At 40.2% G+C, this 283,555-nt stretch overlaps 28 protein-coding genes and 3 long non-coding RNA genes across 40 annotated transcripts in view; 15 read left to right on the top strand and 16 right to left on the bottom strand.

The window, feature by feature from the left end:
• LOC111592996 (serine-rich adhesin for platelets) overlaps window positions 1-5,300 on the bottom strand; it is a 63,787-nt gene extending 58,487 nt beyond the window's left edge. Inside the window, exon 1 of the mRNA XM_030223049.1 lies at window positions 4,908-5,300. Within this exon, the coding sequence (XP_030078909.1) occupies window positions 4,908-5,282 (375 nt within the window). The 5' untranslated portion in view covers window positions 5,283-5,300. The remainder of the gene's footprint in view (window positions 1-4,907) is intronic.
• A 49-nt stretch (window positions 5,301-5,349) lies between these two features.
• Window positions 5,350-20,439, bottom strand: LOC111598179. Its single transcript, XR_002751364.2, has 3 exons — window positions 20,315-20,439; window positions 17,598-17,990; window positions 5,350-5,473 (listed from the first exon to the last, which is right to left on the bottom strand). It is a non-coding gene; the product is annotated as an uncharacterized LOC111598179 (long non-coding RNA).
• Window positions 20,440-76,592: 56,153 nt separating this feature from the next.
• Window positions 76,593-79,520, top strand: LOC111598133 (zinc finger protein 835-like). 2 transcript variants are annotated; one of them, XM_023313195.2, is made up of 2 exons: window positions 76,593-76,760; window positions 77,132-79,520. In XM_023313195.2, exon 2 carries the CDS (start codon window positions 77,627-77,629, stop codon window positions 79,478-79,480), a length of 1,854 nt encoding a protein of 617 aa, XP_023168963.2. In that variant the 5' UTR covers window positions 76,593-76,760; window positions 77,132-77,626; the 3' UTR covers window positions 79,481-79,520. The 2 variants fall into 2 exon arrangements, with proteins under 2 accessions (XP_023168963.2, XP_030078862.1); XM_030223002.1 differs by having other exon boundaries at window positions 77,129-79,520.
• Window positions 79,521-80,490: 970 nt separating this feature from the next.
• LOC111598120 (protein suppressor of forked) lies at window positions 80,491-84,280 on the bottom strand. Its single transcript, XM_023313176.2, has 9 exons — window positions 84,005-84,280; window positions 83,620-83,942; window positions 83,281-83,556; window positions 82,913-83,216; window positions 82,399-82,590; window positions 81,451-81,864; window positions 81,278-81,385; window positions 80,891-81,212; window positions 80,491-80,825 (listed from the first exon to the last, which is right to left on the bottom strand). Exons 1-9 carry the CDS (start codon window positions 84,038-84,040, stop codon window positions 80,578-80,580), a joined length of 2,223 nt encoding a protein of 740 aa, XP_023168944.1. The 5' UTR covers window positions 84,041-84,280; the 3' UTR covers window positions 80,491-80,577.
• Window positions 84,281-88,704: 4,424 nt separating this feature from the next.
• Window positions 88,705-91,948, top strand: LOC111598112 (nuclear transcription factor Y subunit beta). Its single transcript, XM_030223048.1, is given in 2 exon segments — window positions 88,705-88,868; window positions 90,712-91,948. Coding segments are annotated over 2 exon segments (1,200 nt in total). The 3' UTR covers window positions 91,748-91,948.
• A 578-nt stretch (window positions 91,949-92,526) lies between these two features.
• LOC111598111 lies at window positions 92,527-94,560 on the top strand. The gene is made up of 2 exons (XM_023313164.1): window positions 92,527-92,632; window positions 94,349-94,560. Exons 1-2 carry the CDS (start codon window positions 92,527-92,529, stop codon window positions 94,558-94,560), a joined length of 318 nt encoding a protein of 105 aa, XP_023168932.1.
• Window positions 94,561-97,440: 2,880 nt separating this feature from the next.
• On the bottom strand, window positions 97,441-98,321 carry LOC111598137. Its single transcript, XM_023313198.2, has 3 exons — window positions 98,016-98,321; window positions 97,669-97,765; window positions 97,441-97,569 (listed from the first exon to the last, which is right to left on the bottom strand). The coding sequence occupies exons 1-3, from the start codon at window positions 98,295-98,297 to the stop codon at window positions 97,565-97,567; spliced, it is 384 nt and encodes a 127-aa protein (XP_023168966.1). The 5' UTR covers window positions 98,298-98,321; the 3' UTR covers window positions 97,441-97,564.
• A 283-nt stretch (window positions 98,322-98,604) lies between these two features.
• LOC111598136 (FHA domain-containing protein DDL) lies at window positions 98,605-100,269 on the bottom strand. The gene is made up of 2 exons (XM_023313197.2): window positions 99,419-100,269; window positions 98,605-99,355 (listed from the first exon to the last, which is right to left on the bottom strand). Exons 1-2 carry the CDS (start codon window positions 100,156-100,158, stop codon window positions 98,617-98,619), a joined length of 1,479 nt encoding a protein of 492 aa, XP_023168965.2. The 5' UTR covers window positions 100,159-100,269; the 3' UTR covers window positions 98,605-98,616.
• A 133-nt stretch (window positions 100,270-100,402) lies between these two features.
• Window positions 100,403-103,724, top strand: LOC111598169 (BTB/POZ domain-containing protein 9). 3 transcript variants are annotated; one of them, XM_030223024.1, is made up of 5 exons: window positions 100,403-100,983; window positions 101,056-101,787; window positions 101,843-102,481; window positions 102,542-102,988; window positions 103,049-103,724. In XM_030223024.1, the coding sequence occupies exons 2-5, from the start codon at window positions 101,173-101,175 to the stop codon at window positions 103,568-103,570; spliced, it is 2,223 nt and encodes a 740-aa protein (XP_030078884.1). In that variant the 5' UTR covers window positions 100,403-100,983; window positions 101,056-101,172; the 3' UTR covers window positions 103,571-103,724. The 3 variants fall into 3 exon arrangements, with proteins under 3 accessions (XP_030078884.1, XP_023169029.2, XP_023169030.2); XM_023313261.2 differs by having other exon boundaries at window positions 101,053-101,787; XM_023313262.2 differs by having other exon boundaries at window positions 100,407-101,787; window positions 103,049-103,181; window positions 103,362-103,724.
• A 674-nt stretch (window positions 103,725-104,398) lies between these two features.
• Window positions 104,399-107,425, top strand: LOC111598126 (carnosine N-methyltransferase). Of its 2 annotated transcripts, none has more exons than XM_023313187.2 (5): window positions 104,399-104,653; window positions 104,955-105,198; window positions 105,742-105,860; window positions 106,132-106,530; window positions 106,746-107,425. In XM_023313187.2, exons 1-5 carry the CDS (start codon window positions 104,514-104,516, stop codon window positions 107,116-107,118), a joined length of 1,275 nt encoding a protein of 424 aa, XP_023168955.1. In that variant the 5' UTR covers window positions 104,399-104,513; the 3' UTR covers window positions 107,119-107,425. The 2 variants fall into 2 exon arrangements, with proteins under 2 accessions (XP_023168955.1, XP_023168954.1); XM_023313186.2 differs by having other exon boundaries at window positions 105,664-105,860.
• Window positions 107,426-107,820: 395 nt separating this feature from the next.
• On the bottom strand, window positions 107,821-109,824 carry LOC111598125 (protein SMG9). The gene is made up of 2 exons (XM_023313185.2): window positions 109,648-109,824; window positions 107,821-109,571 (listed from the first exon to the last, which is right to left on the bottom strand). The coding sequence occupies exons 1-2, from the start codon at window positions 109,684-109,686 to the stop codon at window positions 108,162-108,164; spliced, it is 1,449 nt and encodes a 482-aa protein (XP_023168953.2). The 5' UTR covers window positions 109,687-109,824; the 3' UTR covers window positions 107,821-108,161.
• Window positions 109,825-110,055: 231 nt separating this feature from the next.
• Window positions 110,056-111,355, top strand: LOC111598127 (protein KTI12 homolog). Its single transcript, XM_023313188.2, has 3 exons — window positions 110,056-110,461; window positions 110,521-110,864; window positions 110,918-111,355. Exons 1-3 carry the CDS (start codon window positions 110,197-110,199, stop codon window positions 111,203-111,205), a joined length of 897 nt encoding a protein of 298 aa, XP_023168956.1. The 5' UTR covers window positions 110,056-110,196; the 3' UTR covers window positions 111,206-111,355.
• A 572-nt stretch (window positions 111,356-111,927) lies between these two features.
• Window positions 111,928-113,126, top strand: LOC111598128. Its single transcript, XR_002751362.2, has 2 exons — window positions 111,928-112,254; window positions 113,079-113,126. It is a non-coding gene; the product is annotated as an uncharacterized LOC111598128 (long non-coding RNA).
• Window positions 113,127-113,346: 220 nt separating this feature from the next.
• On the top strand, window positions 113,347-130,210 carry LOC111598118 (protein TIS11). The gene is made up of 3 exons (XM_023313175.2): window positions 113,347-113,614; window positions 127,874-128,262; window positions 129,170-130,210. Exons 1-3 carry the CDS (start codon window positions 113,507-113,509, stop codon window positions 130,026-130,028), a joined length of 1,356 nt encoding a protein of 451 aa, XP_023168943.2. The 5' UTR covers window positions 113,347-113,506; the 3' UTR covers window positions 130,029-130,210.
• On the bottom strand, window positions 113,720-114,633 carry LOC111598119. Its single transcript, XR_002751361.1, has 3 exons — window positions 114,437-114,633; window positions 114,275-114,331; window positions 113,720-114,193 (listed from the first exon to the last, which is right to left on the bottom strand). It is a non-coding gene; the product is annotated as an uncharacterized LOC111598119 (long non-coding RNA).
• A 5,138-nt stretch (window positions 130,211-135,348) lies between the features above and the next one.
• On the bottom strand, window positions 135,349-135,581 carry LOC111598184 (forkhead box protein O-like). Its single transcript, XM_023313282.2, has one exon. It carries the CDS (start codon window positions 135,568-135,570, stop codon window positions 135,349-135,351), a length of 222 nt encoding a protein of 73 aa, XP_023169050.2. The 5' UTR covers window positions 135,571-135,581.
• Window positions 135,582-135,633: 52 nt separating this feature from the next.
• Window positions 135,634-187,131, bottom strand: LOC111598182 (integrin alpha-PS1). The gene is made up of 9 exons (XM_023313280.2): window positions 186,723-187,131; window positions 145,031-145,158; window positions 144,063-144,086; window positions 140,018-140,115; window positions 139,820-139,953; window positions 137,258-138,639; window positions 137,052-137,194; window positions 135,950-136,984; window positions 135,634-135,882 (listed from the first exon to the last, which is right to left on the bottom strand). The coding sequence occupies exons 1-9, from the start codon at window positions 186,914-186,916 to the stop codon at window positions 135,643-135,645; spliced, it is 3,378 nt and encodes a 1,125-aa protein (XP_023169048.1). The 5' UTR covers window positions 186,917-187,131; the 3' UTR covers window positions 135,634-135,642.
• A 272-nt stretch (window positions 187,132-187,403) lies between these two features.
• Window positions 187,404-191,363, top strand: LOC111598183 (vesicle-fusing ATPase 1). The gene is made up of 7 exons (XM_023313281.2): window positions 187,404-187,684; window positions 187,751-187,839; window positions 187,903-188,121; window positions 188,757-190,385; window positions 190,447-190,605; window positions 190,671-190,824; window positions 191,030-191,363. Exons 1-6 carry the CDS (start codon window positions 187,676-187,678, stop codon window positions 190,801-190,803), a joined length of 2,238 nt encoding a protein of 745 aa, XP_023169049.1. The 5' UTR covers window positions 187,404-187,675; the 3' UTR covers window positions 190,804-190,824; window positions 191,030-191,363.
• A 1,130-nt stretch (window positions 191,364-192,493) lies between these two features.
• On the bottom strand, window positions 192,494-196,976 carry LOC111598140 (putative uncharacterized protein DDB_G0271606). Its single transcript, XM_023313202.2, has 5 exons — window positions 195,380-196,976; window positions 194,327-195,315; window positions 192,962-193,787; window positions 192,741-192,889; window positions 192,494-192,675 (listed from the first exon to the last, which is right to left on the bottom strand). The coding sequence occupies exons 1-5, from the start codon at window positions 196,773-196,775 to the stop codon at window positions 192,613-192,615; spliced, it is 3,423 nt and encodes a 1,140-aa protein (XP_023168970.2). The 5' UTR covers window positions 196,776-196,976; the 3' UTR covers window positions 192,494-192,612.
• A 1,015-nt stretch (window positions 196,977-197,991) lies between these two features.
• LOC111598113 (ubiquitin carboxyl-terminal hydrolase 30 homolog) lies at window positions 197,992-200,602 on the bottom strand. Its single transcript, XM_023313166.2, has 4 exons — window positions 200,044-200,602; window positions 198,615-199,951; window positions 198,344-198,546; window positions 197,992-198,287 (listed from the first exon to the last, which is right to left on the bottom strand). The coding sequence occupies exons 1-4, from the start codon at window positions 200,123-200,125 to the stop codon at window positions 198,185-198,187; spliced, it is 1,725 nt and encodes a 574-aa protein (XP_023168934.2). The 5' UTR covers window positions 200,126-200,602; the 3' UTR covers window positions 197,992-198,184.
• Window positions 200,603-200,868: 266 nt separating this feature from the next.
• On the top strand, window positions 200,869-204,544 carry LOC111598114 (T-complex protein 11-like protein 1). 2 transcript variants are annotated; one of them, XM_023313168.2, is made up of 6 exons: window positions 200,869-201,070; window positions 201,818-202,366; window positions 202,436-202,920; window positions 203,259-203,562; window positions 203,637-203,803; window positions 204,142-204,544. In XM_023313168.2, exons 2-6 carry the CDS (start codon window positions 202,119-202,121, stop codon window positions 204,405-204,407), a joined length of 1,470 nt encoding a protein of 489 aa, XP_023168936.2. In that variant the 5' UTR covers window positions 200,869-201,070; window positions 201,818-202,118; the 3' UTR covers window positions 204,408-204,544. The 2 variants fall into 2 exon arrangements, with proteins under 2 accessions (XP_023168936.2, XP_023168935.2); XM_023313167.2 differs by having other exon boundaries at window positions 200,871-201,070; window positions 201,693-202,366.
• A 6,079-nt stretch (window positions 204,545-210,623) lies between these two features.
• On the bottom strand, window positions 210,624-214,611 carry LOC111598168 (lipid storage droplets surface-binding protein 2). 3 transcript variants are annotated; one of them, XM_023313260.2, is made up of 5 exons: window positions 214,060-214,611; window positions 212,462-212,899; window positions 211,958-212,005; window positions 211,391-211,563; window positions 210,951-211,181 (listed from the first exon to the last, which is right to left on the bottom strand). In XM_023313260.2, the coding sequence occupies exons 1-5, from the start codon at window positions 214,271-214,273 to the stop codon at window positions 211,038-211,040; spliced, it is 1,017 nt and encodes a 338-aa protein (XP_023169028.2). In that variant the 5' UTR covers window positions 214,274-214,611; the 3' UTR covers window positions 210,951-211,037. The 3 variants fall into 3 exon arrangements, with proteins under 3 accessions (XP_023169026.2, XP_023169027.1, XP_023169028.2); XM_023313258.2 differs by lacking the exon at window positions 211,391-211,563 and having other exon boundaries at window positions 210,624-211,181; window positions 214,060-214,609; XM_023313259.2 differs by lacking the exons at window positions 211,391-211,563; window positions 211,958-212,005 and having other exon boundaries at window positions 210,624-211,181; window positions 214,060-214,608.
• Window positions 214,612-219,645: 5,034 nt separating this feature from the next.
• Window positions 219,646-220,959, top strand: LOC111598122 (microsomal glutathione S-transferase 1). Its single transcript, XM_023313179.1, has 2 exons — window positions 219,646-220,260; window positions 220,656-220,959. Exons 1-2 carry the CDS (start codon window positions 220,034-220,036, stop codon window positions 220,906-220,908), a joined length of 480 nt encoding a protein of 159 aa, XP_023168947.1. The 5' UTR covers window positions 219,646-220,033; the 3' UTR covers window positions 220,909-220,959.
• An 81-nt stretch (window positions 220,960-221,040) lies between these two features.
• LOC111598121 (microsomal glutathione S-transferase 1) lies at window positions 221,041-222,932 on the top strand. The gene is made up of 4 exons (XM_023313178.2): window positions 221,041-221,324; window positions 221,994-222,073; window positions 222,142-222,640; window positions 222,703-222,932. The coding sequence occupies exons 1-3, from the start codon at window positions 221,160-221,162 to the stop codon at window positions 222,392-222,394; spliced, it is 498 nt and encodes a 165-aa protein (XP_023168946.1). The 5' UTR covers window positions 221,041-221,159; the 3' UTR covers window positions 222,395-222,640; window positions 222,703-222,932.
• A 122-nt stretch (window positions 222,933-223,054) lies between these two features.
• Window positions 223,055-223,670, bottom strand: LOC111598141 (cytochrome c oxidase copper chaperone). Its single transcript, XM_023313203.2, has 3 exons — window positions 223,570-223,670; window positions 223,311-223,484; window positions 223,055-223,229 (listed from the first exon to the last, which is right to left on the bottom strand). Exons 2-3 carry the CDS (start codon window positions 223,454-223,456, stop codon window positions 223,145-223,147), a joined length of 231 nt encoding a protein of 76 aa, XP_023168971.2. The 5' UTR covers window positions 223,457-223,484; window positions 223,570-223,670; the 3' UTR covers window positions 223,055-223,144.
• Window positions 223,671-224,139: 469 nt separating this feature from the next.
• LOC111598139 (translation machinery-associated protein 16 homolog) lies at window positions 224,140-224,858 on the bottom strand. Its single transcript, XM_023313201.2, has 3 exons — window positions 224,829-224,858; window positions 224,395-224,767; window positions 224,140-224,338 (listed from the first exon to the last, which is right to left on the bottom strand). The coding sequence occupies exons 1-3, from the start codon at window positions 224,829-224,831 to the stop codon at window positions 224,169-224,171; spliced, it is 546 nt and encodes a 181-aa protein (XP_023168969.1). The 5' UTR covers window positions 224,832-224,858; the 3' UTR covers window positions 224,140-224,168.
• A 509-nt stretch (window positions 224,859-225,367) lies between these two features.
• Window positions 225,368-228,514, top strand: LOC111598129 (lipoamide acyltransferase component of branched-chain alpha-keto acid dehydrogenase complex, mitochondrial). The gene is made up of 5 exons (XM_023313190.2): window positions 225,368-225,506; window positions 225,569-225,674; window positions 226,315-226,992; window positions 227,493-227,891; window positions 227,961-228,514. Exons 2-5 carry the CDS (start codon window positions 225,600-225,602, stop codon window positions 228,192-228,194), a joined length of 1,386 nt encoding a protein of 461 aa, XP_023168958.2. The 5' UTR covers window positions 225,368-225,506; window positions 225,569-225,599; the 3' UTR covers window positions 228,195-228,514.
• Window positions 228,515-229,681: 1,167 nt separating this feature from the next.
• On the top strand, window positions 229,682-261,342 carry LOC111598192 (MAP kinase-activating death domain protein). Of its 3 annotated transcripts, XM_023313318.2 has the most exons (23): window positions 229,682-229,752; window positions 236,769-236,933; window positions 237,596-237,999; window positions 238,120-238,639; window positions 238,910-239,271; window positions 239,648-239,774; window positions 241,686-241,718; window positions 242,541-242,635; window positions 242,710-243,817; window positions 244,021-244,224; window positions 244,453-244,503; window positions 245,108-245,474; window positions 245,535-245,920; window positions 246,153-246,623; window positions 247,333-247,449; window positions 247,711-247,968; window positions 248,040-248,279; window positions 248,471-248,743; window positions 248,806-248,973; window positions 253,188-253,196; window positions 257,768-257,840; window positions 257,920-257,966; window positions 260,286-261,342. In XM_023313318.2, exons 2-23 carry the CDS (start codon window positions 236,811-236,813, stop codon window positions 261,093-261,095), a joined length of 6,246 nt encoding a protein of 2,081 aa, XP_023169086.2. In that variant the 5' UTR covers window positions 229,682-229,752; window positions 236,769-236,810; the 3' UTR covers window positions 261,096-261,342. The 3 variants fall into 3 exon arrangements, with proteins under 3 accessions (XP_023169086.2, XP_030078915.1, XP_030078914.1); XM_030223055.1 differs by lacking the exons at window positions 229,682-229,752; window positions 236,769-236,933; window positions 237,596-237,999; window positions 238,120-238,639; window positions 241,686-241,718 and having other exon boundaries at window positions 239,193-239,774; XM_030223054.1 differs by lacking the exons at window positions 229,682-229,752; window positions 236,769-236,933; window positions 237,596-237,999; window positions 238,120-238,639; window positions 253,188-253,196 and having other exon boundaries at window positions 239,193-239,774.
• Window positions 239,941-240,610, bottom strand: LOC111598191. The gene has a single exon (XM_023313317.2). It carries the CDS (start codon window positions 240,410-240,412, stop codon window positions 239,984-239,986), a length of 429 nt encoding a protein of 142 aa, XP_023169085.1. The 5' UTR covers window positions 240,413-240,610; the 3' UTR covers window positions 239,941-239,983.
• A 2,895-nt stretch (window positions 261,343-264,237) lies between the features above and the next one.
• On the bottom strand, window positions 264,238-266,860 carry LOC111598138 (probable cytochrome P450 4s3). The gene is made up of 4 exons (XM_023313200.2): window positions 266,597-266,860; window positions 266,075-266,528; window positions 264,525-265,240; window positions 264,238-264,461 (listed from the first exon to the last, which is right to left on the bottom strand). Exons 1-4 carry the CDS (start codon window positions 266,745-266,747, stop codon window positions 264,304-264,306), a joined length of 1,479 nt encoding a protein of 492 aa, XP_023168968.2. The 5' UTR covers window positions 266,748-266,860; the 3' UTR covers window positions 264,238-264,303.
• Window positions 266,861-281,668: 14,808 nt separating this feature from the next.
• LOC111598117 (nose resistant to fluoxetine protein 6) overlaps window positions 281,669-283,555 on the top strand; it is a 10,443-nt gene continuing 8,556 nt past the window's right edge. Inside the window, exon 1 of the mRNA XM_023313171.2 lies at window positions 281,669-282,416. Within this exon, the coding sequence (XP_023168939.1) occupies window positions 281,930-282,416 (487 nt within the window). The 5' untranslated portion in view covers window positions 281,669-281,929. The remainder of the gene's footprint in view (window positions 282,417-283,555) is intronic.

Raw genomic sequence — 283,555 nt, 5'->3', positions numbered from 1 at the left:
AAATATAATTCTTAAATATATTTATTTTTATACTCAACATAGTGTCTCTGCAGCTCTTCTATGCGATTCTCATGTGATGATTGTAAAGTTTTATTTATAACTTAAATATAGTTGAAATGTTTTTGTTTAAGTGTTGCTATTGTTAATATAGGAAATATGGCAAAAACTAGGCGTGGCTTCGAACTCTGTTAGCCCTTCAGCAGTCAGACAAATGTCCTCATAGAGCCAATTTGGCCTGGCTGAGTAATTGATTTAATTAATTAAGTTGGAACTCTATCTTTTTTTTGGTTAATAATTTGGATTTTGAGACCACTGTGCGCAGGCGTTGAAGTCGGCTTTGGCGATGCCTGCCATTTCCTTTTCCGTTTCCGCCCGCTCGTACGTGGCGCTCAGTTTCTAGCGACTTGGATAGACACAGCGAGAGCTTTGACATGCCACTCACACACACACGCGCACACACACACACACATGCATACACCCGCAAGCTCAGTCTGGTGTTTACGTTGTTGTTGTTGTTGGCCATTTTCTAGTTGGCAGCTCGTTTTTGGCTTCGCCTGCCGCTTGCCACTTGCCGCTTATTGTAGTTAAGTTTTATGCCGTTTTGCGTGCTGCACGTATTGCCTACCTATTTGCCCGTCCCTTTGCTGCCTCTGCTCTATCTGATAGAGCATGTCTGCCCTGGCTCGTCGTCTTCTGCGCTTTTTCTTCATCGTTCTGCTCTCAGCGCCTTTGCACCTAATTCCATTTTCACTTTCTTTGATGATGCTCAATTTTTTGCATCATTAATCTTAAGCGCTTTTCAGCTTTGACGCTGACTCACACACACACACACACGCACAGCTCAACTCAACTGGCTCAATCTACATCTTCCTTTCTCTCTCTTCACTCTCGCTTTTTGTCATGCATTATTTATATATGAAATTCCGACATGTATAAAAAATTGTTGTGTAAATAATTTTTGGAATTCATTTTGTTTGAATTACTCTCGGCTAATAACAGTTTCGCTTTAACAGTTTTGATTAACAGAATTTCAGTTCATTAACTACTTTGTCTTAAGATTTGTGATTGCTTAAAGAGCTTCAGTGATTCCAATTTTCTCTTACAGTTCTGTTAAGTAACATTGGTTAAGTCAACATGTAACTGCAACGCTGTTAAAAAAGATGCTTTGCATGCTTCTGTTAGGTTACATACCTATGTTACATAACATGTTTCTGTAAAATCATGTTTATATTTACAATGTTAACAGAGCACAGGCTTTAGTTGATTGGTAAATATTTAATAATAATAAATAATTAAATAGAAAATATTTTCAAATTCAAATTAAGGTCACATGAAGCTATATTTTGTTGCGCTCTGCTAAGCTCTGTCGCTCGCTGTAAGTAAATTGCTTAAGTGCAAGTTATGGATATCCTTCTTACATTTATGTTCAACTCTATAAGCTGCTTAGAGATTTAGCAATGCCATTAACAGCGTCACTTTAACGGTTTGTGCTAATAGCTGCAACAGAGCACACGTATATCCTAACACACACATATATATATAAACATACATATGTAGAAAAATATATATATAGATATATATAGAGCGTTATGTGTGCTATTGGTGACACTAGCAATTTTCAGCTCGATTTGCCATATAGTTTTGTCAGCTTTGCGAGCTCTCAGTGTCGCTGGCTTCGCATAGTTTGTGCAACAAAACAAAAATTTTGTTTCGGCTAAGCTCGACGGAAGTGAACAAAAATGAAAAATGAAAACAAAATGAAATAAAACAACGCCGGAACGGGCGGAGAAGAAATGGCATTTCGCTTGGATCGTATAGCCAGCGTTTTGTAGATTTTAAGAGCCATAAATTTTAAGTGTCAATATATAAAAACCGCATATGTGCGGCCAGCGGCGGCTGCGAGTCCAAATTCATAAATTTTCCCATGGGACGAAATGGTAAAATAAAATGCAGCAGCTTTCGCTGTGGTCCACACACACACATACAACACACACAAAAGCCATATATATGAATGGAGTTTTGCTTTATAGCTGCGTTCTCTTTTTCTCTTTCTCTCCCCCTCTCTCTCTCGCTCTATATGTATTTGCTGCCATGTCCGTTGCATGTCGCCGCTGGGGCATTTGGTTAGGGGCATTTGCTTGGGGCCAAGCAATGCTATGCCACATGACGCTGCCCGATTCTGGGCGGATTTTATTTTATTGCAAATGTTAAGTAAAACAAATAAAACTGCGATTGAACGGGTATGCAACACTAGGTAGATACTCTTCACTGAGGCATATCATGATAAAAGAACTTCTTTGAAAATCGATAGTTATCGATATGATATATATTATTAATCAACTTGATCAAACACAAGTGGTATGATTGAGATAATATATGATAAACTGTATTTAAGTTACAATGTGCTGATAGGAAAAAATCGATATTTATCGATATTATAATACGACAATATACGTGACTTTTTATTGCTTATACTTTAAACAATATATCTCTATATATATATTGTATATATATATATATATATATATATATATATATATATATATATATATAATCCCTACGATTTGCTTTGTTGATGTGATCGATATTTATCGGTATTGTACAAAGTCTTTAGCTACTTTAGCTATAGCTTTTGAGTTTTTAGCGTATTCAGTTATATGGAATGTATTTCACTCAACAGTATTGTCTTTTATATACCCTATAAAATGAGTACAAAGTACACTTATGAAAGGTCATTCAAGTCTCAATATGAAATGCAGATAGTACATTTACATGCGACTGTGCTAGAAGTTAAGATACCCTTCAAGCAGTTGATCTGTAACTTACAAAATGGAGTATAAAAACAGCAGTCAACTTGTTACGGAAAATAACAGAAAAAAGACGCCAAGTGGCACAAAAAGACGAAACAGATGGGCAAAGCTGGTCAGCTCGAAAGCTGAATAGCTGAAGAGCTGGTCAGACAGAAGGCAATCAAGGAAGCGTTGACTCAGTGCGATAGCTGTCAAGTATTGGCCAAATATCGCTAGCATTCTCTCTATTTATATATACATAAACATATATATATATATATATATATCTATCTACTGTGTGCAATAAAATTTTGTAAGCCACGCGAACTGCGAGTGGCCTCAACAGCCAACTCTTTGCCCCTTCCTGTCTCCTTTCAAACGGCAATCGACAATCGCCAATGGAATCAAACACAAGCAATTTTCTAACAAAGTGGTTTATGGAATCCCATGACCATATGAAAGTGGCTCCAGTTATCGTGTGTGTGTGGTTGCAGCTGAAATAGCTGAAAATGTGCTTTCAGCTATTTGAAATATATTTTCAATATGATTCTTTAATTAGAGCTTATAGATATGTATAAACGATGTGCGCAACGACAGCTGCAAAAACTTGCAATGCATTCAATAGATATGGACCATTGAATCATCCTGTCAATGGTTCGTATTAACTCTTATTAGCTATATAAATATTCATTGGAATGCGGTAGATAACAGCGCTTCTGCCAGTAATATTAAGGAATTTACATCTACTTAACAGCACATCAACAGAGCATGTCCATAGTTACAGCGAGCTAACTGCTAGTTTACATAACACAGACTTGGTCCTTCAATATAAATTTCAAATCTTAACAGTTATGCTTAACAGCGAGCTATTTATTAACAGCTGCTTAGGTGCACCTACCTCAATAACGGATCAATTTCAGTTCATGGCAATGTTAGCACTAACAGCAAGTCTATTGCTTAGCAGTTGTTAGTTTCCTTTTCAATTCAGCTTTTCAACATTCTCATATGTCTCTCAATGGCTCTCTCGGTGCTTCTCAATCACTTTGCAATTTCTTTGGCCTCATAAAATGGAGCTTTGCTTCGGCTTGGCGTTGACAGCAGTCGCAAAAAAAAAACAGCAAAATTGTTGCCCACAAGAAAGTTGCCTTCCATGAAATATAGCTTAAAGTCTATCAAAAACAAATTAATCACTAAGCACCGCAAATTAGGGGCTTCAACAAAAAAGAAGAAGAAGAGCGAATAAATTAAAAAAAAAAACTGAAAGCCACTGCTAAAGTCAAGGTTTTTTTTCGTTTCTTTCTTTATTAGTCCGTCTGCTGCTTTCAATTGGCTAATCAGCTTATTGAACTTTGGGTCGAGGCAAACGCAGAGCAGGCGGAGCACAAAAAAATTAAGTCGAAATGAAGTGGAGTTGGCTTTCGGGATTTGGGTCTTTAAGCAGTTGCAGCTACAAATTCAATTTGTCGAGCAAAACGAACTAAAACTGGGCTTAGCCGATGGAAAAGGTGGCAATTGGAACAGGCGAATCAGCGAATTGATTAATTGCAAAAGCAGCTTATTAAGGACCAAAGCAAAAGTTGACTAAATAAAGTTTCGCTGGACTTTGGCTAATAAATTATTTCCGGCAAGTGTTTTAATGAGAAAATTTAGTTTTTTGTATTTTAAGAAAGATTTGGTGAATCATAGATTTGCAATCAATTAATTTTACATTTATCAGTCAAACACTCATCATCGTCATTCATTCTTATGCAGTACTTCAATCAGCAACATGATTGAACTTGTTTTATTCAAGTTTGCATATCATTTGCTCCATCAATCTAAGTCAATCTACAGCCTTAGATCGTTTTCTTATTGTTGTTTTTTTTTTTAATTCTTATTCTACATTCATCAATCGTCAATCACAAAATATACTTGCAAATGAATCGGCTTCTTCTACACAAAAGCCTTAACGCTTAACCGAAAATTTAGCAATTTTTTTGATCATCAATCTACATCAATCAAACAGATTTTAGCTTAATAAGTGGTTAGCTCGTTTTGTCTTGCCTATCTTATGCTTAGCTTCAATCAAGCGGAAATTCGCCATCAATCGCTGTCAATCAATTACTTAATGTCACCTACCTGAGTTGGTTGTGTGGAAAGCAAGTCGATGGGCTGCTCCGGTAACATATGTTCTGCTGTGGGCATTGCTAATTGCTGCTGTTGCTGTTGCTGTTGCTGCTGCTGCTGCTGCTGCTGGAACTGCTGTTGAAAGTGCTGTTGCTGCTGATATTCATATTGCTGCTGCATTTGATACTGCAATTGCTGATATTTATGTTGCTGCTGTGCGCCAGATATCGCTTGCTGCTGCTGCTGCTGCTGTCCGTGAACCAACAGCAGCTCCAATTGACAGCAACAATAAAAAGCGATTGCCAGCAATTGAAATGTGTTGGCAACATGGAATGTTCTGCTGGCTCTGCTGCGTGTTGCTGCTGTTGCCAGCGACAACAACGACATGTTGCTGCCGTAAGTGTGTGTGCGTGAGCTCGTTGTAACTGCCAAAGTATGCAACAATTTGGCTCGTCGCAAGTTGTTGCTGTTGTTGCTGTTGTTGCTTGTGTCAGCTGCCGCCGCTGGTGCTATATTATTCTTGGCCGTTGCGCTTCAGTTGCTGCTGTGCTGCAACTTTATTCGCAATTCGTGCGACACTGCAAGCAAAAATAAAAGAAAACATGATAAAGAAGAAGTGAAGTAGTAAAACAGTAGCAAAAGTCACTTCACATTTAAGTTGGGCCCAAGTTGTTGTCAATGGCAAGTGGATTGTCGCCAGATAAATAAATAAGAGACGAACAAAAAAATAAAGATTCATCAGATTTGAAGAAGCTTGAGGTTTCAAGATGCTTGAACATGCAATTTAACATTATGTTAATGTGATGTTGATAGCAGCAAAGGATGGTAAGAGTAAAATAATAAGCAAAATATGAAGAAGTTTTAAGGCTTTAAGTCGCTATACAATAAGACTTAACATAATGTTAAAGGTAGGTTAACATAATGTTATAAAGAACAGCTTGAATTATGACAAGGGCAAAGAGAGAGATCATATTTCATGTTTGACAGCCTGAGCTTAACATTATGTTAATTGCATGTTAACAGAATGCTGCTGTGCTGTGAGCTTCGAGTAAAATATGCATCAAATTTTAAGAAATTAACAGTTAACATAATGTTAATTTAAAGTTCGCACCACAGCTGAAGCTAGAGAGAGAAGATATGGCATGAATTAAAGCAGCTCTAAAAGATGCTAAGCTGATGTTAATTTCATTGTAAAGTGATTCACGCTCACAGATAGCGTACTGATTAACTGATAGTGCTCTTAGATCTCATGACGAACGTCTTGGACTTTCGAATATTTTCAAGAAAGGAATGACTTTTCTGGTAACAGATTCGACACCTACGGAAAGTATAGACTTGTTAGCAAGTCTCATCAAATTTGACGAGCTTTTGTAATTATTGTAGTTTGAATGTATTTTATTCTGAAAGAAAATCAAACCTATATATATATATATATATATATATATATATATATATATATATATATACATATATATATATATATACATATAGAAATTTCTAAGAATAAATCGAACTGCATAAACTTTCTTGATATATTCAGTTTCATCTGCCTGCCAAAGGTAGTTTGAGCAAATTGTTGTTTACGACATCAATTAATTGTAGTCATGCCCCCGAGAACTTGAGAGGCTCCTTCGTTCAGCTGTTAATAGTAATTATAATAGGAGCCCAAGGCGTGGACATAAGTCGCATAAATTGCTGAACAATTCGTTAATTTTGCAATTATCGCACAAATGCAAACAATTAAAAATGAAAAATGAGAGAGAAGGAAAAGCTGAAAGAAAAGCGAAGCTCGACGTAATGGAAAATGCGAGTTGCGAAAATAATGAACGAAGATTTTTGCGGACAAAAAAAAAAGAAAGAAAGAAAGGAAAATATAAAAAAAAAAAATATATATATATATTAATTATCTACGAATATGCCTATGTGTGTGTGTGTATAAAATTTCAATATTTAATGCACAAACGAATGTAGGCGAAAAGAAAAACGAGGAAAAACCGAACGAAAGCGATTTTCACCTGGCCAAATTCAATTTCACTTTTCAATTAAGCGCAAAGAGAAAAACAGAAACAAAAATCTACAAATTGAGCAAAGATGATAAATCTCTCGTGAGCAGAGTCGTAATGACGTTAATGCCGATCATTATGATGAACGTGCTGTTTGTTTGCTGGTTTGTTGCGCTTTACAACACTGCAAGCGGGCGTGACAGAGGCAGCGAAATGTAAATAATATGCAATAAAAATGTCTGCGAAAATTGCGCTTTGATGTTGCTGTTGCAACAGATGCCGACGTCGCGACGTCGAATCAGTGGAACGTGCAACACGCAGCATAGCTGGCCAAATTGCGGTGGGCGGCGGACGACGGGAGGGTGAGGGCGTGGCAAGTGCTGCATCTGCGGCCAGCAATTATAAAAGCTGGCAACAAAATTAAAAAAAAAAAAGAAAAGCAAAACTTCAAATGAGCAGAGCGAATATTGAATACCCTAACATAAAGAGATCATGTGATTCAATTTATGATATATGCTATACATGCGAGGGTGGTATGAAACATTTAACACCTTGAAGCTTGAAGAAAAAGGAAAGTTAGAAAAGCACAAAAAATTATTCAAGATCAATTCAATAATATTCAAATTATTTATAAATTTTAATATATATTTATTCAAAATCAAATCAATGGCTTTAATGATATTGAGATCGACTCAAAAGTGCCCTTAGCAGCAGTAGAAAGGCTTAGATAATCTAAGTTAATCTGCTTAAAATTATATAGATAAAATATATAAAAATAACTTATATGCTCACTCCATCTATACGTTACATATTGATTGCCAGAGCCATCATACCCTTTAGCATAACTTAAATGTGCAGCAATTAAAGCGCATTCAAAGCGCCAAAACAACAAAAAACAGCAACAAAAATGAAACAAAAATAGAATCAAAAATATTTTACTTGCGATAATTTTAAGTGCGGTTCGTCTCGTTTTACCTTTCAGGCAGACGCCTCTATGCCCCCATTACGCTCTGCTCTGCCCCTGCTGCTTGCCACCAGTCCTCGTCCCTTACTGCCTTTTTGAGGCACAATTAAGAGCGGCAACGGTTGATGGCATAGTTTTAGGTGAACAACGATGTGATACCCTGCATTTGGTGCAGTCTAGAAGAGAATGCTAAGAATCTTTGCCTTTCCATGTTGCTCTGCTTATTTCTGATTTACAGGGTATACAGAATACGGCATATAAATATGGACAACTTACGTGAGCCAATTACAGGGTATACACATACATATAAAATGATATAGAAACCCAATTAAAATGCTCTCTTTAGCAGACACTGCAAATGATTTATATACATAAACACTATATATATATATATATATATATATAGAAGTATATATATATATACTTTATGTGTACATAGAAATCTCAGTGCCCGCTGGCAGCTGGCAGCAAATATTTCGCAACTTTTGAATTGTGTTAACAACATTTAAGTTGTTGTTGCAATTGCTGCTGCCGCTGCCGCTGCTGCTGTTGTTGTTGTTGCTGCTGATAAGGATGCGCTCGTTGTAGCTGCTGCTGTTGCGCTTGTTTGATGTCAATGATAGCGCGAATGATACTGTGCACACACACACACACACACACACAAATATACATACACACAACACACAGTGGGCACACACTCGTACACACATCGTTTGCATAAGTGGGACGCCAGTTTCCGGCATACGCTGCGTATACACACTATGCAATACAAATACCGTAAAAAAGGGAAACAAACATATGCATAATATGCATATAAGTAGGCCTGGGCAAGTGTCTGTGTGTGTGCGCAGCCTTTAAAGCTGATGTGAAGTGCGGTCAAAAAGAGGGAAGCCAAAGGGGATAGCGAGAAGGGGTAGGGGCAGGTTAGGACTAGAGGGTAACAGCAACTGCGGTGAGGAGCAAAATGTGAGATTCAGAAACGCGCCGCTGAACGGGCGACAGAGGCAAGCGGCATGCGGCATGTGGCATGCGGCATAGGGCGTAGGTCATGGGGCATGCGGCTTCTGGCATCTGGCATGCAGATAGGATATATATCCAAAATACCGACAGACATCAGAACGCGCTGGCAATCAGAGCAAATCATTCCATTCACGTGGGACTCATAATGTAATCCACGCAAAGTCGTAAATTGCTACAACTTCAGCTTAAAGCTGACGACAGACCACGGATTCAATTCCAATTAAAAATGCATATCATTAAGGTCAAGCAGATATAATGCCATGCCGAACAGTGAGAGCGAGAGTGGGGAGAAAAAGATATGATCCATATGAGCCTATAGAAATTTAAAAACGAATTCAAATTTCAAAAGCTTTAAGACTTAAAAGAAGTTTCGACTATAATATGAATTATATTAATATATAAAATATATATATATAATATATAAATTATATATACATGTAAAGATATATAGCTTTAGTTATTGAATTTCGAATGAATTCACAATTCGTTGAGCCACATAAAAACTATAAATAATTGACATAGATTAATATAAAATAGTTTGAGAGAAAAGATGATCGAAAGACATGATAATATAAGTATGAAGGACGAAGAAGCGGAACATATAGCTGCCGATATCTGATACATATCTTCAGTATTGCAGGCGAGCTCTCCATATATCGCTTTCTATATCTGTCCTTCTCTCCATAACTATACCTATATAGCATATATTTAGCCATGTCTACCGTGATCTGTGTATCAACCCAGCGAACTACATGCTCGTCGTATCGCATATCTCACATCATTTCATCTGACATTATTTTCATCTTCAAACTTTGCTTTGCTTCTTAGCTCCTTTCAGGCTTAGTTCTTGCTCTCGACTTATTTTATTATTGTACTTTGATTTGATGCGCCCGCGACTCGCAGCACGAAAATCTCACTCCTGGCCGCATTTTACCGCCGAGCTCATAAAATTGATAAACAATAACGAGTTGTCAGAGTCCGAGGCACATCCGGCTTACATTTGGCGGCTTCTCCTGCCCAACTGGTACTTGTAAGCGCATTACGTATAGGTAATATACAGACGCATATATATATATATATATATATATATATATATATATATATATTTGAATGTGTGTGGTGGAAGTAGCACTTTATAATGCATTTTAACGGCCCATTGGACTTGGCTGGCTCAGCAACTCAACATTTTATGGCCGGGCCCAAGACTTCAGCAACTTATATACATATATATAAAGAGACAGATATATATATATATATATATATATATATATATATATATATATATATATATATATATATATATATGTCTGTTCCGTCTGCAAGTTGCGGCCGCAAAAATAAGCGAAAAATTGCAAGCGGAGTGTAAAATTTATGATAAAAACGTGCGACGCCGATAAGAAAGGCGTTTGCCGAGCGAGGGCGTTCGCATGGGCGTGGCAGCAGCGCATAAAAACTTGAAAGGCGGAAACGACGGCAGCAGCAGGAAGTGCATGCCAGCCACGGTCAGACGTTGGCCCATGGGCGTATTGGCGCGTGGGCGTGCCATCATCTTGTTGCTCGTTAGGCTAATAGCGAGCGCTCGGGGCATGCAGATTTACGGCGATGATACAGGCCCCCAAATTGCAATGCACGGCGAAACGTGTTGATAGGCAACAGGAGAGACAGCCAACGGAAAGAAGAAGAAAAAAAGTGAAAGTATAGATGGCGATAAGTAATTGACCAGAAGATACCCTGTAATCAAGCGATTAGCCATTCGCCTTTACTAAAGCATAGACTTGTTTGATACACAGCGGAAAACTTGTTGATACGTCACGAAAGGAAGTGTTGACAGTGTCGATTGTAATCAGGTATTAACTACAAGATACCCTACACTTAACTGCATGACTTATAAATCGCTATTAAAAAAGTATCGAAGAGTTATTGACTATGAAATACCCTATACTATTTTAAATACCTAATCTAATAGCGCTTTCAAGAGTCATATCAGCTCTCTGGGTAGATTTCTCATTCGGTTTATCTCTTTCCTTATCTTTCTTTCATTCTCTTGTTCTTTTCCTATCGCTCTCTATCGCTCTCTATTACTCTCACTCTCTCATTGTATCTCTCTTTCAATGTCTCTCTTTTTCTCTCTATATCTCTCTCTTTCTCTTTCTCTCTCGTTCTCAATTTCCCATTTCCCTTTCTCTCTCCCTCTCTCTTTCTAGCCTACTCTATTTCTAACTTATCATTTTTTCCCTCTCTCTCTATCTCATTTTACCTCTCTCTGTCCCTTCTTTTTTCTATGTATACCTCTTTCCCTTCCTCTCTCACTCTCACCCTCTCTCTTGTTATCTCTCTCTCTCTACAAAGCCTTATAGGGAACCTGTTGTGACCGAGCACAGGTGGCAATTGGCCTTAACAGACCAACTGCAACCTGGGGCAATGCAATCATGACCTTCCTTTGAGGCGGTTGCATTGAGGCGCTTTTCTTTTGCTGTGTACCTGAGCCGGGTTGATTAAAGCACTGTGCCTTCGGCATGCAGCAGTTGCATCTTATTTTGATTTGCATTCCGTGCCAAATTGGATCATACGCCGATTGAACGTGGCCAAACGTTTGGCCTAACTAACTCGTAGGGAAAGCCAATGAATGGCTCCAAGGTTAGGCGGTTCATAAGGCCAATCAATGAGCTTTTGTCAGCACTTAACCTTGTTGGCCTAATGACCACGGGAATGAAGCTGTTGGGCTGCACTGGGAGTTGACAAGCCCGGCAAGCCGCACACGCCAAAAGTTAAACACAATTCGCATCTATTTCAATATTTGACAATCGAGGCCAAAGCGCTGAGTGGCCAAGCGCTCGAATTCCCAAAACTAATCAGCCAGCACACGCATATGTATATATTAAATATGTGGCAAAGAATATCAAATGACATGGCAGGCAAAGTTCCCTGTTTAGATTAAGAACAGTTACAGCTCAGCTGCTGCCGCGGTCGACTTCCGTAGGATCCCTGCTCGGTCGCCCAGGCATTAGACGCATTTTCAAAGGCATCGTCACTGCTGTTGTAAACTTGTCTCATAAACGCAGTGCTGTGGCTCGTCGCGCTGCACAAAAAACCATTAATCAAATGCCTGCCCATGCCAAAGCAGCCAACCGGTCTCTCTCTCACTCTCCTGCACCTAAAGCTCCTGTCTCTGAATGTGCCTGAATGTGTGCAGGAAACGGAAGTGTTACACTAAGCCATTTTGACTCTGACGTTTGTCAAGTGTTTGTACAGCTGCGCTAAGGCACTAGCAGACAATTGGTATACACTTCAAGAAGAGCTTAAAGCGAGTGAAAGATTGTCTAGAAAGTCTACTAAATATGAGTTGGCTTTCCATATGGGCAAACGTTGATACGTAGACAAAGGACTGCCAGTGTGAAGTGTAGCTAAGCAGGATCGAAGGCAAGACCTTTTCGAGTGGGGCATCTGTGAAAGCTATACAATATATACAATACAATACAATACAAATGGCTGTGGTATTGGAAAGACACCTAAGAAGAAGAAAAGAGATTCAGCCAAAAAAGTTATTAAGATAGAAGAAAGAAAACCTCAGCAAGAAGAGTAGCTAAGAATTTGACTGTGAAAAGAAAGGAAATTCAGCTAGATGAAAAGCTAAGAAGCTATTCATGTATATGAACAAGAAGTGCAGCTAGAAACCCAGATGCCCATTCATGGACTATTGTAGAAGTTAACTTTTGAATTCCTTTAGTGCTGCTTACAGTTAAACCACATTCGTCAACGCAACCAGTGCGGTTATGCAGTGTATTTGAGCTAAGGTATGATTCTGTCTCTGGCAGCTGCTTCAAGTTTTGTTGAAACATTTTTGCATCGCATTCGCAGCTCGGTTTTTGGTATTCGAGCCAAATAGAAATATAACATACGCATATTTATAGATATGTATTTATTTGCCAGCTGTTGGCCAGCATTAACTTTTGGCCCAGTCCGTTGTCAGGGCCAGAGCAGGTGGGGAATGAGCTAAAGCCGAAACTTTTTGTCGAGCTTTGGCTCGGTCTCAGCAGCACGTTGTGGCTCATGTTTGACACGCACACTAATAGATGCAAATACGTAGGTTACACACGCTCACACACACATACACACACACACACGCAGACACTCAGACATGGTCACAACTTTATTGAGAACATGTGTTTGCGCATTTAGGGGCCAGACTTTGTCCAAGTCAATTTGATGAAGTGAGAAAAACAGAAGAAGAAGAAAAAGAGGAAGCAGAAGATGAGCAAGAAATGAACGAACAACAGTAGCAAGAGCAACAAAGTGGTGCTGGGGCTAAGTGTGGATACAGCTGCTCAGAGCAACAAAGCTGTGGCAAATCAAAGGCCTGACAGGCGTGGCAATCTGTTTTGTTGCTGTCAGGGCTTAAAGCGCTTAGCCAGGTAGCTGTAGCCCTACACAGCCCTCTTAGCCCCTTACCCCTTGACCAGCTCTGGGCTGCGCTACCCTTTCCACTGATTGCCTGGCAACTAAAGTTGTCTAAGCTCGAGCTTTGTGCATGTGCCTCTGCCCCAACTTTGTTATCAAAAGCTAAAAAAGAGGCAACACCAACAACAATAATAAGAAGAAGAAGAAGAATTACTTTTTATGTCTGACATTCATCAACATTTTGCATGCAAGCCACTTGGCTCGCTCTGCGCTTAAACCACTTGCGAATTATAAACGAAAGCTTGTTGCTGTCTATGTGAGCGTGCGCGTGTGTAGGTGTGGATTAAGCAGTCTTGAATTAACAAAGTAGCGCGAAAGTGTTTGTAGAAGTGCAGAGAATTCATTGTAGTCTCACAACTGTTTTTTTATTTAGCTGGCAAATTGAAAATGTGAGCAGTATTATTTCAGCTCTGTCCATAGGGTATCCACTTTCATATCTATGAAATCATATAAGACACCAAGTTAAATAAATGTAAGGTATCCATAAAGTGCAATAATGCTCTAAATATTTACATATTTCAGGAGAATTCATATGCCTTGGAGCTTAAATGACTGAAATTCGAAATCGATTTTATGGAAGCGGCAGATGTTATCGAAGATTGGCAGCATATTCAATCAGACAGGTGCGAAATGAAAGTATCTGGACAGAATATACAAAGTATTTTTGCTACACATAGACAGACGAACAAACAGATAGCTTTACTTGGCAAAGCTGTTGAGCTTGATCAAGAATATATAAGCAAATATTATTGATCTAGAATATATAGTCTTTGTGGAAGTTCATGATACCCTGGACTAAAATTCTCCACTCTATCTGCCTGAGGCCTAAAATTGTAATGTATTGATGATGATGAGAAATAAATGTTTCAAATTTATATATGTTCCTCAAGCATGAACATAGTATTGATGGTCATTACCCGACGCCATCCAGTGGGAGAGCATTGAGGGGTTTACGAACACACTTCAGACCTAAGCTCAAACTACACGCCATGGATAACCATGGCAATAGACAAAAATTTTTGTATAAGAATTTTACATAAAGACGTCGCTCCTCGAAGCGAAAGGCAGCTCAGCATAAAGTTATGTATATCAATTATCTGAGTAAAGCACAACGTGTTGTCTTTCAAGGAGAGCAAATCTTGCATATAGAGTATATATATATAAATAGATGATATATATATATGACACATAATATATATACGTATGTATCAACAAATCATGCTTAACTCATTTAAGTTCTTATAGAAAATTCTTTTCAAAGATATTTGATATTTGAAAATAAATGCTACAGCAAATGATTGAATTTAGATTAGTTGAGCACATTGCTCCCTGCTTTGCTCTTTGACAAGTTTTACATGTAATTCCAGCAGCCATTCAATGCAATGCAACCCAGATCAATAACTATTCAGGCAGCAAAATTAGATCAATGGCAAATTAGGGCTATAACCGCAATGTAATCCAACTGTACATTCGCATTAAAAAAAACAAAACAAAAATGAAATCAAAAAGGTTTTGACAGCTGAGAGCGAATATCAACGTTTCAGTTAGATTACACAGAAATTATTATTTGAATTTCGCTGCGAAATTAAACTGCAGTTGGCAGTGGCCAGTAGCCAGTTGCCTGTTGCCAGTTGGCTATATATCTAATTTGATTTAATTATAAGCATAATGCACACACTCACACACACACACTCTTCACGCACAGCTGATTTATGTATATATATTTACTTATGAGCTTAGCCTTTTTAAAGCATTTTTAAAGCTCTTTTTTTAGCGTGATAATTGACAGGCATTTTGAATGCTTCGCTGACTTTTGTGGCATGCTGTGTCCGCCCCACTCTACTCACCGCTCCCCAGAATCGGTTGCATACATTATATACAACCAATCATTGCAGATTCGTTTTTGTAATAGTTAATTACCTTTATCTACTATCTATGCGCGATGTCTGATTGCGAACTTTTTAAAAAGTTCTAAAAATAATATATCTTCTGCTCTATCTATATCTATTAGTATATCTAAGCTGAATTTGAAAGGCTTATATATTCCAAAGGATTCTTCTTTTAGAGATTGGCAGCCTATTTAACAGCTGCTAGTTGCCTTTTGTTGAGTGTGCCTTGGCGTTCATAATGATGAAGTCGAATGAAGCAGTATTGTGAAATGAGATTAATCAAGCAGCCTTTACTATCCACTATTTGGTACGCTCTATGGGCTGATGGAATCATTCATTGGTTTATTTATCTTTAATTGTGATTATTTATTTATCATTATATATTATTATTTATCATAATTGTGAAGATGGTAAAAATTGGTTTACGCAGATTGCGCCCTGTATGCACCAGCCATGCCAACCACATAGCCAAAATTCTATTTAAATATTGTCATAAATCATTCTATCCAATAAAGTATGTTTTATTAATATTTAAAATATATTTTACTGTTTTCTTTTAACTTAAACTTAAGTAACTCCAAAAAAAACACCGAATGCAGAGAAAGAAACAGAAGTGAAAGTGACTCTGGCATCATCCATTAAAAATTATTATGTGTACCAAGAAATAAAAGATCCTATGACGCATATAGACTATCTATAAGATATACTAAATACTATAACTACGATTCTGCTCGCCATGGAATTGTTGCTTATGTCCAACTGCAATTACGTTACGTTTGTTTACATTATTATTGAAAAATGAAATATATTAAATTTGATTAAGATATAAAATAAACACTTGACTCGAAATAATTATTATTAATTTTCATTCGATGCCTGTTTATGTATATGAAAAAATAATATCAATTGCAGAGAACAAATATGAAACAAGTGTCAAATGGTTGACAGCAGTCGATATTTATATAAATATAGATATATGTATGTATGTGTGTATATATAAGCATATACATATATATATTATTTGAAGTGCTTGGTTATTAGTTTGAATACAAATTGAGAATTTATACTATTTTATATGTCAGCAAATTCAATTCTAAATATCTCTATTTCAATCTCTCTCTCTCTCTCCCTCTCTCTCTCTTTCTCTCTGTCTCTCCCTTTTGCACATATGTGCAATGGAAATTGAATCAAATAGGTTGAAATGCATTTTGGTTATTGGATAACGAGACAAAAACCATCACGAAATTAAATTGCAATCGCAACCAACAGTCATAGAAATTGTTAATGAAAATGCCAAGCAAAACAATTTGTTTAATTGAATAAACATTTGCATACAAAGACACTCACTCGAAAGCCAATCATCAACCAACAACAACGAATGCATGTAATATATTTACCTGAAAGTACTGAAGGGCAGAAACTGACCAACGTTGAAAAATGTGATTGGAGACTGATTTAATTTAGTAATGCAAATCGAACTGGTTTCCATCTCTGATTTTAAGCTGTAGGAATACATAAGTAAAGATCCTTTTATAAACACGGAGAGCTAGCTCATCGAACTGTGTGCTGCAATTCGGTAACTAGAAGCGACAAAGATTTTAAATTGGAAACATAGACACTTCAAGTGCACATAGAACTTTGATGAAATCGATAAATATCGATAACTAACTTAGTAAGCTGCAGCCAAATTTTAGCTAAGAACAAGAAAAAACAATGCAGATGAAATTATATTTTCTTTTAATTTAGAGAAAATCGAAATCGATAAGTCTATGTGAAACTAAACTCGATATACTAAGTTGCATTCGATCAAAATTGTTATCGATTTGAAATGTCAGTAAGAACTTAGAAATTATAGCCCTAAAGTTAGAGCTAAACTCAGTATATTTTAAGCCCATTTCTCTTTCTTTTTTGCATATATAAAGCAACCAAAATAGTTGAAAATCCATAAATATCGAGAAAAAATCGATCAAAAGCAACATTTTCTTTGCTTAATGTGCCTTCTACTCAAATAGTATGCTTTGAAAGATCTGAAAGCTCAGCAGTTGTGCCTGTAAATCTAGAATATTCTTAGACAAATAGATCGACAAATAGATAATAGATATTATATAGCAATATATACTTATCAACTTCGTGGCTCAGAATAGAGCTGTTGGAAACACATTGCTTTCGGTTGTGAACTACTTCAAGAGCGCAAAAACCAAAATCAAATCCAAGCAAACAAAATAAATGATTTCACGTCTCGTTTGCAAATTTTGCGTGAAAATGTTCGCAGTGAAATTGTTTGGCTAAAATGATAGAAAGGAAAAGCGTGTGTGTGCGTGTGTGCGTACTTAAGCCGAGTGTGAAACAAACAAGAAATTTCACTTACCCATTCGCCACGACCAATTAACACACAAAAATTGTTGCGTTTTGCAGCGCAAAAATGTTGCGGCGTCAAACGCGGCGAATGCGTGATGTCAATTGTTGTTCAATGCTGTTTGCCAGCTGCTGTTGTTGTTGTTGTGTTGTTGTGTTGCTGCTGCTGCTACGGTTGCTGCCGATGCGAGTAAAATGCTGTTTAATTTGGTTTTGTTTTCGAGTTTCGTTTTCGAGTTTTGTTGACACAAATAAAGTCATTTCACATGCGATTCATATTTGCCAGCTAACATCTGCTTCTCTCCCTCTCTCTCTCTCTCTCTCCGTGTTACCCTCTCCCACTTTCTGTATCTTTATTTGTTGTTATTTTTTTGGGTAGTGCCACCCTTCGTTCACTTTGTTCTCTCTAAAATTGTTTGGGAATGGAGAATCAAATTAAAATTAGCGCCGAAATATATATAAAACAAAATTTGCCCTCCATGCAAAATGGGGCCTTAGAGGTAAACAAAAAACAATTGAAAATGATATGCAATCAGATTCTGAGAGCATGAGCAGCTAGACACCCTGTAGCCTGTACCCAGTCATACAGATTGCGCAAGCAAAAACAAATATTACAGGGTATTTCAATAGATTATTAGAGTGCATGCATTTTGCACCACTTTCTCATGGCCTTTATCATGAGTGCCGATGACGCTAATTACTCATAACCTCCACATTGTACAGAGTATCTACTACAATTTATATATCTATCTATCATATGCATATCTATAAACAAATGTCTGCCACTCTCAAGCCTCCATTGCACACTTATAAGTGTTTACAGGGTATAGCATTGACAACAACAAAAAAGTAGAAATGAGCATAATATCAAAAAAAAAAGCAACGAAAATGCCAATCGCAAATGTTGCGGCACATTTTCAGTTTTTTATCCTCCTGCACACACACGCACACACTCATTTAGAGAGCTCTTGCCTGCGGGACACGCAGCGCTTTGTTGTTGCTGCCCTTGCTGCTGTTGTTGTTGTTGGCCTTAGTTGTGAAATGCTCGCAGGATGCGCATTATGAAAATTTTAATCAAATGAAATGACAATAAGATTTTCAATGAAACGAAGTGCGCTAAACAGAAAGAGAACAAGGAGACAAACGACATGTAATGAAATTTTCTTAACAACAAAAGCTAAGGTATGAGAACTGCAAAGAAAGGCGCGAACAAAAGGTAAAGCTAAAGCAATTTTCAGCAAAAGAAACGTGATTTCATTTTATGCGCAATCAGGTTTTATATATTCAAAACATGAGTAGAGCTCATTTAAACTGTGATTTTTAGTAACTGGGAATAGGCATCTAGGACTTAGAGTAGAACAAAGCCAGTTCCTTTATAGATGCTGTCTACTTACATAGATAAACGAGTGTTGTGGCAGTCTTGCTGCCATATCTAGCAGCACTTACACGGCTCTCCGCTTACAGGGTATAAGCGTAATTATAAAGCCTGTCACAGTCAAGCCTCGGGCAGTGAAAGCCGCAAACAAACAGTGCAACACAGTGCAGTCAGTCTTTCTTAATTTCTCTCTTTTTTGATAAGAAAGACAAAAACTAGTTTTAATTGCTGCGCTTATGATTCGCAAACGGTTCAAGCGCACAATTTTAGAAGGAAATCGAGGTAAAATTGCTTAAAGAAACCAGAAAACAATGAGCGAACAAAACAGTCTAAAAAATGAGCAGGACAGCGAAGTACGGAGAATCCTAGAAAGGAAAGAGCGAAAGGCAGCATGCAGGCAAAGAGCGAGGCAGCGGGAGAGAGCGAGACTATGCAGAAAGAGCTCGAAAACTTAGTTTAGAAGAAACGAAAAGTTAAGTCAAGCAAATCTAGAATAACTTTTTTGTTATTGTTTAATGAGACAGACGGTTTAGATAAATCTTTGAAGTAATTGAAAACTAAGCTAAAAATTATTCATATTTACCTAAAATTGTAGAAATGTTTTTTATTTTAAATTTCCGTATTATAAATACACAAATACACAAAATATAAGATATAATAAAGAACTCTCAACAGAAATAGAATATCATATCATTTTATCATTTAAATATATATCATATATATATATCATATCATATCATTTCACGAAATAAAGCTCAAAACATGTAAATAAAATAAATATAAAAAAAAAAACAGTCAAAAAAACTTTTAATTCGCAAATGCCAAAAATCCTTTGAGTGATAACCCAAAAGCAAATCTAAACACAAAAAAAACATTGCTGTTTTTGTTTTCCATTTCCGTTTCCATTTCTATTAAAAAGTTTTAAGTTTTTCTTTTATTTTTGCCCAAAATAAAGAAAAACACAAAATCCTTTTTGTAAAACTTTTTCCGTTGCGCTTTAATTGCTTAATTTGTATTAAGTTTTTTTTTTGTTTTTTTGATGTTTCAAAATCTGAACTTTGCCTTTGTCTAAATCTACTCGCCCTGCCTAATCTATTTAGTTAATTAGCAAATGCTTAAATAATGCGGAAAACACTTTCATAGTAATAACAAAATATGCTGTTTTCTTCTTTAGTTATTAAAGTTGCAAACACACGCACACACACACACACGCACAACAAACAAACAAACAAACATGCAGCACGTGGCACATGAAAAACGCGCGCGAAAAGCACTTGAAAAACACTTGAAAAAAAAGTTTATTTATACATGTACACACATATGTGTGTGTGTGTGTGTTTGTATAAAAAACATACGCGACGCTTCACAGTGACTGCGACCGTACACGTGTAAACAGTGACTGCGCTTATATGAACTAAGACTGTGCTACTACTGTTCTACCACTGTTCTACTGCTGCTGCCAGAGACAACGTGTTCACACGCTGAGCGCTCGCTTGCTACTGAAGTCGACAGCGCTGCCTGGACCTGATAATGCCGTCGATGCGACGCCAGCAGCGCGAAGCCGGCAGCAGCAGCAGCAGCAGCCGAAGCCGATGGAAATCGTTGCGCCTCGTGCAGACACTGGTTTGACCACTTTTCTCCACTCCGTGTGGTGAAAACTAGCGCCCAAATTATGGACTTGCATTTGGCCACTGTTTAACAGTTGGACAACATACACAAGACCCTCGCCCTCTCCTCCCCTCTAAACTGACAAATTCCCCTCCTCTAATGTCTCCTCAAGCTGGAAGCGCCTCAAACTAAACAAACTTCCTCCCACCTCCCCACCTGAAGCACTTTGGCGCCGACTGCAACTGTCGCAGGGCTGCGCTTAGATGCTTAGCTTTATCTGAATGCGTGTGCATGACGTGAGTCTTACTTTCAGCTGCCTAAGGTACCAATAACAAATGTGTACCTTAGAGAATGGTGTACCCAAGACAAAAGTGTACCTTTATCATGCATTTCCTCTTTATTGAGCTAGATTTTTCCGTAAGATTTAGCTTATGCATATTTTATGTCATAAATATTTTATTAAGAGGCATTACTTTGCTTGTGGTCTGACGATAAAAGCGAATTAATACCTTTCTACTCATAAAATGTACACTAATCTTTGTTCTAAGCCAATGCAATCTATTTTATATTTGTTATTAGCTCTCAAGCTAATTCTCAAGTCAAACATTTTATCTTATCAAAAGATTTTAAAAGTAAAAATCTTTAAAGGTCCATCGAATCAAAAACATTTCAAATCATGTTTATCTTTTCAATCTACTGATTTCTTTGGGATGCCCAAATATCCTGATTCCTTTTTAAGTCCCATAGATTTGTGAACCAAAAAAAAAACGATTCCCCTTCATTTTTTAGCACGCGAAATACCTCAGTAAAACTATTTTTAATGCAACAAAATAAAGCCGCTTATTTCGGTGTTCTCGTGTCCTTGTGTCGCGCGCCCTATCCCGATTCGCCCCGTCTCGCATTCAAAGAGACAGCCTTAGCCGTAACCCAAACGAAATTCCCGGACAAAAGCCACACGAGACGCGGACGCTATCAAAACACATAGAATAAAATTAGGCAAAGATAAGAGCAGCGTACACCAGACAGCGGACAGCCGACAGCGGACAGAAGACAGGCAAAAGGACACAACTACCAGGACCCAAATCCAACTTCAACTCCACCTCCAACTCCCACTCCAACTCCAACTCCGAGTCCAACATCAACTTCAACGGCGACACTAGCTGCGACTCTGACTGCATGTTAAAGGCCAGACAAATTGTTGCCCTAACTTTGGGCATGGAGACTTGTTGAAGCAGTTCAAACATGAGATACATATATATATATATATATATATATATATATATATATATATATATATATATATATATATATATATATATATATATATATAAATATATATATATATGTATATATATATATATATATATATATTTGATATTTGATTTTTAAATTTTTCTCATTACTAGCCTAAAAACAGTTAGCCTAACGCTGTTATCAGTCAACTTCAAATGATGATCTGTTAACATAAAGCTGTGAACCTAAAGATGTTAGCTTGGCGCTGTTAGCGCAAGGCTGTTAACCTAGAGACTGTTAACACAGAGGCTATTAACCTAGGGGCTATTAGTGTAGCTGCTCTAAGCCCGGGAGCTGTTAGCCAGGGGCTGTTAGCACAGAGCCGGTAAATCTAGTGGTTGTTAACTACACGTTAGTTAACGACAACGTCAGTTAACGCATCAAGTTGTGCCTACTTCAATTTCTTATGTCAAATGAATGTCAAAGCAGTGCTATAAATGTTATGCTGCATACTCATCACATTGGATTATTGAAGATTAAGACGAAAGATTAACAGAGTTAAGTTGATTATTTAACATAAGCTTTACATATGTGACATACAATTATGTTAGCTCTGAACTATTCGCTGTTCTCTGTTCTACGTGCATCTCTGTGGCAATACTTCAATTCCATTTGATGTCTTTTCACAGTTTTTTCTCAAATTTCCTTTAACATTTCACCCGCAAATCTTTGACGAACGTAAACTGTTTTTTTTTTTAAATCCCATTCGTGACTCTACTTCTGGATTTAATGGTGTTAGTGGCTGCGTTTTTTCCTGTGTCTCTCTCTCTGTAAGCTTTTGCGTGTCTGTTTTTCTTTTGGGTTCGTACTTTAGATTAGAGTTAATCAGCTTAGCATGTCACTTTGACTATTAAAAACGACGTGTCGCCAAAGGGTTTTGTTCGACGCGGCTATTGGTGGCTGGCAAACAACACCAGTACTCACACACACACACACACACACACAGCAAAGTTGACTCATGTGAATGTTAATTATAGTCCAGCATTTGGGTTGACATATTGTCAGGGAACGACAAAGCTTTAGTATTATTACGTTTTTCCTATTAATGTGAGTCAGCAAAATCTGTTTTGAAAAAATGAGAGAGAGAGAGAGAGAGAGAGATGAAAGGAGGGAGAGAGAGCGGGAGAGATAGCTGACAAAGCAAGTTAATGATTCGATTCGCTAAAATTCCCATTATTAGACAGCCCACTTTAATTAGCAAAAACAAATATTGAAAAAAAATGGACTTTAAATTTTAATTGTAAATCATACATCAAATGTTCATATTAAATAAATATTTAAATTGCATAATGTAAGAGTGCAAATTATGCATTTTAATATCGCTTTAATCAATATTATTTAATTAATAATTCCAAAATAATTTGATATGCAACCATAATCTGGATGTTAAGCCCTTTTACGCAGTTAATTAACATTTATTAACTAAGTGCTAAATAAATTACAAAGTTGTTCACTTTTATTAAATTTCAAAATATAATTCATTAGAGATTTAATTTGCTCGGTTTCCTGTTTGATTGAATGATTGACAGACTGAGCGACTCTTAGCCACTAGAGCCAAAAAGTAGTACTAATCTATTTCTAAGCTATTGAGTATGATCTCTCACAGTCTGTCAATATTGATTGACTGATTGATTGATTGACAGCTTCATAGAGTCTCTCGCAGGCTAGCGAGCAGTAGCAACTCGCAGCTCGCATCTATTGATAAATTCATTTAATAATGTTCTTGGGATATTGCTAGAGATAACCTGATTGACTGATTGATTGATCACATGATTGACTGAGGAAGTGATACTATTTCTTAACAAACTCCAATTATAGTTTGCACTTTTCAATCACAATTATATTTTGAATTTAAGGAGACTGGCTGATTGATTGATTGACAGTTGGGCTGACTGACCGATTGATTGACTGACATAACTAAGTGCAAGCCATAAGAGCTGAGAAGTCAATTGATTGTCTTTACATTGATTCCTGTATAACTCAATTATTGATTGACTGATTGATTGAATGATTGATTTAGAAACACTTTAATTGACTGCTAGATTGAGTGAGTGATATGCCTGTTCCTAGCTCAACTCAATCATGGCTTTAAGGCAGACGACATCACCCACTAATTAGTCTAGAAAACGGCCCGCTTCCTGACTAGTTGGACAGCTCAACTAGCCATTCGAGGCCAACTTTGTATGTGGCCGATGTTGCTGTTGGGCTATTTGACTGCTTTGGCGTCGTTGTCTTTGCTCAATCGATGCTGGAACGCGCTCTCGCTGTCAAGATCTGTCTACGACTTGTGGGTAAGAGCATAGAAAGTGAGCTGAGCAGCGCAGATGGACAGGCCGGCAGCAGTTGAGCCAGTTGCTCCAGAAAATGTGCATTGGTGAACAATTTCACCAAACGCCACTTGACTTTCCATGTTGCCACCGAGCAAGACACCTTCCCTTCCCCCGTCGGTCGTCAAACGAGCTGGATGTGTCCAAAAGTGACTTTGACTTTGGCAAATGAATGCCAAAGCAAACAGGATTTTCAAGTTGTTTGGGAAAGTAACAGTGACGCGGCCAGCCAACGACAACAGCTGTTGCAACAACAACTGGCAGCAGCAACAACAACAACAACAACAACAACAATGGAACAAACATTGATTGCCTTTTGGTATTAGTTTCAATTTATTTCACTTTGAGTGTGATGGATGGCAAAAGGCGAACGTGGCATGCCACACCAGCAGTGCCAGCAGCAACAACTACAATAGGGCCATCAATTCACAGGCTTTACTGTACGCTCCTCCGTATCGTTTTTTATTGCACACTTTTAATGCCAAAACAATTGTTGCGCCAAATAAATTGAACACCAAATTCAATTGCAGTGGCGAAATTCTTGGGCTGCAACCCAAACACAGCTGCCAAGCTCCCATCTCTCTGTGTTAGTGTGTCTGCGTGTTGGTGGGCGTGGCATTGGTGGAATTTGGATGTGCATTTGATTTGCAGATTCCAGCTGGAAGCCTTGACAAATGCCACATGGCGCATTTAATTGCTCGCAGAGCTTTCAGTATTTAGTTTTTAGTTTTCTAAATGATCCATCAAATTGGCGTCGCGCGCTTCGTTTTCTAATTGAGTTGCTGCCACGCTTTGTTGCAGCCACCATTTGTGGCGCGCAGCAGCTGAACTGCATTCACATCTCTTTCGAACTTAATCCTGCTTTATTTCTGTGACATTCAACTCGACATCCACATCTAACAGCTAATCGACCCAACTAAGCTTCACTCGAACTCGAAGTTGATTTTCGATATTTCTTCTATGCTTAAGATTTACATCTAAATATTTTTTATTTCGATTTAAATTCCTTTCTCCTTCTTTCTCCCACTCTCTTTTCACTTCATTTACTTGTGTGCATTAAATCCTTAATAACCCTCTTTAGAAGCACATAGTAAGAGACAGAGAGAAAGAGAAAGACTTAGAATGAGATAGAATGAGGCAGAGTCCTTTACTCAAAAATTTAGAAAGAGAGAGAGAGAGAGATAGGGAGAAGGACAGAGTAAGTATTACCAGAGAGACAAAGTCCCTTACTCTATTTCTCTTTCTCATTTCCTCTCTGTCTCTCTATCTCTCTCAGTCTTTCTATGTCTGTAGATAGGAAGACACAGTGAGACACAGACTTTAAATGAGAGAGACCAAGAGAGTGTTCCTTACTCAGAAAGCCAAAAAGAGTGAAGGACACTGAGAATAGAGTCTTGGGACTTGTAAGAGGGAGACTTGATATAGGGATAAAGAGTAGCTCAACCATCCCCCTCTCTCTCTCTCTTACTCACTTTCTTTCTTACTCATTATTTCTTCAGCTTCCTGTATTTCTTTTCCTTTTTCCTTTTACCTATAAATACATATATTTACCTCTTTACATTCTCTAGGTATTATATTCTCATATTGTCCTCCTATATGTTTGTGTCCCTATAGCTTGAATTATATTTTTCATTTTATATCGCACTCGCTTCACTCTCCTTTCTCCGTTCTCAATTTTTTATCCGTTGATTTACCTGCCTTCTGTCGCTTCGCTCATGAACCGTAACGAACTCTGTTTACAGCTCACATCTCAGGTGTCAGAGGTCAATCACACAATTTGACAGTTGGGGCAGGACAATCAAATAAATTGAGTGACAAAAATAAGGAAACACAATAAAAGGCAGCAGATCCCAGCCGTAAATTTAAGCCAGATATATACGATAAAAATATATAGAGTTCTACCAATATAAATATGCTTTAAGAAATATCGAAACATCTCTACTGAGATCAATTTATATCTGAGCACTTACAGGGTATCTTCCACCTTAGTCGATTTATCAACTTTGCCAGCTTTAAATAATCAACTAGAGTTTTGCATATTTATAAGCCAGGTATTAATGGGGCTTATGTTGTGCGTGTGTTGTGCATTTCATTTTTTATTAAACCTTGTTTAATAATTGTTTTTATGGCCTGCAGATTATAATCTACTGGGCATATCAATGCAGTTGATAGCTTGGGGCTATTAGCCTTCCCACAGCACGAAGCTTTATGCCAATCAGAGCTGTTAGGCTTTTCGTGTCAAACCCGCTGCTAATTAGATGCAATAAGTGGACGAGCGCCTGAAAACATGACTAGATAATACCCTGTAAAAGATCTAAAAACTTCAATCAGTTGGCAGCAACTTCAAAATAATATTTAGCAATTTTTTCTCGGCTTTATTCAGTGCACTGCGCAAATATACCCTTTTTTTGAGTGACTACAGGGTATGCGACAATTTTTTGATAAGAAAAATAACTAAAAGGATATCTCACGACTAAAAGCCAGTCAGAACTGTAGGCAATGCTAAGACAACACTTATAGACTACACAATGGAGCACAACGCGCATATACCCCTTGCACACTGCAATCACAGGGTATGCGATGCAGTCCAAAAGGTCCGTCGCTGCATAAAATTGAATAAATAAGAGCGAAGCGAGGTATATTTATTAAATTTGCACAACATCCGCTGCTGTTGTTAACCATTTCCTCCTCTACACCAACAACAACAACAACAACAACAACACGCACACGGACACACTCCCAAGGCTGCGGTATACGAGATGAGTGTGTGTGTGAGTGATGGGGGACGGGGCACAGTTTTCGATATTGTAAAAACCGAAATATGCGAGCAATAAATTCATGTGGAAAAAGCAAGCGATGCAATAGCAAAAACAAACCTGAATCGTAGGCGTGGCAAAATAAAATCAAATAAAAAAAACGGGCGAAGGGGTATTACAGGGTATTAAGGGGAGGAGGCATGCACATGCAGGCCGAAAAAAGAAATAACTGCAAACAACTGCAAAAAACCATATCAATAATGACGACGCTGATGCTCAACGGGCACAGTGAGAGAGACAGAGAGAGAGAGAGAGGAGGAGGGTAGAGTTGGGACTGCAGGTGGAGCTGAGAAATAGGGGGAAGGGGGTAGGTATATGACTGACCATGTTCACAATATATGTAACTACAACAACAAGTATGGTTATGTTTTAAGTGCTACCATTTCAGTTGTTGTTGTTGTTGTTGTTGCTGCTGCTGCTGCTGCTGCTGCTGCTGGTAACTGAATTATTGCCGGTTAAACAACTTTTGGGGCCCAACATATTTCAATTAAGTGCCAAAGTTAAGACATGGGAATTGAAGAGGAAATTGCAACAGGGAGAGAGAAAAAAGAAGAAGCCTCGTAATTAAATTGCAACAGCATTCGACAGGGTATTAAGATATCTTTCAAGTAAAACATACAAGTAGTATCAGACAGAAAGTTCCAACTGAACTCAGAGCAGAGCAAAAGACACCTTCGGTATAAAAATATGTTTTATATATATTATAGGAATCATATATAGTCGAATGACAAAATAATTGCTTTTAGTTAAGGACATATGCTAATGATCTGAATTTAACAGTCTAGCTATCTATCACTATCATAAACATTTTTATTATCATTATTATAATTATAAGCCTAGTTACAATAATAATCAATAGCATAATCAATAGCATTAGCATTAGCATTAGCATTAGCATTAGCATTAGCATTAGCATTATCATTAGCACTAGCATTAGTATTAGCATTAGCATTAGCATTAGCATTAGCATTAGCATTAGCATTAGCATTAGCATTAGCATTAGCATTAGCATTAGCATTAGCATTAGCATTAGCATTAGCATTAGCATTAGCATTAGCATTAGCATTAGCATTAGCATTAGCATTAGCATTAGCATTAGCATTAGCATTAGCATTAGCACTAGCATTAGCATTAGCATTAGCATTAGCATTAGCATTAGCATTAGCATTAGCATTAGCATTAGCATTAGCATTAGCATTAGCATTCGCATTAGCATTAGCATTAGCATTAGCATTAGCATTAGCATTAGCATTAGCATTAGCATTAGCATTAGCATTAGCATTAGCATTAGCATTAGCATTAGCATTAGCATTAGCATTAGCATTAGCATTAGCATTAGCATTAGCATTAGCATTAGCATTAGTATTAGCATTAGCATTAGCATAAGCATAAGCATTAGCATTAGCATTAGCATTAGCATTAGCATTAGCATTAGCATTAGCATTAGCATTAGCATTAGCATTAGCATTAGCATTAGCATTAGCATTATCATTAGCATTAGCATTAGCATTAGCATTAGCATTAGCATTAGCATTAGCATTAGCATTAGCATTAGCATTAGCATTAGCATTAGCATTAGCATTAGCATTATCAATATTATTGGCATTAATTTGATCATTAAAGTTACGATTATCATTAGCATTAGCATTATCATTATCAAGGAGAGGGACAGAGGAAAGCAGACACCACGATCGAGCAGATGTGAATAGACACAGATGCTTGGCAAAGAGTATTTTTTAGTCGGTAAGCAGTAAATGCAGTTCGACAGACCGGTCAAGGTGACGCCCTGGCTGACGGTGCATAAACTATTTGAACTATTATAATTTTCATTATCATTGCCGTCAAACCTTTTATGATTAAGCTGAGATTTCAGCTTGGACAGCCTTTTACATTGGCAATAGCTATATATTTATAGTATTTTCTATATATTCTGCAAGTGGAGTGACTGTCATGTGAGAAATTGATATCGAAGCAGTTCGAGCTGTCATATGGCCGCATTTCAATAGATATTCACTTTTGTTTTTTATTACTTTGTGAAGGCTGCAGACATAGAACAGATGATTTGTGGGCGTGACTTTTGAACCTGCGCCCCGGCAGAGCAGGTGTGGCAAGTGTGGCTGGTGTAGCAAGCAATTGGCAAACAGTTGGCAGCAGTTTGGCCAAGACAAAGTCAAACCGTTATTTAAACGCTGTGCCACAGAGGAGACTGCCCAGGGGGAAAGACAACAAGCAAAAAAATAAAAGCGAACAGAGCAGCTGCCCAATGTCAAGTGTGGACAGCCGGAACAGCAGTGGCAGAAAGGCAAAGATGCACAGGAACAGGGAGTTGCAACGGGGCGAGGAGACAACCGAGTGGTGTCAAGAATCAACTGGCAGCCGCCTCCCGCAAGCCCTTCCCCAAGGCCCGCAAAAAAGTGTGTCAACTAAAAATAGAAATGACAAGTATGAAGACTACGCTAAGCAGGCGCATGACTAACAGATACCCTGTGACTAGATGTGAGCATGTGAAGAAGTTGTGAGTAGCTTAGAATCAGTAGAATCCACTACTTCAGACAATTGCTTGACTAAATAATACCCTGTTCTTTCTCTCTTGTTCTACAGCTCCCTCTCGCTCAGCTCCCTCTCTCTCAGCTCCCTCTCTCTCGGCTGCTTCACATCCGACGAAAACCTACTCAGATTTAAAAATATCTTCGAGTATTCCCCACTTGCTTAAACCCTCGCTTACAGGGTATCAGTATGTATATGAGCAGCGCGTACTCAAGGATATTTCTGGCATTAATCTTCGAAATTTGTTTTGTGACTAGAGCCAAAGAGGAATGAAAAAAAAAAAAAACGTATGGCCGCGGCCCCTTTTACCACGTGACCCAAGGTTAATGCGAGTGCAGCTGCAGTCGTTGGGGTAGCTGGGGCTGCTTGGGTGGCCTGACCGCAGTCAAGTGCAAACTTATGGCCCCGCGGCAATTTAACGCTTGCGATTTCCGTTAAGGGATTCTGGCCGTGTCGAGGGACTCGCGATTGAATGCCAAAATGCGCCAAATGCCAGTGCATACTTCCAGGCGACGATGAAAAAAGCGCAATCAGGGGCGTGGCAAGGCGGGCGACTGGGGCCGGCGAGAGTTAGAGGCGTACGCCAAGTGGGTCTTGGGACAAGCTGCGCCCGTCACGCTCCGTGCATCGCTCTGTTTTGCTGTTAAGCTTATAAAATTCACACGCTGCACTTTTCTTTTGCAATACCCTGCAATGAGTGGCTGGCAGGGTTATATGACAGGTCTGGTCAGTGAGAGCTTAAAATATATACGAATATTTTTTAAGTCAGTTATTGTTGTTGTCTAAGAAGTCGGTTGAAATATAGTTTACGTGGTATCTGCTAGTCGTAGACTTTCGCTTGCAATGCGCTTTCTTGTTTTCTTCAGCCCTGGCCACGCCTTCCAGCGCAGCCTTTTGCCAAATGCAATTTACTTTTGTGTATTTTATTGCGCTCGCTCGCCACCTCCTGCTCCAGCTCCAGCTCCAGCTCCTGCTGGCCAACCCACACACGCAGCAGCTGCAGCCCGCCTTTTCGGTTTTGGCTAATTAAATTTTATGCTTGGTAATTTTAGAGAAAGGCCTTACAGGTTTTCTTCTGTTTTTTATTTTTGTGTCGGCTAGATGGGGCTGGGTGCTGGGTGCTGGGTGCTGGGCTCTGTGTGGGCGTGGCATAAGTACGTCTCACAGTGTTTTTGCTTTGGCTTCGCTGCAATTTACAAAAATCGCACAAGTTGCGCATAAAAAAAGGCGACCGGCAAATTGCAGGCAATAAATAAAACATCCACGAAAAATCGCTGCATACTTGCAGGCGCGACGACACGATGCAAAGGGATGTGGACAGGGGAGGATTGAGGAGGGAGGCTAGCAGTGGGAGGATTGGGCGCATGGTGCATTTCACGACGCGTGCTTCACTACCAAAATGGCCGCATTTCTTTTGCCCCCGAAAACATTTACAAAGCCAAGCAGCACCAACAGCAACAAACAACAACTACACTGAGCCTTGAAGCTAGATATGATCTGAAAACATTAATTTTCAATTTAATACTGAACACAAATTAAAAAAAAGAAAACAACTTAAGTTCTGTCTTCGTTAAGTGTATAATGAAAAGTAGAAAACTTGAATATGTTTTGGCTAAAACACTTTGAGAATTATAAACGAAATGCAAGAAGACGTTGAAAGGAAAGACAATCCCAAGCTAGACGAAAATACTACAAGAATAGATCAAATAGTCTAAAAAGCAATAAGATTTTAGCGTATCGTAAATATATCTGAATTGTCACCATTTCCTGTACTCTATACGTATTTTCGTACAGTGTAGAGCAGGCGGCAGCTGCTGCAACTAGAGCGAAACGAGTTTAATTGAAAAGTAAAACAGAAAATTTCCAAATAAATAGAAGCGAAGAAAAACGTAGTGAAAAGTGTGGGGCAGACTGGGCCAAATCAAATTGAAAGCCAACTTACCAGCGCATTAGAGACGTTGCCTAAATGCATGCAACATTAGTCAATGGCAGCAGCTAATCCATTGGCCAGGGCCCATGAAATAAGTGAGATCGAAATGGTGACGGTCACGGAGACGGGCACGAAGACCCGAGCATCATAACAATACATAATAAATAGCAGCTGATGCGACAAGGCAACAATGAAATCGATTCTCGAGCGACAGCGAAATGCAACAAAAGCCTCGCACAATATAAAAAATCGTCTGAGAAGTGAACAGTGAACAGCGCAACGACTACGCAATGCTCTAAGAAAGCTAAGTGGAGAGACAGCTTAAACATTTGCTTAGGATGTGTCCTGTGCTTATCAACATCATTTATCTTACAGCATTTGTGGCATGCTTTTTTCTACACATAATATAAATGTAAATTAACAGTTGAGAACATAACATAAAATAAAGCAATTTACATAGAATATATTTAACTTTGTACTGCTCATAGTATATGATATTTAACAGCGCAAAAATAGCTTAACATAATGTTACATAAAATAACATATTATGTTAAGTTGACCAGAAACACATCTATATATGTTACGTTTACAGAAATATTAATTTACAGCTAAAGCTAAGCTAAATCTTAGCTGAAGTCATGTTAATTGATTTGCTGAATTGTAGGGCGTCAGGATATTCGTCTAGAGGCCAGGCGCTGCTATCGTGCTGTTAAGATTTTTCGATTATGAAGAAAAATGCAGAGCTGACGGGCGGGCATTTATCACTTGCCACGACGGGGGGCAGCAGCTGGAGCAACAGAGGCAGCGCAACGGGGCCAACGGAAGGAAGCGACAGCAGCAGCGACTCCCAAGGAGCGGTGCACATCCTGCAGGACATTGCAGGCAGTAGAGACGGACGGAGAGCAATTAAAATGCATATTTAAAGTGTTGATTAAAATGTTGATCGCACGACTTTGATTAAATTTTGATGCTATTAAATTCAATTGTGCATAAATTTCAATCACAAGCGGCGAAAAAGTGAAAACGCCAGCTGCAAGCAGACGACCGACGCGTCGGCCCGGAGGCTTTTCCAGCTACAAAAATAATTCTGTGCACGAGGTGCTAAAAGTCAAGCACAAATATTTGCACAGCAATATGTGTGTGTGTGTGTGTGTGTAACACACAATGTGTGTATCCAGGAAGCGGATATTAAAGCACAAAAGCCCAGTCACAAGCAAGAACAAAATAAAAAGTGCAAATGAAATTAAAATGAATTTCTGGCAGCATCTAGGAATACTTCATAGTCTCTGCTTCTTCTGATTTATATGCGCACGCATTATGGCTGCCTGCACTGGCTTTTACCTATATTTTTTATTCGAATTATTTTTGACATGTGTGTGTATGGTGTGTGTTCGAGTGCGATAAGGCATTTAAGCACCTGCACAACTTTCGCTCTGCATCCCTATCTCACTCTTTCGTTCTTTTTTTCTGTTCCGCTCGGCATCATTAAAAACTTCCAACTTGGCAAAACTAATAACTGAACTGGACTATTGCAATTTTGATAATAACAGCTGCCAACTGATGGCCCACTTCAGCCATGGCCCCCAAGTTCGCCCACTCAACTGTCTCAATTTATAAACTGTGCACATGTTCCCAACGATCACTTTGTGCGCTGGCCAATTGCAGTTATTGTATACCCTGTAAAATTGTAAAGCAAATATTTATATTAGAAATTCATAGCTCAGGTTCTTTAGAAATCAGATTTAAGACTCTTAAGTGCAGGCTCAGGAAATAAATTTCAAAGACAAGATTGTTATAAGTTCTTCACAGTATTTCAATATTGCTATCATAAGGATATGCTTTATGTTGAAAGGAGCAGCTGAACAGGATCGGAAAATATAAGATTTAGAAGTGCTTCGAGGATTACAGAAAAGTCATAATATCTAAGGTAAACTTAAGTTTTAGCACACAAAATCATAAATAGATATTCAAAAACAATTTTTGAAACTTTTCAAACAAACCTCGTCTTACATATATGCAACATTTCAGGCATTTTAAAGCTATCACTATCTACTTCAGCTGGTGCATCGTTGACCGCATGTCCACTCTGTTAGCTCCATTTTTGCACAGTGTATGAAGAGCAGCTCTATTCCCTTTTTAGGCAATTGCATAATTGATTTGGCCCATGTGAACTTTAGACTCGCCTGTTTGATTGGCTGCCAGTCGAAAATAGCCAACACGGGCTCCGTTCTCTAGATAATATTTGTGGACTCGCCGGTGGAACTATAATGGCCTAACAAAAATAGTACGATAAAAATGTCATAAATGTAGATTGAAGCACACATCACAAGCTCTGTCTCTGCTGTAGTCAACGAGCAGAATCCCAAGTGAATAGCGCTCGAAAAATGCTAAAAGTCGATAACTAAAATCAGAAAGGGAGGAAAACCTCGCTGCCTCGAAGTGTTAAGTAAGGCACAATTGATGAGGGAATATTTATTAAATATTCTACTAGGCATTTCAATGAAAGAAACAAATATCCACAGCATTTTGCCAAGTTAACATTATGTTAAATACTTAACAGAGCTAATATATATGATATGGAACTGAGAAAATTGATATGTAAATTTAAAAAGCGCATCAAGATAAGTTTGTACCTTTAAGATTCATATCTCATTAGTATCTTTTGTGAATATGTTAAGCTGGAAAATGTAGAGTTCATTACAAGAAGCTGCTGTTAAGTGTTTGCCAGCCAGCGTTGGGGTCACTCGAACGACTTTTATTTAAACGCAATTTCAAGGTATTTTTACTTAATGCCTCTTCAACATTGACTGCATTGAAGGAAAATTTCAACTAACATCAGGGGCGTGGCAAAAAAAATAGAAGATGAAAAAAAAAGCAAAAATAGAAAGAGAATTTGAACTGGCTTTTTCGGAATGCGAGTGTGTGCATTATGCATTATGCATTTCGCATACATATGCCTGTCAAATAGGCAAGCTGGCCGAGAATCTGCGCCAGTGTCAGGACCAACATTCACACACAGAGAGGCAGGGAGAGGGAGAGCTGTGATGGCTTACTCTGTGCCTGGCGGGCGGACGATAGCCGGCTGTCAGTTTATTTAATTGAAATGTTCCTGGAAACCTATAAATTACAAACACATGCGATGTGCATATGTGCCACACACACTAACACACACACACACACAGACACACACACTAGAACACTCTCTCACACACACAAACTTATGCACATTAGCAGCTGAAATTTTATGCATGCCAACCCGCAAAACAAGCAAAGCAGCCAAAAGCCAAAGAGCATGGACCTGGTCTCTACTCGAGATACCCTGCAACAAGTAGTAAATAAGCATGTATAAGAGCTCATTGCATGCTAAAGACTGTAGAAAAACATAAGCATTGAATAAGGCAAACCTAGTATAAGCCCAGAGCTGACAATAGACAATAGAAAATAGAAAATGCCGACTTATACCAGGCACGATTTGCACTGCGCTGATGTCTTTACAGGGTATCATTTAACAAACTTGCTTGAACTTGCGTACGTAACAAATATGTGCACTCAGTTGGCTCTTAGAGCATTGCACACTCTTCGGACAGCCCACTGAAGGTCGCCAGTGACAGGCAGAGCAGCAAGTGCAGCTGAAACAACAGCAAATGTCATTAAGTCAAGTGACAAAAATATTGTCTCCAAATAGCGGCAAATATTTATGACCCAGAATGGCCAGCGGGATGACCTGACCCCATCTTTCTTCTTCAGTCGACCAACTTTGCCATAAAGTTAAGTCAACGAACACGTTTCAATTGTTCCACTCGCTGGTCAGCAAATGCTGCGAGAATTCTTTCGACTTGGTAATTCGTTCGTGTGCGACATGAAATAACGTTATTGCGCTTTGAGAATCGACGAGAGTGGCGCCTGGAAAATTAGCTGCAAACTCAAATACGATTCAAACATTAGTTGGAAAATACTTTTCTAACGCATTGACTCGACACAAATTAGAATTTCGTATTCAATTCAACTGCTGAAAGAATCTCTAGGAAAATGAAATACGATTTAGATGAAATGTGATTCATTGATTCGATTTCACAGCAATCCACTCAAACAGCTTAAGAATTTAAGTTTTGACATTCATTTTTAATGAGAATCGCTGAGAGCAGCTCAAGTGAGCTCAACTAAATTTCCAAAAATTGCAAAAACACCTCGTATCAGAATGCCAAAGTAAATGCTGAATAAATGCTTTAAAATGCATTTTTGTTCATGTTTAAATGTTTAAATAAGAAAATACTAAAATAAAAAGTTACATACTCAAAAAATACTGGAATTTAAAAAAAAATACGGCACAAGAAAATCAAATTTCCAATCAATAAATGAACCGGAATATACTAAAAAAATGCTAAAAATACTGAAAAATTCTTTAGAATAATCTTAATGAAAACTCAAGCTTAAACGAGCATTGCCATGAGAGGCTCCTTGAAGTTGATGTATATCAAATAACACTATTAAAATGAAATATTAAAAAAATTCTCTTTCTTAGGAATTACTAGAAAGTAATAAACAAATTTGCAATCAGCAGATGAACTGACAACAGTGTAGGGATAATCCACATCTGAATCGTTTCGAAAGCCAGCCTATCTTAATTGCTTTTCACATTTGCCGTGCACAGGTCTGTTCGCATCTGAAATGCATCCATAAATGAAACGAACTAGAACTTAAGTAATAACCCATTATGAAGCATCAGGCAAGAGCCGCACACACCTAAGACCGCACTCGAAATCAATGCTGAAGTAGACTGCAACGAACGCTTTTTTAATTAAAGCAAGTCATGCATAATTGTGGGGCCAAGCGATTGGAATTGTTGAGTCCTTTCTATTGCATGGGCTATACTTATCGCCCAAACGAGCTGAATCGATAACAGCTAATTTATCGCTCAGCTACAGTGTCTGGCGCCTTAAATGCACGCAAACAAACACACACACACACACACACACACACACTCCAACACACACAAGCAAACGCACAATAAATGGTGAACAGTGAGCCACAATTTGCATTCGGCCGAGGCATAGTTACAGTTACGCACGCACACTTATCCGCACACCTGTTTAAGTATAAGTGGTTGTGCTTGGGCAAGCAAATGAAGCATTGAAGGACGAACCATAGTGCCAGACAACACGAGACTGCCTTGCCTCCGCTCCCTTACCCAGCACCAATGTGCAGCCGTGCGAGTTGCCTCAGAGTGCGAGTTGTCAGAGGTGGGCCACGGCGACGACTGACGGTGTGCGAGCCTGCAGCCCCAAAAACGGTTGTCGTAAAGTGTAAAGTCAACATTTTGTGCTGCAATTAAAGCCAAATTGCTAAGGCAAATAAATTTGCCAAGTAAATCGCTTGAGAGCCACACAACGGGCTGACCGCACGATGCAACTCTAGGGCTCTCCAGCCTAAGTTAAAGCCAGCATTTATATACTTAGCTAGATCAGCTTGGAGCTAACGCAGCCACAACTTCACTTCTATGACTACGACTCAACGTAAAGGACTTTCGCAGAAGTTGAAGCAGAGCTTATAGAATTTCTCAACTTGAGAAAGACTCTATGGACTTTCCAGAATTTGCTGAGAATATTTCAAAAAAATATATTTAAGGCTGCAAAACATATTTTGAAAATTTAAATTAAGAAAAAAAATTTAATTTTGAAAATTTGTAAAATATTTTGAGGCAAATGAAATGTTTCAAGATTTTTGTTTAATTTATTTGCAGTAGCTCAGAACTCTACTAGCAAGAGCTTCTGCACTTGTATTAAATATTTTATATTTACAAACTAAGCAATATTGAAGAAGAAGCACTTAGCTTGTAGGCCTTACAGAGCATTAACAGTTTGTTTTTTTCTGGAAGAAGCTTGAAGGTAATTAAAAGCAATATTTAAAACAAAAACTTAGAAGCACTCAGTGGTCAAATAGAACTGGATGAAGCTTAAAAGTAGGCCTTGAGTGAGCTAAGCTGAACTCTCGAGTTTTAAAAGCATTTCAAAAGTTTTTCAAAAATGTGTATTCGAGGAAAATTGATGAAAAGCTGACACACACAGCAAATCGTAGCCAGCTTCGTGCTTAGTGAACACTCAGCTTCGGTCTACTTACGGTTTTGGGGCGAACAGCCTAAGCGGCTTTTGGCAAAGGCACGTGTAAGTGCTGCGAAGACGCACATTGCGTCAGCGAGACTCGAATTGTAAGAGTAGATGCGGAAGAAGAAGAAACAAAAAGCGGCACACACAAATTAAAGCTGACAGCTCGTGGCCAGTTGCAGCCCAATGGAAGCCTTTAAGCCATGTTATGAGAGAATGAGTGCGAGCGGCTTAGAGACCCAATGGCTCCAACACACAAGTTGGCCCTGTCAGTTGACGCCATTTTGGGCTGAGCAAACTCTCGCTTCAGCCTGAGCTCGTGCATGTGCGTGTGTGTTTTGATTGCGGTTGGCATTGCGGCCGCATTTGCCAATTGCCTAAGAGATACACTGATTTTCAGATATTCAGATATTCCGATAAAGCTTCCGCTCCAATTCGGCAGTGGATGTGCGTCTGACAGTTATTAAATAACATTTGCGGTCGGCTTTCGAGAGTCTTTATGAGCTGCCCTCGCTTTTTTCGCTTTTTGCAGTTGGCATTGTTGTGTCGGCCTCTCGTTTTGGCCACTTTAAAGATTTATGTGTGCCACAGAGTGTGCATGTGCGGGGCATCAATTCAAATTGTTTATGGCATCACATGGCGTATACGCAATTTGTTATAATAAACATGTTGCTTGGCATTTTGAACGTTATGTTCAGCGTTTCAGCATTTCAACCTGCTCTTGCGTTCCACTACAACAGACACACACACACACACACACTCTCCCTCTCGCTCGCACATCCTGTCAACTTGTCAAACAATTTATTACGCCTGCCGCGCCACACCGAGGCCCTACAAGCGACGAGCCGAGACAAGATGAGTAGAGCCGCCTGCCCAAGCCCAGCCGGAGCCATCACATCATGATTTATAGCTGGCCGCCTGGTTTAAGTTGTCGCCTCCAGTTGGTATTTCTTTTCTTTGCGTTTCATATTTTCTCTCTCGCTTTTGTTTTTTTTTTTTCAAAAAATTTAATTTTCTCGCATTGTTTGCCAATGTCATATATACAAATTTCCAGCTGGGCTTTTCTTCGATGCGTCGCAAAACATAATTGATGACGGAAACAGTCTATGAATTGAAGCCGAATGCATGATAAATATATATATATATATATATATATGTGTGTGTGTGTAGCTGTATATCAATGGGCTAATCAATTCGGTTCACAGGTTTTCAGAGCATTTCAAAAGTTGGCTTCTGCGACAAATGAGTTTTCTAGCCTTGAAATCTTTACTTTACTTTATGGACATCAACATCAACACTTGTCAGGCTGTCAGAAGCAATAACTGTGGCTGCTTTCAGAGGTGGCTTGAGACAAAAGTTTGGGGTACAACTCAAGGTAATAAGAATTCCTCGAATGCTTATGAAGTGCAAATAATCAAGAAATTTATGAGCCAAGCCAAGCCAAAGAACTGAAAGAGATGAGAACAAGAAAACGTCAGCTCTAATTACTTAACGTTTTAGGAATTGAAACGTCCTCAATTCGTGTAATCTAAAATTGGTTTTGCTTGGATAAACAGAACCTCAGATGGCCGGACGATTTGCTGGATGGCTGAAGTAAAGCGCTTGCTTAGCCATCTAATTGACAATCAGATTGGCAATGGTCATTGGCCAGGCGAAGCTCGGTTGAGCGGGCAATGGCATTTCAGTTATTAGTTAAGCTGTCCCCAAGGGCTCAGCTGAGAGTGGAGCTGAGGCTGAAGCTGAGCTTCGTCTAGCTGCAGCGATGCGAAACCATTTTGCACCCACACTTTGATATCTATTACAATCAAATTGCAAATTAAATCAGAGAAACGGAACTGAGCGACTTGTGCAAGGGAAGCGCAGAAATCCATGGCAACGGCAAAAAGGCAAATGCAGAAAAGCCATGAACCGACGAGCAAAAAGGAATGTCGAAAGCTGAGACTAAATCAGACGACAGCAGCAGAAGCTGTGGTCGCACTCTGCTGGCAGCTGTGGAAATAAGATGAAAATCGCTTAAATGCGTTAGTTAAACAAGTCAAGTTATAAGTTCATTTTCCGGCAACCGCACATATCCGGCGAAGGTGAACGCAAATCCCGCAGAACCCTTAACCAAAGACCAAACCCCAATCGACCCACAGATCCCGATTCAGATCCTTGCACCACACCCCCCTCCCACTCACTCCGCTCCTCTGCCCTTCACCCCCGCACAGCAGCTGTCCCGGGGCTGCTGTCGCCAACGGGCCAGCGAAGCGTGTGATTCCATAAAATCGTGGCCAGGTAACGGCTCTGGGGGTGGCAGCTGGGCGAGTGTTCGAGTGGGCGGCCGTCGGGGCATGCGTTCTGGGAATCATTGTCGCTGCCAGCAAATAGCATACCAAACATGTTAGCTCCACGGCCAGGAGACCAACTAACCATGCTGCAAGTCAAAACTGTCCCCGCAGCAGCCCACGCCTTCGCAAACTACAAAAACTAAAGGCAGCAAAAAAAAAGTAAAAAAAAAAGTAAAAAGCGTAGAACATGCAACTATGCAGAGTCGTAGCACACACATACCCTGTTCGATGTGGAGCTTAGAGCTGCCTGATCGAGATGTCTTGATAAGCAGCTGAAACGAAAACAAGAAGACGGCACAGGTCTCTGCTGTTCGACCATGTGACTAAGGTCTAATCCTTAGCCTTACACAACAAGCTAGGCCCAGGCAGATTTTGAGCTAGAGTTGGGTCAAATGTCAAGGCTAACTCACATAAGACTTGAGCATATTCCATGAGCCTGGCCAGGGTATGCAAAAGAGTAGTCGAAACGAATTAACGCTCCCAGTTGTACGTTTTGTAAGGGTCTTCAGCTTCGCCTGCGCTCGACTGCTCCGCCACTCAACTGGACTAAACTGACGACAGCACAGCTGGGAGTTGGATAGAGGAAACGTGGCAGCGCCCCTGGCGGGCTAGCCGGGGTAGCTGAATGCTGGGGTAACTGGTTACTGGCAATTGGTAGCTGCTGGCTGGCTGGGAGATCAAAACCGGTGACTGTCAACTAGCTGCTGCTGCAGCAGCTTTGCCCAAAAGCTATTCCCATTTTTGCACAGAAAAAAAAAAAAACAAAAACAAAAAATGGAACTAAAAACGAACTGAGAAAGTTTGAAATCCAGAAGGTAAAGCTAGGTAAGCATACACCTTTACTGCCAATTTGCAACGCAACAATGCAGGTCTCAGCCATCACCCTGCCTACGTCTATTGGAGCGATCGAAGTTGCGTCAATTTATCTTCCGCCAAACACTGGTCTGTGTGATCATCACATGGAACAGGTTCTAGGCCAAAGGTTGAATAAGACCCTCATCGGCGGCGACTGGAATGGATGGCACCCATTTTGGGGAAGCAATAGTGCGAATCGTCGCGGAGAAGTCATATTTGAGGCGATTCAAAACTTACAATTCAGCATATTGGCGACTGGAGCCCCCACCCGTTACCCAATTAATGGACACAGGCCCTCGGCAATCGACTTCGCTGTCTACAAAGGCATCTGTGACCGGCAATTGACCATTGAAGAATCCTTGGACCTATCCTCTGACCACCTGCCACTAATAGTCACAATCCACGCGCAGCCACAGCCCTTGCCCATTAGGAAACAACTACTGCCAGCAGGATCAGATTTAGGAGTCTTTAGGCGCGAGCTCCATTACTCTTTGCACATAGAAATGGAACTTAACACTCCTGAAGACGTGGACTACGCAGCAAACAAACTGCAGGAAGAAATAGTCAAAGCTGCGCACCAAGCCGCCCCACCATCTTGCCAAACAAGACAACAGTCTCCGTACAACATCCCCCTCACCTTGGAGGCCCAACACCTACTAATACACAAAAGATGGGCCAGGAGACGCTGGTTAAGATTACGCACGCCTGATGCCAAATCCATGTACAACGAAGCCACGAGGCATCTTAAAGCTGCTCTCGCCCTGCTTCAAAAGAGGTGTATCAGCGATGCGCTGGTACGAGCTGAATCGCCCACTGACGCAGAGTTTCAATTATGGAAATTTACAAGAAAGCTCAAACGGCAGCCAATACGTCGTCATCCCATTCGGAGCATTTCTGGTTCCTGGCACATTGGAGACGAAGCTCAAGCTGAGGCTTTTGCAAACCACCTTCAAGACCAATTCACGCCGGTGATTACCGCAGAGGCCTCAGAAATCGAAGCAACAGAAGACATCGTTCTCTCGCCCCTCCCAGCTGAAGACCAGATAACTGGATGTACAAAAGAAGAGGTTCTTGAACACATCAGAAGAGTGAAGGCAAAAAAATCCCCTGGATATGATCTAATAAACGGCAGAGTCCTTAGAGCACTGCCTGACTCCACCATAGACTACATAACTATGGTGTACAACGCCATGCTCCGCATCCGGCACTTTCCAGCCTGCTGGAAGCGCGCCGTGATTGTGATGATTCCTAAGCCTGGCAAACCCGTGGGAGAAATTGAGTCGTACAGACCAATTAGCCTGTTGCCAGTACTCTCCAAAATATTCGAAAGAATATTTCTGGAACGAGTACTGACACATCTGGGACGCCAGGAGGCCATTCCAAACCATCAGTTTGGCTTCAGGAGACAGCATGGAACACCGGAACAGGTTCACAGAGTTGTGCACCATATCCTTGGAGCCTTTGAAGAAAAGATGTACTGCTCTGCCGTCTTTTTAGACATCAAACAGGCGTTTGATCGAGTTTGGCACCTGGGACTGCTGCAGAAAGTGAGGACCACCCTTCCAGCCCCATTTTTCGCGTTGCTATCCTCATACCTTATTGGAAGAACCTTCCAAGTGTCAAGGGGGCAAGCAGTATCCTTGACTAGACCAATTATGGCTGGAGTACCACAGGGTAGTGTTCTAGGCCCAACACTTTATACTTTATTCACAGGAGATATGCCAACTCCCGAGCCAAATATAGGAAGTACAGATGCAGTACTCATAGCGACCTATGCAGATGACACCGCCATCTTATCACGTCACGTATCTGCGCAAGAAGCTTCAGACTCACTACAAAAATATCTGGACTCTTTCGGACGCTGGGCAAAACGGTGGTGTATCACCATTAATGCACAAAAGTCTGTACATACTACCTTCGCCACTAGAAGAGGAGATTGCCCAAGCGTTGCATTGGGGCCCACTATTCCCAAAGCCTCAAAAGTAAAGTACCTTGGTATCACTCTTGACAGAAGGCTGACTTTTAAAGCGCACATAAGTCAAGTAACCTCAAAATGCAAAAGCAAGCTAAAAACCCTCGACTGGATGCTGAGAGCTTCAAGCAAGTTGTCTTACAGCAGCAAGGCCGCCATCTACAAGGCAATAGTTGTCCCAACCTTCGTATATGGTATCTCCCTATGGGGCTCCTCGGCGAAGACTACAAGGAACAAAATTCAGACCCTGCAGAATAAAGCACTACGCAGATGGACTGGAGCCAGCTGGTTTGTAAGAAACTCAGTCTTACATAGGGATTTAGCAATTCCCACAGTTGCTGAACTCATTGGGCGACACAGTTCAAGATACGCGGACAGACTTGCAGCGCATCCTAACCATCTCGCAAGCAACCTGGCTATAAACAACAATAGGCGAAGACTGAAGAGATCGCATCCTCTAGACAATATTAGAACTAATTAAGATAGTAGCTACAAGTGCAGAATAATTGGCATATCTGCCCTCCCATTAGTTAAGGTTTAGAGCTAAATGCGCTATAGAGTCTAAGACAATAAGCTGCAACAAAATAAAGAAATAAAAAAAAAAAAAAAAAAAAAAAAAAAAAAAAAAAAAAAAAAAAGCTAGGTAAAGGGAATATTGCAGAGGCAAATGAAATGCTTTTGATGAGCACATCAAGCAGTTGCCGTTGCAGTTGCAGTTGCAGTTGCAGTTGCAGTTGCAGTTGCCGTTGCCCCATATTTGTGTCAAATGCTGTCAAAGCGTCCAAAAATGACCGCAGCGAGGGCGGCGAACTGCTTTTGGGGGATTGGTTAAGCGTTTAATTAGCGTAAGTAAGTGACATAGAACTGTCATCCCATTCATTGAGTGACAACAACATCAGAACTTCACCACCGAAGCTCTCAATCACAGCGTATCCCGTCCACAGCTGCGCTCTAACTCATCTGCATCCACACTTGAAACCCTCATTCACCTAGCTACCCGCATATATCACTCACTGCCTCGCTCTCTCTCTCCCCCGCTCTCGCTCTCACTTACTCTGTGTACGTTGTGTAACCAACCGCGATAACAAACACTTTGGTTACGGCTCGAAGCGCATAAAGCATTAGAGTCCAACTGTTAAACGGACACGAGCTTTGACACGCTCGTCACATGAGCCAATCCGAATGGAAGAGCTCGAATCGTCCGCAAAAAGAACTCGCGCTACATGAATTGCACGAACTGGCTTTGCTTATGCTTTAAGCATTAGATCTCTATATATTTTATACCTCTTCCATTTACTTACCACTTCTTTATTGACTTATAATGCAAAGGAACGTTAAGCAGATCGTGTCTCTTTTACCTGTAAATGTCAATGAATTTTCAGTCACAATATTTATTTATTGCGTATACGTCAGCTAGTCTATTAATATTAAGCATACAATATTTGTATATATTTATTGCCTATTGGAATGTTATTCAATGCAGTTGATGTGTCAGTAAGTTAATCTACTTATTAAGTATACGCATCTATCTGTATTTATATATATAAATATCATACATGTATTTATATCCGTATTTACATGTATAATTATCATACATTACTTTAATAATTATATTATATTTACAGTACATTTTACATTACGTATGGATATGAATATAAATACAAGATAATTCGAGCGAATATCTATAAATATAACGTATACGCAATATTAATTAATTATGTTACTTAAATAACTATATATGTATATATTAAGTATGTGCATTTAAATTACATATGTATATAACACGTATACGTGTTTGGATAATTATACCTGTATATTGCGTATACGTATTCGTTTACGTACATCTATATATTGTCTTAGCGTATGCATACATATATATTACGTATACGTCTGCCTACCTCTATATTACGTATACGTACATAAATTATATATATGAACTATACATTACGTATACGTATGCATACATTTGCTAATATATTACGTTTATTATATTACGTATACATACGCTACGTACATGACCTAAACGTGTCTGCATCTAAATGAAATATAGCGTATATACTCATGCATTACGTATACGCAAACGTTATTTAAAGCATTATAAATCTAGATATTGCCTGCAGCTGTGTCATTCTATGCTGTCCGGCACCCTTAAGGCATGTATAAAAGCAGCACTTGCCATCAGATTACCGCACAGTTGGACTTTCCGGCCATTGACCGACCCCGGCGCATCCACCAAATGCTGGTCATCGTGTCAAGATGGCCAATCCCTAGCTCCCCTACTTGCCACTGGCCGTCCCTTGTCCCTGCTGCCAAATGCAACTGGTAAAAGTTGTACGAAACTCATTTTTGTGTGCTCGAGACGGGTCCCAATTGCAAGCGTCAATGTCGATTAAGAGATTTAACGGCCACAAGCCAGAGCGTTTGACCATTATGTAGGGGTCCAGCATGTGGACGCCACTGCCGTTGCCATTGCCACTGCCTTTGCCCTATTGTCCAGTCATGCTGTCACCCTGGCATCCTGGCATCCTGAGCCCTTCCGACATTAAAATTAAACTTTAATTTCGCAATGCATAAATGTAAAATGTGCAAAGTAACCAAATGCTCCATTCAAATCAAAACAAAACTTCTACACAAAATTAACTCTGAGAGTGCTTGTGTGTGTGTGTGTGTGTGTGTGTGTGTGTGTGTGTGTCACTCTATTGCCATCTGCGAGTGTTGACATGACACCAAAGCGACTACACTTTGTAGTTTTTGAGTAAGTATACAACAATATAAGCGAGCAAGTGCATAAATGAATGACTCGACACTCTACTGGCTGTCAAGACACGCAGACAGACGGACACAGATGACAATAGCTTGCGTGCGAGCGAGAGAGCATGAAGCGCAGAGCACAAGAGAAGCGGAGGGAGAGCGAGTGAGAAAGTGAGTGTAAAAGATCTAGCTGCTCCGCATGCACGTGGCACGTGCCCTGTGACTACGATGGCCGAAAAAGGACCAAGAGCATGACCTCCGCTCAACTGTGCATTTTACATATCGGGAGAGCTTTGTAACGCAAAGGGAAAGCGTAAACAGAAATATTTCCATAATTAGTGCAAAATTTCCGTTTCATTTCACCTCTTTGACAATTTGCTTAACTCAATGAAAACATTCAGCTTTTCCTCAATAAGAGCATAGTTCACTTCATGTTTCATTCCATAATTTGTGCTTCCTTTGACTTTTTAGTGCTCTATTTTCTCTAATTAGAAAGGTTTCGTTTTACCATTCTGTTATTATATCATTCCTAATCTCTTTGAAATCGTAATGAAAGCACAGCTCCAATATATTCACAAGTGTTTCAATCCGTCATTCCTATTAATTAAAATTTAATCTTTACAAGAGATTTATTGGTTTCAATTCCAATCAAATGTATTGCTGTTTCATTCCATCATTCCAACAATGAAACCATTTTTGCCGCTTCAAGTATTTGTCAGCAAAAGCTGAAGAGAATTTCCACAGCAAAAAAAACTGTTTCATTCCACCATTCCATTAAGAGTATCATTAGCTAACTTCCAATATTATAATTTATATAAAACTACTGACAACTCTCTGACCATTTCATTCCACCATTCTACCCTATGGCAATTGTATTCCTTGTTCCATTTCAGCATTCCTGATCATATACCTAACATATTCTTAAATCTCTAACTAACTCCATTTAAAGCAAAACCTTGACTATAACTCATGCACATTTAGGGCATTTCCGCTTCGTCTGGCAGCGAGTCTAGAGTTATTTTTGGTCTTTTTATTTAGCCTCGCTGTTGCTCGTTGTTGTTGTTGTTGTTGTAGCTAAAGCATCGTTACTTGGCTCTCGCAGTGTTTTAGTGCACGCCTGATGCTCATATGCTTTATTATACTTGTACTTAACTACATATGCGATGCTTTTTACGGTTTCTACGTGCGTTTTTAACGGTTTAACCCAGCTAAGGGCTCCTCCACGCACACACTCACAGGCGTCGTCCGAGCAGGGATTCCACCAAAGTATGTCTGGCATTTTGTCAACATTTGCCGTAGCTACACATTCGATGGGATTTTGCACTGAGAAACGCTTAAATTTCCTAGGAATTGTAGAGCTTAAATTGGATTCAAGATTTATTTAATAGAAAACTGGAAGAGAGCAAAAAAAGGATTAAATTGAATTCTAGTGAGTTGGATGTTTAGAGAGTGTATGAAAAGATGATTTTTAAGTTAAAAAATTAGTGTAGATTGATTGAGTTGAACTTTGAGAGAGAGAAACAACTATCCTAGATAAGCTAAAATCTATAATAGAGACTAGAAATAGACTAGAAATATTATTAAAGAAATATATATTAAATTGATTGAGATAGTAATTGAACGTTGGATTACATTGAGATATTGTGCTTAGAATATTAGATTGGATTTCGTAGATTAGGTTTCGTATATATAGAGAATATTTTTGTTGTTGCTCCTTGTGAAGGCAATGCCACTGTTCGAGAGCCCGCACAGCGACACAAATACAAATTATATATATGCAAAAAGTCGTGTGCGTATTCATTATAACAACATTTCCGCTTAAAAAAAAATATTATTCTTGACGTGATTTCAAGCCGCGTAGCGTATACATAACTAAAGTAAAACCGGGAGAAGGGCAGACTGTGAGGAAAAGAGTGAGACAGGATGAAAAGATACGCACAGTGCAATTAGCACATAATTTACTTCGGACTCATCAGAGTTCATCAGAGCGCTAATTGAAGCGCTTTTAGTTGAAGCCATAAAAGCCAAAGGTGAGTGTCTGTCTGTGTGTGTGTGTGTGCTGCTTGAAAGGTGTTGAGGTCAACTCTTGACACCTTCACACCTGTATTTATGCCAATGCATGTCCTTTGCAGCAACGACGGCTAAGGCAGCTGAAGCCATTAAGCTCTATTCCCAAATGTCACTCCATCTCTCTCCCACTCTCTCCCTCTCTCTGCCTCTCTCACTCTAGCTGAGTCAATTATTTTGCAGCTCTTGCGGTTCTCCTCTGCTAATTAAAACCAAAACAAATGCAATTGTCACCGCTGGCAAAAATAGCAAAAGCTGTCAACGCCACAACAATGTTACGCTGTCTGTGTGTGTGAGAGAGAGGGGAGGGGCAGTGGTTGGGTGAGTGTGTGTGCGAGAGTTGGGTGTGCGCTTGTGTGTGTGTGTGTCATTGCTTAGCCATTGCAGCAACCGCATACAATAAGCAAGGACAATGCAAATGAAGTGGACAGCGTGTGGGTGCAAGGTCTAAGGACAAATAGTAATAAAATACAGTTTGCAGATTGCGCGACTCGCTCATACCCTGTAAACAGCTGAGCAGCATGAAAACGTCTTTGAAATACAAAAAAGAAATATATTTCCTTGGAAAAAAAATGTTTTCTATATCGGACTTAAATCAAGCTTGAAAATCTGACAATTTTTTGAGGCAAACATTTTTAAAAAAATTTTATTTCTAGCACAAGCACTCAGCTCAAGCTGAGTAGCTTAAATTCATAGGATTCCTAAGATGTCATAGCGATTTATTATAATCGATATATATCGATTTTCAAAAAAAAAAGGTAATAGATATATAAACAAATGGTTAAAGGACCATACAAACTGAACAAATTGATTATAACGACTTATCCAAGTTACTAACATTTGTGTTTTACGAGGTCTGTTTAAAAGGTTGCACAAGTGTATCTGATGGGAGCTACTTTGAAGAGGAATAAATGAACAGACCTCGTATGTTAAGTGTACAGCCATAACTTGAAGATCCAGTGTTCAGCTGAGTATTGCCTTATGCCTGTTACATGTGCTCTCACAAAATCATGCTACCCCACTCTAGCTAGCACATGGGATCAAGCAAATAAAAAATAAAAACCAAAACAAGGGATGACAACTGCACACAGACAATGAATGTCACTTGAGAGTGACTCTGTCCCTCTCTCTGTCTCTCTCTCTCTCTCTCTGTCTCTCTCTGCCTCACTCCACATCGGAAACTGCCTGCCCTGCGCCCCAGACACTTGATGTTGCTTTGTGTGTGACCGTTCGCTTTGTTGTTTTGTTTGCTTTGAAACATATTCCCGCTGCGTGCTGTGGTTTAATATTGTTGCTGTTGTTGCACTTGCATCACAGACAGACAAAGAGCCTCCGAGCCAACAACACTGAAAAGATAGCCGTAATTGTTGAGCAGACCGCATGGGTTGTCAGCTCCATCACAGGCACACAACTTCCTGCCGTACAAGCAGCTAGCAGTCGCAGTAACAGAAGCAGAAGCTGAAGCAGAACAGGCGAGACGCATTGCATTTGCAAATATTTGAATTTGATTTTTATTGGATTTGAAAACATTTTCTATTTAATTATCTGCACAGCACATATCAAACATTGCCAGGCAATTTGCAGCTGGAATTTGTCATCAACTTTGAGTAGTTAACAACGATTTTGACATTCCTCAATGTCGGATGGGTGCTGAGGTTATTTGTTGACAAAGGCACTGTAAACGATCGAAATGACAATATTTTCTATATATTGCTATATTTACCAAATTGTTATTCGCCTGGTAAATGTTCATGGTAAGTTGTTAAGTCTTTGATTTAAGCATTAATTTAGCTTTTATAATATTATAATTTGTTTTTATTGATTCAATTTGAGTAATTGTAATTTATATATTGCTTGCAAAGTGCCTGCTAAATGCTACTTGTAAACTAACTTAACTATCTAACATAGATATTAGATGTTATGTACTATGAACTCTTCTCTATTTTTTACTCTCCTCCCCATGCGTTCTGGGAATCATTGTCGCTGCCAGCAAATAGCATACCAAACATGTTAGCTCCACGGCCAGGAGACCAACTAACCATGCTGCAAGTCAAAACTGTCCCCGCAGCAGCCCACGCCTTCGCAAACTACAAAAACTAAAGGCAGCAAAAAAAAAGTAAAAAAAAAAGTAAAAAGCGTAGAACATGCAACTATGCAGAGTCGTAGCACACACATACCCTGTTCGATGTGGAGCTTAGAGCTGCCTGATCGAGATGTCTTGATAAGCAGCTGAAACGAAAACAAGAAGACGGCACAGGTCTCTGCTGTTCGACCATGTGACTAAGGTCTAATCCTTAGCCTTACACAACAAGCTAGGCCCAGGCAGATTTTGAGCTAGAGTTGGGTCAAATGTCAAGGCTAACTCACATAAGACTTGAGCATATTCCATGAGCCTGGCCAGGGTATGCAAAAGAGTAGTCGAAACGAATTAACGCTCCCAGTTGTACGTTTTGTAAGGGTCTTCAGCTTCGCCTGCGCTCGACTGCTCCGCCACTCAACTGGACTAAACTGACGACAGCACAGCTGGGAGTTGGATAGAGGAAACGTGGCAGCGCCCCTGGCGGGCTAGCCGGGGTAGCTGAATGCTGGGGTAACTGGTTACTGGCAATTGGTAGCTGCTGGCTGGCTGGGAGATCAAAACCGGTGACTGTCAACTAGCTGCTGCTGCAGCAGCTTTGCCCAAAAGCTATTCCCATTTTTGCACAGAAAAAAAAAAAAACAAAAACAAAAAATGGAACTAAAAACGAACTGAGAAAGTTTGAAATCCAGAAGGTAAAGCTAGGTAAAGGGAATATTGCAGAGGCAAATGAAATGCTTTTGATGAGCACATCAAGCAGTTGCCGTTGCAGTTGCAGTTGCAGTTGCAGTTGCAGTTGCAGTTGCCGTTGCCCCATATTTGTGTCAAATGCTGTCAAAGCGTCCAAAAATGACCGCAGCGAGGGCGGCGAACTGCTTTTGGGGGATTGGTTAAGCGTTTAATTAGCGTAAGTAAGTGACATAGAACTGTCATCCCATTCATTGAGTGACAACAACATCAGAACTTCACCACCGAAGCTCTCAATCACAGCGTATCCCGTCCACAGCTGCGCTCTAACTCATCTGCATCCACACTTGAAACCCTCATTCACCTAGCTACCCGCATATATCACTCACTGCCTCGCTCTCTCTCTCCCCCGCTCTCGCTCTCACTTACTCTGTGTACGTTGTGTAACCAACCGCGATAACAAACACTTTGGTTACGGCTCGAAGCGCATAAAGCATTAGAGTCCAACTGTTAAACGGACACGAGCTTTGACACGCTCGTCACATGAGCCAATCCGAATGGAAGAGCTCGAATCGTCCGCAAAAAGAACTCGCGCTACATGAATTGCACGAACTGGCTTTGCTTATGCTTTAAGCATTAGATCTCTATATATTTTATACCTCTTCCATTTACTTACCACTTCTTTATTGACTTATAATGCAAAGGAACGTTAAGCAGATCGTGTCTCTTTTACCTGTAAATGTCAATGAATTTTCAGTCACAATATTTATTTATTGCGTATACGTCAGCTAGTCTATTAATATTAAGCATACAATATTTGTATATATTTATTGCCTATTGGAATGTTATTCAATGCAGTTGATGTGTCAGTAAGTTAATCTACTTATTAAGTATACGCATCTATCTGTATTTATATATATAAATATCATACATGTATTTATATCCGTATTTACATGTATAATTATCATACATTACTTTAATAATTATATTATATTTACAGTACATTTTACATTACGTATGGATATGAATATAAATACAAGATAATTCGAGCGAATATCTATAAATATAACGTATACGCAATATTAATTAATTATGTTACTTAAATAACTATATATGTATATATTAAGTATGTGCATTTAAATTACATATGTATATAACACGTATACGTGTTTGGATAATTATACCTGTATATTGCGTATACGTATTCGTTTACGTACATCTATATATTGTCTTAGCGTATGCATACATATATATTACGTATACGTCTGCCTACCTCTATATTACGTATACGTACATAAATTATATATATGAACTATACATTACGTATACGTATGCATACATTTGCTAATATATTACGTTTATTATATTACGTATACATACGCTACGTACATGACCTAAACGTGTCTGCATCTAAATGAAATATAGCGTATATACTCATGCATTACGTATACGCAAACGTTATTTAAAGCATTATAAATCTAGATATTGCCTGCAGCTGTGTCATTCTATGCTGTCCGGCACCCTTAAGGCATGTATAAAAGCAGCACTTGCCATCAGATTACCGCACAGTTGGACTTTCCGGCCATTGACCGACCCCGGCGCATCCACCAAATGCTGGTCATCGTGTCAAGATGGCCAATCCCTAGCTCCCCTACTTGCCACTGGCCGTCCCTTGTCCCTGCTGCCAAATGCAACTGGTAAAAGTTGTACGAAACTCATTTTTGTGTGCTCGAGACGGGTCCCAATTGCAAGCGTCAATGTCGATTAAGAGATTTAACGGCCACAAGCCAGAGCGTTTGACCATTATGTAGGGGTCCAGCATGTGGACGCCACTGCCGTTGCCATTGCCACTGCCTTTGCCCTATTGTCCAGTCATGCTGTCACCCTGGCATCCTGGCATCCTGAGCCCTTCCGACATTAAAATTAAACTTTAATTTCGCAATGCATAAATGTAAAATGTGCAAAGTAACCAAATGCTCCATTCAAATCAAAACAAAACTTCTACACAAAATTAACTCTGAGAGTGCTTGTGTGTGTGTGTGTGTGTGTGTGTGTGTGTGTGTGTGTCACTCTATTGCCATCTGCGAGTGTTGACATGACACCAAAGCGACTACACTTTGTAGTTTTTGAGTAAGTATACAACAATATAAGCGAGCAAGTGCATAAATGAATGACTCGACACTCTACTGGCTGTCAAGACACGCAGACAGACGGACACAGATGACAATAGCTTGCGTGCGAGCGAGAGAGCATGAAGCGCAGAGCACAAGAGAAGCGGAGGGAGAGCGAGTGAGAAAGTGAGTGTAAAAGATCTAGCTGCTCCGCATGCACGTGGCACGTGCCCTGTGACTACGATGGCCGAAAAAGGACCAAGAGCATGACCTCCGCTCAACTGTGCATTTTACATATCGGGAGAGCTTTGTAACGCAAAGGGAAAGCGTAAACAGAAATATTTCCATAATTAGTGCAAAATTTCCGTTTCATTTCACCTCTTTGACAATTTGCTTAACTCAATGAAAACATTCAGCTTTTCCTCAATAAGAGCATAGTTCACTTCATGTTTCATTCCATAATTTGTGCTTCCTTTGACTTTTTAGTGCTCTATTTTCTCTAATTAGAAAGGTTTCGTTTTACCATTCTGTTATTATATCATTCCTAATCTCTTTGAAATCGTAATGAAAGCACAGCTCCAATATATTCACAAGTGTTTCAATCCGTCATTCCTATTAATTAAAATTTAATCTTTACAAGAGATTTATTGGTTTCAATTCCAATCAAATGTATTGCTGTTTCATTCCATCATTCCAACAATGAAACCATTTTTGCCGCTTCAAGTATTTGTCAGCAAAAGCTGAAGAGAATTTCCACAGCAAAAAAAACTGTTTCATTCCACCATTCCATTAAGAGTATCATTAGCTAACTTCCAATATTATAATTTATATAAAACTACTGACAACTCTCTGACCATTTCATTCCACCATTCTACCCTATGGCAATTGTATTCCTTGTTCCATTTCAGCATTCCTGATCATATACCTAACATATTCTTAAATCTCTAACTAACTCCATTTAAAGCAAAACCTTGACTATAACTCATGCACATTTAGGGCATTTCCGCTTCGTCTGGCAGCGAGTCTAGAGTTATTTTTGGTCTTTTTATTTAGCCTCGCTGTTGCTCGTTGTTGTTGTTGTTGTTGTAGCTAAAGCATCGTTACTTGGCTCTCGCAGTGTTTTAGTGCACGCCTGATGCTCATATGCTTTATTATACTTGTACTTAACTACATATGCGATGCTTTTTACGGTTTCTACGTGCGTTTTTAACGGTTTAACCCAGCTAAGGGCTCCTCCACGCACACACTCACAGGCGTCGTCCGAGCAGGGATTCCACCAAAGTATGTCTGGCATTTTGTCAACATTTGCCGTAGCTACACATTCGATGGGATTTTGCACTGAGAAACGCTTAAATTTCCTAGGAATTGTAGAGCTTAAATTGGATTCAAGATTTATTTAATAGAAAACTGGAAGAGAGCAAAAAAAGGATTAAATTGAATTCTAGTGAGTTGGATGTTTAGAGAGTGTATGAAAAGATGATTTTTAAGTTAAAAAATTAGTGTAGATTGATTGAGTTGAACTTTGAGAGAGAGAAACAACTATCCTAGATAAGCTAAAATCTATAATAGAGACTAGAAATAGACTAGAAATATTATTAAAGAAATATATATTAAATTGATTGAGATAGTAATTGAACGTTGGATTACATTGAGATATTGTGCTTAGAATATTAGATTGGATTTCGTAGATTAGGTTTCGTATATATAGAGAATATTTTTGTTGTTGCTCCTTGTGAAGGCAATGCCACTGTTCGAGAGCCCGCACAGCGACACAAATACAAATTATATATATGCAAAAAGTCGTGTGCGTATTCATTATAACAACATTTCCGCTTAAAAAAAAATATTATTCTTGACGTGATTTCAAGCCGCGTAGCGTATACATAACTAAAGTAAAACCGGGAGAAGGGCAGACTGTGAGGAAAAGAGTGAGACAGGATGAAAAGATACGCACAGTGCAATTAGCACATAATTTACTTCGGACTCATCAGAGTTCATCAGAGCGCTAATTGAAGCGCTTTTAGTTGAAGCCATAAAAGCCAAAGGTGAGTGTCTGTCTGTGTGTGTGTGTGTGCTGCTTGAAAGGTGTTGAGGTCAACTCTTGACACCTTCACACCTGTATTTATGCCAATGCATGTCCTTTGCAGCAACGACGGCTAAGGCAGCTGAAGCCATTAAGCTCTATTCCCAAATGTCACTCCATCTCTCTCCCACTCTCTCCCTCTCTCTGCCTCTCTCACTCTAGCTGAGTCAATTATTTTGCAGCTCTTGCGGTTCTCCTCTGCTAATTAAAACCAAAACAAATGCAATTGTCACCGCTGGCAAAAATAGCAAAAGCTGTCAACGCCACAACAATGTTACGCTGTCTGTGTGTGTGAGAGAGAGGGGAGGGGCAGTGGTTGGGTGAGTGTGTGTGCGAGAGTTGGGTGTGCGCTTGTGTGTGTGTGTGTCATTGCTTAGCCATTGCAGCAACCGCATACAATAAGCAAGGACAATGCAAATGAAGTGGACAGCGTGTGGGTGCAAGGTCTAAGGACAAATAGTAATAAAATACAGTTTGCAGATTGCGCGACTCGCTCATACCCTGTAAACAGCTGAGCAGCATGAAAACGTCTTTGAAATACAAAAAAGAAATATATTTCCTTGGAAAAAAAATGTTTTCTATATCGGACTTAAATCAAGCTTGAAAATCTGACAATTTTTTGAGGCAAACATTTTTAAAAAAATTTTATTTCTAGCACAAGCACTCAGCTCAAGCTGAGTAGCTTAAATTCATAGGATTCCTAAGATGTCATAGCGATTTATTATAATCGATATATATCGATTTTCAAAAAAAAAAGGTAATAGATATATAAACAAATGGTTAAAGGACCATACAAACTGAACAAATTGATTATAACGACTTATCCAAGTTACTAACATTTGTGTTTTACGAGGTCTGTTTAAAAGGTTGCACAAGTGTATCTGATGGGAGCTACTTTGAAGAGGAATAAATGAACAGACCTCGTATGTTAAGTGTACAGCCATAACTTGAAGATCCAGTGTTCAGCTGAGTATTGCCTTATGCCTGTTACATGTGCTCTCACAAAATCATGCTACCCCACTCTAGCTAGCACATGGGATCAAGCAAATAAAAAATAAAAACCAAAACAAGGGATGACAACTGCACACAGACAATGAATGTCACTTGAGAGTGACTCTGTCCCTCTCTCTGTCTCTCTCTCTCTCTCTCTGTCTCTCTCTGCCTCACTCCACATCGGAAACTGCCTGCCCTGCGCCCCAGACACTTGATGTTGCTTTGTGTGTGACCGTTCGCTTTGTTGTTTTGTTTGCTTTGAAACATATTCCCGCTGCGTGCTGTGGTTTAATATTGTTGCTGTTGTTGCACTTGCATCACAGACAGACAAAGAGCCTCCGAGCCAACAACACTGAAAAGATAGCCGTAATTGTTGAGCAGACCGCATGGGTTGTCAGCTCCATCACAGGCACACAACTTCCTGCCGTACAAGCAGCTAGCAGTCGCAGTAACAGAAGCAGAAGCTGAAGCAGAACAGGCGAGACGCATTGCATTTGCAAATATTTGAATTTGATTTTTATTGGATTTGAAAACATTTTCTATTTAATTATCTGCACAGCACATATCAAACATTGCCAGGCAATTTGCAGCTGGAATTTGTCATCAACTTTGAGTAGTTAACAACGATTTTGACATTCCTCAATGTCGGATGGGTGCTGAGGTTATTTGTTGACAAAGGCACTGTAAACGATCGAAATGACAATATTTTCTATATATTGCTATATTTACCAAATTGTTATTCGCCTGGTAAATGTTCATGGTAAGTTGTTAAGTCTTTGATTTAAGCATTAATTTAGCTTTTATAATATTATAATTTGTTTTTATTGATTCAATTTGAGTAATTGTAATTTATATATTGCTTGCAAAGTGCCTGCTAAATGCTACTTGTAAACTAACTTAACTATCTAACATAGATATTAGATGTTATGTACTATGAACTCTTCTCTATTTTTTACTCTCCTAACTAAAATGAATATTGATTCCATGTTGTTTTATTTATTTTTACATGCCAAGTAGATTTCATAGTTATCCCATCAAAAGTAAATGCCTTGTAAACTGCCTGGTAAATGTTGCCTTCAAGGCCAGCTTTTTCTAACTTAAACAATTTGCTTAACCAACTTTAGCTATTCACGTAACTCACAATTTGTAAATTTTACATATTTTTTTCTTATAAAGGTGCCTTGCAAGCTACCTGTTAAATGTGCCTTGTAAATTTCTCACTCTTTTAAAGCTATTAAAAAGAATACTTATTTATGTTTATTACTTTGCTTTTCTTATTTATTCAAGCAAATTGATTGAATAACTTAGGATTATTTATCTAGGCTCTAAAGTGCCTGGTAAATTGCAGCTTGTAAAATGATCAATTTTTCAATTTGTGTTTGAAGCTTAACACTCTCAGGTGTTGGGCAAAATTGTAATAAAAAATTGTTCGTTTGCATTTTTCGTTGCCTGCTAAAAGCAGCTTGTAAACCTGTTTGGCCATAAGTAAAGCTATTTTCGTTTTAAATATTTTTAATTGCACAGCTTAAAATGTGCTTTGGGCCAGGCGTCTTCGAAACTAACCGAGCTGCCCAGTCCACAGGCTGTTGCCAGCTGCTGGTCAAGAAAAACATATGGCAGGGGGACCGAGGCACTTGGCAGCGGCTATTGTTGAGCTCGCATTGTTTGTGTACAAGTATTATGTATATATATATATATATAGAAATATGAATGTGCTTGTATTTTGTGTGTCGCGTTGGGGTAAGCCCACGGTCTCTGGCAAGCTCTAATGCTGCCCATATCATGGGGCATGAGGCAATTGTGTTTGTCTGCGGATGCATGGAAAACTAATGTCATAGTCATGCCGCAGCACGTTGACAATAGCAAAAATAGCGTTGAGCAGCCCGTAGCGGTGGCAACGGGCCGGCAGCTCTAGCTCATTCAAAGTGAGCTGCACCGGTGCCTCGTGTTGAGTATGTGCCACATGGCGTATGCGTATGTGCAACATTTGCCATTTGCCATTTGCCATTTGCCATTTGCCATTTGGTATTTGGCATTTGGCATTTGGTATTTGGCCACGTAGCACGCTACATGCTGCAAGTGGATATGCAACAAGCGATGCATTTCTTTTGTTGATCCTCAGCCAGCGGCTGCGCCTGCCACAAATGAGCTACAAACGGCGTATCGAATAAAGGCCGCGCATTGCCTAACATGCAGCATGCAGCATGCAGCATGCAACATGCAGCATGCAGCAACAGCAGCCGCCTAAAGCAAAAGCCCTTTTCGTAGTGACAGCGGTTCGGCTGTGAGCTGTGGGCTTGTGGCTGGCACAAAGACTCCAATTATAGCAATGAGCGCGCATAACTCCACCATTCCAATACACACACACAGAGACTGTGTGTGTGCGAGTGCTGTGTGTGCATTTTTTATTTTGCTCGCACAGCTGACATCGCTTTCTGTGTATGACAAATGCTAAAGAGGCTTGCAGCGAGACCGCCTCCTCCCTCCCCTTCTCCCCTCTCACCCCCATCAGCTCTTTCGCTTGTGTCTTCAGCTCGACAGCAAATGTAATAAGTAATGCATGCATAATAAAATAGATGTGTATGGCAGTGTGTGTATGTGTGTGCGAGTGTGTGGCATACTTTCTGGCTCTACATAGAAATTTGTGTGCTTAGAATAGTCATAAATCATAGTTTGAGTAGGTGTATGGCTATGTGTCTCTATGTGTGTGTCTCTATGTGTGTGTGTGACCGTTTGAAATTGTGTCGAAAAATTCAAATGCATATATCTTTAACAAGAGCAAGAGGCTAGACATAAGTCTACATCTATCTAAATCTAAGTTAAGCTAAAATCATTTCCAACTCATTTCATTTGTAATTCCCAAATGCTTAAAGCAACTTTTCAAAAACTTTTCAAAGAAATTGCAAATATTTTGCTTATATAAATATTTGCTCAGTCTAAGCAAGTATTTGTATTACAGAATTATTGGAGAATTCCCTTAATTTGAGAATACCCAAATTTGTCAAATCATTGCTAAGTTAACAAAATAAAAATTTGATATTTGTCGTTTATATACTCATTTATGAAGTGAAAGAAGTATATTGTTTTTATAAAATTTGAATTATAAACTCATATATATACACTGGGCTGAGTAAGGAGTTACTAAGCCCATTAAAGCTAGAGTCTTTTAGCTAAGCCAAAATTGTTGCCATTTGCCATTTGACATAGCTGAGGTCAGGCGCTTTAAACCGAGAGCTCTCGTTGCCTGAGCTACACTGAAGACCAAAATTCGATGAGCTAAACTAGAAATTAACTGCAAAATTTTCTAGCTCCAGCAAAGAGGGAAACGGGAAAGAAAATTGGACTGCATTCAGGCAGACGGATGAGCAGACGCAAGGTTGGCCGCACGGACTAAAGCAACTTAACTGTTGTTTTGGATCAAGAATATATCTACATGTTAACAAAATAATATGTAAATATTTTCCAGCTGCTATTAAAATTGTTCTATTTCAAAGAGCAAACGGGTTTTTCTTAGCGTAAATCAAATTAGCATCAATTTGGCTGCTGCTTAGACTTTTCCACTCTGATTCAAAGAGAAGAATCGCAGAGAAATAAGCTTAGCATGTCATTCAATAATTGGCAAAAGCTCTGCAATGCAACACAAAGAAATGCTGGCAGCAACGTTGCCGTTGCCATTCCTCTTATTGCCGAGGCCTTGGCTCGGCTTTGGCCATCAACTGACAAAAATTTGTTGCCAGAATGCGCTGCGTTACAAATGAAGTGCATACAAAGTGTGGCAGTTGCAGCAATTGTAACTGCAACTGCTGCTGCAACAGCAACTGCAACTGCAACTGCAAATGCAACTGCAAGTGTAGCTGCTGTTGCTGACACTGTTGCAACAGTTGCTACTGCAGCTGGCAGTTGGTAACTGGTAACTGGCAACGGGCTACGGGCAACGGACAGGCAAATGAACTTCTCGTCAAATGTTTGGCATGACAAAAGGCAACAAAGCACAACAAATGACATCAAATGCTCTGCTGGCTGCCACGCCCATGCGTAACACCCAACGCCCACTGTCGCCCACGGCCAGCTGAAGAGGAGCAAACGCAAAATTGCAGTATTTAACAGCACACGCGGCGTATGCGTAACGGCTGATGAGCTGTGTGCCAAGCCAAAGGCACAGACTCAGGCAAGAAGAGCAGACAACAGCCTGAAGCTTGCAGCTCAAGTTAAGTATGCTCGACTAGAGGATACCCTACATCGTACATATATAAGTGCTGTCAGGCAAGGCAAAGCGAAGACTCAAAGCAAGAGCTAAATATAAAGGCAAGTTAAGCAGAGAAATCCCGTCTAGAGTAATCGACGAGCATATCGTATAAAATCGAGACTGTTCGACTAATATATACCCTGTCTCAAGTCTCTCTACAAACACAACTGACTAGTAAACAGCCTACTTTAAGCTGATCTTGGTAAGCGTAGGCACAGACTAAAGTAAAACATATGAATATATTGATGTTGGCAAGAAGTGAAGCCAAAAGAGCCCGACTAATAGATACCCTATATTAGCTTAAAGACTCTAAATGACTTTTTCATGATCCGTCAAGCATCTCTTTATATATGCCTTATATATGCCTGTTGCATACCTACGCAAAAGGCTCTTATAACATTAATACTTTGCCCACATTCAAGGGGTATTTTAGGCATAAAAACTCGTAAATTGCGCCGACATTATCATGGCCTGTGCATAATTATGTAATAAATATAATTTCCATGGAGAGCACACGATGGTGACAACCTAAAGGACAATGGTAGGGGGAGCCGAGCAGGGGCAGGGGCGGGAGGCTACCTAATGGAGCTGCAGATGGAGCAAAGAGGCGCTCTTCGGCACAATGTTGGGCCACAACATTTTGTAATAATAAAGTTTGGGCACAGCAAATGCAAGCATGTGTGAGAGTGTGTGTGTGTGTGTGTGTGTGTGCCTCGGGTCAACACACTCACAAATGTGCTACTTATGTGTGCATGTGTGCGTGTGTCTGTGACTGTAATGTGACTCTATAATTCATTATTAAAAGGGCTTAATGACAAAACTTTTAGCATTTTATACAGCATACAAAAATTATAAAAAAAAGTAATGCAAAACATTTGGCAGGCTAATTCGCGAATGTGTATGCGTGTATGTGTGTGTGTGTGTGTTTATTTGGGACAACTCATTTAAGCGACAGGCTCTGTGACAGCTTACACGCAAACTATTTGCTAATTGAAATTAATCACATGGAATTACTTGACAAGTAGAAAAGTGTCACAATAAAATTTTCACTATTTAATTTAAACAAACAATCAAAATCTATATTTATCGAAATGAAAAGTGCATAAAAATATTGAGCAATAATCAATAAGCTGCACGAGAATATATTTGCTGATTACCATCTACTGCCATCTACAGGGTATATAGTATATAAAGCCCTTTCCAAATTTAATATTTTGTAGGGCACAACTAGCGCATTCAATATTATTATTATTATTATTTTTATTTTTATTATTATTATTATTATTATTATTATTATTATTATTATTATTATTGTTATAATTAATATTATTATTATTATTATTATTATTATTTTTATTATTATTATTATTATTATTATTATAATTATTATTATTATTATTATTGTTATAATTAATATTATTATTATTATTATTATTTTTATTATTATTATTACTATTATTATTATTATTATTATTATTATTATTATTATTATTTTTTTTTTTTATGATTATTATTTTTATGATTATTATGATTATTTTATATAATAAAACTTATAAAAATAAAGAAAATAAATAAAGATAATGAAATCTCTCAAATCAACAAATCGAGCATTAACTGATTATTTTTGCCTACTCGCAACAGATAATTAATTGAGCTGCTTAGAGCTTTCTGGCAACTCGCTCTTAGATGCGAGCGAAGCACGCAAATCTCTAAACTGCCAGAGAAACAGGGCAAAATTAAATTGCGCCTGAAAGCAGGCAACACTTTTTTGAAAACCGAAAGCGCAGGGCAATTAGGTAAGAATGAAACGAGTGCTGCACAGACAGTGGCAAATGCTAATGGGCAGACAGCGAGAGAGACAGAGAGAGAGTGGAAAGAAGACATTACAATTATGTGAAGATATTGCGGCTGGCGCTGTTGCCGCCATTTTGTCACGCTTATTATTACGATTATTAGTTGCAGCGTCTTATCGCTGCCAACAGCAGTTGACTCACAGCTCCCCAGAGTAGGCAAAAGAGGGAGTGAGAGAGAGAGAGAGAGAGGGAGCTGCCAGCCCACACTGATGCCCACTTGAGTCGTAACGGAAACGGAAATTGCGTTAATAAAGTGCGCACTGCTGTTGCCTGCAGTTGCTGCTGTTGCTGATGTTGCTGATGTTGCTGTCGTTGTTGTTGCTATTGCAATGACTGCATTTGAAGTGCTCCTGAATTGCATTGCAGTTCCGTTTATTACGCCCATTCGCAGGCCCCCACTCTCGCCAACCCATTACCGCCCCATCGTCACGCTTGATTGGCTTCGCTTGCCTTGCCGCTGACAAAATTGTCCAAGCAAATGAATTATTTCTTATTATTGACCGGAAATCCAATGACAACGTTTAGCCACAGACCCCTTGCTTTCCGGGGTGCTCACTATATCTATGCCACACCCTCCGCCTTTCGCCCTATGTCCTCTCGCTATCAGCTGCAATTGTTGTTGCCAGCTTGTTCGCATTCGATTTCACATTTGAGTTAATTACTTAATCGGCATTGAGAGCGCGATGGTAAGTTGATAATGCCCTCTACTCTATTGAAGGTGGAGTATATTGGCTTGACTGAAATGCTTTCTGGCGTGTGACCAAATGGTCATACCACATCTAAGCCAAAATAGCTCATCCTTTGCTCTAGCCATTCGTTTCCTGTTCATATTTCTTTTTTAACGATATATATCGATTTATGTTTTTTTGCAACAAATCTGGCAAATTGTAGTTTATGTTTAAATTATATTTGATAGCAGCTCCACGCTGCTTAAAGGGTAGCTGATAGAGGACTATCCCTTCCAGCATCAACAATTTCAACAATGCTAAGCCAATTTCAATGGAATTCCCTGTCTTTATAGTTGACAGCTCAAACACAATAATGTCTTTAGCACAGTACAGTAAAGGAGGTCACATATTAAACAGAACATATATTAGTTAGAATATTTAACATATCTATACAGTAATATTCATCATCAATCAGTCAATCAAGGCTAAATCGAACTCTTTATTCTTGGATTCAACGGAATATGATTGAGTTATATCAAAGTTAATCGCTCTTCTCTGTCAATCTGGGTTTCAATCATCATCAATCAGACAATCAAAGCTGTTCTTCATTGTTCTTCAGTTGCAAGCTGTTCATCAATCATCCTCAAACATTCAATCAAAGCTAAATTCAACTAAAAACTTATAGTTTAAATGAAATTTGAATAAATTATATTATATGTAACTGTTCTTCAGATTCAAGCTGTTCATCAATCTATCAATCAAAGCTATATATTATGATTGATGCGTTGCTTGAAACAGAATATAAAGTGGAATCTGAATAAGTTAAATAAAATCAAACTGAGTGAGCGAAACATTCTGCAATTATGCAAGCATAGCGAGTTCAATCAGCGCTGATTGAACAGCATCAGCATCATTCACGCGCTTTAACATAATTACATCAAAACCCCAATCCACTTAAGTTAACAACACAAAACACTTTCCACTTAAATTAATTGAGATGAACTGCTTAGCGGCCTGTCAAACAAAGCAAAAAGGAAACTTTTTCGCTGTGCGAGCGGGTCGACTAGAAGATGCCACGTAAAAAGCGGCGAGAAAACTCAAATGATTTACACACTTAGACGCAAGTTAAATGAGCTGAAATCCTAATATTAAAGACTTTCGACTCGAAAACTTTGCTCTGGCCAAGCAATTTGCATTAGTTTTTACTCGCCTGGCAATGGGGTATATGCGACAGTGGGCGCTAAACTTGGCCAGCAAAATGCTCGCCAGCCAACAGTTAGCAGCTAACTAATTACCAAAACCGTTGGCCCAAGCACCTCAGAAGCTGGAGGCGTCGAGGCGTGGCTGCCACACTTAAGTTGCCAAGAACTTTGGACTATCAAAAAGTGCGGCAAGAAAATAAAGAAAATAAAACTGAAAGAAAAATGTGAAAGTATGGCAAAGTGTTAATACCCTCGCTAAGGTTATATATATATATGTATATAATTCAAGTATGATGTAGTGCGTATATGCCTTAATATATATATATATATATATATATATACAAATATATATATACTATATAACATACTCTCTGTCTGAGCAACATCAACAAGGTGAACAAGCAAAAGTGATACGCTTTTCGATAACTATATTTCAACATTTAGCTTAAGTTATCAATTATCTCTAGCTGTTGAAATACTTAATGAGATTTGCCATTTGGTCAGGAATAGTTTAAGTTTTGCTGCATATGCGTAACTAATTTTACAAATTTTACCAAAATTGACTTTCGGTTTTTAAGGCACAACAATACAAACGATGCAAAGTGCAAGATCAAAGCTTGACCACGTAGTCATCATTCCCCTTTTTTTTTTCTTCCTTTTCTGGAGCAGCATTAAGTCCTCAACAAGTCTAATATTAAAGCCTTACAACTGCCAGATTACAAACAAATCATATATCTTCCATAATAAATTTAAGTTTCGGCTTTGCCATTAGCTTGGAATGTTTTGCCATAGCTAAAAAGCTCAAAATTGCAGTGTATATCAAATAGAAACAAAGCAACAACAATAGCAACACTAGTTGTAGTAGGCGACAACAATAACTGCAAATAAGCTGAGTGAGAGCGAAAGAGAGCGAGAGAGAGAGAGAGCGAGAGAAGGCGAGTGCGAGATGTAGCTGACTGCAGCTGGGGGCTTCTTTTGGCTAATGCCAAGTAGCAAACGTTTTGGCCAAGACATGGCCAACTTTTTGCCAAGTCACCAGCGAAAGTTGCCACACAACACACACACACACACACACACGCACATACAAAAACACTCGCACGCAAGTTGCAATTGTAAAATGTTTTTTAATTTGACCAAAAATACTTTTGCAATAGTCACGAACAAAGCAACAAAAACAAAAAGACAAAAAACTTGCCAGCCAAACATTTTGACGCTCATATCAAGCGCACAGTGAGGGGCGTGGCGGGGGCGTCAGTTGCTGAATGGAACTTAGGCGACAATGGGCGTGGCGGCCAACAGCAACACACACCAAAAAGCAGTCAACGACTTTTCACAACGAAACTGCGATGCTCTAGCAAACAGCAAAGCTGGAAGTCGAGCTTCATAGAGATGCAATGGGATATAGATATAGAACAGAATAGAATAAGATTCGCTGTAGTTTGCTTAGGATAGTTTGCCTATATATACAATACTATACGACTACTACTAATACTATAAACGTGGCCAGGATCACACTCATCGATTGCAAGCTTGGGTAAGCTATATTCAAAATGATCTGAATTGTTGAGCCATAGTTCCTTTACTATCTATATGATATAGTAGTTCGATAAATCCAATATGAATAAGCAACGTATCTATGATTTCTATATATCCATATTAAATCATCTCATTAAAGAGCTTCGACTTCATGTTACCTGTGGCATAGCATAGTCCATATGCCCTGATGCCTTGACGCTCAGGCAAAGGTAAAAACTTATGCAGCCAAAAAACTTGAAATGCGAAAAACTGCAAAGCGGACAAAGCTGGACAAGACGCTCCAAGTGGGCGTGCGGGTTGGTCAGCGAAAGATGGGGGCGTGGCGGCCACAAAAGCAACCAAAAGTTAACAACAGTGTCTAGGCAGCATGACATGCAGCAAGTTCGGCTATAACAATAAAAATTGCACGTTACGCTTCGCAGCGAGAGCAGAGACAGAGACAGAGAGAGAGAGGCAAGGAGAGACAGAGAGAGAGAGAGAGAAGGGGGTTTGGGTAACTGCACAGCTGGACATGGCATATCAAAAAATATGTATCCTTGCAACAAAAGCTGGCTAATGTTTATGTATAGAGCAGCAACCAAAAACTTTTCGTTGTTATTTTCAACTTAATGAAAATGTAAGATACACACACATACACACACACACACACACACACAACCAAAGCCAAAGCAGTATACGAAAAGGAAGGTGCTCCACGGGAACTCAGTGCGGCTCTGGTAGTAGGAGAGAACATGAAGACCTGGCTGCAGCGTGTGCAGTTGCAGATAAACTGGTCAAGTGTTTGCTCTTTAAATTCTCGCTCATAACTTCAAGCTGGGTATATTGGTTTATTGGATTGTTTACTATGCTCTACTCATGACTGTTTGGCTTGTGGGAAAAGTTATAGAGACTTTTTCGAATACTCTGAAGAGTCAAAAATGGGGGTCGCAGAGGGAGTTGAAAGTGTAATATAAGTATAGGTATAAGAAGAGTCTAAGTGCAGTTCATGTAAAATATAAGTAGGGTATAAGTGGATAAAAGTAGAGTATAAGTAGAGTAAGAGCAAGATGTAAATAAAATTTAAATAGAGTGTAGGTAGAATATAAGTATTTGAGTGAAGTATAAGTTGGGTATAAGTATAAGTATACTGCTATAAGCATAATATAACTATAGTATAAGCATAGTATAAGTAGAGTAAAAGTATAGTATAAGTAGAGTATAAGTATAAGCATGATATAAGCATATTATAAGTATAGTATAAGTAGAGTTTAAGTATAAGCATAGGATAAGAATAGTATAAGTATAATATAAGTATAAGCATAATATAAGCATATTATAAGTATAGTATAAATATAGTATAAGTAAGTTATAAGTTGAATATAAGTACGGTATAAGTAGAATATATGTAGAAGAAAAATAGTATAGTATAGTATAGTATAAGTAGAGTATATATATATATATATATAATATAAGTATAGTATAAGTAGTATAGATATAGTATAAGTATAGAATAAGTAAACCATAAGTATAGTATAAGTAGAAATAAGTATAGTATAAATATATATATATATATAGTATAATTAGAGTTTCACTACATTCTAAGCATAATAATATAAGTATAGTATAGAATAGTTATAGTAAAGTCTGAACGAGAGTCTAAAAATTGTAAAGCTAAATCATCCAAGATCCACTTCGAAGTGAAGCTGACCAAAACCATTTTTGCTACTATATCAAGTTTATACATAATTAAAACTTGAACGAGTATCGTGCAGTCAGGTTCCACCGTGCGGTATGCACATCCTCCGCTGCTCGTTGTCTTCTTTTTGTTGGGGAGAGAAGGCAGAGCATCGTTATGGCGTGCCTGAAAGTTGCTTTTCAATACATTCACAGCAAATAAACGCTTTTCACTTTTATATTAAATTCAGTGGAATGTGCTTCAACGTGTTTTTTTAATAAATATATATGTATATATATATATGTATATATGCATATATAGAATTTACAACCAGCTCTGATCCGTGTGCGATGTGAAGCAGTTCAAGTAAATTGAATGGGCAAAAAACTGTTCAAAATTGGTAAATAGAATAAATTTGTTTTAAACGATTTTCGTGTATATAACATGAGTTGATTCACGTTCCGATTGAACTATATCGGAGTCAGCTCTATATAGGTGACAATATATCTCATCTTATTGTTATGTGACAGTCTGAAAAGTTAAGATTAACTCTTAGAGCTATACGAAAATTATTTTGATTTTCGCGAGAAAATTAAGGCCACACTTTAGTTATATTGATTTTTTAATAGCTACAGTGAAACAGTTAGGCTCTAGTTCATAGAACCTACGTACCACCTAAAGCCTACGAGCTAAGCCAATGGAAAAAGTTAAGCTGAGGCTCATAAATTTGCAAAGTTTAACAAAAGTTGTTCAAAATTAAAGCCAAGCCACAAAGGCTTTTAAATTAAATTAAACATATATATATACTATATATATTCAACTAATAAATTGCGCGGCTTGCCGTATAAATTGTTAAATAAATAAATCTAAAAGTTATCTAAGCGTGTCCAAATTCGATTTACAGCTGCAATGAACGCGACGTCTGCTCGAAATAAAAATCCAAATAAAAACAACAAACTCAGACAGAAATATAAAAATAGATAAACAACTGAAATGTAAGCGGGAAAATATGAGAGGAAAGCAAAACGAATATTGGATACGCTACAACATAAAGCTCTATACAGGAGGAAGAATCTCTCCACACATTAAATAACATTTTAAGAAAGTCTTATATTTTGACCTATAGCTCAAATGATATAGTTTATCGATCTATACGATTATATATATATATGTATGTATCCAGTTATACCTAATTTGAGTAACTATCTAGGCTTATCCACCAAAATGTAGCTATATAATGCTACTGCAACATGAGTTCACATAGGTAACAGGTAATAGGCTAACAGCTAGTTGCAGTCGCTAGCTTTTGGCTGCTAATACGTAAGCTTCAGTCGTAATAGCCCTACCACAAAGAGTATTTACTGCCATTCGAACATTTAAATGTTCCGATTTCTATATGAAATACGTAGCTTCATCCTATCTGCGCTTTAATTGCTTTTGTCCGTCTGGCATTTGCAGCTTTGTTATTTTTACCTTCTTTTTCGCCCCATCTCATATATTTTTACACATTTTTTGCATTGAGCATCGAAGATTTATTTGTCGAGGTTTTTTTTATGAATTATTTAAACAAACTGCGAACATCTAGCAAATATTCGCGTTGTTTCTGTCGGATATTGAAAAATTGATGGATCCGACACTTGCTATACGAATTACAACATGTTAATATCTTAACACGACAAAAGCTGTGAATCGAAACATTTTGAATGTTAAATATTAAATATATAAAGGAATAAATGTACTTTAAATCTTTAATTTGAAAATTAAGAAAAAATAAGTAAAAGTTTGTGTTAAAATTTATTTTGGACATATATATGACATAATAAAAGGAAAAACTACGCACTCTACGACTTTTATAAATCAATACTGTTTTTTATCACCTTTTTAATGAAATTTCAGCAAAATTTTAAACAACAAAATCAGCTTCAAACTACCTATTCAAATAATTTGAGCATTCCAGCCAATTGAAATACAAAAAGGAAGAAGAAGAAAAAGTTAAATGATCTATAAATATCTGTCAAGTTTATGGATCTACAGTGCTATTAGTACTAATACTAATAAAGATCCAAAAGTTGGTTAGTATTGCTATTTAATTTATTTTTTTTAAATATAATATATATTTATTTTTTAATATAAATTCAATAAAATATCAAAGAAATAAACATTAATTTACGAAACTAAATTGGTAAATATTAAGAAAAAAATAGCATACAACTTCGCACCATGATATGCTCAGCAACTGCGCTGCCTGCCTACTGACCAGGGGACACGAGTCCCGCTGCTGTGCAAAAGCCGATGACAATTCAACACGACAGTGGTGAGCTTAACTGTGGTGAGTTGACTGCAGTCGTTGAATGATTGCAGCGTGCGGTTTTTTTCGTTGGTTGAAGGTAGAAAGACAGAGAGAGAGACAGTAGGCTCACGTAGCAAATGGCGGCTGTTATTGTTATTGTTGTTGTAGCTATGGTAAAGCTGCTGTTGTTGCTGCGGGCTGCTGTCTGGACGGTTGTTTGTTATTCGTTGGTATTGTTGTTGTTGTTGCTTGTTTGCCGGTGATTGTTTGTCTATTTATATGCTCATTATGTTTTCGCGCTTGTTTTACCAAGCGCAATGTGCGACAACAGCAGCAACAACAACAACAATAAGAAGGCAAGTCCTTTGAATAATGTGCGGCCATATATTGTGGCAAGCAGCGCCATTGTAGTGGTGTGAGAGAGCGAGAGAGAGAGAGACGGAGCCGGAGCCGGAGCGGGGGTACTAGTTCTTTTGCTGGCAGCTTCCTGGTTTACTGTCCAAAAGATACAAAAGTACAAAAATAGCAACACCAACACACACACGCACACACACACAACCAGGCGTCACAATTTGCCAGCAAACTGTTTTTTTTTTTTTTCGCTTTTTGGCAAAAGTTCAAGCCATTTTTTATACCCTGTAGAAAAAAGAAAGAAAAACATGAGAAAAAAAGTTTGAGATATGGACACATTAAGTTCAGCAAATGTTGGCAACTGTGGCAGACAGCTCTTAACTGATCAGTTTTACATATACACACAATATGCTATATACCCTTTTGGGCCAGGAGAACCACAAGAACTCAGCCTATATGGCCACTAGAGCCATCAAATTTGGTATGTGCTTTGATGAATATGTACTGCTTTATAAACTTAACAATTTATATAAGAACTCTTATTAGTTGCTCAGTTATGACCATACTTTGCCAATCCATCGTTTAAATGTTAAAATATCAATATGAAAAGAAGACACATGTAATATCATCGTATTGAAATATATATTAAAATATATCATTTATTCGAAATAATTTATAGTTTTTCAATGTTCCTTCTTTCTTTCTTCACTGGAAAGTCGAGTATTTTGAGACCAGGGTATATTCCTTAATAACATACCTACGACTATATACATATACAATTTTATGCTTACAGGGTATCCAGCACGTCGAGCAGCTGCTTTCGTCAGCTGCAATTTGTTTTTCTCTATCTCCGTCAAACCGCTTGTCAATCCCATTAATATCTTCCCCTTCTGTTCGCCCTGCTTCCGTCATCAATTGAACAAAGACTAATTATACAGTTAGCTGTAAGTCACAAGAAAGGGGGCGTGGCAAATTACACAGATTTCGAGATTTCAAGCTGAAAGCAAAACAACAAAGATTTAAGTGTGAAAAGTTACTAGTGAAAGCTATAGATAACTATATATATATACATAAATAAATCCATATATATATATATATATATGTGTAAATTAATATGTTGCTGGTCCAGCGATGAACTAGGCGTCGGTGGCAGGTCCAGCGTTGATCGGGTATTTATAGTCTTAATCAATAAGTTGCTGGTCCAGCTATGAGCTAGGCGTCGGTGGCAGGTCCAGCGTTGATCGGGTAATTATAATCTTCTTATGATGATTATGTTGGAGGGTTTGACTTCACCCCCTTTTCTATTAACTGGCCTTGTGGCTCAGCAATGATCAGAAATATAACAATTTGATTACGGCGGTGTGCCGGAGTAGTGCGGGTTTATTCTTCAAACTTCAATGCAAAACTGATTTTTAGCTACATAGAATATTTCACTTAAGCTAAGCCAAAACTCGCATCACACCACAATGTCATGGTCGGCAAGCCGACTCAGCAATCTTAGGCAATAACGGAAACTCTTGCAGTAAACAAAAGTATCTGGTTACCGCCGCTGACCATTGCAGTTATAGCGCGCTGATACAAAGTATGCAGTGTCGCAATTGCGAGGGCTGTTTCTTAACTTACGAAACACGCGATAGCGAGGGTTGGTTATAAACTTATGAAATACCCTATATTAAATGTTATGTGTTAACTACTCCCCCTTCAAGTGTAAGGCCGCCCTCGGCCGACCCAATTCCGGCGACGACTTCTCGTAATTGCTTCGCAGACTTCCTTGCGTCGATGAACCGCCAAAGGGTGAGGCCAATGCAGATTAAAGCACAGCATATACCTCCAATGATGAATGCCACACGATAAGCTTGATCAGTTCCGGCGTCTTTCTTGAATTGCTGTATCTCCTCCAAATTACGTTCATTTAAACGATGAAGATAAGGGAGGCTGAGGACATCTTGGCTGGCAGTGATGTTCAGCAAGGGAGAGTTGGCAATGCCCGGGACTCTATTGCGTACGTTGTTGTGGTTGTAAAACAGAGTCCCGTTGATCGCGACTCGGTCCCCGAACGTAATGAGATGCGTGCCGTGTACTTGGATTTCAGTGCCGTTATCCACCTGGATCCTTGCGGACCCGTCGTTAAGAATGATGATTCCATCATCTACGTGGGTGATTATTTCCAGGTTGCTCGGCTGGATTTCACAGTGTGCCGTGCCACCTGCATGGAGCTCTTTGGCACATGAACTCTCTAATGCCAGACGACAAAAGGTGGCTCCAGGTGAAGCGGTGCAACTCTGCAGTGTGTGGGTTTTTCCATCGCATTCGGCTATGACGTTGTCAGGCAATCGCAATATGAAATTCTTGTGAATGACAGGATAAATCGTAATTTTTCTGCAAGCTTGTTTAATATGATTTAAATTCCAAAAAAAAAAAAAAAATTTTTTTTTTTTTTTTTTTTTTTTTTTTTTTTTACGTTGGGCGCCAATTAATATGTTGCTGGTCCAGCGATGAACTAGGCGTCGGTGGCAGGTCCAGCGTTGATCGGGTATTTATAGTCTTAATCAATAAGTTGCTGGTCCAGCTATGAGCTAGGCGTCGGTGGCAGGTCCAGCGTTGATCGGGTAATTATAATCTTCTTATGATGATTATGTTGGAGGGTTTGACTTCACCCCCTTTTCTATTAACTGGCCTTGTGGCTCAGCAATGATCAGAAATATAACAATTTGATTACGGCGGTGTGCCGGAGTAGTGCGGGTTTATTCTTCAAACTTCAATGCAAAACTGATTTTTAGCTACATAGAATATTTCACTTAAGCTAAGCCAAAACTCGCATCACACCACAATGTCATGGTCGGCAAGCCGACTCAGCAATCTTAGGCAATAACGGAAACTCTTGCAGTAAACAAAAGTATCTGGTTACCGCCGCTGACCATTGCAGTTATAGCGCGCTGATACAAAGTATGCAGTGTCGCAATTGCGAGGGCTGTTTCTTAACTTACGAAACACGCGATAGCGAGGGTTGGTTATAAACTTATGAAATACCCTATATTAAATGTTATGTGTTAACTTGTACATATATAAATAGTTCTAGAAGCGTTACAGACTTTTCAGCTGGCCACGCCCAACGCCCACACGTTCTCTTCCTGTTGCTGTATTATTTTTCTTCTTCTGCTGTTTTTTTTTCACTGCGGTTTTACTTCATAAACAATTTGTTTATACGTGATATATGTATATGTATATGTATGTATGCATATATGTTATATGATATATATATATATATATAAACACATATATTTTTACTGTTTTTTTTGTAATATTTTGCTTGCACTTCATCATTTTGTTGGCTTTTGTTTGCGTTTTCCGTTTTATTTACCGGAATTATAGTTTCTGATGGGGACACATGACGTCATATGGTAAACCCACTGGGTACAGTTACGTGGGGCAGGCACTTTTTGGGCACACGCTTTTCCAAAGGATCAACTTTTTCTGTGAATATGGCGGAAAGTCAACGTGTCTGCCAGCTGTGTTTGCAAGTGTGCGTAGCATGTGCGTGTATGTGTGTGCCTGTGTGTGTGTGTGTTGGGCAAGGCCAGCTGCAGTGCCATGTTTCATGCTTTTAAACATGGCCAACGGCTAATGTGTGTATGTGTCTGTGTGTGTGTACGTTTGCCACATGCGTTTTGTTTATTTACACATACACACATACAAACACACACACATACAAACACACACACAATCAGTTGACAGCGCGAAAGTTGCAACCAAAGCTCCCTTGGGTCGTGTTTATCTTGCGCTTACACTGAATATTCCCTTAAACTTCGCTTCAGCCGCTACACTGGGAGAAAAAAGTCAAACGTAAAAATATGTATAAATATATATAAAATTAGTGAAAGTTTAGACAATCTAAAAAAAGTAAGCTTAAAATATGTTTAAGAATTCGATTGAAAAAAAATATTTTAAAATTTAAATTGTGAAAATTAAGATATAATATATATTAAAATATTAAGCTATTTCTGAAGTAATATGCTAAGCTTTTTTTAGCATACATTTTTCTCTCAGTGTACTTGCATTATCAAAGAAATATACCCTATCGAAAATTAGGTGCAAACTACATTCTATATAAATAGAAGTTAAAATTACATAAATAACTAGTCTAGTTTACTTAGCGAAAACTATCAATTTTAAATAGGCAATAAAACTTCTTCGAGTTTATCTTAACTAATAGAGCACAAAGAGCATGCAGGATTCGACTTGATGCGATCTTATTTTCTTGTCATTATTTTTCCATCGTTTTTTTTTTTTTATATTGTTTTGCCCTGTTGCAGTTTTTCCGCACAGTTTGGCCCCCAAAGCATTTTATTGCCATTGCACGCGCGCACATTTTCCATTTTCATGCAATTTGTCTCGAGGTCTGGTTTTTGGCGCTCAATGGAACCGCTCCCCAGTGGCAAAAAAAAATAATAAATATAATTATAGTAACGCGACGACACCAATGCGAATTCATAGACCTTATTTGGATCCCAAATGCATTAATAACTGGTTTTATTATTTACAAACTAAATATTGATTTCGCATGGAAAAGCGCGTATCACTTCTAAAGCGCACAACTTTCTCATACCTAGCTCACTCGTTGCGATCGTGACGACAAATTGTTACAACTGGGAGTGTAACTGGTTGAGCATAAACAGAGACGGAGACAGAGAGAAAGAGTGAGAGCAGTCTAGAATGTTATGTGTTTCGTTAAGTGTACTCACACATACATGTGTACATCTTGCAATTGGATCTGCATCTGTTTGATCAAAAGAGAGAGAGCGAGAGAGAGAGCGGGTGAGAGCGCCGAAGAATGTTAAGAGTTTCGTTAAGTCTACCGGTTACTATTGCTTCTTGCGCACATTCACACATGGAATGCATATGTGTGTGCGTGCCCATTCTTATTTGAAGTGTCCTCATTGTGAATGACCAGGGCTTGACACTGTCCTTTTGTACGAAGATTGGGCATTTTTTAGTTGTTTTAACTGCTACCTTTCTTTTTTGCTTTTAAGCTATTGGTTCTTTCTTAACGCTAATTAACATGGATTTTATAAAGATTGGTATATATGTATTCATAGCAACACAAAAAATATTGCGCTGTCAGAGCTTGCCAGCCCTGGCTCACACACCCCCATTCTCTCATTGCAATGATATTTTAGAATGAAACACACAAGAAGTTAGCGAAGAGAAAGAAGTACGAATCGCGCTTAGCTAACAAACAATTGGCCAGCAACCATGGGGCTTGTTAATATATGTAAATGTAAATTGCTGCTCCGGTTCCCAAGGCACACACATATAAATTAATATACATTTACTCACCCACACACTAATATGTGTGTGAGCAATGCGCGCAGCCGCAAAGTGGCTTCAATTGTTTAGACTCTGCCTCTCAGCTGTTGCGTTGTCATGTTTACATTTTTTTCAAATACCCTGTAGCTACCGTAAACATGTGTGGAACAGGGTATATCGTATACTATAATGTTTGTCACAAATATAATTTATGATACAAAAACATATTTATTTTTTGATATTCTAGTGCTAATAGCTAGCTTCTCAAGAATCTATATATATCGATATATCGATATTCTGACAAACTATAAGAGCTAAGCAAATGGTGTATAACGTCTTTGGGATCTAGCTTATACGGATCTTACAATATATAAATATGTCAGCTGACAGACAGGGTATTTGCCAGTCGGGCAGTTACGTGAATGCCTGCCCGTTTACATTTACCTGTTGCCCGAGCGCACTTACACATACACACACGCACAAGCAGACAAGCGGCACTTGCAAAGAGAAAACGCAAAGCAAAGCAGGCAGGCAACAAGCAAAGCAAAGCGAACCAAAACCAAAAGCCAAGTTTGTTATTTTGTCTTAGATATGTGTTTGTGTGTGTGTGAGTGAAAACGTGTATGTGTGAATACATATATTGTTGCCCCAGCGACAAAGAATGGCATGTACGACGCTGGCCACGTGTGTGTGTGTATGTGTGCGCGAGATGGCCCGCAACGGGTTTGTTGGCCCGAGTCTTTAGCTCTTTAGCTCTTTGGCTCTTTGGCTCTTTGGCTGTTGTCATTTTTCACATAGTCAGAGGCGAAGAAGCTGCGCAGTCGCAAACGTTAAGCAACAAGTGCGCCGAATCGCAAGCTGGCTTAAAAAGTGACAGTAAAATTAGTTGGCCAACAACAATTAGAACAACATATATAATAGCAATAACAATAGCAATTGGGGCCAGCAACCGATGACACCATCAGTTGCTGTTGCAGCTGCCGCTGCAGTCGAGGAGCCGCGCCAAAGATGCGGCACAGTTTACACCTGGAACTGCGCCGGTGAGCTCTATGGCATCGAGTGCGAGCTGTGCGAGGAGCGACCACTCTGTGCCCTGGACGAGTTCGCCGAGCATATGGAGCTGTGGCACTCCGACTGGCAACAGGCGCCCGTTGACGAGCTCATGCTGGAGGTCTTGGCCGAGCAGTCAAGCGGCGGCGAGGAGGTCAACGAACTCAAGCAGCAACTGGTCCAAGAGCTCAACGCACTGGACACCGCACAGCAGACCCAGCAACAGCTGATCGACCAAAGCAAATTCGATGCGAATGTGAGTAGAGGTTGCAAGTGATATATGCACATATATATATATATATACATCTGTATACATACATACTTACGTATATCATGAATCAGTTAACAAGCTAATAATATCAATATAAATATTTTGAAAAGTCTAACGAATGGAAAACCTACAAGTTCTTGATAAGATGACATTTGATATACTATATATATATATATATATATATATATATATATATATATAGGGTATACGTGTATAAATAAATGTTTTGTTATTTAGCAAAAAAATACCAAAATATGCCTGCAGATAGATTCTAAATTGTCACAAATAAGGAATTAAATATTATTATTATTATTATTATTATAATTATTATTATTATTATTATTATGATTATTATTATTATTATTATTATTATTATTATTATTATTACTATTACTATTATTATTTTTATTATTTTAATTTTTTTTATTTTTATTATATATCATTTTCCTAGTTTTTTACAACATTTTTTATTTATTCCTGAAATTCTGTTCATGTCCTCTTCTATCTCCCATTATCTCCCATTATTAGAATATCTCAGTATCTCCCATTATTAAAATAAATTGTGAGATAGATTACTTGACATACTTATGAAAACCTTGCGTAACTTTTTGAGCAGACCTCGCCAGTACATAGTAAATCAAACAATAATTAAAAAAACTGTATAGCTGAGAAAAAAATAACAACAACAAAATCAAGAATTTAAATATTTTCAAAAAGCTAAGCCGCATTTAGATCAACTCAACGCAAGCGAAATTCCAAGAAACTGATTAAAAAAAGCAAATACCTGCGCTGAGCTATCTATCCATCTAAGACCATTAAAATACCGTAAGTAAACAAGCAGGGAATTTTATAGAATTTCTTCATTAGACTTCAATGAAATCTTTCAACATTAATCGAAACCTGTTGACTATAAAACAGACGCGCTGAAAGCCAAGCTAAGCCAAGTTAAGCCAAGCTGAAGCCTAGAAAACTTTATTGGCTTGGCTGAGATTTGTTACTTGAACTGAATCTTAGACGGGATTTCAGGCTAAATCAACCCACTGAATCGAACCGGAAAGCAGCGGCAACATTTGTTTGGTTCGGTTTGCTTACTTAAAAACCGGTTCAGACGTATATAGGTCAAACTCTTTATTCTTAGAGCAGCGTCTAACCTCGCTCTACTAACAACCCTCTCTCTCTCTCTCTCTCTCTAGCAGGCCGGTCTGCCTATAGGGGAGCCACCGAAGCTGACGAGCCAGCATGTGAAGCAGCTGATCGAGCTCTATCAATCGCATCCACGCCTCTGGGATCAATCGCATCCCGAGTTTCGTGACGTGGATCGCGGCAGGGAGTCGTGGCATCAAATAACCGAAGCATGGAGCGCCCATTGTGGCCGAGGCTTCACTGTAACGGACGTACGCATACGTATATCGACGCTGTGCCAGCGTTTCCTCAAGCAGCGCGAACGCTTGGCCGCCGAGGGCGAGCTGGAGGACTGCGCCAAGTTCGTGCACTACGATCAGCTGCGCTTCCTATGCGAGCAGCAGTCGCTGCTCAATCGCCAGGAGCACATTGCGCACGAGAACCGCAAGCTGCTGGAGATCTATGAGCACTATCCCATCCTGTGGCACAATGCCCACAAGAGGCTGCGCTGCACGGAGACCGTGCGGAAGCGGCACGAGGCACACCGTGGACTGCAGCTGGCGTTGCGAATGTGTGGAGTGCGGCTTTCTGGGATGGCCATGCAGCGACGTCTTCTGTCGCTGCGCAAGCGTTACCGACTGGAGAAGATCAGATATCTGCATAGCATCGTCGAGGGCAAGCAGGCGGAGTTCGTATCCAGCTTTGAGCACTATGCGGAAATGGAATTTCTCCACAAGCATATCGATCCATATGTCTGTGCGGCCTGTGGCAAGATCTTTGAGAATCTGGTGAGTCATCAGGCGCATGTGCAGGGCAGCTGTGAGGAGCAGGCGCTAAAGGAGACGCAGCTGGAAACGGAGCAGGAGCGAAAGCAGGATTTGGACAAAGATAGAGGACAGGAGCAATTGGAATTAGTGGAGCAAGTGCTGCCAGCGGAGCCCCCTTTGGAGGAGCTAAGCGTGCCTAGCCTAGCTGCTGCTGTACTCCAGCCCGACTATGTTAGAGAGGAGCTGACAGAGACTTCCTCCGAGGAGAGCCCCACTTCGACGTCGTTGCAGCTGCGCATGCGTCTCAGCCTGGAGCTGACGCACAAGCTCATCGAACTCTATCGCCAGCATCCCAATCTCTGGGATCCCAATCATCTGGACTATCACACAAGGAAGCTGCGGCGCCAGGCCTGGCATAGCATTGCGGCTCAATTGAATGCCGTTGCCGGAGGCGCTGGAACGGAAGCTGGAGCTGGAGCTGGAGCAAGACGCTTTAGCTGGCAAATGTTGCATCGCAAGCTCACGGACTACATCAAGTACTATAGGCGAGAGCGGCAGCGCGAGGCTTTGGCTGTGGAGGGCGAGGGCGCCGGCACCCGCTGGGGCTTCTATGAGGCATTCGGCTTTCTGGACGATGTGGTGCCCATCAATCGTGTGCTCCAGAAATCGTTGCAGCAGCGCGATAGCAATCTGAAGATCATACAGGTCTATCAGAGCTACGAGCAACTGTGGTGCACCACCCATCCGGATTACACGAAGCGGAAGCAGCGCTTGAGGCATCTGGAATCTTTATGCACGCGACTCCAGGAGGAATGCAATCTGCAAATAACCGTGGAACGTTTGAAGAGTCGCCTCATTGAGTTCCGTTGCCAGTATAGACAGTGCAAGGAGGCCAGGCAGGAGGCACTGAAGCGTGGCGAATCTTGGCTGCCCAGCTACGAGTACTATGCTCCACTGCAGTTCCTGGAGCTGCATGTCTCGCCCTTTGGCTGCGACCAGTGCTCGGCGAGCTTCAAGCGGCGCAGCGACTATTTGCGACATCAGCACAACGTCCACGTGGAGCAACTGCAGCCGGAGCAGCTGCGTCAGCGACGTCGCAGCAAATGCTCCGCCGGCTCAGCCGTCGCCAATCCGCTCGAGCACATCTGTCATATCTGCGCCATGAAGTTCTCGCTGCGCAGCAGCCTGCAGGCTCACCTGCGACGGCATCTGGGCCAGCGCACGCACTGCTGCAGCGAGTGCCCCAAGAAGTTCTTCAACTCCACCTCGCTGCGAGTGCATCAGCGCAGCCACACCAAGGAGCTGCCCTATGTGTGTGAGCATTGTGCCCGCGGCTTTGTGAATGCCAGCAAATTGAATCAGCATGTCAAACGGCACACGGAGAAGCGGGACTATCCCTGCAGTCGCTGCGACAAGGCTTTCTATACGGCCCACGAACGGGATCGCCATCTGCGCGCCCATCTCAACATTCGGGACAAGGTCTGTCCATATTGTGGGCGTGCCTTTGTTGTGGGCAGCGCCTACTACGCCCACTTGAATCTGCATCGGGGCGAGAAGCGCTACAGCTGTGCCGGCTGCGGACAGAGATTTGCCCAATACGCAGGACTCTACAAGCATCGCAAGCGCTGTAAGGTGGGCGGGGCGGAGGAGAAATGAATTATCGAAGGCTCAATCATTCACATTCATATTCAGACTCAGTGAATGCTGAACAAATCAATGAGTCTGAATAAGAATGAATAACAGGACTCATAGTCTAGCTTAGATGATGATAAGTGAATCATTGAATACTTATTCAATCACATTCATATGCACACTCACTCATTCACTTAGTACACGAGCCTCTACAAGCACTCAGAGCGCTTTAAGTCTAGCTGAGATGATGTCAAGTGAATATCATTGAGTACTCATTCAATCATTCATTCATATTCATACTCATTTAGTATGCGAGCCTATATAAACATTAGAACTGAATCATTGAGCATTCATCCAATTAAATTCATATTCATATTCAAGCAGCTAAGCTGATCAGAATCAATGAATATTCATACATTCATTCATGCATACAGACCAGAAGTGAATCACTTACTAGCTAAACATTCATATTCACACTCATTCCAACCACATTTTAGTTGTAACTAGCAAATTGTTTGTTTGTTTTTAGTTGTAGTACCTGTTAATTGCTCATTTAGTTCATGTGATTCATTCACGAATGCCGAAACACTCACTCACATTCCCTACATCACATTCATATTCACTTCACCTGCCTTTGAATATCCATTAAAAGCAAGGCTTATTTAAATTCAGTTATAATTATGTTATTTTTTACGAATGCAAGGAAGAGGGAAAATGAATAGTTCGAGCGGGAAAGGATGACAGCGAAACGCCACTTAAACGTTTTACTGTCATACGCACAATTCCTTGTCGACTTCATAAACATCTTAGCAAAAGAAGATGGCCTAATTCTTTTAGATTCAAATCTTATACAAAAATTATATATATTCCTAAGCGTTTCACTGGCTACAAAAAATTTCTTTGCTTAGTTTTCAAAATCTAAGAAATGTCAACAAAAACTTTCCTAAGACAAACTTTAATATTACGACAAAAACGGGAGCGAAAATATCGATAGATGTATTAGGACTATATCTATACGCAAATCGCAATTGGGGATATTTTCTTGACATTATTATTTCGAAAGTGAATGGAATATTGAAAAGAACAAAATAAAATAAAGAACGGAATTGCTGTCCTTTGGTTCAATTGGACTTGGCGAATCGCTTTAGTTGGCGCAATCGATAAATATCGTTCGTAGGCGGCACCGATGTCTGCAGCTCATCGTCGCTATCGTCGCCGCCAGGAAGCAGGCGACGTCGACGCGGCGGCATCGCCGTCACACTGTGCTGCACTCCCGTGTACGTGCTGGTGTCCACGATCCAGTGCACCGATTTGGCCAGATCAAAGATTTTGGGCGTTAAATCGTTGTCGCCATTTGGTTGTGGAGCAGCTGCAAAAGAGATAAATATGATCAGCTGCTTAGATAACTGGCCAAGAACACTTCTTCACACTTACATTCCGGCAAATTGAGTCGCATAAAGATGTCGAAGAGCAGCTCCACACTGACAAAGGGACCCCGAAAACTGTTCGGCGGAGGCAGTGCGGCACAGAGCGCAGCCAACGCTGGCGGCTGTGGAAAGACGCCGCCGGCCAGTGGATGTGCACCTGGATGAGCGCAAGATCGCGGCTTGAATGGTATCATCTGTGAGAAGTCTGGCCGTGGCAGGGGCTGTGTCGCCTCGCCATCTGCCTCCGACTCATTGTTATTGTTGTGACTATTTGCACCGCCGGCAGAGGCAGCATTAGAGCCCACCTTATTCAAAATGATGCCGACGTTCTATAAAGTTGAGCGAAATTTGTTAAATTTGTGAGCAAATGGAAGAATAATGATTGCAGCTTTACCTCGGCGTAGCCAATGGACTTGAGCTCGGTGCTGGTGCAAGGATATAGATCTAGGAACTTGTAGCGATCCACCAGCTGTGCCGTTTCCTTGCCTTCATACTCTTTCAGCTGTCAAAGGATCAAAAAGGAATAATTAATTATAATTATTTTAGAGTAATCATAGCTTGGCTCACATTTTCAAAGACCGCGCTGCGTCTTCGCTCCACTTTGACAATGCTGGACAGATCGCCGATGTTCGACTCGAATTCGAGAAACCGATTCCAGACTTCCACACTCTTATGGGGCGACAGGCCACCGGAGCTCAGAACACGCTCGAAGAGCACACGCGTATTGTTGTCCTCGTTCAAATGGGAGAGGTAGTCGATATAGCACATCACGTACTCGGGGCTGCCGCCGAAGCGTTTCAAGCCCAGCTCGAATATGCGGAATGCTATCTCCTTGTCCTTGGAACAGTAGTACTCCATTAATGCGGCCGCCACAAATATATGATAGCGCGAGCGAACATCTTCGCGTGCCTTCTTAAAGATGCCTCGCGCCGATTTGATGCCCTCCGCGCGACGAGCGAACTTCATGTACTGCACATAAACCTAGGGTATACAGAGAATTGTATATATATCATATATAAATTAAATATAAGGCAAGGGCTTTGGCATGATTATACAAATATGCTTATGATACATTGTGAAGTGAAGACTAGATCAAATATACCAAAACCTTTATGACCTTTACTATGTATAAACATGATATCTAACTTATATTCTAAATATCACGATTCAAAAAAGACAACTTCATATACACCACATATAAGACCTCCTGCTATGATTATATAATGATTTCATATATCTAAATAGGTCACCTTAAAGAATTTGAAACGTATTCTCAGATATATAACAATAGACAGTGGCTTACATAGAGTAAATAGAGGCTATATGCTAGGTTTTTAACTATATACAAAGCTTAAGCACGAACATGGTAAATCATTAAAGCAATACAATTTCTCTCAAGTTTTAACAAACGAAAAGCCTCAGTTTTGAGTCTCATACCAGAGATATGAACAATAGCAAAAGCCTATGAACATCGTTAGCTAAGCGCAACAATCATATCGATTTATATTGCCTTACCAGCGTGGGATCGATGTCTGGCAGGGTGAGCAGCTTGTTGTACATGCTGTGAACCTTCTCGTACTTTAGTCGGCCCTCCTCGAAGTCCGCGTAAGCAAAATAGAGGAGAGCATTGCGATTGAGAACGCCATTGATGGATCGTTCCAGAATATTGGCGCATTCGTCTGCAAAGATCTTAGCTGCTTGCACATCCTGCATGAAAGAATGTTAGAGATGAATATAAATTGATTTATATATATAGTGGTATATTTTGAGATATATTTTTATATGTTTGGTCGGGTCGGGCTGAGTAAAACGCGTGCGGCCAAAGCCAAGGGCAAAGCGGCAAGTGTCCAATGGAGTACGAAAAAAAAATTGTATTTCGTATGCCACGTGCCGCTTTACCCAAGGGGCGACACTTCACAGAGAGGCAACAAAGAGACAGAATTTTGATTTTTTGCTTCGTTTCTATTTGCAACATTTGCAACAAATTGCGGCATTTGTTGATTCTTGTGTTGAATATACGACTACGCACGCCTTTCTCGGTGAGAGCGCGTGCACTGGTGTCCAGGAACTGCGATGCCTGATGCCAAACAGCCGGATGATGCGTCAACACCAGCAGACATTGCTCTGTGGCAAACATAACGCGTCGAGTGACGAGCGCCGTGTCCTCTGTGCGCAAAGGATTTGACTTCTCATAGGTAATGAAACGTTTCCACAGCTCCACCTGTTTAGTCTCTTCTTTGGTCAGTGTTGGCGGCACAGCAGGCAGATTGCGATTGAGCCCTTTCGTATGATATTCCAACTCCTTCGCCACACGACGTGCGTTCATATAGTCCCTAAAGGAGATATAGTTCGAGCATTAAGGTTATGAAGCAAACATTTGTAAAGCTAACAACGCACTTCGAACGTTCCAGGCTCATTTTCTCTGATATAATCGGATTGATATTCTGCTCAAATGCAATATAATCTTTCCATAGCTGCTCAATACCCACAATGGGCGTAACCACCGCCTTTTGATAGACACGCCGCACAGCTGTGATCTTTTGATTCTCTGCATAGTTTCCCACAGCTTCGACGCCACGCAAGAAATAAATATAATCCTGCCAAATGCTAAACGAATGCAAATCCATGCCAATCTTTTCCAAGGCAAAATCATATGCCTGCGCCATCTTTTCTCTGCGAAGAAGGAAAATAAATATTTATTGTTGATATAATAAATAGAAAAGTTTTGGAACTTACTTGTGGGTACTAAGACCCGCTTTGGTCTCCTTGACGTAGGTCAGGTAGAGTTTCCATAGATCTATATTGAGAATTTTGACCAGACAGCGTTGGAAGAGCTTCTCCACTCGCTCGTAGTATCGGCTGCGCATCTCCATTTCAATATAGAGCTTCCAGTAACGCGCTGTAGTGGGAAACACATTCACCAGGGACTCGTAAAGGCTGCGCACTTCGTGAATGGGCCGAGTCTGTGCCTCGCGGAGCATCACGGACCACGATTCGATGTCGTAGGGGCGCAGCTCGACGACTTGCTGAGCGCGCACCAATCGCTCCATGCCCCATTCCTGCGTAGATGTTGCTGTTTTATTAGTTTGAACTACTCCAATTAATTTATTTGACTACTTACTATATCAATTTTTATTAAATCCCTTGCGGATGTCATTGCGACGATTGCAATTGTTGTTGTAAATGCCGGCGTTTTGGTATTGCTTCTTCAGCTAGCTTCAGTTAGCACTAAACACTAAATCAATTTTTATCCCAGTAAAATTAAATTGAATTATTTGCAATATGTCATATTTCGTTTATAGAAATATGTCAAAATTGCCTACAATAAATATAATGCGGCTTCCTAAACCATCAGTGTTGTAGAGTGCCGCTCGGAACTAGTTCGCACTTAGGAACTTCAATTTTGCCACAGTTACAAATTATGTGAAATAATTTATCGAAGTATATCGATATATACAACAATATCATATTGTATTATATTATGTTTAAACTTTGTATAATAAATTACTTTAAAACAAAGGTTCATTGTTCATTGATAATCATCAACATCATACAACTATAAGCAGTACAAATGAACCAAAAATGTTGACAATTGAATGAACTACAATAAAGGAGCGACACACAGAGAACTGCTGGTTTGACGAACGCAGTCGCTCAAAATTGCGCAATATTTCGATAGTTGCGCCGTAAAAGGGATTACTGAAATGTGCCGATAGTGTTTCCGACCTCACTTTTTAAAAATCCTATTTTAAATTCATAACAAGATATTACATTCAATTCACAGCTCAAACGCAGCTAAACTTAATTATGACTAACGTAACAAAATATTTTCACACATTTTACGCAATATTCTAATGCTTATTTAATCACGTTGGGGCACCAGCATGTTGCATTTCCTGTATAGCGGTAACACAGTAGACAAACGTTACAAAATTGTGATGTGCTGTCACATTGTTAAAGCAAGTCTATCGAGTTGCATATAAACTGGAATGTATCGATTTCCAGCGATGCATAAAAAAATATCAAATAACAAAACCAAACGGAACAATCAAGCGTGGCAATCAAACGAAACGAAACGCATTTAACTGAAGACATACAATGCAAAAAAAAATTAAATAAAAATATTTCAAATAATAAAATCATAAATTTACGTGACAGTCGTTAGTTAAACATGGCTGTGAACGTAAAGTGATAAATATAAAAGAAATTGTGCGCTAATTGCAAGTGACAGTTTTAACTGCCAAACGTAGAGAGAGAGTGTGTACAAACTCACACACACATTGAAACAAACAAACAAATACACACGGATACGACCAGCTGTTGTGTTGAACAACGACAAAAAGAGGTTAACATTAGCGGTACATTTATTTGCTTGGTAAGCAATCAATAAGGTTTATTTGCGCTTATTTGTTTTGCTATTAAACACATACATACATTTGCACATATATTGTTACGCTTTCAATTGTTTTGCTAATTATGCATTTGAAATGCATTTGAATAAATTATTCAACGGCTGCAATCATTGCTCATTTATGTCAAGTCCAACACCGAGTTGAGGCGCCCTCTGTCAGTTTCCTGTTGATGGATTTATGTGCGCCTAATTGTTGTTTTTGTTTGTGCGTATGTGTGTTTGTTTCCTGCGTAGCGCCCGCAGTTTATTGACCGTGCAAAGCAAAAAAAAAAAAAGAATACTAATACATACATATGTATATATGTATTAACTGCGCACTGGCTGTCTGTATATGTGTGTTTGGGTGATAAGGCATAATAAGTGTGTCACACAGAAACAGCAACTAAAACACGGCTTTTGTGTCAAAGTAGAGCAAAAACCTGATTGTGATTGTATTTGCTCATAATGTAATGTCATATGTGTGTGTGTAAGTGAAAGGGAGAAGCTCACGTATGCATGCCCAATACCAACAAAAACACTCAACACACATACACACTGACATGCACTTAGCTGTCAGTGTCATTTGACGAAACTTGCTCTGGCTCGCTCACTCTCGGACGCATTCACTTTCTGGCTATCTTGTCTCCTTGTTGCTCTCTATACTTGCTGCTTCTTGCATACGATGACAGCTTTTAACGGTTGTTTTAATTGTGTGCATAGTTTTAAGACATTTAAGTGGCCGTTGCCTACATTGAGGCGCAACATACGCCACCATAGATGGGTAACTATATGTATTTGTATGTATGTATATATGGATGCTCATGTATATGTACGCATGTGGTTAGCGGCTTCTCTTCTTCCTCTCCACCTACTTCGCTTGTCAGTGCGAGCAAATAAACATGGCAATTACTCGAAATGGTTACAGCTACGCACACACATACACACATAGCGCCTCTTGGCGGATTTGTACAAAGAGCTTGGGGTTTTTCTTGTTGCTTTTTTTAACTAACCCCCTCCTCAAAACCGCTCCACCGCTGCACGGTCGCCTCGTTAAGGGGCAGCGCAAATTGCTTTCAGTTTTTAATGGCTCGTCTGCAGCAATTAGTCATATAATTTCCACAAAGTAGAACACAGTCGATTCGAGACAGGCCATAGAGGGAAGCGAGCCGGAGGCATGATTTCTTTGCTGATTGATTAACAAATCGCCAAACCGAAACTGGCAAACGACAGTTCAACAATAGAACGTGCCACGCTGCCACATTGCCACATTCAGCGGCTACATTGTTCACTTCATTTTCCACACACATACATACACACATATATTGCCATCGAGCTGGCAAGCTTTGAGTTTATGGAGCCTTTTGCATTGCATGTTTTTATATCATCATCGAAATCCTAAATTAATCATTCAATCGCATTAGTTGCCCTACAATTCCATATAGCATATACGTATTTACAGTAATCTAGCTTGATATGTCCTCAAGTGCCTACGATCCCAATCAACCATTCAATGTTAAGTCAAATATGTTAAGTTTAACATGTTAGCTAACGTAAGAATGAAATGTTAAGAGTTACATTAAGTGCAGATGTTATGATTTTTCCATTTATGCAAGAGGTACAAAAACTCTAATTGATCTAACTGCTAGTGTTAACAGATAAACAATATGATAAGAGTTTCGTTCAATTTAGATATGTATTCTGGTGACGCTCTTAATGTTAACAGCTAAATGCTTAGAAAGCGTGTCTGTTAGCTAGGTTTGCTACAACAGGCGCTGTTGAGTTGCATCTTTACAGCTTTACGCACTAAGCTACAAGAAATATTTTTAGACTGTGAGCAGAGAACTGTTAAAGCAATGCTGTTAATGCGAGTAAAATGCTGTGACTGTTAATATTAATGTTAGCTAGCAATAAATTGCTTGACGTTAATTGTTAACAGTTATTAAGGTGAGCTCAACGATAAACATAAATAAAGAAAAGCTTGAGCATTAAACTATCAAAATAATCATTTATAAAAAGTTATCAAAACTCATATTTATATAAATATTGACTGAAGGCCCTAATGAAGAGCGAGTGTAACACGCACCTCACGCTTTCCAACGCCATTCGACATATGTATGGAAATAGGTATACATATTTATATACATATATGTATAGTATCGTCTTTAAATTCTAATTAGAGTCGATTTTGAAATTCCAAATGAAATTTCATTCGCTTGTTATCAGCTGGTGGCTCAATTAAGTCGAGGCCAACGATTGATTGAAACGCCTGCCCGGGTGCGCGCACTTCAAAGTTCTCGAATACCACACAAACAACATGTAAATATATATATATATATAGCAGATCGAGCCTTACATAACGATTCATAGTAGCGCAACGGTAGTGCAGAATTACCTAAACGTTAAATTTGCTTTTTATGTATAGCAGTTGTGTTTGTTGACAATATTTGTTTTGCATTTGAATAACATTGTTTGGCTTATTGTTGCTGACGCCCGTAACATGCAAATCGGCGCAGAAATGGTTGGGGTCTATAGCTATTGGGATTGGAGGATGTACCAGTTACAATAGTTAACGACATGAAAACGACTAATTTGACTATTGGCAACAGCACAGGCTGAGCACGCCCTAAACAACTGTTCGTATACCCAGTACTTTGGTGAAGTATATCCAAGGAGTCGATCAACACATTGCCAAGTCTGATGAATATCTATATACTTGATATATATGTAGAAGATACGATGTAACGATTTCTGCAAATCTTAAATTGATCGATAACTATCGATAAGCAAATCTTTATATAAAACTTTCATAAATTGCTTTCAAATTTTTCTTGAAAAGTGTTTAAGCTCTCGTCGACTGGTATTCAACCAAATGGAAGCAACTGGAAATCAAGTCGTACGTTGTTTCTTTATAGATGTTAAGGTCACTTGCTGTCACTTTTCGATAAATATCGATTGAAGGGCCTGCCTTGCTTATGAGCCACTTCTACGATTGTCATATATATATATATTAATAACAGGTTTACATAGTATCAAGTAGCCAAGCAATTACACCCCAAAGACATTGTGACCGGCTTGACATGGAGGCTTACTCCAACCCAATTGCCCCATTGCCAACTGACGTGATAACAAATAACCGCAAATTGTTGCCATACGGAAATACTGATTTTTGTTTTGTATCCAATCAATGTATAGACAAATGTTTGTACATAATTTCAAGGGACCCCACCAACCGTCAAGCCCCCCACCCCCCGAAAACACTCTCCACTCCTGCTTGACTTAGAAACTTAAGGCTATGATTAGTTGTTCCATCAATGTCAAGTCTGTAGTTGGCGTCGTTGCCTGCGACCAAACGGTTGAGCCCGCGCTCGATTCTCTATAGATTATATATGTGTATATAGTGTAACAGTACATATCATATAACTCGTAGTTCTATGTCCGATTTGGGTGTTGTGGGTCTGCCGCTTCGTGTGGGCTGTAAATATGAGCCTCGCCTAAGCATGCGACGCATCTACAACAAGAAATGCTTTCGCGACGAGCGCTACCAGCATGAAGTGGCCAATCATTATCGCGACCTACAGCTGCAACAAAGCACCATGTGGCAGCAGAAACAGCAGCCAGGCAACCGTCGCCAGTTGCCCCACAGACAGCAGCAGCCAAAGTATCGCCCACGCACTCGACTACGTCCACTGGCTCCAATGACCGTCAGCACATCTAGTGTCCAATTTCGTTGCGAGCTACCCATCCATGTGCAATACTATCCCAGGTGTGTGGGTGTGTGTGTGTGTGTGTGTGTGTGTGTGTAGCTATATGTCAGTGACATATAAAAATGTGTATGTATATGGCCTTTTAGTCTCATATAGCAACTCTGGTGCTATCATAGCCATGCGGCAGTGCGCTTGACGTGAAATTTCCGACACATCTTCAGCTCGAGTTTGCCCCACCCGACCCAACTATCCAAACCACCTAACCACCCAACAGATCCGACCCTTGACCGCCTAGCCTGACGTCAGTGACAGCGACTTGATAACGCATATTGTGTGGCTTTTTCGCTTCGTGGGTTTGCTGGTTAGTTGACAATTGCCCACTTGGGTTTTCCGCATTCAAATGCAGATAGTGAAAAAATAGAACTTACGTATATTCACTTGGGGGTTTTATCTAGTGGGAATGTGCCATATATTAAGCGTTCGGTCTCTTCATCTCTTATCATCTGATTATAAGGGAATATCCCTGTTAATAATCCATCGGCTAAACTAATCAAAAAAAAACCTGCTAAATTGAGCGAAGTGTAAATAGAACGCCTTCTTCCCTAGGCCCATAAACTAGAGTTTATTTATTGACATTTAATTATATATTAGGTTTACCCATTGTTGGGGAAAGAACATAAAATGTATCGCATAAAAGCAGTCGAGGTTAGCTTGGAAAAGGATGTAGCTAGGATAAAATTAGGGTAAAGGAATATTATTGTACCAGGCAATAGATATAAAAATTAAGTACCCCTGATAGCTTAAGCCTTCGACAACACAGACAACAGTATATTGAATGAGTGAGTAACTTAGCTATCGAGAACTTAAAATATAATCACTAATATTCTATGCATATATGCAGTATTTTGCCATTGAGCTTGTGTCGTGTGACCCCGACCCCTGGTCGGTAGCTTAAGTTGAATCGTTTGACATTTTTTTTGTTTGCTTAAATCTGTCTAAATTCTATAGGAAAGCCAATAGAGCCATTGATTAGCTCGCAGCTGCTACAATCCAAATCGGGATTTCGCATTTGTATTTCTTGTTGATGTAAGCCCCAAAAGATTAGGCAGCTCGAAGAGCTAAAGAGCTTAGCTGACAAATAAGCGAGTACAGTCCCATCAATCATATTGTTTTGCTTTCATTTTCATTTTCTATTGATTTTATGAAATAAGCAGCTTTAGCATTCAGTCGAACCCCAGCCAACCTTTGCACAAAGCTAATTCCGCCACGGGGGTCACAGCGAATGCCGCATCATCAAAACAAAAGGGGAAAAAAATACAAATATATGAAGAAAGAAAAAATAAAGGAAAAGGAGCTACTTCCGTATCGCACTTAACCTCACTTGTTGACATTACTTATATTAACGATAACGATAACGATAAGTAAATAGCAGTCAGTTGAGCTGGCAGTGCAAATCGTTATTTGATTATATTAGACCCAGGCCCAGGCCCATCCACTGACCCTCGGTGTGCGCCTCGTTTTGCTTTATTATCATATTAGCCAGACCCTCTCACTGACCCCACCACCACCCCCCTCCCTTGTACCTTCCACCATTTTGTTTACTTATTTCATTGTTGTTTGCCTGTTTGCCTTGTGTTCGTACGAGTGAATACGTTTAATGCTTGGCATTGTTGTAATTAATGTTTACACCAGCAACGTCCGCTTACTCACCCTTCCCGCTTTACCTAATTACAGATCGGGCATTACGTATGCGCCCCGTGGCCGGCAAACGATTTGCTCGGCGTTGCCACCGGACGAAATTTACAACGATACAGTGCAACGTATCAGAAGCACTCAAAACTGCGACCAATTGAAGGTGTTCGTGCAGCGGCAGCTCAACTGACGCAGTGGCGCCGCCAAAGGGGGCCGCACAGCAACTGAAAGGGGCACGAGGACAATTGGCAATGATGGCAACCAAGGCAGCGCACGCAGCAGCAGCAGGCGCAGCAGCAGCAGCAACAATTATGAGCAGCATGTACTAAATATTAATACGAGGGAAAGCCTACAACGGCAGCAACAGCAGCCGCAGCAGCGGCAGAGGCAGAGACAGCGACAGCGACGTCGGCGCATAGATCTATACACGTATTTGCAGTTGGCGAATAGCTACTACGAACGGGGGTTGCAAGCAAATATTAAGTACCTGCAATCGATTGGCCAGCGTAATGCAATAAAGCAACAGCAACAGCAACAGCAGCAGCAGCAGTCGCAGCAGCAACAGAAGCGATACAAACAGCGACGTCACTCATTGGAAGCTTGGCCGCAGCGGCAGCGGGCAGCAGTCGAGCAGCCGCAACAGTTGAGCACATTTTTGAATAGTCTGCAGCAGCGCGAGCGTTGCCAGACATCAGTGCAAGACCAGAGCTCGAGCACAGACGCCATCAGAGTGCGCATAACGGCCGGGCAGCGCAACGTAACGGACATGTGCGATTTTGCCAGGCAGTGTGGTGAAAATAGCAGCAACACTAAGAACAACAACAACAACAACAGCAGCAGCAGCATCAGCAGCAGCAGCAATAACAGTTATCAAGTGTCAGCCATCGATCAACAGCAACAGCATCGCAAGCTGTATGAAATAATCGATAACTTGAGTCAATTGAGTTTGTGCGATAACAGTCTGCCGCTCATTACGCTTACCGACTGTACGCAACAGGTGGCGCTGTATGGCGGCAGCTTCGAAATAGCCGGCAGTTGCCCAATGCAAATACCCAACGAAGCCAGACCACCAACATAAAACAATACTCGAAAACAACAACAGCAACACTAACAAAAAAAGTGCAATTAGTTGCCAGAACAAACAACAAAGCAAACAAACAAACGAGCTGCAAAATACACTGGAACAAAGCAAGAGGCGCGCACGTCATCGGAAATCGTTTCGTTTCGTTTTTCTTCAATTTTTTTTTTGATTTTTTTCCTGCCTGTTGTTTTTATATGCAAACGGCAGACAAACAACAACGAACAACAACAGCGACAGCGACAACAGTTGTGGGCAGCTTATAACAAAAAATATATAAAACGGCTTTTGAGCCAAACTATTGCGTATTTCGAACAATGGTGGCGGCTGCTGCCGACGTACAAATAGCAGCAACAACAACAGCAACTATAACGCCGACGTTAGCAGCGACAGAGGTGGCGACAGCGGCGTTAGCGAACGGCAATAGCAGCAGCGTTCAATTTGCAGCATTAACGGCCGCAAGTGCCAGCGGTTCACAAGCAGCGACCTCCAATTCGAATAGCAACAACAACGGCAATAGCAACAGCATCAATATTCATATTGATAAGCACGACGACAACAGCAGCAGCAGCAACAGCAACACCAGCAGCAGCAGCAACAACAATAACAACATGTCCGATGCAAACGTTGCCGATGCCGATGCCAAAGCAACTGGCACAACAGCAACGCCAACACCAACAACACCCACAGCCACATTAACAGCTGCAACAACAGCAGCCACAACAAAAAGTGCCGTTAGCCAGCGCAATGTGGACATCAAAATTGAAAAGTCGAGCAACATGGAGGCAGCCACACAGCAGCTAAGCAAAAAGGTGCTCAAACTTGATTTGGGCGCCAAAAATTTTGATGAATATTCGCTAAAGTCGCCAAAGTCACCCATTGCGGGTAAGTTTCGTGTGAGCGCACACAAAAAAGAAAAGAAAAAGCCAGCCCAACCTAACTGCCAGATAAGTTCTTGGTAAAAAAAAATATAATAAAAAAAAGCAAACAATCAAACAAACAGCCAAACAAACAGTGAAGCCCAACCCAACAGAAAATTAATTTTAAATACGCACATGAACAGCGAGCCGTACAGTGAAGACTACATAGGCACAAACATCGCGGTTGTTTCTACACAAGTTTAAGTGTAAAGCTTACAATGTGCTTTACCAGGCAGCAAAGAGCAGCTCTAAATTAAGAATTACAAATTAAAAGTTGACACAGTTGACGGTTGCCAGCTACAGTAAAAAAAAGGCTATAAAAGTGATAAATATCGATTATATTATTATTATAGTCTAGCCAAGTCCTATTTATAATGCAGAATGAAAGCAAACTATCAAAAGTAAACATAAATTAAACAAACAAGCTTGAAAAACTTCACGGACTATGCGAATTTTGTGCCTTGTAATGTTCCTGGTAAAGATGGCTTAGATTTTAAACTTTCTATAAGGCAAACTAAATGTCAACTTAAACGACAGATTAACAAAATGGTATCGATAACTACACGATAATTATCGCTAAGCCTAAATAAGAGCTGGCGAAGCGCGGCAGAGCTAAACTAGAGCAATACCTGATACATACTATATATGATATGCTACCACGATATTTTTGAAACAGCTCACAGAGTAAACAGAGTTGATTAGAAAGCATTTATATGCAATCAACTGTACGGAACAAATTGCGTTTAACTGACTTTTACTGTAGCTGCTCTTGTGCGGAGGGAGAGTGCTCGAATGTCATGCGTCTTGAATTGATATTTCCATGAAAACTGATCTAAAACAAACAAGCAATCATGATATAAATATACACATATACTACATAGTAATATATACACATATGTATATATATATATATATATATATATATATATAGACATATTTCCGTCTAGCTGCGTCTGGCCACAAGCCACATACGAAAATTAATCTGAGCAACAGAAGCTTCGACTTGAGGTCTTTCGGTTAACTACAAACTGTAGACAGTGTCCATTTATGTATTTATTAATTTATATACCCTGCAAGCCACAGCGAGCAGAGCATATCGTTGCTGATTCAGCATGAATCACATATATTTATGTCATAAAATTGCGAGTTGACTTAGATGTAGGTTAAAATTATTCCAATAACATATCGATAAATATCGATTTTGTATATTGATATTTATAGCAGAACTCGAGAACTGTAGAAGCTAGACAGCGCAACTCTTAAGAAGTATCACAAAGTATAACCACATATATTGGTGTAGCTATCGATAAAAATCGATTTGTAGATTGACATTTTTTGAACAGTAATCGAAAGTAGCCAAAGCTAGAGACTTATTAATTTGGTATATAGGCCTTTCTGAGCTGGAGACATATAATTGGGCATGTGATCTATGGTGAGGATTTATAAGATTTTTAAACAAAAACATAACTTCTAGTTAGGCTAGACTTATAGCCGGCGCTTCAGATAACAAAAATTGAAATGCAAAGACAAAAATAATGAAAGACTAGCTATCAATACAGCAGAGGGTATCTGCAAACCGAGCACTCCCGGCTAGAGCAGGCTCACGCTTGTTTTAACGATCGTCTTGCCTTATCGCAATTATTATTACTAATTATTAAATGGTGCATATATTTATTCGCAGCACGTTTGCCGCATCAAACATCATTGACGTCATCTGTGGACGTTGAGGACCGCAAGACATTACGAGAGGCCTTATATCAGGGTATATTCCATCGACATCGCCGCACCATATTCGCGGTGGGCAGTTTTCTGCGTATGCTACGCAGCCGCAACTCCCAGTACAACACCATTCGAAGCTCGTCGGAGGGCGAGGATATCGATGAGGTTAGATAAGAATATATATATATATGTATGTATATATAGATATATATTACTATATATATAACGCTATATGCATAATCATGCCTAATCTGTCATGCATCATAATACGTAGTGTATCGGCCAGAGACAACAACTAAACAAAACTGCAACAACAACAGCCACTTGAACAATATGAACAACAACCACAACAACAACGACAATCTGGATTATTATTATGGAACATGCTTTTTAAATGGAACGTAGTGCCACCCAGTTGCAGATCTTGTCGTACTCCATTTTCTTCAGCTACATCAGTTTAAATTCATTTTTAATATTGTAATATTATATATATATATATATATATATATATATATATGATATGATATGATATGATATGGGTACAGGGGAGGGGCTGACTGATCTATGCAGCTCAGCGCACGTTGTTTTTTTTTTTTTTTTTGTTAAACATTAATCTAGTATACATATATATATATATAGTGCATATAGCTAAATAGTTGTTCACTTTTTTGTAAGCATCGATCAATCATTACATGGCTCTATTCGAATGTCCTGCATTGTATCGAAGCCCTATGAACCGGTGCGAACTCCGAACTTAAATTCAATTCAGTTCATTCAAAATATCGTTTTACGAACATAACTTGGAATATAACAAAGAAAATGATTTGAAAAATTGTAAACAAATTTGCAAATTAAAATGTAAAAGAAAAATGAAAGATCAAATTTCGAGTAAAGCCATATACAAATATATATATATATGATAAAATCGAAATAAAAAATTTGGAATTCTCGCACTTCGAAGTCAAACAGGTTCGCAGCGCTAGTTGTATCCAGTGCAGCCATGTTTAATTTAAGACACAATTCGACATCATGTTAAAGCTCATGTTAAAGTACTTGTTAAACCAAACGTAGCTTTATGAACCACTAAAGTAAACCAAAACAACAGCCCAAAAGAAAAAAAAACAAAGCAACCATAAGACTAGCCACAAAATGTTGTGTTTAGCATTTAGACAGAGGAAAAGAAACTAACGTGAGACAATTTTATTGCGAAATGCCATATTAGTTTGCACCTAATTATACAAATACAAATAAATATATATACATATATGTATATATAGCATGCGAGGGTAGTTTGACAACGAGTTATGAAAACAGAAAAGTTCAGTCAACGCTGCAGGTTGTCGGACTACCCTCGCCTGTTTCATTCAAGCATTCCAAACACATCCAATCAACGAGCTTCAAAATTCACATCGATCATTCCCCATTCAACTCCTTTGCCTTTTTCAACCCTTTCTGCAAGCAAACGGATCTGAAAGACGCCTTATATTAAAAACAAAAACCAAATGAACTAAATTAAAGAATAGAATCATAAATGTAATGCAAAATGTAAAAGAAAACGAAATGATGTAAAACAAAATGATAGATAATTTTAGTATTTAGAACCTTTTTTTTATGATATAAGCTAAAATGTGAAACCCTAGCTAAATGGAGCGTTAATATCTATGTACTATATGTATGTAATACTGTAATACTGTAATACTATAATACTGTCGAAATGCAAAAACTGTTATACCGTACAACTGTAATATTGTCTGCAACTGTAAACTCGATATCAATTCGATTGCCATCGATAAATTAGCTTAGAGACTTACAGAGAGCTTTGTTAAAGTCACGTTTATCCATATCAGTCTGCTATTATCTGCCCAATCATAAACTATAGTCATTTTTAATAACTTGTATAATACATATCTTAAGCTTGTTTTGACTTCTAACAGAGACTTGTATACCTAAGCTTGGTGGATCCATCTCACTTTTTCGATATATCTTTATATATATTGTATATGATTTATAGACTAAGCTTTTTGTTCACCGCAGTTGCCACATACATCGAAATAGTAGACCGAATAGACCAAGTCTAGTATTGCTAGACAATACGTTTACCAGACCCAGGCACAAAATCAACACAAATTTCACGCTTGAAGCGTATTTAATTGGACCAACATAGATTTATTGAAGCTAGAAAACAATAGAAATCAAATAGAAAATGAAATTTGTGCAAATATCAAGTAGAGTGAAGATTTTTTCATTTGTTGTTTCTTGTTTCTATCCTGCGTAATGCTCTCTGTAAGTATATTCCGGCATCGGCCAAAGCCAGATGTTTGCTTTTTCCCCAAATTTATATTCTTCAATTCGCTAATTTTGTTAAAAATATTAAAGTCGGTTTTCATTGCAAAGGGAACAAAACAAATATTGAAAGAATAAAAAATAAAAAAAAAAAAAACAACTTTTATGCAACAAGTTGATATACACATCGCATATATAGCTCTATATATGTGCATAGCAAAAGGGACGAGAAGAGAAGAGAAGCCTAGTTATAGTTCCACAAAACACATACAGAAACTCATGTATACCTCTTGATTTGCAGTAAACAGGCTATACGTGCGTCTAAGTATCTTTGATATGATATATGATATATGATACATATATATACACACACACCTGTGTGTGCGTGTGCGTGTATGTGTATTTTAGAGCATTTTTGTTTAGTGCTAGAGAAAAATTTAATGTTTACTGAGATTTTGTACAGCGATCTATATATATAATATATACATATATACCCTATGTATACCCTATAAATAACACATACAACAAAATGAAACTGTTGGAAATTGTTTGATAATTAAAAATTTCATATGCTACATAGTTTATATATATATAAAAAATATATATATGTATATTTCATTCCTACATACAATCATATATATATATATATATATATATATATATATATATATATATATATATATATATATATGTATATATATTATAAAATATTATTAATTTTTATTGTTTTTTTTTTTTTTTTTGAATAAAAATCCAAAGAAATTGCATTTTATTTTTGTTTTTTTCCGTTTCCTTCTCGAAATGTTTTGCAGTTTTTGAAGTCGCGTCGTCTTTTAAAGCTGCCTCATCTCTTCGATCGCTAAACGCAACGAACTTCGAGCACTTTCGGATCTATCTAACCTATAAGACACACGTATATATTCATATATATATTTATTATAACTGAAGCATATAATAAACTTTATATCAGGCAAACAAACAAGAATCATAATATCTTACCCGGTTGCCACCAAGACGGAAAAGCTGGCTGCACGGGCCTTTTCAATGGTGCCGCAGTTGCTCGAGGTTTACTTGTTTGACTCACACCTGGCACGAACTGAAAATTGTATGAATTTAAATGGTTATCAAGGGATATTTGACATATATTTAACATGTGCCAAAACTGACAGTCAGTTCTCCCATGGCATAGCTAGCTTAGATTTGACAGCACATATAAGTTCATGTTAAATTTGAACAATATTCAGCTATATCCTTATTAACAGTCAGTTGGAGCTGGGTCAAGCACAGTTGCTCTATCATATTGAATTTCGGTTAAAACAAGCGGCCTCTTTGGCAGCTTAACTCACCTGCTTCGAACTGGCGTCCACCGCGTAGGTGCCATCATTGACCGCCCTTAAAATGGCGGCCCGAAGGGCAGCGACTTCTTGAAGATTTTGTGGCGTAACCTTCACCTTGGTCGCCTGGGCAGAGGGCAGCAAATCGGGCCGCATTAGCCACTGCGGCTGCACCACCTGACGCCGCAGCCGAGTTGCAGAGGCACCGCTGCAACAGCACCAGATGCTGAGGATGATGATGAAGGCACGAGCGCGCATCTTGGACTGTTTGGAGCTCTGCTTGAGCTGCAGCATTTAAAATACAAAATCGATGCGCAGTTTGATGAGGAAGTAATATTGTTGCTTGTATTTCAATGTTGGCAGTTGGTCGCACGCTGAAACGTGCCGCATGTTTAACAAAATATAAAATGTGGACAAAACACAAAAAATGGACAAAATACACAATTCAGAGTGAGCGGGGTTTGAGACAACAAATTATTTGTGATACATTTTTCTTCTCATTTCTTTTTTCTTTTTTAGTATACAATGGAACTTGACTTAAGAACGGAGCGCAGAGAAATATAAAGAGAGCGAGAGCGAGACAGCATGCAATTATTCGTGCAAGTCTTCTCTTTTAGATTTGTGTAGTCGCCTGATCGGCGGCTGGCTCAAGCGGTTCGTCTTTGATATGCACATCGTCGTCTTCCTGGTCCTCCTTGCTGTTTTCATGCAACAGCACGTATTCCCGCGAACTGAAGCCGAACTTGATGACATCCTTCTCCATTAGCTCATAGTATTTACGTCCGTCGATTTTCTTATTGTTAAGAAATGTGCCATTTGCTGACTCCAAGTCAATAAGATATAAACGCACCCGTTTTCCCGTGCTGCCGTCGTCGCGTTCGAAGGGCACCAAGCGGTATTGTAGAGCTGCATGCTGCTTGCTGCAGCTGGGATGATCGACAGCAAGATCAACTACCTTGCGATCGCGTCCCACCAGAAAACAGCTCTGCCTATGTATGTGCAGTGTGGGCAGCGCCGTTTCTCCCTTGAAAGGATATAAACGCCACAGACGCTTGGGTTTGCGTGCTTCGGGCGGCTCTGAATATTTAACCACGACGCCATTCACTTTGTTCGTATCTTCAGTCAAAGCGCCACTTAGCCCAAAATTGGGTTTCTCCTTCTCGACGGTCTCGTCTTCGTTGGCTGGCGGCGGCTTGTCCTTGTCGGTAGGCTTGCCCCATTCGAAATGTTCCTCGTCACGATTACGATTATCATTGCGTGGTCGCTGTTGGCGACGTGGTCCACCTGCACTGCCTCCGCCCCTATAGCCACGATCCCGAGGACTGCGACTGCGACTGTGACTTCTACTGCGACTGCAATGGATAAAAGTCAAGCTAAGAATGTTGCAGCTACGGCAATAATACTCATTTACTTACCGCCGTCCATCGACGGGTGAGCGACGTGGTCGTTCTACCCTTCGCTCATTGCTGCGCATTCGCTGCTGATGTTGCTGCGCCTGCTGACGGCGATCCTTGCTGCGCTCTCGTTCTCGCCCCCGTTCTCTATCCCGTTCCCTCTCACGGCCGCGTCGCATTTGATTGTCACGCTCACGATCTCGATCCCTATCTCTCTCCCTCTCTCGTTCCCTTTCCCTGTCTCTGTCCCTTTCACGCACTCGTTCCCGCTCGTGTTCTCGACTACGACTACGCTTGCGGGTCTTATTTGTGTTTTTGCTCGAGCTATGACGCTCTGGACTATCCCATCTGGAGCGCTGTTCTTGGACTTTACTCTCCTGCGTAGCGGGCTCTCGATGTTGTTGTTGCTGTAGTTTCTCTTTCTTGGGAGATGCGTCTTTGCTCAGCTTCGGTTTTTTGGCGCGTTTGTTGTCAGGAGAGGATTTGGAAGAGTCGCTGCTACTACTACTGCTGCTGCTGCTGTCACTATTACTGCTGCTGCTATCGCTGCTGTCGGAGGAGGAGCTCGAGCTGGAGCTATCGCGTGTTGTTTTTTGCTTACGCGTTTTACTCTTCTTGCGGCTTGCGGCATCGCCATGAGTCTTAATTGTCTTTGATTTTGCTGACTTGTTTTTGGTGTCGTCATCGTTGCTGTTTGGTTGCGTTTCATTGTCACTGCGCGCGGCATGCTCCTTGCTGCGCGCCTTAGCTACTTTCACCATATTTACTATAGAATTAACAATAAAACGGTTTATAATTGGAAAACACAAACACCTTTGAAATTATGCTAGCGATGACACTTGGGTAATAAGCGGCTTTGCCCACAACAGCTGTTTTGTAATCGATGCTCTATCGATTATATAGGCGGTCAAAATTATTACCATCAATTATTAAAGACTTTTAATCGACTTCTCTTTCCAAAATGTCAGGGAAAACTTAAAGATATTCATCGCCAATTAGATTCGCCGCTGCATATCTTTTAGTAATCGTGCTATCGACAATTAATGCAGTTATCTGCCAAAAATTTGTAACGTGTAGAAAAATTAGAGAATTTAAGCCGTCAACCGAATTAATTTCTACATTTTTATCTTCGATTATTCTTTTCTATTCTTTGTTTTTAATCAACAACAGCAACTTAAACGATGTTACCGGCTGTTGTACTATCATCGAAAGCTAGGCACCGATAAATAGTTAATATGCCTACACGCATCGCTAATTTATTAATTCTTGCAACTAGAAAACATTAGCAGATTGCAGCAACTTAATTCGATTTATAAATCGGCCAAAGTACTTGTACGTACTTATTTCACAATTAAACGATTGCCTGCCTCGGGGAAATTCAGATGCCAAAGAATACTGTGAATGGCCAGACAATAAAATAACGGTGCCCAACGGGTACACAAAACCAAAGTTGAACAAATGAACACACACACACACAAACACCCACACAAAATCAAGAAAGGAAGAATCATTTGTTAAGCAGTCGTCAGAATTGCAAGCCCTTGCCAAAAAAATGAAACAAACAAACATACAATAATATAAAGCAGGTATGCAATATAATCTGTATACACCGCATATTAATATTTATACACTTATAAATCTGCGTAATTAATTAGTAGTTTATTGTGTGAAACTGTTTATTAAAATATAAACAAATTTAAAAAAAAACGAAAAGAAGCACTCGCACACCGACACAGACACATACACACGTAAATAGTTTATTTAGTTATACAACAATGAGCAGCCAGGGACATCATAAAATGCACGGCGGAGGCGGATGCAACAGTCTGGCAACACTGGCCAATGGCAAGAACAATACAGATACTACCGCTATAACGGAATACACTGATGAAATAGATCTGGGCGATCGGTTCTCAGCGGATATAGCCCGGCTCTGTATGAACGAACGTTATGCAGATGTGGAATTCTTTGTGGAGGAACAACGGCTGCCGGCACATCGAGCCATATTGGCTGCACGAAGCGAGTATTTTCGTGCTCTGCTTTATGGCGGCATGTCGGAGGCGACACAGCGACAAATTAGAATGGAAGTGCCACTGGAGCCGTTTAAAGTGTTACTACGGTACATTTACTCAGGCACTCTGTCGTTGGCCACACTGGATGAGGACGCCGTCATCGGTGTGCTGGGTATGGCCAATCAGTATGGCTTTCAGGATCTGGAAATGGCCATATCAAAGTATCTGCGTAGATATTTGGCTTTGAACAATGTCTGCATGATATTGGATGCAGCACGGCTCTACAATCTCGAAGAACTCACACAAGTCTGTCTCATGTTTATGGATCGAAATGCCGTCGATCTGCTGCAGCATGATACCTTTAAAATGCTTTCAAAGGTGAGCCAAAGACAGCAGCAATTGAAACTCACTCTAAAAAAGGATTTTCCTTTAGGAATCGCTGGAGGAAGTACTGCGTCGCGATTGCTTTTTTGCGCCGGAGGTGCAAATATTTTTAGCCGTCTGGAAATGGAGTCGCTATAATCCAGATATTGATATCAAAACGGTTGTCTCCTTTGTTCGTCTGCCGCTCATGAATCTGGAACATTTGCTACAAGTTGTTCGACCATCGGGCATTTTGGAGCCAGATAAAATTCTGGATGCCATCGATGAGCTAAGCACCTCAAAGACATTGCCCTATCGTGCAGCACTCTGGCCAGAGGAGAATGTGGCAACGGCCAAATATTCAGCGCACTGCATCCAAGGCGAATGTCGTTCATCCTTGTTGGATGGCGATGTTACCTCGTATGACATGGAGCACGGTTATACACGCCACTGCATCACTGATAGCAATGATGCGGGCATTGTGGTTGAACTAGGCACTATGTGCATGATCAATCATATACGCATGCTTCTATGGGATCGTGACAGTCGTGCTTACTCCTATTTTGTAGAGGTATCCGGGAATCAACAGCATTGGGAGCGCATCATTGATTATAGTGAATACCATTGCCGTTCCTGGCAATTTTTATACTTTGAGGCACGTCCACTGCGTTATATACGCCTTGTGGGTACACAGAACACAGTTAATCGGGTGAGCTGTTGTAGATTTGCTTAATAATTGGAATACTGTTACTAATTTATTGTCTTTTAGGTGTTTCACGTAGTTGGCTTGGAAGCCATGCACACATCGAACTCACCCAAAATCGTTGATGGCTTTGTTGCGCCCAAGGCGAATGTGGCCACCATTGAGATGAGCGCCATTGTCACCGACGGAGTTAGTCGGACACGCAATGCATTAATTAATGGCGATTTTGCGCGCTACGATTGGGATTCGGGTTATACTTGCCATCAGCTGGGCAGCGGTGAGATTGTCGTGCGTCTTGGTCAACCGTATTATATCGGATCGATGCGTTTACTTCTGTGGGATTGTGATGATCGCACCTATAGTTTTTACATAGAGACATCGATAAATCGCAAAAATTGGCAAATAGCCGTCGATAAGCGGAACGAGAAAGCGCGCTCCTGGCAAAACTTTCATTTCACCCCCCGTCCCATTGTCTTCATACGAATCGTGGGCACGCGCAATACAGCAAATGAGGCGCGTCTAAATGGAATTAAGAAAATTTAAAGCAAATATTAACTTTACTCTACTTCACAGATATTCCATTGCGTTCATCTGGAATGTCCCAGTCAAGACAAGAGCTATCTGAAAAAAATAGCCGAGCAGCAAAAGGAACGCGAACGCGAAGAATCAATTGAGCAGCAGTCGATAGCAGACGATGATATTGCAAGTACGTCGCGTGCAGCTGCGGCACTTTCGTTGTCGGTCGCCTTAACAGCTGCCAGCCCGAATAGCTTGACCCACTGGTCACGCATTGCCACAGTCAATTCCAATTCCTCCGTTACAAATCTGTCTAGCGATACGGAATTGCACTGTGAATCATTTGATAATCTGTCCACATCTGCCACAGGTTCCGCAACGACTACGCCATCGACGCCGACGACAAGCACACTTTTGGCTGAGCTATCACGACTCTCACCTAGATCACAATCTCCACCAAAGCGTCATCGAGACAGAGAACGAGAGCGGGAGCGAGAGCGGGAGCCTAGAGCTCCGCTCGTTGAGCTGGCTTTAGAGGAGATCGAGCAGCCATCATCGCCATCAGCTACTGAAAACTGAATGTGCTTAGCTCCATAATGAGATAATTTTCGAAATACTCCTGTGGTCAAATGCGCTGTTGTTTACTTAAATTTGTACAAGCGAGCACTTACCAATTATTTTACACAATCTATCCAATTTAACTCTAAGCAATTACTACAATTAATGCAAATACTACAAGTATATACATATATATATATAAACATATATATATATATAAATATAAATATATATAAACATATATATATATATAAATATAAATATATATAAACATATATATATATATATATAAACATATATATATATATATATATATATATATATATATATATATATCAATCATTCGATAAAAAATAAAAGACAGCAAACCTCAACAAATGGCATCGACCAAGTTCCCCTCCAATGATCATTAATTTGTACAAATGTCTGTTTCTTATATAATTATATATAAATATATATATATATAATTATGTAATATATATATGTATATATATATATATATATATATATATTTTTTTTTTAACACTCGTTGATGCAGTTATGTTGAAACGTTTGCGCATTGCGTTTAATCACAAAAGAGATATCGAAAAAATGGTTGAAATATGGTTTATTCTGACTAAGAGGTACTATTTATTGGTTAAACAACATTTTGTTACTTATGTGTAAAGCACTTAATAAATTTATAACAAGCATAATTTTTAAATTAATTTTTTTTTTCAATTTCGAACATTAATATTTTCGTACAGTCGATAGTTTTTTTTTTAAATTTCCGCCGCCGATTGTTCAATGCAGCTTCGATAGTTCGATTGCAAAACAGCGGCACCATATATGTTGCCCACAGCTCTTTCAGAAGGTCACACTGGTTGCACGATAACTTGTGCATAAAGTATCGATAAGTTGTCTTAAGTACTTATAGGTATTTAAGCGTTTATAAATTAGTTCATTTACCATTTTTTTTGCGGGCATGAGCGATATGGTGCCATCGTTACCATTTCCCATGTATCCAAAAATGCATGAGGATCAGGCGCTGGCATTTACGGCCAAAGAAGATGAAGAGGAACGGCGTCACATACAAAAAGTGCAGAATGCCTTTCAGTACTACAGGTGGGTGTACATGCAATTGTAAACAAACGGTATAAATGTCCAAAATGCGAATGCAAATTACCCTGAGACACACACACACATACGCGCGCTCGCGGACACACTCGCACAGCTTGAGCAAAAGTGAGCATGCATGTGCATGTTCAACAGCTGATAACGAAAATCAATTTAAGCGGTTTAACATGTGCCAACGTATTGTATATGTGTATATACATATGTGTATGGTTGTGTGCCTGTGTTCTTGCATGTGTATGCAGAACATCTGGTCTAATCTTTAACTCTATTCCCACACACCACAAAATAGACGGTACGCCTACATAAGGGTTAACAAAACGGAAGCTTACCTCAATAGCTTGTCCTCAGAAGATCAGCGCTTGCTTAGCAAATATCGTTCACACTTGGACAGCGTCCGCAACTGCATTGATTGCAATCAATCTGTGATCCGTGAGATATTGCGCGATCGCGTCCTCTATCCAACAAGCGATGGCGACACGGACGTGGAGCTGGATGAGGCACCCGAGCATGTGCGACACGGCGACATGGATCAAGTGAGTGTGGTTTAAAAAGTCTACAGCCTGGAATTACCTAGCGACATGCATATCTATATATATATACATATCTTCTGCATATGCACAGTGAAACAAAAAGAGAGTTTTTGTATATATTTTTTATGCTCTTAAGTATTTAATGTGTTCTCATGATCGATAGTTATCGATAAATATCGATGTGCATTGCTAACAAAAGGCTAATAATGTATCGCCATAATCGATAATTATCGATACAGACGGTTAATGCACTCATATGTAAACTGATTGTTGACTTAGCACACTAGATATATAGAATACATATAGATGAAAGATATGATATATGTTATGATATGATATGATAGCGCTCCAGGCTCTGTTATATGTTCACTGCATCAGAGCTTCTCCTACGCATTGATTGGCAATTTGTATTTTGGTTTATTTTTCAAAAAGAAACACTGTAAACAACAAAATCTATCTATATCTTAGACTAATTTTCTTGTTGATGGTCATGATGATGATGATGTTGTTGTTGCTGATGATGTTGAACCTCTCAAAATTTTAAAGGCCCAATCCACACTGAAGCTGATCGCACGTGACTGGAGCGCCGAATGTGCCATAGAACGTGAACAGTCCTACAAGCCGATCATCGACAGCATCGAGGAGTACTACAAGCCCAGCGATTAGTAAGTATTAACTATGATAGTTCTAGACGTCATATATATATAGAGGAAATTTTGACTGACTGACTGACTGAGTCAATGATTTGATTGATAGTTAACCAGAGGGCATAGTTCGCATTGACTACGGTCGGAAAGGCGTGGCTATATCGACTCAGCTATTTCTATAGTTCACAAAACTAATATACCCTCTTGAATACTAATAGTAGAAAGTCATACGGTAATTATCTGATCTTATGTATATATAACTCTCTCTGTCTCTGTCTCCCTCTTGCAGTAAACTAAATGAGATTAAAATCCTAGTGCCTGGTGCTGGACTGGGCAGGCTTACCTACGAGCTGGCCTGCCGTGGCTATGCCTGTGAGGGCAACGAGTTCTCCTACTTCATGCTGATCGCATCCAATTTCGTGCTGAACCTGTGCGACTATGAGAACAAGCATGTGCTCTATCCCTGGGTGCATCAGTACGTCAACAATATGCGACGCGCCGATCAGGTGGCCGCTGTGCGCTTCCCCGACGTCTGTCCGGTTAGGAATCCGCCCAAGGGCAACATCGAAATGGCCGCCGGGGACTTTCTGGAGGTGTACAAATCGCCGAATGCCTACAATTGTGTAGCAACATGTTTCTTTATTGATTGCGCCAACAATGTTATCGATTTTGTACGCACAATTTACAAGTGAGTTCATGCAGTTCATTATGCTCCGCTTCAGGAATTGTTCTGGGTATTTTAGTTTGCAATTTGGTCTAAAACGCAAACTCAATTGACTCGTCTATCCTGCTGTATAAATAACTTGATCAGCTACTATATTTTTGAATATCGATAATAATCGATTTTGAGATTTTGCTTAAGCACAACTGGAAACATCCTTTTGAGACCTTTTCTTCTTGCAGAATTCTAGTGCCTGGCGGCATTTGGGTTAATTTGGGACCGCTGCTCTATCACTACAGCGACATCAATGGCCAGAACAGCATTGAGCCAACGTACGAGGATCTGATCATCATTATGGAGAGCATTGGATTCGATATATTGAGCTCGCGCAGCGGCATACGCACCAAATACGCACAGAATCCACAATCGATGAAGCAAAGCGAATATCAGAGCCTGTTCTGGGTCTGTCGCAAGCCGACCAACGACTATGTTAAGCCACAGCAGGCGACTGAGGAGAAGGAGCGCGACAACAAGGAGCCACCCGACCTCATTGTGAACCAAAGTAACGACCAAGATGTCGATCTAGAGACTGAGGTGCAGCCGAAGCAAACGTGATATCTCACACATGCACACACACATCCGACCACGCCCACCGCGCCTGCTTATATATATATATGCAGAGAGAGAAGGAGAGAACTACACAAAAGTAGCACAAATAAAAATGAACGAATTTCAAATGCTGGACCAAATAAAAATCCTAATTTTTAGAAGAAGCAACAGCTAAGCTTTATCTATAGAACTTTACTATATATAGCTATAGCCTGAATCTCTAGTTCATGCCAGCAGTCCGTGTAAACTGTACAAATTTCATTAAAATGTATTATAAATTAATGTACTCCGTCTAATACGTGAAGATATGGAAATATTTACGAAAGTTTATGTATATATTAATAAATATATAAGCTGACCTGTTCTATCTATCTTTATATCTGACTACAAAATGTAAGTTCTTTATTTGACACCAAAGAGTTTGTTAAAGCTATTAAAAAGTACAAGTTCTCATTATTTGTTTTTCTTTTTAGATCGATAACTATCGATGCCCATACGCACTGTTTCTTAGACATTTATAAGATATTTGTACATATTATTTATACCAAGGTATTAGACTATTAACAGCATTCATAGAAAGAATCGACAATTATTTGTCGATTTATATAGCTTGTTTAAATGAGGTTTGGCTAAACAAAAATTATTTATCGATATTTGGCGAACAACTCAAAATACACATTTGAATGATGACATTGCTTGATCGATAAATATCGATTGACAACTGATGAACACAAGATCCGCTTCATAAATGCCCGATAGATAAGAGCCATGACAAATATATGTCAGTCCCCATATTATATAACTAAATTATAATATCTCCGCGACAGAGAGCCCCAACGCCAGCCCCGAAATTGCAGCCATAGGCCGAATATATCTAAGTCGTCTTTATGCATATGTAAATCGATAGTTATCGATACATATGTAATATAAGTATGTGCGAGTATATACAAGCGATATATCTATAGGTCTAATAGTAGTATATTTATGCAGCTCCATCTGTCTCTGTCCCTGTCACTCTATGCTGCTCTGATGCATGTGCAGATTGCAGTTCAGGCGGATTCGTTGCGCCAATTGGAGTCGGGTCGCCATTTGGGTCGCAGCTCGAGGTGCCGCAGTTTGATCTCCGCGAAGAGCTGCTCGAAGTGTTGGCTGTCCGTGGCACAGATCTTGGCCGTCTCGGCCAGCAGTTCGAACCAAAGGACTTCGGTGAAGTCGTTGCTGTTGCACATGGATATACGAACCGTGCTGAAAACGCGCTCACGGAATTGACGCACTAGCTCCGACGCACTCGCATGATGAGCAGCGGCTGCATTGCCACACAGCTCTGGGAGCAATAAACTGTTAAGGACACGCGCCTCGCCGCGCCCTCGATAGATGGGCAGGCCGGTGCTCTCGAAAAGCAGCGCCAACTGTTTGTCCAGCTGATCGCGACGAGCTGGTTCATAATCCTGACGCTTGGCGCGTGTGCGGACAAATATCAACTGGGGCAAGTAGTTGCGCACGTAGCCCTTGCAGGGCGCACGTGGACGCAGCCGCAGAGCGGCATGCAATAGACGCACTTGCTCCAGGTTCAGATCATCCAGTGCCAGCAACAAGACATGGCAAACGCTGAGCAATTGCATCATAGTGGACAGCGTTTGCAGATCCAAATAGTCTGCCTCCTTGGCCGTGCTGCCGGCCAGCATCGGCGCCGCATCCAGCAGCACAAAACGTTCCCGAGTAATAAAGAACTGTAGAGTTTCAGTACGCGGATGCAGCACCTGCTTGGTGCCATTCAACTGCTGCTGCAGTTGCTGCTGCTGTTGCTGCTGCTGCTGGTGGTGATGGTGATGCTGGTGCTGGTGCTGGTGCTGGTGCTGATGCTGGTGCTGGTGTTGATGCACCTGCGATTGGTTTTGGTGCTTGGAGCAATGTTTTATGGAAAATATGCACTCGTCTGCCTCTGGAGCAATCAGATGCTGATAGTAATCGTAGTCACTGGCACGTTCATTGGCTAGAAGATTGAGCAGCGTGGATTTTCCAACACCCTGGGCGCCCATCACGCCGATGACAGCGAAATCCGTATTGCTTCTGTGGAAGAGTTTGCGTGCATTGGCGTTGAAGACGCCGTTTGCTACGAACAGAGACGTCGATCTTGTCATTCGAGTTGGTAATTGTGAGTCCTGATTGGGATTCGATGTGCCATTTGTTTTCTCTTTGGCCGCTGTTGAGCTGTTTAACGCGGAAATGAGATTGGGTGGAGCTGGATTGCAGCCGTGGGGCGCTGCATCGCTGCGATTGATGATGATTGTTCTGATGGATGTGGGAAGATCGTTGTTGCTACCACTGCTGCCACTTCCCGGATTCGAGTCGCCCTCTTTTTTTAACAATATCTTTGTCTGGACTAGGGGCGTGCGTAGGTCTTCGCGACGTGCAATTGTCACGGGTGTTGACGTTGAAGGACCCTGACGTCCATCTTCCTGATATAATTAAAAGAAAACAAATAACTTGAGCAATTGGCATTTCCAACTGCTGAGCCTCGCTCGATATACTCACGCGTTTTTTGTTGCGAAAACGTCTGCGGTTCTCTGCCATGCCGCAAGTCCGTAACGTGCAGCGCACAGTGGAACAAAAATGCCAGATGCACTGCAGCACAGTGAAGTCTGAGCACCAATCGGAGCCTTGCCTGTGATCAGCTGTGCGTTTTTTTTTTCAGTATTTAGCAACACTGGAAATGTATTGGCAGCGATAGAACAATAATTGGCGCTTTGAATTCAAAATATATTCTTCAATGCAAATTATAAAACATGAATGGATAACAAAAAACAAAATACTTACTTTTCTAATTAAATTCCGTTTTGCCATATATAGTAAATGTCCATTTTTGACAATTAGAGCTTTAATTTATGTCACAAATATATAAATTTAAGCTTCCCAGCTTAATGATGATTTGTCGATTGTTGTTCTATCGATATCAAGCAAAATTTTATTGCCCAATCGATGTTTCTTACTGCAATGCGTGTACGCGTTTATCAGCACTGGTCTGGCACGCACTAGCCGAATAAATTAAAGTCTAAAGTATAATGCAATAAATATAATTAAATAATGCCAATAATTGTAATTTCTGGCCTTCCAGCCAGCGGCAAATCGACAAGAGCCCGCGAACTGCAAGAATACTTTGTGAGCAGAGACAAAAAGGTGCATCTAATTAGTGAAAATGTGGCCGTGCCCAAAGCGCTCTTCGAGAAAAACGCATTCTTTGGCGACTCGCAGAAGGAGAAAATTGTGCGCAGCGATCTCAAATCGGAAGCGTCCAGGCAATTGAACAAGGAGGACGTAGTGATACTCGATGCAGGCAACTATATTAAAGGTGATCATTCATTACATTTATTTTGTTACTCAGCTAAATTTAGATATTCTTTTTGACAGGCTATCGCTATGAGATCTTCTGCATGACGAAAGCTGCAAGAACGACACAGTGCACCCTGTTTACGTGCATACCGCAGGAGCAGGCGTGGAGCTTCAATACGCAGCGCTCTGCTCCCGATGTGCTGCAAGAAACAGCTACCGAAGATCAGTTAAATAACTCAAATGTACCCTATACCCGCGAGATTTTTGATGCGCTGTGCATGCGCTACGAGGAGCCGCACGGTAACAGTCGCTGGGATAGTCCTTTGTATGTGGCATTGCCAGAGGATAAAATCGACTTAGAGAGCATCTATAAGTCGCTTTACGAGACGCGCCCATTGCCGCCTAATCAGAGCACACAGAACGTAAGCAATGAAAATTTTTTTTTAGGAACTTTATTGACTGCTGCCTTTTTTAGCCGCCGTTGGGCGCTACGAATTACCTTTTCGAACTGGACGTCATCATGCAGGAGATCATTAAGGAGATTCTGGGTGCTGCCAAAATTGGTGCCTTTGGCCAACTGCGCGTCAGGGGCAGCACAATAAAGGTTAAAGTAACAACGTCTATGAATCCGATGCATCTGAATCGATTGCGGCAAAAGTTCATAACAAGCAGATGTAGGGCCAGCCAAACGACACCGGCTCCATTGGAACAGGTGCCGCAACTCTTTGTGCAGTTCATCAATGCCAACACAACTGGTTGTTAATTAAGCCCGCTTAATCAATTTTTTTTTTAAATTTGAACGATCGGACAGTGCCATTGTGAGCAAATATTTAACGGACAATGCAGCTGTTAGTTTGGAGCATAAAAAGCAAAGTAGACCAGCTATAATAAATTTGTTAATCACTAACATGCATAGCCAAATAGTTTCATATTATATTTGTAATAAAATAACTCCTAATTAAAAGCGTTGGTCGCTTAAAAACGAACAGTTGATTACCGTGAACTTACCAATTTAAACCTGGCATAGTAACAGTGCACATTGAGCATAACAGTGGGTTAGTCGATACTCACGCCTGGGATCGCTGTAATTATCGATATTGTTGATGCTAGCATTGTTGGGTTATCACCACTACAGTGGGATTACAGTTCATATTTGTAACATTCATTATTGAGAGCGGACGTGTTTTTTGTTTGCTGCACAAAACAAAAGGTGCAAAGCGTGTCAGGATATTTGCAACTCTCGTATTTTAAGTTAATTTCTGTGCACTCGTCAACGAGATCAGCAGCAAAGTAAGCCAAAAGTGTGAGATTGTGTTGTGATCACTAAATTCATATAGATATATATATATATATATCAAATTGTATTTGAATATATATGATTTATTTTGATTTTTTTTCCATAATTTGAAAATTCAATCGAAGTAGGCGGCGTTAAGAGTCTGATATTGAAAGTTTTTTTTAAAATTTTTCAAAAAATTAATTTAAAAAAAAAAAAAAACAAACAAAGCAAACACACAGCATACGTGCAATTTTGGTTGCAAATTGCTTTATAATTTTAAAATATTTTTTTTCCGTTTTGTTTTTGTTATTGTTGGTTTTGCCTGCAATCAAATACTGAATTGGATTTGGTGTGCGTGTGTGTGTGAGCGTGTATGTGTGAGGAGTGCGCGTGTTTTTTAACTTTGGCACAAGTGGTCGAATTTTAAAGCGTTAAATGTCTCTGAACGTCTGTTTAAACCTCGTCGATAAACGCAAAATTTGTTTCAAATAAGCGCGCACAAATACAAGCACACAAGGAACGATTCGAATACGGTAAGGCTTAACTGAAATCCCGCAGTTCTTCATCTATACGTGTAAGTGTGTGTGAGAGAGCGCGCGCGCGCGCATGTGTATGGCAAAGAGGACATGCATAAAATTGAAATTAAATCAACGGCAATAACAAAGTCTGCGTGCGTTTGTTCTGCTTGCGCAGCTACAAAATTACACAAAACACACACATACACACGCGCACACACAATCAAAAGCAACAGACATGTGATTTGAGCTGAAATACGACTACCACTACACACTCCCATACAAACACAATACACTTGTGTGTGTGTATGTGTGTGTGTGTAAAGAACACGATCGGGCAACGACGACGACAACAAGCTTATCTCTGCTGCTGCTGCGGCGGCGAGAACGAAAACGAAGACGATAAAAGCAAAGCAAACAACAACAACAGCCAATCGGCTGTTTTGGAACTATAAGAAACATATATATGTATATATATATATATATATATATATATATATGCATATATGTATATATATACACATGTACGTAAGGGACAAAGCAAACGCGACGAATTTTAAAGTCTCTCTTACTCTCGTTAAATGCTTAACACATGTGCGTGAAAATCCTTTTTCTTTTTTTTGGCTATGGAAAGAGAGTAGCGGCTTAAACACAACGTTTGTACAAACACGCACACACATATATATCAACGCACAATTCCACACTCACATACACATGCGATGCACGTGTGTAGCTGTGTTTTTGCTGCCTGCTTGCTCCGCGAGTCCCAGGCAAACATATTCACATACAATTTCGGAGTGTAGAATTCTTTCTAACGCGTTGTTCTTTTTCGTCTCTTCCAGCCTGTTGATTGAAATGCAACACGCGCAACGCAAAAACAATTCCAACAACAACAAAAACGAACTGTAATTTAACTAGCAAATATCAAAATTTTTAAGAAGCCATAAATACTACAGAATCAATAATAAAAAATAACATTACCAATCATTTAACTAGTGCAAATACAACAAAACCCAATTAAATTCTAAACGAAATATTAAATTCAACGCAATATAATTTTCAACCGATAATAGTCAGCAAAAAATATAAGAATTATAAATTAAAAACAACAACAAGCGTCCAGCAAATAATAATAATAAGAAGAAGTAGAAGCAAAGATAAAGAATTTGTTTTTGCGCTGTCCAGTGAAATAAGAGAGGAGAACGAGCGCAGAAGTAGCAGAGAGAAGTGTTGAGCGGGAGAGAGAGCAGAACAGTAAACGGCTACGAAAATGTCTGCGACAATTGTGCAAAAATCAACTGGAACTGCAAATATCGTTGGCAATGCAAATATCGTTGGCAATGCACACTATTTCGAATGTGATGACATATTCCAAGGGGTAAGTCTCCACGAAATGCAGTCTATAAAGAAAACAAAAACAACAAACATGTTCAGGATTTACACGCAAAACTAATTTGTGCTCAATTGGAGCGTTTGTTATTGTTCTCTCCCACACACTGCAATACATGCGTAATAATTTGCAATTCATGTTCGTTCCGTTACATATTTCACTTTTCCATATTTCCCCCATATATATATTGGTTTATTATACCGCTGATTCATAATTATTTCGGCTGAACATTTTTACATTTTACTTCAAATTAATAAATGTTTGATAAGACAGCGGCTTTCATTTAGTTCAGGATAATAAATAAGTGAACAGGTGGTAGTCTTCCAGCCCTCCCGTCCTGTAACTATACCAGTAAGCATTGTCGTCATCAGGCAGCATGATCAAATGTATGTATTTAAGTCGCTGCGACGTCGGCGTCGACGCCAACGCCAGTCGTACAAGCAGCTGTTATTATTTTGTTGGCCGCTGATCGACAACAAATTCGATTAAGTCCGTAAGTTCCGGGTTTGGATTTTCGTTTAGTGATTTTGCTTTTTGCCTTTTGCTTTTAAGCTCAGAGGCTGAGCGCTGAAAGAAAAAAAGTAAAAAGAGCTTCAAGTTTAAAGTTATTCGCCGCAACTTGATTGCGGTTACGTGCAAAGTTGATACCATAAACGCGGCGAATTGGCGGTGTAGTGGAAGGGGGGAGTTGCTAGCTTTGCTTTGCTGCGTACAAAAAAGTAAAACAAATAAATAAGTAAAATGAAAACACGAGTGCAGTGGACGGGTCAAGTAGAACCCAACTATGTATGCATGTACATATATACGTACATATGTATTTACAACGAGCGGCAACAATAAACAGCACACACATATACACAGAGCCGCACAGACATTTGTCACAGGTTGATGTCCGATAAAAGTTGCAAAGCTTTTGCTTTTTTTGTTTCTTGTTTTGTTTTCTGTTTTTTGCGTGTTTTCATTGAGATTGCCTGAACTTTGCTAGCACGCAAAAATTTTGTTGTGTTATCGATTATAAGCGACTGCCGGCGATAAATATTGCAATTCCACTGGAAATTTATTTTGGTTTTTATAATCGCAATCGCCTGTATTACACAGCAATTTTTTTTAACTGCATCAGTAGGCAGAGCAATAGCAACAAATTGCTGCCGAAAGCGAAAGGGCGCAACACACTCGAATACACATACACACGCACACATAACTGAAATTGAAACTGCTGCAACAAGCGATCGCCGCTGCTGCGGCCGCTAGTGCTTTTGTTTTTCTTTCGATCGCTGCTTCTGTGTGTTTGTCCAGGCGACAAGTTTGTCCGTAAAGATATCAACGAAACTCGCTTGAGCAATGACAAACACGTTTACAGCGGCTTTCAAACGTTACGACTCTCAAAAATGCTCTGAAAAGGTATATTATAAAGTTGCTTAACGCACACAGTGGACAAATTGATATACGAATGTATGCATTTTGTTTTCTTTCGAAAAAAGAAGCTGTAGTGGTGGTTGACATTAAATGTGTTTCAAATGTTGAATTCAGTTTAATGTTGAAGGGCATCTACAAGTCAAACACTCTCATCCCTACAATTTTTACTTGCTTTTCCATTTGCATGTTCGTTATGTTTGTGTGCGCACATAACGCGTTCACTTTTTGTCAGGTGGATGAAGCTGCCGCTCAACTGAAATTCACTTTTTCGCATAACTTTTGATTTCGTCGTCGTTGTCTCGTTGTTGCTGTTGTTGTTTCGTTACTTTTATTATGAAATTTATATGCACAGCTCTCTGTGGTTGTTGTTTTTGCTGATTGCTTGCTTGGCTGGTTAACTTGTTGTTGCTGCTGCTTGCGCCCAAAAGCAAAAATGCTTAGTTTGTTATATCAAACTCCTCAGCGCTTCGTAATCATATTACGTTTCATTTCTACATGCACACACACACACATGCACAGGCATCGACAGCGACTGTGCAAGGCCAAGGGGCAAGCAGGGACGAAACTAAATGCAATGAAACGGGACGGGACAGTCAGCTAGTCAGTCCATGCAGAGACCACTTTTTACGAATATAATTCCATTTCCTGCCAAGGCGATAACAAACGCCGTCGTGGCCGCTGCACTGCCGGCATACGTACATGCACACAGCACACAGATATATGTATGTTTGTAAGTACATGCAGACATAAACTAAAAATATATGTGTGTGAGTGTGTTTGTGTGTATGTCCCGGCATCGTCGCCATTGCTGGTAGAGTGGCGACTACCTACCTAAGCACCAGCAGCAGAATAAGAGGAAGCGAAGGGCAATTCCAGCCTGGAACGTCAATTTATTTCATGCGCTGCGATTGAATACGGTTCGATTAATATGCAGGTCCAGGCCGCGGTTCAACTTTATATATATATATATATATATATATATATATATATATATATATATATATATATATATATATATATATATATATATATATATATATATATATATGTGTGTGCTGGAGTTGGGCTCACCCGCACACACACAACAGATCATAAGCACAGCAACATGTTGCCAAAGTTGCCGCCATATGCAAGTTGCCGAATGTGCAAGCTTTGAGTGAATATGCATACATATGTATGTGTGCGCTTGTATGTCCGTTTTTTTAGTTGTATTTCGCTGTTTTGTGTTTGAATGCAAGTTAACAGAAGTACAAATTATAAATAAATTATTTGCGTGCCAGCTACTGACGTTTGCTGCTTATTATTATTATCGTTGTTCGAGTTGTAAAATGAAAAAAAAAAATAATAAACGAACGAGCAAACGAGCTGAGCGAAATAAATAAATAAATATGTATGAGTTTGCACGAGTGTGTATATATGTGTGTGAACGTCTCTGCTTTTGTCTGTCTGTCCGTCTGCCAGTTGCTGAGTGTGTGCACTCGTGCGATGTCGTCCCTCATCGTTCGCTATCTCCCACACCAGCAGCAGCAACAACAACAGTAGCAGCAGCAGCAACTGAAACAGCTATGTGTGAGCTCCACTTGCCTTCTCGCTCGCACGCTCTCTTGCCGCGCTTATTGAGCGAGGAGCCAAGCAAGCGCCTGCTTGCCTGCTCTCCTGCCTGCTGGCCTGCCATCCACTTCATATTCTATTGTCATTGCCTGTTGCCGATGTTGTTGTTATTGTTATTGTTGTAATCTTAAAAATTGTCTTCATATGCGCTTCATGATCATGTTGTAGTTGTTGCGTTGCTAATGGCCGCTCAATTGAGTGCCAAAGTACATACGTACATATGTATGTATGTGCTTACATACATACGAACATGCATGTATATACGCATACGTTTGTGTGCGTGTCGCTGTTATTTCTTGCGGTGGGGTCGCCGCGGCTCGTTGGGCGCCTTCAGGGACAGGCAGACAAAGAGAGCATGAGAGAGGCTACGAAAATTGATCGAATCTTTAGCTTAAATGCCATTAACTTGCAAATACTTTGTGGGGGTCAAGCGCTAAAGTACGAGTACTTTACATACAAAACAAACCGTTTACCGTATTATGCATGCATACGCTTATGTTGCGCCTTGCTCTTTCGCTCTCTCTCATTCTCTCTTGCTTGTCCAAGTAATCGCTCTGTTGAAATGCAGAGGTTGAGGTTAACTACGGATTGATTACTTTTGCAATACATTTAAATTAATCTAGAGTCGAATGCTATTGCATTAAAAAAATAAGTGTATAAAAAAGAATACAAAAAATCAATTTGTATGTAAATATAAAACTTATAAAGCTTTACTAAACCTTGCTTTAGTTTCTTATGCCTTCGACATAACCTCAAATAAAACTGACTTAACCTCAAAATATACACTTCAATGAAATTAAACTAAATATTAAGTCGAATTTTCAAATAAACATGGATTGTTTATATATATAATACATAGTATATATACAATTTGTAAATTGATTCAGTTGGATTTGAACAAATTGTTTTTAAACCATTCCGCTGTATGGATTATATGAAAATAATATTTAATTTGATTGCCGAAGCAGTATATATATATATATATATATATATATATATATATATATATATATATATATATTATATATATTATATATATATATGGCTTATGATTTATGTATCTATCAATCAGTCAATAAATCATCGAGTCAATCAATAAGTCAGCAAAAAAGTTACATATACAGTTACTTTAAATATATATATATATATATACAGCTTAGCCCCGTGTACAAAAATTTGACCCGGTTTATATGACGCTGTTTTATTCAATTTTTTTTTTTTTCATTATTTTTAGGGTTTTTTCCGCTGCAATTATGAATTATTATTACAATATGCGAGTATTTATTATGATTTTTATTAAGGTTTTTTTTTTTTTTGATGTGGAAAATGTTTTCAATTTCAATGCGGGCCTCACACAATGTGTCGCAAAGGGGAGTTGGGGGGATTGTCAGACCCCAAAACGCAGGCAATATATTTTTATTTATTATTAACTTTTTTGCTTGCAACATCATTTTTGTTTCTGTTTTGTATTTTCCTTTTCCTTGTGCTCGTCATTCGACTCGCTTGCCAATCCGAAAACAAGAAAGAAAGAAAAGAAAAGGAAAAAAACAAAGAAAACAACAACATCAAAAAAATCCAATCGCAATCGAATTCGAACCGAATCTATTATATAATGAAGTTGCCGTCTCTTGGCGCAGACGTCGACAGCGATGTTAACGTCAACGGCTACAGCGACAGCGATGGCGATGGCGACAGCGTCTCTGCGGTCGCCGTTTGTTTAGTAGATTTCCATTCACATTCACTGTCGCTTTTTGATTACTTGCCTGTTGCCGTTGTTGTTGTTTTTGTTGCGCTGCTTTAGTTGTAGTTGTCGTTGAATGTTTTGCTTTCGTGCGGGCCATCGTCGTCGTCTGCTCTTTCAACTGGTTTTACAGGACGAATGGCAGCGATCGAATGAGCGAGAGAGAGTGAGAAAGATCTGTTTGTTTTTAGAGTGCGTATATTGTTGGCTATTGTTGCGTTCTAAACAAGCAACCCCTGCTGTTGCCTCCCCCCACACACTCGCACTCCCATTGTAACTGGGCTCCAGACGATTTGCCGTTGATTTTGTTTGCCGCTCACGAACGACTCAAAACCGAACCTAAAGACCCGCAGCCGTAGCCGTTTTTTTGTTCGCCCCCCCCTGTAAACCACGTTCGGTGGCCCGAGCGACCCGACCACGTGTTCAACATATTCTCAACATGTTGGCCCCGACTTCAAACTTGCCTGCGTTTGTTTGCCTCGCCTGCACCCTGCACACGCTACCCTTCTCTCTTATATTTCATGCTCTGGCTGCATAGCCTGTTTTAGCACTTTTGTTGCTGTTAATTTTTATTGTGTTGCCTTTTGCTTAGTTCTTGTAGTTGTTGTTTGCCTTAAAGATTTTTGTTGCTGTTGCGGGTAATCAAATCGCCTATATATATATATATATATATGCGTGTGCGTGTGAGAGTGTGTGAATACATATGCATTAGTGCGCAGGCAAAGGAGCTGCTGTGCGTATAGTGGGGGCAGAAGAAGGAATAACGCTCAAACCGTTCATGACGAATACAAACGGCCATTCCCTAGTGTATGTGTATGTGTGTGAGTGTACAGGCAGCTGCTGATAGTGCATAAATGACGCCGTTTCTTTTTACCCCATCTTCCCTATCCCTAACTCTCTACCAACCCCCTATGGTACCCCAGCTCTCTCTAACACATACATTGTCAAGTGTTCAATTGAACGCAATCCAATGGTTCCTGTACGTACACACATACATGTAAATTATTCTTGTATACTTTTACATATGTATGTATGTGTGTGTTCATATACCACTCGAACGAATTTCAATCAAAGCGGAAAACGAAACCACTCTGAAGCTGAAGCTTTAATATATAACATATAACTGTAATACTTCATTTCTATTTCTGACTTAAGATTGAATTATAACATGAATTTCCCACTTGATATTTGAATGTAATTTGTTTTCTTCCTACTTTTAAGTCTTATCGTCCTTTTGCTTCTGATTAAGTTTCATTTATGTATTGTATGTCCATACACATGCATGGTTGTGTATGTGTTGATCTCGTCGCTTCTTTGCCTGCCCTTTCTTTTCGCTCTGCCACTGCTCTTCTATTTCACTCACTGTTCAGTTTTCAGTTTGCTTATCGCGCGCAGTCCAACAACAACGACAAACAAGCGAGCTAAAAAAAAAAAATAACAGAAAAAAGATTATTATATGAACTAACTAACCCAATAATTCTTATCGAATTAAATCACACACACATACGAGTATATATGTATGTAAAGAGACACTTATGTGTGTTTGTTTTGTCCATATAAGCCTGAACGCATGTGTGTGTGGTGTGTTGGACAAAAAAGTGTCAGCAAGGGGTCTCGGCGTTGGCAGATAGGCAGATAAAGATAGATAGTGCGGCCTAACAGCAAAAGAGGCGAGCGGCGAGAGGAAGTTTGGAGAGAATGCTACGACAAGACTAACAAAAACATCAGCAACAACAAGAGAAACAGCAACATGTGCACATGTTTTGTGGCTCTTCGTTATAATTTTCTTGTAATGCATATTTTGTTTTTTTTATGTTCTCTTACAAGGAGCGAAAGAGACAGCTGCAATGAGTTTAAGTGCATCATGAGTGTAAAAGTGTAGCGTATGTCAGCTCACACACATGTCGAAAGTGTAGTTGGTGTTGTTGTTTGCTGCTGATAAGCACTAAGAACTTTGATATAGAGCAACAGAATTCAACAGCAACACACGCACATGACAGGAGTAAATCAGAGGTCAGATTAAGCAGAGAGAGCGAGAATAAGTCGTAAACATCAAAAGTACGTGAGGCCAAACATGTTGTAATGAGAGCCAACAAGCATTGCTTAAACTAATTTATAAGAGAAACTTATACTGCGTTAAATCTTGCAAGAGAGTGTAAGGAATTAGAGACTTGCAACTCAAGCATAAATGACGTATAAGAGACTAAATGTCAGACAACCATAATTAAATGAAAACAAAAGCAAAAATGCAGCAAGAACAATTCAGTATGTTGTTTGTCGATAGGCGACTATTAAACACCCTTTGTTGATAAACTGTTCATAAAATATGGATAACAATGTACTGAATTAAAAAAAATCTACTAAATTGCTTCAAGGAGCGAAGTCGGCTTTGCAATGTGATATTTGCTTGTTACATATTTATTTTAATATTTTAAGAATTACATATCTCGGGGGTCAAATTTTATATATGCTCTGAAAGAAAGGGGATCTGTGGCAGGAGGGGAAGAGTGACACTTGGCTTAGCGACTGTCATTGACGTTTTCATTTTTTTGAAATGGAGTCGAAGTCGTATTCGACAGCGATGTCGATAATGCTGATGTCGTAAATACATATATATATATATATACATATATATATATATATATACATATATATATATATATATGTACATACTTCACTATGTAGCAATTTATGTTTGTATGCTTAGAAATATATATGTATACTGAAAACAAACCGAATTTGTAAGCACGCACAGAGTGTGGCCCCCGATAAGGTTCTGACACTCTTCGCACTGATAGCCAACGGGCAGCAGCATCGAACAGCGTTGAAGAGGTGGAGAGAAGGGTAGATGAAGGAGAAGAGGAGTTCAGCTAAGCAAAGTCGACAAATAATTGATTCCTTGATCAAAAGTAAATAATTCGTTTGTGAGACAAAAACACGTGCATGTGCACTTGTACAGTGAAACGTCAGTAAAGCGAACACTTACAAAAGAGACTGGAACCATAGAAGATGTCTGATATTGTAATCCCCTGCTAGAGCTATCCATACACATACACATCGACATGTGTGCATAACAATTGCTTTTGAATACACAACATATTTATGTACATATGTGTATATCTATCTTATCAGTTTCGTAAAATACATACATACCTATATGTATACAACCCAAAAGAGAAGACATGATCTTCTCCATTTTATCATCATCGTCACTTTTGTAGCACATGCGATTAAAGAGCAGATATATATTTAAAGTAGCTGTGTGGTGTGCACATCTTGCTTATATGTGTATGTTATCTTGTTATCAGATATAAAATGGTTTTATTTTTATTATTTTCAAAGGGAAATAGTTTAAGACTGGCATCACTACCTCAAATGTGTTCCTCATATTGAGGTTAGACTGTGCTTGGGTTACGCATATCCAAGAAACTTTTCCATACGAGATGTGATTGATACAATTTGACAATTTGCATTCCATTTGAAATGCAACTAACCTACATACATAAATACATACGTACGCACACATACACGCAGCTATTAATGTGCAAATGAAATTGACATTTCTCCATAACATTGTACCATTCACTCACCAATACATACATACATACAGTTCCATTTTTAATTTGGCCCCATTTTGCGTGCCCTTTTTGTTCGCTTCCTTACTTTCCAGTTTTGAGTTCCACTCTACACACTCCACTTACTCACGCAATTTGCAATTTTGATTATAACTTCCAACTCGGAAACTGCAATCGATTGCATAACACTTCCATGTAACTGGCTGCCTATCAGTGTGTGTGTGTGTGTGTTTATGTGTTTGCACGCGTGCATTGAGAGAGAGGGAGCGGGAGAGTTTTGTAGCAGTCTATGCTTGGTTAGCCTCCGGTTTTTAATTGTCTTTGGTTTTGACAATTGCAACATTTTTATGTCATTGCTTCTGTGTGTGTTTGTGAGTGGAGGGCAAATCCAAATAGCAAAACGCGAAATCTGCGCAAACGCAACACTCTGCATTGCGACAGCTCTGCCAACAGGGCAGCAGCAGCAGCAGAACGAACAATAACGAAACGTATATTATTTAATTTATTTTGTATATGAAAACCCTTTTGACTTCGACTTTGTGGCGGATTTGCTTTTTGTTTTTGCTTCTCTTTATTTATTTCTTGTTGGGTTTTTTTAATGGTTGTTGTGCTCCGAATTTAGCAAGGCCAAGTTGTTTTTGTTGCTGTTGCTGCTGCTGCTGCTGCTTAATGTTTGTGAAGTTTTCTTTTATTGTATTTTATTATGTGTTGTGTTATTATTATGTATTGTGTATTTCGTGTGTGTTGTGTGCATGTGTTTTGGAGCCGGTTCGAACAACGACTTGGAAAGAGGAAGCCAAGTCAAGTCGACGTCGCAGTCGACGCCAACGTCAACGATTGGCAATGAAACGAAAGTGGCACGACGCGATGCCAACAGCGACGCATGCGTCGACGCGTCTTCGCGTCATTGCTTAACATTTGCCTCTCGCTTGCACGCATGCGCGCCAAGCGCTTTTGCTTTTCTGCTTTGCCTATGGGTTTACATGTATATGTGTGTGTGTGCTTACCAAATATTAACAACGGACGCACAATGAAAACGACACGAAAATGTGAAATGCTTAATTCGACCTAGACCTCAATCGATGGATGGGCCAAGTTGGTCGCCCTACCTATACCCTCCCCCCTCTCTCTCTCACCCTCTCTCGTTGCCCTTTCGTACATGCTGTGCTTGTTACTTGTTGCGTCGCAGCCTTTGGCAACATTATGTAAATAATAACGTGGCAATTGCTTTTGCTGTTGTTGTCTGGCTGGTTTATTTTTTGTGTGCATTTTGATTTTTTACTTGGGTTTTTCTTTTACGAAATTTAACGACAAAGTTTAGAGACGTCGTTGAGTTGCAGATATACGTATGTGCATATGTATGTATGCATGCATACATGTGTGTGCATTGCGAAATGTATGCTTACAGTTAGCCAAAATGCACAAACTCTTGCTCTCTCACACGCTTGCCGCCATTTAAGTGCATGGGTGTTTGTATGTGTGTGTGTGTGTGTGGGCATGTTTATATACAATATGTATATGCATTGCTTCATTCTCTACACTTTGGCGATCCTGTTCTCTGTAGCACCCGCGCGGATACACACACATACACACGCATACTCACGCTCTTGCATGCACACGTATATTTGCAAACGTCACGTCGCATTGTGTGCTTTATCAGTGAGTTGAATTATATTTGACTTGCAAGTTTCTATGTGTGTGCGTGTGTGTGTGTGTGTGTGCATTGATTACTCGCCAACTGGATGGATGACAGCAGCCAGAGACGACTTAGAAACAGTAACCAACAACAACAGAAACAATAACAACAACTGCGATTGGACCCAACGACCGACTGTCGATTGATTGAGCAACGTGCCCATATCTCGCCCTGCCTTCTCTATCCTCTCTACCTCCTGCCCCAGTTGAATTCCATGCCGTGCCATGCCATGCCATGCCATTCCACATTTCCAACCCCCACCAAATTGCTGACCAGCTGCTATTGTTGTTGCTGTTGTTTAGGGGTAAAGCTGTTGCACTGCTGGTTGGCTGAGGTAGAGGGGGGTAAACAAACGATGGAGCTGCTGCCTGGGTCGCAGCCGACGTCGTTGCGATCGTCTGACTGGGCGCCCCATGTGTTAATTACCAAGTCAAATTTGCCTTGCGACAATTAAAACGATCGACGTGGGGCAGTGGAGACGAAAGAAGGGAGTAAGGAATTGAGTCCGCTTTGAAGGAGTATATGGGGTGTGTTTGGAGTTGTTGTTGTTGAGCGTTGGCCAAGGAGTGCTGGCTAGCGACTGGAATGACAAAGAGCGACGTGAAGGAAGGAGCGAACGTTTCGATTTCTGTTATCTGAGTGGAAACTTTTTCGAAATGATTTTGCATTATAAGTTTATCGATTAGTTCGAGCTTGCTGTTTATCGGCTGTTTTGTATTAAGTCTAGAATGCAGTTCTGTTCGCTTGAATCGGTTCCTCTTAAAAATCCCTCAGGTTTTAATTGATATATCTATGTATGTCTATAAAGAACTTGATTTTTTTACTGTTTGTTTTTCCATTATTTTCGATCTTTAGACGCTAAATTTGTCGCTGCTACTTGCTGCTGTTGCTTTCCAGCGAAATTTCCAGTTTTGACAGCTACTCGTAACTAATTGCTAATGTTATTCCCCCTTCCAGTCCTATCTATATATAATTGTATGTGTATATAATATGTATGTAAATACATATAGTATATAAGCGCCATTAGTCTCCCCTCTGGGCCCCACCCCCAATTCCCTTTCAGCTTTGTTTTGTTACCTGTTCGTGCAGGTTGTTGTTGTTGGTGGTTTTACCTTAGCAGTATAAATAACACCTATAATAACTATGTATTCATTTTCAATTCGCAGTTCGTGTATATGTATGTGTGTGTGTTTAGACACCCGCATCCCACCCCCTGCTTCAGCCGCCTTCTACCTGTTCCATTAGCTTTGATCTGTGTGCGCAGAATAAAGCGCGACTCTGTTGTTCTCTCGCTCTAACACTGACTCTCCACGCAGTGCTGCGCTTGTATTGGTGTTAGCTCATCGAGGTTATGGATATTGCGTCGTCGACGTCGCCGTCGCCGTCGCAGTTGTCGTTGTCGTTGTTATTGGTGTTATAAACCAGTTAGTCAGTCAGGCAGTCTTCAGCATCACACAGACACACACCTGGCTACAAGTCTATCAGTATGTGTGTGCGCGAACGTGTTTACGAGACAACAACAGCAAAGGCAACAGCAGCCAAGCCAAGACAAGCCACAAAGGCAGCACCAACAAAATCTTACCTAACAGCGTCCAATACATATTTACATAAATACAAACACACACTCGTTCACACACACGTTCATACATATACATATATATTGTAATCATATGTGTGATTTGTTATGCTGAAACCAAAAAAATAAAAAAACAATGATAAAATGTCAAATTGGGAGTTGATGTGCTAAATTGAACCGGAACTTCGTCAAGCTCTTCCACTGGTGGCAGAGCGCAGCACGAAGAGAGAAAACGCAAAAACTAAGCAGAATCAAGGCAAGGTCTTAGCGGCAATAAAAGCTCTCAGTAGCAACACAGCAAGCGCAACATGTCTACAAAGCAAATGTTGCCAACCGCACAATCACACACACACACACACATGCACACAAAGTAGAAGCACGCAGACTGCAAAGAAAAGTAAACTTATTTTCATTTTCAAATGAAAGGGAAATTCTCACCTAGATGAAAGATGTAGCGAGCAGCACACATACACTGGCAGACGGACAGACAGACAAACAGAAAACTTGTAGACTTGCCTATCCGTATACACATACACATACACATACACACACAACTAATGCGTATATAGCGCAAAAAGCAAAAGCAAAAACCACAGCTACAAGCAAGAGTGCCTCAGTCGACGTCGCTGTCGCGGTCGCAGCGGCGCTCTGATCTATTTGTCTGCTTTTCATTGTATAGGCCGGCTACACGGCTCCTACTCGCTCCACACCTCTCTGCATAAGCCTGATTGCCGAATTGGGCACAGGGTATACGGGTATCGCGGGCTGTACTCTGTACTCCTGTTTATCTTGTCTTTTGTGCATACATACATACACAAATCTTTATATATGTATGCGTGTATACACATGCGCACACATGCAGAGATGAATGCGCGGCCAACTTGAAGTTGTTTTTGAACACGTTTGAGCGTTGCGACGGCGGCGGTGCCGCTGTCGGCGTCGCTCTACCTCGCTTCCACTCACAAGCGATTGCCTTTTTCCATGCGTGTGTTTGTATGTGTGTATGTGTGTGTGGTACTTTATGCAAGCAAAGCTTTAAGAGGCCGCAAATGATGCCGTAAGCGCGAAGTTGGTCATAACAGTCGTAAAAGTTTGCTAACTTGTTGCGCAGACTTGTTGCTGACGCAGCGTTGCCACCAGCAACAGCTGAGCCGACGTTGTACAATGAATGTCGAGTAAAAGACGACTAATGTCAGACATTGATTGCCAAATTCGATAATGGGTATTATTTATAAACTTCATGATTCAGTGCAAGCGATAAGCTATCTATGAAATCACTCAAAACTCTCAAGTATCGACTGACCCCTGATTGCACGCATCGAAAAGCTTTTTGCTTCTGTAACGATCTGCAAAGGCAACTGACAGCAGCGCTTAACAGGCAAGTGCCCGCCGGCCGCGCACGCGTCTTATTCGTCCGCTCTGCATGTGCATGTGTATGTGTGTGTGTGTGTGTGGTGTGTCTTAAGTGATAACCAGTTTGGCTAGTTGTTGCTTTTTTTATTTATTTTTTTCCTTAACGAACGGCTGCTGAGTCCCAAAAATTAAGTCTCGTTGTTTTTGTTGTGCTTTTTTTGGCCGCGACGGCGTCTTCGTTTGCTTTGCTTTTGAGCCGTTTGCTGCTGCGCTGTGTTTGGTGTTCGTGTTCGAGTTCGTGTTGTGTGTGCGTACTTGTGTGTGTGTGAGTGTATGTGTTTTTTGTTGGCTTGAACTTGAGCTCTATACATATGTAATTGGCGCTGTTGTTTGTTGTTGTTAGTTGTTGGCAGCTCCTCTCTCTTTCGCTCAGACAGCTTGAGTGCGTGTGTGTATCTGTGTGTGTGTGTGTGTGTTGGTTGGCTGGCTGGTTGGTTGGTTGCATAACGTGTTACAGCATCGCACGAAAATGAACATCAGCAACAACAATGGCAATAACAATTCAGAAAGAAAGACAGAAAGAAGAAGAAAAAATTGAAACTGATGACGACACACGCCAAGTCTGCTAGCGCGAGTGGGCTGGCTGCTCGCTGCGAAGGGTGTAGCGGGCAGGGAGTGGAGAGTGGAGAGCGAGAGCAAACGGGCAATGCCGTATTGAGCAGCTGTGTGGAGAGCTTGCGGCGCCGTCGCAGCCGCCATGTCCGTGTGCGTGTTGTTAATGTTGCCGTTGTTGTTGTATTGGTTAATGGCTGGAAAATTACATATATACATATAAAAATAACATTTGGCTGCCATTTATTTTTTTATTTATTTATTTATTTTTTTTTTGCAATATCATTACCATTACAAGTGACTGCTGCTGCGGCAGCCTAAAATTAATTTTAGACGTTGACGCAGACGTCGACTTCGACGCCGACAGCACCAGCTAGACAATCAGCAATTGAGTGAGCGCCTTTTGCTTTTGCTTTTGCTCTTTACTCTTTACACTTTACTTATAGGTCAAGTTAAAAGTAAAAGTATTGTGTGTGTGCGTCTCTGTCGCTGCTCTGCTTACTCCTCTGTCTCCTTTGCCCATTTGCTACATTTTGTCGTTGTCTTTGCAAAATGTGCGCCCATTTACCTGCAGAGAGGTGGGAGAGAGAGAGAGAGACGCTACGCTGGTTTATGCGAAAGCTCAGTTCATATTAATTGTTTGCTTGTTTGCTTCGTGTTATTGCAGGTTGTCAGTGATATGCAGCAGCAACAGCAGCAACAGCAACAGCAACCGGATCACATCCTGGATGCCAGCATGGATCAGCACGTAAGCGATAAGGATCTTCATCATCATCAGCAGCAGCAGCAGCAACAACAACAACAGCAGCTGCATCAACAGCTCCTGAATCAGCATCAACGTTTGCATGGTCCGTTAACTCGTACCATCTCACAGCCGGCTCAACGTCTAAGCCAGTTGGCACAGCAACAACAGCAGCAGCAACAACAGCAGCAGCAACCGGCAGTTACATCGCTGGTGACCATCATTGAGAATCTGAGCAACATAACGTTGCATCGCAAATTGGAGCGCACACAGTCGGAGCCGCTGCCACCCCAGCAGCCAATGAATACATCGCGGTAAGTGAAACTGTCAAAATAGTTCCAATTGAACTTGTTGCACATCGAACCGATCCTGACAGGTTGCATTGCATTGTATTCTGTATGAAAGTGTTGAAACAGGGTTGCCATGTGATAAACAAATTTTAATGTGGTGCACAAAACAAATATTTTATAGTGAAGATAAAAAGCATTCTTATTACCAACTTTATTAGTCTAACGAAAACGTGACAAATTTCAAAACTTCAATCCAAATTTTTTTTTTGGTAATAACTCGTTTCCCGTGCGGCGAGGCTCACTTGTATCCTGTTGTGGACAAGCGGACGCAACACGTCTGAGCAACATGTTTTAGTCGAAGTTCGGTTTGATGTGAATATAGCTAAAGTCGAGAAGAACGTCCGCAGTGTTGGTTGGATTTTAAAGCTTGAAATAGCTTAAATAAAAAGTAGTTAATAAAAACATTTTAATAATTCTAACCAGTCGAGGTTTATCTACATAACATTATAGGACAAAGCTAATTAAACAACCAATATTAAAAAGAAAGTTGGTTATTACATAAATGTCAAAGCTGTTAAGTAGTTAGTCTATTTTAATGGAAACAAGAAGCTAGATGTAGCTTGAAATTAGCTAATGGGCAACACTGATAGGTTGCAGAACGCAACATGTATGTGGTCAGGCCATCTCACTCTCACTAATTAGTAAAAGGCTTCTCAAGTTCAACTGAACTTTTGTGTTGTGCAACTCTAAATAAAGGCTAGTAAATAGTAGGCCGCTATTGGAGCGAATTCAAGAGCGTGTGTGTGTGTGTGTAAGTGTGTTACTTAAGCAGTCTACGTTATACACGCAACGAGTAGGTGGCAGGCGAAAGTTTAGTTTGAACAAGAAACTTATGTTTGCTATACTTCTTTCTCTTTCTCCCTCTTTCTAGTTACAAGACGGAATTGTGTCGTCCCTATGAGGAGGCTGGCGAATGCAAATACGGCGAAAAATGCCAATTCGCCCATGGCTATCACGAGTTGCGCAATTTGCAGCGTCATCCGAAGTATAAGACCGAATATTGTCGCACCTTTCACAGTGTTGGCTTCTGTCCCTATGGGCCGCGTTGCCATTTCGTGCATAATGCGGACGAGGCGCGTGCGCAGCAACAGCAACAACAGCAGCAGCAACAACAACAGGCCGGCAAAGCGTTCCAGAAGCCAACGCAACTCTCCAACGGCAACACCAACAACAACAACAACAACAGCAGCAACAACAACAACAACAACAACAGCAACAACAACAACACAAACATTACTCAATACTTTTTACCGCTAAGTCCGCCACTGAGCATGAGCACCGGTTCAGATCGCGAATCGCCAACCGGTTCGCTCTCCCTCTCGCCCACAAATTCGCTGACAAATTTTCCATTCCACGATGCGGCTGCCTATTTGAATATGCCCAATGCATGTAACGGTACGGCCAATGGGCATGCCTCATCGGCATCATCCACATCCTCGGCGTGCGGCTTGGCGCCGGCCACGCCCCCAGATAGCCCAAACGCGCCCATTTCGCCGGTGCATACGCCGCCCCCAACGTCGCAGTCGGCGCAGCATTTCGAGCACAACAGCAACAGCAGCAGCAGCAACAATAGCAACAGCAGCAGCTGCAACAAACAGCAACACGAGGAGGCGCCACGGCTGCCCGTCTTCAATCGCTTAAGCTCCACAACGGCTGCTGCCACAATTCTAATGCAAAAATCTCAGACAATTAATCGATACCCGATCATTCCACAAGAGAACTTCTTGTAAATCGCGAGGGTGGATGGAAAGAACTCGACATTTCAAATTCAAATTCAAATTCAAATTCACCCACTCCCCAGTCTCCACTCTCCACTCTCCATTCTCTACTTTCCACTCTCCATAGAATGGGAACTCACACGCACACACACACTCACTTACCCACTCTCTCTCTCTCTCTCTGTTTCTCTCTCTCTCTCTCTCTCTCTCTCTTTCTCTCTCCCTCCCTCTCCCTCTCTTTTTATTTCTGCCTCGTCCTCTTATTCTTACTCTCACTCTCACTCACTTTCTGTTTTGTCTGTCTTTCGCAAATCTTTTGCCCCTCGACGAAATATATATACATATATATATATCTATCCGTATATGTCTATGTGTGTATATCAATATCAATGTATGTATATCTGTGCATATCTATATGACAATATCATCTATATCTATATATCTATATATATATGTATGTATGTAGGTATATGTGTATATATGCATGCAGTGAAGACGAAAAGTAAAGGAAAAACACGGACTGTACATTCACAAACTTTAACTTAACTCTTAGCCAACTGTGCCCCCTGTCCCTTATTGTAACTGTAACCAAAACCACAAGCCCCCACCCCCGCCCCAGTTGGATCGGCCCTGAGAGGACGTTGCTGAGTGGGCGTGGTTGCTCAAATACCATGTGGAATGTCACATGCATTTATCGATAGCTCGCGCCTATCGATACCAATTGACCGCGCCACACCGCACGCCAAACGCCGAACCACGCTACTTGACCCCATCCATTCACAATGCACTCGTCGCTTTGTTTAATATTTATAAATGCAACAAATTCTTAGTTAAGCAACATTCACAAAAAGAGTAAGCGCCCGACTATCGATAGCAATCGATAACATCGTGGTGCGCGCGCGTCTTCCAACACAACTACAAACAAAAAGAAAAAAAAACACAAAAGACAAAACACACACAAACATACATACACACAAACACACACACACACATATACACACATATACACACACATACACACACATACACACACACACACATACACACACACACACACACACAATATGAAAGGGAATACAAAAAAAATCGAAAACTTTAATTTATTACTAAATTTTATGTAATAAACAAATGTTGTGTACATATATATATATATATATATATATATATATAAATATATGTAAATATATATATATAAATATATATATAAGTATATGTATAAATATATATATATATGTATATATATCTATATCTATATCTATATCCATATCTATTGAGAGTTGAATTCTATGCTCTATCGATAGCGATAGCGATAGCGATAACGGTAGCGATAACGGTAACGATAATGGTAACGATAGCGATTATTATTATGATATATATACATTGTGTTATTCCACGAGAGTTGATTTGATATACCTCCAAAACAAACAAACAAAACAACAAATTTTTTTTGAAGTTTTTTTTTGCCGTAAATTTGTAATTTTTTATTTGAATTTTATTTTATTTTTTAATTTTTATTTTATTTTATTTTTTTTGTAAAGAGAGAAAAAACATAATTTATTTTTTGCATATATAAATATTTACATACAAACAATTACTGTTAATAATTTATGAAACCAACACACACACATACACACACACACATTTCTTTGACCATTGATAATTTTATTTAATATTGCCCCAAGTTTGCGCGAGATGTGTATCGATATCGATATTGACGCTTAAGCGCTTGGAACGAATACATTAAATTTGTTAATCATAAACAACACAGAGACATTTATATAAACATATATATGTTTATATATATATATATATGTATAATTATAGTTTTTTTTTAATTTATTTTACACGCAATTTTTTCTTCTGGGTGCAGTTAAAAAAAATACAAAAAGTAATTTCTATTTATATTTAAATATATAAAACACAAATATCTATTACATAAATATAGAGCGACATGCAAAAAAAAAACTATTAAAACTATTTATAAAGAGGAGGAAAACAGTAGGCGATGAGCAGATGAACGCTAAGCCATCAAGTCGATAACCGATAACAACGCGATCGGCAAACATGCTTCGTTGATCCCTTGTTGATAACTTGTTGTTTTCCAACTTCTTTATATATATTTAAAAAAGAAAAAAAGCGAAAAAAAAAACTGAGTACAGTGTTAATTAATAATTAATTATGTAATTAAGCGTGTTCTTTTCCCTAAATTTGCAAATTTGTTGCATGAACAGGAAAAGTGTTTTTTAAGCCTTAACATAAAAGCAATTGATTAATTAAACTAAATTATTATTTAATTTTTGTAAACATTTTTTACGAGTTGCCTTCAAACGTTAGCTATACAATATAAAGCTATATATATATATATATATATATATACACCTAAATATATATATATATATATACATACCGATCTATATATGTGAGCTGTAAAAAAACAACTAATTTATACAAGCACAAAAAAACAACTAAATAATTCACATATTTAATTAATTTTCCTTTATTTATTATAATTGTTTTTTTTTTTATATAAACTATTTATGTCAAATTGAAGAAGAAGAATTAAACAAAGAGAAAAACAACTTGAAAATGGATGTAAATCAAATTCTCAAAGTGCCTTAAAACAATAATTTTATACACAAAACAAAATACTAAAAAAATATTAAAAATATTAAAAATAAAAAAATTAACAAAAAAAAAACACAAAACAAACAAACGAGACAAAGTAAAAGCAACAAGTGCAAGCAGCATATTTATTATTTATTATTATTATATTATTTTGCATTATTATTTTTATATAAATATTTTATATATTTTTTTTGGTATGTATTTAAATATGAAAAAGGTTACGTTTACATTCTATCTCTTATACTTATACTCTAGATGATTTATATATACACATATATATACATATAAAACATAAATATTTCTATTTAATTTTTTATGCATTTAAGTTTTGGTTCTTGAAAACAAAAACAAAAAAAAATATTTAAGCACATTTGCTCTTCCCTTTCGCAACGAAAACAAAAACTAAAAAAAATGTAATATCAAAATTTGTTTAACGATGTCTTCCCTTACACATTGATCGATAACGATAAACGATAGACCTATCGTCTTATTGCTTTCTTCACAATGCCAGTTACATTTTTTCTTATGAATAAATATAAATTTTTCTCGTTTTTATTATATATAAATATATATATTTACCATGTACAAACAACAACAAAAACTACAACGAAAAAGACAACATATTGTATCAAACAACATTTCTAACTGTACTCCATGAATTTTGTTAATGTTGCAACAGTTGCTTCCATTGAGCACTAATTGATTTTGTGTGCGTATTCTTATATAGTTAATTAAATAAATTACAATTATTTGAAGTGAAAACAAAAACAAAAACCATTTAGTTTATGGCGAATTTTAAGTTTCATAAGCAAGCAAAAATAAAAACCGTTATAAAAAAAACAAACGTAAATTTGAATTTGGATTGTGGGAATATCTATGGTTGCACTGACTGCTTATAGATGGCGCCAATTGCAGTTTGCAGTGTTGGCCAATTCTCGCTGTGGGCCTACAAGGATTGCTATCTGTAATATATATGTTGGAATTATCTAGAAATGTGGAAATATAGAATATATAAATAAAGTTGCTACATGTTGGGCTATCTGAATGTTGAATTGCTCAATTGATTTTTTTATATCTTTAGCATATTAAGTAACCAAGATTGAAGAAAATCTTTACGAATTATACGCAATTTGTTGTCCATAAACTCAATTCAACTGTAGCGGCCAAAGCTATCGAGTTTGTTGCTATCGAAACACACAAGCGGCTGTTTGCAGCATATCACAAGCCATAGAAATAAAATAAAATGTAGCATACTTTTAGGCGACACCAGAAATTTAGTAACTGCAGTTGCGCAAAGATGGCGCCACTCTTTGTTTTAGTTTTAAAAAAAAACGTGTTTAAATTTATTTGAAATTATTAATGAAATAATTATTAAAATTATTGAAACTATATACAATTACCAAGTAGTAGAAAGACATTAATTGGGAAAAAAAAATATTATATACACTTACAATATATATATATGTAATATTAACTGAAACATATATCTACATATGCATATATGTATATAAGTATATATATATATCGATAATTTTATAGCCTAATGTATTCTATGCACTTTGGAGCTTAAACATACGCTTCTCCAATTACAATATTTTTAACTACAAATTGAATTTCTAAATTCATTTCTTAACGTGTTTTCCTTTGCTTGTGCAATTAAGTTAAGCTTAGCATTACGAAGAAAATCCAACTTTCAAATGGGGTGAATTACATGGAGTCAAAAACTATTTGTTTAATCGTTGATCTCCGTAGTTTGGTATGAATATAGAATTAATACTTTCGTCATTCCAAACTAGATACGTTTTCGAGAATTTGGAATCTGGTATTTGAGATGGATTTTAATAGGTATGTTTAGAAATGTACCTTCTGGCAGTGGCAGTAGTTTTGAATGGTCAGATTATTTAAAAAATAATTGGAATCATTTTGCGTTTCTTAGACCTAATCTTCACGTCACGATCTTAAGCATTATACAAATAACAAATATAGTACAAAAAAGCTGGACTCCTTCCTAAATGCACAATTGTGTTCATAGCATGTTATCAACAAGAGCAGGAAGTGGTATGGGAGGAGGCAGAGGAGGAGGAAGAGGGAGAAACTAGGTAACTCTCTAGTCAAGCCTTCACTCAGGCAGCTGGAATATGATCGACAGCTAAGTGTGTTGCCCGGTCGCCTGCACTGAGCCAGTGCAAGCGGCAGGGCAACACACAAGCAGAAGACAACAAAGCATAGCGTGCGCGTGCACTTTTGGCTAAATGAAATATGGCATAGAGGAAATAACTATGGTCCACTTTCATACCTTGAACGAACGAACTGCAAGTGAAATAACTTCGGGTATTCAGCAATGGATCAAGCGATTTGCTTTCAATAGAAAGCAGTAGATATAAGTCACTTTTTTAGTAGCACGAGTGATGATGACAGAGAGAGAGAGAGAGAGAGGGAGGGAGAGAGGTAGAAATCTTAGCTTCAAGTTTGATTGGACATTTGTTCGGTTGATCGGTTGGTAGATTGATTGATTGATTGATTGATTGATTGTTGTATGCTGACACTTTGGTCGAAAGCCCTTCATAACTAGTCTTGATTTAACGGACGCTGCAGCTGGCCGGCAAAGGAGATTCCATTTCGCCTTTGCCCAGCTGGACGCCCAAACTAAAGTAAACGTAATGGCACATAGGCGTCTGGATTGTGATTTAGGCACAGCCTGAGCTGCTCACATGTGGCCCCACCAGGCGGCGCTAGCCTGGTAGTAGCCGTCGCTGCCCCAACTCATTAAGCTCAAAGGCGGCGGTGGCGGCGTCAAGGACAACACATCGAATTCCTCCTCGTCCTCGTTGTTGTTATTGCTGTTGTTGTTGTTGCAGATGCAGGGTAAAGCATATTGTTGATGTTGTTGCTGTTGCTGCTGCTGCTGCTTCTTGTAGTGTAGCCGCATCTGGCGTAGCCTGTTGCGCTTCCTCCGCGGGGCAATTCGCCGCACCAGATCCCAGCCGACGGTACCCTCTTGTTAGAAAACATTATGGCCACTCTTGGCAGCAAGGAAGGGCTTCTCCTCATTCATCTTCTCCAGATTTCCACTGAGCGTCAGATCTGTTGGCCGCTGCCTCTTAAAGAATCCGCACTTCCACATCACATACGTAAAGATGGCGAGCAGCAGCAAGCCACCCAGCACCGCGGACACAATGATCCACGCCGGAAAGCTCTCGCGCTGTTGGTCTAGAAGCTCGGGATAGGCGCGTGTCTCCACCTAAGCCAAGCAGCAACAATAGAGAATAAGTGAGAATCGTTCGACTTTCGATCTTTGCGCCACTTACCAAAATATTGTCGTTGTTCTCCACCTGCTCGACGTGAAAGTCCTTCGGTATTTTGACCATGGCCGTGGATATGATACGCACTAGATCGACGCGGGGATATTCGGCGACCAGCGTCGAGTTCCATAGCCGCGCCTTAAGCGTCACTTGTGCCTCGGTCTTGGCTTGCATCGCATAGAACTCGCACTGAATCTTGATGCAGTGCGCCGTGAACTTGTCGCAGTTGAGCTCCACAATTTGCTGTGCCTTGCTCTTGACGCCGGAGTCGCGTCCGTCCATGAATCGTTCGGGTCTCACAATTCGTTCGAAAGTGCTGCGCGGCAGTCGATTCGCTAGGCCGTGCTCCTGGCTAGACTTCTGCTGGCTCCAGTGCTGCGTCTGGACAAAGCTGTGCGTCTTATTCAGCTGCTGCTGGCGATGCGAGGGCGACTTTTTCATGGCTGCGGGAGCCATCAGGTAGGGCGCGCTACGCAGATTGCTGGCCGCCTTGGAGGCCAGCTTCAGTGGATTGATATATTCGGGGGCCACAGTGCATTCGCCTTGGCCTGTTTCTATGCTGGGCTTCTCCTCCAGATATTGCAAGTACTGAACTTTGCCCTGCTCCAGATCCTTGTCATGCCCGCTCTCCAGCATCAGCGGCACATATATAAGCAGCTGCACCTTGGGCGCCGCGGAGGGACCCTCGTTAAAGATGGAATAGGTGTGGACCAGCGGCGAGCCCACATCGTTCAGCTCCATGGGCGAATCTTGCAGCTTGGAGGCGCCACTGTAAAAGCTCTGCTCTGGATTGACCCAGCCGCGAACTGTTAGCTCCGCTCGCCGCACCACATGCACTGTCACATTGCGCTCAGATAGCTGTGGACCCACCAGCTTGGAGGTGGTGTTCGCAAAGATATGAAACTGCATTTCCGTCTGCTGCAGCTCCAAGCTGTTCGGATCGAAGCGTATCGTCACATCTATCCTGGTGCCTCTCAGCATCGGATTGCCCAAGCTGCAGGCCACCATAGTCTCGTTAAAGCTGTTGCACGTTGCATTCGTCTGCGCAGGTTTAAGTTGCCAAAACTAAATTACTCCCGACTAATCTGAGCCATCTGAATCAACTTACCGGCTTCTTGGTCGCTATGTAGGAGACGCTCTTCTGATGCACAATGAAGAGCTGCGCCTCATAAGCCGAATCCGCCAGGTTGCTCACGTTCACCGTGATCTCCAGTTCCGTCTTGTTGCCCTGTATCAGTGCGTACTTACCATCTGTGTAGGAGCAAGAGTCGAAATGTTAATTATGGTAATATATACTCAGCTACATTGACTTACCCTCGGCCGTCAGATTCGGCTCCGCGCTGAGTCGCAAGTCACTTTCGCATTGGTCGTCGTCGCCGCAATCCTTTTGGAACGTGCCCTCGAACTCGATGTAGGCCTGCGTCTGATCCAGAATGGGATTGAGCCGCGTTAGAGGTGAATCGGCGAGTTCCTGCTCCTCCAGCTTACAGTCCAGGCGGAACCGTATCGGCGTCTGGATGTCTCGCGTATTGGCCTTGATATAGCCCGTGATCCGTTGGCATTCGAGGCGTCCGTTCGTGGGGACTCGCACCTTGCGGCTAATCACATTGCTGCGCTTGTTGTCCCTGTCGAAATAGACGCGAGCGAACTTCTTGTTGTGCTCAAAGGTCTCCGCCTCGACGGTGTAGGTGAGGTTGAGCTCGTTGCTCTGCTGCTCGTGCGGATCGATGCTGCTGCATGCCTCGAAGGTGAAGCACGTCAGATTCGTGGAGACATCCTCGCGACAACCAGCCCGATTCGGATCGATGTTACGCAGCTCGGTGCTACGGTACGACGTCTGAATGTTGATGATGGGTCGCGCGAGCAGAACTACAACGGCTGGCGGCGCGCCCACCAACAGGTCCACATACGAATTGTCATCGAGATCCGTATTGGCCGCAATGGAGATGCCAAAGTTGGTTATGGGCTGTGGCAGATTGCGACCCAGCTCGGAGGCTTGGATGCGTTGCGATGGCTTCTCGTTGAGGCCCTGACGCGAGCCGAGATAGACATAGACAACGCCGTCGCCCTCGTAGGGTGCGCCCACGGCCAAATCGTCGCAGTTGTCCTTGTTGAGGTCCCCAATGTTGGCCAGGGCCAGGCCGAAGCGACTCTCCAGGGCGCCGGTCAGACGCAGAGTCGCCTTCTTGGGCAGCATATCATTTTCATTCTGATATATGTAGACAGCGCCTCCGTCGTTTTTGGAGAAGTAAAAGGGCGCCGCTACAACCAGATCTGGCTTCTGATCCCCATTTATGTCCACCGTAGTCAGCTCGTAGCCAAAGCTGGAGGCGAACTGCTCCCCGTCGATGATCATGTGCACTGGTATGGGACTCGTGTTGGCCTTGTCGAAGATGACCACCTGACCGTGGCCGTTCGAGCGTGGCGCGCCAGCCGCATAAGACATCTTCTCGCCAAAGTAGCGACCGCCCGTTACGGCCATGCCCAGATAGCTGTACTTGTCCACGGGCGACGAGGCATCCGAGTGATCACTGTAGTACATGTTCTTATCCCGCTGCAGATACTCGCCACCGACCTCCGTCACAAAAATGGCGCCGCGCCAAGTGAAGGGGCCCGGAGTGCCCAGCACCATGGTATTGTCATCCAGCAGGGCGCCCGAGGTGCCCACCTGGCAGAAGCCGTAGTCCTCGTGTTGCCTAAATGGGTTTGTGGCATTAATGAATGAGTAAGCAAGTTGTACGTCGGCTGTTACCCACGCCGCAATGCTCTTTTTCGAGTGTGCCCTACGAAGCCTAACGGTGGAAGGGAAACTAGAACAGGCGGCTTACTGTTGAACTAGGTTCTAGGACTAGTCCTATATATATATTATATACTAAGGATACCTTTTTAGTGCTAGGCCACTCTAAGTCGTGTTCATTTCAGGTCCAGTGTACCGCGTTTATACTTTCAAGAACAGTGTATAATGAGTCCAGGACCAGGCACGCGATGCCAGCGCAATGAAAAATTGCATGTCCAAGTCCATGTCCATGTCCAAGTCCACGTCATCTCCATGGGAGCATGTCTCATATGTGCCATATCACATCACATAGCAGTTTATTCGTTGTTTTTGTTTTTATTTCTATTGTATTTTTTGGGTGCGGTGCGACCCTGTTTACGCAAGGCAAGCCCCCACAGCATAATCGCCCTATCCCTACCCGTACCCCTACCCTACCCGATTCATATCTGACGGCCGCTTGCGTTGCCTCATGCGCTGACATTTAAATAAATTGAAATTTCTCCCCTGCAACGGCGACGTCATCGCAGTCACGCCTGACCAGCTAGTCCGTGCTGCCCCTACCCTTGAGTTGTCCTTTCCTGTCACCATATTTGTAGTCCTCCTCCTGCCCCAACATCTACCACGCACCACACACGCTGCATGCTAATTGGCCTAAACTGAAGTTAGACACGCGCTGAGTTCCTACTTTTCCGTCCTCTCCCAACCCACGCTGACTGAGTTTTGAAATATCTTTATAGGCACTTCACCTTGACACTTTTTTGTTAATGCAGTCAAAGCAGGAGTAGGGTTCGTATTAGGCATGAGTCGAACCTGGCCATGACAAATTTACCATTCCGAATGGATTAATTTTTGGGAAATTTATGTTTTTCCTCTTGCTTTATTTACATCGTTTCCGAAAATTGGAAATCATAATTTCGTATGTAGGCAGATATTATATAGCTTATAGAGTTCCCCAAATTGGGTATCTTTTCGCTACAACTATAGTTTTTCTTAGTAATCCAAGATTCTCTATTTTAGAAATCTGAAATAGCCTTTCTAATCTTAACTCTCTTCCAAACTCAATTTATTGCAAAGCTTAATGTTTATTTTTTTCGACCTACCTCTGAGTGGGGCGTCCTTTGCAGGGCTCGTAGACCTCGTCGAACTGTAAATCGTTGGTCAGCACATAGCAGAGGCCCTGTCCATAGCGATTTTCTCGCTGTATTGTCACATAGCGATGAGCACAGACGAGCACCTGATCGGGAAAACAAATTAAGAATCTCTGTTCATATAGTTCAATTAACTCACGTTGATCTTACTTTGCTGGCTAATCCTTGGGAGCGTACAGTTACGCCCATCCATTGACCCTCTTTGATCTCGTCGCTAGATGGCGGTACTAGTTCGTCGACATCGTAGGCTGCAGGTGGCGCCAGACGGCAGCAGATAAAAAGTGCAAAAATTAGGTTTGTTGTTGTTAGCAAATTGTGTGACGAAATTGTGTGTGCGTGTGTGTGCGAGTGTGTGTATCTGTGTGTGTGTCGCATCAGTTACAAAAACAACATCAACAACAACAACAACATCAATAACAACGATAGTAATATAGTATGCAAGAATATGTAATTATGTATTCATATGTACAATTAGATTGTTTTTTATTTTTGTTTATTTATCTAAAAATATACAGAAAATCTCTAAGCTAAACTCAAATTTACGCTACATTTACAGCGAGCGGGAAAAGCAGCAACTATTGGGGCTGTAAAGCGGTTAACAGCTGTTAAATAATACGAGCCAAGAAAGAGTATCAGAGAGACAAAGAGAGCGGGCAAGAAGAGGTAGACCTCGCAGTCAACACATGTGCGTTGCGGTTCAAGCTTGAAGGGGACAAAGGGGGCTGCTCTTTTCATAGATGTCTGCATAAACAAGTTGAGCTGAGCAACACATGTGCAGCACAACAGCAGCAGCAGCAGCAGCAACAACAACAACAACATCAACAACATCGACCACAACAACCAAAACAGCAACAAGTGCAAACAAAATGTTCGAGTAACGAAGCATGAAAAAAATGTTGGAAGCGGTTATCATACGTCTGCTCGACTACAAAATGCTACGCAAATCGTTTTAGCATGATAATAACAAAATTGATAATCAGCAAAAAAAGATGTGCAAAAAAAAAAGAAAAGATATTAGCGCTTATTATGGTTCAATTAACAAATCAGTCATGCAAAATAAATACGTTTTCAAAAAGTTAGTTATGAGTTATGCAGCATATATACCCCAGGCAGAAGATATGCATGCCCAGCATTTGCATTTGCAGAGAGGAAAACAGAAAAAAAAAGCAACAACAAAAATGGAAAGCGCTGCCAACGTCGCTGTCAGCTTTTGATAGAATGCAGCCGTGACATCAGCAGCGCAGTAGCAGCGACGTCGACATTGGAGTTTTTAGTGTTTTGCGCCTGAACCACGCACACATGCGCAATAGAAATGAAGAAAAAAGAGAGAGTGGGAGAGTAGGAGAATGGGAGAGTAGGAGAGCGTTAATATGTGTGAAACGTAACGAAATTGATTTAAAATGCATTTTAAAGCATCAAAGTGTTGAAATATGATAAATGATTATTACAGCGCGCCCGTAGCGTTCAAAGAGAGGCGGAGAGAGAGAGCCAGCGCAAAAAAGAGAGTGGAGATTCACTGAGGAGAGTTGCGCAAGGATCATTACGTTTATCATTTATGTTTTCGAATTTCTAGCGGCTTTGACTAGCTTTTTGAACGCGTGGGCTGTTCTGGCGGCAGCTTTGACGGGTTTTGACGCGCAAAGTGAAAGTCGCGCGTTGCAGCTGACAAAAATTAAGCGCGTGGGTCCCAGGCGCAGCTGCAGCTGGTTTACCACGGCTGTACATGTGCTTCTTTGTGTCTGTAGGAGTTTCGTCTATCTCTCTATCTCTCTCTCTCTCTAACTCCCAATCTCTATTTTTTTCTTGTTGTCCCAGGCCCTGTGAACTTTGCACTTTGCGGCGCGTTTTTGACATTGACAGTGGGCGGCGTTGGCAGCGGTGACCATTGCTATGGGTGGTATTTGGCTCAATAATGTCGAGACGCTTGTCGCACAAGAATTTTTACATGCCACACAAATTTTGCATTGTGCCGCAGTTATTTTTATGCGCGGCTGTTGTTCTTATTTAGCTCTTGCTGCTTCTTCCTTTGCATTTTGTAAAATTTGTCACGTTCGGCAGTGGTAGAGGCAGAGGCAGCGTCTGTGCCACAGCCAGCAACACGCTCTGATTGCCTCGCGTTACCAATAGCAAAGGCCACAAATAGCAGCAGCAATAGCAAGTAAGAATGTTGCGGAGTGCTCGACTAGCGCATACCCTGTTTATTACATTCACATTTTCTGCTTGCCACAACAATTATTAATGGCCGACATATGGTACACCCGTTTGCCATGCCACAAACAGGGTATACCAACTGCAAAACGGGCACAGACGTCGTCGCCGCAGTCGCCGCTACGCAAACATTTGGAATGCGAACGGCACATTATGAGCTGCTGCCGCCAGAGCAGCACAGACGCAGGGGTGTGGCGGTGGTTGCAAAGGCCCCCAAACACAGCTGTTGCAGCAAATGAATTTACAGCACAATATTTAAATAATTTGGAGCTGAGTAAATATAATTAATGCTAAATGAGTCGCCAATTGGTAAATAGCTCCCGCACCCGCTCCCTGGGCGAAGCGATCAGGTGAATGCGACTGTCAAATACCCTAGCTATATAGTGAGGGTTATATGCTGCGAATATTGAAAATGATCTCTTAAGTACTAACTTCGACACATTGAGTCAAAAATGTCGATTGTCCACACCGATTAATTATATACAAAAACTTACTATGTTACATTATGTTCTACGAGCTTTGTGTACCCTAGCTATATAAGTATATATCTAGCTAGCGCATCGAAAAAAGCAATTCACAGCTGCCAGGCAAACCGGGGAAATGCCTAAGCAGTGATAAAATATATTGAGAAGCTGTTCACTAATAAACAATCAAGACGAAGCGAGAGTGAAAGAGAGAAAGGGGGAGAGAGGAGGATTGTCGGGAAGTACTACAACATTCCAGAAATGCAAATCGACAGCCAAGTAAAACTAGTTAACAACTGGAATTGTTTGACTAGCGTATACCCTGTAGCTGCCACACACTAAATTGTATTTGCTTGGTATATAGAAACAGCTTTCATCATCGATATTTATCGATATCTATATATATAGCTACTCTCTGTAGACTTCGCTGATTTTCTAGGGTATTCATCGCATTAGTAGGAATTGCCTGCTCGATTCGATAATTTTTGACTTCTAATTTTAGCTTAAAGATAAAACGAAATTTGATTTCCAAATAATCCCATAAGAAACAAGTTCCAATCATGGAGCTCAAAGTCAGATAAAGAAAAAGCAGTAAATTGTTAGAGTTAAGCATGTGTTGATGGAGTATAAGGCTGACGATGTGCGCTGCATTGCATTAGGTTGGCTGCTCTCGAGCATGATTAAGCTTAGCTAGGCAAAGTCGATTAGAGGCTTATAGTTGATATATATATATATATAAATATATATATATGGGACAAGCGGCCAACGAGCTGTTAGCTTTGAGCGAAGCGAAACTAGCCCTAAAGCTAAACACAAAATTCCAGTGCGGACTTTAACCTATGATCATGCGCTCGTTCACTAGTTCCACTAGTTCCACAAGTTCTCACAATGCTGGCCGATGATTGATGAACATTGAACTAGTTAAATGCGAAATGTGTCAACTGAATTGCTGGTAATAGTTACAAGTGGGTTGTAAATCAATATGTATGTAGTTAACATAGGTAGCGCTCCAGCATCGATGTAAGATAGTGGTTATATTATATATATATTATTTATATATTATTATTATTATTATCATATAGGCTTAAACATAGTATTTGTGCATGCATTCACATATAAAAAAAAATGGCGGCCAACACAAGATGTGCTGTTAGTTTCTGATTGGCATGCGATCGATCGATAAGTTATCGCGGTTTTATATACAGGTAAAGTGTGAGTGCGTATTTGTGTGTGTTTATCGATTGCAAATGCTGATTGAATGGTTGCCAATTGCCATCGCCCCTCAATCAGTTAATCGATATAGTTAGAGATTACCATATATATACACATATATATATATTTATAGCTAAGTGTGAGAAATCAGTCAAAGCAAATGCAAATAAAAAAGTGCTTTATTAACAATCAAATGAAACGCTCAAATTTGTGTATTAGTTTTTACTGATTTTTTTTGGTTGAAAATTTTGGTTTTTTTTTCGTTTATGTGTGGGCAAAACAACAACAAATAAAGCACCCATACCACTTACTAGGTTCATAAGCTCCGCCAGATGCTAAATGATAAATTCGTTTTTTTTTCGATTTTCATTTTTTAAAAATATCGAAAATAGTTTGTCAATAATTTTGGTTGAGAGTATTTTTTTGGGATATAGGTATATGAGTTTTCCATATGCGCACCGAATATACATATTGCATATATATATATAGGTTTATATATATATATATGTGCGTGGGTTTAGGGGGTTTACGTAAGGAAAGAGAACAAAAACAAAAATAAAGAAAGAAAAGAAAATTAAAAAAACGCAAATAAATATTTTGTTGGTGTTTGAATAAAAACAAAACAAATGTCACTAAAATACTAGATCTATACAATAAAATATTATAAAAAATAGCTATATATATATATAAATTGAGATATATATACATATAGCTATGGTAGACTATATTAAATTACTAAAGACATATAGAGTGTGTTAAAAAGTTTTTAGTCACATTTTTCTTTTGTTTTTATACATGGGCTTTTATGTACATACAAGAAGCTCACCTAAGCCTAAGACCGATCTAGATAATATGATCGGAGACCTTGACATCTTACACTCAGTGTTAGCTATGACAGATCAGTTAGTCACTCGGCATTTCGATTTAGATAAAGCTGACTGACACTTAACTGCTTAACTCCTTTTTCCTGGTTAGTTTCGTCCTATATTAGCATAATATTAGCTGATTAATACAGTTCCTTATTCAAATCTTATTCTTGCAAAAACCTTCACCTCTATAGCATTAGTTTTTTATTTATTTTTTATTTAGCATTAGTTTTTTGGTTCCAGATTTTTTTAACCGATTTTTTTTTTGTGCTCGAAAAAATATGAGAAATAATAATCTAGACATAAGCTAATCATAAATTATATACGTAGTGTTAACATCTAATTATCTAGGCATATATATATATATATATATTTCGACTCTAGTATTGCCATAAAGTTGGAGCTCTACTTACATCGTCGGCCATCCGTTATGATCTGTTCGCAATCGTTGAAGTCCGTGCTGATCGGACACATGTATAAAGCCCCCGATTGCGTGGTATTTGGCTGTTTATTTCGATCCAGTGGAGCGCCTACAAGCAAACTGTAAGTGGAAGAACAAGAGTGGAACATATAATAGATTCTTTCAATGACAACCGAAAGACATTTTATTAGCTAAGAGGCCAGCTCGATCACACGATCGATATTAATCGCTAGTGATCAGCTAACGGTGCACACACAATGAGTGTTTGCGGTTTCAAAGCTATGCTGCGATAGGGCCCGACCGACAGACATCGCTTTGTGGTTCGAAGTGCTCAGGTGTCACAGGAGTTCAGGAGCACCTTCTTAAGTGGGGCAAGAGAAGAAGCGAGACGAAGACATTTGGTCAGCGCACAATCAAATCGATTTTGTAGGTGGAACCAGTTCAATGCACCTTTTTTCTGCTCAATGCGCATGCAGGGGCTTGCCAAAATGTAATTACATTAGCAATAAACCTCGAAGCGCAGTCTCGACACCTGAGCGGGCTGAGGTGTAGTCGGAAGAGGGCGGCAGGGACAGGTGATGCCTTGAATTGGGCGCGTCAACACGAAAAGATGTTGCAAATGAGCTAGACAGGCAGCCAGATAGCCATGCAGAGTCTTGAGGAACACTACAAAAGTACTTTTATCGGCAGTGCCCGACGGACAGATACACTGTAGTCAGCGTCGCGATGCTGTGGCGAGGATTCAAACATTTTTGAACAGTTTCTGTTCTTATAAGACAACTGCTATACTTAGATCGATTTATCGATTTGTATCGATAGTGACAGAGCTAGCGATATGCTTAATTTGCATGCGATATACAAGAATCCAAATGTCATGCTTTCTTTTCGTATACACTTCCAGATATGATTTAGTTATATTTCAAAATCGATATATATCGATATTACGGGAGCCATCAAAAGGCTTTTGCTGCCTATGATGTAAAAGCATAAGGGGTTTTCCTTTCGCCTAAAGGAATGAAGGCATATTGTAGTCTGCCGACACGATTTTGAATGGACTTAGGGTATTATTTATTGGTAAGGAAATGTTGCTTCACCCACGTAGCACAGTGTAAACATGCAACTTCATTATCCTCCAGCGGCAGCAGCGGCAATTGCGACTTTATGGTGGCCATTAAATGCGGCACCTAGGCACCTACACCTTGCCACATGCCACATGCCGCATGTTGCGTCTTTAAGTGCCCCAAGCCCGACTGCTGCAACGACAACACCAACTGCAGGCAAGCTAAAGTTGAGGGCAAGCCCAAGTCATTTGCTGTTTGTCGCCTACCAATTGACACTTGGCCCGCACATTACCCAACACTGGCCTCTAGTTTTTACACTGTTTCGCCAGCTTTTACGATGTGGCTTTAAATGTTGTTTGTTTCAAACCGCTTTCACAATTGTTAAGGGGCTTTGCGAACTAGTTCTTTGCCTAATTAAGAGCTGAAAAAGACCAAATGGCGACAGCCATAAGAAAGTTTTAGAGGAAAAAGTCAAACTCATTTGAACTCGGCGGAAACTAAATAGTGTGGAGAAGCAAAAAAGCAGCGCAAACCCCTGCAAAACTCTCGTCTCATTGGCCGGGCAATAAAAGCTGAGAACTTGTTCTCGGGCTACAAAATTTATGAACTTCTCGTCGGTGCCATCAGTGCGATCGTAATAGCTTTTGAATATCTTAATGCACACCCACTGAACCATCAAAGTCAGCCAACTAAGCCAACAACTGGCCAGACCTGATTCAGGCACTTTCAGACAGGACCGTGGTCCAGTCCTCTGCCCGCACTGCCCGCATAACGTTGCCCTGCTCCCCTGCCAACACTAGTTGCTGTCGTGCGACACTATGCAACACTGCAGGTCGCATTCTCATGCCGCTTTTTATAGCCTCCGCGTGTCACGTTTGTGTAAATCGACCTCAGACCGCTCCCGCTGCCCCACTCTCACCTCGAGCAGGTAAGCGGCCTTTTGGCTCTGCGCTGAGTCTCGGCTCTTTGGGGTCGCGGCCAGTTGGCTGCTCATTTAGCATGTTTAGTTCCATGTCAACCTGCGAGATTTGGTAATGAAATGTTGAACAAAAATGTATAACAAAAACATAAGCATGTGTTGCCGGTGCGGCCGTGCACGACTGCGCGATGACCTGTAATCTGTACGGTGCACGTGGCCTCAGTATTTCTAAGCGACAAATTTGAATCAATTAGATGCATCATTAAGAAAACTGAAGTAACCAAAATGTTTATTGAAAGTGTTATAACTTGGCTTAGATATGTATCTGTATCAATATCATTTTGGACAATACATTTAGAAAGTATAAAAAATTACGTTTTATTAGGCTAGATTATATAGCCAAGCTCTACATCTGGTCAAAGAAACAAACTACTTGATTTGAGTCTTTCTGTTGTATATTCTAACGAATTACCAAAGTGACAGCAGGTTGGAGTTAGCTAAAATTGCTATATGTATATTGATGGGTTGCAATGTATTGCTCAACAATCAACAACTGTATTATAGATAGATTATACTCGATCTTAAGGTCTTAGGATTCAGAGGTAGCTGTGGAAATGAAGGTTGAAGCAAATCTTTCAGCAAAGGCAAAATATATATAGAGGCTTATATAAGTTACATATTAATCGATTAATAAATGTTCAGGTCTAAGTATATATATATATATATATATATATATATATATATATATATATATATATATATATATTCGGGCTAATTTAGTCAATTGACCCTATCCGACTCGCAATGCTGGCTCACTCACAAAAGCTGTAAAAGTCAATGAATTCTTTGAGGCATAGCGAAGTCAAATCATTAATGGCTTGTCAAGCACACTCAATCATTTTACAGGGTATACCAAAACTATATACTAAACTTAAAGGCAAAAAAAACCTGCTTTCACATTAACAAACAAGCCAAGCAAACAAAGAAGCAGAAGAGCCAAATGACGACGACAAATCTGCGGCTTGTTTGCCTCGTAGAACATAAATCTGTGCATAGAGCGCCGACAATCCATAAATCTTGAGCCCCTGCAGCAGAGTATTCCCCAAACTACAACTCGGAGTCCATAAAACAGTATTTAATGTTGCTGGAATTTTCAAAATTTGGTAAACTCTGCGCTTTGTGTGTTTTATGTGGAACGGAATGAAGTCGCTGTCAGAGAGGCAGAGATAGCGAGCGAGCGAGAGAGAGCGAGAGAGAGAGAGAGAGAGACGTTGGCTGATTTAATGCCACTTGGCACTTAGCTTATCAATTAGTGCAGCTCTCCTGCGGCATGAAAGACAGCTAGATCGGGAGTGGGCGCGATTGAGTATTCGGAGTTGCACTTGCAGCTTCTAAAAGCAATTAAGACTCGCCTCACACCCAGCTCGCATCGACTCGTCGAATGCATTTAATTAAATTTAAGCATTAATTGCCGCATAAATGCGACGCGCGTGTCGCCTCAATTGCCACAGCAAAACGGAACCAGTGCCTCACTTCGCCTTCGAGTCGAAAAACCCTTTCAAGTGGCAATCAAGGCACCACGCCCACCCTTTCGGCCGTTTAACCCACTTGAAATGCTCTCGAGTCGCAGCGGGTTGCCCGCAGCCTGAAGATCTCATAGAAATTTGATTGCTTTCATTTGAAATTATATTTATAATTGAATATTGTATTGATTGTCATGCGAAAATAAAGGGAAGTCACTTGATGGACGGAACCAGCTCATAATTTTCTGCAGCTAATACACATTGAAGTCAAGCGTAAAGCCTTTGCCAACATGGAACTAGTTCTTTACATAATTTATAGCAACTAGTTCCAGTTTGATAATAGACTTCGGTTTGATATGAAATTAATTTGTTCAATGGAACATCATTTTCGGCAATGCTTAACTTGGAACTAGTTCATCTGACATTAAACAGCGCCCAAGCGACTATCTTTCATGTACAAAGGATATATATACCCCATTCAACAACAGTCGAATCGCTTAAGTCAGCGAAATGGAAGCAGTTTGAGTGCGAAAGAAGTTTGTTGTCTTTCGAGCTGCAGCCCCTTCCCGTCTAACCCTGATTGCAGCTGTGTTTGTTTTTAGCTGCTGCTTCTTCTGCGTCTTCCACTTCTTCAATAATACTCTGTTTAATTTGGATATTTTTTTTTCTTATTTTTGGAGTCATTGGCTGGTTTTGTTTGGTCCCCTTATTAGTCATCATTATCACAAGTGCTCCCAAGTGCCGGCAGCCTTTCAGTTCCCCCTCGCCTGTCCTAACCCCATCTCCCTCTCTCTTTCGCTGGCAGCGTGGCTGTTTGCCACACCCCCTGGCCCAAATTCCGAATACTCTTTATATTTATTATCATTTGTCTGCTGCCACAAGAATTTCATTTCACTTAATTTTCAAGTCTTTGGATTTCTTTGTTTGTTATAGTTTCCACAGCCCCCTTCACGCAGCAGCCTTGCTTACCCCGGCTAATCCCCTTGTGCCGCCCCTGCTCGGGTTTATATAAATATTTATGCTTGAATTGGAGACAACAAGAATGCTGACATCCGCCCCCGCCCCGCCCCGCCCACTGTCCGACAGTTCTTAAGGCAATTCGGTTCAACGATTTATGAATGGACTTTTCGACAAATGCAGCTAACACTTAGTACTTGGAAACAAGAACTTATTCATTGACAATTTTTTGTGCATGACGCAAAACTTTTGTGGTTTCATAACAGACCAAGTGCTTATATTATGAATCACGCGTTTGCTATTTATTTATAAGTTCTAAATAAAATAATTAAATGTTATACAAATGAATCGATTCAAACACACTCAGATTCAGATTATGCCTTGACTCATTTGAGTTTCTATAGATGAATTGGAACAGAGAGAGACTTTTACTTGGCATTTGGCTCTAATGCCTTCGATATATTTGCAATATAATATTTTTCACTCGCCATGGCTCATTGCTCCAGCCGTAAGACTCTAAATACACACTCATGAGATGCCAATTGCCAATACGAGCAGTTAGCAAGAATTATAAATCCTTTTGAGCTGTGCGTAATTATGGCCACGGGCCAATAAGACTTGGTCACGTTCGTGCGACTTGTGCATGGATTGTTTTCTTTGACAATGGATCAAACAGCAGGCAAATTGAATAGCGATTCCATTGAACTCACGGCAGGCAGTCAGGCAGGAAGAGCCAGGCAGCAGCAGCCGCCTGCGGGCACTTCCTGCTGGCAGGACTCAGTGTCGCAGACGGCCTGTTAAGTAAGTTATCTAGGATCCTACCTGGCAACTGCTTGTTACCTGTCAGATCGAATGCGGCGATAGCATGGTGTCTGGTGTCGTTTACCTGCAGCTGCCGTTGCCGTTGCCGACATCGCCTTCGCCTGTCGAGGTCCTGCCAAATGGTAAACGCGACGGGAGCAGCACAAATAGGCAAATTGCTAAACAACTGCTGCGCTTGGCCAGACCAAAATTACGAACATCGCTAAGTAGAAGAGCAACAAAAGTGCTCAACTCGAGCATGCTAGACGCAGCAAAATGATATTTCAATCGCAAATGAATAGTTATCGATTCATTCTAATATGCAGACAATCGATAGTGAACGATTACAAATGAGTTTGCTTAAAAACGGCGTGCTACTTAGTGGCTACTTTAGTAAGTCTTTTTATCGGTATCTATCGATACATTGCAAATTGCAGAAGTTATCGAAAAGCTATTGCTGCTAATGGAGAGTTAATATTGTTCCTTGAAGCTATGCAAGACATAGGACATATATATATGTAGAGGGTAGAGAGACGAAGAGAGATCGGTTGCTTATCAAATATAATATATATATATATAAAGGGTAGAGAGTGAGAGACAAAGAGAGATCGATTGCTTATCAAATATATATATATATATATATATATATATATACAGGGCATGCCAACAGAAAGACACAAAATTCAAGTGTCCAAGTGGCTAATTCAATTTGCGCCTTAAGATGACGCCAATGAGCAGTACCCTCTTCACCCAGCACGTTCCGAACAATGTATTTGACTGCGGATTGCAGTGGGAGTGTGAATGAGGACGCTGATTGAGAGTCTCGAATGCCCAATGCGGGCATAGCAGACCAGATGAAGAGCCAAGGCTACGAAGCGAACGTAGACTGACTGTTAAAATATTTAAGGGAGTCATAAAGAAACCACTTTTAGACCATCATTAGGAAACTCTAAATAAATAAATTGAAATAGGGCTCGACGGCTATTGCTGTGGATTGGCCAAGTGCAGGGTATGCGCTGGTCGGCTTGGCCGCCTGTAGCCAAAACTTAAAGCGACAAAAACAGAAACCACAAAAGTTGACATTAATTCCCAAGAGATTTGTCAAAAAATTCGCCTCGTTCAGTAATTCAATAAATTTGTTGTAGTTTTTTCTGTATTTTTTGGTGTTTTGTTTTTGAATAATTTTGCTGTGGGATCAAGTTAAAATTCAAGACAGGCAGCGAACGCGCATAATTTGATGGAATTTGGTTAAGTCATTTGAGTGTGTGACAGGGTTGCGGCTTGGCCCTCACTGCGGGTTGGGGTTGGGTGGTGCCAAGGTGTCAGCGCATCATGGCTATAAAAAGAAATTGGCCCACACCCAAAAAAAAAACCAAAATTCATGAAGTCATAGGCCAAGGGCTCATTAACGTTTCTTGATATCATTTGTATTTTCATGAATTTTCTCATGCATTTGGCGCATTTTTCACCATATTCCGCCAAAAGGCACAGAGGGAGAGTGCCACAGCGGGTTGGTGGTTTTATGTCTTCATTTGAGCTGGCCAAATACGCAGCCAGCACGCGCTTCCGGCCAAAAGGAGCAACAATAATGTGCCCATTAGCTTGGCCAGGACAACAAAAACCACATGGATAGATAGAAGACATATAAAGGTTACCTCAATCAGTTCGGCAAGTTCTATTTATGCTATGTATCTGGCATGCATGGATTTTAATGGCGCCGTCAAGAAGTGTGGAAGTTGACATAAAAAAGTTAGTTGGAGTGGCAAAGCGTGAGGCGTGCAGGCAGGAAAAGTCACGACTATGGGCGATGAGCAAATTTTGGAATACGCTTAACGGTAGCCCCGGCCTCGCTCCAGTTAACCAAGTTTGGGGTCATAATTTACGGCTCATTAATGTGGTCAACGAAATGAGAAATTGAAGCGCGCAGCACAGCAGGAAATGCAATCGACCAGACAGACAGACAGACAGACAGACAGTGGGGCAGATAGAAAAACAGCCAGCTGGACAGTGGCACAAATGTTGGCTGTCAGCTTAGCCAACAACTTTTCGAACTACTCGGCCCACGTGGTCGCGGCCTCGCTCCAAATTGGAGCTGCCAGCTGATAAGATTACAGACTTCAAAGGCCTGAACTGACTTTCGGAATACAGACCCAGGCTGTACAGACTAGCAGATACTCTGCGTCCAATCAAATATTAATCGAATTTAATGCAATCATATAAGCATTCTTTGCTGATACAATGTAACAGTAATATATGTATATAAGTGAGAATATTGGATTTATCGATTAATCGAATATGTATATAATCAGCATATATGAGAGATAAGCAAATACAATTGTAACTGCTACATATATGTGCAAGAAACAATATTTAGAATTATTTTGTAATATTTAAAATTATTTCGCAGTTACCCTTGTTAAAAAAGAACGAGCATGCATCATTATCGATAAGTATCGATAGATTTGAAGCCAATCGAACTCTTCTAACTATTAACTGCAAGTTAAGACAAATTTTCGTATTACGCGCTCATCTCTATTAGCGACTCTTTGACCGTCCGTTTGTGTGCTCATTTATTAGTTGTTTATATGAAGCATTGGAGCGTCAAATTGCTACCAGCTGTTGAACCATCCAGCAGCTTATGCCCTAAGCCGCTCTGCGCCGACCACGCCCCCTTTCCCCGCACTCAATCGAGCAGCAGCCCCAGGCAACGTAATAAAGTAGCACAAATTGCGGGTTTTCAGCTTATCGTCGCAGCAACACCAACACCAACAACAGCAACAACAACAACAACAACAACATCAGCAACAACCAAATAAACAAGGGAAAACAACAAATTGTTTTCCATTTTCATTTCCATTTCCATTACGAAAATTGATGGCAAGGTCAAGCGCGCGGTTCAACGCGTAGTGCGCAGCCGCAGCCGCAGCCGCAGCCAACTTCATGTATGGCTTTCTCTGTCACGCTCTTCTCTTGTTTTTGTCATAAATTGCTTAATCAACTAAATTTTGGTGTCGTTTTCTGTTTTTTGAGGCCTTTTGTCATGGGTATTATAATTTTGCCACGAATTGTGTTATTTATATAGATTATGTTCTACCTTTCGGATCTGTATTCGAAGCTAAATTGTTATTTACAGTTAAACAAGTTACAGTGGAACAGCTCAGATTATAGAACAGATCGAGCTTAAGTTTTTCTTTAATATAAATGACGTCGACTTCAGTTAGAGCATTTAATATTCGGTTTCTATTTGCTTATCTCTTCACTATATCATTTCTCTCTCTCTCTCTTTCTCCGTCCTTCTCTGTCTTCAACATTGTGTTTTGTTGTCTGCCGCCAACGATGTTGCGACGTTTGAAAGATCGATGACATGGATCATCATCAACGTTTGAACCCTTGCGGTCGCAGTGCAAGTGTGTGAGTGTGGTGAGTGTGTGTGTGAGGTGGGGAACTGAGAGAGAAGTTTTGGGTGCCTGTGTGTGTGTTGCGTAAGAGTGTGGGTCGCCATGTTCATACAAATGATAGCCAAATACCATAAATTATGTATCGAAATACTTGTTAAGCGTTGTTCGATTAGGTTAGGTTAGGCTAGAGACAATAAATTCAAATGTTGGACAGTGCCTCTAGCAGGGCTGCCTGAAACAACATGAATAATGAGCATTTGTAAAATGTACTCCAAAGTTAGGCTAGGTTACACAGCGTTGCTGACTAGTAGCTGCTACAAATTGCTAGAAGATACAATAATTAGAAGGATAGAGCTTAGATATAAGATCATATCATACAAGTCTTGAACTATGATCGAATATCTGTGTTCTTCCGTTTTAATTTCTTTTCATCTATCTCACAGCAAGCTCATTTTTAGAGCTCTCTTAACCTCTAGACGACTTCTCGTCCTTTCGTGGAAACCACTGAAATGCACAGGTTCGCAACTTCTACGAAAAAGACAACGCACATCGAGTACCTTGAACCCAGCTAGAGAACTAATCCACACTTATTTCGGATACCTGTTGTTGAGCTCGCTATGGAAATTACCAAATTGTCGACAAGGTCAAACTTGCAACACCTTAGGGTAGGTTTTGTTTTTTGTTTTTACTTTCGAAATAGCTATTGTTTGCTCTTGAGGGTTGGGCGAGAGAGCCAGCAGAGAAGTAGTTGGGCAAGTCATTGGCATATTTAAACATAATTTGGTATTTTTATTATCCTTTTATGCCAGCACAAGTCGCCGCTTGGAGACAATGACAGCTAATGGACCGAACCCGAGCGCTAAGTGGGCGCCCAACCAGGGACTTAGGTACAAGGTGTACGAGCGATCGATTGTGTACAATGCTGTCGCTCTCCCGCTCTCTGTCTCTCTGTGTGTGTAGGTAAACAGAAACACCGTGCAGGTAAATTACAAAAGGATACGAAACGTGCGCATAAATAAACAGAGCTCAAGCACTCAAGTGAGAGAGAGAGAGAGAGGGAAGGAAGACGAATGCGGACGGGCTTTTGTTTTGTTTCTGGGTTTCGTTTTCGGTTTTTGAATTTGAAAGGAATTGGCATAGGGCCCGCTGGCTAACATGACCATGCCACACAAGTTGCAGCAACGCGCAGCAGGTATTGCCCCTTGCCACACGTCGCAGCACTGCGGGTTGGAGCTACAAGAACAGGCGGAGGCGTGCTCCATAGATATTGATAGGCGTCACTGGACGCCTGCCCAATGCATATCATTTCAGCTTTTTTGAAGATCACAGACTTCGTGTTAAAAGTTGAGCTACAGAAACAGTTTGAAGAGCCTTGAAAGTTTAATTAGAAGAAATGAAGAGAATGGATGGGCTCGCTTAGGTAAATGTTGTTATCTGAACCAAGTCTTAAAGAGTATTACCTCTTCAATCAAGCTACTTATGTCCAATGTACAGAGAAATAACTAATCAAAAAAAAAAACTGAAAATGTAAAATAGTTTGTAAATAGCCGGGGGTCAATTAAGTAATAAATACTATTTTCTTATCGCTACCTTTTATTGCATATTGCTTTCATGCGCTCAAAACTCTTTCAAGCAGTTTATAGGCCCTTCTTCTGAGTGCCGAGTGCCGAGTGCTGGGTGCTGGGCGCTGGGCACTATTTAAATTGGGATGCGGATGCGGGCGTTGCCATTACTTTTCCATAATTGTTCGCATTGCCATATTGTTGTAAGCGATCGGGCATTGTCAAATAAATTTTAATTATGTCACCATAAACTAAATGAAGTCCGATGCCAAATGTTGCTGCTGTCATCAGTGCTGCTACGCCCCTCCCTATCTCTATACCCCTCCAGCTACCCTACGCCCGCCATCCCAATCCAAATGGATTGTAGGCAATATTTTTGCCAGCCTTTGCGCTTTGTTGTGTTTCGTTGTCTTCTCTTGTTACCAGTCGGTTTATTTCTGCTGTGTGCGCATTTAATTTGCATAAATTACATGGCACCACCAGCACCACCATCCAACAGTCACCAGCCACCATAGTCGCAGCGCTGTGAAGACCTTTAAATCATTATGTTAATGACTTTTAATTGAAGAGCGAAAAACACCAACGAAATATTATACATTAAAAATTATCAAAAAAAAAAAAAAAAGAAGCAAATAAAGAAAATGAAAAATAAAAAACAAAATATGTGGTGCTTGCACCACTTGGGCTTTTAGAAAATATAATAATTGTGACACGCGTTTTGCGTCTTCTTATAATGAGCTTATGAAATGCTATTTGGGAGAATATTTGGTCTTGAGCTGGGCACTACATGGAACACCACATAGCGCCCAACTTTGGCCTGCAAAATGTTAGAGATCCACCAAGTGGCACTTGCCGCACCACGCCTAATACTTGCTGAAGTAGTTGTAGAAGGCTTTCAGCAGTCGCTGCCACAGCTTGGGCGCGTGTGTCAGTCCTTGGCACGCCCACTTGCCGCCATGCAAACGACCTGGCTGCCACTTGAATGGCATATTGCTGGCCACCAAAAACTTGGCCAATAGCTGCGCCCGCTCCAGCTGTGGGTCGCTAGCGAACAGCAGCTCGATGCCACCGCCGGCCACGGTTTGCATCTCGGCTATGGGTACGAAGTGGGTGAAAAGATTCACGATGCGCAGCTCATCCTCCAGCCGGTAGCCAAAGCAGCTCAAGCAGCGGCAACAACAGCTGCAACTGGAGCAGCAGCAGTGGCTGCTGCTGCTACTGCTGCTGCTGTTGCCAACGACGGCAACCGATTGCTGATTGGCCTCCAGGTCGCGGCATATCTCGTCGTCTGCCGCATCAACAGCTTCTGCCATGCTGCTCCGAGAGAGAGATCTATCTGAATGTGCTCGGAGTGTACGTAGCTGCCTAGGCATACTACGATCCGACAGCTGTGAGACTTTCGGATATGGCTCGGTTCTGCTCGGGCACCCGGAAGTGACTCCATAAATTGAGTATTAGAGGATGGTTTTTTCTAAAACAGACACATCGTTCAATATATCTCGCTCTTATTTGCCTGCATAATATGAAATCTTCAGTTCATCGAAATCGATTTTATCGCTTTGAGTGATGGAAATAAAGTTTTCAACATCTTTTGCTTAGATCGCATAAAATATATATATCAAAATTCAACTTGATGTCTTTTCTAGTCTTCGAGCTATGCTCACAGGAAACCATAGACATTTATCGATATAAAGAAGATATTAAAAAACTTGTAGCTTCTACTCCATATGGTGTGAAGAACTGGGGCAACAAGGGAGGCAGTGAGAAGGAGAGAGTGGGAGTGGGAGAGCAACGCAGCTCTTTTGTTGCCCTGATCCACATTTAGTGGATTGATTATTATTGCTTTTGGCTATTGGCAGCTGGCGGCACATAAATACAGATATTTATACGAGGCGGATGAGCACATACGTTTACCCATGCAGCGAGCATTCGGCTTGCCCTTTTGACCGGCGGCTTATGTTGATAGCGATACCCTGTACTAGACAAACCTGTCGAAGAGGCTGTTTGCATGCGAAGCCAAAGCAAGTTGAAGAGCTAAGTCTGCGTATGCTCAGAGATCTTAGGAATATTAAGTTAGATCAAAGAGTTTGACTGTATTTGTGAGTAGAATGAAATTTGAAAGGACTCATTGAATGAGAGCAGAAATCTTTAGACTCCATAAAGCATTTCTCATTTCGATACGTATTCACTAACTACAGATCGTTTGCTCTTGTGCTCTGTCTTACACTGAAAGATTTTGTAATTTACAGGGTAGCGCACAGTCGCTCGACTCACTGCTAGTAGTAGCTCATCTTTGTTTGCTTGTTGATTTGCTGTTTGCTTGGGAAATTGTTGGGTTTCGTGTTGCAAGCGCTGAGATTACAGCTTGAAGATTCAGATTTCCCATTCGATTCAATACGATACGATGTGATGCGATATTGGCTGCTTTTCTTCATTGCTCCCCACTTCAAAAGACGTTCGTAACTTTATCTTGGAGCATTTCGATGCTAGTGGGCTTCTAATTAAAAATGACATGAAATTACATAAGGGAAAGAACTTTGGTTGTTGGGTGTACATTTCCAATTAATAAAAAGCTAAAGATTTCAGAAGAAATTGTCATCAAATTCATCGGCAATTTGATATAGCTCGAGCCCTTAAAGCGTTCTCAGAACCAGCGAAAATTATTCAATAATGTATAAAAATATTAACATTTTATAGCGCGGCATAATCATTAAGTTTCAGTTTCAAAAAATTTCGAAATATTTTCTTTTTTATTTCCACAATTTTATGAAAATGTTTTTTTAATGAATTTGAAATCTAAAACTTAGATTTGGAATTTTTGATTAAATTTTTCTCTCGCTCTCCTTGACTTTCCTGTTTCATTTTTGTTTTGCATATTGAAAGTTCTATGAGGCGGACCCTTCGCTCTTATTGTCATGTCGACTTCCCTCTCATTCTTTCTCTCCAATGTTCCCTCTCTTTCCTTATTCTTCTAGCTCACTTCTTTCCTGCTGACTGCTTAGGTCCAGCTTTTATTGACACTTCAGTTCTATTGCATCTAGTCTTTGTGTCTCTCTCTACCTTCCTCTCCCTCTCGCTCTCCCATTTTCTCTTTCTGTTCTCTCTGCCACTTACTACACGCGTGTTTTATAACAGCGTCAAGTGTTTTTCTCTGCTTCGCTTTTCTCGAGCTCTGATCGATATGCAGTTGTCACGTGTTGCCAGCTACGCTTAATTTGCTTTAAGATACCCTATAAAAGTGTGAGGGCGTAATGAAGGGTCTCCAAAAGTCTAGCAACATATGTGACAGAACAGGAAGTGTTCTTATTAGAAAGGCAATCTGTACCGAAATCGATAACTATCGATTTCTAAGTATCGAAAAGATGCCAATATTACTTAATAGGAGCTAAAAATTTAAAGTTAATACTAGTGATATAATGCCAAATCAAAATCGATAATTATCGATAACAGGAAACAGCAACGAGCCACAGAAACTCCCTTTGAATGCCCTTTGCTTTGTACAGATCTGAGTTACAACAGTTGCTGTGGCACTTGACAGGGTATCTACCAGTCAAACACACTCGACTGCTTTACTCTCACTTATTTCTATTGACTTTGCTATTTCGGTTTGGCGAAAAGGGCGCCGTTGCAGCAGCAGCAGCAACTACAATAACGACGACAGCCACTGCTGCTGTTGCATTAACTGGCAACTGGCAACTGGCAACTGGCAGCTGGAATCTGATATTTGTGCATGGTCAATTAACTTTTGGAAATTCATTCGCACAAGCTGCGACGTCAACCACAAAATTCATGCGAAAAAGTGCAGCCGTTTGTTGCTGCCAGTGGTTGGCTGTGGGTGCATTGAGCATGTATCGCCTTGCCGGAGCTGTCAGCCTGATGAGCGTCTACATGGCACTCGAACAAGTCGCCTGCCTCCAGACTCTAGCTTCCACTCCAACAGCAGCAACAGCAGCAGCAGCCGCAGCCGCAGCAGCCACAGCTCCATTGTCGCCACAAACAATGCCCAGTGGTTGCTGCTACAACTGTGGCTGCTGTCCACTTTAGTTGTATTCACAACAAACTACAATCCATACTTGCCCCCACTGCAACAGCAACAGCGAGTCCTGTTCCACCTAAAAAAAATCTCGTTAAATGTTTAGCAAAAAGAAGACAAAATAAAAACAAAGCGAAATTTGAAATTCAAATTGCGTTTGCCAGTTGCAGTGGCTGCAGTTGTTGTTGTTGTTAGACGTTTGTGTCGACATTTGCAACAGTGCAACGTGTCACGCCCCTCCTGCGCCTCCACGCCTTGGCCAGCGTCTGCCTTGTCAGCGGAAGTGTTGATGAATTCATTTGTCAAAATTGTCTTTTATGAAGTGAACTTCATTTAAATAAGACATCATGCGCGCATGGTGCGTGCTATCGATAACCGATAACAATTTGCGCATGTAATCACTAGTAATATATACAGTTCGATAGAAAGCCTTTGGATGCGAGTCTTGGAATGGAATGTGAGGTGATCTTAAGGGAACATCGATATATATCGATTCATTTTATAATGTATGCAGCATAAATATGGATACTATATATCGATAAGTGAGACTTGACCCGGACTCAACCTATACTTATATATATTCAACTCTGAGAAGCTTAATCGCTCGCTTAGTATTAGCTTGATATATTTTCTTTAAACGAAATATCGATCAAATTTGAAATGAATATCGATAAATGTAGTTGATTGACAGCTGATTAGGGCAAGGCTGGAACAACATTCCTTTCGCTAAATAAATTGTTGAGCAACCCCCACATACACCCACGCTTTATCCCTCACACACACACGTACAAATACATCCATATAAACACATCAAAATGTCCGTCCGCATGTCAAAGTGTCGCTGATTGACATTTAAATGGAACTGTCAGTGTTGTTGTAATTGTTGTTGCTTTTGTTGTTTTTGTTATTGCCCCCGTGATCGTGTTCGTGGCAGAAACGTGTGCCCATTGTTAGCTTGGAGGAGGGCATGTGGGGTCGGGGCAGGAGGTACAGCAACAATGCTGCTTTATGTACCTATCAAACAGTTTGTTGTTGTTGCAGCATCTGTTAATTAATCACAAATCTCTGAAATAAAATCACGTCAAAGCAGCAGCTGCAGCATCCAAAGGGTTTATCAAACGCGAAGCTGACCAAATGAATCTCTAGCTGACATACCTGTAAAGATATCAAGAAGGAGAGAAAGCATGAGTAAGAGAGTAAACAGAGAGAGAGAGAGAGAGAGGAGTAAAATCACAAATAAATATAATTAATGTGAGTGAAAAATTGGCGCAAAAGTCCAAACCCCAAGCGAAGAGAGGGCAAGAACAAACAAAGAAGCCTCATTCAAAATAATCAAAAAGTAAAGATAGAAGAACTTGTACAGAAGCGAAGTCGGAATACTCTATTAAATGATGAAGAATTGATTCAAATAAAAATGAAGAATAAGAATGGGATTATGGAGAAATGAATAAATTCCGTAAGAGTTCTCAATAAATAAATCCATAAAGCATACAAATATTTCAAATAATTAAAACTTCGAAGACTTCTAGAGCTAAGAATATAATGTGTTCGACATTTTTTGACTTCTTTTGCTATTAATAATTATGATAGAAGACATAGAATGATATTTTGAGATATGTTTGCCAGCGCCCTAAAAATTCTATAAGCTACTTTATCAGAACTATTTATAAGAACTTTAGCACTTTTCAAAGGTCGATAAATGCTCGTTTCGAAACGGCAGCAAACTGAGGGTTCGCTTGCGGAAGAAAAAAGCCAGAGCTTGTTCAGCCACAAGACTAATATGCCCACTGCAAGGGCAATCGAAACAGTTGGCAGCCTTTCAGCCGACGTGAACTCTCGGGGCGTAGGAAGAAGTAGTAAAAAAGCCGCAGCAGCCGTCGCCGCCGCATCTCGTGATTGGACCTTCGATATCGTTTGAGGGCATCAACAATGGCTATTGGACACAGGGATGTTGATTGGGAGCAGGCGCAACCTCAGGGGAGCGGGTGGAGCTGGCATATTGCAGATGCGGCTGCCGCCAAGAGCAGCTAATTTAAATTCAAATTTAAATTGTTTGGCGCTCGTTTGTCGAATTTATTTTCTTCTTTCATTGCAGTGCTGTGCACTTAGCCTTTTTATAGCCAAAATGCAATAGCAACATAGAAAATATATCGAGAGTTATTGAACAATATATACAGTTATTAAATTAACCTCATTATGTATAAAAATATATGCTTATACTTATTTTTTTATATATTTTTATGACTAAGCGGCGATAACTTTATCGCAACATGTCACTATCAATATTTATTTTCCCCCTTCCTGGCGTGTTACGTGTTACATTTTACGTGTCACTTGGCCGATAGGGGCAAGGCTGGGGAATGGGGTTTGATGAATAACGCATGGCGATTGGCGAATGGTAGCTGAGAGTAAGGGCTGCTTGGCTACATTCAATGCGAGTTGGCAGCACTGGTAAATGTGTTGCCAAGCGCCAAAAATGTTGCATGCTGACTGTTGCATGTTACGGGCGCATTATGGCAACGCGTCTGGCTTGCATCTCAGATGCACGCCCCGCGATTGCCCGCGCATCAAGAGAAGCGGCAACAGCCAAACTTGTTAGGGTTTCGTTAAATAAGTATGCGACTCTAAAGTACTCTGTGACCAGTTGCATGCTACAGAGCTACGTAATAATCGATAATTATCGATCTCTGAAAGAGGAAGGTATTGGAAAATACATAATTAACTCTTATTACGACATGTGAACAAACGCCAAATTTAAACAGTCGAGTCTAGCTTTAGGCGTACATGATACAAAACACCGATTGTTATCGATTTATCAAAAAAGTTAAGCAGCTTAGGGTAACGCGCAGTAGAGGAATATTGACATACATTTACATACAATAGTTTTTCAAGCCCGAACGACATACATACGACTTTTCCAACTTAATAAGCAGCAAGCCAATATACCCACTTTTAGCCCTCAAACATCGGTTCTGAACATTTTCCCTCTGGATGGGTTCACCCACGCAGCAGCAGCAGCAGCAGCAGTCGCGGCCCACGCGTCAATAAATTTTAAGAGAAGGTTTATATAAATATTATTTATGTATATTTGAGTTAATTGTTCGGCAAAGACACCCACGCCCAGGGCCTCTGCCACTGACACTGGCTGAGGAGAGCTGTCAATTAGAGCTGAGCGGCGTTTGGGCAATCGCTTATCGTTAATCGTGCGAGCGATATCGATAAACCTATTGGGCGCTGCCACCGCTAGACAAACGGCATGCCGCTCATTAGAGTGCGAATGCTCGCATCGGCGTCGTCGTCATGGATTGCCATTTTTGGTATTTTCTGCCAATTAGCGGCGCAAAGGCTAAAAATGTTAAGTAAAAGCGAAACAGGCGCACAAAACGTGGCCAAGGAGCAGGCCCAGCCAAACAAAACAAAGCCCAACAACAACGCAGACAGCCAAACAGCCAAACAGCCAACCAGCCAGACAGCTAACCAACTGGAACTGGAAAAGCAACTTGCATTTTTAATGGCACCGGGAATGGTGCCTGGAACGGGCCCAGGACCAGGCGCGACTCTGTGGATGATGCTTAGCTCAAATTGTCATAGTGGCCAACAAATTGTGGACAGACAGCATCTTCCATCGCTAGAGATGAGAGCATGGCATGAATTTCAGAGAGCTTTGAATCACTTTGCATATATTACTATATATTCAAATTGTAAGAACTTTCAATACATATACTTTGTGTATATTTGCTTCTGTATATATAAGTGAATGACGCCCTCGAAAAGCTAGAAATGCCTAATATAAAGCGAATATAACCAAACGTATATCGTTATCGTTATCGGTCAACTATAAAAGCTTAAAAGCAATTGCAGTAAAGGACTCCATTCACTTTTATAAAACGCAGTTTGTTCAAAAACATGCGAAATCGATACTTCTGCTGCTCATCGATAACTAGCGATTTGCTGAAAAGGCTGCAGAGCTCGTGCTTGTTGAATGCACATCGCTAAGCTCGTTAACGAGCGCCCAATCAAATGAAATTTATGCGTTTCGAGCCTTAGAGATGGCCCTGCACGCCGAGCGACAACTGCGGCAGCGCGGCCCTACGACCAAATATGGCCTTGCCCCGTTTGGCAGGACTTTTAATGAAGCTTTAAATGTCATTGATGAAATAACTGCGCGTCGAGCTGATCGCTGGCTGCCAGCCACTAGCAGCCAACAGCCAACAGCCAACAGCCGCCAGCACAGTCGCCGCCAACTGCTAATTAAAACTGACCATCTATGGTGGGTGAGTGTAGAGGTGTCCCCGATCCCCTCTCCGTCCTCCTGTCGCCTAATAATCATAGTAAGCCAGCATCGCCGTCTCCGGCACGCCGCTGCTCTCGCCCGAGTGACTGCACAATAATTGGACAGATTTTTTCACAGTAGCGAAAGTGACGACAGTTGCGAATTGATATTTGGTCGCCAGGCGGGGGAGTGAAGCGGCGAGGGTTGTAACTCAATACTCTGCTGCCAGCTAATTGGCAATTGGGCTATGCTTAATGGATTTTGACGCCAAACACAGCGCTTGCTTCCGTCATGGGCCGTCGGTCAGTTGATTTTCCCAGCGATTGGGCCCGCACAATGGACCACGAAATTGAAGTCGATAACAGATTTTGGTCAGTTGGTCAATTTGTGCACAGCTGGACGAGCAGCAATAGGCAGGCGGCGAAGTGAAAGAAGGGCAAATGTTATATATACAAATGTTATATATACATAAATATTCACATTCGATCGATCTGCGCGGCCAGACAGTCTGATAAGATATCTGAAAGATAACCAGCAACTAGATTCTACTATAAATATCTATTCTACAGCCAGAAGAATATATGAATAAAGTTTCATATAGAAAGTATATGATATAGAGTATATGATATAGAGTTGAAAGTCTTTGATGATTAGCCATAAAAGACTTTAACTAACTGTGTTTAAATGCAGCAAAAGCCTTGTTGATGCTTTACAGGGTATATGCATATATGTATATATATAGAATATTTATATACACAGCTCTGTTGTTTGCTAACGATCGTAGCTATAAGATAGAGTAGGTAGTCTTAACACTTTGACAGCTCAAGAACTGATATCTTAAGCCAGACAATTATGTTCATTAAGTTATGGATGCGAATGAAAGCAATTGAATATGAAATGCTAAGCCCTGTGGCAGCACTGCACCATCTGCAGGCCATCTGGCAACGCTCGGCGCGACCTTGGACGCGCCTTGGAGCATAAAATATGCGCGCATAACTCATCATTTTTTTGTCTTTTTTCCTTTTCAAGCCGCAAATTATGACAAAATAAAAAAACAATACAATCCTGCACCCTAAAGCGACTGATTCTTCTCACTATTGTTGTTTTTTTTCTGAATAAATATTGATATGGAAATGAAGAAGACACATAAAAAAATATGAGATCTGGCTAAGGCGAGCAAGGAAGAGACAGAGAGAGAGGGGGAGAGAGAAGTGATCAGACGAAGGTGCAACGCCCAAATAGTTGTCGCACACAGCAACAACAAATACGCCCCAAATGATGCTCAGAAAAAGAGATGAAAAAAAAACAGGAAAGAAACAAGTATGAATACAACAAAAAGAAAAATATAACTTCAACAAGCCGAAGTTGAAATACTCTAAAACTGATCTACGAAAATATATAATTCAACTAAACTTGAGTCAGACTTACAACAGGCTTACAACTTGCCTTAAGGCAGATATTTTGAACATATTTGAAAAATTAAAAAAGGCAACGAATTCATTGAATCATTACTCTTCTGGCAAGATCAATTAGGCTAGACATATCAGTACTGCTTAGACCGTTGCTAGTTAAAAGATGCTTGAGATAAACCAAAGAAAAATCTGTGTGCTTTGGGCGAAGCTTGATTCATCTTAAGATTGGCGCTCTATTGGTGCAAGATTCTAAAAATAAATGCTGAATAAGTGATGAATCAGGCTGATGTATTAAAGCATTGCAATATAAATTAAAAGAGAGCCGCATGAAAAAGATAGACTCACTAAGCAAACCTCAGATATTATTATTAAAAAGCAAATAACGCTGGCAGTTTGTTGAAGATATCGTTTAAGTAACTAAGAGTGCAGAATGATAAAGATCTGTTATCATAGCATACAGTTTATAGGGTATACGATGCTCATTAGTCAGCAGGTATCGAGCATGATGTGACAAAATTTGAATACCCTAAGCAAGGGTATCCACAAAAAAAATAAGAAGAAAAACAAGATAAGCTGTGACTGTGACTAAGAATGGGAATGGGAGACGAAACCTGGGAATGTGCAGGCGAATATGGAGTGGGAATTGGGATTAGGACAATGATTGTGTAGGATACTGTAGGCAGTAGAGAGTAGCCATATGTGGACGAAGAGGGACGAAGTGTTTGAATTTATGAAGTTGGCGGAATGTATCTGTATCTACAGATCGCGAGGTGTGTGTGCGTGTGTGTGTGTGTGTGCGATAAGCAAAAGGTGGGAAGCAAACAAGGAGCTCAACAAACACAGCGATACGAGACACTGAGAGGGAGAGAGAGGAGAAGAGGTGCGAAGGCAAATGCCATAAAGGAAGAGCCAAAGCGGAAAAGGGCGAGCCGCCGCGCAGAGCTATGCACAAGCCGAACAGGGTAGAGCAGGGGGTCTGATATCGGTTATGAGTTGACAGAGCAAACGCACGTAAAAGCCCGTACAAACATGGACAAAGCGAGAAAGATAGAGAGAAAAGGCCGAGCCATGACACCAAATGGTAACGAGGTGAGAAATTATAGTTGTTGTCGCACATCCGCTGGCAGCAAGGCGTGGCAGCTGCTGCTGATGCTGCTTTAGCTACTTTGGCTGCTGCAACCGGAACAGTTGCTGCAGTTTTCCCTCACACCAGCTTTTTATAACTCACTCCCCAATGGCCCCGCTCAGCGCCCGGTCGACCACATTTGGCCGCATTTTCGCGGCTGGCTCAAGGCTAAAAGGCGCATCGAAGCACAGCAAGCGGCTAAAACGCAAACCGTTAGCACAACTGGCCGCGGCTCAGTTTCTATTTGTACTTTCTCATTTGGACGCTGTGCTTGCCATACCCTGTATGTACTGCAGATGGGGTCAATTGGTCGCTGTGAATGGGTCAATTGCTGCAATACTTTCAAATTCTATTATTATTCACAACTTCTCTCATCTTTTGCTTGAATCGATAAATATCGATTTCGAGAATATATACTACATATTATAAGAACGTGAAATCTTGTGTATCATATGTAAAATTTGATGTATATACCAATGTGTATTTTCTATTCAAATCGATAATTATCGATTGTGAAAACAAGAAATCGTAGTGCTTACTGTGCGCTACTGACAACAAATTTGTTTTGTTGATTCGACTGCTGAAGAGTCATATATGCAGGGTATCTTTTAATCGGACAATCATCACGCTGTAACACTCTCACTTGCTGTTGTTGTTGCTGCTGTTGTCAACAACAACTGACGCATTTCAGTTCAAGTGCAGCTACAGATTCGCGCGAGGCCAAAGACGACAATCAAGTGGCAGTCTGGTCAGCATCATCCATCTCCATCTCCAACTCCAACTCCGTCCCCATCTCCATCTCCATCTTCATCTCCATCTTTGGCTTCATCTTCAGCTCGACCAACGCTTCTTCATCTCCTATAAAGTAAAATGTTTGCACAACTCGCTCCACAATCGCCACAAAACAAAGTGAAAGACAACACAAGAGCTGCGACTTCAGCTGTGGCTGCCAAGTCAAGTCAAGTGCCAAACAAATTGAAATTGCGGCACGCAAAAACATCAACCAAAAGCTGTCCACTTTAGTCCACTACGACCCCCCCACAAGCCCAGCAAACAGTCCATATTTGCTAGAGATGGGTGTCTTTAGTGAAAAGCATGAAATATCTCACGACTATCACAGCTGTGTCTTATTGAAATATAAAATACAAGTCCTAATACCTTATCTGTATTGATTAGTCATTAGCTCTCAGTCATTAGTTATTAGTCATTAGTCATTAGTCATTAGTCATTAGTCATTAGTCATTAGTCATTAGTCATTAGTCATTAGTCATTAGTCATTAGTCATTAGTCATTAGTCATTAGTCATTAGTCATAGTCATTAGTCATTAGTCATAGTCATTGTCATTAGTCATTAGTCATATTAGTCATTAGTCATTAGTCATAGTCATTAGTCATTAGTCATTAGTCATTAGTCATTAGTCATTAGTCATTAGTCATTAGTCATTAGTATTAGTCATTAGTCATTAGTTCATTAGTCATTAGTCATTAGTCATTAGTCATTAGTCATTGTCATTAGTCATTAGTCATTAGTCATTAGTCATTAGTCATTAGTCATTAGTCATAGTCATTAGTCATTAGTCATTAGTCATTAGTCATTAGTCATTAGTCATAGTCATTAGTCATTAGTCATTAGTCATTAGTCATAGTCATTAGTCATTAGTTCATTAGTCATTAGTCATTAGTCATTAGTCATTAGTCATTAGTCATTAGTCATTAGTCATTAGTCATTAGTCATTAGTCATTAGTCATTAGTCATTAGTCATTAGTCATTAGTCATTAGTCATTAGTCATTAGTCATTAGTCATTAGTCATTAGTCATTAGTCATTAGTCATTAGTCATTAGTCATTAAGTCCATTAGTCATTAGTCATTAGTCTTAGTCATTAGTCATTAGTCATTAGTCATTAGTCATTAGTCATTAGTCATTAGTCTTAGTCATTAGTCATTAGTCATTAGTCCATTAGTCATTAGTCATTAGTCATTAGTCATTAGTCATTAGTCATTAGTCATTAGTCATTAGTCATTAGTCATTAGTCATTAGTCATTAGTCATTAGTCATTAGTCATTAGTCATTATCATTAGTCATTATCATTAGTCATTAGTCATTAGTCATTAGTCATTAGTCATAGTCATTAGTCCATTAGTCATTAGTCATTAGTCATTAGTCATTAGGTCATTAGTCATTAGTCATTAGTCATTAGTCATTAGTCATTAGTCATTAGTCATTAGTCATTAGTCATTAGTCATTAGTCATTAGTCATTAGTCATTAGTCATTAGTCATTAGTCATTAGTCATTAGTCATTAGTCATTAGTCATTAGTCTTTAGTCTTTAGTCTTTAGTCTTTAGTCATTAGTCATTAGTCATTAGTCATTAGTCATTAGTCATTAGTCATTATTCTTGTATTTCTCATTAGTCTTTCATTATTTATTTTCGAGCATTGTTTCGTGTCACGGCACGCACTCATCTCTCGTGGTCACGCAGTCCAGTTGATCATGTTGCATGCTGCATGCTCCATCATCATCAGCGTTCATTAGCGTGAGCGAACCACATCGTGATCTGCGTTCGGGCAGAGATCTGTGAGATCTGCGATATCTCTGCTGCGGCTGCCAGCTGTGGCATCAATTGCTGCTTCCCTTTGTTGCACTTGCATATAGCAACATGTTCATGAATGCATCTATTCATGACTCGCAACGGGAACAACAGCATCGGCAGCAGCAGCAGCAGCATCCGCATTGCACTGCCCACTACGGCGCCCTTGCCACTCCCTTCCGCGCCCCCTTAAAAACGTCTCGATTCCCTTAGCTTCTTAGGTCACCGAAATTTCCCTTGGGCCGCCGCACGCTGGACCATCGCCTCGTTAATTTGCAGTCTCAATTATGACAGCGTTGCAAAAAACCACAAGAGTGCTACAGACTAGAGTGGCTGGACACATAGGATACCCTGTATCCAGCGATGAATCGAGAGATCACGGTTAAACTATGCCTCCTTCAAAATCGACATTTATCGATAACAAGCTCATGAAAGTAGCTATCATATGAGAGGCATGCTAAGGAATAAAACTCGCAAAAGAAGCTAACTCCGTTTTGCACCCCTTTCCAAATGGAACACGGTATACATGTAGACATATATAGGGAAGATAAAAGATAAACAGCTGCTCAGCTCTCTCAGATTTCATGGAAGCTGAACAGGCATGTGTGCGGATGCAACGCCTTATCACACGTCTCAAATGTTAGACAAACTGTCCGAATGGAATTTAACCCAAGTGACTTGAAAAAGAAACTTTGCATCTTTTTTAAACAGATTTGCTTAGCCAATCTGAAGTGTATGCGCATCATTGACTGGGCAAGTCTTGGGGAATTTATTTATTTAACTCGGAGAATAACACTCGGCGTCATGGCCGCAGCGCTTGGTTGAGCTATGACAGCGTAAAAGTTCTTCGAAACATTTTATTAATTATTTTGGAAACGGGTTTTTGGCGACACAAGACACGTAAGATGTGCTGAAGTCGGAATCGCTGCAGTGGGACTTTCAATCAATTGACGATGATTGATCGTATTGATTATATTAAGCTAAAAAAATATGCTAAACCACTTTGCGGGGAGTCACACGGCTTCAGAAATCGTATATTGCATATGCAATATATTTGCATATCAGATGATGGAGCTAATATGCCATTTGTGGGAAGGGTATACAAACGCTGAATCACTTAGCCAAACTATGAACAGCAACTACTAAATTTTACACTGCAATTGCAGCAGCAGCAACAGCAACAGCAACAGCAAAACATGAACCGCACAACAACAATGACAAATACCTGGTCAAGGTGCTACAATAGCTGCGAATTCCATGAACTTGCTGGGTGGCTAAGGTTCCCCACCGCCCCCTAGCGAGGGGAGCCAAGCAAGAGCTACACTTGCTCACGGCAACAGTTGCCAGTTGCCAGTTGCTGGTTGCTGGTTGCCTGTTGCCGGTTGCCGGTTAGCAATTGCTGGCATTTATGCAGATGAGGCTGGGCCCAGCGGATGACTGTGATTATCGTGATGCTGGCTCCGGCCTCCGTCTGACCCCCAAGGCGCAAGGCGTCCTTCAACTTTAGGCTCTGGCTGCGGCTCTGACTCTGACTCTGACTTTGGATTTAGCGTTCCTTTAATAAATTGATCACAACAAATTGCTGACAGCTGATGGGGCGCGGCTGCCAGTTGCAACAGCAGCCAGTTGCATCAACAACAAGTTTTCAATCAATGCAGCAACAGGTGCAGCTAAATGACAGACGACTTGACTTGAGTGTGGCATTGACCAGGGACAGCCATCAAGCTGCTCGGCTCAAGACTCAAATCTGAGAGAGAATCAAACCTCAACCTCGGCCTCAGCTCCAGAGCCTCACTTGCAGTTCAATTTGATTGGAATTTATTGTGTGCAGCAGCAGCAGCAGCAGCCAGCAACAAAAGAATGAGCCGCAGCAATTTGAGGCAATTCAACGGCGGCAGCAGCCGCAACGACAACAACAAATTGCTGACATTCAATGAGCGATGCATGCAAATGATGCTGCATGTGGCAAGGAGCCGCATACGTGCAACGGTCCAAGGATTTGCCTGCGGCCCGGCAATCAACGTCATTTACGTACGAAGCGTTGAAAATGCCAATGAAACGGAAGCCGAACGCAAATTGTGGCAATCTTTGGCAATTAGAGCAAAGTCAGTGCCAGGGCTGCAGCAGCTGCAGCAATGCTGCATCAGCCCTGAGCATTCTTGCAGCTGCAACAAGTACGGCGACCTTTTGAAGAAGATTTTCCACTATCGCAACGATAGTTATCGATTGAGAGCCTGCATTCAGTTATTAACTTATTTAATATTTAAGCTATAATTTCACAATTTCTGCTGCGAATCGATCTCTCCAGCTCTCCAGTGTCCAAGTGATTACGATTTAGAAAGCGCTACCATTTGGTTATAGGGTATCAGAAACCTAAACCGATCCGATTCAATCCAATCCAAGTTAAGTTAAGTCAAGCGCGTGGGCAGCAAACTCGACTGTCCAGCTGGCAGGTTCGCAGCGGGCAGCATTCTAGTTGGGGAACTGCTTTGGCAGCCAAAACAAGTTCTGAAGAATGCGCGCAAAATATGCGCCAGGCCATTTGCCATTACAACATTTTGGCCAAATTACAATATTTGGCGTAAAAACAATTTTAATAGCGCCAATTCAACAGCAGCAGCAGCCACAGCAAGAGCAATGCAAGCAGCGTATACAAGGCGTATGAGTAATATTTATTTCAATTTCAATTGCATTCGAGCTGTTAGCCTATTAATTGCCAGCCAGCGGGTGAGCTACCTCCTAACTAACTGACTGACTGACTGACTGACTGTCAGGCTGACTGCCTCTCTGCCTTCGCAATGTGCGGGGGCGTAATCTAGTATTGAGGTGCTATGTGTGATGTATGTGCTGAATGCCTCCTGCTGGTACTTTGCCAATTGCTCTAATTATTGTTGGCAATCAATGGAACCGACACGACCGACTGAATCAGCAATGCAATTGCTTGAATTGCGTCAAGGATATATGTAGGATACGTCTATATGTCTATGTCTGTAGGTGCAGGTTCTGATACAGTGAAGTAAACGAGCAATGCATTTGAGCCGCACCTCGCTAATATTATTATCTAGTTTTCTCAGGAATTTGATATTAAAGTTTAGTATTTGTATTTATGACAGAACTTATGGAACAGTAACTAAATTCAACTACATTAGCTATCAATAAAATCAGGCTTTTCTTTTGGATGCGGAACTAGTTCGCTGCATGATCTCCAACTTTCATGCAGCATATCTCTGATTTCCACTATGAATCAAGCTCAAATTGCGCACTCTGATAAGGCCAAAGTATATGAAGTCTTTTTCGTTAAGCTAACTTAGAGAACTAGTTCATTGGATGACGTTTGGCACGCAGCTCGAATGCAAATTGCACTCTTCCCTAGCCTTAAGACTATTCAAATTCGTTGCTGTTGCCACAATTTGCAGCACGAACAGTTGGCCCAGTTGGACCAGTTGAGGTTTTTTATTTTTGTGGCACTGGAAGGAAGCGCTTTCACACACAGCTGAAACTTAGCTGCAAGTTTTCATCGCTGAACCAGTTTCGTTTTGTTAATCATTAAAGCATCTTAATTGGAACGCCCTCAGGAAGTCGTTGAGACTGCCTCGCAAATTTGCCAAAAGTGAAGAGACCGAAGAAAGCCCGTAACGAGGCTGGCAAATTGGGAACTTATTTAATTTTTTTGTTGATGACTTTTTACCATTTCGACGATCGACAATTATTTTTCACAAAGCTCGAAAATTTGGCCATTGTCGAATTTTCCAGAGTGGAGAGCTCAACGAACCGTTGCCAATTAATTGGGCACAGCTGAGCAGCCAATAAAGAGGCCTGGGCTAAGTGATACAACGGGGCGTGGCAACGATCGATATCCATTGATCCATCGATCGATCGCAGTTGCGACTATGTGACATAATTTTTAGTCAATTCGATACGATTCGATGCGTTCGTGCATGCAAATCCAGATGATTTGATCAATACGGGAATTAATTAAACTGTGCCAGCGACAGGGCGAATCTAGCAATGAAAAATGTGTGAACAGATTTTGTAGAAAGAAGGAAAGAAACAAGAGAACCACTCGGCTATGCCGTGATATCCGGCTGAGCCTCACTTTCACTGCCAATCGGCACAAAATTCAAACGCTACGAAACGAACCGAAACGAAACAAAAGCAGTCCCGGCCTACGCACAAGAAAAATCCACAAAAAAAATAATGAAAAAAGAAGAAAATGAAAAAAAAATCATAAAATGAAAACGTGATTTGCTTTTTAATTACACCAAAATCATAAAAGTATAGTTAAAGCGAGAGAGCGAGAGAGAGAGAAACAGAGATAGGAAAACCTACGAGCTTTTCCAGCTGCATGAAATGTAATGAAAACCAGTTCGAATTACCAACTGCAGCATACTCTGTTCTACTCTCTAGACTGTCGTCTGCCTCTATACTCTAGTGTATTCAGGTTGCAATACCCTAGACTACAGTTCGGCTAACTCGTTTCTATGCAGACACTAGCTTAGTCTAGCCACTAGGCTACTCTCTAGTCTGCCAACTTCACCTTTACTCTAGTGTATTCTAGTGCAGTCTACGCTAATCAAGTCTGGCTTAGTCTAGTCCCATGTCATACGTTCCATTCTAGTCCACCCTCACCAAGTCTAGTAATGTATAATCTGTGCTACTCATCTGGATATTCTACGCACTGCCCAAGTCTCAACTGGCAACCGATATGCCCGCTTCTCATTACTCGAACAGAGTATAAAATGAAAAAAAGAAATATGGGCAGTCAACGACTTTGATGTCAACATTCTAGCGAGTTCATAAATTTCGAGTCTAGGCGTCACTCATACACACGACTCTGGCGACTGCGAGACACCCACTCGAAGAGCAGAGGGCCGGCGCACAGTAGCTCCTCCAACTCCGTGCCGCAATTATGCTAATTGAATGGTCTATGAGCTGCCTAGATGTAAGCTCAAAGAGCGAGCCGAAATTTAATAACCGTTATTAATGTTGGCTCTTAGCTTTTCAACTGGTTCATTATGGCATAGTTGAGAGACTTTTGGGTATTTGTTAGTTGATAGCCAGTAAAACATTTACGAAAGCGACATAAAGAATAATTAAGAGAAAGAACGAGAGAAAAAGAAAGTGTGTGTGACAGAGAGAGAGCGAGGGAGAGAGGGAGACAGCTGCAGATCATATGAGCTGCTTGCTCTACATTTTGGAGCTAGTTCAAGTAATACAGTAAGCCGTTAACTACCTGACATAAAAGAGAGCTTGTTAATGGTTTATAGAAAAGCGACGAAAAGAAACTTAGCGAACAAATGAACAACTTCACGCAGCTCACATGAACTCTCATGAACTAGTTCACAAAATTACAAGTACGAACTACCTTAGAGCCAAATGGTTAATGAAATTGTAGAAAACTCCTCAACTTTGCGTGTCAAATGAACCAGCTCCAAGCACTTTTTTACGCTTGACGCCCCCTATTTCTAAACGCCCACCAATTAAAGGCTCGTAACGCCCCACAAATGTAAAAACAAAATAGAACTTATCAACTGGGCCTATGGGAGATACTCGTGTTGTTGTTGTTATTTTTTATGCCAGACAAACAATAGCGACAACAACAAGAAAGACAAACACTGCCATGTCACCAGATAAACTGCATTTCCATCAGTGGCTTACCTGGAAAATAGAAAAACAACACGAGGAAAAAAGAAAAAAACAACAACAACAGCAACAGCAACAAATAGCTAGCACCTCCGCTTGCTATCGCACTCCATACAGAGCCGGCAGTTAAGAGTTAAAAAAGAAACTAGTATTGGGTATAGGTAGTAGAAGTTGGTATACCCTAGTGGCAGAAGAACTAGATTCCAACAATTCCACGTGGTAAGTTGAGCTGGGCATCAACATACCTGAAACTGGTCTAATTGATATAATTGCAATTACCAATAAGCTGTTTTACCTTACAGACATTCTCAAGATATTCTATATGTTATATAAATTGATTTATAACATTCCTAAAGCCCAAAGAAATCTCTGTACACAGTTACAACAAGATCGAATAGCCAAGAGCTGAGTTCACATAGAACATTTAGACAGCAATCGTATAGACGATTCTTCTTGATGATCAAATGTGAGAGGCTGCCGTCACCTGGTCTATGTGATATGCCCTGCCAGAGAGTTAGGGCACCAGAAACGATAAAAAAAAGGTTGGAAATGATATTGTATGGAGAGTGCTGCAGGTCTGCGACTAATACAAGTCATAAACTGGAGCTCTACTATATAAAACAACTAAGAGTGCTCCATTCGAGACAGCTCGACTAGAAGATACCCTGAACACTGCGAATACGACCATAATGCTGACTTTTGAACTAGATATTTACAGCGAGTGATTTGTATCTGGAATTTATAAATAATCTTTGGCTTCATTAGCTGGTAAGATCGAGTAATATTCGGATACCCTTTAAATGTCAAGTCCCTAAAGGACAAATGGCTAACTGGACGGACTGACAAACATGGCTCGATGGACTTGGCTCATCATAATAGCCAAGAATATATATATATATATATATATATATCTTTTGGGTTCTGCCACGCCCACATCAGCCTGTTACATATATATTCACAAAGCCAGTATGCCCTGATTTACCATTTCCAATGGGTTCAGGGTATCAGAGTGGTTGTTGCTGTGCTTGTTGCTGTTGTTGTTGGTCGTGTTGCCGCGTTGCTGCATTGCAATAGCCTAGACAGCAGTTTGGGTAGTTTGCTTCTATACGAAATGTTAGTGACAGTTACTAATGTTTACTACTCTTTAGAGTAGGTATTTTTGTATGTTTATATCGATTGATAGTTATCTGATTTTACTTCTAAGCATTGAGCTTAAAAGAAAAGTCTTAAAATTGACTTTTACTATTTAAATACCCTGGCGCTCAAGAGTTTTTTCGATAACTTCTGAAATTTACTTAATATTAATTTACTTATTAATCGATAATCGATAGCTTTTATATAGCTTTAACTTTAGTAACAAGTGCTTGCTTCACACTTAGTATTCATAATTTACAGGGTGTTCCGCTAGTCGCGCACGCTTCTTTACTCTAACTAGATAGCTTTTTGGTTTTTTCTTGTTTAATTTTTGTTTGTCAATTTGTGGCGCCCACACGCAGACGCTTGTCCCGTAGCGTCGCCGTTCAAAAATTCGTCATATATGCAACTTGGGGCAAATGGCGCGATGGCGCGATGGCGATGGCGATTGCGAGCGCAATTGAGTTTGGGGCATGCAACACCCACTTGCAACTGGCTGCATGGGCGTGGTAGGTGTGGCAGCTGTGCGCGACAGGATTTCTAGCAATTGCACAAATAACGCCCAAAATGCGACTGGCACACGTGGCATGCGGCATGCGGCATGCGGCATGTGCGGCAAGCGGCGACTGAGCGCGCGGGCATTTATCGAAAAACATTTCTCATTTTCAGCCAAAAAGCAAACAACAAAAAAAAAAGGCGGCAAAAGCAAACTGCGGCCCACAAGTGGGCGTGGCACAGCCGCAGACGCGTTTGTTGAACTTTTGTGGCAAACAAACAGAATGCAACAGCCGACGAGCCGACGAGGCAGGCAGCAAAAAGAGTGTCGAGCCAGCAACAAAACTTTGAAGGCAGCTAATCAATCTGCGCAGAGAGAAGCAGGGCCATGTGGACACACACGCGCACACACAGATGTTGTTGCAAGCGAACAACTAAAACCTAGCTGCCAACATCTGTGGCAGCAGCAGCAGCAGCAGCAGCAGCAACATAAGCGGCTGCAACTCAACTAAAACAAAATAAATAATCATAATAAATAAACGAGCCACGAAAAATCTCACAGTTGCATGTGAAGCTGTTTCTCTTGTCGCTGCTCTCCAACAGATTATTTTCAGCTCGTGAAAAACGGGCAAGAGGAAGAACAACAACAAGCACAAGAAGAAGCAGAAGAAGTAGGAGAAGTGGCAGAAGCTAATAAGACGCAAGAGGAAAACCCGTAAAGAAAATTACTCAGCAATTTTGAGCATTCGAAGCAAACAACAACAAAGATGGGAAAACACCTCGCGAAGCGCCAAACACACAAAATTTGTTGTTAGAGCTTTTGAAAGGCTGGCCAAAATTTATGGCCCAAAACAAAGGAAAGCGGCGAAGTAGCATTTGGCAGTTGGCTGGCTAAAGTCGGGCAGCAGTCGAACAGACGAACCCAGGAAGCAATTGCCAATTGCACGCCAAACATCAATTGCCTTCAAATAAGTTAGCCAAGCAGAAAGAAACTTTAAGTGGCAGCCGCCACTGAACTTGCAGATGTGCTACAACTAATTTTCAAACAATCTAACAATAGAAATAACTAGAAACCCCATTACATGTGGTGAACTCTCGGATCTGGGCCTAAGAACCAAATAGGCTTACAGTACACAGCAGAGAGAATCTTTAAATTAAATCTTTAATCTAAATAAATTATATACAATTGATATTGTATTGAATTGAATGGCAACAAACATCAATTGGTTTTCAGTTTGGATCAAAAATGAAGTTCTAAAAGTAGAAATCAAACTTAAGTGTGCTTAAGTCAGCTGAAACATTCGCCCCACTGATTGAAAGTCTTGAAAGCAATTGCTGTGGACCACATTTGCGTAATTGCTTAGCAACTGAAGATGCTAGAGCCAAAACAACTTTGACACTGATTCAGTAAGCGGTTCGAACCAGCGACTTTGAATCAGTTGTGCCAAGTTCAAGTTCAAGCTGAAATCTAAATCGTTTGTGCACTAATTATGGCATCACAGCTGCCTCAGCAGACAATACGCAAATTGAGAAGCGCAAAGAGAGGCGCAGATATAAAACAAATAAATAGATGATAAAATATGAAATAAAGTGCTCAGCTCGATATTTAAACCAGCCGCGTCTATGGGGAAAAAATAAGTGACTAGAAGACAGTCTTCGCATCTCAACTCTGGACGTCTCTTTTCATCTCTCTCTGGCTGTGTAGAAATGCGGTCGCATTAGGAATTGGAATAGCGAAAAATAAAACGAGACGCCAGACTCCCAGTTTCCCAAAGATCTCACGCAATATGTTCGCAAGGCAAAATAGTTCGATTGCGGCTACATAAGCCAGGAAGGTGCAGGAGGAGCTGCAGGGGGCAGCCGAAGCCGAAGCCGATGCCGACGCCGAAGCTAAAGAAGAGGTAGAATAACAGAAAACCCAAACCGAAAAAACCGAAAACAACTTAAATTACCAACACGGCGTCAATTTTCATTAGAAAAGAGGCAGACAGCACGGCCAGCAGGCCTGGCCAGGCCAGGCCAGGCCAAGCCAACACGATCCGGATTCAAGCAAACAACCAACAACAACAGCAACAGCAAGAGCAACAAGAAGTCAACTAATACAAGAGCCTATGACCAAGGCTGTAAGCTGAAAGTTGAAAGATAGAAGCTGGAGACAACCACAGCAACAAATCCCAAGTTTCAGCTTACGACAAGCCGAAAGAGGGCACAGCGGCAGGGTACGGCTAGGTAGAGCAGGGCGGCGTGGCGGCAGGGTACAACTGAGAACCTGGCTCTCATATTGGCAACGGGTTCGATCTGTGGCGCACACACACACAGAAACAGAGAGATCTGTCGAGTGTCGTGGATTTTGGTTTTGGTAACGAGTTTCATTCGCACAAATTCGAACGCCTCGAGGCGCAGCTACAAGAACCCCAATCGACAGAGGGGCGTAGCGGCAGAAGGGGCCTGGCTGGCTGTATGAGCGATTTGCTCCATAAATCTGAACAATGCGAGGGTTAATGCCCATGGGCGCAAAATGTTGGATGCTGCGTGAGATGAGATGAGCTTGTGTAGACTGGTTCCCATTTGCCTTTTGCCTGCTGCCTGCTGCCTTCGCTTTCGCATGCAACTTTTGATTTTTGGGTGTGGCTCGGGCACACAGCCTTTAAATACCCTGGAAGTATCCCATAGGCATGCAAGCTATAGGCTGTGATCGATGTTAACGGTAAACTGATCTATCTTTTGTCAGACTGCTGAGCTCATTGATTGACTATAAGGCTGCTTGATTGAATGGATAAACATAGGCAAGGCTTGAAGTGATTGATTGAATGATTAACTGATTAGCTCAATAAGCATAAGACTGATTGATTGATTGACTAACAGCATACGTGAATGACCGATAGTGTGATTGATTGACTGACTGGCTGGCTACGTGATTGATTACCTCACAGTCTGATTGATTGATCAACATGACTGAGGTGACTTATTGAGCGATTGATTGACGATCAGTTAAACTAGATACAGGGCATTTGCCAGTCGAGCAGCTCTGTATAACTATGCACATTGAGCTTAGCCTGCGGACAATTTGTCAGGCCCTGGGATTAGCCGTAACAGCAGCCACGGTTGCATTTTCGCTTATTGATTTATCGATATATAATTTTTTTCTTTTGCTATTTTCCCCTCTTTTTTGCAGATTTACCTTTGTGGGCAGAAGAAGCGGCAGCAGTTGAAAGATTGTTGCGCCGACGCTTCCTGACGACAATCGCAGCGAATTGATTGCGTGGGCCACAACGTGACAGAGCTTTGATTTGGCAAGGGGCACGAATAGGTCGGGCCAGGCAGCTGGGCGGGCGAGGGGCGATCTTGAGAGGCATTGCCCACACGCGCTCAACGTACGCTGATGAATGGGGCACTCGTTGATGTTGTTGTTGCCGTTGTTGCTGTTGATGCTACAAACTTCAACCTCAGCTGACAGCGGCCTCTTCGCAATTGGCAATAAATCATAACACCCACACGCTAACCCCTTTAGACTCCACCTCTGGCCTGCCTCCCGCCTACCATCTGCTGTCCAGCTACTCTAAGTACTCACGAGCTTTACCGCCTCCGCCTCCATCTTCGACGCTCCCGCTCTCGCTCTCTATGTGATTGCATTTGAGTGCAGCACTTGGAGCATCGTCTCATTAGTGCATACAAGTGCCACTCCCCCAACCGCTCAACCCCGCCCCCTTAACTTCGGCTTACCTGCCGCTCGCGCAGCCATGGAACATCTCACAATCTTTATGTTTTGCCCCTTGTTGTATCTTTCAGATACATTCAACACTCGACAGCTGCTAGGCAAGTTTGTAATCGCTTTGCAACACTTGCCTGTATTAGCTGACTCCACAAAACGTTTTCCCACACCACACACACACACAGAGAGTGCGGCATTATGGTTCGCCCCGTTCAACTTGCGAGTCAAAAATTAAAAACAAAAAAAAAGACCAATTTTTCTAGCGCTATAAATACGCAAGTCTCCTTTTTTCCAGTCGCACCCAAGCGGCCGCTGGCTCCGCCCCCTCACGCAACGAAAATCAATTGAATTTTCACGCATGTTTATGGGGCGGCATGTGCTACAGTGCCACTTGCCTAAAGCAGACAACAACTAGAACCTGCGACAAGCTTAACACAGCTAGAACTTGTTGAGAATCACAGAGAAGACCTGCTGAATCTGCAAATATACAATTTACTACATGCATATATCAACACATATCATCTAGACTATGTAGAAATAATCTATGTATGGACATTTCTACTGAGATTTCCTTTAAGATATATTTCGTGTCTGTTCTAGATCATGGCTCATGCCTGGTTCACTCTATGCCAGGCTTCACTGCAGCATTGCGCATAATAGATATCTGCCAAATGTTTGTCTGGGCATTTCCTTGTCTAGCTTTCGTTATTTCTTTCCTTTCCGCTTTAATGCGTGTGTCGTATATCTCATTTGTTTATGTCTTTCGGCCCGCCAAAAGCCAAAACAAGAACGAGAAGTAAATTAAATAGAAAAAAAAACTATTTTGCATGTGGCACGAAGCGGCACACAGGCACAGCCAATACGAATACGAATATGCGTATAGGCATATTCTATCAGCGGCCAGGCTGGCCCCAGTTGCAGCAACAACAATCATTAAGTGCTCTGCTCGTAGCACAACCCCAACCATCCCCTGCCCTGCCCACCCTCGACGCTGCTCCAAGCATTGCCCTCGCTCCGACTCTTTGGCGTCTGTTGACCTCATTTTGCTGAAACATTTTGGCGCATTTTCCACACATAGAAGCCAGAAGAACTATTAAATAGTGCCAACCAAAATATAAGAGAGAAAAAAAACAGATAACGACTAGCCAATACCCTAACTCAACAAATGCTTGTCACTGAGCAGCTCTAATTAGATGTTGCTAATACAATTTAGCGTAACTAAATAAGTCATTCAAATTAACTAATTTGCCCAGAATTGGAATACCTTATAGCTTTTATAACTCAAGTTTTAATTAGAGAGTTGACTGGAAAAATAAAATATATAAAAATATTCATATAAGTGCATGTACCAACAATTCGATATATATACTATATATAAGCGAACTATCTAATCTCTGAATTAGATATCTGCAGTTCACATGATCTGCGAGATGTGCTAAGAGCTCGAGATATCAAATTCAGCTATTAGATAGGTGACTTCTATAAAGTATATACTATATATAATATATATATAATATGATATTTAATATATATGATATATACTGTCAATCGATATTTATATCGATCTTTAAAAAGTTAGTTCATTTGCAATTCTTCAATCAGCTCAGTTCATATACATGATACACACATTAAAAAATGTTTAACGAATTTCTTTAAAACTGTCCCAAGCAAGCCCAAAGAGTTATGCATGATAATCATTGGGAACTACAGACTAGATGAGATTCCCTGGCTCTACTTCACATTCCGAACATATTTACGTTGATTTGTTTACAAATATTTGCCCTAAAGGTGTGCACAGCAACTACAACAACTGAAATAAAAAGAAAAATAATAAATAAAGCGAGAGAAAAAAATATTAGTTGAAGCTTTCGAGCCATAAGTTCCCATATGGAGCGTCGACAGCGACACGTGGAATCCCGTCCGTGCTTGTGTTTGCGTTTGTGTTACTCAACAATATTAAACAATTGAATAACAAAATAAAGATCCAAGTATGCCTGATCGAGTGCCCGATACCCTAGAACGTGACGTAGCTAAAGTGCTTACAGCTTTTGCAGTCTTTTAAGTTCGATTAAAAATCTTAAGATCGATATTTATCGATTTTGAAAAATGCGCTTTGTATAAGCAAACGACTTGATACAAGTCCAAAGTACAGCAAGCCCTCCTCCAGGCCCCTTAACGGGGTATACGTAGATGCCGAAGAACTGTGGGCAATACCTGAACGCAATTTGCATTTGTTTATTTGCAATGCGCGCAACATTCAGCTCATTAACAAAGCAAATTGGCGACACACAACTCAAAGCAACAACAAAATAAGAAACGTAATCGTCTAACACATGCAATGGACCCTCTTCGGAGGGCTTGACCTCGCCCCCTTATCAGCATTTCGGGGCGGAAGAAAAGCAATCGAAATGTTCCGCTTAAAAAAGACTCACTTAAAGTGCAATAAATGCCAAATAGAGTTTTTGCTTTTTACAACTTTACAGCTTTTACAAATATAACTAAGAATCACGTATTTCACGTATTTCTCACTTTCGCACTTTTCAGCCCTGACACATGAGTGAATCATGTAGACCACTTCGTTCACTACGAACTAAATCTTAAGTGATTTTGAAGATGTCAAGAATTATTTGGTTGATTTGCGCATTAGTGTTTTCCCTAAGTTCTTAGCCAAATCAAATCCGGACTAAAGCTTTTAATATAAGATTAAATAGCATTTCCAATGATCATCAACTTGCTGATCCTGCAAAGAAGGAAGCTCTCTTAAAGGGTCGCCATCCATAGAGCCTTTTTCAGTTATCAGATTTACGATCTTACGCAAGCTGCTGATAAAGACAACTCAAAAAGTCTGCAGACATCCCACCTTGATTCACATTGGTGGGCCTGCGCACAAAAGCTCTCGAAAACCAATTGAATAAAAAACTTGAAGTCTTTTACACGGTGCGCACGCGTGACCATTGCAATTGAGGGAAACTAATGTTGGCTGGGTCCAGTCTAAGCTCGACCGCACAGATCGCGTGAAGCGCACGTTCAAGTGGACAATGGACGGACTGATTGACTGACTGATGGACAGACGGACAGACGGACTGACAATCGAGACGGACAAAAACATGACGTACCTGACATCCGTTTGTCAGCATATCAAAGAGCTAAATGCACACATTGCACATGGAAAAGGAACTGGAACTGGAATTGGAACTGCGACTGCGTCGGGCAACGGGCAGACAGTTTTTGGAGTTACACTCGAGCACCGAATTTCGTCGGAACTTTGACTTTTGAATGAACGTGTGAATGGCTTTTTGATTGCCGGCGGTTGCTTTTTGAGAGCCGCCAGTAATTTGTGAGGTTTCGTTTTTAATTTTACTTTTGGGGATTTTGCCTTTCATATGCATATTCTCGAGATACACTTCCCAAAAGGGTATGCCAACAGTATGGAAGACCCAAGGCAGATAGTTTTCCTTGTTCATGACTTTTGGCTTAAAGAAACGTAAAAACCAAGCTAAATATCAGAAATATATCTCAGTTTCATTGAGGTCGCTGGCAGATCATGGTTGAATGGATCGTCTACCATATTTACTCTCTCTATCCTAGCCTATGTGTAGGATGCATATGGAAGACTTGCAGTAGGCGCAGTTAATTAGAGCATTGGCTCTTCGACTTGCTTCAGTTAGCTGTTGAAGCCTGTTTCTTTTTTTATGAGCTTAGCCTTGATCATGGCCAAAAGCTGTCACATTGCGGCTTTATGGCATTTTAGTTTTTGTTGTCGCTGCTGTGTGAGTCGCATGACAAATGCAATCAGACAGCGACCGGGTCTGCCAAGCAGCCAACACCTCTGCCTAATCATAAATGCACGACCAGCAGCCAGATGGAACATGTGTTGAGCCACCACAAATAAATTGCCCAGATATTTGCTTATAGACACTTTAAGATCCCAACAACAACAACAACGAGTGCTAAATGCTTTTGCCAATTTCAAAGTGTGTCAAGAGAAAGGTTTCGGCTTTTCGTCTTTTCTTTTCAGTTTGCTCGACATTCCGATCGAAAGGTTTGGAAAAGTTTTCGGAATACTCAAAGTATAAATATAAGATCATTTGACTCAATGTTGCTATCACAATGATTTCCTCTAGAATATCAAAGCTCATTGCGATTATGTAAATATAAAAATAGGTCGACTCTTTAAGGCTCTCGCTCCACCTTAAGCCTTGCCACAGCTTGCCCCAAAAGCGGTCAACTTACTTCCCCAGACTGAATGGCGACAATAACAGCAACAATAACAACTGAAATACGTGGATTCATTGCTCTTGTAATACATTCTTTTATGGCTCTCTAAGCCATAAGACTTGTTGGCTAGCTTGGCAGTCTTGGCCGTCTTAGATTGTCTTCAGCCAGCACCGCACCCAAGCCCCTGCCATGCTTTTGCATTGATTTCCCATTTTCAATTGCTCTCACATGCAATGGAGCCTATTAGTGGGCTGATAGATCTTGCCTAGCTATGGCAGATATGGCATATGCAGTCAGTAGAACGTTAAGGATTTAACAAATATGCATTTTAGTCAGGTGAAGAAAGGAATAGCTAATATTTGCATAAGTAAAATTGGCTCAAGAAAAGCAACAATTCAGAGCAGCCAGTGCAACGTTTGCGCATATGACATCAAGCGCAGACGACAAACAAAAAATTATTTAGATGACAATTTATTTCAGTTCACAAACTGTTGCCCAAGGAGTCCGGAAATAGAGAAAGATGAAGATATTTCCTGATTGATAAATGCTTGTGAAGTCCAGGAAATCAGCACAGTCAGTGCAAAGTTTACGAAGATGGCATAGGACGGAACTGAAAATTCGAATTAGAATTTCGAAATCTTTTGTTGTCTTGTTAGTGTATCAGAGGTTCGTTGTTCTATGGCCAATGGATGGAGACATGTTTCTGATGTCTTGGATGTTTTGTCATTTTATTGGCATTGCGGTTGGCTCCGACTTGTCTGCCGACTTTGGCTTGAGTATTGCGCACGAGGGTTGCATGATGGCAGAGGCATAGCCAGAGGCAGGGACCTACAGACAGATAGCCAATTGCTGTTGCCACAAACTGTTGTCACAGTTATTCGGTTAGTTGTGGCTGTTGCCATTTCTAGTGCAGATATGGGCAGCTTACAATCATGATTAACATTAGCTTTAACATGTTGATTAACCACTTGATAATCCATATTGAAGATGTCCATACGCGATATACTCAAGTCAATCAAATTGTTCAATATCCGTTTAATGCAAATGAATCAAGAAAACGATGAACAAAATAACTGAAAATCACATTGAATATATAGGTCAATATCACATGTATATATATAAATATATACATATATGTGTTGTTATATCGTATATTTGCACAGCTGCAATCACATGAAGGTATCAGACTCTTCCTGTGACCCTCGATAAATACATAAATATATATGAAATGCATAAGTAATTTATATATATTCGAGTTATCAAGTTAATATACATACACAGCCTAAAGAGAGTTTTTTAAAATATTATGCATAAAACATGCAAAATACAGAGGAAATAGAAACATATCTACAAAGAGAAGTGCACGACTAGAAGATACCCTAAAATAACTTTAATCAAGTTTTCTCTACTATCTTTCTCTTTCTCTGTGCCAATACACCCGCTTTATGGGATACAAGGTAAAATCAAAATAAACTTTTATTAAATATAATAAAAAAAATTAAACTTATATAAGAGAATTAATGTCAAACAAGGAAACATATTGTTGAAAATATCCGACAACGCAAATATGAACAAAATGCATACAGTATTATCTGAAAAGGCGATGGGCCTAAATACATTCACACAGACACACACATAGACAGAGAGATAATGAATAACCAAATATTTTCCTTGTAAAGATAAAGATAAGCCGTTAAATAAAACTTTTCCCGCGAAAAATGAACAGTAATAAGAGCATACATATTTTATAACCATCTGCATTATCTCGAATATCCCGAATTCGTAACTGCTGAAAAGCTCTGAAGCTTCCATGGCAAGAAAAGTCAAGCGAAATGAGAAGAAGAAGAATATATGTTCTATATATCATGTGTATCATATCAAAAATATTCTATATTTTTGATATTAGATATAAATATACATGAGATATACATATATATATGTGTGGATGGGGCTAAACCTACTTATGTTGCCGTTGGCGAAATTGACTCGAATGGACCAATTAAATTGTCCGGATCTATAAGAATTTAGTGGCTCCAGCCTTACTATAAGGCTATCAACAATGAGAGGCGATTTCTGAAGAGAGCAGAGTCTAAAATTTAAGATCTATCTACCGGCATAGAAGCACTTTGGATCACAGTCAAGAACAAAAAGCTACAGCAAATGAACAGTAGAAAGGGTTTTTCGAAAAGACTACAGATGAAAGGCTTTCTACTTCTGTGCGATTTTTCTTTGCGAGCTTTAAATTTTGTATCAATTCAATGCTTTGTTCTTGAAGTTTTTATGCATATGTTTATATAAATATGTATATGTATAAAATCTAAAATAAAAACCACTTGAGGCCCGAACGTTGATCAATTGATCACATTTATTTTTGATAACTTTCTCTAGTTATTTGCATCATTTTTTTGCAGATGTATTCAATTTGCTAAACGATCTCAACTAAAGGGGCATCAAAATGCTAATGGAAAACACATGCTAGATCAGAGCCTACACGCGGGAGATGTGTCAATATGTGCGTATTTTGCATATAGCATCATCTTTATAAATAATCAATATTCATTTTTATTGTATTATATAGTAATCGAACAACCAGTATGACGATTAACTAAATTTGTAAACAAGTTTCGCGCGTTAACCACAACAAAGTCAGTCAATGAAGGTAAACAAAAAACAATTGCATTCATTTCTCAATTCAAAATAATACGCTCTTTCTGTACTCTTGAGAGGAAGAGAGCGTGAGATTCAAACAGTCTTAACGTACAAATGATAATTCGCGCATAACGTTAGTGGTTTGATCTAGGCGAATCGATTTCGTATTTTGGCTTACCATTTTGTCTTGTTGGACGATTTGATTTCGCCGATTGTGTGCGTGGCCAGCGAGTAGCCAAAATATGAATGTGGATGGCCGTATTTGATAAGCGGCTGCCTTTGCTCCAGATTGAAGGTCCATGTGAAGGCACAAAACATTGCCAATAGAAGACAGCATCTAAGGCACCGAACGATCGCGGCAGCCGGTGTCATCTTTGTTGATGTTCCGCACTAGTGCAACAACGGCGATATCAACAAAAACAGCAGCAGCGCTGCAGCTAACACATACAATATGGCTAAGGAAATGTCAACCTTTCCAGCTTAAGCTGCGGTAGAATTTCAGCGCGGCGACGTTGACGACAGCGTTAACAGCAACAATTATTATTGTTATTATGCACTTGCAATAATTGTTGTTTATTTCTGTTATATTAATTTTTTTTTTTTTTTTGTTTTTTTTTTTGACGCTTCACTTGAACTTTTTTCAGCTGGCAAATAACAGAAAAAACCCAATTTGTTATTGTTTTATATAACATATAATTTAAAAAAAAAAAACAAAAATTATTCGTTATCCGCACACGTGCGTAACGTCCGAAATCTACGGTAACAATAACAACGCAACATATTAACAGCTCTGCCAACCCAACAGCTGATTGGCCTGCCAACTGGTTTCATTGTTTTTTGAATGCGTTGGCAGGTGCCGCGGCGCATTTTTTAAGCTGCGCAGCAAAATTTTGGAAAGAAATCAATTAAATAAAATAGGTGCCAGTTTAATGTGCAGCAAACAAGCAATGCAGCTTAATCAAGGTACAAATAAGAGTTAAGCATAAAAAAAACAATATTGTGTCCAATCGAGCAAAACACAAAATAAACTTTCAATTGTGAAATTTAAAAACTTGAATCAATAAAAAAATACAAGCTGAGGCTGAGGCTGTAAACAGAAACAACCCCCCAGCATATAACCAGGCAGCAAAAATGTCTTATGTGAGTTATGTGTTATAATATATAATCTCTTCAATTTCTTACATAAATATATATTAATATTTGTAGCGTTTGAAGGCTACAAAGTGTCCCACGGACGAATTATCCCTCACTAATCGAGCGATTGTCAATGTGGGCGATTTTCCAGATGATGTGAAGTATGTCTTCAACATCTCTTCCATATATATATTTACATTAATACATATCAATCCATCCTTCAGGTATGCAGATATTTCACCAGCAGCGGGTCAACATTTTATATTCGCTCTGGAGAAGACAATGGAAGTGCCCAGGGGTTACGTTGGCTTCTCTCTTGTCCAGCGAAAGTGGGCGATGCTTTCGATCAACCAAGAGCTAGAGGTGCGCCCGTATCGCTTCGACGCCAGCTCCGATGTCATAACATCTGTATCCTTTGAAACGGATTTTTTGCAAAAGAAGACGTAAGTGTGCAAATGCTGAAAATCTAGCTATTTTTTTTATTATTATTTAACAAAAATGTGTGGTTAAGTTAAATTAAAATGAAAATCGAATAGAAAATTATATATAATATATACATTGAATTTCTACTAATATCTACAGTGAACCTAGCTTCGAAGAAACTGGGGTTATTTCGATACAACGATTCGATGACAATAGAGAAAACTTGAATAAAGTAATTAGCTAGTTAGTAGAAGAGTTAGGTTAGGTTTCAGGTGAGAATCTGTAAGGATAATGAGACTATGAAAATTCGTAAGTTAATTTAAAACATGAGTGCCTTGTTAGAATCAATTAGATGATGATGTATTTTAAGTAAATCAATGAAGTTAGTAGAGGTAAAGACAGGATATGTATGATCAGAGCGAATAGAATTGTGAGAATTTGATTGAAATTAGATCACATATTTTCTACATTCTACATTTTCTACAAAAAACTGACGCAAAAGAAATTGTTACCAAGAAGATAGAAAGCATAAGAATCTCCAAAATAAAAACGAGAAAACTATCTCTACTAGCATTTTAGATCCTTTGACCAACATATATGTAACATAGAGCCCCTCCATCTCTCTATCTCACTCGCCACTCAATTCCTCTCACAGCGTTTCGCAGGAGCCGTATGACTCAGATCAGATGGCCAAGGAGTTTATTATGCAATTCGCTGGCATGGCCTTGACTGTTGGCCAATCGTTGGTCTTCAATTTCAAGGACAAGAAGCTACTCGGCCTGGCCGTCAAGATGCTGGAGGCCATCGATCCAAAGAGTCTGGGCGAGGGCAAGGAGCCAGCGATGCGTAATGTCCGTTTCGGTCGTATCTTGGGCAACACGGTGGTGCAGTTCGAGAAGGCAGAGAATAGCTCACTCAATCTGCAGGGCAAATCGAAGGGCAAGGTGGTGCGTCAATCCATTATCAATCCTGATTGGGATTTTGGCAAAATGGGCATCGGTGGCTTGGACAATGAGTTCAATGCGATCTTTCGTCGCGCATTTGCCTCGCGTGTCTTTCCACCAGAGCTGGTGGAGCAGCTGGGCTGCAAGCATGTGAAGGGCATCTTGCTTTACGGACCTCCTGGCACGGGCAAGACCCTGATGGCTCGTCAAATTGGAACTATGTTGAACGCACGTGAACCGAAGATCGTGAATGGACCACAGATATTGGACAAATATGTGGGTGAATCGGAAGCGAATGTGCGACGGCTATTCGCCGAGGCAGAGGAGGAAGAGAAGCGTCTGGGTCCGAACAGTGGACTGCATATCATCATCTTCGATGAGATCGATGCCATTTGCAAGCAGCGTGGTTCCGTGGCTGGCAACAGCGGTGTCCACGACACCGTCGTCAATCAGCTGCTGACCAAGATCGATGGTGTGGATCAATTGAATAATATCTTGGTGATTGGCATGACCAATCGACGGGACATGATCGATGAGGCGCTGCTGCGACCAGGTCGCTTGGAAGTCCAAATGGAGATCAGTTTGCCCAACGAGCAGGGACGCGTTCAGATATTGAACATACATACGAAACGCATGCGAGACTTCAACAAGATCAACGACGATGTCGACTGCAAGGAGATCGCAGCGCTCACCAAGAACTTTAGCGGTGCAGAGCTCGAGGGTCTAGTGCGGGCCGCTCAATCGAGTGCAATGAATCGTTTGATCAAGGCCGACGCCAAGGTCACCGTCGACCCGGAGGCCATGGAGAAATTGAAAGTGAATCGTGATGATTTCCTTCATTCATTGGAACATGATATTAAGCCAGCGTTCGGCACCGCCCAAGAGATACTCGATAATATGCTGGCACGCGGCGTCGTCAACTGGGGTCAACCAGTTAGCAATCTGCTAGAGGATGGCATGCTCTATGTCCAGCAGGCCAAGGCTCCCGAATCGAGTGGACTTGTCTCTGTTCTCGTGGCCGGTGCTCCAAACTCCGGAAAGACCGCCTTGGCCGCCCAACTGGCCAAGATGTCAGATTTTCCGTTTGTCAAGGTCTGCTCGCCGGAGGATATGGTCGGCTATACGGAGTCGGCCAAATGCTTGCACATTCGCAAGATATTCGATGATGCCTATCGCTCCACACTCAGCTGCATTGTCGTTGATAATGTGGAACGTCTGCTAGACTATGGACCCATTGGACCCAGATACTCGAATCTAACGCTGCAGGCTTTGCTTGTGCTGCTCAAAAAGCAGCCACCCAAGGGACGCAAGCTTCTCATTCTCTGCACCTCCAGCAGACGGTAATTAGTTTAATTCCCCTATAACAAAACTTTCACTAATCCTCACCTATTCGACTTACAGTGAAGTATTGGAGGAAATGGAAATGCTCTCGGCCTTCACAGCGGTGCTGCATGTGCCCAATCTATCCAGTCCGGAGCATGTCATCTCCGTTCTCGAGGACACGGACATCTTTAGCAAGGGCGAACTGCAAGCCATTGGCAAGAAGATGGCTGGCAAGCGGTACGTAGATAAGGATTTGGCTTATTTGAAATAACTTAACTGATATACTTACCAAATGTCCACAGAGTCTTCATTGGCATCAAGAAGCTTTTAGGCCTCATCGACATGGCCAGGCAGACGGAACCCTCGCAGCGGGCCATCAAATTCTTATCGAAGATGGAGGAGGAAGGCGGCTTGGATATGGTAGCGCGCAAATAAGTTGATCAAGCGAGCGATCGAGTGAGTGAGATCGAAGCTCGTCTAATTTATGTGCAATCTCAATTATTAGCATTTAAGTAAACAGTTTTCGCCGATATACTAACGCGTTGTTAACATATTTATCTATATATATATATATATATGTATATATATATATATATAGTAAATTATATATATATTCCCGATCTGTATGCAAAAGTTATTTAATCAAAAATAATCCTCACAGACGCATAACCGACTTTAACTGCTTCGCATTGTTTTGTTGGTCCAGTCCACTAATCGATTCCAGTTCCAATTCCAAAACGTTCCTAACCTTCAAAAGCGACAAATCGACGAATCCAAAAGCAGAAATTAAAGAACAACCTTCCACTGTACTTCGATCTGTAGCAAAACAGAAATGTGAGACCTGTGACCTGATTTGGCATAGCGGCTGGTATTACAATTAACATAATCCTATTTATATATAAATACATACATATACATATATGCATATATATATGTATATTATACATATATTTAAATTGTACTTACTGTCGACACTTATATCTCGATAAACGATAAACACCTATAAATAATATGCATTTTGTAGCTGCATTAAATTTGTTAATTAATATTATTTGATTGTTTTTCCATTTTGTTGTTAACTAAAAATTTCTATCTTGTTAATCTTAAGAATTTTCCTTCGAATAGAGAACACCAAAAACATATTTAGGAAATGAAAAGTTGTTTAGCTTGCAAAGAGTTTAAATTAATTACATATTACAATTAATACGCAATATTGTTAATCGCCAATGTTATACACTTAAATCAATAAAATCCAATAAAAAAACGAAATTTCGCTTTCCCCTTATTTATCAGCTAAAACAATTTTTTAACGCACAACTGAGAATTACGTCGAGTTGAGCAGTGAATTTCCAACATTTTCTAAGATTTAAAATGGGAAAATTCCGATATAAACTTTCTTTAATCCCAAAACTTGGACTAGTTAAGCTTGTCAAATTGAAGTCAAGCATCCCTGAGCAGATTCCCTAACATCTAACATCTCACATCTCTCCCATATCATCTCACTTAAAATAACACAACTCGAACAATTACACTACCTACCAAAAAGCCACGCACACTTACATACATAGCAATTTCTATATCTCAAATTCTCCTCTAATCACTAACCCACCTTTACTAATGCTCTAGATTGATTCTATATTCAAAATCAAATTTGAAAAAGATTTTTGAATTTTTGAAAAAAAAAATTATTATATACCAAATTTATGAATTTCTTTTTAAATATGTATAATCTTCAATGAAAGTCATTTAGATACGTTGTTAAAGTTGATCAAATAAAATGGTTTTGGAAGCTTTACTTCCAAATCACATAACTTTCCCAAAATCTAAGCCGATTTTTGGCACACAACGTTTTTCAATGGTTCGATTTTATCGAATCAGAATTCATGTTTTTAATAAATTATATACACTTAAACTGTTCTCAATTTTATTATACAACATTTTAAGATTTTCAATATATACTTTATTTAATTCTCTCTGAAACCAAATGCAATTATTTATTGGTCAAAAAAAATAAAGTTCAAATTCTAATAAATATAAAAGATTCTCAAAACACAAGAAAAAAAGTATATATATATGTATATACATATATAAAAATTTAACTAAAAAATAAAATCGATTTGAGGTAGAGGCTTCAACATGCATATAAAACTACTTTTCGATCGAAACAATGGGATCATTATATATGGCTGAGTTTTATCTATATTTTGTAACTGGCACTGGCTGAATGCGTTTCTTTCACTGTCACTAGATGACGGTGCGGCTGTGATTGAGAGTGAGCTTGCCACGGCGCACGCGACGCTGCAAACGCTGTGAAAAGGAAATGCAAATAGAATCTGAGAGTCTGTGGTAAGCATGTGTGCAGTTTGGCATACCCGATTGAAGACGTCACGCAGTATGCGATTGCTGCGACGACGACGCTCCTCGCATTCGCGATTTTGGGCAGCAATAACCTCGGGCAGGTTCTCGCAGCGTTTGCTGGTCAACGCCTTCATCTCGCGCGTGGAAAAGATGCGAACGCGAGCTGCAAGGAATGAATATGGAAACATGATTAAAAAGTCAAGTCACGTGTCAAAGGCAATGCAAAGGCACATACAGGTGACAGGCGGTGGCAGCTGCTGCAGTCGCTTGTCCAGCGACTCAATACTGCCACACTCGATGAGCTGCTCGAGTTCTTTGCGCCGCGCATTGCGCAGCAGCTGCATCTCATTGAGAATCGCCTTGCGCTGCTTGGACTGGGCGCAGAAGAGCGGACGAGCACGTTGCAGATAATCTTGCAAGGACAGTGTCTCCGGCAGTATTTGACCGGAGTCCTCTTTCGAGCTGAATTGTATGACGTAGGCAATGCTACGAGGTCGCACTTGAATCGTATGCTGGCATGGCCGCTGCTCCACCTTCGGCTGCTTTCGGCTCTGCTCGCTGGAACTGTAGCCTCGCTGCGTTTGGCTTCGACACTGGCGTAGCTGCATCTGCTGGTGGCAAGCCACATCGTCATACTGATGCGTTGTTGTGGTTGTTGTTGTCGTTGTCGCCTCACATGTATTCGCCAGGCTCAGCGGTATAGACATCTCCGAGCTGATGCACAGCATGGACGAGGTGGAGCTCTTAGTCGTGCAGTTGCTAGTTCCAGCAGTTGTTGCTGCTGCTGCTGTCGCTCCCGCCGTTGCTGTTGCTGTTGCTGTCGATTTGCGCACGGGACAGGGCGCATTAAGTGAGTTGACCACGTGATAGTAGGTGGCACCCTCATCCAGGCAGCCATAGACATTGCCAACAGTCTGAGCGTATTGCATTTCCATATATTGGTGTTGTTGTTGTTCTTCAATTTGTTTTTGGTATTGCTTTTGCTGATGTTGTTGTTGTCCTTGATGTTGTTGCTGACATTGTTGGCATGGTTTCAGCTGCATCTGATGCGTGCATTGATGCTGTGAAACAAAGACAGATAGATAGGTTAGATAGGTTTCTGAACTGTTAACGCAAAGAAACGACAGTGATACGGCTTTGATAAGGTATATACGTGTATATAACAAAGTGAGGCTTGTCATAGAGTTATGAAGGTCTGAAGTACAATCTAGTCTGGGACCCGAATCCATATCAGTTTTGTTAAGCCTTGGTCACTTTCACTTTCACTCCTCTCTCTCTCTCTCACTTTATCTCTAACTTTCTCACTCTTTTTCTTACTCTTTCAATTCACCTCTTTATCTCTGTAATGTTAATTAATCTAATTTAAGATCAGTTTGAATTAATTTCTATTTTAAGTGTAAGCTTTCTCTCTCTCATCCGCTATACCTCTCTCTCTCTCTCTCTTCTGCTTATCTGTAATTTCTTAAGCAAGTAAATGTTTAATACTGAAATATGTCTCTCTCTCTCTCTCTCTAGTTCTCTTTTTAACTCTCTCCTCACTTTGCATTAGCAAAACTCCCTGCATAGTTCCACTCTACTCTACATAGCCATTAGATCTTACCATGTGGCATGTGGCATGATGATGTTGCTGCTGTCGATAGATGACTTGATGCTGCTGCTGTTGCTGCTGTCGCATAAAAAGCTGCTGTTGCTGCTGCTGCTGTTGTTGCTCGAGGCGTTGCTGCTGCTGATTTTGATAGTGGGCCATGAACTGGCGCCGTCGCTGCTGGACAAAGGAGCAGACGCTTTCGCTGCTGCCCGACTGCTGGCTAAGCGCAGAGGGTGTGGCCATCTTGCTGCGCGGTAGCTGTAGCTGCTTGGTGGAAGACACACGAGCAGGCGGCGGCGGAGGTGGCGGCGGCGGAGGCGGTGCAGCCGCTGCACCGACAAGGATTAAGGGAGGCGTTAAAATGGGCGTGGCAGGTGGTGCTGCTGTTGGTTCCGCTGAATCCACAGCCTTCAATTGATTCAGTGCATTGGGCATTTGACCATTGCCTTCCTCCAGCTGAATGGGTATAGACACACTCTTGGTCCCAGTTGTGGTTGGGATCACGCCCCTGGCAGCGTTGGTTAATAGATTCTGCAGCGTGCGTAGGCGCAGGATTTCCGAATCGATCCAATTAAGCTGCGTGCGTCGCTCTGTGTCCAGGTGGACGCGTTGCTGTCGCTTCTCCTCGTACTCAATCTCGCTCTGAGTCATAGGATTCAACCACTCCTGCATGGCTGCCTGCTCAGCGACAGCTTCGTCGGTGTATTTCATTTGAATGTTTGTCTTTTGCGTGACCAGCTCATTGGAGGCGCCGCTACTAGTGGATGTATAGCTGCAGGGATTTGGGGAATGCATTGGCGCGGCCAGGCGAGTGCGAGGCGCCGGCACGGGAACAACCACAGAGACTGGAGTAGGCGTTGCAGTTGTCGTAGCAGTAGGAACTGCAATAAGAATAGGTGCAGCAGCTGAAGTCGTTGCAGGCACTTCGAGCTTCGGCAAATTGATTTCACTTGTATTGGTGGCAATATCCTTGCTACGGTTCTGGCTTTGGCGCAACGTATCTGTAGACAAAGGGAGTATAGCATATATCAATGTCAGCTCCATTGCATGAGAAACGTATCATACCTGCACATTCAGCCATAGATTTATCCATTCTCTGCTTCTCTTTGAGAAGCGCCTCCTTGTGCTGACTTCGCTTGCTGTCCGCTCGACTGTTGATGCTGCTGCTGCTGCTGGCCACCAGATCGAGGCAGGCTAACCGCTTGGCTATATCCCGGATGAGTTGCTTCTTTTGGCCATAGCTAAGACTGCGCTTGTGAACCAGCGAGCAGAGCAAATCGATACCCAGATCTACATCGCATTTAGCGGGCGAGCTAGAGGTGCTCGAGGAGTAGCAGCTCGATTGGCTGTGCTGCTGCTGCTGTGACTGTGGCTGTGGCTGTGGCTGTTGGTTCTCCTTGTTCTCCTTGCTGTGTTTGTTCTCCTTGTTTTCCCTCTTCTCCTTATTCGTTTGCCGACGCTTGCACAGCACCTGCTCCAGCTGCGCTGCATATTCCCGCTCTTGACGCTGCTGCTCTACATGCCGCAGCAGCTCCTCGGCGCTGAGGCTTCGGCTGCGACTGCGGCTTCGGCTGTTGCTCTGACTGGTCGAGGGACGTGAATTGTGTTGATAGTCAAAGCTGCTCACGGCAGAGGTGGCGCAGCTCTCTCTACGCGAACCCTGGCTGGGCACGGGCGTAACTGTGGACGCGGGCGTCGCTATAGACGTTGTCTGTGGCTGACTGTAAATACGACTGCCCTGGACAAAGGTGCTGGAGGCGAGCGGGGCAGCTTGCGTTTGTGGCTTCTGTTCTCGTTGCTCCTTCTGCTGCAACCGATTCAAATCGGATTCCGAGTGATTAGGTCGTTCTCCCCTTTCCGACTGCGCAGCAGGCTGTATGGCTGCCTCCAACACAGAACGCTCCAATGTGCTAATATTACTGGCGGAGATAGCACGCCCATAGCGATAGCCCACATCAGCAGCGGGATCCCATTCGAGACGCTTGTGAGACTTGAGCGCCGATTCCGGTGTTTGAGTTTTGCGCGTTTGCAACTGAGGCGTCTGCGTCTGCGTGCCCTTGGTCGGTGTGCGCAGATCCTCTACTGAAGCGGATACAGTTCGTTTTCCACATGATGCGATGGTCTCCATGGCAATGGGTATCTGTTTGACTTGTTCAGCTGAGGAGCCGCATTCCTTTCGCTTTCGAATGCTGGCCAAGGCAGCTGCGCAGGCAGCTGTTGTTGCAACCCCCATGCTGCTGCTACGACTGCGGCTGCGGCATTGGTTACTGGGCGCGCCGACGCTGACGTTGCTGCTCGCTGGTGAAGTGGTTGATGAGAACGCCATGAAGCGTTCCAGCATCGATTCCCGGTCCTTGGCTAGCTCCGCCAGATATTCTCTTATTTTGGGCGTAATGCGCGAGGTATGCTGTAATTTTCTATCATTATGTTGTTTACGATTCGTACTATTATTGCTTGACATTGTTCCACATAGCTTTCGAATTTCGAATTGTACACAACTGCGAACGGGTACGCAATGGCAAACGCACAGCGTCAGTGTGTACACACCATCAAAAATTTGTGCACTTTAACATTTTTCGATAGCCGATATTAAGATGGATAACATAGATTCATTTTAAACGAACATTAAAACATTGGCAATTACAAATGTACACTGTATTTTAATTGCGCAATTTCTAATTAAATCTTATATCACCAAATAATATACAATGTGGCATATATATCAATGTTGCTTTTTGGCTAAAGCATGTGAAATGATTATGTTAAACTGTTAAATTTGAATTACGGTCAGTTATTTTTCTTATCGTAATTTAGTATGTTGAAAAAGTATGCTTAAAAACGACTGAAAATATTTAAAATTTTGATAAGTAAAAAATAATTGTATACATATTAACACAACATATACATAATATTAGAATATATTAAAATGTTTTTTTTTTTTTTTTTTTTTTTTGACTAAAGCAGCATTGCGCCATTGAACATTTCAGTTCAGTAACAGTATGTTAAGCTCCAATTTCACTGTTAAATTTAAACTGAGAGGCGCGAATCGAATTGGTAAAACAGCAAAAATGATCATAGATCATCACAAATTAACTATAAAATGCAAATAAAAACTATTGAATTGTAAATATCTATCCGAACTTTATTAATATGGCGTTTAACGTAGATTATTATTGTTTGGGCAATTGGGTTGATCTATCATTTACATAAATAGCTATTATTGGGAAAGGCCAAGGGTATTCGCTTGTATATAGACACTGTACCGATAAATGCATATGCCAATCGATTATTTCGTATCGCTTGACGCTTGACGCCTAAAGAGCGGGAAGTACATATATATTCATATATATATAAAAAGTTTTGAACAAACGTCTTTAAAAAAAGAACAGATAAAATTATAAATTTATGCTCGCGGTAATACCCCTAGCATTAGTTTTTTGTTCTTGATCTATATCGCTTAATACAGACATCTAAAAAGCACATATCATGAATTTTCAATTCAATTTTTAAATTTTTAAATGCAATAATGTAACAAAAGTATATATATGTTAATGTATGTATGTATGATGGGGAAACACCTGCGCAGGCGTGTGAGTGATTTTTTGGTGCTTGCTGAGACCGTTTTTTTCGCAGTTCCGTGTTTTGATTTCTTTTTGTTCCTTGTTTTGTTATTTTGCTTTTTTTTGTTTTGTTTTTTTTTTTTTTTGGAGCTGTCTGCTATGGCCACCGTTCGATTATTATAGGGTATAATAATTTGAATTTTCATCACAACGTTGAGAAGGTATTTATAGTGAAGAAATGACTAGGCCGACGAGCTGGTTCTTTGGGGGCTTTGGAGATTAGGATTGCGACTTGGTCTGCGTTCGGTGTTCAACGTCGCTGGCCACGATCGTAGAATAATAAATATGCCGGCACACTAAGAACCTCGTCAATGGACACCTCGCGTACAATGGTGTCCGATGTGTAGAACCAGCTGTTAATGGGAACACTTAAAGGAAATGGATATATTTATATACAACTGTTATTTACCGATGGGCATTGCGCAACGAGCCGCGTCGATAGGTCACAAAGTGTCCACTGTTCGCCTCGCCGGAATGCACGACCACAGCGAGCAGCCGATAAAGATTTTTCGGGAACATCGCACCGAAACCCTCGCCGCCAGCGCCGCTGCCATTGTTCATGGGCAGGCTGGAGGAATACAGCGACATGGTCGAACCCCAAGGTGTGCCCGCCTGAAAGGAGTGAAATGAAAGATGTATTCAAACGAGTGACAAGAAAATTCAATTGCGGTAAATCTCACCTGGCTATTTAGATGTGGCTGCACAAAGCTATATGGTGCCATCGACAAACTCTCAGGAAAGTGCACGTAATCCTGTCGCTTGCACACCTGCCCGGTGGGCAGCCAAACGGTGCGTGCAATGTGAATGCACAGGCAAGCGGGTAACTTGGCAAACGTCACAGACTTCGTGTGCATCGTTGTCTCATTGCACGAATCGCATTTGACATCGCTTAGATCCTCGGAGGTAATATACTCGCTGAGTAAGTGACCCAAGCTCAAGCCGGAGCGCCGCTGTGTGGGCAGATTTAGGGTAATGCTATCGAACTTATCGTAGCGCACAGCGGACTTGGAGCCGCAGCCATTGCAGACGATTTGGGCGCCCATTGCACCTTGAAACGGATGCGCTACCTGGCTGGGCATCATGCTTGACCAAATCGAGACACGGCCAGGTCCGCGATTCAGACGCTCCAGCGAGCGGCAGGAGCTCGAAACGCGTCGATTAAGGCCCTCGCCTTGTTGCTGTTGTTGCTGCTGCTGCTGCAGCTGTTGCTGTTGCGGAAGGCGTGGACGCGAGAGACGTTCGTTGCCCAGTATTGGCGAAACATTCAATGGCTCCGCTTGTGTCTCAAAATCCAAACCATAGCCGAATGGCAGAAAGCTGGAGGCGCCAGCAGCAGCAGCACCTGCTGGCGTCATAATTTCCGACGTCTCACGTTCACAAACTGAGGCTGGTGAGTCGGGTGTGTGAGCCTCGGAACGGACCAAACGCTGTAAGCTGGTCGCTTCATCGTATTCCATGTTAAGGAAATCTGTTAGCATGGCACTGGATGGTCGGTTGGGCTGATCGCCAATGCGTTGGCCAGCCATGTTGCAAGTGCGATAGGCAGCAGCTGCAGCTGTGGCAGCTCCTGTGACCAAATCCAAGCCATCGCCATTATCGTTGCCAAGATTCAGTTGATTCCTTGCTGTGACTGGCAGCAAGGCATCCGACAAGCAACCCACCTGCTGTGGCCTTGTGGCCTCCTCCTCCAGTGATGAGAGCAGCACATGGAATAGCTCATGTGCATCGTGCTCCTCCTGTGGTATTACCCAGCCTAGTGTATTCAAGGCGCGCAGCACAGCGCCTGGTGAGTGAGGATCGCCGCGCAGCGTCGCATGCGTACCATTTACCACCTCCAAAGTGCTTAGCATGGAACTGATCAAGCTCTTGCGATCAGGCGTGGCGCCATTGTACAACTGCAGCCAGGCAATAAACTGTGGACACGCAGCCAGAGCCTGAAGCAGCGTATTAAGGAAACATGTGCGACCAAAATTGTGTAGTCCAGCAATTTGGCCGCGTCGCTGACGTAAACGAGACCCTGGCAATGGGAAACAGAAATGGGGCAATTAGTGTAAATAAATGCAGCCAGTGTTGCACAACAGCAGTAAAACGAAACCAAACATAGCTTACCCGACGGGCCCCAAAAGACAAATGCGCCCACAACAGCAGCCACCGTCACACCGGCAGCCATCAAAATCTTCTCACTTTCCATTGTGATTCAAAATCAGGGCTATGAGTGGGTAGGATGGAGGGGATGGGCGGGAGGCGTTGCACACACACTGCGTTTAGCACTACAACATCGATTGGCATCAACAACAAACACACTCCACTTGGCCAATTGTTGTCACTCTACTTCTTATTCTTCAGATTTATGTGTATGTGTGTTTGCGTGTGTGTGTCTCTTTGTTACCACAGCTGTTGGTTTGCTTTTATAATATTAACATTAGAGCCTGGAAAAAAACCTGAAATTCTTCTATACTATTGTGTGTCTGTCTGGTGTCTGATGTTTAGTAAATGGTATTGCCACATCGTCAAATTATGCACTCGACTTTTGCCAGATTGTTTGGTTTTCTACCAACAGTCTGGCAGCACTTAGCAGTCGAGGCGAGTCTGCTGCTGCAAACAAAGCAAGCCATCCACATATTTTTTGCGTTCTATAAACTTAATGTAAAAACTAGTCACATCGAATCTTGTGCGCGTCGTAGTCACCTGAAAAATAGTGACAATAATTTTTGCAAAAATTATATGAGCAGCAAGTTGATATATAAATTTATATCTATATATATATATATGAAATTTTTCGCTTAACCATTTTATGCCGTGAGCTGCATACTGGCTTTTATTCTCGAAAGTTGTGGAACATATGGGAATAACAACAACTGCATTAACAACAACAAAACAGAAAGCAAGCACAACAAACAAAGGTGGCCTGCGCTTAGTTCGAATTGAAATTTATACATTCATAACAAATTATTACTCACATTACAATTTGGACGTCGTAAGCACGAGTAGCGTACGGGCAGAAAAAATGCTTTTAAATTGTGGAAACGTGTTAAATAAAATAAAATAACTTTAAATTAAGCGTACAAGTGCTATTCAAGAATTTAAAGAAAAAAATAATAAAATATAAAGCTATACAATTAAGTTCCTATTGATGGTAAGTCTAATTAGAGCAATCAATTTTTTTACATTTAGTGTATTTAGCGAGAGTGTATGTGTATTTGTAAGTGTTGCAATTATTGTGACATCCCTTGTCCCCAACCACCCAACTGCGCCGTCCTTGTGTTCATTTCACAATATTATACGCACATGCACATACACAGACACGCATGCATGCTTGTAGATACACTCACACACATTCATGCAGACACACAGCTGCTTGCTGCGCAATAGTCCAATTCTCTTCATTTCTGTTTTCATAGGCTGCTTTATTTGCGCTTCTTTGTTTATATCAGTCTTTCGCTGCCAGTTTTCAATTGTGCAATTCGTTCGCTTTTCCGCGTTAATTTTGGAAACTGTGTCAGCGCCACAGATTCAAATCGCAAGAAATTTTCTTATATATACATTTTCTTTTATATATATATATTATATTTGATCTGTGCTAAAGATTTTTCTACATGTCTATGTGTATGTGTGTGTGTGCAAAGTGGTTCGCTTGCTTTGTTACTGTTTTTGCTGCTTCTTTGTGTTTGTCAGACACTAACACTTACATATACACACTCAGCCACACACTTAACGGTTATTGCCTTGCATTCTGTTTTAACGTCGCATTTCGCCAGCCTTAGACGCAGCTGACCCTGAGCCAAAGCCAAAGCAGTCTTTGTGCGTTTCCTTTGTGCAAACACGGAAATTGAGACGTAATTGCATCAAATAAGGAAAACACGGTTCAATTCCATATTTGCAGAAAACCAGTTGCACGACAACATCAACATCGGACAACAAAAGAGCAACAAAGAAACCAATCGCAGCAGACACGAACATAAACTTCAAATCTATTCAACTAGAAAACTGATAACGATTCTGGAAAATTCAATCCGAACAATTGTCAGCTATTATATCTGAAAAGCTGGAAATAAATTTGCATTTGCAAGACAGCAGTTGGAGAAAGTGTGCAATCGTTAACAATCCAATCAAAGCAGCTGAAGCCGTGACACAGACCAATTAGAAACACACATTTCCAATTGGACATCGAGAAAACCAGCAAAATGGACGCCAAAGAGAATAACAAGGAGCAGCCGCAGCTGTCGGAAAGTGAGCTACGCACGGATAGCGAAAGCTCGACTGACAGCATGATGCGCTTTGTGCTGCCCAGCGTGGATGGGAGTCCTCCAAAAGTGGTCACCATGGACGAGGTGGCGGGCATGCTGAAGAATCTCAAGAATATGGAACTGGCACATGAAATAGCACTCAATCCGGAGTTTAAGCTGCAGCCATATGAGCCGCCAATGAACAGGTAATCTAACTATCTCTCCCACTCTCCCACACATACGTAATCTGTTTGAAACTTCTTAATCCCCGCTAGCTTGGAGGGTCGTATCAAGGCGATGGTACACAAAGCATTTTGGAATCTATTGCGCGAGCAATTGGAGCGTAATCCACCATCATATGATCAGGCCATTCGGTTGCTGGGCGAGATTAAGGAGGACTTTCCACAGCTGCTCTCGCCGAACAATGCGAACGCCTTGGTGCGCATCAATGCAACACTAGATGAGGCGCTCATCCGGCAGCAAGCGGAGCGAGGAACGCTCGACTTTCGATCCTATGCCAATTTTGTGATCAATCTGTTGGCCAGCATGTGCGCACCGGCACGAGATGAGACGGTTGCCAAGCTACGAGAAATCGACGATGTAATCGATACCTTCCGTGGCATACTGGAAACCATGGCGCTGATGAAGCTGGATATGGCCAACTTTATGGTTTCGGCGGCGCGCAATAATATAGCAGCGAATTCTGTGGAGTATGAGAAGCAAAAGTTTAGCACATTCTTACGCGAATTTCATGGCAATGGTGCGTATACCCTGTACATAGTCAGCGAGAATACGTATCGGGGGAACAGTTTGTAGCCATGCTCATAGGTCGATAAGCTTATTGAAGTTGACTTGATCTAAAAATGACTGCCATACTTGAGCTAAAAATACCTGTGTACTTGATCTAAAAAAGTTGTTAGTCCTACTTGGTCTAAAAATAGCTTATCGTTCTTAGTCTAAAAGTATCTGTTCGTCCTATTTGGTCTAAAAATATCTTCGTCCTACTTGATCTAAAAATATCTGTTCGTCTTACATGGTCTAAGAAGACCTATAAATGTAATGATCCATAACTAATTTCTTGTGCTTTCCGTTTTTCAGTTGGCTTTCCTGCCACAGAGGATTGGCTGCAACGTGCTCGCCCCGGCTGCAACAACAACGAGGAAATCATTTACAATGCATTCAAGCAGCTGCTCAACTATCCGACGGACAAGGAGTTTCCCGAGCTGCTGCGCATCGATAAGGAGCGCTTCGAGGGTCTCAGCTGGCGTTGCCAGCGGCTCATTTTGTGCGCTGCGCTCATATCGATTGCACAGGGTGTTCCAATCATATCGCAGCGGCGCGACAATCGCATTCAACTGGCCAAGCAGCTGGACATACTCGTTCAACATGTCAAGCAGCCGGAGTGAGTGAGATAGACACACTGTTGCCAAGCCATTCACTTATCTTGCTCTCTCTTTCTATCTCTGTCTCTTTTAGTCAGCTAAATGCTGCCATCGACAACTGCTACGAGCAGATTCGCGCGTTTATAAACAAATCGCTGGAGAAGGAGAAACTGCCGCTGCTGAGCGAGTCGCAGGAGACGCAAATCCAGAGCCAAGTCCAGCAGCTGGTCAACAAAACATCGCCCGTGCGCATGCTAATGGGTAATTGGCCATGTCCTGTTTAAATCCTTGCGAATAGCATAATGAGTGTGCATAGTGTATGCCTGCTCTGTCTCTCTCTAGCTACATGGTATAACTATGTAATGGCATAGGGAACAGTAGTTATCTAGATAAACAGATCCGACTATATATTTAGACGTTTGCTAATGTATAATAATCTCACTAACGTTGGAATACTATATTATATATATAGAGAGAGAGACAGATATTGAGGAACATATTATATATGCACTGCTCAGCTAGCAAGAGTACTACGAATTCGGCTTGCCGAGTTCTATTTTACGCTTTTGTTGCTAACTTTTTATGGTTTGCCGTTGCAGCCAATCGTATGGACGGCTTTGTGCGCGTTGCCTTGCGCTCGAATGGGAATATACCGCCGCCGCCCGCAGGCTTTGCTGAGTTTGGCGAGGAGCTAGTCGCATTTATTGCATCTTTTCGGCGCTTGGTCTCCTACAATCACGCTGTGTTTGGAGAATACTTTTTGCAGCTGCTCAACAACAAGCAGCGAAACAGCGCAGAGCCAACGGCAGAGGCCAGCAGCAGCAGCAGCCTATCTACCAATCTGGCCCAAACAGCCAAGCCTTAGAAAGAGAGCGCGAAAAGCAAATGAAAGAAAGCGAGAGAGAGAGAGAGACAGTGTGTGTATGGAGGAAGCAACAATATATATTCATGTATCTATGCTGCTGGGGTCAAGCGTTGGAAGCGCCAAAAGCACATAAAAAACAAAATGCTGAAAGTTTAAACTAGCCCGCAAGCTAGCCATTTACATAAACCCACATAAACCCGAAAACAGCCACAGCAACAACAACAACGAAGACAACAAACAGAAGACGAAGACGAACGAGAATTGATTTGTTTTATGTTCGCGTAGCATTTTAAATGTAACAATTTATAAACTGGGTGCACTTAGCCAAGTGATATAAAACAAACGAAATAAGTACTAATACATACACACCTGCGCACCTACGCACCCACACACCTGTTTGAGGGCTGTCTGTGATAAATGAGAATCTGAACAACATTGCAAAAGCAACTGCTAACAATATGAATACATATGTATGTGTGTGCAAGGACACCTGGGCACGCCCTCACTGAATACCTAGAAGAAAAACAAACCCTAAACAACATCAACAACAATTGGCAGCTGCTAATGGACTTAAAGCACATTTAACATCAAATATTAAAACTAAATTTAAAAAAGAAAAACAACTGTATTAACATTAGTTAAGTCAACACATAATAAAAAAAAATATATATATATATAAATCTATACAAATTATATACTGACAAGTCATATATAGACAGCTATATGTATGTATGTGCTATGCGACTGTATTTAGTTAATGGTTTTACTTAAATGATCCACCGTCTGAAATGTGCTAAGATCAAAAGAAAAACATATACATAATAAATAAAATAAATATTCAAATATTTAGTAATTTATTGAAAATACGTTGCCATTCATAAGAACGCCAAAAGTTCGTGCTGACGGATATTTTAAAGCATTTAATGGCAAGTAGATGCACATTTGTGCAATTGTGACGCTAGATGATTGCTTCAAGTTGTAGCTTTTATGCACCAAATCACATACAATATGGTTGGCAGGCAATAGTGTAGTTGGCTGAGCCGTTCGGCTCGTGTGTCGTTCTTCCGGCTGGCCCCGGTTCAAACCTCGCTCAAGTTCGAATTCATATAAGTTTGCATTTTCTTATTAAAAAAATTTTTAATATTGCAATAACAAATGAATCATCAAAAGTTAAGCTGCTGTGACCGTAGATTTTTCAGCTCCAGCTTCTGTGGGCTCATGCAACGGTCAAACGTTCGAGCGCTCGAGCGTTCGAGGTGCCTGCCAAAGATTTCAATGAAAACCCAAATGCCTTAATATGTTGTATATATAGTAAGAGGAGAAAAATCAAATTGAAAAAATAAGAATAATAAAGTAGAATGCAAATGGAAAAAATAAATGTAATGAATTCAAATTCGAATTTGTCATCATCGGCTGCGGCTGCTCAAATATCATTTCACTGGCGACCTTTAAAAGGCAATAGTAGAATTAGTCAATATTTCTATAGGCTGAGCCAGCGGCAGTTTTCTGGCAGCTGCGGTTTGGCTGAGCTGCTGTTGTGTGTCTGCCGTAAGCTGTGCATCGTGCCGTTGCATCTGTTCATCTGTGTTACGACAGATGATTCGGTTGTCAACGAAACGCGCCGATGTTATGGGGTATCCGAAGGCAATGCCATCTCAACCGATGGCGCTGTATTCGGTGAGTTGCTGCCCTTTCCAGCCTCTACACCTGGGTATTCAATCGTCAGATGTCGTAAAGACTCCAAGCGAGATCCAATGCAGGTTTCGCTTGTATCTCATATTGAAAGCTTAGCTCTCACTGAAGCGCAGCTATGTGCGATGGATCAGCTGGTTTTGAGTTGCCAATCTCATTTCCACTACAAACTGGTTGGCAACAATTGCCAGAACATTGCCAATGACATTGTCGAAATGCTACGAAGACCAAGCTATAGACCCCATTGGGTGACAGTCGAGAGTCATACTAGATATTTCAAAGCATATAATGGAAAGTAGATGCAACACACTTCTCAAAGCTATATCGACTAAAGTTAAAGAATATGAATATATTTTTTTTTGCTATTCTAGACATCAACCACCAAACCGATCAGGGTTGCTGCAATGACTAAATTACGGATTGCTTAGTCTGAACACACACCGCTGGTTGTTGCCTTTGCTATTTCAGATTTCGCGCATGGCAAATGGCGCTCACTATCGTTTGACTGAGTGCAGCAATTACAACAGCAAAAAGCACATCACACACACACACATACACACCCGCATATACACAAATGGTGTGTGGGCAATAATAATCATAAAGAGAATAATAATAATCACGCCACTTGCTGTACTTTGGCACTTGAGACGAAGACGACGACAACAACGCGTCGCAGTCGCAGTTGGCACGTTGATTGCGTTGGACAGCTTACCACACCCGCTTCCGTTGCGCTTAACGCCCAACGTACTCAGCTTCATCCTGATGTCTTATCGCAGCTTCAATTGCTCTATTTTATTCTCTCTCTCTCTGTTACTCTATCCCCCGTTCTCTTGCTGCCAATGTCGACATTTATGTTTGTATGCGTGAGTGTGTATGCTTGTATTCCAAGATTCGATGTTTCAGTTTTTTTTTTTGCCTTTCTTCTTCATTCTTATTTTATGAGTAGCTGATAAGAAATCTGCGTCGTCTGCGTTGCTAACTGGAAACTCCTCTCCTTTCCGCTCTTTCTCTTTTGGTCTCCGCCTTCATTCTGACGTCGCGACGTCGAAGGCAAGGAAGGGCGGCTTGTGAGAGCGAGTGAGACAGAAAGCGAGCCTCTTTCTGTTAAGCTCAAAGTCCATTCAGACAGCTCCCTGTTTTTGTATGATTTATATTTATGTAAATACACACATCTTGCGGTCGTTTCCAGCCTCATCAACATTATCGTCGTGATCATTATGGCTTTAAAGCAAAAAGTAAAGTCCAACTGGAAACTCGCTCGACCAGTACTGCGAGCGAGGCAAGCGAATAAAACAAAAATAAGCTCAAAGTGAGTCGCACTTGCAATACCCTTTACTACGTGTTCTTACGAGTATATGCATATGAGTAGAAAATGCGATAGAAACATGGAGAAATTTCAAGAAATTTATTTAGATTATTTGTTGAATATATTTTTATATTTTTTATCTATTAGAATAGTATAACAGCTCAGTTTTACCCAATAATGATTAATGACATGTATTTATTTATATACATATATATAAATATATATGTATATGTTATGTCCATCCGATTCACCCATATCAAAGTTCACATATAGCCTTATCATGAAAATAAGGAGATAGGTGTAGAAATTCCAAGCACTTAACTCCACTCAGCGCTCAGTTTCAATAGAACAAACATATTTATTTATGGAAAGATAGTTAAACAGAAAACAAGAAGGGGAAAAATGAAAGGTAAAGCCACATGAGCATTGAATACCCTACGTAAATGGCCTGATGTGGCATGCTCGATCATGGAACGCATATACCCAGCTTTGGGGGCAACAGGAATGTGTATGATCTGTACAACATGCTGAAGAATCTCTGTTCGAAGATCGCGAGTTTCAGTCAGTTTTGGGCATAGTACATACATACATACATATTGATTGATCCGATCCTTAAATGCCCTCGTCTGGAGTCCAATTGGCATCCCGCCTATGCTGCCATGGCCAAAAAAATTAACTTGGATGCTGGCGGGCATATAAATGAGCGAAAGCGAACTTGAGATTCACTTTTCGTATATTTTTCGCATTTTGCTTTTTGTGCGGATCTTTCGCTTTGGCTCATTATCGAAATTCCCCAAATACTTGAGAGAAGTCGCCATAACGAATACCTTGGCATTCACACAGTGATAATGCGACCTGTGCCTGTATGCCCTAGCGCTATCTAAGGCCCCGCTCTATAAATAGGTCCCCATTGAACTTCACATATTGAATTGGCACTCTGGCACCAGGTGAGCCAGTCTCCGTCTCTGATAAGAAAACGATTCGTAACCGTGCAATTTAATCACGAGCAAACAAGAGCACACAAATCAGAATACTTCTGGCACGTCATCCTCAAAACAGTTATATGTCTGTACATCCAGATGTACAGAGAGATATCTCTCTATCTCTCTATCCCTCTCTCCCTCTAAATGATTGGCATTGCAATCAGTCGACAAATCCCAAGCTTATGAATGACATAATCATTGGGACTGAATCAATAATCAATGGGTTCTAGTCATTACATAAGTCAAATGGATGAGCTATTAAGCATGGCGTGACAGATAGTTAATCAAGCAGCTGGTCAGTCAATCAATCAGACGATTAATCTATAGGTTGGCTGTCTAACTCAGTGAATCATTCAATAAATTTATTAGTCAGTCATCAACTCAATGAATCAATCAGTCAATCAGTCAATCAGTTAGCCAGGCAATCAGTCAATTGAACAATAAGTCATCTCAGTCATCGAATATGCGAATCAATGAATCAGTCAGTCAGTCAGTCAGTCACCTAGCTCATCGAATCAGTCCAATCATAGTCAGCCAGTCATCTAAGTCTATCAATCAAGCAGTCAATCAGTTGATAATTCAGTAACTCACTCTAAGCGAGTATATGCATTACACAGCTGAATCAATCAATCAATCAATCAATCAAACAAGCAGATAGAATATCTCTAATGCAATACTCGAAGTAGCTCAAGATACTTCTCAATCCTAAGCATAGCCTTAGGTATAGATGGATAGGTGGATAGCTAGATATATAGGTATAGATAATCTTAAAATAAATAGATGAAGCTTCCCTCTAAAAGCTATATCTGCCTGAGCAGCGTGACATCGGAATATTTGTGCATTGATAGAAAAAGATAGAAAAGTATCTTTTGCTATTTACAAATGTATCTGGATGTGAAATTTCGAAAGACATCAGTGGAAATATTTCAGTCTATGATCCAAAACTTAAGTATCGAGAAAGCTGCACAAAAATAGAAATCAGTTTCCACTAGTTAAATAGACGAAAATAGAATTCTAAATATAATGTGGGCATAGGGTATACAGTCAGAGCTTTGCCAAATAGTGATAGCTTCCTCTATCCAATACCACATAAGAGATATATTGCTCTATATAGGCAGTATATTTCCAAAGGAATATAGAGTCTGTTTAATGGGAAATATCGATTGGCTTTATGGAAAGTGCTAGAAGATAAATCAATCAAATTGTACAACATTTATATCAACTGACTAACGGATCATGCATATATAGATATATAATGTATGGAAGCAATATAACTAGGCGCGCCTTATCGTGCGAAAAGAACTCTTTCATAGGAACTCGAGCAAATCGGAATCATTATAAAATTGGGCCACAAGCCCAACTCTAAACACACACAGACACATATGTATATAACAGTATAACAGTTGATATACGCGTGCGTATAACGTTTATCTGTCGAGTGGTTACTCTCAACCGATATTTAATGCCATTTGCCTGATAAGTTTTTAAGACCCCGTCATCAACTTATCTGCGCCTCACGCTCATAATTCATAATTCATTAATTTCTTTTGTTTTTTTTTTCACACTTTTTATTTTCCATTTTTAATTGCATTTTTTTGTTGTTTTTGTTTTTTTTTTGTTAGAGCAAAAGGTATTTATATAATTTGTATATAATTTTCCATATATTTAAAGCATAATTCATCAGCTAAGAATATGTTATATATTAAGCATAATTAAAACATCAGTATTGCATATATATGTATGTATATATATGCATTATAAATATTTCATTAAGCGATCTCTCTATCTCGCTCTAGCTACATAAACTATAATTCAGTTGTTTATCATTAAATAGTATAACGTTTAGGTTAGGGGAGGGGAGGTCTTGTCTATATATATAAATATACATAAACATGAATGTATATATATATATATATAAATATATGCTATACATATATAGCTAGTATAATTTCTGATCAGAATTTTGTTTTCGTATTGGTTTTTTTCTTCATTGAATGCATGTGTGTGGCACATGGTCGCCAGGTGGCGCCTTAAAGTTTTAGCACAGCTAAAAAAAAAATGTTTAAAAACGTTTTACAGCTACAACTTATATCGATATGCGTATATATGTGTGTGTATGTGTGTGTGCGTGTGGTGTGTAGGTGTCTGTGTCTGTGTAGGTGTGTTACTTCAAATAAATATTTACAAAGCAATTGCTTGTTTGTGTGTGTGTGTGCATGTTGTGTGTGTGCTTAAGCCACTTTTTAAAATAAAAAAAAAATTAGTTAATATGCAAAGAAAAGAGGCATAAAATATAAAACTACATAAGAAAATGAGAAGCGTATAATAGGGTGGTTGGTCGTTAAGATTTGTTTTTTCTTCTGATTAGCAAAAAAACCTGATTCAAATCGGAGCAAACCGACAAAAAAAACCCCATTGGCAGCTGCACTTGTTTCTACTGTACGCTAGATGGCGTTGCAACAGCAACTTTGCTCTTGGCATTGTTGGCGCTGTTGCTGTTGTTAGTGTTGTTGCTGCTGCTGTTGCTGCTACTAGGTCCATAGGGTGTACAGTTGTCGCTCGAAAGCGTCGACTGCTCCACATTTGTGCCCATCGATGAGTTAATGAAATTGATGTATTGATGCAACTTCAAGGCGGCTATCAGCGAGCTCAAATAGTCGTTGATGTTGCCCTGTTGGACCTGTTTGATCTGTCTGGAGACATTTCTATAGACGCGACGCGAGATCTTATTGGATAAGCGGCCGACGGTCTGGACTGTGTGTAAAACGGGGTCCTCGCTGGCGGGAACTGGCACTACAACGACAAAGAGAAAAAAGATGGATAAGATAAATATAAGAATGAAGACAAAAATAAAGCAAAATATAAAGAGCAATAGATAACAATAGGCTTTAACTAGTTGCGAATTATAAGCAAAAGTTGTTTAGTTTTAGTATGAAATGCTTTTACTTATTTTGTTGTTAATTGTTTTAGATTTAAAGTATTTGTTATTGTGCTTTGCTTACCATTAGCTTGTTGATTTCCCTATCGATAATGCCTACGATCTCTGGATTTCTTCTAATGTATTCAACAATTTCGGTTATGATTTTCAACGACATGGACAAAAATACCGTAGAGGCAGCTACTAAGAATCTAGTGTCGATCTCTTGATCATAGTCAGGCTCCCCAATAACAATAACTACAAGAGAGCAGAGAGACAGAGAGAGAGAGAGAGAGAGAGAGAGAGAGAGAGATAGAGAAAAGACGAAGATAACATAGATAGAGACATAGAGAGAAAGGGAGAGAGAGAGAATACATAGTTTTTAGCAAATTAATCAACACTGCATGCATAGTTTCCGAGAAATTCTTAATGAACTGGGACGGGTAGTATCGGGTATTGCCCTAGGGAGTTACGCAACAAGAGACCCACTTGAACTAAGGCTAGGAATCATTGAAGTATGAATTGATTTCGTTAGCAAACAGACATGCTTTAGAGTTAGGGTTAGGTTTAAGGTTAGGGTTAGGCTTAGGTGGTGTTAGGTTTGTGTTAGGTTAGGTTTGGGTTAGTTATAGGGCGTGTGGCTCACACTTACTGTCATTCTCAGCAGTTTTGCCATTTCGCACGACAGCTTTTTGTTTATCTGAGAATTAAAAATATTTACGCTTTATTTAGGTCGGGAAATGGGGAACCCGAAACTGGAAAGTCACTAAATCAGAATTCTTGGCAATTCCAGGGTTTGCGAGGAAATTTAAGTGGAGAAACATGAGAAACATTTGTGTCAACTGAATGCGGTTTCAAAACTGATTCGGGGAAAAGCTGTGAGTCTTCAACGAAAGTATTTCGCATTTTTTATTTACTTAACTCCACTTTGAATTCTATTGAAAAACAATATTCAAAAGATCTATCTAAGCCTTAAGTGTAAGCATAGTTTTCCTATAGATAAGATTGGGCTGAAGTATTTGTTTGCCTTGAGATATGCTCTCCCTTTGCTGCATATACACTTTAGTTATACCCTGGAAATGCCCCTCGGAATCTACAGCCTAGCAGCTAATATAGATATAGCTGGAGATTAGCTATATTCTATAGAGTTACTCACCATTATCCTCCTCGACATCCGATTCGCATTTGGGGAAATAGTATTCGAGGAGACGCTCAGCCAGAGCTGTAGTCGTGTCTACCCCATTGACGGCGAGGCTGCCATATTGGGTGGCCAGCACCTCGTTGGCCTTCTGCCAGGCGAGATCCTTGAGCGAAGCGGCCTTCTGTTGGCCCGCGGCCTTGAATTTAACAACGCGCTCCAGATGGGGCTGAACGACATCGATGACCTTGTTCTTGGCCTGGGCATAGATCTCCTGTGGTGTGTCCTTAATGATGGGCGCCTTCACCTCCAGCGTCTCGATGCCCTTGACCAGCGTCTGATCCACATAGGCTATGGGGCGATCCAAGCGATTCACAATGGGCGCGGCTGTGGTGACAGCGCGTGCAACGCAATCCTCGGCCGCATTCAAGGCCCAATTGAAGACGCGATTTTTGCCTGAGAGAGAGAGAGAAGAAGATAAAGAAGAGATAAGTTATGAAACTATCTGAATAATTATATGTATATATAAATATATAGATATATAAATATATTTTAAGGCTTTTTAAACAGTGACAATTGAGCTCTGGCCTGACTGATAAGCAGCTGCAATTCCCCCCACCTTCTCCCCATTCCCATACTCAGCGGGTCGCCTCGGGAGTTGCCTTATCGCCAGTTGTCGGCGTTGCCTGATTGATAAGCAACTGCGCAGTTGCCAGAATTTTGTTGTTGTAGCTTTTAGCTGTTTGCTGTTAGTTAGACTTTGATAGTTGCTGCCCATTTAGTCATCAACAACAATTTTTCATCTCAGAGGTAGCACAGTGAATGAAATCAAATGTAACGCAAACAAGTCAAAAGTCCAACTATACATTCACTCTCACTCACACTTACTCATTCCCTCTCTCTTTCACAAGCACACACTCACACAGTTCAGCGTTTACGGCGACATTTTGTTCGCGCCCCCTGTTGGCCACGCCACTGACTGCACTTTCCTAAGTTATTCATAGCGCGCACAAGCACAGACACACACGCACTAAAAATTGAAAGAAAAAAAATGTTGGGCTGGCAACAAATTGCTAAGTTATGTAAATTTGTTGTTTTTGCACTTTGCACGCAGCCGAAGAGCAGCGTCATGAGTGAAAGAATTTCGCCTGCTTTTGACGGCAGGTCATGGTTGTTGTTGTTATTGCTGTTGATGTGGCCGCTGCTGCGGTTTTATTGACTGCTGGTTCAATTGGCTTAATTGGCTTCAATTTGGCAATCGCCAATTGCAATTTGCCGGCTCAATTAAATTTTTTCGAGTTTCGACTTCACGGCGAATTCGTCAAGCAATATTCACACTCAAAATGGCGAACTTTGCACTCGCCGACGCCGTCGCAGTCGCAGTCGCGGCTTTGGGCGTGCTCAAGCAACGGGGTTTTGGTTTTTGCTTTTGAATGCTGTTTCGTTTCGTTTCTTCTGTTTTTCGTAGTCGGCTACAATTACTCGAACTGCAATTGATTTGCCGTTAGTTAACCGGCAGCTAAGCTGGAGGTCAATGCACTTGCATAGCCTAAACACATGGCCGGAGACATGTACTGCAAATGGGGGAAAAGCTGCTGAAATACGAATAAACTTACCCTTCACTTTTCCATAGACATCTTGCGATTTATCCCAAGCTGCATTCACCACAGGCAACTTAATGATGCGCTCTAGCGACTCCAAATGCGGCAACAGGTCCTTAGCATCCTTTGGCGGCTCAGTAGGCTCAGCCACTGCGGTACTATTCGTCTTTATAGTACCGTTGTTGCCGTTGCTGTTGCCTGTTGCGTTTTTTTGCTCTACACTTGCCATGTTTCTTATAATATTTGCTATTTTTCTTTCTTTCGCTTTTTGCTTAATTTTCACTTTATTTTTCTTTATTTTATTTTATGCTTTAGCACGGCACTTTTTCGTCTTTTGTGGCACCAAAGAAAAAAAGCGGACAATTGTATATGTGTTGTTGAGTGTGTGTGCGTGTATGTGTCAATTCCACGAGCTAGAGAACTTGAAAAGGGGGCTCTGTATGTGTGTGTGGGGACCTGTGGAAGTGTGTATATATTTATATATACGATCTCTAATACACTGGGCACGTCTGTTCGCTGTCGCACTCAACGCGTTTCTGACTGACTTACAAGCTGCGCGGCTGGTTTATTATGAGGGCCTCTCCTCCAGAAGACGACGACGACGCCGACGGTATCGAAGCGAGCGCCAAAAACGTATCATAAGCGTGTGAGCAAAAGAGAGGTCGAGACGTAGGAGCAGACAGAGATGGAGAGTGCGCAACGTGCTCTCTTTGCTGGCTTTTGAGTTTTGGACTTGCGGGCACATCAGCGCTGCTGACGGAGCTGCACTGCAATGTTGCATTTGAGCGACAGTCGGCGGCGAAAGTCTGTGTCTGTTGCCAGGCGAATTGAGAGCAGCCAAACAAATGATTAAACGAGCAGAAGAACTCAATTGCAAAAGATTGCTTAATCTAACTTTATATTTCGATGAGAGCTTGAAATCAGAAAACATTCGATTAGTAAAGTCTTGTAAAATTAAACTTGGGAGAGGTATTGCGTGATAAATGCTTGGTCGTCTACTGCTTGCACGCAGTGTCAGCAAACGTCTCATGCAACCGGTGTTGGTAAGTGTCGTATTGTTACTTTGGACTTGAATTGAATTTCAACATTTGAAAATGACGTTTCGAAATTGGTGTAATCAAATTAAGTGTTTATTTGCATTTTCAATGGGTGTGTCTGGGAGGCTGGACGGGTAGTCAGGTGGGCATGATACAACCAGCATGCAATTCCCATTGGTATTTGCATAAGTGGAATCACACCGATCGAGAATAAACACATTTAAACCAGAAGCGGGCGGTCGGCGAGAGAGCGCATGAGAGCATGTAAAGAGAGCGAAACGAAGAGAACAGCAGCGAGGGAGAGCGCGGGAGAGCTCACGGTTGAGAGGACGCGCCATGCTTGACAACTAGATTAACACGCAGAGCAGACCACCCCCTCTCCCTACCCTCACACATCTATATAGAAAGTACATATTACCATTTATTATCAATTGTTTTGCTTATTTGTGTGTGTGCATGCATAACCTTTGACCCGCCACCGAATACTAGACCGTATTGCCGCGATAATACGCTGCGCAGTGCGCTTGACCAACACTAAGAGAATAGAAGATCATGTCATCAGAGACGGAGATGGCGCCATGGCTGGCGCATTACAAGTACGTCTGTACCTACACACAAATACATATGTACAGATGTATGGACTAAGCGTACGTATACGTAATATTTGCTCAGCTCTGTGTAATTGCAGCGCAGTTCCAAAGTTCAAACAACGGGTTCTGACTAAATGACTTGTGCTAAAAACGAACAGCAACACGTTGAAATGCTACACCGGAGGCTGCACGACCGATAAATACCCTGTATAAATCGGCTTCTTCGCAATCTGAAGCCGATACATATCTAATATGCATATGAAATAATCAATATTTGTTATCCTATATTAATATCCTATATTTACGATATTTATCGAATAATCTGAAATCGAAAACAGTTATAGATATTTAAAAATCAATTTAAAGTGTCTCAGAATTACATAAAATAGCATTTCGCATAACTTTTGTTCGTTATATCTATCATACTTGTACGGGAAATCGATACTTATCGATTTAACTGGCATTTTGAGAAGCTATCTAACATAGAATAAAGGATATATACGAAATTTTGAATTTATAACGTTAAAAATTGATCGAGACATGACAACTAAAATAAGTTAAAAAATCAGCTCAACGAATTTAGTCGACATTATAATTGAATTGGCAAACAACTATGCCATGCATAATGAGTATACCATATGCGAGGCCCTAGCCTAAAAGCCGTCTGGGTCCAAAGATAAGCCGTTCCAGACGCTGGCCAATAAGTGAAGTATGCCCAATCAGGCGTCTGGTACGTGGCCCAGTTCCGTTCGCTGACTTTTCTCTGCGTCTGGCCACAAACCACATTAGGTATCACAGACTGTTCCAAAGTTCAGCTCACATGCGTTGTCATCATAGCGGGGATTGCGCTATAATCCAATCGAGGTGCTAATTATCGATGCTTATTACCGATATCGATATCTTAATGATTATACAGCTAGCTCTATCTCCCTTTTGCTATCTCGGCCTCACTCTCTCTCTCTCTGCTTGTAGCGCTTCCAAGTGTTTGTCATTCAGTCGACTTTGAGCCGCGTCTTATCGCACTTACAAAACTACGTACCCAATTAAATGTTTACAACATTGTAAATCAATTCAGACAGTTAAAAAATGTAAGACCGGTACCTTGTAATGGTTTATAGACGTCTCGAATAATACATAAACAAACCGTAAATCAAAACATGCACAAATAATGTTAGTAAATAATTATTTTAGCTTACAGTGCACCGACTGTATATATCACTTTGATCCGTTAAATCTGGCGGAAGATCTACTTTTTATAACTGTCAATTCTTTCTAGTCTACAAATTTCTTAAGATAAGTATAAAACCACTAAAATTTGTAGTATCTATATAGATAGATTTTCATACGACAATACCCTTTAGTATCTATATATGAATATGGATATCTATCTCTACATTCTTTACTCAATTCCAAACTAGTCAAAAACTTATGTGGTATAATATTTGCTCCCTCTTCTTCACCAAGAGCATCATCATATTTGTCATGTATGTATACATTAACTGTTAAGCCAGATGGTAATTGAGTTATATTATCTATGGATTACGTCGTACACCAACCACATCATCCCAATATCAAATGCACTCATTCGCTTCAAATAAGCATTGCGTTGTCGGTTATTGACACTCATCGTTCTTATCGTGCCATATACATGCATATATATGTATGTGTAAATATGTATATAAACATATATACATATACTATGGAGTCCATAGTATGTAAAGTCCAGAGTTTAGTAGCAGCTGTATTCATTTGCAATTTATATACCAGATGTTGCAGCATGTGTAGCGCTTCCAAGGTTTTTCCTATATACACACAAATATATATACTATATATAGTACTACTTTTAACCCAATTCACTTTAATCGCGCTTGTGTGTATCCAATAAAAAAAAAAAAAACAAAATAATGAAAATAAAAAGATGATAAATTTGGACTTTGTTCGGACTCCACATTCATTACGTTAATCATGCGTAATTTGGTTGAGTCGTTGGCTAGCTCATTGTTTGCTCTGATTCTTCTTCTAAACATTATCGCATTTGCTAATAACAACAAAAAACAAGTGTGTACCCAACGCTCAATTCTGATAAATTAAATAATCGTCTGTGTTGTGTGAAAAGTTTTTTTTAATTATATCGTAATGCTGAATGTCTGTCACAGCGCAGTTCTTATCATACGATGATATATGGGCCTCTTCAGACCACAGAATTTTTTAGATTTATTTATTTCTTTTGTTTCTGTTAAGTGCTTAAGCGCTGCGAGTATCTCGTAACGCAGCAATGACGCCCTGTTGCTTTATACCTTAATCTTTAGTTAGCTGAAGACTTAGAAATGTTTGAAAGCTTTTTGAAATCGCTTGGCAAGTACTTGAGATATACATATTTACGATGAGTGCAATTTTTATGCCAAATGCTGACTGATTCTCGAGTTACCAGAGACTCTTAGTGAAAAAGGTGTTATCATTACTCTAGATTTCATTCTGTGTTAAACAGCTGTGGATTTTGTTTGTTCCCTTGGGTAAATATTATATAGAAAGCAAAGCTTTCTAGTTGCATTCTCACATTTGTACATAATATCACATGCATATTTCCTTAGAGAGTCCTTCATAATTGCCGTATAATTCCGGAGACAGTTTTTAACATCAATCTGAACTTCATATATGGCTTAGAACTCGAGTTACTTGGGTTTATGTTGATGCATGCAAACATTACGGTCTGCAAATGGCTAGACTCACTGTAAAATATGATCCTTAGCACGAGATGTCTGCCTGACTCTCTTAAGCTTTACGCCTCTCTCTATCTCGCTCTCTCCCTGTCTGGGTTGCTTAAACGTTAAACGCTACTCGTTATAAAGCAGACCAAAGGAGAAATAAAAAAACAAAGGCAGAAGCAACAAAAAAAAGCACCCAGACAGTTGGACTTTGAACGCTCTACGTGTCGCCGCTAGCGTCGTCGTCTGCGTGGCTAATGACGACGACGACGACGACGAAGCAGCAGCAGCAGCGACAGCGACGTGCCGCCGTCGCCACGAAGCGTTGAGAAAATTCGATGAGTGGTGGAGCGTAAGTTTAATTTGTTGGACAGCAGCAAAAGCAAAAACAAAAAAAAAAAACAAAAAAACAAGCATGAGACTCTTTACTCTTTGACTAAATTTAGACAAGAGCAAAGACCAACTCTTGGCGTACGTCACATTGCACATACATAAATACACACACGCATGCTATTAGTTGCCATCTTGGGGGTACAGTTTGACATGCCACACGCGTCTACAGCTCACGCAGTAGATCAACATGAGTGCAGAAGTACTTGCACAGACACATTGACCATCACTCACACGCATACACATACACAAATCTTGGCAAATACGGCGGCGAATTTTGTTTTTGCATTTCATTTTTGTCGTTGTTGTGTTTGACAGCTCTTAGTTCGCTCAATGACAAACGGTTAACTAAGCTTTGCATAAAATATGCCCTGATAGTTATAAATACATATGTACATATGTATGTGTACATACATATATCTTTGAATGTATGTATCTGCATATGTACATATACTGTTAATTCGCCGGCTGAACTTTGAGTTTAAGCAATGCTAATTTCGGCGCGTATTGTTTTTTTGTTGTTGTTGCTTTTCTCTTTTTCTGCTGCTTCTTCTTAGGACGCTTCCGTTGCCGTTTGAATTCTTGATTTTGTCTATTATAATAATCTGTTTGTCTGTATGTCAATATGTATGTTTGCATGTCTGTGCATATATACATATCTGTTAGCGCAAGCTTTTTTCATATTTTGTTTTTGTCTTTTGTTGTTTGTTAAACGCAACCTTGATCTTTTATTTTTGGATGTGCGAATTCTAGAACTGTTGTCTGTGTGTATGTTCATGGGTGTGTGTGCATGTGCTTGTGTTGCTCTTGAACTGCAGCAATAAACAAATTTGATACGAATTGTATAGTTGCGACAATCCAATCTCCGGATCGTATTCAGTAAGTGAAAGAAAGAGATTGCAGTTTGATTGTATTGATTGATTTACTGATGGATTGACCTAATTCATTTATTGACTATCTGACATCATTTAGCAATTTAAAAAATGCAAAAAGTTGAGGAAACGAAATGAATTTTTAATTGATTTGTGGTGAAACTCGACTTAAGTGCTGTCCTTTTCAGTCGTTCAATAATGCAGGTGAGAACAAGACACTAGTTTGATATATTCATCAGTTTTTACGTGTATATTGGGTCAGGTCAGAGTTGTCATTAGGGCAAACGCAGAGGCAGGGGCAAAGGCAGATTAGGGTCACGCTGTGAACGTGAACACCTGTTACCGTTATATGTCCTGAATTATAACGGCCCATCACGGTTCAGTTCAAGTTGAAGATGGAGAACGAAAACATGTCCGCTGCTCCATTGCTGAGCAAATCGAATCCTGTTTTTTGCTGCTATTTATTTTGGAGCAGTCTGCTCATTCTTAAAATGCTATTCATGGCTCTGTTGACAGCCAGGCAGCGTATAAAAACAAAAAGCTTTGCCAATCCTGAGGATTTGCGCGTTGGCAGATGCACGGATGTCCGTTTCAACGATCCCAACGTGGAGCGAGTGCGTCGGTAAGTGAAAAATTGCAGTTAAATGTGTTATTTGTTGCTACTGCTATCATTATACGCTCGAAAATCCATTTAATTTACTTATGCTAATGTACAGTGTGTGGGCCACGTACTTTCACTCTCGCCTTGCAGCTTATTAAGCGTGTCCCACACACGTCACAATAGCACTTGATCAGCTTCGCTCTAAAATTTAGTCGATCATGAGCAATATATGCTTTCATATATGTAATATATTAAGCAAAATAATTCATTGTTTTTATTTGATTATTACAATTATTATTCATAATCTCAATATATTGTATTTGTTCTATTCATAAGTGAAGTGTGTGGGCCCCTTTTTTTCTTACATGTATATTTACTCTCTTCCCCTCTCTCACACTATCTGTCTCTTATTCCAGTGCTCATCGCAACGATTTGGAGAATGTGCTGCCCTTTTTGCTAATGTCCCTGGCCTATGTGGCCTGCAGCCCCCACCCCCTGACCGCCAAGATGCTTATACGCATTGGAGCCAGCGCTCGACTGCTGCATACCATTGTCTATGCGGTGCTGCCGCTGCCACAGCCGACGCGAGCGATCTGCTTTTTCATCACGTTTGGCATTGTGTGCTTCGAGGCGATTTATGTGATCATCTGTTCTATCAAATATATCTAAAGAGTGGAGAGAAGAGGAGGAGGAGAGGCGAGAGGAAGACGTCGGTTTTATGAGCCGTTTAACATTTGATGTTTTGCCTAGTCACCTAGTCAGTAGCTTATCTAGTCGCACACATACACACTTAACGTATATATAGCTTGGAACCAGTTTGACCAGTTGCTGCTGAGCCGCTTAAGTTGGAACTGGAACTTCACATTGGATCACTTGCCAAAGTTCGTTTTAGCTGCACAGACAGAAAATATACGCTCGCCATGTCCAACACATCCGCTCATACGATGCATGATAAGCTGGCCAATATGGAGCTGCTCACACTGGACAATCCTGTGTTCTGTTGCTATCTCTTTTGGGCCACGGTGTTGGTAGTGAAGATGCTGCTCATGTCCCTGCTGACAGCGCTGCAGCGTTTCCGCTACAAGGTAAGTCCAGGATGTGCCCCACACACACGCACATACATACATACACAACTGCAGCTCATTCCGCATTTTGAATTTCACAGCTGTTGGGTCTGGTGCCGCTGGCAGTGCGGCGCAAGGTAAATCCTGCATGTGTGAAATAATCATATACAATATAAGGTGTATGGGACCCAAGTTCTGCTCTGCTTGTTTTTTAAGCTTTCGCTTTCAGTTGCACTGCGCGCCATTCACAATCCATCAAGCGTCGCTGCTAATCGTTGTCCCATACAAATGTGCAGTGTATGGGACCCAATTCCTATGAAGCTTGACATTTCCATTCACAATCCAGCTCTCCATCTCATCAACGTTGTTTCTATAAATACCGAATGCAATTATATTTTTTTTGCGTATTGAAAACTAAACGTTCGCATATAAACATATACTTACAAACATGTATGCATATATTATAAAACTTTATATATTAATGCATACACATGCTTGTATGTATCTATATATGCGTGAGCTGTTTGGCAACATATTGTTAAATTGGCAATCGCACTCTCTCATTCACTCGTTCATTTATTTACTTTCCCTCTCGCTTGCACGCTTTTTAATGCGATGTATTTAGTAGAAGCGGTTAAAATTCCAATGAACGCCTTCCAATAATTCCATTTGCCTGCCACCACTTTTCAGGTCTTTCCCAACGAAGAAGATCTGTTTTTCAAGAACATTGAAGTGCAGTTCGATGATCCACACGTGGAACGCGTGCGAAGGTGGGTATGAAAAATAGTCAAATTTAAGATATTGACAGCTTCCTCTCTCCCTCTCTTTCGTCACTTAGAGCTCATCGCAATGACATGGAGAATATTTTGCCATATTTCATCATGGCCTTGATCTATGTGAGCACCAACCCCAACCCCCTGGTGGCCTGCAATCTGTTCCGCGTGGCTGCCATTGCACGCATTGTCCACACACTCGTCTATGCTCTCTTTCCAGTGCCGCAGCCATCGCGTATTTTGGCCTTTGCCACGATGCTGCTGATTACCTTCTACATGGCTGCCGTTGTGGCTTTGCGTACTTTGCGTTTTATTTAAGTGTAGTCGAAGCAAGCAACGAATATTTTAAAAGTGGCGCCACAAAAAATTACGGACGCTGACGTCACATATTCATATTGGCCAGGGCAGCACAAATAGGTTTAGGGTTGTCGAGCTTTAAGTGTTTTTTTTTTCTAGAATACTCATGCGTAACTTAATAAAAGGTAATACATGTTAAAGCTGTGTGCTTTATGATGTCACAGCTGTAGCATTGTCCAGATAACAGTTTCTGCTGTGATTTTCAAGGTTGATAATAAATCGTTATCCTTAATTGGCTTTAAATAAACGTTTTACACTAAACAATTTAGGTAACCCAGCTAATGAATTGACCAGCGCTCGAGTTTCTGATGTCACGGTTAAAGAATAGCCACTCAAGGCTTCATGCAGCGCTCGTGTCACGACTCACTTTTACATGTAAACAAATCATGAACCAACATTCATTCATTTAACCTAACTACTTGATAACATGGAGCACGACAGTAGTTGCTGGGGGACCAGCTGGAAATAGCGCGATAATCTTTGACGTCACAGCTGGACTCAGCAGTTGTTACATGTAAACAGTGAAAGCGAAATTTGTATTTGGTTTCAACAAATTTTGTCTTATTTCTTTTTAAATTAAATTAACTATAATTAGCTTGAGATATAACAAACGAAAAAAAAAGAGATATTAATTTAAGTTAACGCGCCAGTGGGTGGGGAGAGCCTGCCGTCTTATGCTAAGTAGTGCTCCACCGGCCCCGCATCCGGGTCTTAGATGTTAAAGCCAGCATCTCGCATGCATTGCTTGTGCGCCTCAATTAGCTTTGTGCAGTTCTCCTCGCCGTTCTCCACAATGCTGCCAAATGCAAATTGATTAGAACAGAAATCAAATGCAAAAGCAACATTAAATTTTGTTGCGTCATCGCATTTCACTTACCACTGGTCACGTGCGCGCTTCGTTTCGGGGCAGGCACAGCAAGCTTTACATTTGGGTTTGTCGCCGCCGGCGGCGGCTGCATTAGACGCCGTCGTTGCGGCAGCGGTCTCCACGACTCCGACTCCCTTTGATGAACTGCTGCCCATTATTGTGTGTATGTTATTTACGCGGAGACTAGCACAAGACAAGAAAAGCGGGTTTTAAGTTAATTGGCTGCACTTCTGTTTGCGCTGGTATTTGTTTATGTAATAAAACCTACCTAAATTTAAAATATATGTGCACTTTATTTCACCACAATTCACACGAATAACAAATTTCAAGTTCACACACACGCGCACGTCAAACAGCTGCTTAGTTGCCTATCGATAGGCGGTGTTGCGGCACACGTGCTCAACAATGTTGATAGCTCAGCTTTTTTATAGTCAAATTTTGATTATAACTATGTTAAGGTGAGTGAAATTTCAGACGTACTCTTTTTTTTAGCAAAACTCATAGTGAACAGTCAACTATTCACGAAAAGCTATATATAAAACTAATTATATATTGGACATGGCTATGGATTATTTATAAGCTATAAATATATATGTATATGTATATATATTGGTGGATGTGTTAGCATTGCATAGATATTAAGAAATTAATGTAATTACAAGTGATTCAATATCACTGCTATAATTATTATTGCATATATTTATATATGTAGCTTTTTTGAAGCTAAGACTGACAGCACTGTTAATAAGCGCATAATGCAGGTCAACTATCGCAGCTGTTACCGATATACAAGCTAGCTAATTTGTATATTTTTCACTTCTACTAAACTAAATGTTTATTGAAATCAATATAACAAAGATCGCGATTTTAGAGTGTTTCCATTTGATCCGCGCTGGTGCTGGTCGCCGTTGGCTGCTTAAGCCGCTGCAGCATATTGTGTGAAACCAAATCTAGCTTTAAGTGCTGAACACTCAATGCGCTGCCATCCCAATCGTGCAGCATTTTGAATTTGGCCGGATCGCAAAGGTTCAGCAATTCTGAAAAAGAAAGATTTGTTATGATATATATTGTAATATATATGTTTTACTCTCACCCATGCCGCCGCTCTCGTACTCATTGCGCTCCCTTTCTAGCGTTATTTTTATGACATCTTGGCGAGCTGCGTGTTGGTTGGCGCGATGTTTGCCTATCGATTGTTTTAGCGCTATTTGTTGCAGCTCCTCGTCGAATCGTTGCAGATAAAGTGCAATTAGCTCTTCGAACTCCTGTGGGCTTAGCGGCGTAGTGCGTTCCTCATCAATGTGACCGAGAAACCAGCTCAGCTTCTCGCCCATTATATTGCTTTTAATCGCATGGCCGAGTCGCACTTTATGTTTGTTATTCTGTCTGCGTGCCTTTTTGCCCAGCGCCTTAGTTTTACGGCTGTTGGGATGTTTGCATTTCTCCAGTTCCTTACGTAAATTTGTCTGAAATTTTAATATATTATTAATTTAATTATTTATTTGTTAATGTATCGCTGCGACTTGCCATCTTGTTGAGCACGTTGTTTTTGTTTGACACAGCTGTTGGGTGCTATCGATATTTGGACTATTGTTATTACCACTAGAGGGCGCCAACGCAACGAACATCTGTTTAGTTTGAAGATCTTTGCAGTATTGCCCATTTAGCCATTTACTTAGATTTCCAGCCATTGTTGTTTTGAATAAAATCCATATGCAAATTACAGCAAGGTATTTTCTATTTCGTTATCTTTCTCTTTGCATATTTAAAAAAAAATAGTTATTGAAAAAAGCTTGTTATAATATTTTGCGACATTAGCTATTATCATATACATTTTCTACTATATTCCTATATATCAATATTGATACAAGTTTCTTCTTAGCTAGTTTTTTCACAAGAAATTTTTAGCTATTAATTTTTATTTTATTTTAATATTTTGGCAGCACTGATGCACTATGATTAGTTAGTCGCTAGATGTTGACGCGCTGTTGACGCTTCAATCGATATTCGAGTTCCCTATCGATGTTTAGCATTTGAAACTCGTTTTGAAGCTAGGTGGCGCTAGCGCAACGATCAGCTCCACCTGGCAAACAGCTGGCAAATGCAAAACAAACTCGCGGCCAGAAATTCGCTTGATAAGGGCGATCATTAGGGGCAGTTGAGTGGTTTTGACGCGACGACTCGCACACTTTGCAGCATTTAGAGGTATTAATAACGGAATTAATTGCCAAGCAAAATCGAATTCAATATCTCTTGAACAATTACAGGCCATACCAAAAAACATTCACCAAATTGGCCATGGCAACACATTTGCTTCGAAATGCCAGCACATTTTGGCTGCTCAAAAACTGCCAACGCTCGATGCCATTCGCTGTAAGTTAAGATTAATTAATGATGATTAAATCCGTTTCTTCTATCAAATCTGTAATTTGCATTCGGCTGCTCTTGCGAAAGATGCAAAAGCGACGACAAACGAGAAAGTCGCGAAGTTCTGCGATGTTCTGTTATGCAATCGAATTCGCACAACAACAAGTGGCAATTGGTTTGACCAGTTGACTGTGTGCGTGCGAACGAAATAGCATGCTTTTCACGCACAACATGCAACAGGTGCGACAGAGCAAGCGCGAGGCAGAGGGAGAACGCGTACGATTTGTTTTGCTGTTGTCGCATTAATACCGAAAGGGGGCGCATGCCTGCTCGCCTTTACCATTTGATGTGCTCAATCAGTTGAATATGTTCTGAAGTCGAGTATATTGTGTTTGTGCACAGGTGATAGGGAAATGTGTGTATATATATATATTTCTATTATAAATGCATAAATATTTCTAATATATTTTTTATTATGTATAGTTTTTTATTTTAATTCTTTATTTAAATGCATATAGGGTATTTGCTAGTCAGGCAAGTTGCGCTCCTTAGTGTTACGCTTAATTTGCACTTTGTATTGAAACGTGGAATTTGGTATTTGAAATGTATAACATTTGAATAACTCTATGCTCTGTGTTTCTTTCAGGTGTCACGCTGCCTGCATCTGACGACTCGCTTGGAGAAGAAGATTGCGTTCAATCTGAGCGACATTGGCGAAGGCATACGCGAGGTGACCGTCAAGGAGTGGTTCGTGAAGGTGGGCGACACCGTCGAGCAGTTCGACAATCTGTGCGAGGTGCAGTCGGACAAGGCTTCGGTCACCATCACCAGTCGCTACGATGGCAAGATTACACGCATCTATCACAGCATCGATGAGCTGGCTTTGGTGGGCAAACCGTTGCTCGAGTTTGAGGTGGTAGATGCGGAGGAGGATGAAGATGATGGCAGCAGTAGCAGCAGCAGCAGCGATAGTGATGTGCAGTCCAGCAGTGGAGCTGGGAGCGAGTCCGCACCTGGTGGAGTGCCAGCTGGCCGTCATATTACGCCCGCCACGCCCGCCGTTCGCCGCCTGGCCAAGGAGCATAAAGTGAATCTCTCCGAGGTGCCGCCTACGGGCAAGAATGGACGTGTGCTCAAGGGTGATGTGCTCGAGTATTTGGGTCAAGTGCCGCCCGGCACCAATGTGCCTCACCCCAGTAACGCGCAAGCCAAGGCTCCGGCTCCGGCTCCAGCTGCCGCTCCGCCAGTGCCGGCTCCAGCGGATCGTGTGGAGCAACTCAAGAGCGTTCGCAAGGCCATGCTCAAGTCAATGACGGAATCGCTCGTAAGTAATACCCATTGAAAGGGACTGAACCTAAAGCTCACATTGGCTGTACCTAATCTATGCAAGTCGATAAATATCGATTATCGAATTTATCATTTTGACAGAATGTCTAATGCACTTGATTAATTATTGACACATACTTAAGGTTCTACCTTGTCATCTGCCATATTTATCGATTAACATATATATCGATTGCAGTTACCTTTCTATAGCATTGCTACCATATATTGAGCTAGAGAATGTTATTGCTTTTGAATTTTATGCAGCAAGAATCCTTCCTCAATATTCTACACCTCTCCAGCTTTCTGCGGAACGATAAGTATCGATTCTGATGCATGGCCTCAAAATAAAGAGTACACTTGCGTTAGAAACAATCACTCGATAAATATCGATTACTAAATATTGATGTGAAATTGATAAATATCGATCTTAATATTTGATGTTTTGAGAATACTTGGATTGATTTTATATATATTATTAAATTTTTTTCTTTTTAACAGAAAATTCCACACTTTGCGTACAGCGATGAGATCGATATGTCGAATCTGGTCAAGTTCCGGAACCAACTGCAACCGTCTGCCCAAGAGCTGGGCGTGCCCAAGCTGACGTTTATGCCGTTCTGCATTAAGGCCGCCAGCATTGCCCTGACCAAGTATCCGATTGTGAACAGTTCGCTGGATTTGGCCAGCGAGTCGATCATCTATAAAGGCGTCCATAACATTAGCGTTGCGATCGATACGCCCCAGGGTCTGGTCGTGCCCAACATCAAGAACTGCCAGGCGAAGAGCATTATTCAGATCGCCAAGGATCTGAATGCGCTCGTTGAACGAGGACGCACTGGCTCCCTAAGCCCCGCGGACTTTGCCGATGGCACCTTCTCGTTGTCCAACATTGGCGTCGTAAGTGATTTATATCTATAAATAGAACTGCACTATATGACGTAACTGACCAATCTCTTAACTGTCCAGGTGGGCGGCACGTATACGCATCCCTGCATCATGGCACCCCAGGTGGCAATTGGTGCAATGGGTCGTATGAAGGCGGTGCCGCGCTTTAATGATAAGGACGAGGTGATCAAGGCGCACATCATGAGTGTTAGCTGGTCGGCGGATCATCGTGTTATCGACGGTGTTACCATGGCCAGTTTTTCCAATGTCTGGAAGCAGCACCTGGAACAGCCGGCGCTCTTTTTGCTGCACTAAGCTAGGCTGCCAAGCTGCCATGCTTTTCCAGGCTTCCAACGATCAACCGTTAAGGCTGTTCTCTTGCATTTATTTACAAAGAAAGAAAGAAAGAAGAAGAAAGAAAGCAAAAACCTTTGCAGCTATTTTCAGTGCCTTATGGCCGCCATGTGACGCACTCTCCCTACACCTCCCTTGTTTCCCCTTCAGAATGTGCATTTATAGCGGACGCCGCCCCTGCGAGCTCCTCTTTAGCTTTAAGCTCGTCGCGCACTTGGCTGGCCAATTTAAAACAATTTCCCATCCCATCCCTTTCCAATTCAGTTGTTATATTTTTTAATGCTGCTTACAGTTAAACTGTAAATTGTATATTTAATATATATATATATATTTATATATATTTTATGTACTCATGTTGTAAATGGTTGTCAAAATAAACATCGAAAATATATGTTTTGTTTTTAGCTTAAATTTCTAGCTTTATAGCAAGATTCTTTTCAACTCTGAGATAGTCATATAAAAGCCAAAAAGTCATTCTATAGCTTGAGCTGTCAATATAGCTTTTTTATAGCTAGTAATTCAGTAAATTGCCACATCCAAATATAATGGTGAAAGTTCTATGAATCGAACATAATTCTAGATAAGCACAATTTCCGTGGATCTAAAATAGCAACAGGAATTATTTGCAACAGAACTGTCCCAACGCACATTCATAATTATATGTAGATGTGAATATATAGATTATTTTTATCTATATAAAAATATGAAATATTACTAGAGTGTAAAACACATAGAAACATACGCACACATGTAGTCACATATATTTGGCTTTGCTTTTTTTTTAGCTTGAGTCGCAGCTATTTTCGCTCGATTCCAACAACACACACACAGTAACTCACTCACCCACACCAAGCTTAATTGCCGTTGTTTTTGCATTGGAACGCACGTGGCTGACAGCAGTCATGCGCAGTGCCTGGAAGCGGAATCCAACAAGTGCGGCATACAAATGAGCTATGGAAAAAAGAAAAGTGGCTAAGCGAAAAGTGTCTGACTGGAGCGCATGGCATTTCCAGTCTGCCAACGGCCATTGGATACGTACACATACATATATACATATGTATGTACATAGGAATTTCAACATGCGGTCACACAGGCCCACCATTACTCACCACAATCCACCACATGCCACCACACATGTTTGAGCGCTCTCTCACATAATGGGCACCGCGTCCTGGATGCTTATTAGTCACAGTAATCAGTTGTACCACGAACAGCGCGCAGCATAGACGTTAAAACGGCAATTGCAAATCGCCTCTTAGTCAGGAGCTGCAGTTGAGCAAACCGCTGACCGTGGAAAGAAAAAGAATAGTAGAAAATAAATTACATTTAAGCTTTCAACGTGAAACGCGCTTTTTTGTTACAGTTGTTGCTGATTTTTTTTATACTGTTCATTAAGTAACATTTTGTATGGCGTGTGATTTACTGTTATACACTCTTTGCGTCCATGTAGCGCAACAATTGTACTAATAAAATGTTGACGCATTAAACTGTGTGAGAACAACAATTGTCTGACGAACTGGTAAGTAAAATAGTGCCAAAAGTGTGCTATGCTTTTTTATTTTATTTTAAGCCAATCAAATCGCATTTGGTCGTTTGTGTGCCTGTATATATATATATATTTATATTTATATATATATATATATAATATATTAATAATACAATAGCAACAACAGCTTAGGTATCGACACATCCATTGCTGCTGCTGCGGCTGCTGTTGTTGTCATTGCTGTTGTTAGTGCTGCTGCTGCTGCTGCTTAACGATTTTTCCAGTGACCTTGTTGCGTACGCAAACGCCCGCTACGAGCGTGCAAACGTGTGTGAGTGAGTACGCCTCATGTGATTGTGTGTATGTCATTGTTACTCTTGCCTTGTCAACCCACCTCAGCTGCGTCGCGTATTTCTGGAAGTCCCAGCTGTCGGCGCAGTAGCGTTCATTTTGTTTTTGCTTTTACGTTATTCTGCCTTTCTCTTCCTTCTCGCTTGTAGCACAGTTTTGAGCGCAATTTGCTTTAAATGCGGGCATTTTTGTGTGTGCGTTTGCTTTTGATTGTGTTTGTCTTTTTTTTGTCTCAGCCTCAGGCTTTGGCTTTACATTCCAATGAATTTTTATACAGTCTTTTGTTGCCCATTTTGCATTAATTGAATTTGCTCATCGTACATTTCGCGCTTGTTACTTTTGTGTGGTTCGTGTGTGTGCGATACGATTTGACAGCTTGACTGTCACATTTTGTGGCCTTGATGATGTGGCTGGCTCCGATGCTTTTGCTTTTTCAGCTGCCTCTTTCTCTTCGCGCTTCTTTCTATGTGCGTCTCACTATCTCTTTCGCACTGCTTGTCTTTGACCATCAGCTAGCATAACGCAATGCAATTGCCGAGCCTTTTATCGATTTTATGCCCCAACAGCTCACAACTGGGCACGTGCCAGCCACCAACAACAACAAGTCATTCACACCACTCGAAAGACCCCAGGCAGCACACACTTATACACACACACCCACACACACTCACACACTCACACACGCACACACACACACACGCACACACGCACACACGCACACACGCACACACGCACACACGCACACACGCACACACACACACATACACACACACACACATACACACACACATGCACACACACACACACCACTAACATACACACACACACTCATGTACACATACATACATATGTAAAACAAGACGCATAGCGTCAAATTAATTGAAATAGCAACGCCCGAGAGACGTTGCCTCAACACTCGAGTTCATAAGTAAGTGGCCCAGCGAGCCATAGAAGGAGACATAGAGAGGAAGAGGACAGAAGACGGAGTTGCAATTCGTCCAGCTCTTAAAGGATTTGCCGTGCAGCTGATTTAACGTAGTATACTTTTGTGCTGCACTGAGACCACAAAACGAACGAGCAAACAGTCAGGGACACAAAGGGACAAAGAGACAAAGGCACGGACAAAGCTAAAGAAAGTGAACAAGAAACTCAACGAATTCAAATACTCTGCATAAGAAGTGAAGCAAGCTATTCAGTTCATGTAAATGAGCGAAGAAGAGTGAGAGAAAGAAAAAGTGAGATAGAAAGGGAGAGATAGAGAGAATAAGAGAATATATAAAGAGAGAGCTAGCGACAGAGATAGATAGTTATATAGAGCGAAAAAAAGAGTGAGAGAGAGAGAGAGTGAGAAGGAAATATGGAGTGAGATGAAGATGGAGAGGTCGTGAAAGAGAGATGGAGAGCGAGAGAGATAAATAGACATATGAAAAGGAGATAGAGACATATAGAGCGAGATAATTATATAGTGAGAGAGATAGAGATGTAAAGAAAAAGATGAAAAGGAGATACTGAGAAAGGAAAAGATATAGAGAATATGATAGATATACACACACTTATATATCTATAGAGAAAGAGATATAACAGTGATAAAAGGCAGTTTAAATACCATTATAATGAATATATAGTAAAAATAGCAGACTTGTAAACATTGTAGATAGATTATTGTAAAAAAGTCTTCAAAGCAATGCTTTGTCTACAAAAGTTTGAATCTGGACATATTTTTGCTTCGTTTTAAATTGAATCTTAATTTGTTAGGATATTTCTGCTATCTGGTAGATACCTCATTTGTCGCCTTACATTTTGAAGTCTTCTTTATGCGCAGTTGCTTGCATTTGAGTTTTATTGTGTGGCTTATTGTGACATATTTCCCGTTTCTGTTTTGTTGCCCACTCTTCTCGCTTGTCCCGCTTTTCGCCGCTTCTCCTGGGTTTCTTGTTTGTCATTTCCGTTTCGCTGGCAGCCAGAATATGTTTTTGTCAGATTGTCGTTATTGTTGCAATCGTTCTTGTTCTTCCTGTTTCTTGTTTTTCTGTTTGTTTTCTCTTTTCAGTGCTGTGCTCTTAATTTTGATGGCTTATACAACTCGGCGAAGTGGAAAAGTACAGAAAGACTTTAAGAAGCTTGCGAACTTTTCACCAGCTTAAGCTTTGCTCGTTCCATTAGCTAATGGCACTTAAAACATGATTTGAAAGACGACTGATTTCCGGGAATCATAAACATGATTCGAACAAAGAACACGATTTCTAAATAATTATTACAGAATTGTAAAGCTTTCTGATAATGAAATATTTTTACCATGAATCCTTTGGGAATTCTCCGTAAACGGTGAGCGTGCGTGTGTGTGTGTGTGTGTATGTGTTATTTGTTAGAAAGTGTAGAATAAGTGGATTAGCATCTTAGCCCAGGGTTCAGGATGTCTTATAGTCGGGCACTGCCGACTAATGCACTCTTATTTGCTTATTATTTATGAATCAAAACATGGAAAAACAATTTGGAATTCAACGTAGTTCAACATAATAAAATGAAGGCAATTTAGTTTGACTTGATTTGGGTCAGAATAAATTTTTAAATAGTCTGACCCACATTTCATCAAAGTTTTGTTGGAAAATTATATTGTCAACGCATTAAATATTGATGATGGGAGAACGAATACGGCTCAGATTAGATGGATTATATTGACTAAGGACAGTTCGCCCCAAAAACAATTAATTGAAGCAAGTATTGGAAGGAGTTAAGTGGACATGTGCGGAAGGCTTGTATACCATAATGCTAGAGCAGTTGGAGTATAGAAATTTTGATCAGATACCGATAAATATCGATTTATAATAAAACGTTATGTCATGCATATTCGAGTTGCACACTCCTTGCCTCCTTGAATATATGTAGGTACACATAGTTTGTAGTTGTAAATATTAATATTTGTGTATCTCTCGGCTGTTGTTGGGCATTTGATGGTCGTGCATTATTCTTTGTTCAGCTACGCTTTTTACTTTGCTGGAGGGGTGAATTTATCTAACAATGGCTAATTGGCCACAGCATCGCTGAGAAACCCTTCTGCCTCGGCAAACATGTTTCGATTGCGTGGGCCTTATTGGGAGTTGGCTTTTCCTCATTTTATTCATTTTTGTTGTCTTCGTTTGTATGAGATGTAGAGGATGATTTCATAAGAGCGTGTTTTTTTTTTTTCTATATTATTCTTATTTGGTTAATGACAGTTTTGCCTTTGGCTATTTTTAACGTTCAACTAGGGCCAGGGGCGAGGGGGAGGCTGGCTTGTGTCTGGAAACAATTGAGATGCGTCGCTGGCAGTATCCTTAGCAGGAGTCCTTGATGACGCCAGCACTTGAAAAGCGTTGGCGTTTTACTTCCAGCTAGACGCGGAGTCTGTGTCCATTAAATAAAATTGACGACCAACTGGTGAGTGGCAAGTGGCATGTGGCATGTGGCATGTGGTGTGTGGCATGTGGCACTGGGGTATATGTTTGCAAATGTTGCAGCTGCAATCCCACAGCAATGCTTTTGCTAAGTGCCGCTCAGCACGACTCGCCACTAGAGAGAAATAGAAAATATAGAGAAACTGCAGCCTTGACATGATTAGCCATGACATGTGCCACGACATTTGCGGTTTTCTTATTTTTATTGCAACGCATCCGCCCACATAGACCGAGGGTCGCATCCGTTCGGCCTTGTGCTGCAGCATAAAAACTTTGCGCAGTAATGAAAATTGTCAGCTGCAAGGCTAACACGCAGTTAGCCTTCAACTCGACAACACCCAACATTTACCAGCTCTCAATCCACCCAATCCCCTCTTTCCCTCTAGCTCAGTGCAGATAATCCTTGAAAGTGCATAAAACATGCTGCATACTAAAGTTGCCCAACAGGGCATAGCTGGCATCTACGATCCGATGAAGCATAAAAATTGTAGTGCAAAGTATCGAGTTGATATAGTTGCAAAAGTATATATATATAGTGTGCTTGGCAATATAATAGTTTGTATTACTTTTATCGAAATCGATAAGTATCGATTAGCAACCTCAACTAGAGGGAGACAGCAATTCTTATTTATCGCGGAAAGTTTCCAAGTTGTGAATATACAAAGCAATCTCAAGTTTAAGTTTCTCGCTCGTCTTGCCATATTGTTTATGCTTCTATCTTCTCTATATATATTGCTCAAGCGTCCCTCTTTTCTTTATATATTGCTTAAGCTTCGCTCTCGTCTTTCCACATTACTTAAGCTTCTCTGTTCTCTTTATATATTTATTGACGTTCCCTGATCTCTTTTCATACTACTTAAGCTTCTTTCTCTTCGCTTTTTATTCTGTAAAAGTTTCTCGCTTTGTACAGTAATATTTGAATATTTGTCTTATTTTGCAGGGCATTTTCTAGTCTGAATAGTTTATCTGGGAATACTCACTTTGTCATGGCAAATCTGAATCTGTAAAGGCTTAGAACTGCAGCTAAAGGTAAGCTGCTTTATAGAGTATCCCGCAGTAAAGCGTCGTTGTTGACAGTTAGTTTTAGCTTGAGGGCCTTACAGCGTGAGCTGTCCTTGAGACTGGGCTAAGCTTGTTAAGCATCTCACAAGGTCTCATTCTCTGTCACACGTTAGCTTAGTCTCCTTCTTTCACTCTGTCACTGACTGGAATGTCAATCACGTTGAATGCATTTTTCTGACATGCCAATCATCAAAGTCACATAACTGTGGAGCTGAGCTGCGGCATTTGCATGCCACAACGTGGACTTTTCTTTTGTTCATTCACACTTTTCATCCTCCAATTTCGCATTACTCATTGCTCGTTTGGCGGAACCATGGCTCAATGTGTTAACCGTTCGCCTGGCACTGACGTCAATGCGATTGCCAATTTGCAATTTGCGCTGTAGAACTTTATTTATTTTTGCCTTAGCATCAGCTTTCCCTCTTACCGTCACGACCACCCACCTAGCCATACAGAGTTACTGCAGCGTCGCGTCTATAAGGCAAGGTCATTAGCAGGCCACTGACTTGATGTGACGGCTCCTTGGAGACTGATTGGCTTGACCTGCCTGCCAGTAGGTCGTTGATTTATGCCGCTTACATAAAAAAAAGGAAAATCATAAAATATTAAATGGAAAATCGCACAGGCAAGGTTCGTTCTGCTTGCATTTTTATAAAGCCGCGGCTCACATAATGGATCCCACGCAACTGCATTGACCTTTGGCACAACAGCAGCTGGCGCAAGACTTCGTTTAAGTCAACTTCTAACAAACAGCCACCCCAACCACTTGAGGGCTTCTCAAATGCAATAGGTCAAACTTGTGCGGGCTTAGAGCAATCAGAAAATCATTTCCTTTGGCTTTTGCCGGGCTTTGCGCCTCAAAGTTTTCCATTTTCCATTTTTCTTCGAAGCCCAATTGACGCACATTCATCTGTCTATCTAGCTATCTTTCCCTCGTTCGCTGTCCATTACTCTCCCTACCTCGCTCCCTCCCTCTCTCTCGTTCATTACAGTTTAAGTATCGTGTTGCATTACGTTATTAATTAAAGCCACATCTGCTGATGCAGTAATTGGAGGGAAATGTTGTGCCGACGGTTTTCGATTTCCCGCCTTCACCGGCTTCGCATTGCAATTATAAAAGATTTAATTGAAAGCTTTCCAGCTGAAGCACTTAAAACTTCAAAACAACTTAAGTGAATGCTACGGATAAGTTTTACACATATTGAGTTTACTGTTGAGCAGTTTGTTCTACAGTTTAATGAGAGGATCCAGTAAAGTAAAAACAATCCAATGACAGCTGAGCTCAGCTGGTTAATGGTAGTGATAATAAAGTCAAATATAATGATGATTATAATGAATGATTAATATTATGATTAATAATAACATTAGTACTAATACTATTACTAAAACTAATGCTAATAGGCTTCAGCAAGGGTTGTCAGCTTCAGTCAGTGTGAAGCCTTGACTTCATGTCCAGATGCCCAGAAAAGGCTTAGAGAACCATAAATTATCTTCTTGAGATGTTTCGTAGTTGATTTCTTTTGCTTTTTTGGTGTTTTATTTATTTTTTTTTAATTCCTAGTTATAAGAATTCCGATTCTTAGCTTGGACGTACAATCGCTCGTAGCGATCCTAAGTCCCAGTTGTCAGTAATCTATGCAAAACAGCGAGGTCATGCGAGAGCCAATGCTTACAGCCAGAATCTTGCACAGATTAAGGTTAATAAATGCAAAGCTTTAACTTCTAACTGGCTAAGGTTCTTATAGCTTTCTATACCCATCTAAGTATTTCCTTCTTAATATTTAGAGCTATGTGAAAATGTGATAAGTTTGTAAATTTAAGGCTCGAGATTATTTTTAGCTGAATAAAGGTTTTTTAGCTGAATATTCAGCAATTAAGCAGGCTTTCATTTGAGGCAACTAATTTTATTTCGCATGCCCCACATTGCCGCTCAAGGGCAAGTTGCATAGAAACATCCTGCTGCCGCATGGAGCTTGCTTTTGAGCTGTAATTGCTAACATGCGCTTGTGTTGAGCGGTAAATTTAATTTACGGCTGTGTGAAAAGCAGCGTTGTGTGTAGCTTAACTTGGCTACCAGATGTGACTAATGGATTACGACCTTGCTTGCGCTATGCTTTCTTTGCTCCCCCTAATTACTCACGCTGTTTATCTCTGATTTCATCTTACAATTTTGTTTTCCTCTCTTCCACTTTGTACTTACAGAATCCCATCGAGCAAGGGTAGTGAGTAGAGAGTATACCGAAAATGTCGGATCAACAACGCGCCTCATTATGCCCGCGCCTCGTCGACTACATGGCCATTGTGGGTGCCCACACAACGCCGCCAATGCCCAAGGGCATGCAGGGCAGCAAGGCGCCGCCGGTGCAGGTGAGTGTTGTGTGCCTGTGTGTGTGTGTGTGTGTGTTGATTATAACTGCTGCCAAGGGTGCATAAATTATGACTTATTATACCCTGTATACTCATTATAATATCATAATGTTCACCTAACGGAGGCTATTGATAGCGTTTATATGTACTCCATCAAAATCAAGAGAAGACATGAATGTCTGCCTCAAGCAAATATTGTGCCTTTATTTTTATTGAAGTCAAGGGCTTTTGAGTCAAATCTGGAAGCATTTTACTGCTATGCATACCAAATTTTTACTAGTCTTCGAAATGTCCCTTGTTTCCTACTTATAATTGGGTTATACCATGGGAAAACATATTGACCATAGATATCATATCTTATATCTTATAATTAATCAAATCGACTGTGCATTCTCGCACATAATTCTCAGAATAATGTATAACAATTAAAATCGATAAATATCGATATGTACCTAACGTTTTTTGGGTGTATCTCGTAGATTGTATGATTGATTTGAAGACTACTGAAGAGTTCTCTGTTTGAATATCACCTAGAATATCCTTCTATTTACACTAGCTAACATTGCTTGTAGCTTCTTCTTAGCTTCAGCTGAGTTTAGGCTGTGTGCCAGGCGTTTCAGGTTGACTAGTGTAAGCTAATCTTTTTTCTGCTCACTGTTTAGGTGCCCGATTTGCTGCGACGTTATCCGCCATCGGATCACGCAGACTTTCCGCTGCCGCTGGACATGGTTTACTTTTGTCAGCCGGAGGGTTGCACCAGCGTGGGACCACGACGCACTGGCTCCGCCATACGCGATATGACCTCGTTTGTGTTTGCGCTAACGGACAAGGATTCGGGCAAGACGCGCTATGGCATCTGTGTGAACTTCTACAGGCCCATCGAACGACCTTGCTCGGCGGCGGGCGTTGAGCGTGGCGGCGCGGCTGGCAATGGAGCCGGTGGTGGGCATGGCGCTGGCGCTGGGGGCGGTGCAAGTGGAGGTGGCCGTGGTCGGCGTTCATCTGCCTTTCGTCGTGAGTCGTGGCGAAAGAGCATGGAGCGCAGCTCCGATTCGGCGTTTAGCAGGCAAGTGTGTGTGTGCAGCGCAGGCAGGCTGGCAGCGTGGTGCTGCTGCTAATGCTGGTTGGCTATAATACGCTTTTGGCTTTTATGATCTAACCGATTTTTAAACCACTTCCATAATAGTTACGGCCTCTTAACTACTTCTAGCGACTACAGAAGTAACGTAGCGCCCAGTGATTCGGATCGTGAACTGACCTCGCGTCGCGACTCTGACCAGCTGCGTCTACATACGCACCATCATCCAGCGGCCTCAGTGCCCAAACTGGGCCTGATGGCACCCTCCGCGGACTCGGAATCGGGCGGCAGTCATTCACCATCGCCACGAGCGTCGCGTAAGCGAACCAAACTGCGCAATCAATCGTTAACATCGCTCTGCATCATATCGCATCATCCGTTCTTCACCACCTTTCGCGAGTGCCTCTTCATTTTGAAGAAGCTGATCGATGCCTGCAACGAGTCGTCCTCGCCGAAGCGTGTGGGTGCCTCGCAGAAGCTCAATCGGGACAATGTGTGGACGGTGTTGACGGGGCATGCCAGCGAGGCGACACCCTCCATTGTGCTGCATGATGTGCGCGAGATCGAGACGTGGATCCTACGTCTGCTCTCTACGCCGGTGCCGGTGCCAGGCTCTACGCGTGTCGAGGTAATTATCAAAGTCTTGCGCCGCCTTAGCCTGTTTCTTAATAAACATTTAACATGCGGCCAAGAGCTAGAGTGTCAATAGAAGAAACATCACAATCCACTAAATAAACGAGTCAATTTAAATGTGGCCGTTTCTCTATTTTTCACAAGTAATCTCAGCTTGAAAAGGATTTGATGTTTTTAAACAGCTGTTATTATGTACAATTATCTATAAGCTTTGTCATTAATTGATTTGTTTCATTTTGTGTGTGTGCGTGCGTGCTCCTCATAGGTGGAGGTGCTGTCGCCCACTGTGCACGAACCGTTGCTTTTCGCATTGCCGGATCACACACGATTTTCGCTCGTTGACTTTCCGCTGCATTTGCCATTGGAATTGCTTGGCGTGGAGACATGTCTGAAGGTGTGGACACTGATCATGCTGGAGAATAAGGTGCTCTTCCAGTCGCGCGACTATAATGCACTCTCCATGTCGGTAATGGCGTTCGTAACAATGCTATATCCATTGGAGTACATGTTTCCGGTCATACCGTTGCTGCCCACATGCCTCAGCTGTGCCGAGCAGCTGTTGCTCGCGCCCACGCCCTTTGTCATCGGTGTGCCAGCCTCATTTCTCATCTATAAAAAGAATTTCAGGTAAGTGTGTTGTGGCGGTAGCGCCGATAGTGCCTATTGTATCCAATGGTGTTCATTAGAACCAGGGAATGCTTGACAAATATCTGATAAGATCAGTGACTAATGGTGCCCGATTGTAGCCGCTATAGCTGGTAATACCAGGTAGCGCCAGGTAATATCTGGTACCGCACGGTGTTTCAGAGCAATGACCGGTCAAGTGTTGCCTGATAATACCTGTTAGTACCTTGTAGTATCCGCTATAGTAAATGCTGTTAGGTACTGGAAGTGCCCGGTACTGCCTGGTAAAGCCCGGCTATACCCGACAATGCCTGACAGTTCCAAATCGATTCGCATAGCATCCGGTATCCAGAACGATTAGTGATCCTTTAAATTGCAGGCTGCCCGATGATATATGGGTTGTGGATTTGGATTCCACCAAGCTGACGCCACCAACTGGTGGATACGATGAGATACCTCCATTGCCCGAGCCGGAGGGCACAATATTAAAAAATCATCTTAAACAGGTAAGCCCCTTTGGGTAAGATGCGATGGATATATTGATATACAATGCCATTTCTTGTGACGCTTATCCATATGGTTGGTTGGGGGTCGGGGCTATCCAAATTTTGTTGCGACAATTACGTAATTGTGTATTGGGATTGGTTACGTGTGAGTGGAGGGGGGGGGGGGGGGGGGGGGGCTTGTGTGTGGGAGGACGAGAGTGCAACCATGTCTATAGAGTCTGCTCTAGATTCTTTTTGCAGATGCTAAGTAACTGCAGACCTTTGTCATACAGAGACAGATTAATGCTCTGGAGTCCCTTCTCTCTATGCAGAAAGCGCTCGAATTTGTCGTACTCATTGCGCAACTTGAACACAATATTTGGGAGCATGCCCTGCACCTTTTTTACCACCTGCATTTGCACGAGTATCCGATTAGCTTTGGCACCCTCGCACCTGAATCTCTCGAGGCGCAGCAGCTCCATGTCGCGCTCCTGTTCATAATGGTGCTTCTGTTGCAGCAAATGCTCCAGCACGGAGCTGTACACCACCAGCTGATCCAAGCGTGGATCCATCAAGTTGGTGAATTTTCGTATGCCTTCTGCATTTCTGAGAGATGTCGTCTCTTCTGTAGACATGGCGGCAATTCTTTCGCGGCGCATTTTCAACTGTATCTGTAACTATTTTTGCTTCTTCTTGATTTCGCTCTGGTATTATTATGCTTTTCTACTTTTTTTTGGCTTCAAATCAAAAAAAGCGAAATTTCCGAGGGAAAGAAACAGAACCACAAACAAAATTTCTAAACTAAGTTATGCATTTAATTCAAATTGAGGTGTGGGAGCTGAAAACTGACAGCTAACTCGAGCATGATTTTCGTAAAACTCAACTAAGCAAATGGATAAGAAAAAAAGGTCCTCCAACAGAAAGGAAAACATTTCATATAAGCCCTGCGCCCATATAAGTTGTCTGTAAAGTTGCTTATATATGTTATATATACATATATTCCTAGCATATTTTCTGAATCTGTTTATATTCCTTATACACAGGGACTATGTAGGTTGTTATATATATATGTGTTAGATATGCCATTAAAACCTTTACGCTCCCAACATATTTTATGTATATATAAATATTCTATATCTATTTGGGTACAGGGTATTTGCTAGCCGCGCAACTGCGACTAGAAAATTCTCTTATTTACTTATCTGATTGTTAACACACTCTTTCAAACTCGCACATGTGCTTAAGACTATATCTATATATATATATATATATATATATATATATATGAAGGAATGTACATATATTTATATATATAAATATATATATTTATGCATACATCATGTCATATACTATATTTAAGTGTATATCTTGATATGGAAAACGCTTTGATCGTCTATATGTTATCGATATGCGATTGCTATAAAGCTCGCGTCTCGATTGTTCAACGGTCGAAATCGTTGATTAACCGTTATATTACATTTTTTTCGCCTCTTTTACCCGATTTTGTATGATTGTGCTCTATACATATATCTATATCTATATATATATAATACTTGTCTATATCGCCTTGGAGTTACACTTACAGAGAAGTCCATATATATGATTTGAACATTATTTTTCTTTATCTTCTTTATACTTTTACATTTACTTAAAACATTTATTTTCATATTTCTATTGCTCCATCTCTCTCTCTCTCTCTATCACTGTTTCTTTCTCTCAATACTCTATCTTTCTCTCTTTCTCTCTCCCTCTCTCTTCGTCCCGACCACTCTGTATTTGTCTCTATCGTTTTGTGGCTTTTACATCGCTAATACGCTGTACTACTCTACTTCTAACATTCATGCATTATCTGTTATACGAATTTGTTAAACTTGATCACAACAACAACAACAACAACAACAACTACTACTACTACTACTACTACAACTGCAGGCTATGCTACTTATGGATGAAGCTGGACTTGGTGTAAATATCGTTCACATATGTTAAATAACATTTTTACGTTTCTTTTAACATTTTATCATTTACATATTTGACATTTGAGTTACAAGCGTTCTGTACATATCTAATACTAAAAGATATATGTATATATATAATACTACTGTGTTGTATTATACTATTAACAAGACCTATACCTAATCTATATACATATATACAAATGCATGCATACAGTCATATCTTAAATGGAAAACGAAAATATGTATATTCCCAAGAAATGTTATTCCTTCATAACTCTAACTAATGTGCTATATAATCATAGGCTATTTTATGGATATTTCTAGGAATTGTTTGAATTCCAATTGGAAATTTTGTGTTATTCTTTTAATATTCTTTATCTGAAAATCTTGTTTGTAGTTAGACGAAATTTCATATTTTTCCTTTAAAATTCAATTGAATTGACTTATTTTCAAGAAGTATCCATATACCTCTATATATACTCGTTCTGTTTTCTATAAATTTCTCTAAAATCTACTCTATTATTGAGCTTTAATCAGAGCTTCATTATAATTAGGCACAGTCTTATTCTCTCTCTTCTCAGACTCTGTTGAGTCTTTGCTTCTGTCTTCTTGTGTGTGCATGCTTCTTCAGACATAAGTTTAATTGTAATACCCACTGTCTATATTTTTGTATATATATAGACAGATCTTGTAACTAGTTAATCCCAAAGGCCCTACCTTACCTTTTGCTGTAACCCTTCTTATAGTTAGCCATTTTGAAGTTTCCAGCCTAATGTCTTATTAGCTTAGTTGAGCTCACTAAATCGACTATTTTGATTGCTCGAAACAGGCTTTAACATCGATGACAGCATCCAATCAGGCTGTCTCCTCACAACAGCTGCTTCCTTCAGTGCGGGATAGTCTGCAGGAGCCGCCGCTATTGGGGTAAGTCATCCAACTGTGTTTATATATATATTTGCGTTCTTTTTTATGGATGTGTTCATACTCGTCATTCTTAGGGTTTCCCAAGTGCGTTTGCCGTTGCAAACGCCCCCGCACTCCGCCCATGCCAGTCAGCGTAATTCGGTGTCTGCCCAGGGCGCCATGTTGTCCCGCCAGCCTAGTCCAATGAATTCGCCAGCCCTGAATCCCTTTGTCTATGGCACCGATGTGGACTCGGTGGATGTGGCCACACGTGTAGCAATGGTTCGGTTCTTCAATGCCCAAAATACGTTGGCGAACTTTGCGGAACATACGCGCACGCTGCGTCTTTATCCTCGACCCGTTGTCGCCTTCCAAATCAATAGCTTTCTACGTTCACGTCCACGTGCCTCGCTCTTCCTCAATCAGTTTGCTCGCACGCAGGCTGTTGAGTTCCTGGCGGAATGGTCGCTAACCCCCACAAATGTTGCCTTCCTGCGTGTGCAGACGGGCGTCATGGATCCCATGCAGGTGGGCGATAAGCCCAAATGGTTCGCCCACTCCCTTACACCTATACGCTTCTCCGTGTGGGATGACGGCAGCTCCTTGAATGGTGCGCTGCGCTCACTCAAGCAGCTCGAGTGCCAGCCCACGGATGAGAGCGGCTCGGACTCGGAGGGGGCAGATAGCAGCAGCTCCTCGTACAGCTCTTTAAGTGATTTTGTCTCCGAAATGGCGTCCTCGGATCTGTCGCCCAGCTTACACGACGTCTTCGGCTCCTACAATCGACCGCATGTCGTGCCGCAAACATTATCCTCAAATCTGGATCCAGCTCTCGTTTATCATCCGCCCAGCAAGCTACAGTATCCGGAGGGCTTGGCCGGACCTACGAAAAGCAAGGGTGATGAGGAGCGAGCCGATTCACCAGTGTCTTCCTCATCTAGCCGCTCGGACCTTAGTTCACCCAGCTTTAATCGTGACTCAGAGTTTGACTTCCAGCCCAAGTCAGGACAGAAGGCAGCGCCGGCTGCAGCGGGTGCCTTTGAGCTGGCTACACCCTTGGCTATGCGACTCGAGGCGACCATCAAAATGGCCAGCCTGGAGGCTGAGTCGGATACAACCTCCACGGTGACCGGCAAGAGCATAGCCAGTAACAAATTGCAACGAAACACCGGCGACGTGGAGCGTTCGGAGAAAAAGATACCGGTAAGAGAAAGAGAGAGAGAGAGAGAGAGAGAGAGAGAGAGAGAGAGAGAGAGAGAGAGAGAGAGAGATAGAAGGAAAATGTTCTTAGACTGTTGTAGAAGATGAAAGGTTGAGTCTGTCTGTCAATCTCGGCAACTACAAGAGTTAGCGAATTTAGAGATATTTAATATATAAATAATGTATTGAAAACATTTCCCTTTTAGCCACCACTCACACCGCCCGTCAAGCAGCCGAGTGTTAGCAATATATTGGCCCGTACAGGAAGTTCTGGTTCGAGTTCGAGTAGTCCGGGTCGCCAGAGCTCACAGAGTTCGCTGTTCGAAAACTTTGCCTCGCACGCCAAGGAGCTGGTACGCGAGACGACGCGTCAGAGCAGCCAGGAAGGCCTGCTCGCCCACGTCGACAAGGTGAGTTGAATGCTGAGCGAATTTGTGGTAAATTTTTGTATTGTGCATCCAATGTCGGACTCAATGTGTTGTTGTGCTCTTTGTTGTTCATCTATTTGACTATTTGACTAAATGATAAACGATAATTGAATAAATGATTATGCAAATGATGCGTTTGCCATCGATATCGATAAATCCCAATCGCACTCTGTGTCTACTTCATGTTAACGAATGTATAACTAAGTATAGCATGCACTGGACGAAGATCTAGATGACAAAATGCGACACACCTTCGAAAAGGTTGGTACCCAGCCACTCTCAGTCACATAACCCATATAAACAGCTTTCATATAACACACATAAACACATACATGAATACACACACGATAATCGCATCGATAGTTATACTCTTTGATAACATCAACGCTCATGTCCATGCTTAAAGCACTCACAGTCGAGTTCATGTTAGTTTTGGTCTTTTCTGACTGCTTGCCTGGCTGATTGACTGTTTGATTGACTGACTGACTGACTGATTGACAGGCTCACATGCCAATTCTGTTTGATTGATTGATTGACGGCCTGAAAGACTGATTGCTTGAGTCTCTGATTATTCAAGAGAAATCTGATTCTTAATATGAGCTTTCATAGAATATTAACTATTTACATAAGGTGGCAAAACTATCTAGCAACGATTACTGACTGTAATAAACTGTAGCAAATAGTTAGCTGACAACCTTGAAACCCCTTGTAGCTAACCGATATAATCTCATCCCGAGTAGTTAGTTGCATTGGCTGCCATTAACCTGCACTCTGCGCTGTTGTTTCGTAGTAGCTCTCAAGTAATCGCTTCTTTTTCTTTCTTAAATTGATATGTGATTAAATTGATTTGCTGTGCTGTCCACAGTTTACGTTGCATGCAAAAAAGGCGGCCGGTGAGGCGTCCAAGCAGGCGCTGGAGGTGTCCAAGCAGGCAGCTGGCGTTAGCAAAAACACCTTGGAAGATCTCACCTATGTGGGCAAGTCTACTTTGGGCGATCTAACCAAGACGGCCAAAGAGGCGGCCACCAAGAAGGGCATCATCAAGATTGAGGAGCATGGTTCATCAGCTGCAGCTACAAGCAATGCTCCACCAACGCCCAATTCCCAGCTGGCGACACAGAAGCAGGTGCAACAAGCCGGCGGTGGCAACAATTTCTTTTCCTCCATTGGCACCGATTTTAATGGCCTGGCCTCCTCCACAACAACAATGTTTTCGGGAATGTTTGGAAAGAGTAAGCTTACACTTTAAACTACTTCCTCTCCAGCTTATTTACATATGTATGCCTTCACAGAGAACCAACAGAAGCAGGCGGCCATGCAGCACAAGCAGACAAATGTATCATCACCTAAGAATAAGGCTGGCATCAATTTTGATCCGTTTCCTAGTCGTAAAGGTCTCGTCGAGCGTACGCCACTTATTAAGCATGCGGGCCCCCGCCAAACGCAGGAGGACCTAACACGTCAACAGAATCAAGAACGTTCGCATAGCAATGCCGAGAATCAGGCGTTCCTCAAGGATGTCACCACTCAGGTGCTGGCGGGCGAGGGCATTGGCTGGCTAAAGCTCAATCGCTTCAAGAAACTGATGGAGGATGAATCCTATCGCACGCTGGTGCTCAGCAAGCTAAACAAGACGCTGGACAAGAAAATTGCGCCCGACGATCATATTGATGATGTGGTAAGGGTGCAGACGGTTTATAGAACAGATAGTGTCTTTGCCTCAATACATAGAAGTTGTGAAGGCTTTCAGACAAGATCAGATCGTAACACGAATGCAAATTATAGATATTTATAAGTCCTATAAAGCTGAAAAGAATACCTTAGCTGTTTGCAAATAATAGAAGTTATTCAGATAATTTTTCAGTGGATTACGATAATAAACAAATGTTTCCCTTTCTTTTTCCCCATAGTGTGTCACCAAGCCCGTGTGGAAGGGCATGCTGAAGTGTGTGCAAGCCATTGCTGGAGGCCTCGATGTGACATTTAGCAATTTCGGACTCGGCGGCATGGCGTCAGTATTCCAGCTAATGGAGGTGGCGCATACACACTACTGGAGTAAAGAGATTAATGAGGGCAGCGATATGTCATCCAGTTTGCTGTCGAGTCATGCGGCTAGTCCCATGGGCAGTCGTGAGAATCTACGCTCGCCGAGCAGCCCCAATGGCTCCCATTCCGGGCTGGGCAGTGAGTGGGCCTCGCCGCAGGAGTCGCGCAAGAGTTCAACGCATACGGCACTTCCGACTTCACAATCAACAGCTGCAGCGCGTCGTCTGTCGTCGGCAGATAGCCAAGATGGGCAGTCGACAACGGAGATGTTCAAGGATATGTTGTCGCAGAAGAGAAGTGCCTTGAAGAATATGCTCACCTCGTTCGATTCAGATGTGAGTGGTAGCGATTCAGTAGTATATATAATTCGATATTCCCGATTCCCACCATAATATATATGCAAAAGTATATATATATATATATATATAGCTATATTCATATTATTAGTCAATTATTTAATCATAGTTGCCACGCCCCCATGCCCACGTCCATTCAGTGTATCAGCGTCAGTATCGTGCATCGCTATTGTTATTGCTATTGCTATCGTAATCGTTGTCTAACTATACATCGCATAAAGAGCTTATCAGTATATTGTCAAAATGGGCCACGCTCAAATCAATGTTTAATGTCGGCTACAAATAATCGCATATCGTCAATCGTATATCGCATATTACTATATGAATGAATCATGTATTTTGTATACCGCATACAATATATTATGTATCGTATAATGTGAACAGTATATCGTATATCATATATCGAATTTCTCAAAGCTTATATCTTATATCGTATATCACATATAGTATGAAGAGTAATGCGTCGTATATCGCATACAATATATTGTGTATCGTATAATGTGTATCGTATACCGTATATCGCATATGGTTTATCGTATGTCGAATAGTCTATATCGCAAAACGTATATCATATGCCGCATAACGTGTAACGTATAATGTTAACGTATAACGTTTAACGTTTGACGTATATCGTATATCGTACTTCGTATCAATTTATATATAAACATATGTATATCGTAATTCGTAGGCTGCTGGCTCCACGGGCGCGCTATCCGTAGTCAGTGATCTGCTCCCAGCTAGCAGCTTGAGCGTTCGCATGCCATCCAGCTGCCGTTCCACAGTCTCAGACACCGAATACGAAAATGTAAGTACACAGATGGATGTCCCGTTTGATTAATCGATCGATCGATTGATCGATAATAACTAAATCGATCCGTTCAACCCGTCTCAACCCAAGTCCCAAACACATAGCATAAGGAGCGCACTTATCAACTTGTTGTAGCTGTTGTTGTCTCACTTTTTGGCTCAAGACCTGCATCGATCATCAATATACGATTAAGTTGGCTTTTCTCTTGACTTTAGACTTGGATTTTACATGATCGTTTCGAACGCTGTTCTTTCACAGACCACCACGTCGAAAGACTCGAAAAAGAGCACCGGAAACTTGTGGTCGGGCAAGTCGACGCTCAGCGCCGGTTTCCGCTATACGGGCGGGCATTTGATAAATACCTCATCGTCGCCATCGCCAGATAGTCCGAGGGTTTATCTTTTCGAGGGCCTGCTGGGCAAGGATCGGCTCAATCTCTGGAATCAAATGCAGTTCTGGGAGGATGCTTTCTTGGATGCTGTCAGTCAGGAGCGTGATATGATCGGCATGGATCAGGTGAGACAAGTTTCATCTGCTAAGTTCCAGGCTCTAAAGAGAAATCTTAATGCTTCTTGCATGCCATTCAGGGACCCATTGAAATGATGGAGCGCTATAAGTCACTGAGCGAGTCGGAACGCAAACGTCTCGAGCACGATGAGGATCGCTTGCTGAGTACCATGCTCTACAATCTGACCGCCATCTTGGTGATGTTGAATGTGACCAAGGATGAGATCAGACGCAAGATACGCCGCCTCCTGGGAAAGAGTCACATCGGATTGGTCTACTCGCAGGAGGTGCACAATGTAGTCGATCAGATCAACAATCTGGTATGTTTTTTTCCACATTATTTACAAAGTAAACACAGGTGTATAGGCTGCCTGATACTCTTTTATACTCTGTACACATAGGGAAAACGAGTATATTGTTTTTTTTTTATCTTATCAATGTGATGTGTCTAAGTATGAGGCGTTTAGAAGCATATTTTAATTATTTCAACTATTCTCTGGTCTACTTATAGAACGGCAATGATATAGATCTGAAGCCATTGGGCTCACGACTGCTACACCGTCAGAGCTTTACCGTGCATCAGGGCATCGATGTCAATGGTCCGTTGCGCTTCATGGAGGTGCGCGATGATGGCTTGGTGTTGCGTTCCGTGGATGGCACCATTGTGGAGCGCTGGTGGTACGAGCGTCTGGTCAATATGACCTATTCCCCGAAGACCAAGTTACTCTGTCTGTGGCGTCGCAACGGCGGTCAGACGCAGCTTCACAAATACTACACACGCAAGGTGGGTCATATTGACAGTATCATATAATATATATCGATTATGTGAACTGTTTAATATGACAGTGCAAGGAGCTGTATAATTGCATCAAGGAGGCCATGGAACGCGGCGGCACGCCCACAAATGTCCCCGAATTGGGCGGTGAGTTTCCAGTGCAGGATATGAATACGGGCGAGGGTGGACTGCTGCAGGTCTGTCTAGAGGGTGTCGGTTTGTTGTTCTCCAACAGCAAGGTAAGTGTCGCTGTCTCTCTCCTAAGTACACACAAGCACACGTACACCTGTAGACACAAACACTCACACACACACAGACACACACACATATATACACACATATACACATATACATATACCTCGCCGCTCTCTAAAAATACTCGTTTTGTGTACAACTCTCTGCATCTATATAAAAAAAACCATAAACATATACGCATCAAGTCTACCTGAAATACGTAAAGCCCCGACCCATATCCCAACCATCTCCATCCCAATATAATAGACACATACTAACATCTAATCAAAAGCCCAGACAAAGTAAAACAAATCGAATTCATTACGAAACCTTTCGGAGTCACACTCTCTCTCGCTGTCTGTATCTCTCTCTCTGTCTCTCTCAGCTCTTACATATAACTAACTACAGACATTTACATACATATATGTATTATCCTAACTATGTATATCCAATATCTATATATACATACAAATATATATATATATATATATATATTCGTTATGCCCGGCAATTGGTGTTGTCGTCCACCATTTGCCACTTGCTCCAATAATACCTAAAAAATAAAATATGTTCCAGTCAAATAAATACCAAAGAAAATCCCCAAAAACTTTTTTAAAAAAAGTCCCTAATGTGCGTCTATAACTTCTATATATATATATATGTATATGACTGATATATATATATATATATATATATATATATAACAACATTTAATATATTTTTTTTAATGAACCTACGACAATAAGAGAAAGTACAGTACAAATTCCATATAAAGAATATACATACTAAAATACTAAGTATTCACATTTTTGGGCGAATTTTGATTTTGATTTTCGTTTTCATTCTCATTTCTAATTTTCGTTTTCGTTTTTGTCTTCGTATTATCAACTATGTCTGTCTATTGTTTCGAATTGATTCTTATTTTTTCGCTTTGGTCTTTTGGTTCGTTCTCTTATTTTTAGTTTTCTATATTTTCCTCTGTTTCTTCTTTTGTATCGTTGCAAGGCAAATTGATTTACTATATGTATATATATATATATATATATACATATATGTATAGATATATATAGATATATGTTTATATATATTTATATGTAGGTCCTATATATATATATATATATATATATATATATATATATATATATATATATATATATATATATATATATATATATATATATATATATATATATATATATATATATATATATATACGTAACACAAGGACCTTCTCAATATTTTGCGTTATAATTTTTAACTATCACAAAAAGCATAAGTAAAGTCTAACTGAGAATTAATACTGTCTACATGGAACTACTTGGGCATTATAGCTGGACGATGTGCCCAGTCTGTCAACTGTTTCGTAGCACCCATCAAGGCGTTCGCCTTAACTTCTCTCTAAGCTTACCTGCCCGACTGTCCCAATTCACATTGAAAATATATATATGTATACCTCTTTATATATATATATATATATATATATATATATATGTGTAGATATATACAAATATATATATATATATGTATATATATGTAATATCTGATACAGATTATGATTTCGAGCAATTCCTGGGATTTGTTTATATAATTTTCTATTTCATTCATCCCCGAGTTTAACCCCTAACAATTATCGAAATCAAAAATATATAATATATATATATATATATATAATATATATATATTCTTACATTTCGTAACTCTCTCAGTTTATTTTCGTTTTACTTTCCTGATTTTCATTGTCTCTCGACCTCCTATATATATCTATTTACTTGTCTAATGCATATGTAAATGCGAAAATGAGCAACAATGAATTAATATCGAAGCCCCTTTCGATCGGACTAAGCAATACTAATCAAAATAATAATAATAAAAAAAAACATACAACCATATATCATATAATCCATATATTGTGCTAGTGAATGTACTGAATGCTATATTCATTATACTCTCTCTACTTTATTTAATTATTATTCTAATCGATTCGATACATTTGCTAACATCATCTTATGATTATGCTTACGATATTCATTAATCTGGGCATTATCTTTCATACTTTATTTTTCTTGTCTCTTAAGTTTTCCTTTTTGTTTCTTCTTTTTCTTATACTTATCTTGTTTCGGTTTTTCTCTTTATATTCCGTCTCGAGCGATATCAGATAAGTCTTCTTCATTGTCATCAAATTTTTTCTCAAATTCTTTTCGCTACTTTTTTGTAATGTGTACAATTTTCGATTATAAAAAAATAAGAGAAACACAACAATTATTACAAACAATAACATAAAAAAGAATTTATCTAATTGAAAGCGCTATATATAAATATTACAAGAGTTTTGATTTTGTATATTCAGGCTTAAATTTTGAGAAATCGTGGTGTGAATGTATTTTCGAGTCACTAGCTCATTCCTTACTTTTGCCTGTTCAGTTCCTATTAAGTTTTTTTTTGTTTAAAAGCTCTATTTTAAATTGTGCTGTACTCAGCTAACAGTGCCTTATAACATTTATGCAGCTATGACCAAAACTGTTATACTGTTATAACCGTTTTACTGTAAACTTGTCAGAGCTATTATAGTGAAAAACTGTTATACGGCTGTAAACCGGTTAAACTGTACAGCTGTTATACTCTTTTAAGTGATATAACGGGTTTATTATACTGTAAAGCTGTTTTACTATGATAAATGTTATAAAGGTTATAGCTGTTATGGTGCTATACTAATATGGTGTAGAACCCATATGCAGTTATACTGGCATGCAGCAAAACTGTTATATTGATAGAAGCATATACATTTAAGTTGTTAAACTGTTACTGTGAAACAGTTATTCCGTTATAGCTGTTATACGCTTATAACGGCTATACTGTTATGCTGTTACATTGTTATACTGTTAATCTGCTGTACTGTGTATGGCTGTATATGCAACAAACAGCCGTCGCCCAGCTCTCTTTCGTATGCCCTTTGCCGAAGAGATCGAGAGAGCACGTGTCTGTATATGTGTATGTGTGTGTGCGAGCGAGTCGACAAGCCGTTTACCGTTAAGATCATTATTTTCCTATTTCTTATGCGTTTTCCTTTACCTAATTTATTATACTTTTCCCTCGCAATATTTTGTTTCCTTTGACTTCTATCTAGGCATAACGCCCCCGATAAAAAAGTTTCTATGTAAAGTAAATTAACATATATAGTATATATACATATATATGTATGTACAAAATACCAGTTGTTCTTGTGCATATACTAAAGCTCACTTTTGAGATGGTCCTTGGTATATTTGCGGTTTATCGTTTGTCTTTAGAGCTCCTTGATTTGTTTCTGATTTGAAATTGATTTGTGTTATTATTGTTTATTTATTCGGTATATTCGGTATTTGTATCTTTCTCTCTCTCGCTCTCTTCCTTCACTTGTCTTCTCTGTCTCTTTCCGAGTCTCTCTGTCTCTTTCTTGTATACAAAGTTTGTTAGCTTCTTACAGCTCAAATTTCTACATTTAATTTTCTTTCTAAATTTATTTTATTTTCGTCTTTTTCTACAAGTATTTTTTGCTCTCGATCTTTTCTTTTCTTCTACTTCTTCTTTCTTTTCTTTCGTCTTTTTTCTTTATGTATGAATAATAAACCACAACAACAACAACAGCAACAACAACAATAACTAAGATTTAGCTGCCCTACCCATTGTCCCGATTTCCAAAAATTACTACAAAAATTAAGCCAAAAAGAAACAAAAATATATAAATAAAATATAAAAACTTCGACTCTTTACACAACAACAACAACAACCACATTTCATATCGTTTCTCCCTAGTGTGCTACAAAACAAAAACAAAAAAAAAACGCTAGAAATTCTATTTTCAATTTTAAAACAAAACAAAAAAAAAAAAATTATATAAAACTAAATGAAACAAAAGCGTTTCGTCAACTTTCTTTTTATTTAATTTTCTTTGTTGTTTGTTTAATGTTTTTTGTCGTACGTGGAACGCTGCTCCGTTGCTCTCCCATTTGTGGATATTGATATTGATTCAAACACGTTCCCTACGAATCGAAACGTTACGAATAATTCGAATCGATTGGTCTACCTCACTTACATGCCAAAAATTGATCAATATACAAACAATACTAAAAAATTACGAAAACTGAAAACAAAATTTGAACAATAAAAATAATCAAAAACAAATAAAAAAACGAATCGAATATTCACAATACGAACTGAAATATATCGTATACGATAAAAGGATTTCGAGGTATTGCAATGAACAAATTTCTTGTTATATTTGAATTTAAATTTATAAGCAACTATTCTTCTTTAAGCCCCTTGTCCGCTATCCTTATCCCACGCTCCCAACCCCTCCCCCGCTCCCATTTTGCGTTAGAAAATTCAGAAAAAAATTTGTGTTTTTTTTTTCATATTTAAACTCACTTTTTACGTTTCCATTTCCTTTTTTGTTCCAAACAAAAACTAAAAAAAAAATGGCATAAAACTGTTAAAGAACCAAAAACTTTGTAGTTGATATATTTTTCAATTAAATAATATATATATAAAAACAAAAAAAGAAAGCAAAACCAAACATAAAGAACTATGTATATTATTTATAAGATTTTACGTTTTTAGATTATTTCGTGATCGAAACTGTTGGTTGGATGGTTGGTTTGTTTGTTACGTTTGAAACAGAGCCGTAAAACTTCTTGTTCACGTTTTCCCATACAAAACTCTCCCTCTTTCTCTCTTTTCTTATGTTTTCCATTTAATTTTCTGTTTCATTTCCATTTCAATTCCAATACGTTTTAAGGAACTAATACAAACATTAAAGACTGCATAATGTTAAGTCTATATGTATATATATATATATATATATATATATATGTCTTTATCTATATGCCGCTCTCTCTCCGATTATCTTTACACTCAGCAGGCACACATTGTATATATATATATATATATATATATATATATATATATTTTGTTTGTTTGTATTGTTCTATATCTTTTTGAGTTCTCTCTTTTTCTATATCTCACTTACCCCCTATGTCTTTATCTATATGCCGCTCTCTCTCCGATTATCTTTACACTCAGCAGGCACACATTGTTGTTTTTTTTTTGGGGGTGGGGCCACTCAACCAGTTTTCAGCATGCGCTGTTCGATTGATTTGATATCGATAACGATAACGATAACGATAACAATAACGATAACATACTTTTGCTGTTTTTGCTGTTGTTCAATTCACACACTGTACAGCACAAATGCCTGGTGCATATATATTTTTGATACTCTTATGATTCTATGTCAGTCTGAGCTATGTTTAAATGTTAAACAGTCTTCTAACTGGACGTAATTCCGCGCATGCCCCACCTGGTTGCCAAACCCCTGGACACACACACCCACACAGAAATACCTATGCCGATACTACTCCAAACCTCTTCACATCTTCTATGTGCCCTTTGCAGATCAATTGAAAATCTTTATGAATATCAATATCATATATACAGAGATAATGCAGAGCCTTTTGTCTGCTTATCAGTTTGTCCAAGTGAATCGCCCCATAATTTATTGATAGACTTTTAAATAGAACCGCTATATTATATAGCTGCTTTAGTTGATTGAGATTCCAATAATCTTCTAACAGTTGAGCGCTCGTTAGTTGCGTTCAAAGTTTAATCATTTTTAGCTTGGTATTTTATAAGTTTAGTATTATATCAGTATTAAATTTGTGCATTTCTTGAAGAGCTGAAATTTCAGAAGTCTTGCCATCGCCAATATTTAAATATATTTCAGAGTTTTTGTTTTTAGAATAGTCTTAAGTTTTATAGTCTGCAGGGGTACTTCGACTTCGGCCTGACGGAGATAGTTATTTGTTCTTGTTTTTATTTGACTTCTGGTTGGCACTAGTTATTTGAATGTTGACACACACTCACACACACACACTCATAAACAAACACCCACATACACACCAAGCTATCTGCCCTACTAAACAGATTTATTCACAAATTTTCTATATAGTTATATATATACTTATATATATACATATTATATGAATATATATATATATATATATAGATATATGTATATATATATATATATATATATATATATATCTATATAGTTTGTAGCTGTAGCTGGTAGCTAAAATTTATATAAGAAAAACTATCCCAAATTAGTTGGGAACTGCTCAATGAGCAGCTAAATCGATCAAAATTGCAATTTCGTTAGCTCAGTTAACCAAACAATTTGTTCGGCTTGCCGAAGAGTTGCACCAATAGATACTAGTTTTGACGGCATGTAGTTCCAATATTTTCCAATAACTATATATAACATTATTCTTAGCTAGTTCGTGTTTCGAGTCATGTATAAAAAAAAAAAACAAAAAAAAAAAACCTAATAAAAAGACACTCAAAACTTTGATTATATTTGTTTTACGTTCGTTGGAAGTGCGCTTGCTGGTTGCTCTTTGAAACTTGGAACAATACCACTAAATTGTAGCGTAACCCCTAACTCTCCCTAACAACAACAAAATTCTTGTTAATGTTTATAATTTTTGCTTGTGTAGTTTTAGTTGTTACGCAAAAGTCTTAAACGCAAATTTTAGTTGTAGCTGATAAATAAAAAATACCAAAAAGTACCAACAAAAATACCCAAAATACCAAAAAAAAACCATTTATGAAAACTTCTAAAAACTAAAATCCTAAAATCTGATTATTACTAAAAAAGATGAAATATTTTGGAAATAAAGTTTTGAATCCTTAAAATTCGTTTGCTCTTCAATTTTTAATATATTTTAAGCTCTAGCTAGCTTTACTGCAACGTTTCTCTCCCTCTCTCTCTCTCTCTCTCTCTCTCTCTTTCACTCCCCTTCTCTTTCTGTATATTGCTCTCTAGCTAGCTAGCTCAGTGACACTTTCGCTCTTGCCTCTAACTGTATCTTATTATCTGTTCCTCTCTCTCTCTTTCTGTCTCTCTCTCTCTCTTTCTCTCTCCTGTCTTTCTTTTACGTTTCATTCCTGCGTTTCTGATACTTCAATATTTCACTTGCTTTGCAAACGTTTCATTTGTTGTTTTTTGTTTTCATTTCTAGCCATGAAAATTGTCGAAATATATTTAAAAACCAAATGATTCCAGCGCTCTCTCATACTGAATCGCCCGTTCCGTTCGACATTAGCCGAAGCATGCTGTTATTGTGAATTACAAATACAATTTAAGATAATAGTAAAGACCACACTCAATTGTTATTTTTTATATATACATATCTTTCCATCTATATGGGACTGGGCGTCGAAATATGTCCAGTCGCAAATGTCTCACATCCTATGAAACGCCTACCTCGACTCCTATCCACACGTGAGCTCTTTTAATTTCTATCTGATTCACTTGCATTTCAATACCCTATATTATTTTTCAACTCACACACACGCACACTACACACACACACACAAACATACTGCCTAGTTCCTTTTATTAGTAAAAAAAAAACAAACAAAAAATAAAAAAATGTAATTCAAAATTAATTTGAATTGAATAGTTCGACTACTCCCCAGCCCATTAGATATATAGAAACATAAATATATATACATATAAATATATATACATATAAATATATATATATATATATATATATTTATATATATATATATATACATGGTATATATATATTTGTATTCAATTCCAAAGCTAATTTATGAACGACCATCTCACAAGTGCTAGAACAATAAACTTCGTAAATCGATATTAATCGATCAATTTATCGACCCGTTACAAAACAATGCAATAACAACAAATATTTTATATATATATATATATATATATATATATATATATATATATATATATATATATATATATATATAAATGAATAACATTTCACTTGTTTTTGCTGCATTCGCATTTCGATATTCAATTCCAATCGTTTCGTTGTCATTGACCCAATGTTAAAGTGTTTCATTTCCGTTTGTTTCTTATTAATTTATAATAGTTCTTCTTAGTATTCTTTCTTTTTTATCTTCAATTTGTTTTCCATTCATTTTGCGTTTTCACTCTGCCCTCTGAAAATACAGTACGGACCACTTGTTGTTCTCCCAGTGTAAAATTGAATGTATATTGTTACTAACTGTTAACTAGCTGGTTGCTACGGCATTTGCTGTTGCTTCTGCTTCTGCTTTTGCGTTTGCTTTTGCTTTTGCTTTTGCTTGTTTGCATGCTGCTTGTCCGCTTGTTGCCTGGCTCTGCCTGTGCTGCTGCCTGTGTTCATGCGCCTGCGTAGCATTTAGCTTGTTTTTCAGTTCCGTTTCGTTGCATTGAATGTTAGTACCACCCACACACTTGAACAGCCCACACACACATGTCTACACACGTACACGAGACAACACGATGAAATGAAACCGAGTATAAGAACAAACTCCAAATATCTGTTTTACTTTCCTTTAACATATTTATGTCTCTCTCTCCCTCACTCTATGTATTTATATATATATGTATGTATGTATATGTATATGTATATGTATATGTATATATATATACATATATATTTCTTATATATATATATATATATATATATGCATCTGTTATTTATCCTATCCGATACTTGATTATGAAATACTTTCCACAACTCTGACTGTGTGACAAGATATGAAATGAAAAAGAAACTCTCTTTGTTTCACTGCCGTTGTTTTTTCCCCCTGTTTTTCATTTTGTCTTTTTTGCATTTCGTTTCGTTTCGTTACGTTCCGTTACGTTTCGTTCCACTTTCTGTTCGGTACGCGTCTATTCGAAAATATATTTTCACATACTTCTGCTTTTCTTCCCAAAAACCAACTTAATTTCAGTTCTTTGTGCGTTTGGATCATATACGCAAGTGTTTTACACAGAAGGGCGGCATTTTCGTATTGGAGGAGTACAGTAAGTAGCCAACGATGGATACAGGGACAATGGATAATTGCTATAATTGACTGTTTCGCTAATTCCACTTGTTCCACAGATCCCAAGACGCGCAATCTTATACAGCGTAAATATCAGTCAAGCATGGTAAGTTTATATATATATATATATATATATATATATTATATATATGTATAAATATCTCTCGATTTTCGCTCTGCACCACATGCATTTAAACAGCACCATTATTTTAATAACAAATTCCTACATATATATATAGTATATATATATATATATATATATATATATATATTTATATATAAGATTTTTGAACTTTTGAAAAATTTTTGTACAAAATCGATTTGATAAAGCACTTTGCTTGCACTTGAAACCACATCACGTCGCATTGTGTGTCTGTATATATGTTAGGCATACATACACTGTTTCATTTCCTCCTGTATATGTATATATATAACACAAAAAAAAAAAATATATATATATATGACTGAGTTTGATTTGCCTTACCTTTTTTCTATTTCGTTTCGTTTCGTTCTTTGCTGCCACTTTCGTTTCGTTACCTTGTCAACATTTCTATGTATACGACCAACAACAACTACAACAACAATAACAACAACAACTACTACAACAACAAACAACATGCCTGCAACTAACACAATCACATCACACACCATCAATCAATCAATCCACCAATCACTCACTGCATCAACATAAACACACGCTGCAACAACTGTACAACCCCTCGAATGAAACGTGAATATGAAACAAATACAAAATACTCTAAAAAAAAAATTAAAAAATTAAAAAATTAAAAAAAAAATATAACAAAATAAAACTTTTATATATTAAAAAATAAAATACAAAAATGACATTAAATATTTTAAATTAAACTCACAAATTATATATAAAAACATCTTTCAAACATGTTAAAAATTTTAAATTTAAAATAATTAATCAATAAAAATAAATTTCATTTAAACAATAAAAATTACAAAATAATAAATATTCAAAATGAATAAAAATTTTAAAATAACAATATAAAATAATAAATTAATATAATATAAAAATTAAAAAAAAAAATACAAATGAAACTTCAAAATGCGAAATTGTCAATTACAAATTCAAAAATGTAAATAAAAACTTAAAATCAAAAATTCAATTTTTATCAATAAAAATTATGTAAATATAAAAATATTATAAAATTACAAAATGAACATAATAAATCTAAAATGAATAATTCCAAATGATATATATCGATTAAATCAAATAAAGGCCTCTGAAATTGTGCTGAGCTTTCATCGTGTGACGTCCGTGCGCTTTGCATACATTTGTCATCTGAACGGCAAGCAGGAGCAGCGGATGCTAGCGGCCCCTGGGAACGGTGGGGACAGTGAAACAGCAACAGTGGCAACGGAACATGGCCAACATGCGACGGCAACAGCAACAGCAACAGCGACAGCATCAATTTCGCATGTTCCAATCGAAAATTCCAACTAAAAAAAAACACATAAAACATAAATAGTCAAAAAGAAAAATTAAAATACTTTTTGTAAATAAAATTTATATATCAATTGTTAATACATTTTTTTTTTACTCTTACGCTGTTCACATTGGTTAAAGAGTTTACATTCTTTTTTGTTTGATTGACAGGCAACACTTAAAGCCAACATTTTGAGAGTCCATAATCAAATAACAAATAAATGATTCTGTTTATCTTAAGCTGTAAATTCTTGCTCACCAGTTTGAGCGTCATTTGTTGTTACAGTTTGACATGTTTTGTTTATTTTAATGTGACCGTTGGACAGCTCTAGCAGCTTTAGAGCTCACTGCTTACAATCGCAGTTATAGTTGTGAACAGGGTATGCTTAAGTGCTTGCGAGAGTCAGCTTTCATAAGAAGCATCATAGACTAGAATTAGAATTAGTTGCTCAAGCTTACAGTTTGACAGACACTGTCATATTTTTAGACTTGGATAGCTTACGTAATAATAATAAAAATCAATGTCTATTGATCTTCTGAAATGTGAACAGTGTATGTGTTAGTCGGTACGATCCGTCTAAATTGCCTTGCATTCGTATGTGTGAGTGTGTAACAACCACAACAACCACATGGACAACAACAAAAGCACAACATGCACAAGTTGTACACAAATTGTTGTCAGTTCTCTCACGCTCACAATTTTTGTTGTGTTCCATTCCATTGTTCCAGTGCATGCTTTTTCTATACTTGTATATATATATTGATATATATATATTTGTATACGTATGATTTTTATGGGTTCGTTTGTGCGTTCGTTGGTTTTTGTTACACGTTGTGATTAAACACCTCAATAAGTACACCACTGAACCACCCAACCACCCAACCACCCAACCACTCAACCACTCGCTAAAACAATACCAGCCAAAACAAACACAGTTAACAACAACTAACGTAACGTGTGTCATGCAGTCGGATCAGATATGCTACTCGGTGCTGTGCGTCTTCAGCTATGTGGCCGCTGGCCAGGATCAGAAGAAGAATCCGGTGGTTATCACACCACAAATCCAGGACATACACGCACAGCAGAAACAGAAGCATCAACAGCAACAGCAGCAGCAGCAGAAGAGCAGCGCAGCAGCCTCAGTCACGACAGCAGCTACAGCAACAGCCACAGTAACAGCTGCGACAACAATTACTGCGACAACAGCTGCTGCGACAACAACAACAGCTAGCAGCGCTGCAACTGGAGGCAGACAGCAGCCGGGCCACATCACCATACGCCATACCGTGCCCATGCAGAAGCCGAGCATCACCATGTCCACAGTGCAGCCGCAAGCGAAGTTGCCACCGGCTTTGGTCACGCAGAGTCCGCAGTTGCCGCAGCTGCCGCCGCGTGTGCCCTCGCAGGCCTCCACAGAGAGCAGCTCGCCGCCAGCCAAGCTGCGCGGTCCGCCGCCTGGGCCACCACCAGCCATACCGCCACGCACGGGCGCCATAGCGCGCAGCGGCTCAATGCAGTCGTCGCCGAGTCGCAGCTTTGTGCGTCAGGCATCGGCGAATTCGACGATGCCGCAATACACGCCACAGCCGCCGCCGCCATTTGTTATACCCAAGCGCTTGGCGCGCGCCTCAACACTGACCGCTGCACCACACCAGCAGCAGCAACAGTCGCTGCACCACCATCAGCAGCAGTTGCCGCTGCACCAGCAACCGTTGCCCGAGACCAGCCCGACCTCGAGCTCGAGCTCGCATTCGCCTCAGGCTCATCGCAAACACTGACGAAGGAGTTCGTTCTTTAAGTTCAGTGGTGCGGGCGGTGGAGGCGGCCCCACTGGCGAGGAGCCGCACCTGGCGCCGCACAGACGCGACGTTTGTCGCACCATTTGCATACCCTGGCTCTAAGCTGGCGAACGAATCGGGCATGCACAACTAACTTCGGCTCGTCGAAGCTTCCATATCCTTGCAGAGTTTCGTTCAATTAGTCTAGAATTTCCTCCACACATAATGTTCCTATAAGGCTAACAATCGTCCGATATGTAAACATATATATACATCTATAGCTAGCATATATACCAATAGCTTGGATCCTGTTGAAGTTGATTTTAGCTGTATAGCTATATATATAGATATATATAGTTAAGGATATGTTGCAGTGCTGTTGATATCGCTAAATATACTAGATATTCCTCATATATACGAGATTTTTGCTTCTAGAATTCAGATCGATGGATTTCGATTTATATTTAAGATTATGTCTGAATATTTAAGATATTACTAAGATGTTTCATATACAGCCATATATATTTCTGACATACTTGAAAGCTGGATTTCAGATATCATATAAAGTGTTTATGGAGTCTATAGTTTATATATCTATCGAGTATTAGTTGGATATTCCAGATAATCTAATTCTAATTCTAATTCCTAAATCTAAGGGAAATAAGTTAAATATTTTCCATCTATTTTAGGTATCTATCACAAGTTAAAAGTATATTGATATGGGTATTTCTAATGCTTCCTATATCTATTCAAGATTAGTTCAATATTTTAGATATACTTTATGAATCTTCTTAAGAAGTATTCTAGAAAGTTTTCCTATCTTCTCGACTGTGTTCGAAAGATATATCTACACGATATAAGTTCTTCTATGTATTCGAAATTCAACTGAATTCCATATATTTTAAGCGAGCTCTACTGCTCTAGTTTGAGCTCTCGTTACCCCCCGCCCGCAGAGTTAATTCTAAAGTGTAGCAACTGTACTTCCTGAAATTCCTGATGCTTGGCTTTACAAAATATATATAAACGATTCGATACGATTCGGTTCGATGTCTAAGCCCTCGCTTGTTCCTACGACAGCTGTCGATCCGTTAGACGCGCGTTATATATGAAATATACCAACTATATAAATACATATGCATAAACAAAGTACGATTTATCGAGAATACCATTGTTAACTATATAAATACGTGTTAAAAACTATTCAACTAACCTGCTGCAAGGGTATTTCGTTAGTTAGATTAAGTGGAAGACAGAAACCCTTGTTCATGCTCTATACTACATACGATATAGACTCTATACGTCTATAGATATATATATATATATATATGTATATCTGCGATATTTTATGTTAATCAATGCTAGCCTAGGCTTATCATATCATATACAACTCGCAAACACATTCAGCTGATTGGGCATTTTGAGTATGTGTTGGGCGATGTATATAGTTGGATATATATAAATCGAATATGGGCACAAAATAGAACAACACAAAAGGTAATTGAAGGCAATCTAGATAGGGAAATGTAACATACCAAAAGAAAACAAGAAACAAAAAACGAAAATATAATAATAGATACACTTTATATATATATATATAACATATAACTAATCCGAAAGGAAATGAAATGAGCAGCAGCAGCTGGCTGAAGAGCACTCGCAAAGGAATATATATATATGCATAGATATGCCTATTATATATATATTAGAGTATAGCTTAAGGAATTGTCAGGGAACATATATGGTAACATCAAAGCCAGCTAAGTTAACAGAGCTTTTACAGAGTTGGACAGCAATAAATATGTGTGTATGTATGTAACAGAGATTTAACAGAGTTCAGCATAAGTACATCTATATATATATATATATAACTATCTATATATACATGTATAACAATAACTTATCCATGACTAGCTAACTATTTATGTAAATACACATATATATTCAGATAAAAATATTTATATATATTTTTTTTGTTGTTGGCTTTAGATGTTAACGGAATCACAATATTATCCAAAACATATTTGTGTATAACTTAAACGATTATGTCTTATCTCACATCAAATAAAACATATATAAAAAATTGTATTTTCCATAGTTCAAATAAATAAAATATCAAAAATAAAAAAAATCAATTTCAATTTTATGTTGATTTTTTGTTGTGGTTTTGGAACAACAAACATTTTCGTGCGAGTGAATATTATCATTTCAGGTTTATTTACATATTTGAATGCCGTTGATAAGTCGTCAAGCCGCTTTCGTTGGCCTTCCCGGACTCAAAGTCTAAGAATTATAGAATGAGTTTGCAAAATACATTCAAATAGACTCGTATTATTACTGTACACTTTGTTTACAAAATAAAATCAAAATCATAATCTTAGCCTTTAGTGAGGAAGTTTTCGCTGGCTTTCGTCATAGCCTACATTATATGCTTTTGTTTAGCTGAGCTTCTTATCAAATCGAAATTTGATAAGCGGCATTAAACGTACATGTAGGTAAATGTAAAAGCAAATAGATGGATTAGCGAACAGCGCAAGTCATGAAACTCGGGTGTTATTAGAGATCTGTAGGCCTTGACTCTGAGCTGTTAACTATGAAACTATAATAAAGTTGTGTGGACCTTAGCAGCATATATATGGAAGTTTCTTATAATATTCCACTTCACACATTTCCATAGAACTCAGATTTTAGTTAAGCTATAACTATGGAACTGCATAGACCTAAGTTGCCAATATATATAAATATATACATAAGCTTCTTATAATACACTATGTAGCACAATCTAACCCATTGAACTCAGCTTCTGTGAGAGCTAGAGCAACGAAGCTTTGTACAGTATTATTGACTTAAGTTGCCAGTATATATATATCTATACGTGATCTTTATAATACCCCATATATTATCATCTAACCCATTGAACTCAGCTTCTCTCTGAGCTAGACTTCCACAAATTTGTATATGTATAAGGTTATTTGTTATCTACACCCTTATATCTACACTTTATAATGCCCCATATAATTTCACTTCAGATATACTTAGAATATATGAATATATTCTATTAGAGCAGCTCTATTAGAGATGAGCAGGGAGTAAAGATAGATTATTGAGTTGTTTTTATTAAACAAACTAAAAAGTTGATTATTTACAAATTAAAATACTAGAAGAAGACAAATGAAGTTAGTTGTAGATTCATATGAGGGGACTAGCTGGATTATGGGCGTGGCTGCATGCGGACCTGAATGCCATTGCCGCTCTTCATGACCAGCTCGGCGAGTGGCAGTGGCTGATGATCGGCGACGGGCAGGAATTGATAGTGTCTCAGCAGCATGGAGAGCGAGCACTTCAGCTCCAGCATGGCAAACTTTTGACCTGCGAAGATAATGAAAGACGAATATAGAGAGGCGTGATACTGTAAAGGGGCTCGTCACTGACCTATGCAGTTGCGTGGTCCCGCACTGAAGCCGGCAAAGGCGAAAGGATGTAGTTGATTTTCGTTGAGATAGAATCGATCCGGATCAAAGCGTTCCGGATCGGGAAAGCTGTCCGGATCGCGATGCAGCATATAGATGAGGCAACTGACTGACGCTCCCTTGGGCACCGTCACCTGGCCCACCTGCAGATCCTCGAGCACTTCCCGTGAGAAAAACGGCACCGATGGATACAGACGCAGCGTCTCCTTGATAACAGCCTCCAAATATGGCATCGATTCCTTTTCCCGTCCCTCCAGCTCCACAGCCTCCTCGTAGACACGCTGCTGCACATCCGCGTGCTTCGACAGCAAACTGATGGCAAAGGCAATTGCCGAGCTGGTCGTGTCGTGGCCCTCGAACATGAACGTATCCACCTCCTCGCGTATGTCCACATCGCTCAGCTCCGAGCCGTTGCCCTCCAGCTGCGCCAGCAGCAGCATGTCCAGAAATGCCAGGCGCCGCTTGCTGCCCACATCGTTGTCCTCCTGCTGCTGCGCCGTCTCCTGCTCCGCTTTGGCCTGCTGCAGCTGCTTGCGTCGTATTTGGATCACGCGATTCGTCTCGCCATGTAGCACGCGCAATGCCGCATTACGCTTTTGGCCCGCGGCGGACAGATTGAAGAGAAAGTTGAAACGCTGCCAGAAGGAGAAGCTCTGATGATGCAGAATCCGGCAAATGCTAAAGAAGCGCATGAAATTCGATTAGCTGAGTCAAATGCTAAAGGTCAGATGATGTGAAGACTTTTGCTTTTGCAGTTGGGTAGGTAGTTGAGATACCCTGTACAATTTGAGCTAACGCAAAAAAACTGATCAACTGCATACTGAGTATGGCATATAGGGTATACGGAAATATGTGTTCAGTGCTTCAAGTCTCTGGCTTATGGATGGGCTAGAGCGACTCAGCTATGTCCATAAAATTATTTAATAATCAGGTGAAATTTTGTATAGATTTGTTACTAAGTAATGCATTCATATGTGTCTATATATGCATAATAATCATATTCATTGTTATCAAACAAATATGCACAAGCATATAGAGCTCAGTCTGGCCGGAATGCCAATTAGTCTATCAGCAATTATATACTTTGTACTCGGGTTGCATAATATTCATATTCAATTCATTTAAACAACTTTGCTCTCACGCTCCAATGGACCGACTGTGCCATATAGCCCTAGATCTATGTGTGATGCAGCAGCAAAACTTGATAGCTCAAGCTGTAAAAGAGTTTTTTTGCGACTTGACACGCCCACAAGAGAGCCTATAGAGGAGAGCTTAACAGTGGCTTTTTTGTTGTTTCTAGACGCAGATTTCCACATTACCAAATGCAGACGGACGGAGACCAGGATGAAAGATGAAAGAATAGCAAGAAGGGCAAACTAAAATATGCTCTTTTCACTTCAACAAATTCAACTGAAAAACTGTATCCTAAAGAGGCAAAGTACTTATTATCGAATATATTGAAGCTAACTGCGTTTTTTCTCTCAGTGTGTATGCTCGTTGACTCGCACTTACGTCTGCACGGCTCGCACATAGTCCGAATCGCTTTGCATTTGGGCGTTCTTCTTGATGCCCATCGCCGTCTCGCAGATGGCATCCAGGGCGAAGAGCGTGATGTATGGATAAATGTCGAAGGGCTTGCCATCGGCATGGTCACGCAAGCGGCTGACCAGAATGCGACAGTTCTCCTCCATGGGCTCCTTGAACTCGCTGAGTATGCGAAAATGGAAGGCAGGCGTGAGCAGCTTGCGTCTGCGATGCCACGACTCGCCGCTGTTCGTAAGCAGACCCTTGCCCAGCCAGGGCTCCACTAGCTGGTAGTTGCGCGACTTGCTCAGCAGCGTATTGTTGCCCAGCAGCTGTTTGATGTCGTCGGGCGTTGTGAAGAACACCATCAGATCTTTGCCGAACCAGATGCGAAAAACGGGGCCATGTTGCAAGCGCAGCTCCTTCAGCCAGTTGAGGATCTCTGCGTGAGTGCGAAAGATGAATCTGATTCTATCTGCTAAACGAATCGTCAATGGCTATCTATCTTACGGCCTTTCTTAACATTGGCTATCAGCTCGCCCACCGTGGGCCCAGGCAGTGTGCGCGAGAAGCGTTGTAGCTCCACGAACTTAAATATCTGCGGCAAATAGCGCATGAAAAGCGCCCACAAAGCAAATGCAAGCAACGTCCAGGTATTCATACTGGAAGCAACAAAATTAAACAAGAAAAAAAGTTTTGTCTTTCGCTTGTTCAGCAACGCGCAATAGGCAACCGTTCACTTCTCGCTAACTCGCTAAACTAAAATCACTTTAGACATGAGCGGCAGCTCGAAAGAATCGCCAACTGCGCACTATCAATGGTAGCGATCGTGAGCATGAAAGCTAGCTTACGACTATAATTTACTCGCAGAACAAGTAAGAAAGCTCTAGTCGGGGTGCCCGACTAGGAGATACCCTGATACCAGTCCTATCTGCGTTTTTTAATATTTTCCGTAGCTTGTATCGAGTATTCCAAAAACAAAAAAAACAAATAAAAATCGACAGTACGACACCAGGATTCGAACCCACAATGTGCTTTTGCAAATTGGCCAAACGTTATGTTTAATAACTTCTGTTCTACTAAATGGATTTTAATGAAATTGTCAGCATATGATCTACAAATCCTATTGGCCTGGCTGATATGCAAACGCTCTCACATAATGGCTCTATATGCAACTAAACTTAAATTTTAAGAATTTGGGGCTGGTATCCAAAATCCAACAAAAACCAAAATTGCATAAAACTCTAGCTTTTAAGACGTCCGAGATATAATTTATTAACTGCATTTCAATCATGTTTTTATTCGATAACAATTAAATGCGAATAGGTATCGAATATTTGAAACAAACTTGATAGTCTCTAGCTCTTATAGAAGCTGAGATCACACATAAAAACAGATGGACAGACAGACGGACAGGGCTCAATCGACTCGTCTTGTCGTCCTAATCAAGAATATATATACTTTATGGGGTCTGCCACGCCTCCGTCTGCCTGTTACATACATTTGCACAAAACCATTATACCCTGATTTCCCATTTTCAATAGGATCAGGGTATCAAAAGAATATGTAAATGTATCTGGAAGGTTGAATATGTTTTGTTTTATGTAGAACATAAAATATGCTGTAATAAGTATAAGGTTGAGATAAAAGATACAAATGTATCTGTGAGATACAAAGGTATCTTTGATATACAAATATATCTGTAAAATACAATATGATCTGTCGTAGGTAGAACATAAAATAAGGTGTAACCAGATAAAATATAGATAAAAGATAAAATGTATCTGTGAGATACAAAAGAGTGATAGAGTCTACAAAAATAGATCATAATAGGGCAGGGTTCTATATTTGGACTGAGTGAGTGTAGTGAATGCCGATCCCTCGTAGGTATAGAGTATCGTAGCAACTGTATAGCTATGCACATGATGACCATAATGAAAAGTTATCTGAAAGCAGAATACAAAAATAAATGCGTCGCGACTGACCTACATGAAAATTACACACACGTCTGGGTCAATGTGAATAGTTGCTCGGCTCTAGGCTCCGAGAATAGCTAGAATTAAAGTGTTCGAAGAGAACGAGCAAGAGAGTAAGTGAGAAACAGATGCACAGCTTCTGTTTAATCACAGCTGTCAAACTAGCTTAAATGGGCGTTGCTCAAACCTGGTTTCTTATCTGCTAAGAGCAAGCCCTCTTCTATTTTGTTTAATTTGGTGTTGTTGAACCGCAATGCTCTCATATTTGACAATAACCATTCCAAAGATCTTCTTGTTTTCTACTTTATTGCGTCGCAGCAAACACTTTGATAGTGCCTCATGAGCTATGTTCAGCTAGCTCGTCAGCCTTGGCAGTCAGCTTTTCAAGCAACAACTGACTTAAACTGATAAATGATTCAGTCAATTATCAAATCAGGCAATCAGACATTCTGTCAATCAATCAGTTAGTCAATCAATCAATCAGTCAGTACATCCATCATAAAGTCAATGAGTCAGTCAGTTAATGATTTAGGTAACCAAGCAATCAACTCTGTCAATCAATCAATCAGTCAGTCAATCAGTCACTCAATCAATCAGTAAAGTCAATTAATCAAGTCAGTCAATCAGACACTCTGTCAATCAATCAATCAATCAATCAAATCAGTCAGATAGTCAATAAGTTCTCTCTATAACTTAGTACTTTTACAGGGTATCTCCATTGTCTCACACAAATCTATTTGAGTTCACTACTAATGATGGCAATTTAATACAATTTATAATGAGCTAAGTTTACATTGATAAGAACTAGTGCAGCGATAAGAATTAATATACGTTTGGATTTTCGTTTGACCCATAAAGATGAGTTTATTTTGTATATGAGTAAATCCAGTCAAAAGCTTAGCATACTTTTAGGCTATACTTGTATAGTCGTAGCCAAGAATTGATAGCAGTCCCTTTAGGAAGTATTTTAAGTGGATTGGAACTAAATTGTTTTGAGGTTTTTATTGTGGAATATTTAAATATTTAATGAACTTTGATCTGCCAAAAGATTACAAGCTAAATAAAAAATCAGATTAAATTTAAATGAATTGAAATTGATACTAAGATACATTTTTGATCAACTGTCGAAAGACATGCTTACTCTATATCCCTAAGTCGCTGAGATGCCTACTCCGTTGGTCAACATTTCTTATAATCTTTCCGAAATTCGACTCAATCCCGAATTTAACAGCTTTCAAAGTACGTTCATTGAATATTTTATAAAAATCGTACTTTGGGAAATGCTTTAGCCCCACAGAAAGTGCGCACTTTGCAAACTTTGGCTCAACAAAAATGGGATCAAGGTCGTCTACCGATTTGGCACTGTCCACGACGATGGACAACACGTGTGACAGCTGTCAGCTGTCAGCTGTCTATAAACGGCTTGGGGGATGCCCAATGGAGGCAGTGGTCGCGATGGTCGCGCTGGTCGTTGCTGGATCCAACAGTTGCCCAATGTCCAATGCCCGAGTTCGAGCGTGGATTTCGCACTTGAACGTGTCTGCACGAACGTGTCGCCTGGTCGAGGTGGAGTCTAGAGTGGCCAATAAGTGTAATAAGTCCAACGCTTTGTGCGCTTGACATGCGTTTATTAATCGTGTTTAGTCAACTAGACCAAAAGTTGTCAAACAACTAAATATGTGCAAGTTAGCGACTGTTAGTTACCCTGTAAACGGGTCGTATACTTGATTATTAAATATTCGATAGATCCATCGATTATTATATTTGACTTTAAACTTTTTGGTACATTTGAATTTGTATATTTATTTGATACATTTGAATAGGTACACTTGAGATGGTGCATTTGTGGGGAATTTGAATTGCTACAATTCAAAAGGGACATTTCAGAAGGTACATTTGGTACAATTAATGCATTTATATGGTACAAGTATGTGCGCATTTATATTGTATATATAAATTGGTACATTAAGAAGGTACGTGTTTTGCTACATTTGGAAGGTGCATGTTTTGGTACCTTTAGAAGGTACATGTTTTGGTACATTTAGAAGGTACATGTTTTGGTACATTTAGAAGGTACGTGTTTTGGTACATTTAGAAGGTACATGCTTAGGAACATTTGGAAGGTACATGTTTTGGTACATTTAGAATGTACGTTTTGGTACATTTAGAAAGTACATGTTTAGGAGCATTTGGAAGGTACATGTTTTGGCACATTTATATGTTATGGTACATGATGGAAGGTACATGTTTTGTATTGTGTATTTGTAAGATACATGTATAGTTTAAAGCTTTGAGTTGCATGGTACGGTACAATTATATGGTACTTTTGCATGATATATTTATATATGATACATGATACATGGTGCGTATGGTACATGTTATACTTCTATACGTAGGGTACATTGCAGGTTATATAATAAGTACTGCACAGCCAATCATAAGATCACAGAATCTTAAAAAAGTCGTCATGCTTGCAATATTTTTATGACATCTTAAGATCAAGCGCTGAAAGTATTTGTTGAGTAGCTAAGCAAGATATACATTATGGTCACAGTTTAATGGCCAAGTCGACCCATCGACCCATTAACCGCTCCCCTTTGTACAGCCAACACCTTGGACTTCGCTTAGTTCAGCATTAAGTAGTAGGTATTTAATTTGTATATTTATATTTAAGTTGAAATGAATTATTTTTCGTTTTTAACAGCATGCTAAGTAGGTTAGATCTGAGAAATGTCGCATTTCAGCGCTGAGGCAGCAGTTAACCCCTCCCCTTAAAACAACACAACAACAAAAAATTGTTAAAATGAAATTTCAATGTGAATGCATCCAAAGCACATCAGCAGCAACAGCGACACCAGCAGCAGCAGCAACAACATCAACAAGGCGTCGCATTGGATCGCATCGTATTTTGACCTTGGCATACCAAAAACGCTGCACAGCGCACGCTCCACAAATGCAGCTGCTGCTCAGTTGGGGGCGGCAACAGGGGAGGTGGTGCAGCAGCTGAGCAGGCTAGAGGTCTATCAACATCTTGACGATTTGCATGCGGGCGCTGACAATAGCCAATCTGTAACCTATCAAAATAATCGAATAGCCATTTGACCCAAGCGAGTATCTGACGAGCCCATTTGATACCCTGTGAATACAGCAAGAGGGTCTATTGATTCCGCACGCATGTAGATAATAGCGTAAAGCTTTACAATCTTTAATCTCATTAGTTAGTCGCGCTGAGTTAACTAGGGTTAAGTATCTGTGTGTGGGTCTATCTCGCTCTATACCTATCTGAGGTTAAGACTTAACTTCTTCTTTCTTCTTCGAGCACAGGGTATCTTCTAGGCGCTCGCGGGCTTGCGTCGTTGGGCAAACCTGTTCCCCTAGCACTTAATGCTTTTCCAACTATTTCTGCACCATTTGGCTTATCAGACCTTTGAGTACCTGGCGTAAACATCAAGCCACTATAGCTACCTGATATATTTAGACATACATGTAGTTAAAGCCGCGTACTGTTTGATTAGGTTATGGGAACATGGGCGCAACTTCTGTCTACAAGTATATACAAAGACACACACACACACACATTTAACTGTTTTCCCTTAATTATAGTTAATCTGGGAAATCTGTGTAATGCATATGGAAAATTGTTATTCCAATTAGCTCGATTGTGCATTAATATGAAATATTAGTTTGTGTGAAAAAGAATTATCAAAATCTTTTATCAATCAATTGCAGCTTTTCTATAGAGAAACATATCTGAACGTCTTATAAATTTCCCTCAATAAAGTATCATCAGTAAAGTTTTCAGCTCTGTAGCTTCTAAGATCTTCGCTGTGTGTTGATCTTGGGCCAGTCCATCAATCAGTCAATCATATGGTTGATTAAAGTCACTAATATCTGAAGCTAACTCTTTCCCAGCAGTAGCTTATTCCATTAGCTTATTTATTGCATATTTAAACCTTTCAATTGTTTAATACAGTTTGTTCTTCGCACCCAGTTTTCTGATGCTCGTTCACCAGCTGAAAAGCGAGTCGATTGGCTTAGTTCACTTTTTGGAAGTCGTCTGTGCCTTCGTCTAACAAACTGTCTATAGAAACCTTATATGAAAAAAGCGAGTATTATACGGCCGGTTACGCCCGACGGCAACGTTCAGTCACTTCTCTGTCTTCGATGTTTCCTGAGTACTTAAATTTCATTTGCATTTGAAATACAGGTGGCCGCTGCCCTCTCTCGCCAGGCTTGTAATATTTGCCTAGTGCGACAATCCAATTGACGGCTCAACGTTTCGCCAAATAAGTTGGTTAAATATTTGAAGAGTCCCAAGCATGTTGGACAACTGAAGAGACGAGCCATTGACAGAGTTGGGGGAACAAATATTCAGCTTAGTTGGGTCAACAGATGCACGAGTGGGCATGACTTTGCACATTTCGATGGAGGCAGGGGGCGTGACCGGTCGGTCAAGCTCCATTGCGATTATTTTATCCGCAACAACGACATAGCATATAGTCTGAATCACATTTCGTGTCTAAAGTTCAATATCTGTGGAATATTTTATTTCGGGTAGATCTGTTGACACAAGACACGCCTCACTGCCGGCTCGTTTAGTTCCGGCCAAAGATAATGGATATCTCGACTGCCCCTTCAGTTGATAAACGCAAATATTAAGTAAGCTGAAGGACGCAGCATTTAGATTTTAGCTCGGGTGCTCAATTTGCAAACACTTTACACTGTGCAATAGGGAAACGTTTTCACTGTTCGATCTGCTTCGATCAGATCAGGGATTAGGGATCAGGGTACAAAGCTGATGGCCTATCTCTAGCTGAGACCAACATTCGATATGCATATCATAGCCAGAGCGAGTAAAAAGTGTCTAGTAAAAATCGTGGATCTATCAAATCTACTTAAATATATGCAAAAAGAGAGCTGAGTTATGTCAGCTTTGTAGCTGGCTCGAGCTCAAATGTTTTTATTATTTCAAGCAAACCCGTTTTGATCAAATTAAGTTTTAATTGGCTTAAGCTTTGGCTTATGGGAGGAAAGAAATTAAAATGCGAATTGACTCAGTCCCAGTTTTAATTGCTAAACATACAAATTTAGCTTCTTTCTACCAAATTTCTTAAGCAGACGTAAGATCAAATGGCAAATCTAACTGAGTGTTTCAATCGCTAAATATTATCGATAAGACGCAAAAGCTAATAAAAATAATAATAGGAAATTGTATTACGCTTGCTTGGTCACGCTATAGAGCTTTTAATTCTTACCAAAAGATTTTCCAGGAAATCGTATGGCAGTGCCTTCCTCATAATACCGAAAAAAATAAGCAATAAAAAATTGTAAAAATTAAAAGAATTATGCAAATGTCAATTTGTTGTTAACTTCAATTAAAAACAAAAAATTATTATAATAAAATTAGCTTTGAAACAACTTTCAAAAGCATTAAAAGCAAACACATCCTAAGGCAAATAATTGTCCATTTGCCGCTCAGATTATAATTAATTATCTCGTCAGAAGAGTTCGCTGATAATTTCTGGAAGTTTCAGCAAAAGACGAGCCTTTAAAGCTCAATGATCGGCTCAAAGGCCAGCCATAAGTAAAGAAACAAATAAAAGACCGGCCGAATAGCCGGTTAGAGGGCGATTGGCCAAAAACAAGAAAAACTGATGTAAGCTAAGAAAGGCGGTCGAGCACGACGATTGAATACCTCTGAAAAAGATTTCAATTGATGAAAGCGATAGAAAATTGTTTTTAGTGAATCTAAATGAATTATTATCGATAGCACTTAGCGATACTCGATTAGCATGGCTAAGCATGTCTCTTATACCCCATTAGGATTACTTGAAACTAGACAGCAAACAATTTAAAAATGTATGGTATTTTAATATAAACATTTTATTATTTATTTCTTTATTTTTTTCTCCGATTTTTTGCGCTTTGCAAATTGTAAACACAAATCTTTGTATTTTTGTTGGTGAGGCTACCTTGAACTTGGGCACGATGTAGAGCTACCGAGAGGGTAGGGGGCGATGGTTAGTACAGCGATGAGCATATGTTTAAGCCAACACACACTCGAGGCTTTAAATATGCGCACATAAATCGCTTTTATGGCATTCAAATGGATGTTGACTCGCGTTGTTGTTGCTGCGAATAGTTTACATTTGCTTGTTGTAGCTTTATCTATGGCATATTATAAACTTAGCTATGGCAGCGGACTGTACGCGGAGCTTCTACAATTGCCCTCACTTGTTTCCTTGTTCTTTTAGTGTCTGCAATTGTGAAGAACAACCCCCACAACAGCACCAACCACACAGATAATGCTAAAGACAAAAGACAACTAGGGAAATTGCCAAAAAGGTGACAAAGTAGCTGTTAATTGAACAGGTTCTGCAGCTACTTCTTGAATCCGCATGGTACAATCTATTTACCTAACAGCCACATCATCAGCCAAAAGATACTATAAAAGACTGTTCGATTCTGAGGTACTCTACTATGAAAAGGATAAAATATGAAATTTTGCTTGTTAGTTTCAGTTAGAATATTCCATAGAGCTTACTGTATGCGTAGTATAATAAAGTCAGATCAGATATTTAGGATTGAAAGCTTAAAGACAACTTATGTAGGGGTATCTAAGAGTCTGCTTTTTGTTTCAGAAGAAACCTAAACAAGTTTAGCATTCTTTGCGATGAATATTGATGACATTTCGAATTTTTACTGTTATAAACAGCTATACATAAATAGAGACACAAACAGCGATAGATAGAGAGAAAGTGGGTGAGCGAGTGAAAGAGAGAACTGGGCGTGGGCTTCATATGTTCCAGACTCTGACGTCAACTTATTATTTTATGCTGTTTATTATTCTTATTTCAAGCAACTATTCCAAACTGGCATTCTTTTCTTAATCTTTTTTACAGCGCCACCACTGGTAAGCTAATCGTCAGCTTTGAGCGTGCTTGCGTCACATTAGAGTATAAGAGTATAAGAGTATAAGAGTATAAGAGTATAAGAGTATAAGAGTATAAGAGTATAAGAGTATAAGAGTATAAGAGTATAAGAGTATAAGAGTATAAGAGTATAAGAGTATAAGAGTATAAGAGTATAAGAGTATAAGAGTATAAGAGTATAAGAGTATAAGAGTATAAGAGTATAAGAGTATAAGAGTATAAGAGTATAAGAGTATAAGAGTATAAGAGTATAAGAGTATAAGAGTATAAGAGTATAAGAGTATAAGAGTATAAGAGTATAAGAGTATAAGAGTATAAGAGTATAAGAGTATAAGAGTATAAGAGTATAAGAGTATAAGAGTATAAGAGTATAAGAGTATAAGAGTAAAGAGTATAAGAGTATAAGAGTATAAGAGTATAAGAGTATAAGAGTATAAGAGTATAAGAGTATAAGAGTATAAGAGTATAAGAGTATAAGAGTATAAGTGTATAAGAGTATAAGAGTATAAGAGTATAAGAGTATAAGAGTATAAGAGTATAAGAGTATAAGAGTATAAGAGTATAAGAGTATAAGAGTATAAGAGTATAACCTTAGCTTAGTATACCCCTTATATATAATTAAATTCGTCGAGGCGGAACATAGCTATGAAGATAACAAATTTAAAGTTCTGAATATTTTTTAAGAGCTGCTTTATTTTGTTTTTAGTTAGTTAGTTAATTGCGCAGCGCAAGTTAATTTTGTATTTGAATTTGAAGTGCGGATTTACTGCGAGTGAGGTATTATCGCAGTGACTTGTTAATTGAAGAAAGAGTCGAAATTAAGACAATGCCCAATTATGAATACATCTGGGTTAGAGTTGTGGCTGGCGTCTCGAGTCAGGAGGGGAGCGGACGCTTCATTGGAGTGAATTGGGTTGAAACAGACGTAATGCCCTTCGAAAACCCAACTAGATGTTCCATAAAGCGAATAACACGACTTGGACAAGCGACACTAACAGCTGAACAGCAACAAAAACAAACGGGAGGAGGGGGACTATTTAAAATTCCAGATACGAATCATTACGACTGTTATAAATGGCTGAACAATTGCCAAGGTCGCTGCAAGACATATCGAAAAAAATACCAAATGTGCATATCAAATATATCAATGCATAAATTGCAGGCAGACGCGAACACTCGTTTTTCCAAAAAAACATTTGAAAAGCAAATCAAAACAAAAGACTTAAGCGAGCAACTTGACAGCAAAAGACTTAAGCGAGCAACTTGCAGCCCGGCTGACCAACTATGCATCCATTATCAGACAGCTGGGTGGGCAAACCCCACCAGTGCCTGCCATACAACACGCTGGTCTCCACGACCAGCCTCCCTCTCCCCCTGCCCCACCTACCTGCTTCCCTGTCTGGTTTCCCATGGCTTCAAATTGTTGTCGCCACGTCTTGACGAGTTTCGAAAGTTCTGTGTTTACGGCTCTCGGCTCTTGGCACTTGGCTTGCAGTTCGAATGCATTTCGTACGCCTGTTTTTTTGTGGATTTTGCAATGGATGTCGACAGGCCGTCATCGGCCTAGACATATAATTTTACTTATAGTTTTTTTAAATCTTTTCATTTGAGTTTAAGCTTATCTGTGGATTACCAAATGACATCGTAAAAACGTTTTCGTGCTACTTGAATCCAAATGTATTTTCAAATCAAATTAAAATTTTTTTATTTTGAAACGTTGATTTAATTTTTGAATATAATATTCCAATATAAAGCTTAGTTTTCGAGGAAAAGATAGTCAAAGGTTTGCGACTTGAAATACTTTCGTATGAAAAGACTTGTTTCACAATCTAGCATAATTACTGTTCTGTAAAGCTTTGAATTTCAAAATTTTACAGGGTATACGTGGTAAACAAACAAAGCCTTAACACATGCTCTCTGCAAAGCCAAAAATGCTTTTTTTTTGAGGCAGGTCATGCTGCGGCATTTAGTCAAAAGGTATTTAACTTGAAAAGCAAATGCAAATGCAAATGCTGAGCCCTTTACAACCGCCATAGCAACAACAACGACAACAACAACAAAAGCGAATTCAAATACAAATGCATTTGAGATGGAGGATTGAGGCTTAGAGAGGAGCTGTGAACAAGGGGAACTTTGTGGTGTCGCAGGCAAACAGCTTAACACTCAAATTTGTTTTGGTCTATTTGGGCTACAACGAGCCATAAAATGTATTTCTATGAACGCCATAAAAACCAAACAAAGTCGCCAAAAACAAAAATGAAGTGAAGCGCAACATGATCTACCCGTAACTGATCTATTGATCTAACCGGAAAATGTCACTGCAGTGCGATATTTTGTAACTTTATTTGACTATTGCCTAACCAAAGATAAGAATTAAAAATGCTTAGCTTTTATAATAAGATATTGGATGTGTGGAAGGTCCAACGTCTATGATGTATGCCTAAATTCCAAGCTGATCAATTCGTAGAGCGCATCTATCTATTCATCTATTAGTTGAGTTCTTCGGCTTCAGCTTGTCATGTTGTTGTGCAACATTTTTAATTAGCTGAGGGGCGTGGCGTTGAAGTGCATAAGCCGCCGCCCATAAAATGCCGAAGACTTGCAGTTGAGGAAAAGCTCGCGACACGCTTTGCACAATTGCATAAACTCAAAAGACAGTTCCGAAAACTGCAAATTGCCACAAAATGCCGACAGCAACAACTCTTCAATTGGCAATAGCAGCTTGCCTAATAGCCAAAAAAAAAAAAAAAGAAAATGAGAAAAAACAAACATAAACAACAAGAATGAACCCGCTTCGTGGCAACGCAGAATATTGAATACCCTTGTCGAGATGAAGCAGATAAAGGGTATATAGGCTTGCAAAGAGTCTCTATATAAGACATATGTAGATCAGTAGTGTGTATATATATTGATATATATGTTGTATTGGCTTTATTTCAATAGCCGAATTTGGCTTGGAGATTTCAACACAAAGAAAAACTTTCAAAAATATTTTAAAAAATATTCATTTAATTTTGGTAAATATTTCCATCTGAAAAATCGCATATGAAGTATAAAAATAAAGTTTTTCTCATCAAAGTGTTATATTAAAAGTTAAAAAAAATGTATTTAAAGGATTCTGATCGGAAAATAATATAGTTATATAAGTTATGTTGACTGTATTCGAAAAAATTTTCCCCTAGCAATTGTGCATCATAAATTCATTTATTAAAGTTTTTGATATTAAAATTAAATTTCTAAAGAATCTAAAGAAAAAAAAAAAAAAAAATATATATATATATATATATATATGTATATATATATAAATAATTATTCATGTATTTCTAGAACACTTGCTCTTATGAGCTGACAGCAGTCTAATGCCCGCACTGATAGAGTATTTGAGCTGAAAATACGCAGCCAGGGGCAGCAGCTTAAGAAGCTTAAAAAGAGGGGAGGCTAGCAAGGCAGCAAGGGGGCGGGGGAGCTGGCGGGTGAGAGGGGCGACTGTCTGGCGCTTTGGCAACAAATGTGGCCGCAACTAAATCAAGTCGCTGTTGCAGTTGCATTCACTGTACGTTGGTTGTTGCCGCTTGCTGCTTGCTGCTTGCCACTTGAAAAGTGTGTGCAACATGTTGAGCACGCCGGGTAACCCCCCGACTGCACCAAGTGAGTCGCTGGTTCCGCGGAACCGAAAAGAAAAACTCGTTCAGCGTTCGGAGCGGGCAATTGCCACATTCCTTCTTGCGGCCCAATTCGCAGTCAGAAAGAGAATGTTTGGCTAGACTTGGCGCTCGGCTCGGCTCGACTTGGCTTGGCGGTTGCTTGTTCCGTTTGCTATTTAGCTTGTCGCAAGCAGCCAGCAGCAACAGCAACAACAACACTATTTACAGGGTATTGTAGTTGTATTTTACGTTTTATGGCCAAGCGAGCTGCAAATTGTTGTTGGCAGGCGCTTGAGTAATTTGATATTGGCAACCAGCGGCTCACTTTCAATGGATTTGCGTCAGTTTCTAAAATTTATTATTCTGACTATGTGTATGCACTGTAATGTGGTGCAGATGTTGATTGGCAAGGTATCTAGATGGCGAAGAGTTGTGAGGAGCAGATTTATTCGTTATCGTTTTATAATTTTGATTATTTATCAAATATCGATAATTATCGATTTTGCTATTTTGTTTCAGTTTGCACAAGGAGCAGCACATAACTCTTTTTTGACAATATATAACATTAAATACTGGGTATACTAGTTCTATGCCTTCATATGTGACGTCAGTTGGAAATATCTTAAATTTCCTAAACGAACTTAAACTTATCTAGTTTAGCTTATAAGTGTCTCTGCTGTTAATCGATATCTATTAATAACTATATACTATCCATGATGACTTAAGACTCTGCTTATAGATGGTATGATATAAAGATATTTGGAAAGCTTATTCCAAAACCGATAAATATCGATCTTGTAATTACACTCCATAATTTACTGCCCAAATATCAAATTATTATGTGTTATCTTACGGTTTCTTTAATTAAGTATTTTCTTATATATCTACAAAAAGTTGTATTTACAGGGCATCTGCTAGTCGTGCGCTTGCTTGCCACCTAGACCACTCTTAGTTTTGTTATTCCATTGAGCACAAGTGACAAGTCACTTGCCACCTGCAAACTGTCACTTCTATTACAGCTGACTCTACGCCAACGTCTTCGATATCTTCTTCTTTTTCATTTGGCCAATTACAAGCTGGAAAACCTTTGCCTGATGCCCAAGCCTAATTAGGCAGCTTAGGCGCAACGTCATCTCGCACAGCGAGCAAAAACATAGATAAACAACATTTATAGACAAACTACGAATGATTCTCACTCAGATCGTTTAGACCCTCGCATTGAGCATATCTCTTATGGCAGTCTGTTTGAGACATGTAAGACTTAGGCTTAGTTAGAGTGCTTGCTGGTTGATGTCAGACAATGATATATGGATAGCATTGCTCTAGTGACTTGAAACTTGAACCTAAATAGAAGTTCCTAGTTAGTTAGACTATAGTATATATTTTGTACACATTTGTTAGGGTATTCGAGTTGCTGCTTAAATGTTTCCCCTTGCTCTTCTCGATTGGAACTTGCAGTTTTTGCCTACTTCCACGTAGGCGCCGTAAGAAAGAAACAGAAACAGAAACAGAAACAAAAAACGAGTTGCTGTTGGCCAATATCTTGGCAATAATTATTTGTAGGCATTTTGCTAGTTGAACGAGTCAAGCCAAGCCAAGCCAAGCAGTTGGCCAATTGCCAAATCGCTTGGGAGACCCGATTTCTGACGACTCGATCAGCTCAACTGAACTAATTCTCCAGTCTCCAATTGGCCTAAATGTAAGCTATCGCTCTGGCTGTGACTGTGGCCACCACATATTGGCCTAATCATAATAATAAAGCTCTATCAGGCGTCGTTAGCCTCAATATAAATCGATCCGTAAAAAGAATAAAACTATCATTTATGCAACATTATTCAACAGCGCTTTTTTGGCTAGTCTTGGCAAAGAATTTCTACACTTTACATATTATGATAAAGCTTATATATAAGGAATGTAAGTGTCTCAGTTGTTAATTATTAAACATTGGTTAACTATATCATATACGTGAACTGGTTGAAAATGTATTGAGAATTCCACCTACATCTTTATTGAATATGGATATGAATGTATAAATATCTGCATCGAATATCTTTATGTATACATTTTTTGAATTACGGCGACAAATTTATTTTCTGCTACGATGTTGGCATCATTTGCGAGTTGGTTTTGGCCAACAAATTTAAACAGATTCTGGATTCCAGATTGCTTAATTGGATACTGAATATTGAAGAGCTATTTAAGATTTGTTAGTCTATTACCTGGTGGGCGCTCAGCAGTCATCTTGGCAGCTGCAACTGAAGCATTTGTATCGTGGGATTTAGTTTTTATGTATTTGCCCATAAGTGTATAGCCCAAATCCAACTTGGTTTTGGGCGTGTTTCGTGTGTGAGGGGGCTCTATTGGAATTGTGTCTTAGACAGAAATGAAATGTGAATAAAATAAATAAATCGTAATAAAAGTTTAAAGAGCTGAGTAGAGCTTGTGCTATAAACAAAGCATATGTGTGTGATATGAATATGCTCAACATGCTCCCGTCTGTATCTCTATAGAAAGAAAGAAAAAAATCCCATGATTATATATTTATATATATATATATATATATATATATATATATGCGACCTTATCGTTGCTCGATCTGTGAGAATTAAGTGAGATCAATGCAAAATTGCATTGAGTAAGGGCTGGGGGGAGGGGTGCTGATTGTAACTGGGCAGCTTGGTAGTTGGGGAAGCTTTAACTAAACTAAACAAAAAGCAATTTTCGCATTCGCGTCACGAAACACAATGCAATCGACGACGATTCTTGACGAGATGTGCAGCCGCTCAAAATTCGGTTTGCATTTGGTTTTGAAATGTTTTTCGGTCTGCGGCTAAAAAAGACCAATGCGAATACACACAGACAGACACAGACACAGACAGAGACGCATACAACGAGGGAGAGAGAGAGAGAGGGAATGAGCAACACATATACACACACAGACACAGAGACACCTGTTGAGCCGCCGAAAGCGCTTGGCTGAGCGGTCTTCGTACGCTTCGCGGCACTTGGACAATCAGTTGACGTTGAATGTTAGGTCTTGGCGGTCGCTGAATTAGTCGCTGTTACACGGCAGCAACCAAAACTCCCGCGCCGCTTCGAACGAAGAAAATTAAATAAATTCCCAATCGAAGAATTGAGCTAAAGAAATTTCAATCCCGACTTGTGTTCGAAACCTGTCTATTTTTTTCGCCCTGTGTTCTCGCCGCGAGTGTTCGACTTTATTTTATTTTCTTTTTTTTTGTTCCTTTGATAATTATTTGTTGTGTTATGTGCAGCTGATTGGCTGATTGCATGCGCAAGGAACACATTTGCAGCGCTCTATTCGGTGCCTCGTTTCCTGCTGGGATGCGCTGCCAAATGCTGGCGCTGCTGGCGCTGTTGTGCAGCTGCCTGGGCACACGCTACGGCTGCTGGGCGCTAGGTGGCGCTGCCGCTGCTGTCACCCAGCCCACATGCAATTTGAAGGATAATTGCAATTTGGGCGAAAATCTGCTAACGGTGGCCGGCGATGGGGATCCCGTTGAGACTCACATTGCCTCCATCTTCGAGGACAAAGTCAACTATAGTCTCAAACTGTTTGCGGACGATGCCAGCGCTGCAGGAACATCCAGCAGCAGCAACAGCGCAACAACGACAACTGTGCTGGACGTGCTGCACGATGCACTCGCTGCGGGCAATCTCACCGAGCTGCATCATCACCCAGCCAGCAACTACACGCTGCGGCACTTGAGTGATAGGCGTGACGAGGACCAGGATCAGTCGGAGGAGGAGGAGCGCGGTAAGTAGCAGAAACAGGCCAAACTAGGCTTTGAGATACTTTCAATGATGTTGCATATATATTAGGAAAATGTTTGAGCTTAGATTTGATTTTTAGATGGAACTCAGATTCTATGGGGCTCAGAATGAGGAAATTTGTTATGTAGATTTGATTAGTTGAATCTCAGCAAATTACGATTGCTTAATCCATCAATTCACTCGTTAAATTTCAGACTCGTAAAATTTCAGTCCCAAGTAACTCAGGAAATATCATTGTTAGAGCTTGTAAATTTGGTATGTGGGTTTTTCTTTTGTGTACAGCAAGTGATATCATATTATGCAAATTGTGTATAAGACTTGAATTGGAAATGGGAATATGTATATAAATGTGTGTACATAAGAAGAGCTTATCTAGCTACATCTCTCTCTTGACTAATTCCGGGGTAACTTTGCGTACGGCATTTGGCACTTGGTGATTTTTTTGATTTTCAATTACCAAAAAACGTATTTCGCATGGCCAAAAGCTATTTTCAAATGGGACTTTCTCACGCCACCCACGTCGCGGTCTACGCAATGAGCGATTCGATTTCAATTATAATTGTCATTTGTAGCTGTTGTTGTATTACACACACACTCACACACACATGGAGACTTCGAGTGGACAATGATACCAGCGGAGTTCAGCTGTCCCTTTGCGTACTTTTACACAACGCAAATGTTGCATAAAAGTTGCGCGTGCGTTAAATAAAATCAATTGCTCGCTTATAAATACACATATGTATAGAGAGAGAGAGAGAGAGAGAGAGGCAGACAGAGACAGAGCGAGAGGCAGAAAGACGACCACAGAGCTAACACGTCCGCCATCAACCAAGCTTAATGGTCACAAAGACCTCCAGGGTCAGCTGTACGTGATCAAATCGAACCCTTGAACAAGAGCCGCCCACAGCCCAATTACAGAGTGTCGCTATATGGAATCGGAGTTGGCTATATGCAGCCATCATCAAGTTTAATACGCTGAAATTTTTGCACTTATTTCACAGGTTATATGAGAGCTACTTTAGCAAATTTCCCTGCTCCAAATCGAACAGTTACTGGGTTACAGCTAGTTGGGCAAGTTCTATAGATATTCGTCTAGATGGTTTGTAAAGCATTTATTTATTG

The sequence above is a fragment of the Drosophila hydei genome, unplaced genomic scaffold (assembly GCF_003285905.1).
Source record: "Drosophila hydei strain 15085-1641.00,03,60 unplaced genomic scaffold, DhydRS2 tig00000090-arrow-arrow-pilon, whole genome shotgun sequence".
Taxonomy (NCBI): domain Eukaryota; kingdom Metazoa; phylum Arthropoda; class Insecta; order Diptera; family Drosophilidae; genus Drosophila; species Drosophila hydei.
This window is presented reverse-complemented; position numbering and strand designations above follow the sequence as displayed.

What these genes read in the sequence shown, in the direction of transcription:
- LOC111598127 (XM_023313188.2), top strand. Translation starts at nt 110,197, where the DNA reads ATGCCAATAATTGTAATTTCTGGCCTTCCAGCCAGCGGCAAATCGACA. An exon ending in TGCAGGCAACTATATTAAAG is followed by an intron (nt 110,462 to 110,520) that starts GTGATCATTCAT and finishes TCTTTTTGACAG; the next exon opens with GCTATCGCTATGAGATCTTC. An exon ending in CTAATCAGAGCACACAGAAC is followed by an intron (nt 110,865 to 110,917) that starts GTAAGCAATGAA and finishes TGCCTTTTTTAG; the next exon opens with CCGCCGTTGGGCGCTACGAA.
- LOC111598192 (XM_023313318.2), top strand. Translation starts at nt 236,811, where the DNA reads ATGTCGGATCAACAACGCGCCTCATTATGCCCGCGCCTCGTCGACTAC. An exon ending in CAGACACCGAATACGAAAAT is followed by an intron (nt 247,450 to 247,710) that starts GTAAGTACACAG and finishes GTTCTTTCACAG; the next exon opens with ACCACCACGTCGAAAGACTC. An exon ending in TTTCGTATTGGAGGAGTACA is followed by an intron (nt 257,841 to 257,919) that starts GTAAGTAGCCAA and finishes CTTGTTCCACAG; the next exon opens with ATCCCAAGACGCGCAATCTT.
- LOC111598133 (XM_023313195.2), top strand. Translation starts at nt 77,627, where the DNA reads ATGTGTGGAGTGCGGCTTTCTGGGATGGCCATGCAGCGACGTCTTCTG.
- LOC111598183 (XM_023313281.2), top strand. An exon ending in GATTTTCCAGATGATGTGAA is followed by an intron (nt 187,840 to 187,902) that starts GTATGTCTTCAA and finishes TCCATCCTTCAG; the next exon opens with GTATGCAGATATTTCACCAG. An exon ending in AAGAAGATGGCTGGCAAGCG is followed by an intron (nt 190,606 to 190,670) that starts GTACGTAGATAA and finishes AAATGTCCACAG; the next exon opens with AGTCTTCATTGGCATCAAGA.
- LOC111598120 (XM_023313176.2), bottom strand. Translation starts at nt 84,040, where the DNA reads ATGACATCCGCAAGGGATTTAATAAAAATTGATATA. An exon ending in GCGCTCTCACCGAGAAAGGC is followed by an intron (nt 82,591 to 82,912) that starts GTGCGTAGTCGT and finishes TCTTTCATGCAG; the next exon opens with GATGTGCAAGCAGCTAAGAT. An exon ending in AGTCCATTGGCTACGCCGAG is followed by an intron (nt 81,213 to 81,277) that starts GTAAAGCTGCAA and finishes TCAACTTTATAG; the next exon opens with AACGTCGGCATCATTTTGAA.
- LOC111598140 (XM_023313202.2), bottom strand. Translation starts at nt 196,775, where the DNA reads ATGTCAAGCAATAATAGTACGAATCGTAAACAACATAATGATAGAAAA. An exon ending in ATCTATGGCTGAATGTGCAG is followed by an intron (nt 195,316 to 195,379) that starts GTATGATACGTT and finishes CTTTGTCTACAG; the next exon opens with ATACGTTGCGCCAAAGCCAG. An exon ending in GCTGCCACCGCCTGTCACCT is followed by an intron (nt 192,890 to 192,961) that starts GTATGTGCCTTT and finishes CATTCCTTGCAG; the next exon opens with CTCGCGTTCGCATCTTTTCC.
- LOC111598139 (XM_023313201.2), bottom strand. An exon ending in GTACGAGAGCGGCGGCATGG is followed by an intron (nt 224,339 to 224,394) that starts GTGAGAGTAAAA and finishes TTTCTTTTTCAG; the next exon opens with AATTGCTGAACCTTTGCGAT.
- LOC111598114 (XM_023313168.2), top strand. Translation starts at nt 202,119, where the DNA reads ATGGACGCCAAAGAGAATAACAAGGAGCAGCCGCAGCTGTCGGAAAGT. An exon ending in ACGCGAATTTCATGGCAATG is followed by an intron (nt 202,921 to 203,258) that starts GTGCGTATACCC and finishes TCCGTTTTTCAG; the next exon opens with TTGGCTTTCCTGCCACAGAG. An exon ending in CAACATGTCAAGCAGCCGGA is followed by an intron (nt 203,563 to 203,636) that starts GTGAGTGAGATA and finishes TGTCTCTTTTAG; the next exon opens with TCAGCTAAATGCTGCCATCG.
- LOC111598122 (XM_023313179.1), top strand. Translation starts at nt 220,034, where the DNA reads ATGGAGAACGAAAACATGTCCGCTGCTCCATTGCTGAGCAAATCGAAT. An exon ending in AACGTGGAGCGAGTGCGTCG is followed by an intron (nt 220,261 to 220,655) that starts GTAAGTGAAAAA and finishes CTCTTATTCCAG; the next exon opens with TGCTCATCGCAACGATTTGG.
- LOC111598137 (XM_023313198.2), bottom strand. Translation starts at nt 98,297, where the DNA reads ATGCTGCAGCTCAAGCAGAGCTCCAAACAGTCCAAGATGCGCGCTCGT. An exon ending in TGGACGCCAGTTCGAAGCAG is followed by an intron (nt 97,766 to 98,015) that starts GTGAGTTAAGCT and finishes TACAATTTTCAG; the next exon opens with TTCGTGCCAGGTGTGAGTCA.
- LOC111598184 (XM_023313282.2), bottom strand. Translation starts at nt 135,570, where the DNA reads ATGCGGCTACACTACAAGAAGCAGCAGCAGCAGCAACAGCAACAACAT.
- LOC111598141 (XM_023313203.2), bottom strand. Translation starts at nt 223,456, where the DNA reads ATGGGCAGCAGTTCATCAAAGGGAGTCGGAGTCGTGGAGACCGCTGCC. An exon ending in AAGCGCGCACGTGACCAGTG is followed by an intron (nt 223,230 to 223,310) that starts GTAAGTGAAATG and finishes TGCATTTGGCAG; the next exon opens with CATTGTGGAGAACGGCGAGG.
- LOC111598121 (XM_023313178.2), top strand. Translation starts at nt 221,160, where the DNA reads ATGTCCAACACATCCGCTCATACGATGCATGATAAGCTGGCCAATATG. An exon ending in TGCAGCGTTTCCGCTACAAG is followed by an intron (nt 221,325 to 221,993) that starts GTAAGTCCAGGA and finishes ACCACTTTTCAG; the next exon opens with GTCTTTCCCAACGAAGAAGA. An exon ending in CACGTGGAACGCGTGCGAAG is followed by an intron (nt 222,074 to 222,141) that starts GTGGGTATGAAA and finishes TTCGTCACTTAG; the next exon opens with AGCTCATCGCAATGACATGG.
- LOC111598169 (XM_030223024.1), top strand. Translation starts at nt 101,173, where the DNA reads ATGAGCAGCCAGGGACATCATAAAATGCACGGCGGAGGCGGATGCAAC. An exon ending in CCTTTAAAATGCTTTCAAAG is followed by an intron (nt 101,788 to 101,842) that starts GTGAGCCAAAGA and finishes ATTTTCCTTTAG; the next exon opens with GAATCGCTGGAGGAAGTACT. An exon ending in CACAGAACACAGTTAATCGG is followed by an intron (nt 102,482 to 102,541) that starts GTGAGCTGTTGT and finishes ATTGTCTTTTAG; the next exon opens with GTGTTTCACGTAGTTGGCTT.
- LOC111598136 (XM_023313197.2), bottom strand. Translation starts at nt 100,158, where the DNA reads ATGGTGAAAGTAGCTAAGGCGCGCAGCAAGGAGCATGCCGCGCGCAGT. An exon ending in TCACCCGTCGATGGACGGCG is followed by an intron (nt 99,356 to 99,418) that starts GTAAGTAAATGA and finishes TATCCATTGCAG; the next exon opens with TCGCAGTAGAAGTCACAGTC.
- LOC111598168 (XM_023313258.2), bottom strand. Translation starts at nt 214,273, where the DNA reads ATGGCAAGTGTAGAGCAAAAAAACGCAACAGGCAACAGCAACGGCAAC. An exon ending in GGATGTCGAGGAGGATAATG is followed by an intron (nt 212,006 to 212,461) that starts GTGAGTAACTCT and finishes TTTAATTCTCAG; the next exon opens with ATAAACAAAAAGCTGTCGTG. An exon ending in CAAAACTGCTGAGAATGACA is followed by an intron (nt 211,182 to 211,957) that starts GTAAGTGTGAGC and finishes TTGTCGTTGTAG; the next exon opens with TGCCAGTTCCCGCCAGCGAG.
- LOC111598126 (XM_023313186.2), top strand. Translation starts at nt 104,514, where the DNA reads ATGAGCGATATGGTGCCATCGTTACCATTTCCCATGTATCCAAAAATG. An exon ending in AATGCCTTTCAGTACTACAG is followed by an intron (nt 104,654 to 104,954) that starts GTGGGTGTACAT and finishes ACCACAAAATAG; the next exon opens with ACGGTACGCCTACATAAGGG. An exon ending in TTTGTACGCACAATTTACAA is followed by an intron (nt 106,531 to 106,745) that starts GTGAGTTCATGC and finishes TTCTTCTTGCAG; the next exon opens with AATTCTAGTGCCTGGCGGCA.
- LOC111598138 (XM_023313200.2), bottom strand. Translation starts at nt 266,747, where the DNA reads ATGAATACCTGGACGTTGCTTGCATTTGCTTTGTGGGCGCTTTTCATG. An exon ending in AGCCAATGTTAAGAAAGGCC is followed by an intron (nt 266,529 to 266,596) that starts GTAAGATAGATA and finishes GCACTCACGCAG; the next exon opens with AGATCCTCAACTGGCTGAAG. An exon ending in TATGTGCGAGCCGTGCAGAC is followed by an intron (nt 265,241 to 266,074) that starts GTAAGTGCGAGT and finishes GCGCTTCTTTAG; the next exon opens with CATTTGCCGGATTCTGCATC.
- LOC111598125 (XM_023313185.2), bottom strand. Translation starts at nt 109,686, where the DNA reads ATGGCAGAGAACCGCAGACGTTTTCGCAACAAAAAACGC. An exon ending in GTTTTCGCAACAAAAAACGC is followed by an intron (nt 109,572 to 109,647) that starts GTGAGTATATCG and finishes TAATTATATCAG; the next exon opens with GAAGATGGACGTCAGGGTCC.
- LOC111598182 (XM_023313280.2), bottom strand. Translation starts at nt 186,916, where the DNA reads ATGACACCGGCTGCCGCGATCGTTCGGTGCCTTAGATGCTGTCTTCTA. An exon ending in ACATAGCGACCAAGAAGCCG is followed by an intron (nt 136,985 to 137,051) that starts GTAAGTTGATTC and finishes AAACCTGCGCAG; the next exon opens with ACGAATGCAACGTGCAACAG. An exon ending in AGAACAACGACAATATTTTG is followed by an intron (nt 135,883 to 135,949) that starts GTAAGTGGCGCA and finishes TGCTTGGCTTAG; the next exon opens with GTGGAGACACGCGCCTATCC.
- LOC111598191 (XM_023313317.2), bottom strand. Translation starts at nt 240,412, where the DNA reads ATGCGCCGCGAAAGAATTGCCGCCATGTCTACAGAAGAGACGACATCT.
- LOC111598113 (XM_023313166.2), bottom strand. Translation starts at nt 200,125, where the DNA reads ATGGAAAGTGAGAAGATTTTGATGGCTGCCGGTGTGACGGTGGCTGCT. An exon ending in TGTCTTTTGGGGCCCGTCGG is followed by an intron (nt 199,952 to 200,043) that starts GTAAGCTATGTT and finishes TCCCATTGCCAG; the next exon opens with GGTCTCGTTTACGTCAGCGA. An exon ending in AGCCACATCTAAATAGCCAG is followed by an intron (nt 198,547 to 198,614) that starts GTGAGATTTACC and finishes CACTCCTTTCAG; the next exon opens with GCGGGCACACCTTGGGGTTC.
- LOC111598129 (XM_023313190.2), top strand. Translation starts at nt 225,600, where the DNA reads ATGGCAACACATTTGCTTCGAAATGCCAGCACATTTTGGCTGCTCAAA. An exon ending in AACGCTCGATGCCATTCGCT is followed by an intron (nt 225,675 to 226,314) that starts GTAAGTTAAGAT and finishes TGTTTCTTTCAG; the next exon opens with GTGTCACGCTGCCTGCATCT. An exon ending in AGTCAATGACGGAATCGCTC is followed by an intron (nt 226,993 to 227,492) that starts GTAAGTAATACC and finishes TCTTTTTAACAG; the next exon opens with AAAATTCCACACTTTGCGTA.
- LOC111598111 (XM_023313164.1), top strand. Translation starts at nt 92,527, where the DNA reads ATGGAGGCAGCCACACAGCAGCTAAGCAAAAAGGTGCTCAAACTTGAT. An exon ending in GCCAAAGTCACCCATTGCGG is followed by an intron (nt 92,633 to 94,348) that starts GTAAGTTTCGTG and finishes ATTTATTCGCAG; the next exon opens with CACGTTTGCCGCATCAAACA.
- LOC111598118 (XM_023313175.2), top strand. Translation starts at nt 113,507, where the DNA reads ATGTCTGCGACAATTGTGCAAAAATCAACTGGAACTGCAAATATCGTT. An exon ending in GTGATGACATATTCCAAGGG is followed by an intron (nt 113,615 to 127,873) that starts GTAAGTCTCCAC and finishes GTGTTATTGCAG; the next exon opens with GTTGTCAGTGATATGCAGCA. An exon ending in CAGCCAATGAATACATCGCG is followed by an intron (nt 128,263 to 129,169) that starts GTAAGTGAAACT and finishes CCCTCTTTCTAG; the next exon opens with TTACAAGACGGAATTGTGTC.